The sequence below is a fragment of the Mustela erminea genome, chromosome 4 (assembly GCF_009829155.1).
Source record: "Mustela erminea isolate mMusErm1 chromosome 4, mMusErm1.Pri, whole genome shotgun sequence".
Taxonomy (NCBI): Eukaryota; Metazoa; Chordata; class Mammalia; order Carnivora; family Mustelidae; genus Mustela; species Mustela erminea.
In genome coordinates, this window is record NC_045617.1 from 53,379,424 (window position 1) to 53,623,216 (window position 243,793).

Here is a 243,793-nt window from a genome sequence, read left to right on the forward strand (position 1 = left end):
ATCTCCTGAAGGACTGGAGGATTCCGCTTTTGTCATAGGGATTGAAGGTCCCGTTGGTGGACATGAACAGCAGGTAGAAGGTCACTCACCAGAAGGGAGAGCAGGTGCAGGAGAGCACATCCTCAGGCCCTTCTTTTAGCAACTTCAGCCTCTAAAAGAGAAACAGGAGCTTGTTCCAGTGGCTGAGGAAATCCTGGGTCAGTCCTCCTGGGCTTCTGCCTCCCTAGTTACTGCCTGGCTCAAAGCCCAGCTCACACTGAGGGTTGAGTATCACCCTACACTCCCCACCCCCGACCCTGGGCCACCCAACCCCTGGGTCCAGCAGCCTGACCAAACTCTTCCCTCATTACCACAAAACAGTCAGCCTCAGGCCCTACTCCTGAACACCTAGGCTCAAGACTAAAGCCACCAATGATTCATCTGTTCCCATGACATAGATCCTGGCCCCGCTCTGGTGGGAAGGCCTGAGAGAATAGCTGGGAGCCCTACCCAGAAAGCGATGGTTCCTGGTCCCTGTAGCCTTGGGGAAGGTTACAGGCAAAGATCCATCTTCCCTTGTCCTCAGCCTCTCCTCGTCTTGGTAGCTGAACACAAGGTCTGAGTGTGACTGTCCTTGCCCTGCCACACCCTTTCCTGGTCTAGTCAGGTGACAGCATCCCATTCCAACAGCAACTCAATGCCCCCTCCGGAGGCACTCTTGAGGCACCTCTGCTCAAGGTAGGGGCAGTTTAGCTGGCTGAGGCTCTGGGCTCCATAGGAGGCTAGCTGCCAGGTGAGAGCACCAGGTTTGAGCCAGATATCCCAGGGTACCCTGGATCTCTGGCCTTTGAATCTCATCCTGGAGAGTCTCCCATGGGCCCTCTGTCTTAGCTGCCACCACCCAAGCTGAGTTGTGTGGGAGCAGAACCCTGCAAGCCAGGCTTTGGTTGGGTGGGCAACAGCCTTCCCACCCCTCTTCTTTGGTTCAGCATGGAGATGCAGCATGGAGAGGTCCCCCATTCCTAGGACACATCACGTGCAGCCACCAGCTGCTCTCTCCCAAACCAGAGTGCTATCCGTGCCCGGTGCTCCTACTGTCTGTACACCACCCCCGACTTGGGCACCTCCCCAGGTGAAAAGCTGGTCTGAGTCAGGCCTGATTTTGCTCAATCCTTTTAGCAAAAACCGGATGTAAAGTTTGGGGTTAGGGGCGGGAGAGCCCTGTGCTTTCCCACCAGCCTTAGCGAGGCGCTATCAGAGCTCAAGGCTAACCTTGCCCACGTAACTACTACCAAGCAATGTGAGACTCCTTTTACAGGTCAACTCAACTGGGCCAAGGGACACCCCAGTAGCTAGGAAAACGTTCTTTCTGGGTCTGTCTAGAGAGTGTTTCTGGAAGAGATGAGCATTTGAATCAGTAGACTGAGTTAAGAAGACTGTCCTCATCAAATCCACAAGGGCCTGAATGGAACAAACGGTGGAGGAAAGGTGACGTTGCCCTCAGTTTGGCTGGGCCATCCTTCTGCTGCCCTCAGCATTCGTCATTAGCACTCCTGGACCTAGTTTTGTTCTTTTTGTTCTTTGGAACAGGACTTACACCGCTGAGGCCCTGATTCTCAGGCGTTCAGGTTTGTGCTGGAACCCCACCACCAGCTTCCCTGTTTCTCCAACTTGCAGACCCCCTAGTCGTGAGCCAATCCCTTGTAATAATTATGTACCTCAACCTTTACATCAGCAGCTCCTGATGAGTCTCTTTCTTGGGAGAAGCTAATATAGTCCAACACATCTGGTCTCATATTCAGGTGAGAAGGTTCAGGCAATAGGACAAGGGCTTGCTACTCACCTTTTTCTGTGCTCACCTCAGGCTATCTGCCTCTCACTTCTGACTCAGTTCTGCCCACAGTACCTGTTACTCATAGGACTATGCCTTGGACGACAAGGAGGATTGAGTGCGTGAGGACCACAAGGAAGACGGAAGCGATCGGCCTGATGGCTGCGCCTTTGACCAGAGCTACATGCAGTGTTGTGGCTGGTGCTCCTGAAATGGAAACACAATAGTGAGAGTCCTGGTCTGGAGCTCCAAACTGGGGGCATAAGTCTTTAGCTGCTGCTGCCCCAGGTAATCCTACAGCCCAGATGTCCTCCTTCCGCCATGTTTGTGGCAGCCACCGTGACCAGTCCTGAGAATGAAAGGGAGGACGGTTCATGCAGATCACACAGCTAATGGGGGAAGCAAGGCTTTCCATATAGACAGTCACTCCTGCTGTGACAGAAGAGGAGGGGATATGTATGGATGGTGACAGAGACATTGGTCAGGAGGTGACATTTCACCAGGCATTGAAGGATTTCAAGAAAGAGAGCAGGGGAGACGAAAAAACACCAATGAGGCTCAGAAAAGGGAACAGTAAAAAGTAAATCTCTGGAAACAAAATGAAGCCTTCAGGTTGGGGCCAGCAAGAAATCCACAGTGAGAGGACCAAAGGTATGTGCGGTAGGGAGAGATGCCAGGATGTGAGAGAGATGCCTAGTATGTGCTAGGACATACTAGTGGCCCTTGTACTCCTAAGAACAACTCATCATGTATGCATCACTTAGACACACACACACACACACACACACACACAACACTGTGGAGCAAGTGGAGCCCACCACAAGAGAACCAGCAGTCCACCCAGCATTCTGAGTTACCTGTGGTCTCCTGGGTTTCATCCCAGTGCTCCCACACTTGCTGGAGCCAGCTCTGACAGTCTCCGTTGGAGGTCCTCACGAGCAGCATGGTCAGCTCTCTGTCACCATCCAACACGTCCTTAACCTGTTGGCCTCCAGAATGATCCACTGTCCACTTTCTGTTCTTCGGGTCAAAGTGGTAGGTTATCGACTCATTGAAGCGAAACTGCCAGGATGCTCTGGTGTGTCCATCGGACCCACGTTCACACATGAGCCTCCCCTGCATGGTGAGAGAACCTGTCCCTGCACCCAGCAGAGAAACAAGTCAGCCTCTGGTCCTGAACAATCCTTTGTCCCACCCACTGTGCACTCCTCAGCTCACTCCCGGCCCTCCTGGGCCTGCTCTGGCCTCCTTGTCTACCCTGGCTGCTGGGCCACATGTGTGGGACCCACGTCGAAGATTTACATGACCACAATAGCTCCCCGGCCCTGACAAAGTGTTCTCCTTCTGCCCTGGGCCTTCAGACTTACCGCTCTTAGTGAAATTCTCTGCTTTGATGTCCAGCAGTTTCTTTCTGAGCTCTTCCACCAGGAGTTTCACAGTTTCCTCCTGTTGCTGCCAAAATGCTGTGTCCTTCAGCTTCATCCCACGAGGACCAATGGGTTTGAACTCCTTGGTCTGACAGTCATAGGAAAGAAATGTTTTGCCATTGATCTGGCCTTGAACCTCACACCATGCTTGTCCAGGCCTGGCCTGAGATGTGATGAAGAGATGGTAGGAAAGCGAGAGAGCATCTGCGAAGGGAAAACACAGGTGGTGGTTGGGGCTGGAAGAAAAGGAACAGCAGGCACCCCTCTGCCATCCAGGTGACAGCACTAGAATTGGGCAAGACAGAGCAAGAAATGTCCCTGCACAGCAGCTCCCCTAGCCTTGGAGGCTGGCGCTCTTCCCTTGTTGGGATAGGATCAGGATGTCCCTGAACTGGCAGGAGCCCACATAGTCCCGGATAGGAACCCACGCCTACCATGCCAACCCCTGCCTCAGTCACTCTACCCAGTCCAGGGACACGCCAGCCTGGCCATAGCACAGGAGGCCTACATGTTTGAGGACTGTCAGGATGCAGGCCAGTGTCCTCTAGGAAGATGAAGGGCAGGGGCGGGGCTTCACCGGAGGAGCTGGGCAGTGTGGGGGCAGGGTGATAGACTCCAAAGCCAGACAAGGCAGAGTTCAGGATCATGGGTCGCGGGATTCAGCAAGGCCCTGGAGATGGCGCTAATGTGCTCCAAGGCCCGGTGCCGGTAAAGTGAAGACAGGCCTGTCCCGCACTGCACTGACTCGATTATCAAGAATTTCCCGAGCAGAGAGGAAAGGACGGGATTCCCAGGCTCAGAGAAGTGCATAAGTGAGAATGACCTAGAAATACGAGCCAAACAAACAGAAGAAACTCCCCAAACAAACAAACCAAAAAACCGCAAAGAGGCCCACAAAATACATCGATGGGGAGCGCTGGAGCAGCGGGATGGTGACGCACGGAGAAGTTGCGAAAGTGGCAGAGTCGCGCGGTTGTGTGGGGTCCAGGCCCTGCGCGATCGCCCCGTCCTGCACATAGCACGGGGCTCTGGGACTGGGTACCCCCTCACAGACAGGCAGGTGGGGGCTGGGGCCGACCTCAGGCTCCCCACAGCAGCCTCTCCCCACCAACTCCCCCGCTCCGCGCGCCCGGAGCCTGGCAGTCCGTGGTGGCCCAGGTCCACTCTTTTCCGTCCCCCAGGGCGACAAAGTCCCGGCGGACTCCGCGGAGCGGGGAAGGAGCCCGTCGCGGGGACCTGAGGGGGGCGGGGCATCGGCGGCCCCAGACGGCGACAAGGGTCCCAAGGCCCCGGGACTCACCTCCGCCGCTCGTCGCGCCCACGCCCAACCCCAAGGGCGCCGCCGCGATCCCGCGCAGCAGCAGCAGCAGCAGCAGGAGAAACAGGAGCGGCAAGCGCCCGGTGAACTTGGTGGCGGCCGTGGGTCCCATCGCGGCCCCGCGCCGGGGGGAGTCCCGGGTGAGGCGCCGAGTGGCTTCTGAAGGAACCCGCGGGCCGGGAGGCAGAACGTGCTTGCTGTGGCCGGGCCGGGGCTGCGCGAGAGGGCACCTGTCTCTCATCCGAGCGGGACTGGACCTCTGTCCGGGTGAAACCGCGCAGTGTCGCCCAACTTTCCCTTCTCACACTTGAGGCAGAGGCGAGAGAACTCGAGCGGACGGAGGCGGGAGAGGCAGACGAAGAGGCCGAGGACAGAGCAGAGTCTCCGCTGACGGAACTGCTGAACGAAGGTGCCCGTCGGAAGCGGCGGCAGATTCAATGGACCTGGGGCTGCTGGAACCGCCTGGGCCCAGATCTCTGGAAGGGGGCGGGGCGAGGGCCAGCCAGTCGCACGCCGCCGGCGGCGCGGGCAGCGCGGACTGGGAGGGGCACCCGCGGACAGGGAGGGGCCCCCCCGCCAGCCAATCCAGCCAGGAACATTTTTGAGACGCGAAAACCACAAGACCACTGCGTGTGCCAATGGCTATGACAAGTTCACTGGTTTTCTTTCGCTCAGGTACCACTAGGTTTCCTTCCCTCCACCTTTTATAAGAATCAAATTTGGTGAGATATAATTCACAAGCAATCCTCCCCTTCTTTGTGAAGGCAGGTAGCTTCAAGCCCCTTATCTTTGGAAGTGTAGGAGAAGCATAGGGCTATCTGGCCAGACTCTAACGCACGTTCTCAGGCTCTGGAAGAGGAATGCTATTACTCCAGCTACGCATCCTAAGCAAACCATAAATTCGACAGAGAATCCTATTTCCAAGCACTACTATCTTCAGGTATGCCCGGGGGGCGGGGGGAGGGGTTGATTTTTTTTTTTTTTTTCAGTGACCATACTTTAGCTCTGAGACACTTAAAGTGAGTGTTGGAGCTAGAGTACATCACTTTCACTCAGGATCATTTTCCTATTGTATGAATTACATAAAATCAGCCACATAATGCTAGACTTGTTATAAGTATGATAGATAATAAAGTAGCCCATCCCCTTTAGTCATTGGAAACACTTAGGTTGTAAACAACAGCACCTGGAGAAACCGAACTCAGCTGACTTAAACAGATATGACCAGATATGTGTAGGGCTCTAACAGTAGCTTGAGGAACTGTTCCACCTGAAATTTTTATTTATTTATTCACGGAACACTGATTCATCTACTTTTGGTTTCCTTTAACAGAGGACCTCAAGATAGCATGTCCTATGTCAATCTGGAAAATTTACTATGAGAAGTCACGTGTTTCTAAAAATTATGAAAAGCATTTATAAATCTGCCAATCCCCTGGGAATGCAAGGATAATGTTTACCTCTCAATTTTCGCCAGAAATTTAGGTTTTTAAGGGTTAAGAATTCTCCTAGTGAATAACTGTTTATAGTTTAAAATACATTTAAAGAATATAAACCATGTGAATTGTGATAACACATTGCCTGTTGAGGCGAAATCACTAATTTTGTTTTCTTTTTCCTATTTTTTTAAATTTAGATTCAATTGGATGACATAGAATGTATTCCTAGTTTCTGAGGCAGAGGTCAGCTATTCGTGTCTCACACACCACGTAGCCCATCCCCCACAGTGTCCACCACCTAGTGTGTCCATCCCGCTCCCCCACCCCCACCAGTAACCCACAGGTTCTTTTCTGTGATTAAGAGTCTCTTATGGTTTGTCTCCCTCTCAGTTTCATCTTCTTTGATTTTTCCCTCCCTTCTCCCGTGATCCTCTGTTTTGTTTCTTAAGTTCCACATATGAGTAAGACCATATGATACTTGTCTTCGCTGACTGACTTGCTTCGCTTAGCAGAATACCCTCTAGTTGGAATGCTTGTTGTTGCAAATGTCAAGATTTCGTTTTTCTGATGGCTGAGTATATTACCACATCTTCATTATCCATTCATCTGTCGATGGACATCTGGGCTCTTTCCACAGTTTGGCTATTGTGGACATTGCTGCCATAAACACCGGGGTGCATTCACCCCTTTGGTTCACTACATTTGTATCTTTAGGGTGAATACCCAGTAGTGTGATTGCTGGGTCGTAGGGTAGCTCTATTTTCAACTTTTTGAGGAACCTCCATGCTGTTTTCCAGAGCGGTGGCACTAACTTGTATTCCCATTAACTGTGTGGGAGGGTTCCCCTTTCTCCGCATCCTCACCAGCATCTGTCCTTTCCTTACTTGTTAATTTTAGGCATTCTGACTGGTGTGAGGTGGTATCTCATGGTGGTTTTGATTTGTATGTCCTTAATGCCGAGCGAGGTTGAGCATTTTTACATGTGTCTATTGCCCATATGGATGTCTTCTCTGGAGACATGTCTATTCATGTCTTCTGCTCCTTTCTTGATTGGATGGTTTGTTCTTGGCTGTTGAGTCTGAGAACTTTTTTTTATAGATTTTGGATACTAGCCCCTTTTCTGTCATTTGCAAAATCTTCTCCCATTCTGTAGTGGTCTTGTGGTTTTGTTGACTGATCTTTTGCTATCCAAAAGCTTTTTATTGGGGTGCCTGGGTGGCTTAGTTAGTTAAGTGTCTGCCTTCTGCTCAGGTAATAATCCAAGGGTCCTGGGATGGAGGTCTGCATTGGACTCCCTGCTCGGCAGGAAGTCTGCCCTTCCCTCTCCCTCTGCCCCTCCCCCCTGCTCATGCTCTCTCTCTCTGACATAAATAAATAAAATCTTTAAAACAACAACAAAACAAGACCGAGAGCTTTTTATCTTGATGACGTCCCAGTAGATCATATTTGCCTTTGTTTCCCTTGCCTTTGGAGACATGTCTTACACGAAGGTGCTGTGGACGTGCTCATAGAGGTAGCTGCCTATGTTCTCCTCTAGGATTTTGATGGATTCCTGTCTCACATTTAGGTCTTTCATCCATTTTGAGTCTGTTTGGGGGTAGGGTGTTAGAAAATGGCCCAGTTTCATTCCTCTGCATGTCGCTGTCCAATATTCCCAGAACCATTTGTTGAAGAGACTGCCTTTTTTTTTGTTTTTTGTTTTTGTTTTTGTTTTTGTTTTTTGCCATAGGATATTCTTTCTGCTTTGTCAAGGACGAGTTGACCATAGAGTCAAGGGGCCATTTCTGGCCTCTCCGTTCTGTTCCATTGATCTGTGTGTCTGTTTGGGGGCATTACCATACTCTGTTGAGGATTATAGCTTTGTCATAGAGGCTGAAGTCCAGAATATTGTGATGCCACCAGCTTTGATTTTCTTTGCCAACATTCCTTTGGCTGTTTGGAGTCTTTCCTGGGTTCCATACAAATTTTAGGGTTACTTCTTCCAGCTCTCTGAAAAAAGCTGATCGTATTTTCATAGGGACTGCTTTGAATGTGTAGATGACTCTAGGTAGCATAGACACTTAACAATATTTGTTCTTACAACCCATGAGCATGCAACGTCTTTCCATTTCTTTGCGTCTTCCTCAGTTTCTCTCTTGACTGTTCTATAGTTTTCTATAGTTCTATAGTTTGCTTCTTTGGTTAGGCTTATTCCTATGTATCTTAGGGTTTTATGTGCAATTGTAAACAAGATCAACTTTTTGATTTCTCCTTCTTTGGTCTCATTGTTAGTGTACAGAAATGCAACGGATTTCTATGCCTTGATTTTATATCCTGCTGGTTGGCTGAGTTCCTGTATGAGTGCTATCAATTTTGGGGTGGAGTCTTTTGGGTTTTCCATACAGAGTATCATGTCATCTGTGAAGAGTAAGAGTTTGACTTGTTCTTTGTTGATTCAGACGCCTTTTCTTTCCTTTGGTTGTCAATTGCTGAGGCGAGGCATTCTAGTTCTCTGTTGAACAACAGTGGTGAGAGTGGATATCCCTGCCTTGTTCTTGACCTTAGGGGAAAAGCTCAGTTTTTGCCCATTGATATGATAGTCACTGTGGCCTTTCCATATATGGCTCTTGTGGTATTGAGGTATGTTCCCGCTATCCCTATACTGTGAAGAGTTTTCATCAAGAAAGGATGCCGTACCCTGTGAAATGCTTTTCTGTATCTACTGAGAGGATTGTATGGTTCTTGTCCTTTCTTTTTGAGGTAGTTTATACATTGATTGGTGTGGGCATGTTGGACCACCCCTGTATCCCAGGAGTAACAACCACTTGGTCATGGTGAATAATCCTTCTAATGTGCTATTGGATCCTATTGGCTAATAACTGTCACACTGATGTCCTCCCAGTTTTCATGATGTCCCCTAATCCTAAATTTTAGGGTATATTTTCCTCACATGAGGATATTCCCCTGGGTCACCACAGGATCATCTCTTAGAAGGTCGCATGGTACCTGAGGGCCTCCTCGTCCTCAGACTCTGCTTCAAGTTGTTCCAGCAATGTCCTATAAGGTCAGAGATGGACGTGGGCATTTTCCATTTCCTGGATGGGCTGAAGATGAGGGTTAGAGTGTTTGATTTGCCTTTTTTGTTGATTGGTTTAATTTTTAAATGTCGGTGGAGACATTAAGATGTAGGAGTCTACCGGGACTATATGTTGTCCAGAAGTTCTCAATATATATTGAAGAGCTTTGTTCAGCTGGTGTTTTGACCCAACTATGTGTCATTTTTTTTTTAACAGGGTTCAGATTATTTAGTCTTAAGTAGAGAGAAACAGAAATCTCCTAACACATCGTATATATTGTACCTCAGTTGGATATCATAGGGCTAATTTTTTGCTATGCCACATAGCACTGCAGTAAAAAAAATCCTACATCTCAACTGCTTTTCGGTCTTCATGTGTTTCTAGGCTTGAATTAACACTGGGATTGCCATGAAGTAGGATGAATACACCAACCGCTGTCTGGATAGAGGGAAATATAGGGCGAGTGAGTGATGTCATTATACTCCTACCAACCCATAAGAGAATTCTTCTTATTCCATTTCCTGTCCCCCACTTGCTATAGCTCTCTTTAACATTTTGTCAGTGTGAGGCATGTATAAAGCAAGCCCGTGGTTCTTCGTGTTATCTTGACTACTTGGGATGTGTTCAGTGACTTCATAGGCTGATTTACTGTCTGTGACTTGCTCTAAGCATTTGCACAGATCTTAGGAGAGCCAGACTTACACATATTTATTTGCAGGAGCGCTTTATGTTCTGGATACCGATCCTTTGCTCATGAGGGACTAAATCACCTTTTAGAAGCAGATCTGTTTCTGCTGTGAAGACTCACCGTGCTCTGAAGGACGTGAGTCAGTGGGGAGAGATGACAGGAGAGACAGGGCTGTGGTGGGGGATCCGGGAAACTCAGAAAGATTCTCGACTGCTTCATTCCCAGAACATTGGTTTGCATCTGGCCTGTCAGGATCATGTCTGAGACTGACAGATGGCTGCTTGAAAGTGGATTTCTGAGCGATCCTTCAATTCTCTATCTCCCCAACAGATCTAGCAGATTCACCGCTTTTATTCACCCCACACGGTGGAGGAAGAGCAAAATTCCATGAGTTCTCTTGGGATGTAGAACAAATCCCAGGGGCACCTGTGTGGTTCAGCCAGTTAAGTGTCTGCCTTCAGCTGAGGTCATGATCCTAGGGTCCTAGAATCAATCCTCCTGCTGGGCTCGCTGATCAGAGGGGACCCCACTTGTCCAACTCCCTCTGCCCCCTCACCTACACATGCTTTCTCTCTCTCCTGCCCCCTTTTTCTCTCAAATAAATAAAAATCTTTTTACTACTAAAAAAAAATTAAGAATTCCAGGGGTGCCGAGAGCAGCTTAGTCAGTTAAGCATCTGCCTTTGCCTCAGGTCAGGTTCCCAGGGTTCTGGATTGGAGCCCCACAACCAGCTTCCTGCTCAGCTGGGAGTCTGCTCTTCCTTCTCCCTCTGCCCCTCCCCCAGCTTGTGCTCACTCCCTCTCTCCCTCTCTCTCCCTCTCAAATAAATAATATCTTTGAAAAAACAGAAAAAAATAATTTAAAAATTCCAAATTAACTATATATTTTTATAGTAAAGATAATATTTATTTAAATGTACGTACCTGGGCATAATTTACTGAGGAAAATAATCACACATACGTCATTCTGTTTAAAAGTCCATGAGCTTCCTTCTCAGTACATAGAACAAATTCCCTGAAGTTCTATAACTTCAAACAATATCTTCTTGGTGATATTGTCTGCAAGGACATGGTTATCTTACAGAGAAAAATCCAATAGTGCACAACCAAAGGACAAGATGGAAAACGTTCTCTTCATTGAGAGTCCCGGTCAAGTACTTAAACACTTCAGTGCAAGAGTCCCATCACTTAGCACCAACAGAAAATGGCATAGAATATGCCAGTGGAAAGTGCTCAACAGGAGAGACACCAAATGCAAGAACGAGTATGAGAGGTTCGTGGTCCTGCACTCCGTGGTTGGACTGAGGTCTCTGGATCTGTAAACGTGAAGATGTTGGTGGTCGTCTAATGATGAACAGCAGCTCGTCCAAGGGCAGCTGGCCCAGAGGCAGAGTCGCTGAGCTGGCCCCACTCTCAGGGGTTTCTTGGTGGACTTGGCAGCCTATGAAAAGAACAGTTGTTTGGCTCCGTGGCAGAGGAAATCCTGGGTCTCTTGTCCTGGGGCTGCCCTTCACCAGCACTCCCCACACCAGAGCCCTGCCCTTGTCCAGGGACATGCTTTCCCCGCAGCCATGACCCCAGCCCTGGGCCCAGCCACCTTTACAAACCTCCTTCCACCTGAACCAAGTCACTGAGTCAGCCCCAGACCCTGTTTCCAACGGTCTGGGCTCAGGACCAAAGTGAGTAAGAAACCAAGGTGCTCACGTGACTCGGGTTCCAATGCTCCCTCTCATGGCAGGTCATAAGGATCTGCTGGGGGATCTGACGGAAGACAGGGGCCTGCAGTGGACACCTCTAACCTTAGGGAACACTGTGGGCAAAGGGGCTTCTTTTCCCTTCCCTCCCAGCCTCCTGGCGAGCAGCACAAAGAGCTCTTAGTCTGATGGCGCCTTCCCCCATCCCATCCATTCTTGGTCTGGCTCAGCTGGGAGCTCACAGGGGAGCTCACTTAGCCCACCTCCCAGGTCAGCCCTGCCCAAATCAGGGGCTGCTCAGTGGCTCAGGATCTGAGGTCTGCAGGAAGCTAGCTGCCGGGATGGCACCAGCCTCAGCCAGGATTCCCACGGTTGCACGGAGAACTGGCCTCCTTCTAGTCCTGTCATGCACGGTCTCTACTGGGCACTTGCTGCCTCACATGCAGAGACACAAGCCATGTTCTGGGGGACCACGGCACGACTGTCTAGCCCTTTAAGTTGGTCTGCAGAGGCCTTCCCACTCCGGCTTCTTGGGATTAGACCCTGGCCCCTTGTCCTTATAACTGCCCAGATGGGGTCCCCTTCTCCTTGAGATGTCTCATGGAGCTGCCATGCTGCTCTCTCTCAAAGGGGAGGACGGCCCATGCTGTGTGTCCCCGCTGTCCCCACACCGCCCACCCTGGGCCCAATTTGACTCTCTCCAATGGAGAACCGGGTCAGAGCCAGGCCTGACTTCCCTCAATCCCTTTAGCACTGACAGGCCTTAAGCAGTGGTGTGGGCCCCTCCCCTTTCCCAGTGGCCTTAACAGTGAGTGAGGCCATATCAGAACTCAGAGCCGAGCTTGCCCAAGTTGTTGCCAGCACGTGGTATGAGATCTCATTCATCTGGCTCCACGGCCCTGTGAGAAGGTTCAGGCAGTGGGCAGGGGTGAGGCTGGGAACTCACCGTTCCCTGTGCTCATACCAGGCCATCTATTTCTCCCTTCCCTCTCAATATGCTCTCACTACCTGTCCATCTAATGGTCTCCAACAGGGAAGCCAAGTATGACCACACAGCTGAAGAGCAGGGGGAAGATCCAGGTGCCGGGTCTGATGGCGTTGGCCCTGCCCGGGGCTGTGTCTTGTCGCATGGTTGGTGGCACTGAAATGAAAACACAAAGATCAGAGCCCCAGTTGGGACCCCAAACTGGGGGAGGCTTCCTCAGCTCCTACTGGCCCAGGCCCATCGTACCAGGCAGACGGTGTCTATCACTGTCCTTGTGGCAGCTGCTGTGACCAGTTCTCATGTCGGCAAGGAGGGAGGGGATGTTCTCTGTCCCCTAGGGGCTCCCCTAGCCAATAGGGGAAGCAGGGTTGGCAATGTAAGCAGTCACTCCTTCTGTGACACACAGGAGGTGATGCAGGACAAGGATGGTGACAACCACATTCCCCCTGGCACTGAAGGATTTCCAGCAATACGCCAGGTGACACAGAAAAGACGATTCTCAGAACAAGGAACATAGGACCATCTCTGGAAACAGACTGATGCTCCCCTGTTTGCACGAGCAAGAAATCCAAGAAATACCCAAGCACAAAGGTACGTGCAGCCAGGAAGTGATTCCAGGAGGTGAGAAGGGAAAGGAAGGATGCTAGAACATTCCAGTGGCCATTATTATACCAAGAAGAATTTGCCATGGATGGACCAATTTCTCTCTCTCTCCCTCAGACACACACATTCACCATACTGTGGGGCAGGCGGAGCTCATCTCAGGAGAACCAGCCATCCACCCAGTATTCTGAGTTACCTGTGGTCTCCTGGGTTTCATCCCAGTGCTCCCACACTTGCTGGAGCCAGCTCTGACAGTCTCCGTTGGAGGTCCTCACGAGCAGCATGGTCAGCTCTCTGTCACCATCCAACACGTCCTTAACCTGTTGGCCTCCAGAATGATCCACTGTCCACTTTCTGTTCTTCGGGTCAAAGCGGTAGGTTATCGACTCATTGAAGCGAAACTGCCAGAATGCTCTGGTGTGTCCATCGGACCCACGTTCACACATGAGCCTCCCCTGCATGGTGAGAGAACCTGTCCCTGCACCCAGCAGAGAAACAAGTCAGCCTCTAGTCCTGACCAATCCTTTGTCCCACCCACTGTGCACTCCTCAGCTCACTCCCGGCCCTCCTGGTCCTGCTCTGGCCTCCTTGTCTACCCTGGCTGCTGGGCCACATGTGTGGGACCCACGTCGAAGATTTACATGCCCACAATAGCTCCCCGGCCCTGACAAAGTGTTCTCCTTCTGCCCTGGGCCTTCAGACTTACCGCTCTTAATGAAATTCTCTGCTTTGATGTCCAACACTTTCTTTCTGAGCTCTTCCACCAGGAATTTCACAGTTTCCTCCTGTTGCTGCCAAAATGCTGTGTCCTTCAGCTTCATCCCCCGAGGACCAATGGGTTTGAACTCCTTGGTCTGACAGTCATAGGAAAGAAATGTTTTGCCATTGATCTGGCCTTGAACCTCACACCATGGTTGTCCAGGCCTGGCCTGTGATGTGATGAAGAAATGGTAGGAAAGCGAGAGAGCATCTGCGAAAGGAAAACACAGGTGGTGGTTGGGGCTGGAAGAAAAGGAACAGCAGGCACCCCTCTGCCATCCAGGTGACAGCACTAGAATTGGGCAAGACAGAGCAAGAACTGTCCCTGCACAGCAGCTCCCCTAGCCTTGGAGGCTGGCGCTCTTCCCTTGTTGGGATAGGATCAGGATGTCCCTGCCTGGCAGGAGCCCACATAGTCCCAGATAGGAACCCACGCCTACCATGCCAACCCCTGCCTCAGTCACTCTACCCAGTCCAGGGACACGCCAGCCTGGCCATAGCACAGGAGGCCTACACGTTTGAGGACTGTCAGGATGCAGGCCGGTGTCCTCTAGGAAGATGAAGGGCAGGGGCGGAGCTGCACCGGAGGAGCTGGGCAGTGTGGGGGCAGGGTGATAGAGACTCCAAAGCCAGACAAGGGAGAGTTCAGGGTCATGGGTCGCGGGATTCAGCAAGGCCCTGGAGATGGCGCTAATGTGCTCCAAGGCCGGGTGCCGGTAAAGTGAAGACAGGCCTGTCCCGCGCTGCACTGACTCGATTATCAAGAATTTCCGGAGCAGAGAGGAGAGGACGGGATTCCCAGGCTCAGAGAAGTGCATAAGTGAGAATGACCTAGAAATACGAGCCAAACAAACAGAAGAAACTCCCCAAACAAACAAACCAAAAAACCTCAAAGAGGCCCACAAAATACATCGATGGGGAGCGCTGGAGCAGCGGGATGGTGACGCACGGAGAAGTTACGTCAGTGGCAGAGTCGGTTGTGTGGGGTCCAGGCCCTGCGCGATCGCCCTGTCCTGCACATAGCCCGGGGCTTCGGGACTGGGTACCCCCTCACAGAGAGGCAGGTGGGGGCTGGGGCCGACCGCAGGCTCCCCACAGCAGCCTCTCCCCACCTACTCCCCCGCTCCGCGCGCCCGGCCAGGGCGACAAAGTCCTGGCAGACTCGGCGGAGCGGGGAAGGAGGCCGTCGCGGGGACCTGAGGGGGGCGGGGCATCGGCGGCCCCAGACGGCGACAAGGGTCCCAAGGCCCCGGGACTCACCTCCGCCGCTCGTCGCGCCCACGCCCAACCCCAAGGGCGCCGCCGCGATCCCGCGCAGCAGCAGCAGCAGCAGCAGCAGGAGAAACAGGAGCGGCAAGCGCCCGGTGAACTTGGTGGCGGCCGTGGGTCCCATCGCGGCCCCGAGCCGGGGGGAGTCCCGGGTGAGGCGCCGAGTGGCTTCTGAAGGAACCCGCGGGCCGGGAGGCAGAACGTGCTTGCTGTGGCCGGGCCGGGGCTGCGCGAGAGGGCACCTGTCTCTCATCCGAGCGGGACTGGACCTCTGTCCGGGTGAAACCGCGCAGTGTCGCCCAACTTTCCCTTCTCACACTTGAGGCAGAGGCGAGAGAACTCGAGCGGACGGAGGCGGGAGAGGCAGACGAAGAGGCTGAGGACAGAGCAGAGTCTCCGCTGACGGAACTGCTGAGCGAAGGTGCCCGTCGGAAGCGGCGGCAGATTCAATGGACCTGGGGCTGCTGGAACCGCCTGGGCCCAGATCTCTGGAAGGGGGCGGGGCGAGGGATGCCCGCCAGTCGCGCGCCGCCAGCGGCGAGGGCAGCGCGGACTGGGAGGGGCACCCGCGGACAGGGAGGGCCCCCCCCGCCAGCCAATCCAGCCAGGAACATTTTTGAGACGCGAAAACCACAAGACCACTGCATGTACCAATGGCTATGACAAGTTCACTGGTTTTCTTTCGCTCAGGTACCACTAGGTTTCCTTCCCTCCACCTTTTATAAGAATCAAATTTGGTGAGATATAATTCACAAGCAATCCTCCCCTTCTTTGTGAAGGCAGGTAGCTTCAAGCCCCTTATCTTTGGAAGTGTAGGAGAAGCATAGGGCTATCTGGCCAGACTCTAACGCACGTTCTCAGGCTCTGGAAGAGGAATGCTATTACTCCAGCTACGCATCCTAAGCAAACCATAAATTCGACAGAGAATCCTATTTCCAAGCACTACTATCTTCAGGTATGCCCGGGGGCCGGGGGGAGGGGTTGATTTTTTTTTTTTTTTTTTCAGTGACCATACTTTAGCTCTGAGACACTTAAAGTGAGTGTTGGAGCTAGAGTACATCACTTTCACTCAGGATCATTTTCCTATTGTATGAATTACATAAAATCAGCCACATAATGCTAGACTTGTTATAAGTATGATAGATAATAAAGTAGCCCATCCCCTTTAGTCATTGGAAACACTTAGGTTGTAAACAACAGCACCTGGAGAAACCGAACTCAGCTGACTTAAACAGATATGACCAGATATGTGTAGGGCTCTAACAGTAGCTTGAGGAACTGTTCCACCTGAAATTTTTATTTATTTATTCACGGAACACTGATTCATCTACTTTTGGTTTCCTTTAACAGAGGACCTCAAGATAGCATGTCCTATGTCAATCTGGAAAATTTACTATGAGAAGTCACGTGTTTCTAAAAATTATGAAAAGCATTTATAAATCTGCCAATCCCCTGGGAATGCAAGGATAATGTTTACCTCTCAATTTTCGCCAGAAATTTAGGTTTTTAAGGGTTGAGAATTCTCCTAGTGAATAACTGTTTATAGTTTAAAATACATTTAAAGAATATAAACCATGTGAATTGTGATAACACATTGCCTGTTGAGGCGAAATCACTAATTTTGTTTTCTTTTTCCTATTTTTTTAAATTTAGATTCAATTGGATGACATAGAATGTATTCCTAGTTTCTGAGGCAGAGGTCAGCTATTCGTGTCTCACACACCACGTAGCCCATCCCCCACAGTGTCCACCACCTAGTGTGTCCATCCCGCTCCCCCACCCCCACCAGTAACCCACAGGTTCTTTTCTGTGATTAAGAGTCTCTTATGGTTTGTCTCCCTCTCGGTTTCGTCTTCTTTGATTTTTCCCTCCCTTCTCCCGTGACCCTCTGTTTTGTTTCTTAAGTTCCACATATGAGTAAGACCATATGATACTTGTCTTCGCTGACTGACTTGCTTCGCTTAGCAGAATACCCTCTAGTTGGAATGCTTGTTGTTGCAAATGTCAAGATTTCGTTTTTCTGATGGCTGAGTATATTACCACATCTTCATTATCCATTCATCTGTCGATGGACATCTGGGCTCTTTCCACAGTTTGGCTATTGTGGACATTGCTGCCATAAACACCGGGGTGCATTCACCCCTTTGGTTCACTACATTTGTATCTTTAGGGTGAATACCCAGTAGTGTGATTGCTGGGTCGTAGGGTAGCTCTATTTTCAACTTTTTGAGGAACCTCCATGCTGTTTTCCAGAGCGGTGGCACTAACTTGTATTCCCATTAACTGTGTGGGAGGGTTCCCCTTTCTCCGCATCCTCACCAGCATCTGTCCTTTCCTTACTTGTTAATTTTAGGCATTCTGACTGGTGTGAGGTGGTATCTCATGGTGGTTTTGATTTGTATGTCCTTAATGCCGAGCGAGGTTGAGCATTTTTACATGTGTCTATTGCCCATATGGATGTCTTCTCTGGAGACATGTCTATTCATGTCTTCTGCTCCTTTCTTGATTGGATGGTTTGTTCTTGGCTGTTGAGTCTGAGAACTTTTTTTTATAGATTTTGGATACTAGCCCCTTTTCTGTCATTTGCAAAATCTTCTCCCATCCTGTAGTGGTCTTGTGGTTTTGTTGACTGATCTTTTGCTATCCACAAGCTTTTTATTGGGGTGCCTGGGTGGCTTAGTTAGTTAAGTGTCTGCCTTCTGCTCAGGTAATAATCCAAGGGTCCTGGGATGGAGGTCTGCATTGGACTCCCTGCTCGGCAGGAAGTCTGCCCTTCCCTCTCCCTCTGCCCCTCCCCCCTGCTCATGCTCTCTCTCTCTGACATAAATAAATAAAATCTTTAAAACAACAACAAAACAAGACCGAGAGCTTTTTATCTTGATGACGTCCCAGTAGATCATATTTGCCTTTGTTTCCCTTGCCTTTGGAGACATGTCTTACACGAAGGTGCTGTGGACGTGCTCATAGAGGTAGCTGCCTATGTTCTCCTCTAGGATTTTGATGGATTCCTGTCTCACATTTAGGTCTTTCATCCATTTTGAGTCTGTTTTGGGGTAGGGTGTTAGAAAATGGCCCAGTTTCATTCCTCTGCATGTCGCTGTCCAATATTCCCAGAACCATTTGTTGAAGAGACTGCCTTTTTTTTTGTTTTTTGTTTTTGTTTTTGTTTTTGTTTTTTGCCATAGGATATTCTTTCTGCTTTGTCAAGGACGAGTTGACCATAGAGTCAAGGGGCCATTTCTGGCCTCTCCGTTCTGTTCCATTGATCTGTGTGTCTGTTTGGGGGCATTACCATACTCTGTTGAGGATTATAGCTTTGTCATAGAGGCTGAAGTCCAGAATATTGTGATGCCACCAGCTTTGATTTTCTTTGCCAACATTCCTTTGGCTGTTTGGAGTCTTTCCTGGGTTCCATACAAATTTTAGGGTTACTTCTTCCAGCTCTGTGAAAAAAGCTGATAGTATTTTCATAGGGACTGCTTTGAATGTATAGATGACTCTAGGTAGCATAGACACTTAACAATATTTGTTCTTACAACCCATGAGCATGCAACGTCTTTCCATTTCTTTGCATCTTCCTCAGTTTCTCTCGTGACTGTTCTATAGTTTTCTATAGTTCTATAGTTTGCTTCTTTGGTTAGGCTTATTCCTATGTATCTTAGGGTTTTATGTGCAATTGTAAACAAGATCAACTTTTTGATTTCTCCTTCTTTGGTCTCATTGTTAGTGTACAGAAATGCAACGGATTTCTATGCCTTGATTTTATATCCTGCTGGTTGGCTGAGTTCCTGTATGAGTGCTATCAATTTTGGGGTGGAGTCTTTTGGGTTTTCCATACAGAGTATCATGTCATCTGTGAAGAGTAAGAGTTTGACTTGTTCTTTGTTGATTCAGACGCCTTTTCTTTCCTTTGGTTGTCAATTGCTGAGGCGAGGCATTCTAGTTCTCTGTTGAACAACAGTGGTGAGAGTGGATATCCCTGCCTTGTTCTTGACCTTAGGGGAAAAGCTCAGTTTTTGCCCATTGATATGATAGTCACTGTGGCCTTTCCATATATGGCTCTTGTGGTATTGAGGTATGTTCCCGCTATCCCTATACTGTGAAGAGTTTTCATCAAGAAAGGATGCCGTACCCTGTGAAATGCTTTTTCTGTATCTACTGAGAGGATTGTATGGTTCTTGTCCTTTCTTTTTGAGGTAGTTTATACATTGATTGGTGTGGGCATGTTGGACCACCCCTGTATCCCAGGAGTAACAACCACTTGGTCATGGTGAATAATCCTTCTAATGTGCTATTGGATCCTATTGGCTAATAACTGTCACACTGATGTCCTCCCAGTTTTCATGATGTCCCCTAATCCTAAATTTTAGGGTATATTTTCCTCACATGAGGATATTCCCCTGGGTCACCACAGGATCATCTCTTAGAAGGTCGCATGGTACCTGAGGGCCTCCTCGTCCTCAGACTCTGTTTCAAGTTGTTCCAGCAATGTCCTATAAGGTCAGAGATGGACGTGGGCATTTTCCATTTCCTGGATGGGCTGAAGATGAGGGTTAGAGTGTTTGATTTGCCTTTTTTGTTGATTGGTTTAATTTTTAAATGTCGGTGGAGACATTAAGATGTAGGAGTCTACCGGGACTATATGTTGTCCAGAAGTTCTCAATATATATTGAAGAGCTTTGTTCAGCTGGTGTTTTGACCCAACTATGTGTCATTTTTTTTTTAACAGGGTTCAGATTATTTAGTCTTAAGTAGAGAGAAACAGAAATCTCCTAACACATCGTATATATTGTACCTCAGTTGGATATCATAGGGCTAATTTTTTGCTATGCCACATAGCACTGCAGTAAAAAAAATCCTACATCTCAACTGCTTTTCGGTCTTCATGTGTTTCTAGGCTTGAATTAACACTGGGATTGCCATGAAGTAGGATGAATACACCAACCGCTGTCTGGATAGAGGGAAATATAGGGCGAGTGAGTGATGTCATTATACTCCTACCAACCCATAAGAGAATTCTTCTTATTCCATTTCCTGTCCCCCACTTGCTATAGCTCTCTTTAACATTTTGTCAGTGTGAGGCATGTATAAAGCAAGCCCGTGGTTCTTCGTGTTATCTTGACTACTTGGGATGTGTTCAGTGACTTCATAGGCTGATTTACTGTCTGTGACTTGCTCTAAGCATTTGCACAGATCTTAGGAGAGCCAGACTTACACATATTTATTTGCAGGAGCGCTTTATGTTCTGGATACCGATCCTTTGCTCATGAGGGACTAAATCACCTTTTAGAAGCAGATCTGTTTCTGCTGTGAAGACTCACCGTGCTCTGAAGGACGTGAGTCAGTGGGGAGAGATGACAGGAGAGACAGGGCTGTGGTGGGGGATCCGGGAAACTCAGAAAGATTCTCGACTGCTTCATTCCCAGAACATTGGTTTGCATCTGGCCTGTCAGGATCATGTCTGAGACTGACAGATGGCTGCTTGAAAGTGGATTTCTGAGCGATCCTTCAATTCTCTATCTCCCCAACAGATCTAGCAGATTCACCGCTTTTATTCACCCCACACGGTGGAGGAAGAGCAAAATTCCATGAGTTCTCTTGGGATGTAGAACAAATCCCAGGGGCACCTGTGTGGTTCAGCCAGTTAAGTGTCTGCCTTCAGCTGAGGTCATGATCCTAGGGTCCTAGAATCAATCCTCCTGCTGGGCTCGCTGATCAGAGGGGACCCCACTTGTCCAACTCCCTCTGCCCCCTCACCTACACATGCTTTCTCTCTCTCCTGCCCCCTTTTTCTCTCAAATAAATAAAAATCTTTTTACTACTAAAAAAAAATTAAGAATTCCAGGGGTGCCGAGAGCAGCTTAGTCAGTTAAGCATCTGCCTTTGCCTCAGGTCAGGTTCCCAGGGTTCTGGATTGGAGCCCCACAACCAGCTTCCTGCTCAGCTGGGAGTCTGCTCTTCCTTCTCCCTCTGCCCCTCCCCCAGCTTGTGCTCACTCCCTCTCTCCCTCTCTCTCCCTCTCAAATAAATAATATCTTTGAAAAAACAGAAAAAAATAATTTAAAAATTCCAAATTAACTATATATTTTTATAGTAAAGATAATATTTATTTAAATGTACGTACCTGGGCATAATTTACTGAGGAAAATAATCACACATACGTCATTCTGTTTAAAAGTCCATGAGCTTCCTTCTCAGTACATAGAACAAATTCCCTGAAGTTCTATAACTTCAAACAATATCTTCTTGGTGATATTGTCTGCAAGGACATGGTTATCTTACAGAGAAAAATCCAATAGTGCACAACCAAAGGACAAGATGGAAAACGTTCTCTTCATTGAGAGTCCCGGTCAAGTACTTAAACACTTCAGTGCAAGAGTCCCATCACTTAGCACCAACAGAAAATGGCATAGAATATGCCAGTGGAAAGTGCTCAACAGGAGAGACACCAAATGCAAGAACGAGTATGAGAGGTTCGTGGTCCTGCACTCCGTGGTTGGACTGAGGTCTCTGGATCTGTAAACGTGAAGATGTTGGTGGTCGTCTAATGATGAACAGCAGCTCGTCCAAGGGCAGCTGGCCCAGAGGCAGAGTCGCTGAGCTGGCCCCACTCTCAGGGGTTTCTTGGTGGACTTGGCAGCCTATGAAAAGAACAGTTGTTTGGCTCCGTGGCAGAGGAAATCCTGGGTCTCTTGTCCTGGGGCTGCCCTTCACCAGCACTCCCCACACCAGAGCCCTGCCCTTGTCCAGGGACATGCTTTCCCCGCAGCCATGACCCCAGCCCTGGGCCCAGCCACCTTTACAAACCTCCTTCCACCTGAACCAAGTCACTGAGTCAGCCCCAGACCCTGTTTCCAACGGTCTGGGCTCAGGACCAAAGTGAGTAAGAAACCAAGGTGCTCACGTGACTCGGGTTCCAATGCTCCCTCTCATGGCAGGTCATAAGGATCTGCTGGGGGATCTGACGGAAGACAGGGGCCTGCAGTGGACACCTCTAACCTTAGGGAACACTGTGGGCAAAGGGGCTTCTTTTCCCTTCCCTCCCAGCCTCCTGGCGAGCAGCACAAAGAGCTCTTAGTCTGATGGCGCCTTCCCCCATCCCATCCATTCTTGGTCTGGCTCAGCTGGGAGCTCACAGGGGAGCTCACTTAGCCCACCTCCCAGGTCAGCCCTGCCCAAATCAGGGGCTGCTCAGTGGCTCAGGATCTGAGGTCTGCAGGAAGCTAGCTGCCGGGATGGCACCAGCCTCAGCCAGGATTCCCACGGTTGCACGGAGAACTGGCCTCCTTCTAGTCCTGTCATGCACGGTCTCTACTGGGCACTTGCTGCCTCACATGCAGAGACACAAGCCATGTTCTGGGGGACCACGGCACGACTGTCTAGCCCTTTAAGTTGGTCTGCAGAGGCCTTCCCACTCCGGCTTCTTGGGATTAGACCCTGGCCCCTTGTCCTTATAACTGCCCAGATGGGGTCCCCTTCTCCTTGAGATGTCTCATGGAGCTGCCATGCTGCTCTCTCTCAAAGGGGAGGACGGCCCATGCTGTGTGTCCCCGCTGTCCCCACACCGCCCACCCTGGGCCCAATTTGACTCTCTCCAATGGAGAACCGGGTCAGAGCCAGGCCTGACTTCCCTCAATCCCTTTAGCACTGACAGGCCTTAAGCAGTGGTGTGGGCCCCTCCCCTTTCCCAGTGGCCTTAACAGTGAGTGAGGCCATATCAGAACTCAGAGCCGAGCTTGCCCAAGTTGTTGCCAGCACGTGGTATGAGATCTCATTCATCTGGCTCCACGGCCCTGTGAGAAGGTTCAGGCAGTGGGCAGGGGTGAGGCTGGGAACTCACCGTTCCCTGTGCTCATACCAGGCCATCTATTTCTCCCTTCCCTCTCAATATGCTCTCACTACCTGTCCATCTAATGGTCTCCAACAGGGAAGCCAAGTATGACCACACAGCTGAAGAGCAGGGGGAAGATCCAGGTGCCGGGTCTGATGGCGTTGGCCCTGCCCGGGGCTGTGTCTTGTCGCATGGTTGGTGGCACTGAAATGAAAACACAAAGATCAGAGCCCCAGTTGGGACCCCAAACTGGGGGAGGCTTCCTCAGCTCCTACTGGCCCAGGCCCATCGTACCAGGCAGACGGTGTCTATCACTGTCCTTGTGGCAGCTGCTGTGACCAGTTCTCATGTCGGCAAGGAGGGAGGGGATGTTCTCTGTCCCCTAGGGGCTCCCCTAGCCAATAGGGGAAGCAGGGTTGGCAATGTAAGCAGTCACTCCTTCTGTGACACACAGGAGGTGATGCAGGACAAGGATGGTGACAACCACATTCCCCCTGGCACTGAAGGATTTCCAGCAATACGCCAGGTGACACAGAAAAGACGATTCTCAGAACAAGGAACATAGGACCATCTCTGGAAACAGACTGATGCTCCCCTGTTTGCACGAGCAAGAAATCCAAGAAATACCCAAGCACAAAGGTACGTGCAGCCAGGAAGTGATTCCAGGAGGTGAGAAGGGAAAGGAAGGATGCTAGAACATTCCAGTGGCCATTATTATACCAAGAAGAATTTGCCATGGATGGACCAATTTCTCTCTCTCTCCCTCAGACACACACATTCACCATACTGTGGGGCAGGCGGAGCTCATCTCAGGAGAACCAGCCATCCACCCAGTATTCTGAGTTACCTGTGGTCTCCTGGGTTTCATCCCAGTGCTCCCACACTTGCTGGAGCCAGCTCTGACAGTCTCCGTTGGAGGTCCTCACGAGCAGCATGGTCAGCTCTCTGTCACCATCCAACACGTCCTTAACCTGTTGGCCTCCAGAATGATCCACTGTCCACTTTCTGTTCTTCGGGTCAAAGCGGTAGGTTATCGACTCATTGAAGCGAAACTGCCAGAATGCTCTGGTGTGTCCATCGGACCCACGTTCACACATGAGCCTCCCCTGCATGGTGAGAGAACCTGTCCCTGCACCCAGCAGAGAAACAAGTCAGCCTCTAGTCCTGACCAATCCTTTGTCCCACCCACTGTGCACTCCTCAGCTCACTCCCGGCCCTCCTGGTCCTGCTCTGGCCTCCTTGTCTACCCTGGCTGCTGGGCCACATGTGTGGGACCCACGTCGAAGATTTACATGCCCACAATAGCTCCCCGGCCCTGACAAAGTGTTCTCCTTCTGCCCTGGGCCTTCAGACTTACCGCTCTTAGTGAAATTCTCTGCTTTGATGTCCAACACTTTCTTTCTGAGCTCTTCCACCAGGAGTTTCACAGTTTCCTCCTGTTGCTGCCAAAATGCTGTGTCCTTCAGCTTCATCCCCCGAGGACCAATGGGTTTGAACTCCTTGGTCTGACAGTCATAGGAAAGAAATGTTTTGCCATTGATCTGGCCTTGAACCTCACACCATGGTTGTCCAGGCCTGGCCTGTGATGTGATGAAGAAATGGTAGGAAAGCGAGAGAGCATCTGCGAAAGGAAAACACAGGTGGTGGTTGGGGCTGGAAGAAAAGGAACAGCAGGCACCCCTCTGCCATCCAGGTGACAGCACTAGAATTGGGCAAGACAGAGCAAGAACTGTCCCTGCACAGCAGCTCCCCTAGCCTTGGAGGCTGGCGCTCTTCCCTTGTTGGGATAGGATCAGGATGTCCCTGAACTGGCAGGAGCCCACATAGTCCCAGATAGGAACCCACGCCTACCATGCCAACCCCTGCCTCAGTCACTCTACCCAGTCCAGGGACACGCCAGCCTGGCCATAGCACAGGAGGCCTACACGTTTGAGGACTGTCAGGATGCAGGCCAGTGTCCTCTAGGAAGATGAAGGGCAGGGGCGGGGCTGCACCGGAGGAGCTGGGCAGTGTGGGGGCAGGGTGATAGAGACTCCAAAACCAGACAAGGGAGAGTTCAGGGTCATGGGTCGCGGGATTCAGCAAAGGCCCTGGAGATGGCGCTAATGTGCTCCAAGGCCGGGTGCCGGTAAAGTGAAGACAGGCCTGTCCCGCGCTGCACTGACTCGATTATCAAGAATTTCCGAAGCAGAGAGGACGGGATTCCCAGGCTCAGAGAAGTGCATAAGTGAGAATGACCTAGAAATACGAGCCAAACAAACAGAAGAAACTCCCCAAACAAACAAACCAAAAAACCGCAAAGAGGCCCACAAAATACATCGATGGGGAGCGCTGGAGCAGCGGGATGGTGACGCACGGAGAAGTTGCGTCAGTGGCAGAGTCGGTTGTGTGGGGTCCAGGCCCTGCGCGATCGCCCTGTCCTGCACATAGCCCGGGGCTTCGGGACTGGGTACCCCCTCACAGAGAGGCAGGTGGGGGCTGGGGCCGACCGCAGGCTCCCCACCGCAGCCTCTCCCCTCCTACTCCCCCGCTCCGCGCGCCCGGCCAGGGCGACAAAGTCCCGGCAGACTCGGCGGAGCGGGGAAGGAGGCCGTCGCGGGGACCTGAGGGGGGCGGGGCATCGGCGGCCCCAGACGGCGACAAGGGTCCCAAGGCCCCGGGACTCACCTCCGCCGCTCGTCGCGCCCACGCCCAACCCCGAGGACGCCGCCGCGATCCCGCGCAGCAGCAGCAGCAGGAGAAGAAACAGGAGCGGCAAGCGCCCGGTGAACTTGGTGGCGGCCGTGGGTCCCATCGCGGCCCCGAGCCGGGGGGAGTCCCGGGTGAGGCGCCGAGTGGCTTCTGAAGGGAGCTGCCTCTTAGCTGGGACCCTGGCCAATGCCAACTCTTAGAGTGACTATTGAAGTCACTCTCTGTTAATCCTCTGTCTTATCCTACTGGTTCCGGGTACATGGAAAAAATATTTCCTTATGTTTTCCTCAATTCCAGTGCCATCCAAATAATTTCTGTTTGAGGCATTCCTTCTGGATTCTGACTTCCACTTTTGTTGTATACTGTTCCTCTCTGTCCACAGGGCCAGCCCTGTGAAGATAAGGAAGACCCAAGTAAAAGAATGGTGACAGCCTACCCTCAAAATGGCTCTCAGTGATTCTGGCCTCCTGGTACTCATGCCCTTGTGTAATCTCTGCCATACTGAACAGGGATGACGGGTGCAACTCTCAGGATAGAATGCAAATACTAAAACATGATTTTCTAGTCCACATCACAAAACACATTGATGTTTCCACCTTTCCCTCTTGGTTCTCTCACTCTGGGGAAAGCCAACTCTTGTGACTTTTTTTTTTTTAATATTTTATTTATTTGAGAGGGACAGCAAGAGAGAGAGTGAGAGAACACCATCAGGGGGAGGGGCAGAGGGAGAAGGAGAAGCAGACTCCATGCTGAGCAGGGAGCCTGACACAGGGCTCCTAGGATCTTGGCCTGAGCCTATGGCAGATGCTTAACTGACTGACCCATCCAGGGGACCCCCAACTGTCATTTTCCTGAAGTAGTCTATGGAGAATTCCTTGTGATGAGAAGCTGAGGCCTCCTGCCAACAGCCATAGGAGGGATCCAGCTTAGAAGCACTGGTTGAACCTGTATGCCTGATATCCCCACCTGTACCCCAGTCAAACCCTCTGATGAGAGCAACCTCAGTTAACATTTGACTGCAACCTCATGGGGGACTCTGAGCCAGAACCTGCCAACACTCTTGCTCCTGAATTCTTGACCCACAGAAACTATGGGAGGTAACAAATGGTTATTGGTGTTCTAAGCCATTAACTTTTGGGGAAATAAGCAACAACAGATATAAAGAAATAATATAATATAATATATGTAATTATTATTATATAATAAATATATAATATTATATTATATAAATAAAGAAATAATTTTTCCATGTACCCTGAACCAGTAGGATAATATAGGTGATCAACAGAGAGTGCCTTCAATAGGAAACAGCTGGCAATGACCAGGGTCCCAGCTAAGAGACAGCTAGCTCCCAGGGCTCCAGGAGAGAAGGAGAAAGTAAAAATATGTCTGCTCATTGTTTTTATTATTACTGAGCTGAGCTGCACTCTCTGGTCTTCACATCATCCTCGGGTCTTCAGGAGAAAAACCTGCATTTGTTGATGGACCTAGGGAAACTCCACTTGAGGCTAGGCTTTCTCCAGTCTGTGCACACCTCAGACCTTCCCCACTTTCAGAGTTAGAGAATGCCACAATTCACAACTTCAATGCGCTTCAATGTCACAATTCACAGATTTTTGTACTTGGAAGTGGAACAAACTGTGCAGGTGGCTTTGCAAAGGCGAAGTCAGTGGACACTGGGAGCACATTGACATATGGCTCAGGGAAAGCCTGCAGAGCTTTAAAGAAACTGTCACAGGAGCCTCATCACATCTAAGGAAACTGCCAGTAGGGAAGCAAGGAAAAGTGAAATACCAGGGCTCTTCTCTCCCCTTCAGAGCCAAGGTTGTCCAAGACAGGAAATATCTGAGGAAAGAGCAAGAGTTCTTTTATACCTAGTTAGTTATAAATCAAGAGGAGACTCAGTGAGGAAGGGCGGGGCAGGGTTGCTCTGGAGAACAGAGACGTCGTTAGGGCCATGGATTGTAGGCCTGAGAGACATCCAGTGAAGGCTTTTGCTAATTCCCTAACACCAAGGAGAGGCTATCCTCAGCGCATGCTATGTCCAAAGTAATACAATACATCAGTTCCTTAAACATTCACAGAACATCTAGAATGCTTAAGATCTTCTAAAGAGCCAAAGCAACAAGAATGTTCCGTGTTCTCTGAGGAAGAGAACTAAGAGAGCTAATCAACCCAGGATGAGAGCCAGCCAGATGTACATGCACCTAGAATAACGAATGGTATTCGTAGAGCAGCCAGAACTCTTGGAACATAGAAGAGATTAAATTAATTCCATTAGAAATGGTTGGGAAAACTCAGGTGACATTATCTGAGCCCTACAGGAATTTTATCACTTGTTCAGATAGAAAAAATAATCTAGACAAAGGGATGAGCTGGAGTCAGTACAAAGACGAGCGTGAGGGCAGGAATCAGCAAGTAGGCCGCACTAGAAGGCCTGAGTATACAGTGCAAGTGTGTTGATGTGTTGTCCTCCACCAGCTTACCCTTCCCCTTCTTTGTGGGGCACAGACATCTGGCCTTGCTCCACACAACTTCCCTCCCATAATTTCAGAAGCCAACAAGAGGGGATTACATCTATACAGAAACACTGGGAAGGGTGCCTGGGTGGCTCAGTGGGTTAAGCCGCTGCCTTCGGCTCAGGTCATGATCTCGGGGTCCTGGGATCGAGTCCCGCATCAGGCTCTCTGCTCAGCAGGAGCCTGCTTCCTCCTCTCTCTCTCTGCCTGCCTCTCTGCCTACTCGTGATCTCTCTCAGTCAAATAAATAAATAAAATCTTAAAAAAAAAAAAAAGAAAAGAAACACTGGGAAGATCAAATTAGAATGATCTCAGTGAACTTTGAAAGCAATAGACTAGCATTAGCTAATATTTTATTAGGATGAATATGTTGTAGTTAATTGCTGATATTAATGATTCATTATAACCCAGTTTTCATAAGATTCACTGATTCCTTTTGGTCTTATTCAAAGGCAGACAAGAACTTTATCTATGGACATGCATGCTGAAGCATTTGGGATCAATTTTTTAAGATCTTCTAAAGAGCCACTTTGAGATGCATCAAAAATAGGATACTTTGATGGAAGAAGGGAAGAATGACCAGGTAGATAATCTGTGATAAAGCTTTTATAGTGCAATGTTAACTGTAGCATCTTAGAGGAGCAGTATACTGGTATTCACTGTAAAATTCTATCAATTTCTCTGTATGTTTACAAATTATCTTACAAATGTTGGGAGGAAACATACTCCTAAAATTATTTTGGCACCAACACAATATAATTCCCTGAGAGCTCTGAAGGGACGAGGTAATTTCTGCTAAATAAAGCACAAACACTCATAACAAACAAGGTAGCTTTTAGGAGGAAAGTATGCAGAAACTTATCATGGATGTTAATATGAAAGAGAATCCATCTGCATCTATACCCCAACTGTCAAAAGCAAAAATTGCATGAGACAACATTGAGCAGGCAAAGAAGACTTTACTGAAGGCTGTTGTAATAGGGGAGAGAGGCCAGAACTCAGCCTGAAGTCCACTCCACTAAAACAAGGAGCAGAGGGTGTTCAAGAGGTGGGGAAGTTAGTGGGTAAGTCCTGAAGCTGAGCAACAGGATGTGCTGAGCACATGGAGTTATTTCCTGAGCTTTTAAATGTTATTCTCTGTAATTAGACCATCTGTGTTTGCTAAGTGGCTCCCATCAAAGTTAGTCTCTGTTATGGAATCCACTGTCCCCCCACCCAAAAGTCATAGTTGAAGCCCTACCCACCCCCACCCCCCCCAGGGGAACTGTTTTTGGAGACGGGGACTTTAAGGGGATAATTAAGGATGAATGAGCTCCTAACAGTGGGGTCCTGATTCAACTGGATGGGTGCCTTCTGAGAAGGGTAAGGGACATCAGAAGTGAGTGCACACAGAGGAGAGGCCACGTGAGGACAGAGCAGGAAGGCTGCCACATGGGAGTCCAAGAGAGACGTCTCAGGGGAACCAAGCTGCCCGCAACTTGACCACAGACTTCCATTCTCTAGAACTGGGAGAAAATGTTTCGTCATTGCAGAGATGAGCATTTTCCCGTTCCTCAAAGTGGTTTTTGAGACAAACAATGGTATTCTAGCCTGGTGGCGTTAGCTATGTCATATAGATTGACTCTATCTAGGAAGATTTGATTTGATAATGCAAAGAGCCTACTTAGATGTATGTAATTTTTAGTTTCCATAAATGAGGGTTATCAATTTCTTAGAATTTCTATGCACAGACCAATGAAAATGTAGTTTCTAAGTGGTTACAAACACACACAGGTAGCCAGCCTTGGCATACAGGGTAGACATGTTGACATGACTGAATAAAGTTGATTTAAACGTAGTATTATTTCTTCTTAAGATTGAGTCTAAGATAGAGAGCTAGTTTCAAATAATCTTCAGATAAAAATTTGCATTATCATTATTGAATTAACAACTGATTGTTTCTTTTAGCCTCCCTTTTTGTTTTCAAGTAGTTCTGATATATTAACTAATTCTACTAGACTTGGCCCTACACAGTGGCAATGTAGACCTCAAGTACTTGATGGTTTCAGTTCAAAAAGATGAAGGTGGCCTCAGGAGTGGCCCGATCCCAAAACTTGCATAGCCCTTGCTGCTTGTGTGCAAACATTAGGAGAAAACACCAAATGTATCACTTCTGTCCAACTCTGCTAAATGGGCCTGGACTCATGTGTATCCAGCCAGAAAGGGGAGCCACAGAAATACACAAACACCAAGGCTGCTCGTCCTCCAACTGAAAGGGCACTAATAAACTTGCAGATACTCCTGTTAGATCTAACTTCTGTTTAGATGCCCACTAGATTCAAGAATCTATCATTTGCAGTGCTTGTATTAGCTTAGAATACGGGATTTTAAGATCATCCAACACTGTACTAAAACATTTCAATAAAATCATGCTACTTCTTTCAAAAAAAAAAAAAAAAGGAAGAAAGAAAATATTTCTGTTGCTTAAGCCCCCCAGCTGATGGTCTTCTAGTCAAAGATAGGGTCCTTCCCTCTTGCAGAGACAGGGAAGTGAGGACCCTATCTCCTTGATGTTCGTATTTTAAAGAGATTGTTCCCAGGGCCTTGAGAAAGATAGTCATGGGCTATAAAGCTGGTAAGAGGAGTAAGAACAATTACACATTTTTAAAAATGTGGTCTAGAGGCTCCTGGGTGGTTCAGTCTTGGTTAAGCTAAGCATCTGACTCCTGATAGCAGCTCAGGTCTTGATCTCAGGGTCATGAGTTCAAGCCCTGTATCGGACCCCACACTGGACATAGGGCCTACTTAAAAGATAAAAAGAAAAAATAAAAATAAATAAAATGTTCTAAGAAAAGGGAGATCAGGAGCCTGGAGCCAGTAAGCCACTAAACTCGTGGTTTAGTCCAGCTGGGACCTACAACATTAAGGCCATCTGGGTCATGGCCACCATTGGACTGAGAGCTTAAGAAACCAAAAATGAGGGGTGCCTGGGTGGCTCAGTGGGTTAAGCCTCTGCCTTCGGCTCAGGTCATGATCTCAGGGTCCTGGGATCGAGCCCCGCATCGGACTCTCTGCTCAGCAGGGAACCTGCTTCCTCCTCTCTCTCTGCCTGCCTGTGATCTCTCTGTCAAATAAATAAATAAAATCTTTAAAAAAAAAAAAAAAAACGAAAATGACAAACTCACAGCTACACGCATAAGGAGATGGAAGTTTTGTTTGTTTTTGTTTGTTTGTTTGTTTTTAAAGGAGGTAGAAGTTTTGCTCAGCTATGGTAAAAGGAAGCCAAGTGAGTTAGTCCCAAGCCAGTTTCCAGAATGTCAATAAATAGATACCAAGACTAACAAAAATGATGATGATGGTGGTGATAAAAGTTGAGTTTATGTGTGTGACATTTGCATGTTAAACATGTGGGTAGAGGGGCCCCTCGGTGGCTCTGTCCATTAAGTGTCTGACTCGTGGTTTTGGCTCAGGTCCTGATCTCAGGGCTGTGGAATGGAGCCCCCTGAGTCAGATTGTGTGCTCACTAGGGAGTCTGCTTCTCTCCCTCTCCCTCTGCCCCTCCCCCTACTCACTCTGGCAAGCATGTGTGCTCTCTTTCTAAAATAAATGAATAAATCTTTTTTTTTAATGTGGGTCAAAATCTATTCTCTATGTGAATATCTTGTTCCCCAAAACCTTTCAGCCCATGATTTTAGCATCTGTTGATGATGTTGGACTGATACCCTTTTCATTAAGACCAGAAAAGGGACAATTACTGAATATACATGTATTTAATAAATATCTACTAGGCAGTGTGGCAGGGCTGAGGACAGGGAACTGGGTAGGCAGGGAAAACTGGCAACCCTTGTTGACCTAATCTCTTCATTCAGTGTGGCCCCAGGCTCTGTGCCATGTGCAGTTCCTCATCTGAACCACAGGCCACAGGAACCGACCTCAGTATTTCATCCCTGCTGACAGAGGACACAGAGCAGGAACCTGATTAAATGCATAGCTGAGCAGTTATTCGTGGCATAGAATGGATTCATGACATAGAATGGATTCATTTCTAAAATAAATGAATAATCTTTTTTTTAAAATGTGGGTTGAAATTTATTCTCTATGTGAATATCCTGTTCCCCAAAAACCTTTCAACCCATGATTTTAACATCTGTTGATGATGGTGGACTGATACCCTTTTCATTAAGGCCAGAAAAGGGACATTTACTGAATATACATGTATTTAATAATACCTACCATGCAGAGTGGTAGGGCTGAGGACGGGGAACTGGGTAGGCCAGGAAAAGTGATGGTCCTCGCTGGCCCTGTAAACTCCTCATTCATTGTGGCCCCAGGCTCTGTGCCATGTGCAGTTCCTCATCTGAAACACAGGTCACAGGAACCCACCTCAGTGAGTATTTCGTCCCCGCTCCCAGAGGACACAGAGCAGGAACCTGATTAAATGCATAGCTGAGCAGTTATTCATGACATAGAATAGATTCATGAAATAGAATGTATTCATAATATACCAGGGTTTTCTCCAAAGAACTAGAATTGATGAACTAGATTGATGTATCTGATTGATGATCAGATAGAAAGGGAATCAGTCTCCTTAAGAAAGTATTTTCCAAGTGCTGAGTGCAGACCATAGGATATTCTATGCAACTGTTAAAAAAAAAGAAGAAGAAGAAGAAAAAGAAGAGGTAGACGTGTGTGTGACAGGGAAGGAAATCCATGATTCACCAGTGAGTGAACGGAAGTACTGAAGAGCAGGACAGCCCTCTATGCAATTACTAAAATGGAAAACCAAGTTTGGTGGGTTAAATGACAGATTGGGAAAAGAGTTTGCCCTTGGAGAGTGAAAGTAAAAAGAACAATGGGTGAGCAAGGATGAACGTTGTGTTCCTGCTGACTTTTCAATCTGCATTTGCTTCCTTGGCAGTTGAGAACCTGCAGAGAAAGTCTCAGGGGCCTTGGATCCTGGAGGCCAACGAACAACCCTGGAGTCCCAAACTGCCCAGAAACATTTCAACGGGTTGCCTGTGACCGCTCCAGGGGGAGGGCCTTTGCCATCTGGAACCGTTAAATTCCCAGTCCCTGGCGTCACCACGGAAGTCCACACAAGCTACATTACGCCAATACATGACGGGGGTGAGTCCCGAGCCCAGAATCCCCTCTTTCCCTCCTGTCTCTGCTGCTGGGGGTCCCATCTCCCAAAGAGGAGCAAGATCTCGAAGGTCAGGAAGAGGGAATGGCTTCAGGCCTGGTGTCACACAATCCCTCCCTCTGACCCCTAGGTGATAATATGTTTTTGGTTCTTTTTTTTTAAGTAGGCCCCTAACAAAGGGCTGGAACTTACAACTCTGAGATCAAAACCAGGCTGACACCGACAGTCAGATGCTTAACCCACTGAGCCACCCAACGTCCCTGGATAACATCCTGGCTATTACCCCGGCTTGCAAACACGGCTGTGGGATGGTTCTTGGAAGTCACAGTTTCCTCTCTCTCACTGAACTCATCATCGTCCTGCCATGCTGTGTCCCCACGGTCTTGCTGGGAACGTTTCTGTCTTGGTGAAGGAAGACAGGCAGGTCCTTTTCATCCTTTTCTAAATCTTGGAAACCAGATGCATAGGGCTTTGCCTCTTTCTTTGTTCAGGCGTGTCTGTCTGTCTGTCTGTCTTCCACATGTGTTTTAGTGGGGCTTGTGGATTCCCAGGTCGGTGCCCATGGAAGCTGTTCCCCCTCAGGTCCTGGAGAGCCCAGTCTCTCTCTGTTTTTGACTCTTATCACCCCAAAGTGGCAATCTTCCTTCACACTGCTCCCCTCACTCTCTGGACATTCTGGAAAGCAGAGCCCCGATTTAGGACTCCTCCTTCAAATCCTCCCACTCTTCACCCTTCCTGTTGCTAAGTCCTGCCTTCTTCACAGAAGGCCTCTGACCAGGCCATGCCCTGTATTCATGGATCACATGCCCCGAAGCTTTGCCTGTTCCCTTTCTGCTAACCATCCTGTGGGTCTGGCTAGACTGTCGGGTCCTAGAGGGCAGAAACTGTCTTGTACTCTTTCAGCTCGCCCTCTACCCCGCCCCATGCTCTGCTCACAGTAGCTGCCCCCAAAATGCTTGTCAAATGAGCACATCCGGCAGCAGGGGCCACAGTGGTCTGGAGAATCTGCCATTGTCCCAGACCTCAGACAGGTGGAGGGGATCAGGTTGAGGATCAGGAGCTGAGGACGGAGGGATGGAGAACGGACGCTCCTCCCTTTGGCAGCCCAACCCTTTGGAGGTTTCCTTGTGGGGTCACAGAGCCTGGGGGACTTAAAAGGATGTTTTCTCCCCATCCGACCCCTCCATGTTTCCCTCAGTGGCGCTCACTCCCTTTGCTTCAATCCCACGCTCATGACTCGGTCCAGATCTGGACAGCCTGGTTTCATTTTTATGCTCTGCCTTCTTACTTTTCTCCTTGTACTTAATGTGTTGAAGAAACAAGATGGTCGTATAAAATTTTCATATCTTAGACTTGGCTGGTTGCATCCCCGTGCCTGTTTCTATGGTTCTGCTGACAGTATTTTCTATAAACCAGCTGTTAGATCCAGAGACTTGATTAGCTTTCAATTTGATTTTGGTTTTGCAAAGTTACTTCTTATTTGGTGTTGTAAATCCATATCCTATTATAATACATCAAAAGATCGGGCTGGACCTTCAGGTGGGTTCCTGGTACACATGAAAGCCTATGCACCTATGGGCAAAGTACTTGTAAGGAGCTATTCAGCTGCGATGACATAGACAGTGTCCCCTTCCTGGACATCATGGTGCTCTTGAGAAGCAGGAAGTTCTGGACCATCTTCCACAGGGACTGAGAAATTTACTCAAGAACAGATCTACCAAAGAAGCTTGAACTTTGGCTTATTAATAGTTTTACCTCCCTACACCTTTCAGGTCAGAGTCGGTGCTTTCTACCTTTTTATGGATTCCTGTGCTAACTGAAACAAAGCTTCAGAATTACCCTGAGGATGTGAAACTTTTTCAAGATTTCACAAATGAATAACATTTTGATGCAATTTCTGTTTTCGAGAGCTATGACCAAACAAAACATGTCATTTTACAGCATTGCCCAAATTACTTACATAGTACGAAAACCAATTCAACAAGCTGAATTTGCAGAAGAATTTAAGGCCCAAATGACCAAGTAATGCAGCTTATCACTTTTGATGTTTAGAGGAAATGTACAATGTTAGTTGTTACCAGAACTTGAAATATAATGACATAGAATTTCAGGCAGTAAAACCATCTGATGGTCAGTCCTTAGAAGCAGAAACATAGATGGGATTAACATGCAGGAGTTTCAATGGCAGAAGCCCCCATGAGAATAATGGCGGAAGCCTGGGGGTTCCTGGAGACCGTTCAGATCAAAGCGGTTCAGGCCCTAAGTGCAGGAGGGGCAGAGTTTGGGTGGTGGCATCCTGTACTGCTATCTAGGGAAAGTCCCACAAGTTCTCAGGGATCCCTCAAGTAGAAGTGGGCCATCAGAGAAGTCCCTTGTCTCCCAGGAAGAGGTCTGCCTTAATTCCCTGTCCGGCTGGGAGCAGCCCTAGGGAGAGTGACCGTGACGCATCCACAGCAATGGGCTTCAGAGTGGGGCTCGGGGCCCATGGTCACGTGAGTGCCTGCAGTTGAAGACCTGAGGGCTGAGTTCTCATGACCACCACAGCACATGCCAGATAAACCCTCAGATGGGACAGGAAGTTGTTTGTTTTCTTTTTTTTTTAATATTCGTATTGCAGGGGAGGAAAATAATTTTCACTCTACCCTTCTGAGTTCTTGGCCGAGACCGCTGTCATAAGACAGAGTAACACGAGAAAAAGAAACGTAAGTTTATTACTATGTACACCTCATGTGCACATGGGAGAGGCCCAGGCACAAAATAACTCCTGAGGCTGTTTAGAATTGTCTTAAATACCATCTTAACAGAGAAAGGGGAACAAGGGTACAGGCCTTTTACAGGAGAGTGAAGACATGATTTTTAGGAAAGATGCACAAGCCCTTAGAAGAACAAATGAGAGGTATGAGAGTTTGGGACCTAGTTCATGTGTGGCGTCGACTTCCAAATTCCTCTCTTAAGGTTAAGAGCCAATCCTTCCTATGATTCCACTTCACAGATGAAGAAATCAAGGGGCAAAGACTTGTCAAGCACACATCAAATCAGCAGCCAGCTCTGGCTACTCTAAGCAATTTCAGGGGGACACCTGTGAGAAAACTGACCTCCTTGCTACCAGTGGATGCTTCCACCAAAACACCCCTGAGTCCCTGCAGGGCTTGCCTCCCGCTTTGCAGCCTTATTGGCCTGGACAAGACCCCTGTAAGCAGACTGAAGGTTCCTACTGAACTGTGGTTTTTTGCAATAGTGCTTTCATTTTTTTTCTTAATATTTTATTTATTATTTGACAGAGAGAGAGATAGTGAGAGAGGGAACACAAGCAGGGGAAGTGAAAGAGGAGATCCCAGGACCCTGAGATCATGACCTGAGCCGAAGGCAGACATCCAAGGACTAAGACACCCAGGCATCCCCACTTGTTTGTTTTTTTTTTAAGATATTATTTATTTATTTATTTATTTGACAGAGAGAGAGAGAGAGAGACAATGAGACACAGAACACAAGCAGGGGGCAGTCTGAGGGAAAATTACATTTCCCACCAAGCAGGGAGCCCGATGCAGGGTTCGATCCCAGGACCCTGGGATCATGATCTGGGCTGAAGGCAGACGCTTAATGACTGAGCCACCCAGGCACCCCTACAATAGAGCTTTCTGACGGGGGCTGATCTGACTGGGAGCTTTTCTAACCCCAGATGCCCACTGAATACCTTCATGTGGATTTTTGAAGAAAGCCACAAGTTTGGCTTCTTGGAGCATCTGAAGGGGCAAACTTCTCCTATTCAACTCTTTTCTTTTATTTACTTATTTATTTATATTTTTTTAAAGAGAGAGTGAGTGAGCAAGAGAGAGCACACGAGCAGGGATAGAGGGAGAAGGAGAAGCAGACTTCTCTGCTGAGGAGTGAGCCCAATGTAGGGCTCGAACCCATGATCCTGAGATCATGACCTGAGCCAAAGGCAGACGTCCAACTGACTGAGACACCCAGGCACCCCTCAACTCTTTTCTTTTAAGGATCACCTGGGATCTGACCAACATCTTAATCACAGCCTCGTGGGACCCAAGCAGAGAACCCAAACTCGTCATGCTGGACTTCTGACCTAGATCTGTGAGCTAATGACTGAGTGCCATTAAAGCAGAAGAGTTTGTCATCTGTCACACAGCAATAGAAAACTATTCACATATCTTTAGTTGTGAGGAGAGGGGCAAAGAGAATCATTTGATGATTAGAATAATTTCCTGTTGGACTAGGCACAGTCCCTACTTTTCAAACCATGTTTCGCTTTCTCTACCCACATCGCCAAGCAGGTAGCATAGGACAGATAAACATGGCTATGCATACTGCAGCCCCGTACCTTTGTGTGTGACATCCAGAGGCTCCCCACAGCAGGCTGGTCCCACTTCCACATGATTAGCAACAGGGGCACCTGGCTGGCTCAGTTGGTGGTGCATCAGACTCTTGATCCCAGGGTGGTGAGTTCAAGCCCCATGCTGGGTGTGGAGGCTACTTAAAAAACATATTAAAAATAAATAAATAAAATACATTTTAAAAAAAATAAAACAGATTACCAATGACTTAATGATATATGAACCTATAGTAAAATAAAACTGCCTCAGATTTGCCAGAGTTTTTGTAAAAAGCTCTAGCTTCCCAAGACACAGAAATGTATGAAAGATAAATTAGGAACTGCTGGATGATATTTCCCCAGGAAGCATTTTACTCAGCCAGTCCTATGAATCAGAAATGAAGCCATTCAGCTAGTAAATTGCTCTGAAGCCAAAGGATTACAGGCTGAACTTTGACCTTAGGCTAAGCCAAATGTGGGGATTGAACCGTGTAGGGGTTACACCTGTGTATGAATTAGAGTCTGGAAATCGGGTGGAGAGAAGGTGGGGGAGAATGTGCGACTAGGGAGGGGGGATAGTCGGGATCTGATAGAGGGGCTACCACATCACGAATCAATAAATTTGGGGGTGACATGGACTGCCTGGGGAAAGTGGGTACTCAGGAAGGTATTTTATTATTTTTTATTGAAATATATTTAACATATAAAATACATTAATTTCACATGTAGAGTCTAATGATTCAACAATTCTATACATTAGTCAGTGGTCATCAAGTGGATTCTTTTTTTTTTTTTTTTTATCAAGTGGATTCTTAAACTCCTTTATCTTTTTCACCAATCCCCCCTCCCCCTTGCAAGTATCCTGTCTGGCAATCATCAGGGTTGCTGCTGTTGTTTTGAAAGGGTTTTCACTTTTTGTTTTAGAACCATCAATTAATGTCCCAGACGCCGACCAACCTTCATCCATCCTGGAAACTCCATGGATCATCCCAACAATCTTCATCAGCTTAATCCTAATTTATATCTGCATCTGTAGCAAATCAGGTAAGTGTGTAGCAGGCTAGCCTCTGGCTGTGGGGGAGGATGTTGTTTGCTAAGGACTTGGAAGAGGTGAGCCATGTGTCTCACCCAAGCCCCTGTCCACTGATCCATGTCTACACAGAAACAACCTACTTTCAGTGTTGAGCCCCCCACTCCTCGTTAGGATTGAGGTTACTCTGACCTTGGGATGGTGGACGCTGGTCCAGGAGGCACAATAGTGCAGTGAGGGGAGGGGCAAACCAAGTGTCTACTCCTACAGTGGGGTGGGGTCTTGGATCTACGTGTGGGCAACAGGTGTTATCTTGTCACAGTCTAACCCAGTATTCCCCTAGATCTTTGATAGCACGATGTAGCTCACTAATTTTTGTAATGTTGTCACAGCTGTTCCATTATCTGGCAGGTCTATCTAGACCATGACAAGGTGACGATGTTAAACCAACCCTCAGTGGCGAGAACAGACACTGGTGACAATCTGTCTGCCACAGATCTTCTACCACAGTTGGATTTGCTAAGAAGCTAATGAGGCTTCAGCTTCAGAACACTTCTTTTACTCTGCTTCCTCCTCCCATGGCCCTTCAAGGGGCCCTCGAAATGTGTTGACTTGGTCATTTTGAAAAATTGGCAAAAGTAAGCTATTTGCTCACAGCCATTTAGGCCTGTCAGGTTTTACTCTGATGGTCTTTCCATCAATTTCCATCCATGTCAGGTGGAACTGAAGTGGCTGCTGGCAGTTTTTTGATTCAGTTGAGAGGAAAATTAGGAATATATTTATTTCGGTTAGTGAGATATCTTATGTAATAATGGTCACTTTCTTGTACAATTTAAAGTTATTGCTATGCTTTTGTGGCCAGAATTGTGTTCCTTCACGTTTGTATGTAAAGTCCTACCTTCCCTACTATCTCAGAATGTGACGGTATTTAGAGACAAGGCCTTTAAAAAGATAATTACATTAAAATGAGGCCATTAGGGTATAGTCCTAATCCAATCTGATTGCTGTCCTTTTTTTTTTTTTTGTAAGATTTGTTTATCTATTTGAAAGAGAGAGCTTGCAAGAGGCTCAGTCCCAGGACCCCGAGATCACCACCTGAACCCAAACCAAGAGTCACCTATTCAACTGACTGTGCCACCCAAGTGCCCCTCATTGGTGTCGTTATAAGAAGAGGAAGTAGACCAAATATGTCACATGGAAGATCCTGTGAAGACACAGGGAGAAGATGTCCAACAATAAGCCAAGGAGAGAGACCTCAGAAGAAACCAGCCCTGCCAAGATCTTGATCTTAGACTTTCAGCCTCCAGAACTATGAACTATGAAAAAAAAAAAAAATGTTTTTTGCAGACCCATATGTGGTATCTTGTTTTGGCAGCCAGTGATGTGACATAATAGGAAATGTATATGTGTGTGCAATTGGGTGCTCAGTTGGTTAAATGACAGACTCTTGGTTTAGGCTCAGGTCCTGACGGAATTTCTTCTTCTTTTTTTTTAAAGATTATTTGGGGGCAGGGTGGCGCCTGGGTGGCTCAGTCCATTAGGCAGCCAGCTCTGGATTTTGGCTCAAGTCATGATCTCAGGGTTGCAAGATCAACCCCTGCATCAGGCTCTGTGCTCAGCAGGAAGTCTGCTTTAGATTCTCCCTCTGCTCCTCTGTTTGTGTGCTCTCTCTCTCTTTCTTTCTATCTCTTTAAAATCAATCAATAAATAATTTTTTAAAAAGATTCTTTTAGAAAGACTGGTGTATTTGTTTAAAAAAAATTTTTTTATAAGTTAACTCTACCCCCAACAGGCGGCTTGAACTCAATCCTGAGATCAAGAGTCACGTGCCCTACCAACTGAGTCAGCAAGACCTCCCTTGGCACAGAGTCTAAAATGCTTGCAACTTCCTGTGCGGTAGGTATAAGAGGAGTATCTTTTGTTACTCAGGATAAGCACCTTGCATTACACCTGAGTTTATGCTAATGAGCTAACCTTAGAGAATGGGGGCTGGTTGCCAGAGGAACCATGTGATTAAAAGGTAGAACTCAGACACACACATGAACGCATATATGCGCGCACACACACACACACACACCCCTCATGAGAGGGAAGAAGGGTTGGGGATTGAGCTAATTATCAATGGCCAATGATTTAATTAACCATACCTACATAATAAAACCTCCATAAAAACCCTCATGGAAGGGGTTTCGAAAGCTTCCAGATTGGCAAACATATCCATGTGCCAAGAGGGTTGTATGAACCAAACTCCATAGGGACAGCTTTTGAACTAAGGACCCTTGAAGATCTAAGTACCTCTTCATCTGCTGTTCAATTTATATTGTATTTGTACTTAAAATATCCTTTACAACAAATTGGTAATAGTTAAGTGTTTGCCTAAATTCTATAAAACTCCATAGCAAATTATCAAGGCGGCAATCGTGGGAATCCTTGATTTGTGCCCAAGTCAGTCCTAACTGGGTAATATGGGGACCCACTCCCTGCAACTGTATTTGAAGCTGGTGGTGATGGGTAGATTTGGGGAGTGAAGCTTAACCTATAGGATCTGCAATAACTCTGGGTAGTTAACATCAGAATTGAATTAAATTGTAGGACACCCAGTTGGTAGCTCAAGAGAGCTGCAGAATTGCTTAGCATGAGAAATCAACATAATTGGTGTCAGAAGTACTGTGAGTATAGAAAAACAGCTTTCCTTTATAGACCTAGTTGACTAGTACATAAGCAAAAATCAAAGTCAACTGGGCTGACAGACAGATGTCACAACACAGAGGCACAAGATTATAGGCTGGAATTAACATGGCAATCAACGTCCATGTTTAAAAATTTTACATTTTCCCTGGCACCTCACACAGAAGAAAGGATAAAGTGGTGATGGATTTACAAAGGAATCATTAAATAGAAAAAAAGAATAAACTGCTACAAAAACATGAGTAATTCATAAATAGAATATTGAAAGGAAAATGCCAGATACAAAAGAATATATATTCTATGATTCTATTTATGTAAGTTTCAAAAACAGACAAGACTAATCTTTGGTAACAGAAGTCAAGAACAGTGGATTCTGGTTGGGTAATGATCTCTAACTTAATCTGATAGGTGATGGTGTAGGTGGATTCCATTTTCTATTATTATTTATTTGAGAGGAAGAGAGGGAGGAAAAAGTACAAGCAGGGCAAGGGGCAAATGCAGAGAGACAAGCAGACTCCCCACTGAGTGAGAAGCAGATGTGTGGCTCGTTCCCAGGAGCCTGAGATCATATCTGAACCAAAGTCAGATGCTTGACCCACTCAGCCACCCAGGTGAATTTTTAAAAATAAATTTTTAAAAATAAATCAAGCTAAACAACACTGTTGGGACCCCTCTCACTCTTGAGAATTTTTTCTATATGTTCACTCAACAAACTTCTATTGCTTTACTCACAAAATATAAATACAGAAATAAATAATAATAATAAATATAAATAAATAAATAAATAAAAATACATCAAGCTGACCATTAAAGCAGTGTCTTGAAAGATTGTATCTTTGTTTCTGGACAGGTCCAGCGTGGGATGGAAGGGAAGGTGTGGTAGATGTCTGCCAAGTGAAGGAGTGGGATGAACGTGGGCGGGACCATGTGTGTACGAGGAGGTGTGTGTCCTGTGAGAGGAAAGTTCTTGGAGAGTGCAGTGGAACTACGTTGGAATCTTTTGTACGGAAGAATTTTGCAGAAGGCGGGCAGGACTTTGTATAGAAGGAGTGTGTACCGAGTGTAAGGAAGCAAAGATATGTGGGGAGGGGAGAACAAGTGTGTTTTTTAGGGGGTGCGGATTGAGGGTGTCAGGCAAGCGGGCCCAAGGGTAGGGGAGAAAGGATATGTGGTGGAGGGGGTATGAGGAGACCTCTGTACCGGAAGGCATTGTGAGGGATGATTGGTGCGTGTGTGGAAGGAGGGTGAGTAAGAAACAGGAAGTCTATGTAGGGGGATAAGTTTATTTGTGGGGTTTTGGGGTGCCCACTGTGTGGAGCCGCACAGTCAGGGTGGAGGGTTGGTGATAGTGTGAAATGCGGGAGGTAGGGGTGCATGCGTGCCTGACAGCAGAGGTCTAAGTGTGGAAAGTGAATGAACTTGGGTGTGGGAAGGGCAGGGTCATTACGGATGACAATTAGTGTTTAAAGAAGGCTTCTAAAGAGGCATCGGGTGTGGGGCGGTCTCCCTCTGACTCATCCTGCCCTTGATTATCAACAAAGTAGGATGGCTTCACAGTGAAATATGTAATGGAACCCAAAATGGGGAGGGTCGGTCATGTTCCTTTGATTCTTTGAGGTTTCTTTGGGTGTGTGTTTTGGGGGAAGAAGAAAGGGAGAGTGGTTTGGCTTGATTTCCAAAAAACCCTACCCAACAAAGGCTGAGGGAGCAGTTGCCACGTGGTGCCCCAGAGTTTGGCCATGCTCAGCCCACACAGCAGGTCCCACCCACGCCCACTGACTGAACTGGTTTTTCGGCCCTGCTAGTGTCTTCTCCTCAGAGTCTGCCTGTTGCCTGAGCAGTGATAGTCTCTTCAATCCTCTTATCCTCCAAAGGGCAGAAGGGGGGTACACGCCTAACCCACAAGATAGTAGAGGGGGGCCGGGGCACCTGGGTGGCTCAGCGGGTCATGATCCCAGGGTCCTGGGATGGAGTCCCACCTGAGGCTCCCTGCTCCGAGGGGACCCTACTTCTCCCTCCGCCTCTGGTCCCGCCCCCCCACAGGTGCTCTCGCTTGCTCTCTCTCTTTTTCTCTCTCTGAAGTGTAAAATGTGGGGTGGGGGTATAAATACCAATGGGGGCTGGGCATATGTTGTGTGTGAGGAAAGGAACACGCAGAAATGGAGTGGAGAGAGGGTGGAGGAGGCGAGCTGATTGGAAGTGGGCTAAGGGGAGGTACGGAGGCAAGGGGGGAGAAGGGAAAACGGCTGCTGGAAGTGAGGCAGGGCAGCCCACAGGTGCCAGCCGGAAGCCCACGGGGCCCAGCCCTCCGGCCCTCGCCCGGCTCCAGACCCGCCCTCCCCAGGCTGTTCGCCCACTTTCTTGGGGATACTTCCTGTTCTCCGCCCCACCTCCTTCTATGCCCCTCACCCTGCTCCCCAACCCCTCTCTCTTTCCACTTTACCCCTCCCCGCCAGATTTTCTCTGGTCTCCGGTCTCCCGTTAGTCCTCAGCGCCCCCAGCGGGAGAAACGGGGAGGGGCGACTGGGGAGCGGGGGGACGGCTGACCCGCGGGCCGCACCCTTAGACACTCACGGCCACGCGCGTCCCGGGGCGCCCTCCTGGAGCGGCAACAGCGGCGGGGTGGGCGAGGGAGAGGCTTCTGGCCCCTGGGCCAGAGCTGGTGGACGGCTTTCCCGGGCGGCCGCACCCTTACGGAGCCTTTATTCACACTAGGGCGAGGCGCGGTCCCGCCCTCGGGGAAAATCCGAGGCCAGCCGGCACACACACCCCACCCACGCCCGGCCGTCCTCCTGGCACCTCGGGGCTGGCCTCCCAGCTCTCCTGAAACGCTCTTCCTGGCCAGAAACCATTCGACTCCAGGATACTTATGGAATAGTATTTGTGTACTTTCTGCTTCGTGCTTAATTTTTTCGGCTAGGTTATTAGGAGCAGATACTGTGGGGACCTTCGCTGCGTTGACACTATTCTCCCGACATAGTTGATGCCTTCCCTAAACGTCGTTAGATGTACTGTGCGGGCATCCGTATGTACTCTGTGTGAGCATCTGGGGAAAGGATGCCTTTCTCCTCCGCACCAGTCCTGCCTTCCAGAAGCATGGTACCTGGTGTCAGACACTAGGATTCTAACTCCTTTCTTCCCTGTCTTAGTGCCCTGAGACTGCTGTGACGAACTGCCACAGACTGGGTGGCTTATAAACAACAGAAAATTTTTCCCACAGTTGTGGCCTCTGGGAAGTCCCAAGATGGTCTCTGGCAGGTGTCTGGTGAGGGTTTGCTACTTGGTTGGTAGAGAGCTGTCTTCTCACTGTGCCTTCACGTTGTAAAAGGTTCCAGGGAACTCAGGGCCGGTTCATGGTCTGTCCTCCTGGCCTAGTCATTTCCCCAAGGCCTCACCATCCAATATCCCCACTGCAGGCATATCCCCTACCCCAATAACTGGTGGATAGGTCACCTGGTATTCCTGAAATCTAAGTGCACAGTTATGCCTCTGGCCTTTTGTTCATGCTCATCCCTGCCTAGAATTCACTTTCTCCATACGCACTACCTGGTCAAGTCCTAATAATCCTTGAAGACTCACTCAAAAAATCATCTCCTATGAAGCCTTTCCACCTCTTCTAGACAGAATGCATCACCCCCTTTCTGAGCTTTGAAAGCCCTGAGCCCAGAAAGTGTCCCATTGTGTCCTAATTGGGCTATGTGTCTGTCTCTGTTGATTCATGAGCTCCTTGCTAATGGGCCCATCTCTTATCTGCTTGTGTGTCCCAGAAAATGGTTAGTGACTATTCCTGACAGAGGATCAGTAAATTTGGAAAGAACAAAGTGTTTTCATTAAACTGAAAACACCAGGATCTGGGAGCAACTTCCTTTTTAGGACTCAAGTCTAGATAAGGATTTTCATTTTCTGTTTGCTTTTTCAACACTCCCATCCACACCTCCATCATCTGCCTTAGGTCTGTGAATTGAGTAATCTCAGCAATCGTCTCTTGCCAAACATAATTATGAAACAGTTGTTAGAAGAACACCAGATACTGGGAAGATAGGAGGGTGGTGGAGAGAAGGTGGCCCCCTGCTTGTTGGAGATTACAACCTTTTCCTTTTTTTGCCAGATTCAGGAGACACTATGGAGATTACATCCTTGATTAAGAATCAAGGTGAGACACCTGGGTGAATCAGTCAGTTGAGCTTCCAACTCTTGATCTTGGCTCAGGTCATGATCTGAAGGATGTGGGAAGCCTGCTTAAGATTCTCTCCCTCTGCATATATATATATATATAAAAAATACAAAATTTGTATAAAATATATTTTTTATTAAAATATATACCTCATGTACACAGGGGAGATACTCGGGGAAAAATTATTAACTCCTCGAGGGGGCTTAAAAGCCAGGATTAAGTGGCATATTTAATAGGGGAAAGGGGTGTGGGACTTTTAGGAGAGAGTAGCTGATTTTTTAGAAAAGATGAATGAACCCTCAGAAGAATAGATAAGAGATAAGAGTCTATGACAGAGCTATCTATCTAGGTGTGTTGTGGACTTCCAGTCTCCACTCTTGTGATGAGTAACTCCTAATTGCCGGGAGATTGTTGACAAGTGAGTTCCTTTTGAAGTATCTGTCTTTAGATAAATGGGGGTGGGAGGGGTGTGCAGAAACAGCCTCTCCCTGCTGTTTCTCAAAATAAACAATATGTCAAAGCAATAAATCTGAGGGTGCCATATTCTACCACCCTTCACACCATACACAAAAAATAACCCAAATTGGATATATATGTAAGGGATAAAGCTATGAAAGCAGTAGAAGAAAACATAGGAACAAATCTGTGAGAGCTTGTTTGGAAACACCTTCTTAAATACACCAATAGCACAAGTAACAACAACAGCAAAAGATTAAATCGACTTCCTCATAATTTAAAACACTTGTGCTTCAAAGAGACCATCAAGAAAGTAAAAAAGACAACCTGCAGGAGAGAAAATAATTGCAAATCGTCTATCTGGTAAGACTGGTATCCAGAATGTAAAAAGAACTCTTACATAGGAAAATATGGAGGTCATAGCCCAGTTTAAAAATGGAGCAAGGATTGGAGTATGCATTTCTCCAAAGAAGTGTATAAATGGACAATAAACACATGAAAATTCCTTAATATGGTTAGCCACCAAGGAAATGCAAATCTAAACCACAAAGAGATACCACGTCACATCTCCTAGCATGGCTGGCATCGACAAGACAGGACACTGACAAGTGCTAGAGAGGATGTGGAGAAACCAGAATCCTCCTGTGTAGCAGCGGATGAGGGCGATGGAGTCAGTGTGGGCGATGGTGTGAGTCGAGGGGTCCACGCATGTGGGGTAAACCCGTGCGTCTGGGACTGTGGCGGTTCAAGGGTGAAGTGTGGAAACCAATATGGATGAGAAGCAGGTAGGGAATGTTGCTGGACAACCATAGGTGGGGGTTTGCTCCTTCTGCTACGCTTCTCTTTTAGAGTTTCTCTTCTGAAGGTGATATCCAAACCTGCATAGCGATCAACAGCTTTTCCTTGGATGGTTCCGATTCCCTCATCTTTCGTATTCCACAGGGCCTACATCCAGTAAACCGCTTGCCTCTTAACTATTTTCATTCCTATGCTGTTTCATTTCCTCTTCCACATTTTTTTTCTTAAGTACTTGCCCTGGGGATTACAGTTAGCATGGCCACCTAAACCAGTCTAGTTCAGAGTAACACCAACCTTGCTCCATTATCCTTTCATTCCCTCTCCCTCTTTGTGCCATCATTGTTACACAGATGACCTCTTTATACATTTTAAACCCACATACCTCTTAAACCAAACAGGTTTATCACTGGTGCTTATGCAATTGTCTTTTAAATCAAATGGCAAATATACAGACATCAAATCATTATTTTGTAAACTTGAAATTGATACAATGTTGTATGTCAATTATGTCTCAATTTTTCTAAAAATCAACAGGAAATAAACAGTAACAGTTTTGCCTGGTGGCTCAATTGGCTAAGTGTCGGCTTTCAGCTCAGAACATGATCTCAGGGTGCTGGAATTGAGCCCCCCATGGGGCTCTCTGCTCAGTGAGGAGTCTGCTTCTCCCTCTGCCTGCTGCTCCCCTTTCTTAAGCTCTCTGTGATAAATAAAATCTTTGAAAAAACAAAAATTAATTACAAACAAGAGTAAATGTGTAGTGTCTGTCATGTTTACTATGTAGCTACTTCTACCATTGCTGTTTATGTCTTCATATGGATTCGAGGTACTGCCTAGAGCTTGGGCTTAGGTTTGGGACTTCAGACTCACTCAGTGACTGTGGAAAATGCTGGCCCCTTTAAAAGCTAGAATGGACAAAGTCACACATGGGCCCAGCCCACTGTGTGTTCTAGCAGCTGCATGAGTCACCCTTCCTGCCCACAAGTACCATACCGTTTATGAAACATGCTCCAACAGGAATTTGTGGTCCTTCTGCCAAGCTAGGGTGGAAACGTGCTCTCAGGGAGAGGTTATCCAATTTTACTAGTCGGGAGCGTTAGATGTAGTTCCAGACTCCTTCAGACACACTGAACCTGAGTCGTCTGGGCAAATAATCCCCTTTTCCCAGAGAGAAAGCCCTGCACATAGTCTATAGTTACTTTCTTTGAAGTTTGTTTGTTGCTAGGTAACTTAGGGAGACCCTGGGCCTGGGGTCCTTGACCCAACCCATCCCAAGGAGTCACTGAAGGTTCTTGGTCTTATCCTGAGAATAATTCAAGGACAGACATTCAACACAGAGGACAAATGACACAAGCAGGAAAGTTTATTAAAGAGATTCTCTCAAAATGTGAGAGCAGGCGAGAGAGTGAGAGAGAGAATGCACAGGGGTTGGTTTTCTATCATTACTGACAGTTGTTAACTAGGGGTGAAATATTTATTACTTGGTGTGGTGATGCAGGGTTTCCTGCTTTTTCTTCTTGTTTGGTCAGGGGTTTCTTGTCCTGGCACCCCCCATCTTGGTCTGGCTGGTTTGATCCAGCTCCTTGTGGAGTGCAACCAGGCAGGCTCCTGACATTCCTGATAGCTCCTGAGAGCTCCCCCTGACTTCCTGATTGGTGGCCTCCAGGTAGATGGTTGAAAACTGAGGGCTGACTCTAACATATTTGATCTAGTTAAAGGAAGATCAGTGGTGCAGCCCACTTACTGGGCGTCAGGAAAGCCCTAGCGTCAGACTCACAAGGTATCACCAAATGGGTATGACTTGCATTTTAAATAACCAGCAGAATGCCAGGCACACAGTGAAAAACCTAAATATGGGAGGGACAGATGGTATTTTGCATTGTTATCCTCCAAAAGTCTTGTTGAAATCCTCAACATAAAGGTATTAGGTGAGTCATTCAGAAGTAATTAGGATAGGAGGCTGCCTCTCACTGCTGGCTATAAAAAGACAAGGAAGTGCTTGCTGCCTCTGCTGCAATCCGCCCGGTTGAAGACACAAGGAGAAAACTGCCCTCTGCAAGCTAGGAAGGGGTCCTCACTGGACAGAGGATCTGTTGGTATTTTGATCTTGAACTCCCCAGCCTCAGGAACTCTAAGAAATAGACACTTGCTTTCTAAGCTGCCTGACATGGGCAATTCTGTTATAGCAGCCTGAGCTGGCTAAGATGGTTGGATGGAATGGGAGGGGACAGCTGTAAAAGTGAGGGGGGAACAGGCTGAAAAGCTTTAAGTCTTCAGAGGCACTTTCAAGAGAAAAATGACATGAGAAACGTCATAGTGACACCAAAGCTTTGTTCTTGGACTGATCTGCACAACTCAAAAACCAGAACCCCAAGACTTTCTCTAATAATAAACTACTTGGCTTTTCTTGGGTCCATAAGTCCTGGCTCCAACAGGATTGTTGGACTCAAGATTGTCAACCTGTCTTTGATGATAGACCAGGTGCCATGTGTCTCCAGCTACTTTGATTAACCTGTGTGTACTTGGTAAGTGTGAATCTCAATCAGTTATGAGGGAAGAGATCCAGTAGACAAGAAAGGGGGTGGGAAAGGGGAGAGAGAGAAAATGTGCGAAGATAGAAGAGGAAATGGAAAGATCAGGGAGGGAAGAAGAGGCGGTTGGGGAAGACAAGAAGTTGGTGGCAGCATGGGAGAGTGTGGGGAGGGGAAAGGAACTCACCTCACTGCCAAATGTCACACTTACACCGGAAGTGGTTTTGAGGAGAGCGGAGAGGAATTTTTTCAAGTGAACTTTGCTTTGTAATGTCTTTTCTCTTTTCTTAAATGAGTCATCTTATTTGCAACACGTACAAAACTCTCCCCCGGCACTCCTTGCTTTTGTCAGATTTCTGCAGGACCGTCAGCCATCTTGGTACGACAACATTGGGAAGTGCCCCACACCCACTTCCTGCAGGGTCCTATTCAAAGGTGCCCCTTCTCAGGAATGTTGCCATTATCTTACACTGCAAGTTTTCTTTTGTTATTGCCGCTGCTGGTACAAGCCCAGAAGACAGTGGGCCGTGAGTGTCCTGGGATCTGGGGACCTGGCTAGGGAAAGGGAAGACAGGAGAAAAGGGCTTCCCCACATTTCAGGCAAGTGACAACCTGTCCATGTGCTCTGAAGGACCGGAACCCCAGGCTAAGGCACTCCCCTTGTACGGTGCTCCCCTGGGGCAGCTCTCCCTCTCCTGCCAGTTCCCACCTTCTATTCCAGGAAGCTTCACCTGGTTACCCCCAGGAACCATCATGAGTTTGGCATGTGTCCTACAGTGTCCTTTTTTTTTTTTTTTTTAACTTTCTGTTTAAAGTCCTGTCTGGTCAGCTAGATTTTAAGTCCCAGGAGGACAGACAGTATTGTAATTTTTCTACCTAAGAACTTGACAGATGTCACTAAAAGTATTTGTCAGGTGTATCCTCCTGGTAAAAGTATGTGTCCCTGAGGGTCTACGGCAGGTAACATCATGGTACTTTCCTAAAGCTCAGACAGTGAAATGTGGGGACTAAGGATGTAGAAGTGGAGGGGGCTGGGATGGAGATCCCCCTCCCCTCCCTCTGCAGTAAGCCTTTCAGAGGGAATCTTGTGGCCCCAGCTGCCTTTTTCTTTCACAGATGCTCACTCTCTCTGCCTTGACCTCACTGTCAAATCTCAATCCAGACCTAGACGCCTCTGGTATGAAGTGCAGGGTTCAGTGACTAAAAAGCCTTTCCTTCAGTATGACAGTGACAGCAGCAAGATCAGACCTGTGGGTCTCCTGGGGCAGAAGGTAAATGCCACCAAAGCATGGACACAACTGACCCAGCCACTGGGAGAGGTGGGGCAAGAGCTCAGGATGATCCTGCCTGACATAAAACTGGAGAACAACATGACCAGGGATAAGTAGGGGAGGGGGCTGAGGAAAGGGAGGCAGTCAGCAAGAGAGGGAAAGAGCATGTGCAGGGAAGGGGCTTCTGTATAAGAACTCAACATTGGCCCCACCTCAGAGACATGCTGGACCTCACGAGAGATCATGGAGCTAAGAGTCCAAGCTGATGACTTTGTGTGTGGACTGCAGCTCCTCCCACCCTGGACAACCAGCTGTGTTGTCAGCATGAAGCACAATGGTGCCCCACTGTGTTCTGGCGCTTCAGCATCAACGGACAGGCGACCCTCCTCTTTGGCATGATGAACGTGACCTGGACAGTCATGAACCCTGGAGCCAGAGGCATCAAGGAGGAGTGGGAGGATGAGGGACTGGCTAACTATTTCAGGAGAATCTCCATGGGATACTGTAATCACTGGCTCAGGGAATTCTTTTTTTTTTTTTTAAGATTTTATTTATTTATTTGACAAACAGAGGGAGATCACAAGTAGACAGAGAGGCAGGCAGAGAGAGAGGAGGAAGCAGGCTCCCTGCTGAGCAGAGAGCCCGACGTGGGACTCGATCCCAGGACCCTGAGATCATGACCTGAGCGGAGGGCAGAGGCTTAACCCACTGAGCCACCCAGGCACCCTGGCTCGGGGAATTCTTAGAACACTGGGAGAAAGTGCTGGAACCCCCAGGTAAATGAGCAGGGTGAGGAGGTTGCTCTCTTTAAAGGTCAAATGCCTTCCTTCTTGTGAGGATAGGAGTATGGGTATGCAATTGATTTGACGGATTAGTCAACTAGCTGAGTTCTTGGCGGACTGGAGAGGCAGTGACCGCCATAGGACCTCCCATTGTGCTCCTTTCCATCCCCCTGCCTCCATGCAGGGAGGATAACCAACGATCCAGTCACCCTGAACTGCTAGGTAATCTCCAAGTCTACAACCTACCTTGTGCTTCCAGCCTTCTCTTCTTCCTCTGTTTTACTTATCCTTTAACCAGCACTAAAGTCACGTCTGAGGAAGCCCTTTCCACCTCCCCCAGGTAGAATGAAGCACCCCCAGTTCAGAATGAAGTACCACCCTCAAAAAGCTCTGCCCACAGTGAACATGTCACACTCTATGATAATCAGATGGACATCAGCTGTCTCCCTCAGTAGAAATATAAGCTCCATGAGGACAGGGCACAGCCCCCATTCCTCCTTAGACCTCAGGATCTGATAGGGTGGCTGCCACATCATGAATCAATAAATTTGGGGGTGACATGGACTGCCTGGGTCAAGGAGGAGCTCAGGAAGGTATTTTCTTATTTTTTATTGAAATATAATTAACATACAGAATATATTAATTTCACATGTATAATATAATGATTCAGCAATTTTATACATTTCTCAGTGCTCATCAGGATAAGTGGATTCTTAAGCCCCTTTACCTGGCAAGGATCCCCTCTGGCAATCATCAGGAAGGTATTTTTTTAGGTTGAACAGGACTTTCATTTTTTGTTTGTTTTAGCACCGTCAATAAATGTTTCAGAACTCAAGTCTTCGTCCATCCGGGAAACTCCAAGTTTGTTTTAGTAATCTTCATCATCTCAGTCTGGATCTTCTTTGGCATCTCTATGAAATAAAGTAAGTGTGCAGCAGGCTTCCTTTGGCTGTGGGAGAGGACAAAGTCTAGTAAAGACTTGGGAGAGGTGCGCCATGGGTCTCACCCAAGACCTTGTCCACTGATCTATCTCTACACAGAAATGATGCCCTTTCTTAGTGTTGAACCCCACACCCCACGCTAGAGCTGGGGTTACTCTGATGTGGAGAGGGTGGAGGCTGGTCCAGGCAGCACAGTAGTGCAGTGAGGGGAGGGGCAAACTAGTGTCTATACCTAAAGGGGGGCGGGATCTCAGATCCACATCCTGGGTTGGGTATTTTCTTGTTGCACTCCTGGATTCCCCCAGGTTTTTGATGAAAAAATTGTTTGCTCTCTGAGGATAGCATGATGTACTCAACAATCTTTGTTATGTCATAATAGTTGTTCCATAATCAGAGGTTTCTTCTCTGGACCATGACATAGTTAAAGCGTTAGACCAACCCTTGCTGGCAAAAACTGACATTAATGACGATCTGACTGCCAATCCAATACACGGTCTTCTACCACGGGTGGGCATACTGAGACGCTAATGAGTCTTCACCTTCAGAACCCTTCCTTTAGGGGCGCCCGGGTGGCTCACTCGTTAAGAGTCTGCCTTCGGCTCCGGTCATGATCCCAGGGCCTTGGGACGGAGCCCCACATCGGGCTCCCTGCTCAGTGGAGAGCCTGCTTCTCCCTCTTCCATTTCACACCCCTGCTTGTGTTCCCTCTCTCACTCTTTTTTTTTTTTTTTTAAAGATTTTATTTATTTATTTGACAGACAGAGATCACAAGTAGGCAGAGAGGCAGACAGAGAGAGAGGAGGAAGCAGGCTCCCTGCCAAGCAGAGAGTCAGATGCGGGGCTCGATCCCAGGACCCCGGGATCATGACCTGAGCTGAAGGCAGAGGCTTTAACCCACTGAGCCACCCAGGTGCCCCCCCTCTCTCACTCTTTCTGTCAAATAAGATCTCCAAAAAAAGAACCCTTCCTTTACTCTGCTTCCTCCTCCCATGGCCCTTGAATGGGCCTCCCATGTACAGACTTGATCATTTTGAAAAATTGGTAAAAGTAAGCTATTTGCTCAGGATCATTTAGGCCTGTTGATTTTACTCTGACGCTCTTTCCATCAGATGTCCCCCCATGTCAGGTGGACCTGGAGAAGCTGCTGGCATTTTTTTTTTAAAATTCAGCTAAGAGGAAAATGAGCTAGGGATATATTTATTTTGGTTTAGTGAGAAATGTTTATGTGTTCACACACACTTCCTAGTGCAGATAAATTGTTGCTGTGTGGAAACCACAGGTCTGCCCTGCCAACTGACTAGATGTCATAACACAAAGGTACAAGGCCACATGGCAAAGTGACATGTGGGAATTAACTTATCTGTTTACATTTTAATATGCCCTATAGCACTTGGCTTAGTTGCAAGGATAAATAATAATGTGATATATTTACAAACGAAACACTATGTAGAAATCAATAAGGAGTACACTGCTGCACAAAATATGAATGATTCCCACAGATAGGAAATTCAGAGGAAAATATCAGACACAGAAGAATATATACTCTGTGTTTCTATTTATGTAAATTTCAAAATCGACAAAACTGATCCTCGGTAATAAAAGTCAGAATAGCAGACCCTGATTGGGAAATGATCCATAACCTGATCTGACAGATGATTATGCAGATGCAATTCATCTTTAATAAGACATCAAGCTGACCATTAAAAGATTTATACACTTTTCTGTATGAGAATATTACATTTCAACAAAAAAAAGTCTTTAAAAATTTTAAGTAGATATTTCAGTTTTCATTAATATCTTGACAAGTGGGTAGTTTTCTTGTCAGGAATATCCTCGATGGTGAATGAAATTATAAATACATTATACATTTTTTCTGAATAGAATCAGATATATATACAGTGAAAAACAGAGACATAGATGGACAGAGAGAACTATTACATGCCAGACAGCGTCAGAGCCCACTGACTAGACCCCTATCTATATTACTGCTCTAGCCTTCCAAATTCATTTCTTTTTCCCATCGCTGTCATCATCCTCATAATGTCCTCCCCAGGTTCACCCAGACCTCACAAACTGAAGTGTAGCAATTTCGAAAAATTGGCAGCTCTGGGGTTAAAGTCACAGTTCCCAGGGCTCTCTTTGGAGTCCGAAGTTAAGATTCCTTTTTTTTTTTTTTAATTTTATTTATGTATTTGAGAGAGAGAGAACGTGTGTGTGTGATAGAGAGAAAGAGAGAGGGCACAGGAGCAGAGGGAGGGGCAGACGGAGAAACAAACTCCGCACTGAGCATGCAGCCCAACATGGGGCTCAATCCCAGGACCCTGGGATCACAACCCAAGCCAAAGGCAGACACTTGACTGATGGAGCCACCCAGGCCCTTCCAAGATAAGATTTTGATGACGAAAATCACCTGCTCCATCTATGAATTAACAAGGAGCAATGTTACTGCTGTAGGAAATGACTCACATCTCTGAGCTGTTCAAAAGAATACTAATGTTCAGTCTTCTCTGTTTTTTTTTTAAGAATTTTTTAAAAGATTTTATTTATTTATTTGACAGAGATCACAAGTAGGCAGAGAGTGGGGTGGGGGAGCAGGCTTGAGTCAAAGGCAGAGGCTTAACCCACTGAGCCAACCAGGAGCCCCAAATCATCTCTGTTTTGCATGGGCCCTGAAGTGAAAGGTAAGCTTACCTCATAACAGCATCCGGACATGCTGAAGTCAGACAGGGGCCACTGTCCAGGAAGGGCCCATGTTGTGAGTGGTACAGTAGCAGCCAGAACCCAGGGCATGTATGTACCAAGACTTGGAGCATGGTGGGCCCAGCTGCTCTCTTCCCAGGGTAGGGAGGCCATGCATAGAGTTGCAGGCCCCCAGGTCTGCCTTTAAGTTCCCCGGTGGAATGTGTGCCCAAGAAAGACTTACCTGTCTCAGCCCAGCTGGCTGGAGTTTAGGCGGCATGCCCAGCCATGAAGGGGAGTGGTGAACAGGGAGGGAGGCAGGTGACCAATTTTAGAAATTAGGGCTCAACATCAAGGGCTTAAAGGAAGCTGGGCCTCCATGGACACTTGGGGTTTTGAACTCAGCCAGCTTATTTCTGGCTTTGTGAGCCTGCTGTTAAAGGGCTACAGGTCTGTACAGGGACAGAGCAGGATTCAGCTGGCGAATGTCACCCAAGCTGAGCTGAGGGGAGGTAGGAGGCAGGGCAGGCCCAGGAAAACAAATGTTAGAGAAAAGGAGGAAAAATGTATCCTCCTCTGCTTCCTCCACCTTTCGGCAGAGCCTCCCTGCTCACCAGTCCCCTTTGTTTCAGACTCTATAGGTCTTGCCATCAGAGGGAAGATCAGCACCTAAGTAAAAAGAGAGCTTTGTGTGCCGCTGACGTAATGCATTCCTACTTTGCTGTCTTTGGCAAAACTTGACATTACTTTTGCTGATGAGACAGAAGAGAGAGGAGATTAACCAAAACTAAATGATGAGGAAAAGATCTGGTGGGAATTTCTTTTTCCTCTTTAGTTGGAAGACGGTTCCAGTGCCAAGATGCAAGGCTCCACACTCCAGAGCCCCCCCAGTGTCTGACAGTAGCTGCTGCTTCTGTTCTTTCATTCCCATTGTGGCCCCAAAGTGTCAAGAGATTCAGAGAGACTTTGATACCACATGACTGTCCCAACGTATCTTCACACTCATCAACCGTTTCAAGGAGTTGTGAATTTCAGGATGAAAAGTTCTCCCTGGTATTCCTTCCAGGTAAAGCCTCTTTCTGCTAGTGGTTCACCCTGGACATAGGCGTGACTTAGCAGACTGTAGGACCACACTGTAAGGAAGGGGGCTGGACTCTGGAAAACAGTATGGAAGTTCCTCAAAAACTTGAAAATAGAGCTACCCTATGACCTAACAATTGCACTCCTGGGGATTTACCCTAAAGATACAAATTTAGTGATTCGAAGGGCATGCACCCCAATGTTTATAGCAGCAATTTCTACAATAGGCAAACTATGGAAAGAGCCCAGATGTCCATCAACAGACAAATGGATAAAGAAGATATGATGTGTGTGTGTGTGTGTGTGCGTGTGTCTGTGTGTGTATACACACAATGGAATATCACTCAGCCATCAAAAAATGAAATTGTGACATTTGCAATGACATGGATGGAACTAGAGGGTATTCTGCTGAGCAAAATAAGTCAATCAGAGAAAGACAATTATCATATGATCTCACTCATATGTGGAATTTAAGAAACAAAACAGAGGATCATAAAGGAAGAGAGGAAAAAATAAAACAAGATGAAACCAGAGAGAGAGACAAACCATAAGAGGCTTTTAATCATAGGAAATAAACTGAGAGTTGCTGGGGGGTGGTGATGAAGGGATGGATGAATTGGGTGATGTAATGAGCACTGGGTATTATATAAGACTCATGAGGGGCACCTGAATGACTCAGTCAGTTAAGCATCTGCTTTCAGTTCAGGTCATGATCTCAGGGTCCTGAAATGCAGCCCCACATTGGGCTAGCCACTCAGCGGGGAGTCTGCTTCTCCCTCTGACCCTACCCCTTCTCGGGTTCTGTCACTCTCTCTCAAATAAATAAATAAAATCTTAAAAAAAAAAAAAGACGGATGAATCACCGACCTCTACCTCTGAAACTAATAATACACTATATATTAATTAATTGAATTTAAATTAAAAATGTTTAAAAAAAAAAAAAAAAGGATGGGGCCTGGGCAGCAAAGGAACCACCCATGTAATCAGAGGATTGGAACCTTCAGTCCCTCATCCTGTCAGTCCTAACATCCAGGAAAGGAACACCAGTTGGAGGTTGAATTGATCACAGATGGCCAATGGTTTAATTAATCATACCTATGTAACGAAGCCTCCATAGAAACCCAAGAGGATGGGGTACAGAGAACTTCTGAGTTGGTGGTCCCAACACCACCAGTTGAGAGACTGGTGTTCTGGAAAAGGGTATGGAAGCTCAGTGCCCTTCCCCATACTTTGCCCTGGGCATCTCTTCCCTCTGGCTATTTCAAAATTTTATTCACTTATAATAAACTAGTGAGGTAATGAGTAAAATGTTTTTCTAAGGTCTGTGAGCTGCTCTCACAAATTAATGAAAGCCATTGAAGGGATTATTGGTCAGTCAGGAGCATGGGTGACAATCTGGACTTGCATCTGACAATCTTGCTGGCATCTGAAGGATGTTGAGGCAGGGAGCCTTGTAGGATTGACCCCTTGACCTGTGGGATCTAACACCATTTCCGCCTTATCAGTGTCAGAATGGAATTAAATTGTAAGCTACCTGGCTACTGTCTGGAGAATTGCTTGTTGGTGCCAGGATGCACTTTCTTCCTCCATCACTGGAATTGAGTGCAAAACCCTTTGAGTGGAACTTTGTTGCAGCAAGCCTAGCAAATGGAAACAGGGACATACAAAACTTAAAGGCACAGGCATCACTAAGCTCTCAAAAGATGATTCCAAACAACAGCCTGGGAAAGTCTTGGTAAACCAGAGAAAATGGTGGAGCTGACAGGCAAATGAACTTGTGCAAAAGGGAGGGTGAGGGAGTGAGCAATAGAGGGGCTTTTCTGGTGGTTTCTCTTTGGGAGCCAGGCAATTCCCACCTATTGTCCCTGTCCCTTCCTTATCATGCCCCCCAGAACCTCCCACCCCCCACCCCGCCCATCATCCCTTGACACCGAGGCCCTACCTACCCACCTCACTACAAGTGTGAGAGGTAAGGTTATGTAATTGTTTCTGTGTTATAGATAAACAGCCTGGGGGTTAAAGAGAGTAAGAGGCTTGCCCCAAGGCCACACGACCAGTAAGTATCGGCCTAGGTGTTGCTGTTCCTGAACTTGAGACTGTGCTATATTAAGCAGGTTAAGTTGCGTGAGAGATGTTGTGCCAGTTTTTAAATATCTGAAGGACTGCCACTTGGCAGAAGGTACAGATTCCTCTGAGAGACCCCAGAAAATGAACTAGGACAAGTCCAAAGCGACTAGAACTGCATATAAGGAAAAACATTTCTTTTTTTTTTTTCTAATTTATTTATTTGACAGAAAGAGATCACAAATAGGCAGAGAGGCAGGCAGAGAGAGAGGAGGAAGCGGGCTCCCTGTTGAGCAGAGAGCCCTATGTGAGGCTCGTCCCAGGATCTTGGGATCATGACCTGAGCTGAAGGTAAAGACTTTAACTCACTGAGCCACGCAGGGGCCCCAGGAAAAACATTTCTAATGATTATAATAGAGTTTCCCGAAAATGGACTGGCTTTGCTATGTGAAGTAGGATATTCCCACCCACTATAACTCAGGGATAGTCGTGACATATGCTGCATAAGGTTGTTGTTAAGTCAAGAAGTCAGTGTTTGCACAGTATTCAGAACAGTTCTTGGCAGTCCCTAACCCAACACTTCTTATAAGTGTCTCTTAAGTTAAAATAAAAATCAAAAGAAGTGTCCAAGCAAACCCTGGGCATTGACTTAGTGAGAAGACAGCTTTCCAGGAATTTCCTCAGGTCCTTACCACTGCCTTTCTCTCACTTCCTCCTCTGTGGGGGAGGGAAGGCAGAGCCAGAAGCCATTTTTGCTGCATGTTCTCTGCACCCCAGTCATGGTGGGGTGTGGGGGGCAGACACAGGACCAAACCAGGCTCAACAGAATCTCCCTCCTGGGACTCTGTTTCGGTGTCGCTGACTCAGTTTCCGTGCATTCCTGGAATTGAGGTGAGGTAAACCCAGGCTTTGCACAAAGAGGGCAGAAAAGGCCAGACTGAGAGAAGCAGGAATCGTGGGTGCAGACAGAGGTGGACATCCAAGACCGCTTGGTCCGAGAAGGGAGACCAGCTGCCCGGTTGCTCAGAGCTTTCCGGCTTTGGGTCTAGGCCCTCCTTCAGGCCCAGCTGCCCACGCGCCCTACCTCTAAGTCATCTCACAGGTTTATGCACGATGGCCCTTTTACCTCTAGCCGATCTGAAGCAGGTTTCTGTTGTTTGCAGTCACAGAGATTTAATCAGGCCACACCCAAATCACTTGCCTGCAAGGGAGAAAAGCTCCCCAAGTTAAAGGCCAAGCAAGAAGACTTTCCGGGAAGCCATCTGGGGCTTTAAAGTTGTCATGCAGCTTCTTCCTGGGTCAGGAACAGAGTTCCTGTGTATTTACCGTTCTTGGCTTGCCCCTCCGGACTGCTCTATGCGTCGTCCTCTGCCCAGCAGTTTTTCTGCTCCATCCGCCCCTCCCATGGAGCCCTGGAGCTCACCTGGCTTTCCAGCTATGCTGTTCTCACTGACTCCCTGTTTCTCAAGACTGCGTTGGATACTCCTGGCAGAGAGTATCCGATGGGGCTCCGCTTGGCCCCCGGGGGGAGGGGAAGAAGGGGCGGGGCGGCTCGTTACGGGTTCCCTGAGCGGACAGGGGCGGGGCACCTGGGAGCTGGGGCTGCGCGTTCCAGGGAGGTACGCAGAGTAGACTCCGAAAGTGGTGCGGGCCAGGAGGAATCATGACGGTCCGTTTGGCAGGTTGTATGAGATTTCAGGCTTCCGGGGGAGTCACAAGCCTTCTAATCCTGGGGAATCTCCTTCATTTCTTTAGCCCTAGTTTTGTAGTGTTTGACATACGTATCCTCACAAACGAATGCTTTGTTCATCGATAAGGTGTTAATATTAGGTTTTCAAAACAAAGATATTTTACTTCGGATAAAAATGAAAGGAGAAGGGCGCCTGGGTGGCTCAGTGGGTTAAAGCCTCCGCCGTCGGCTCTGTTCACATTTCAGGGGCCTGGGATTGGGCTCTCTGTTGTTCAGTGGGGAGCCTGTTTCCCCTCTTTCTGCCTGCCTCTCTGCCTACTTGTGATCTCTCTCTGTCAAATAAATTAAATCTTAAAAAAAAAAAAAAAAAAGAAAAGAAAAGAAAGGAGAAAAACTAGAATTGGAGATAAAAGATTTATTTGTTCTATCACAAATCATAATCAGCCCAAACCTCCCTCCTAATACACTATGCAATGAAACCTGGTTTTTCAGAGTTTTATTAAAGTGTGATTGAAGACCATAAGCTATATCTACTTCAAGTATACAGTCTGATGGGGCTTCACATACGCATGCTCCTATGAGACCATCACCACAGTCAAAGCATGAATATCTGTCCATTACTTGCTAGCTCAAGTGTCCCTCTCCCTGCCCTCCCCTCCCGCCCGTCCCACCCGGCCCCCGCACCCCGGAATTACAGGTTTTTCCTCTTCAGCTGCCCAAAATATCGACTATTCCCAGGCAGCTGGGAAATTGTTCCGTCTGCTTCTTTCCAGTGGTTCTTTCTCTGGCCTTGGATAGTTTCCTCATATGCATGTACTTGACCAGTATTCCGGTGAAGGCGTGGGGTGGGGGAGGGGGCCTCTGCTCATCTCCAGAACTCTTTCTGTGCAATTCTCTGCCCTCTGGTACTCTGCTCTGTGGATTCTAGCCACTAGGCCTTCCCCTCCGATTTCTCAATTCCATTTTCTCTGCTCAGAGAGATTGCCAGGCTCCCTTTGGGTTCCCCTCCCAGCCCTGCATTTTGGAATCCCTCTCTGGATGGGAAACCAGGGCAGTGAAAAGGACCCCTTCCTTAGTATTCCTTCTCCCGGGTCCTCTGCTGCCTATTATCTGATGTCCAAAGCACATTGTTTCTTTTTCTCTTTTTTTTTTTTTCTGAATTTTTCATCTAACTTCGTAGGCTAAATCCAACCCCTTTTCTCTATTATGACTGCAGCAGAAGAGACTGCTCCTTTTTTTAATGAAAAATGCTTTATGACAACCTCATTTAAGAAATTTCAACTGATATGAAGTCTTATAAAGTAAAAAATTGCCTTTCTCTCTCCACTATTCACATCTTACACCCCAGAAATAACCAGTGTTAATGGTAAACACATTAAAGCATTTCCACTTTTCTCAAAAGGACCCTGCTCTGAAGTTAGAGAGGGGCCATCTTTAGCAGTGCGGGAGGATTGGAAATGAATGCTCCTGAGGAACACTGTCCCTCCCATTGTCCCTCATTATCTCTGCCATTGAACATGTGAGCTGCATCTCATTCTATATTGACCTCTCTTCCACTGTCCAAAAGGCAGGAGCAAGGGTCCTGTGTCCATCTTAAGATCTCTGTGAAGGCCATATGAAATCATGTACCAGAAACTGCTTTGGCAAACTTTGAAATCATTACAATTGTTAATTAATGCTATGTCCTATTATCATGTGTTTATTTTTAATATTAATAATTATTTTATCACAGCTAGTGTTTAGAAGATTTGAATGCTACCTTCAGGGTCCATTTTTATCACCATGACAGTTTCTCTTTATCATAAGCCTACTGGAGCTCTCTGAGGTCTAAGGTGAAAGGAATCTTTATGCTGTCAAGGACATCATTAGGTGGCTTCAGTTGCGTGGGGTGAATATCTCAAGGTGGAAGAACCTGTAACCCAAAGTGTGCCACTCCTTGTAGCGCTAAGAAGTTAATATTTCAGCTTCAGAGTCACGCATATACACAATCTCATGAACTCTATGAATTTTCCTTTTCATGGAATAGCAAGAAATAATGGATTTTTTCTTTTTTCTTCTTTTGTATTTTTACCTTCTAGTTCTAACTCCTTCTCTGTTCTAGATCTGAAAGCAAATATAAGCTCTAAAACCATATACATATATTCAGAAACTGCTATTTTTCTAACCAAATATTTTCTCTTTCCCTCTTAAAAACGACATTGAACCATGTACAAATTACAATGTTCATGCATCCAATCAAAAAAACTTCTGGACATGCCAAAAAGCAAGAAAATATGATCCATAATCAGGAGAAAAACGAATCAATAGAGACTCTGAAAAAAAGATGTAGAAGCACTGGCAGTCAGTTACAAGTCAGGTGTGGTCTCCATGGGACCGGATTTTCATAAACCTTATTATGCCATTTAAAACACTACTGCTGGGGTGCCTGGGTGGCTCAGTGGGTTAAGCCTCTACCTTTGGCTCAGGTCATGATCCCAGGGGCCTGGGATCGAGTCCCGCATAGGGCCCTCTGCTCAGCAGGGAGCCTGCTTCTCCTCATCTCTCTCTCTGTCTGTCTCACTGCCTATTTGTGATCTCTCTCTGTCAAATAAATAAATAAAATCTTTTTAAAAATAAATAAATAAATAAAAATAAAACACTACTGCTCTGGGGCCACTAGGTGGCGCAGTGGGTTGGGCCACCCACTCGGGTTTTCCAAGAGGTCAGGATCTCCAGGTCATGTGATCCACCTGCCTGGGCGGTGAGACATGCCGGGCCCAGTCAACCTGAGATTCGCCCTCCATCTCCCTCTGTCCCTCCCTATCGTGCTGCCTCTCGAATAAATTAACAGAATCTTTAAAAACAAAATAAAACAAAACACTGCTGCTCCGGTTTGTAACTGTGTATGGTGACAGATGTTGCGGTGATCCGTGAACAATACATACAAGTGTTGAATCCTTACGTACACCTGAAACTAACATGTTACTGAAAGACCCCTGCCCTGGAGAGTCCCCTCCCTTAAGAGATAGATAGGAGAACTAACCGCTTGGCTTTTAGGGTGTGACACTTGTCGCCTGTTCAAACAAGATACCTTCTGCTAAGAGGCATAGTCACGTAGGCAGGGGGCCACATAGTCAAGTAGGCAAGGTATTTTCCTGCTGAGTAATGAGGCCCAACCCCCCTCCTTGCTCCCCCTTCGCGCGCACAAGCTTTTTCAAATGTACTCCCCCTTCGCGCGCGCGGACCCCCGAAACCAATCCACTAACACCGAGGGTGCCTCTTTCAAAAGTTCAAATTGTCAGCCAATCAGCTCTACCCCACCCAAAACCTGTTTGTGCCAATCTATAAAAAACCCCGCTTTCCCCTCGGTTGGTGTGCTCGGTTAGCTGGAGCTGCCGACCACCCGCCGGTACCTGCGTCCCAATAAACCTCTTGCTGTTTGCATCCAGTGGCAGTGTTGGATTCTTGGGTAAGGGGATCCGCGGGTCTTTCATTTGGAGGTTCCACCGAGACCATCGGACTCCTGCCCAGGGATCCAACGGACTCCCACCGGGAGGTAAAATAGCTGGCCAGCCCTCTTCTGCTTCTGTTCTGTTTCTGTTTCTGTTTCTGTTCTGTTTTATGTTCTCGTTTCGGCTCCTGTCTCCTATCTTGTACGGCCGTGGTCCGCCTATACGCTCGTATAGGACTGTACCTCTACGCGTAGGGGCTCTGTATCTGTAGGCAGCTTGAGAAGGAGCTGACGAGCTCGGACTTCTCCCCTGCCGACCCTGGAGGACGCTCCAGGGTGTCGAGGGGCCCAATTTTTTGGGGCTCCTCATCTGTCCGAGGGTTAAAACCGTCTGTCCGTTCCAGAGGAACCCCTCGGCCCTGGACGGAATCTGTCCACTGAGAGGAGGTCTCGAGACTCCTTCTGTAGGCCAGTGGAATCTGTACGGTGCACCGCAAGGTTTTTGTCTTTGCCGGCTCGTTAATTGTTTTATGTGTCTTTCACATTGCGCCTTGATTAAGATCACATTCTGCTTATGGGAGGGTGTCTAACCCGTTTGAATCTGAGGAGTGCCTGATTGTATGAATGTGTTCGTGCGGCTCCACGGCTTCGGCTACGGAGTCTGAGTGGGCTGCACCCTGATTCTCGCGGAACGTCATACGGCATAACGGTCATCTACTCCTTGGAGTAGCCTGGTCCGGGGTTCATACGGATAGACCTTAGCCAAGACGCTCCTAAGCTCCCGCGAGGGACGCGAGCAGGACAGCACCTGAAAGATCCCCCTCCCCTTGTCTGCGACATCGTACATTGGGAGGGAAAAATAAATACTAAGGTCAATAGCTCCACCTCGCGGCCATCTGAAACCTGAAACTCCTCCCCTGTCACCCTGGGGGACGGCCCAAGGATCATAGGGGCCCGGTCCTTTGGGGCCCCACAAGTATCCGAGGGATACGTCCGTCTGTGGGCCGCAGAGGAAACTCGTAGTTCCACGCGGCCGTCTGAAACCATCCTGTTGGTGTTACGCCGAAATCGCGCAGCGTCCTTTTTGTTATTTGTTCTGTGTGTCCTACTCATTGTCTTTGGTGTTATTTTTAACTCTGAGATGGGGCAAACATTCACCACCCCTCTAAGCCTCACTCTAGGTCACTGGAAAGATGTTCAGAACCGAGCCAACAACTTATCGGTGGAAGTCAAAAGAAGAAAATGGCAGACTCTCTGCACCTCTGAATGGCCCACCTTCAAGGCTGAATGGCCCACAGAGGGGACCTTTAACATTAATGTTATTTTGCAGGTCAAAGAGTGGGTCTTCGATCAGGGACCCCAGACTAAGGGGCTTTTGCGGAATGTGTTTGCCCAAATGAGTCAGCTAGGAAACTTTCTCCTGACATATTCGATGATAATTACGTAAATAAGCCTTCTTCTAGTAAACCCAGGTTGCTGGGCCATCCCTAACAAAGGGGATTCTGGCTTTATTCTCTCTGTTACTCCTAATAGATGTGGGGGCTTCTCCCTCACTCACTTCCCGTGTTAATGGCTATAACTGGAGCCAACTGGGGTGGGTCTAACTCGAGACAGAGACTATAGGGAATATTCCCAAGCAGCTGCCGAAACTCTTTGTTTCGGGGAAGTTTCCCTGTGTTCTCTGGCCTGACTTGGACTGCCTAACCCCTCCCCCCTGGCTGATGGGAAAGCATGGTGTCTGCTCCTCTGTTGGGGCTTATGAGCTCTAAAACCGGGAATCCCTTCTCTGCCTCCTGGCAGCACTTTGTTTCCTGTTTTCCCCTTCTGTTTCTGCACCAAGGTGCATGCAGCCTGCATGACTAGCCTCTAGATCATGCACCACAGCTCCTTCTCTTTCCACTGTCAAGGAGCAAGAAGAGCAGCCCCTGGACCTAACACTCCCCACTCCAGATCTTCCCACGCATGTCTCAGGTAAACATTCAAAATGGAGTGGGCCCAGGTGAAACATAAATCACTATTGGAACTAAGTTAAGTTTGTTGGTTTAATTAAGATAAGATCTGTCTTTGAAGCTAACAGCAGTAAATGTGAAGCTTTTATTCTATCATATCAAAGTTTACTGAAGGTCAGATAAGCTTGTGTTACTTGTTAAAATTTGTTAGCAAAGAAATGACTAAACTGATGGTTAATTGTCTATCTCAAATTTTTAATGGGTAAGAATTTCCAAAACTGACTAAAGCCGCATTCACCAGAATTAGTAACATGGGACTAAATGAACTAAAAGATTATAATGTTGTGTCTCTTACTTTAAACATTGCTGGTTCTCTCTAATGTTTGCTCTTCCAGACTAGGGATACTTCCTCCTACTTATCTCTAACTTATAGAGATGTAAAAGTGCTCATTTGTAAAAGTGCTCAAAGCATTCAAGCTTTTCTCTCTATCTGAACCCTCTGAAACCAAAAGGTCTCAGTAAGCATTCTTCCATGGCAATCAGTCATTTGCATAAGTTCAATAAGAATCTGTTCTCCTTGTAACAGGACACCATTGGAAACTGGTTATTTTACCAAGGCTTTGACTGGGATGTCATATTTGAAAAGACACAGATATGACCAGACAGTTTAAAGGAACTAAGGTTGACTTTATGAAACCTGGAGCCATAAAGCCCCTTGGGACTGTTGGCCTGATACCTTGCTTACAGAGTTCCCAGCAGCCTCACCAGGTGAGTAAAGAATGTCACTCCTTGGTAGGTGCAGTCTGGGAAAAGGAATTCGCCCAAAGGTATTGCAGGCATGACTGATGGCAAGTACAGGGCTTGGCTTCTGGCCCGGAGAGGCTACTAAAAGTTCAACCTAGAGATTGCTCATAAGAAATTCCAGCAAAGCAGATTCTAAAAGATCTATTGATCACACTCACTGTTCTTGCTGAGCTTATGTAAATAATGGGCCAAGTTTGTTAAAACTGGACTTGTTTCACAAGTGCTTAGTCCTGATTTGGCTATCTCTGTAAATGAGGGTTATTTTAGAGAGAAAAATTGTTTTAGTAACACACCTTTATGGATGTTAAATTCTAGATTTGATTGTCTTTAAATGTTGTTTACCTAAGCTAAACAATTTGAGGTAAACTTCAGAGAAGTTACACAATAGATTCTTTAGTCGATCTTACTGTTTTGTGGGGATATTAGCAGACCCTACGGCACATGATTAAACAACTGGAATAATGAAATTGCCTAAAAGCCAACCTGTCGCACTCCATAGGATTAACTATGGACTTGTGGAGATAATGGATGACCCCACTTTCTTTATGAGTGGATTGAATGATGCATGGGGAACTCCCCTTATCTCTTGACAAATTTTCTCACTTGCCAGTGATCCTCTGTAATCAGGATATTGTTAAGCCTGGACCACTCCAAGGTCGTCTTATTGGCTTCATCCCTTAGTCATATTTATCCTAGAGGCCACCTCTGTTGAGTTGCAATTGCAAATAGATGCTTTAGCAAAACCTAGAGCAGCCCTCATAAAGGAGCCTCAAAGCTCACTAGGGAACAGTCCCTGACTTTAATGATGTCACATCGGGTCCAGATTTGTCTTAGAAGCCAAAGGCCACCAATGGATGATGGAGGCCGACTTATTAAATACTGGGCTACACTAACAGATATGCCAGAAATAATACTTAAAACTTGTCAAACTTTAAACCTAGTTACCTGTATGCCTGAACCTGACCTGTACTTCTTTCTCTATAGAGCAAAAGAGGTTATTGATCTTGCTTACTCTATTTGTCCAGATTTAAGAAAAATACGACTGACTCACTGAACAGCATCTCCCTACTTAATACCGAAGTCTCACAAATACTCAAGGCAGTCCTATAAAATAGGATGGCATTAGATGTCCTGACAGCAGCCCAGGGTGGCACATGTGCAATTATCAAGACAGAATGTTGTGTGTACATTCCAGACTATCACAAAAATGTCACAGGCCTGATAAAAGATATAAATACCCAAATTAAGGCCCTACAAGATCCTTCTCTCTCTCTCAGTAAATGGTTAAGTTCCTGGTTTGAAGGAGGACTATGGCCAAATCTCCTTTTCGGGCTTCTCATTCTTATCATCTTATTAACCTTAATATGTTGCTTTGTTCCATGTTTCTCTACTTGGTGCCGAGACTCCCATTGCTACAATGACTTCACCACGACAGACGATCCTTGTTGCGCGCGAGGACGCCTCTTCACTGTCAGCGCTGGATTCAGCTGCCTTTACCTTTCGTAACTCCCCTATACGTTCCTACCCTGATCAATATTGACCCGAGCAGGTAGGGACAGCTCTACGCCCCTATTCAGCACGAAGAAATTACAGAAGATGAGACCTTCCACCTTCAACCACCTTAAAGATTTAAAGGGTCAAAATTGTTCAGGGGGAATGATAAGGGAGCAGGAGGCTGGCTGAGGACAAAGCAAAAGCTGGCGCCGTGCACCCCCTCTTCACCCGCTCCCCTCCATATGTGTAGCATTCCTCAGGCACCCCTGATCGCCATAAAACGATAAATAGTTAACTTGCAGGGATCGCAATCCTGCAGAACAGGAATCTCCCTTGCTCTACAAGATGTCCTAGAGACCTAAACAAGGAGGTTACCTTATCAATAACACAAATTTCCAGAGGCAAATAACTCTTAGTTCCTGAAGCCCTAATGTCCCCCTCCCACCATAAACTGGAGGAGACTGGAGTGGTAACAGAAACTCTAGACAAATTAAAAGAAAGGCTGAATAAGCGCAAAAGGGAATTTAAATCCCAACAATCTTGGTATGAAGGAATTTGGAACCGCTCACCTTGGTTAACCTCTCTGATAACCACCTTAATAGGACCCATAATAATCTTAATATTAATTCTAACTTTTGGGCCATGTATTATTAACAGGTTAACCCAATTTGTAAAAGACAGAATATCACTTATCCAAGCCATGGTACTAACTCAACAATATCAATCAGTTAAGCTAACTGACCCATTAGATCAATATACCTAATGGATATAGGATTCTATCCATGTTAAAGAAAAAGGGGGGAATGAAAGACCCCTGCCCTGGAGAGTCCCCTCCCTTAAGAGATAGATAGGAGAACTAACCGCTTGGCTTTTAGGGTGTGACACTTGTCGCCTGTTCAAACAAGATACCTTCTGCTAAGAGGCATAGTCACGTAGGCAGGGGGCCACATAGTCAAGTAGGCAAGGTATTTTCCTGCTGAGTAATGAGGCCCAACCCCCCTCCTTGCTCCCCCTTCCCGCGCACAAGCTTTTTCAAATGTACTCCCCCTTCGCGCGCGCGGACCCCCGAAACCAATCCACTAACACCGAGGGTGCCTCTTTCAAAAGTTCAAATTGTCAGCCAATCAGCTCTACCCCACCCAAAACCTGTTTGTGCCAATCTATAAAAAACCCCGCTTTCCCCTCGGTTGGTGTGCTCGGTTAGCTGGAGCTGCCGACCACCCGCCGGTACCTGCGTCCCAATAAACCTCTTGCTGTTTGCATCCAGTGGCAGTGTTGGATTCTTGGGTAAGGGGATCCGCGGGTCTTTCATTACATGTCAAGCGTATCTCCATGAAGGAAAAGGTAATCTGCTAAACTTAATTAAATAAATTACGTCTTCACTAGATCTTGCATGATCCAAGCCGACGGCCTCTCTACATGCTGTATAGTGTTAAGTCATCAGGCCCTCGTAATTGGATGTGTTCAGATTTCCGGTTGTGTTTGTGGACATAGACTGCCTGTGACTACTTGACTTTTATATTTTTCAACAGCGTTGCCCGCCTTATGCTACCCAAGTGCATCTGGGGACTCGAACGTGACGGGGACGTTGGAGGTGAAGGACCAAAGACTGTCGGAACTGGTTCCCCAGTTCAAGTCCGTTTTCTAAACCGGACCCTAAGGTCACAAAGATCTGAGCTTCCCCAATCATGTCTTGCGTGTCAATAAAGCCGAGTGGGCTTAGGCACAATCCCCCGCCAAGACTCGGAGGGCCACTGTCGCCCATGCATTCTCAGTACAGCACCGCTAGAAACCCACCCAAAAGGTCTCCCTCGCGCGCCCTCGCGGCTTGGAGGAGCCTGCAGAGGCGGGTGTGCAGATGGGGTCAACGTGAGCCGAGAGCCGAGCAGCAGGCGGGAGGGGCGGGGCTGGTGGGAGGCGGGGGGCGGGGGAAGGTGAGCTGGGCGGGGCTTGGCGCGCCTCCGCCCCCGCCGCGGCCACTGTTCACAGTCCGGGTGCTGATCCGCGCGGAGGCCCTCTGGCCGCCTCAGAGCGCGCCCGGGTCCAGGCAGAGAGGCACGGGCGTTCCCGGAAGCTTCCCCAAAGTACGAGCGACGGTGCCAGGCGGAGCCGGCTATGCCTCCCGTCGCTGCGGTTCCCGCCGGCGACCGCGCGCCCGCGGCCTCGGGGGCACAGCCGGGCCCCGAGAAGGCCGCGCTGTGAGGCACCCGGGCCTAGCGGCCGCCGCGGCCACACCAGACGGGCACAGGGTCCGGCGTTCGCCCGCCTTCCTCGCGCTCTGCGGCCCCTCCTAGGCCCGCTGTCTCAGCGCCGGCCGCCATGGCCTTCGCCGCCCGGGAGAGCGCGGGCGTGGGGCGCGGGCGGCCGCCGCGGCACCTGGCGCTACGCGGGCTGCTGCTGCTCTGCTTGTGGCTGCCGAGCGTCCGCGCGTCCGGCCCGCCGTCCGCGCCGCTGTCCGAGCTGCACGCGCAGCTCTCGGGAGTGGAGCAGCTGCTGGAGGAGTTCCGCCGGCAGCTGCAGCAGGAGCGGCCACAGGAGGAGCTGGAGCTGGAGCTGCGCGCGGGCGGCGGGTCCCCCGAGGAGGGCTGCCCGGGCCCGGGCGGCGGCGGCTACAGCGCCATGCCGGACGCCATCATCCGCACCAAGGACTCCCTGGCCGCGGGCGCCAGCTTCCTGAGCGCGCCGGCGGCTGTGCGTGACTGGCGGCAGTGCGTGGCGGCCTGCTGCTCCGAGCCGCGCTGCTCGGTGGCCGTGGTGGAGCTGCCCCGGCGGCCCGCGGCCCCCGCCGCCGCCCCCGCCGCGCTCGGCTGCTACCTATTCAACTGCACCGTCCGCGGACGCAGCGTGTGCAAGTTCGCGCTGCACCGCGGGTACAGCAGCTACAGCCTCAGCCGCGCCCAGGACGGCCGGCGGGAAGACCTGGAAGTCTCGCCGCGCACGGGTGAGCACCCCGCGGGAGGAGGCCGGGCCAGACCTCCGGGCCCTGCTGTCCTGACACCTGTTGGGTGGCAGCCCCCGGGAGACCACTTGGGCAGTACAGTCAAGTTAGAGATGAAGCAACCTCGTTCCAAGGGATTTTAGTTCGGGGGCATCCAGAGGAATGGCTTTGACTCCTGTTTTATAGATGGTTTCTGAGAAACCCGGAAGGTTGGGCAGAGAGGGCACCATGGCCTGCTTCTGGGATTTTTCTAGCCTGAGGCTAATCTGAGAGGATTCACAGAAATTCAATTTAAAGGAGGAGAAAAGCTCTAAAGGAAAAAAAAAAAAAGTTTATCTTAGGCTCAGATTTTTTTGTATTAAAGATTTTATTTATTTGACAAGCAGAGAGGCAGAGAGAGAGAAGGGAAGCAGACTCCCCACCGAGCAGAGAGCCCTATGCAGGGCTCCATCCCAGGACCCTGAGATCATGACCTGAGCCAAAGGCAGAGGCTCAACCCACTGAGTCACCCAGGGGCCGCTAGGCTCAGATTTTCAATAGGCTTAGATTTTTATAAGTCGTGGTTTGTGTCGAGTAATCGCAGGAGCAAAATCCAATTAGATAAAGACTGCTCGTGGCACACCCGTTTCTGAGCTTGGCTCCCAGAACTCATGATTCCATGTGCAGTGGCTTTCATCAGACAAAAATGAGAAGGGAAACTTGGTGTCAGAAATTTTGAAGTGGGTCCAACTGATTCCCATGAACTATGGTCCCTTTTGTAAAGAAGGTTAGGAAGGGATTTGATTTTAATTGAAAATAAGAAAGTTGAAGGCACGTCTCTTTAAAAGAGTTAATGAAGTTTTTTTCATTCTGTGGTTTTACTTCAGGCAGATGCTATGAATGATAGTCAAAGCCCATACAAGAAGCACAAAAAAATGTGGTAGTTGGAAATTAAAGCCACTGAGGGAAGAAAACCTTGATTGGGCCCACATGTGGTTGGCTGTGTGTTTGATTGCATTTTGCTGTTTGATTTATGATAACATAAGAATGATATAGCGACATTGGGGGTGGTGGAGGGAGCCTCAGCCACTTTGGAAATCTGGAGTCTCTAGGACCTGGAGGTCCAAACCATACCCACAGGTGGGCCCATCTCCTTACTCAGCTCCACCTGAGAGAAAGCGCAGGACCCTTGTCAGGGGAGCAGACATCAAAAGCCACCCTGTGACTGATCAACCCTGAGGCAGACATTGGAAAGAACCCCAAAGTTTTCTTCCTGAAGCAAAAGCAAGAGACACTTTCCGTGTCCACCAACCTCCACCAACCTCCACCAACATCCCTGAGCCTGCCCCCTGGCTATTACACACACATTCTTCCTCCTTGCTCAAACGTGGACTAAAAAAATCCCAGCAGTGAAGAAACAAAACCTTTCTCTTGTTCTCGCTCCACATCTGGAAGAAACCAACCTCACCAGGTTTCTTATAAGCTAGAGGAAATTAAAAGGAAAATAAGCAAGGGAAGAATATGCTCATGGAAATTAAAAAAAAAAAATTTTTTTTTAAGTTAGGTTTAGTAGTAGGAGTTTCTGAGTCACTTTTTTCCTCTTCCTTCTTTCCCCTTCCCTTCCCTAGGGGGTGTTTGTCTGGGAATTCAATTATGTAGATGTTAGGGATAAAAATGTGTGGCCACAGGGCTTTATCCTCAGTCTGGGAAACACTGTCATACTCACACTTCAGATCCCCAGCAACATGTCACTAGAAGGGTATAGCTCAGGTCCCCAGGTGCCCTCATTTGCAGCTAAGTCAAAGGTTATCTACCCACACACCCTTGTTTGCCTTGCCTAGATGCTTAACCTCTTAAAGCTCTATGCGTCTCATACTTCTACATTTTTCCTTCTAGAACTGCCTTTTTTTTCCCAACTCTTGTGAGTATACAGAGTTGGAGGCTAACTGAGCATGAATATCATTTGGAAAAGCACTTGCAGAGAATTTGTCAGGGGGCCATTTGAGATGAATAAAAACATCATGAAATGATGAAGGGGCACGTGGAATGAGATGGCACAAATTTATGGCAGAACCCATCAGCCACGTTTGTCACAGCTGCTGATTTTGGTGCTGGGCATTATTATAAGGTCCTTAGACACATGAACTCACTCTCCTCACAACAGCCAAAGATCTAGGTTCCATTATAATCCCCAGTGTACTAGAAGGCTCTGTGAGAGAAAGTAAACTGCCATAAAGGGCCTTGCCACACATGAGTCATGGAGCCGTGTCCAAGTGTCTCGTAGGAAATACATAGCAGACACTATTAAAATGGTCATTCGTTCTTCTGGGATATTTTTATAGGAAAGTGATCCATACTAAAGAAAAAGTAGGAGCCAGGAAATTTATTGTGCCATTATTTATAATGGTGAAAAAAATTGATAAATTATATGTCCAATAGCAGAGGTTAAAAATTAAAGTGGCAACTGTGAAATTTATGTGGTAACATAACTAGATATGTTGCTAGAATATATAAGTAAATATTATTATTATTAATAGCAATATTTATTGTTAATGTTACTAATGTTACTAGAATATATGAATAAATATCAATAAATAGAACATATTGATAAGTTAGTAGGCTAATTCAGGATATAAAATTTATATTTCCTATAACTGGATATACCTTGGGGATATTTAGAAAGATCTGGGCTGACATCCAAACTGATGAATTTATCATTTGTGTCATGTTAGGCAACTAAGCCTCTGCCTCTCATTTCCTCATGAGTCTGACGCAGATGATAATACCTACCCCAGAGATTTGTGAAAGTTGAGTGACGTTAAGGCTCATGAGCAGTTATCCTGGAGCCTGGTACAAAGAAATCACCCAATAAATGGCACCTCTTACTTATTATCATCAGCTCATACAGAGAAAGACAATAACGCTACACACCAAAAATGATGATAGTCACATTGAGGTTGTGAATAATCTTTTCCTGAAGTGTTACAATTAGGAAGAAGACACAATGAAAAAAGAAAATCACAAAAACCAACCACATGGATTTTGACACATAGTATCTAAGCCTCTTCCCTTAGTCTTGCCCCCTTCTGTGTCCGACTTCAGGAGCCTCTGTTAATTTCTCAACCTCCTCTATATCATTTGTGTCCACGCAGTACAGATCTAGGTTGCAAAACCTCCTTGTTATTATTAAGGCTTCGTTCACAGCAGTGTGTTGTAAATCAGATTACTTAGCAATATTCTTATCTGTACAAAATGTCTTAACTTGATACGCTTCTTCAAATTTGGTATGAGTCTTATTTTGCCTCTGACCAAGTGTGTTTAGTTTTCAAAAGAAATCAGTGTTTCTATAGTACTTAACATTGATTTATTACAGTTTAAGATGAAAATTCAAATTTACCTTTATCTTGTTCTTTATCAGCAAGCCAAGTTGTTTTTTTTTTAAGTTGGGTGGGGTTTTTTTTGTGTGTTTTTTTGTTTGTTTTGAGACAGCAAGTGTTGGGCGGGAGAGCAGAGAGGCAGAGGGAGAGAATCTCAAGTAACCTCCATGCCCTGTGCGGAGCCCCATGCCGGTCTTCATCTCATGACCCTGAGATCATGACCTGAGCCAAAATTAAGAGTTAGATGCTTGACCGACTGAGCCACCCAGGCAGCCCTTCAAGATTTTAAGTAATCTCCACACCCAACATGGTACTCAAGCTCTCAACCCTGAGATCAAGAGTCCCACGCCTCACCAACGGAGCCAGCCAGGTGTCCCAACAAGTCAAATATTTTTAAATGATAGCACTCTCCTTTCCTCTTCTGATTGTTGTTTATTTTTAAGACATGTTCCTGGGTAGATAAGCTCTGACTTATTTCAGAATACATTATGCAGCATAATTTGCCCAGACTTGAACTGAGGAGGGAATGTATCTCTCTTACTTTCATTACAACAGTGTGGAAGATATGAGGGTTTGCTATGCTCATATATCATATCTTAAAGCTTACCTAAAGAAAAGTAAACAACTAAAACTTCTTCTTCCAGGAGAGGCAGGATGAATTAGTTGTGTAATTATGTGGGATATTTCAGAACTTACCTAATTTTTCTAATTTAAGACTTTGGGGTTACATCTTTGAGAGCTTAAAAATATAGCATTTGTTGTTGTTTATATCGTATAGGTATATTTTAGTTTGTTTACTTACAAAAAGTATTTTAAAACAAATTTTCATGCAAATAGTTGCTAACTATAATGTATTACTGCAAATTATAAGATGATTTCCAGAATTATAAAGTGGTAAACCATTGTGTGGAAAGCAATGAAACTTCCAGAGCCAAAAGAAAGTTCTCAGTAACACTCTGTAAAATGGCTTATTAGTAGCGAAATTGTCACCTCTTTCCTTACCTGGGAGAAGCAGAATAAAGACCTCAGACACTAGTTCTTTGCTCTGCGATGGAAAAGGCAAAACAAATTTCTTTTTAGGCAAAAGTTGCTTGTGTGGCTTATTTAAATCTGAATTATGAGTCTTCATTGTTTTAAATGACTATAAAGATAGGACTTGTCTTGGGGTGCCTGGGTGGTACAGTCAATTAGGCATTCAGCTCTTAATTTCAGGTCAGGTTGTGATCTCAGGGTCATGCTCAGGGTCACCGCTCTCAGTGCCCAGTCTGCTTAAAGACTCTCTTTCCTTGGGGCACCTGGGTGGCTCAGTGGGTTAAGCCTCTGCCTTCGGCTCAGGTCATGATCCCAGGGTGCTGGGATCAAGCCCCACATTGGGCTCTCTGCTCAGCAGGGAGCCTGCTTCCTCCTCTCTCTTTCTCTCTCTCTCTCTCAGCCTGCCTCTTCGCCTTCTTGTGATCTCTGTCTGTCAAATAAAAAAATTAAAAAACAAAACAAAACAACTCTCTTTCCTCTCCTTTTGTACCTCCCCCAACCTCTCTCTTTCTCATTCTCTCTTTCAGATAAATAAATCTTAAAAAAAAAACACCAGGTAGCCTGGGTGGCTTTGTCATTAAGCATCTGCCTTCAGCTCAGGTCATGATCCCTGCTCAGGCACCCTGCTCAGTGAGAAGCCTGCTTCTTCCTCTCTCACTCCCCCTGTTTGTGTTACCTCTCTCACTGTCCTTCTCTCTGTCAAATAAATATATAAATAAAATAGTAAAAAACAACAAAAAAAAACAAAAACAAAAACAACACCACCAACAAATGGGACTCATCTTCTCAGTAGACAAATGTAACCATCGGCAGTAGCAAGTGTGCTTATTCCCTGCAAATGGGCTAATAAAAAAGCCATCTCTTTTTGAGGGTACCAACAGCATTCTCATTCAGAAAAGCCATAGCTCTAAGAGCTGCCAGCCCCTTAGAGAAAATCTCTGTGTCTGGATATTGGGAGGATCAGTAGATGAGAAGATAGGGCTGGACAGCTTCTGAAAGGTCATGGTAATTTGTTGAAGGGTTTTTTTTAAGCAGGGAAATAACCCAATCAGATTAGAATCTCAGAAAAGTCATTTTAGCTGTAGTGTGTCAACAGTGACATTCTTGCCTAGTGAGAAACAAATAAGATTGCTGCTAGCCTCAGGTGCTGGGATATCTGGGTTGGCCCTTAGATGTTTGCTTGGGAAGCAGCTGGGGCTCTGGAGGAAGAGAGCAGTGTCTCCGCAACACATTCGGAGAAAGAATCCAGGCCAGAATCTGGGCAGAGCTTCAGCGTGGGAGGAAAGAGGAAATAGTGGATGCCAAAAAGGGTAAATTACAAGAACCTATAGATTTTTCCCCCAGTTATATTACTAAGTTTCTTTAAGATATAAGTGCCATTTGGACAAGTTTACTAATAAACCTAAATCAATAAAATATTCACAACTCTGCTCTTAGATATGTTTTCTGTATGAAGCTTCTCCTATCCGTCAGCACTAAAGCAGCGATCAGTTAAAGGTTAGTGGTTAGTGAACACTACTTCAAGTTAGCCTTGAATTATTTAGTACCATTCCAGATCAAAGGTAAATACATACTTCTTTTGCTATCATACAGAAACTCTGCCAGCTTCTGTTATAAAAATCAGTTGTTTGGGGCACCTGCTCCCAGGGAGCCTGCTTCTCCCTCTCCCTCTGCCTGCCACTCCCCCTGCTTGTGCGCTGGCTCTCTCTCTCTCTCTGTCTGTCAAATAAATAAATAAATAAGATCTTTAAAAAAAGGAAAAATAATTTAAAAATAAATAAAAATTAGTTGTTAGAACCTGTGAATGTTTTCTATGTTCCAAGATGAAAAATTATATTCTGGAAAATTTCTAAGTGAGTTTTATGTTGTATGAATCCAAGAACTTGCCTTAACTTTCCAAACTTTATTTTCTACACATTGAACATTTTATATCACTTGTATTTTAAAAACTTGAGGATAAGGGGAAAAAAATCCCTATCAAAGGTGGATTTAAAAAAAAAAGATGTGTTTCAGAAGTCTTTTTTTGATAAATTCATTTTTTTTAAGATTTTATTTATTTATTTGACAGACGGAGATCACAAGTAGGCAGAGAGAGGAGGAAGCAGACTCCTGCTGAGCAGAAAGCCCGATATGGGGCTCGATCCCAGGACTCCGGGATCATGACCTGAGCCGAAAGCAGAGGCTTTAACCCACTGAGCCACCCAGGTGCCCCTTGATAAATTCATTTAATAGAACTTTGAACTTAAATTATTTATGAATTAAATGAAAATTTGACTCTAGAGAATTTAAGTACTACTCCAGAATGGATAGCCTAGTACTGGGTCTTGTACCCACCACCTTGTTCTAGCTATTGCCACTAGCTGATGCTCTACACTGCCTCTTCTGCACCTATTATAATTGAAGTCCATATTCCTACTATGTTGCTATTTTATTGTTTATTATGTAAAGAGAATATGATGAAAACCAGTGAGAAAATAACTTTTAGTTGCTATACATTCTCTTAGTAGTTTTTCGCTGGATTACATCTATTCTAGTCAACAAGATACTTCTTTAAATAAGTTATTTTTAAAATAGGGGATCAGGGGCGCCTAGGTGGCTCAGTGGGTTAAAGCCTCTGCCTTCGGCTCAGGTCATGATCCCAGGGTCCTGGGATTAAGCCCCACATCGGGCTCTCTGCTTGGCACGGAGCCTGCTTCCTCCTCTCTCTCTGCCTGCTTCTCTGCCTACTTGTGATCTCTGTCTGTCAAATAAATAAATAAAATCTTTTAAAAAAATAAAATAAAATAAAATAGGGGATCATCCCTCTTGTAAACTGTTGATTTTCTTTCACAGAAAAGGATAAGCCCCCACTTAGCAAGGCCGGGCGGGATGTGATCTTGCAACTACCTACAGATGGAGTAGTTTTGGACGGCCGTGAGAGCACGGATGACCATGCCATCGTCCAGTATGAATGGACACTCCTGCAGGGTGACCCATCAGTGGACATGAAGGTAATTTGTGATGTCGTTGTAGCGGCTGCAAATAATTTCCTTGAGGTGATCCCTCATAATGTTTTTCTACTCCTGTTCCCAAAATATCTGTAAGCTGGCAGAAGAGGTGTAAGATGGAGAACGTGCAATGGTGGTGGATGAAAAGGTGGTTTATTATATGAATTTACTTTCCTACTGAGTAAACAGTGTTCTGATCCTTTGTTTTGAAGCTTACTCTTGTTCTTGCTGCTTTTTTGGCAAAACATCTCAAGGGAAAAGACTCAGGCTTTGTTTTAATTACTCAGATTACTTTTTAAATTTTTCATTTCTTTTCTTGGCTGAAGGTGCAGGTAGAAAATTTTAAAAATATGAAGGAATATAAAGAGGAAAATAACAATAGAATAAACAAATTCTTCACACGCTCCAGAAAGCAACCACCTCACCTAGCAATGAGGCCAGCGTGAGGTAACTGAGTTAGCAACTGAGAGGAAGTGTTGCTGTTTAGGCGCTCCCCACTGATTTTCCTCAGGCTTATGTGGGCCCATCTGGAGTTGCTACAGATGGGAATGAGTCACTCTCCCCTTGGCAGCCTACGTCCAGCAATCTTTCTGGGTTGGTTTTTTTGTTGTTGTTGTTTTTAATTGAGCTATAAAAATTATATTAGTTCTAGAAGAACAACATAATGACTCGACATCTATACATATTGTGAAATGATAACCACAATAAGCCTAGTTAACATCTGTTACCTCACATAGTAACACGTTTCTTGTGATCAGAACTTTCTTTTTGAGGAAGGCTTGAAAACTTTTTTAAAAAGATTTAGTCTCAGTGACTTTCAAATACACAGTATAGTGTTATTAACTATAGTTACCATGCTGTACATTACATCCCACGACTTAATTATTTTATGACTGGAAGTTTGCACCTTTTGACCCTACTTTACCAAATTTCACCCACCCCTCACACCCTGCCTCTTGCAGCTACCCATCTATTCTCTCTATATATGAGCTCAAGTTCTTTGTTTAGATCCCACATCTAAGTGAGATCATACAGCCTTTGTTTTTCACTGTGTGAGTTATTTCACTCAGCATGATACCCTCAAGGTCCATCCATGTTGTCACAAATGGCAAAATTCCTTTTTATGGCTGAGAATATATATATATATATATATCTCCCATTTTTCTTTATCTAGTCATCCATCAGTGGACATTTAGTTTGTTTCTTTATCCTGGCTATTGTAAATAATGCTGCAATGAACATGGGGGAGTGCATGTATCTTTTCAAATTAGAGTTTTGTTTTCTTTAAAGAAATACCCAGAAATGGAATTGAGGGATCAACACAGGTTACCTTGAGTTGTGAGGCAAGTGGCTTCTTATTAACTCTATCAGGATCCTTCCTAGATAGGAGTATTTCCTGGCTGAACCACTTCAGTTGGAGGAGATGGAAAAAGTCTGCATCGGTCAGCTGGGGCTGCCGTAACAAACTAGCACCGGCTGGACGGCTTCACCAACAGAAAGTTCTCAGTGTTCTGGAGGCTGGAAGTTCAAGATCCAAGAGTCAGCAGGGCTGGTTTCTTCTAAGGCCTCACAGTTGGCTGTCAGCTACTTCCTATGTTTTCACAGGGTCTTCCCTCTGTGGGAAAGCACTGATTTATATTCTTTTAGAACAAAAGGAATAATCTGCTGATCCTTCAAGACTAATTTATGTCCATTATTTACTCAAGGATCATACAGTCTTTGACTTGCCTGGACCTTTGATCAGCATCTTACCCAGCCCCCATCCATCTAGGAGCCCCTTCCAGTGGTTGTCTACTCTCTGCCTGGTATTTCCGAGGTGAAAGCTCACTACTTCACATCACGTCCTATAACAACTTTTCATCACCTCTAATTATTAGGCCAACAGGATGTGCCTCCTGTTACTTCTGTGTACTGGGCTAGATCTTCTCTTTGGAAAAGTACTCAACACATCCTTTTTTTCTGTGTATCAACCACTTAAGTTTTGAAAAAAAAAAAAAAAAATGAGGGGCTCTTGGGTGGCTCAGTCAGTTAAGCATCCAGCTTTGGGTCAGGTCATGATCCCAGGGTTCTAAGATTGAGTCCCACATTGGGCTTCTTGCTCAGTGGAAGCCTGCTTCTCCCTCTCTACCCCACTGATGCTGTCTTCTTGTTATCTCTGTCTCTCTCTCTCTCAAATAAATAAATAAAATCTTTAAAAAAGAGAAAGAATGTTGAGGCTTCTGAGTGGCTCAGTCAGTTAAGTGTCTGCCTTTGGCTCAGGTCATGATCCTGGGGTCCTGGGATGGAGTCTCCCATTGGGCTCCCCGCTCAGCAGGAAGCCTGTTTCTCCCTCTCCCTCTGCCCTTCCCCTGTTTGTGCTCTGTTTCTCTTCCTCTCTCAAATAAATTTTTTAAATCTAAAAAAAAAAAAAAAAAAAAAAATCTGACACCCTTATGAAGCCCATATGTAAACCGTGGTTCTTCCTGACAGACTATGACCTCCTGTGATACAGACATTGTCTCTACTTCTACTAATGAAGCTTAATTTACATAAACTATTTTAGTAGCTGCTTCACACAATAGATTCAGGTTGAGTTTTCCATTAACAGAATTACCTAAAACCTGCTTCATCTTTCTGCATGGACTACTGCCCTGATGGCTTCTTCATCCTGTATTTGTATAATTGATTCATTGAACCCGAATTCAGGACCTTAAGTTTATTCTTTTTGTCTCAGCCTTTTGGTTTCCATCTACAACAGAAATAATTTTGAAAATTGAGAGTCATCCAGCATATTTATTATCCTTCGATGCATTTTGTCAGCTGCAAAATTAATGTATCTTTATTTAATCTTTGAGAACCAAGGTTGTTCAGGAAAGGTAGACAGACAAGCCATCGATCATACCACTAGAGAGCTCCCTTGAGATGGACATTGACTGGTAATTGGCACTTCTGGGACATATTTGTTCAAGCAGCTATAAATCTGCCTTCATTATCATCTAGCTTTGGGTATTTGCTACTAAAAGCTTTATTCTGTAAGCAATGAATTGCATATATGAGTGCTGAATAAAAATAATGCTGATGATTCAGTATTTAATTTATTGAAGGTATTTATAAAGGCCTAACAAAATTAGGCATTTCTCATGGGCTTTTACGTCTGACTGCTCTGCCGTCAAGACAGAAATATGGACCAACTCCCCAGCCAAGTATATAATGTGCTGGCAGATAGATCTAGAGTTATACAACCATGATCTAAGTGACAGAGTCTGCAGTAAGAGAGACATTTGCTACCAGACTGTGACTGTCTTATAATGGTGTACACTCACGAATGCTCCCAAAGTAAACTGTCGTCCGACTGTGACTTCATCCTAATAAAACTGTCATTGATTAAGCTACGCACTCAATGCCAGGCCTTTTGGACCCCTCTGCCATCCTCAGACCAGCCTCCCAAGCAGGCACATCCCCATCTTGTAGATTAAAATTATAATAAAACATCGTTAAAGACTTTGAAGTGGCAAGGGATTACTGAGTAGCTTTTAAGGAAATGCTGGGGGTGGAGGAGCAGGTCCTTCAAGGTTAGCATGTAGAGATTATAGAGAACAGACTGTAATGCAAACAAGTCTTGTCCTGAGAAATACAAATAGATTTTTCATGTAGAAATGCAATTGATTTCCGCTCTGTGGAAAAGTGGATTTCAAACATGACATTTTAACCCCTGTAGGTATTAATCTATTAATCCAGGCATGTCGGTGCCTAATAGGTACTAACAGGATACTTGTTTCAGCTTTGCATCTCCTAGCAACTTCATCAAAACATTCTTGGCTGGGCGCCTGGGTGGCTCAGTGGGTTAAGCCGCTGCCTTCGGCTCAGGTCATGATCTCAGGGTCCTGGGATTGAGTCCCGCGTCGGGCTCTCTGCTCAGCAGGGAGCCTGCTTCCTCCTCTCTCTCTCTCTGCCTGCCTCTCTGCCTACTTGTGATCTCTCTCTGTCAAATAAATAAATAAAATCTTTAAAAAAAAAAAAACATTCTTGGCTGCTTATAACTGTCTGTTCTTCAAATTCTCCTTTGTTTTTTGTTTGTTTAAAAATTTTATTTTTATGAGAGAGGGAGCAAGCAAGCAGGGGGAAGGAACAGAAGGAGAGGGACAAGCAGACTCTGCTCTGAGTGCACAGCCCAACACAGGGCTCTATCCCAGGACCCTGAGATCGTGACCTGAGCTGAAATTAAGAGTCACATGCTTAACCCGCTGAGCCACCCAGACGCTCCTCAGATTCTCCTTTGAATCTATGGAATGTCTTATTGGTTTTCTCTTTAATTAATGAATTAAATAAAATCTTTTTTTTTTTTTAGATTTTATGTATTTATATATTTATTTATTTATTTGACAGACAGAAATCACAAGTAGGCAGAGAGGCAGGCGGGGGCGTGGGGGGAGCAGGCTCCCTGCTGAGCAGAGAGCCCGATGCAGGGCTGTGGATCCCAGGACCCTGGGATCATGACCCGAGTTGAAGGCAGAGGCTTAACCCACTGAGCCACCCAGGTGCCCCAATAAAATCTTTGAATCATGTTCATATTAGATTTGTCTGAGAGTCATAGTTTTAACATTTTGAGAATTTTCTTTTTTTTTTTTATTAAAGATTTTATTTATTTATTTGTCAGAGAGAGAGCGAGCGAGAGCGAGCACAGGCAGACAGAGTGGAAGGCAGAGGCAGAGGGAGAAGCAGGCTCCCTGCGGAGCAAGGGGCCCGATGCGGGACTCGATCCCAGGACGCTGGGATCATGACCTGAGCCGAAGGCAGCTGCTTAACCAACTGAGCCACCCAGGCGTCCCGAGAATTTTCTTTTAAAGGAAATTAACATCCTTCAGCCACCATCTCACCGATCCCTTTTACTTGGGTAGCCTGATTTTTATACCCCCAAATTTCCTTTTTCTTTTAAAGTTTATGTTATTTTTTGATCTCTACACCCAATGTGGGGCTTCAGCTCACCACCCAGAGATCAAGAGTTGGTGTTCTTCCAACTGAGCCAGCCAGGTGTCCCTACAACCCCAAATTTCTGACAGGAAAATTGGGACTGTCAAGTCAGGTGTGGGTTTTGGGTTGTTTTCTTTTTGTTTTTGTTTTTTTCTGAGAATGGGATCCAGTTTACTGGAATGTTACTGCAGTCCTCTATCCAGCTGCAAAATAGGGCTCACTTGGAAGGTTGTTGGGAATGGGGTGAGAGCAGTTCTAGGCTAGCACAGCAAAGCAAGTAGGTTAAAACCCAATGTGGGATACACTTGTTCTTATGCCCTTTGACTGTCCCCACCCCTCAGGAGCACTCACTGATCAGGCTCTCCACTGAGAACACAATGTTTGCTCAAGATTCTCTCCTTCTCCCTCCCCGCTCTGGCCCTCCCCCTGCTCCTGCATAGAGAAAAACCAGAGCAAACAGGAACATGGATCCTTCTTGATAAAATCCAAGTTGGATAAAATCCAAGTTGGACACCAAGAGGTGTCCCCATTATTCTCATTTTTAAACCACGCCCAAATAGATAAAAATGGTATCTTATAGAGCAGTGCCTGGGTAGTTTAGTCAGTTAAGCCTCTCTCTCTCTCTCTCTCTTTTTAAGATTTTATTTATTTATTTGAGAGAGAGAAGAAGAGAATACAAGGGGGAGGGGTGGAGGAAGAGGAAGAAGCAGGTCCCCCACTGAGCAAGGAGCCTGATGCAGGGCTCAATCCCAGGACCCCAGGACCATGACCTGAGCCAAAGACAGACAGACGCATAACCAACAGAGCTACCCAGGCACCCCAAGCCTCTGACTCTTGACTTCGGCTCAGGTCACGGTCTCAGGATCATGAGATTGAGCCCCATGTGGATTTCCACACTCAGCAGGGAATCTGCTTAAGATTCTCTCCCTCTCCTCCCCTCCAATAGATCTTTTTTAAAATGGTATTTTATAATTCAGCCTTAAAGAAGAGGTTTCTGGGAAAGGAACATAAATAGAAACAATAGTTGACTTTTTTGACATAGGATGAGAGAGCACAAAATAACTGTTGGATTTCACATTGCACTGTCTCCTTGTATAGGAGCCATTTTGTCACTTACTCCTCCTCAGATTTCCCAGGATATAATTTGGGTCAATTCTGAAAATGGTCACAAAAGGAACAAATCTTTACATGGTAAGGAGACAACTTAAAAACCTACTGAGAGACTTTAGAAAAATTTAGTGAGCAGAATTTTCAAGGTAGCCTGATTGTGTAACCAAGACATAGGTTCCAGAGAACCTACCATGGTCTTTGAAGATTAAATACTAACTATATCTGTTGTCTTCTGTTTTCTACACATCTTCATTGATAACAGGTCAGAGAAATACATAAAATCTGTAAATCACAAGAGAATTTATAACAATAACGAGAGATTCCCGTAGAAGTATTTTCAGAAGTATTTTTAGAAGGAACGATGAGCTGAAGAGAGGTTTTGCTGACAGAAGGGCCGTGTCTGCCTTTTCTCCTTCCTCCCTCCTTCCTCCCTTTATTCCTTTCTTGATGTTTTTCCCCTTCCTCTCCCAAAGCTTTGAACTGTGCTTATACTTACTAGGATTCTAATAATACTTTGGAATTGGTTTCTCAGCTAATCTTTCCAAAAGCATTCTTCTAGTCCCCAAATCTGTTTCATCCTTCAAAGCACAATGGGCAGAACAACATTGCTCAGGGCTCTGGACTCATATAGATACTTCAAAGCACCCTTGAGTGTTGTCTGACAATTTCTTTGCACCTCATCAGAGGAGAAACTAGGTACACAAAACCTATTATTATTTCTCAGTTATTGAACAATTTCCTGTCTTCATAAAAACAAAATGAAAATCATTTCATTAAAAGTTATCCAAGACATTCTAGGCCTTTGGCTGAGGGAGAGAAGGCTGTTTCTCTATTTGAAAAAAAAAAGAGAGAGAGAGAGAGAAAAGTGGTAATTGGGTACCTGAGAAAGTTTCATATCACACTTAACCTATTTCCTTCCTCCTTCAAGTACATCAATTCATCATAAATGTAAGAGAGCAAACAGGTAAGAATTGTAACAGAGCACCTACTTTGCTATGGTTTTTGAATCCTAGCTCTACCGCTTCCTGTCTGTGGAGACAGATGGTTTAAGCCATTTGTAAGATGAGAATAAGAGGAGCCCTCCTCTCAAGGCATTATTATTGGGGTTAAACAGGGTCAGGTAGGTAAGGCCCCTGGAGCTGTGAGCCACACACAGTAAACATCATGATATTCTCTTTATTATGAGATCATTTTCCCCTTGATGGTATTCACACAATTCTTTTTTTTTTCTTTTAAGATTTTATTTATTTATTAAACAGAGATCACAAGTAGGCAGAGAAGCAGGCAGAGAGAGAAGGGGAAACAGGCTCCCCGCTGAACAGAGAGCCCAATGCGGGGCTCGATCCCGGGACACTGGGATCATGACCCGAGCCGAAGGCAGAGGCTTTAACCCACTGAGCCACCCAGGCGCCCCATTCACACAATTGTTTTGTTTTGTTTTGTTTTTGTTTTTAAGATTTTATTTATTTATTTGCCAGAGAGAGAGAGAGAGAGCAAGTGAGCACAGGCAGGCAGAGTGGCAGGCAGAGGCAGAGGGAGAAGCAGGCTCCCCGCCAAGCAAGGAGCCTGATGTGGGACTTGATCCCAGGATGCTGGGTTCATGACCTGAGCCAAAGGCAGCCGCTTAATCAACTGAGCCACCCAGGCGTGCCTCACACAGTTCTTGATAGCCTTGTCTTACACCCAAGCAAGACTATGTTGCTGCGTGGGTCCTGTTCTTCTAGAGATTCTCCCAAAGGAAGCCCAAACCACAAAGACTCCCTCCACCCGCTCACCGTTACACAAAAGGACTTTAACAGGGAACAAAACTGCAAATGGCTAAAGAGTCAACCAAAAGGACTTTAAGAAGGAACAATTTTGACAATGAGAAAGCCAGAAGGTCTAGGTGTTTCCTGGGAATGAGAGCAAAAGCAGAAGGAGAAGAGAAGTGAAATATACCACACCCCACAGAACCGGACCAAGGGTGAACTGCCTCAAACTGTCACCCCCATCCTAGGACTCAGTCCTTCCATTCACCCAAAGCTTTGAATAAAGGACAAAAAGTAATGGCAGCCCACAGGGCATTTTCAGGACAAAGAAGATTCCCAGGGCTACAAACTTCCTAAGTAACACCTGGAGATAAGCTGGTGCACATGAATGAATAGTCTATTGTGGTTTTGAGGATTTCTTAAAAAATGAAGGGTGTAGAGGGGAGAAAAATCCAGCAAATTCTAGAACTCACAGCTCCAAGTAAGCATGCCAGATAGGGTAATAATTCAATAATTCATGGCTGCTGTGTTTCAGTGTTAACTATGAGCTTAAATGTAGCCTACCCCTCACTTAGGTATACATTCTTTTTACACAATACTCAAGACCTTGAATATTTAATTGCATTTTTTTCTTTAAGAAAATTACTTATAAAGAAATGTTGAAAAATAATCTCCCTGGGGGTGGGAGATATATAATTTATGAAAAATAAATCTGAGTAAATAGAGTTAGGAAAGATCTATTCCAGTAAGGGTAGAAGCTTTGAGGTTCTTTGCCTGTTCAGAAACACACATACAACTTCTCAGACAATAAATCGACAGCACTGTAGGCTTCCAGAATCACAGGAGACTGTAGTCTGTCTGTGCTTCCGGGTCAGGTGGGGCTTCAACCTGATTTACTGTCTGCTTTTCTTAGACCATTACAGCTGGCCAGTCTGTATATAAACTGTGCCTAGGTTCTTTCTAAGAAATGGTTCTTGGAATAAGGACCTTGGAAGGCCTTACTCTGCTGACCAGGAGGTTGGATCTGGAACCACTGTGCATATGGAATTTGGAATCAAATGACCTGGACTCAAACCCAGTTTTGCCAATTCCCTAGCAGGGTGTACTTGGGGGAAATATTTCATTCTTTAAGCCTTAGCTTCCTCAGCTGTAAAGGAAAATACCACTTGATAGAATTTCAGTAAGGGTCAAAGTAGGAAAATGCAAATAAAGCACTTAACTTACCACAGAGCATAACATGAGCAGTCCAGGAGAGCTCACTATTATAATGAATTCTAAACATCATGGGATTTAAATACTGGTCTCTTTTGACCAATAGTTTAGCTGAGCTACAAACAGAATAGATTTACTCACTTGTATATAAACAAGAAAGTATGAGGCCCTCTTCAAGGCAAGGGGCAAGGGTGTAAGGCACTGGGAAAAATTTGTAGGGCCTAGTGCCCTTGACACCAGTTGAGGAGATTAGACACACACCTAAATAACTATCACACCAAGTAGAAAGGGTAGGGTTGTAAAAGGATGTAGATAAAGTGCTCCTAGAATTCAGAGAAGGAGAGATTACAATCCACTTCAGGGAAGTCGGAGACTTCACAGATGGGCGCCCTGTGGTATGTATCTCTGTAATCTTAATATTCTGACAAACAGGACTTATAAAATTATATTGACTTGAACTTTTCAGATTGAAAAAATCCACATTCTATAGTGCAAAAACTTTGGACCTGCCGGATAGCATTCAAAATCAATGTGTATCCTATGAGTATGGTGACCTAGGGCCATAAAATCAGAATCCATTGAAAATGAGAATCAGGGTTGGCTTTGCCCAGTGGACAGTTGGCCATTTGCCCAGTGGCCTGTATAGTAACATAACATACTTTTACTTTTTAAGTAATAACACAGAAATTTATATTATTTATATTTATATATTAATTTATATGTTCATAAATTTATTTATAATTTATATTTTTATTATATTGTTATATACTTATATATTATATACTATATTATATATTATATTAAGTATGATTCATAATTATGCATTTATAATTTATAAATTTTACCTGCATATAGATTTATATTATATTATTAAATAATATTATTTCTAAGAAATATACAGAGATGAGTGCCTGGCTGGTAGAATATGAACACTTGATCTTGGGGTTCTAAGTTCGAGCCCCATGTTGGGTATAGGGATTACTTAAAAAAAGGAAAAGGGGGCACCTGGGTGGCTCAGTTAGTTGAGCTTTCTACTCTTGGTTTTGATTTCGGTCATGATCTCAGGGTTGTGAGGTCAAGTCCTGAGGCAGGCTCCGCACTCAGCAAGGTCTGCTGAGATTCTCTCTCACCTTCTGTCCTTCCCCCTGCTCCTGCTCTCTCTCTCTCTCTCACTAAAATAAAGAAAAAGAAATAATACAGAGAGATCTTATGTACACTTTACCTACTCTACCCACATTTTGCCAAACCAAGATACCAATATTAATCTTCCCTAGTTTAGGAAGGAGAGAAGGGCAGTAGGAGAAGAAACAAGAAAGAAGCAGTACTAATCTTTTGTCTGTGGAAACTCTGCTTTATGGCCAGGTGTCAAGAACATCGGCTCATGTTCTCAGGGAATATTATCCTGCTCTCGGTTCAAACAATGAGAACGGTCGTCTTATTCTCTTTCTCCTATATGTATTTTTTACCCTAACACTTAGAAAATGTTTGTAAAATACTTTAAATCCTTCCCAATATCATATAGATATGAGAAGATATCTGGAAGGATTACCTGGGGGCTTGGAGGGAAAATATCCATCTCACTGTTCTAAATATTCTAAATATGTGATTTCAAGGAAAGACACCCTTTGTTAGCTAAGTGAGTAATGAGGGTCGAGGAGGGGATATTAATCTGAATAGATCTAAACATAAGCTCACCCAGGACTTTGAAGTTTATCTCCATGGTCTGGATCTGGACCAGTGTTTCCCACACCAGAAAGGAGGTGCCTAGGAAGGCAGAGAGAGACATCCAAAGCCCAGGTGATCCTTGGCCTCTTTGACAGGGGATGCTCTGTCCTTCCAGCCCCAGCATTGAAAAGAGGGTTCCCAAACAACCTCCAGGTCCTCAGATTTTCAGTTTAATCCTAGTGTGTTAAATGTTGACATCCAAGGGGCTCGGGCACAGGCCTGGATAATGAAAGGGCCCACGAAGATGGCCCATCTGGATCCCTTGCTTCAGGGTCTCCCTGGTGTCTTTAAATCTCCATTCGCTTTACCTCCAGCTCACCCGTACGGCCCCACTCAGGGTCGCCCTGACCTTACAAATGTCATTCTGTTCAATTCTACAGTCTACCCTCTCCTCTCATGTACCCAGGCAGCAAAGCCCTCATCTGTTGGCTTTCTGCTGACTTAGGTCTTCTCTGCACTTGGGCAGACCAGCTGGGACAGCTTCTCTCCCTTGCAGCAATTTACTGGAGGCTGCAGGGCTCAGTATGGTCATCATCAGCCCATGTACCCATATGTCCCAAGAAGCAATAAGTAGTGGTCTCACCTGTTACATTGCTGCCCCCCAGCAAGGCCTCCCTGATTCTGAGCCAGAGCCCGAGAGAGTGAGAGTCCAATACCTGCACCAACCTTACCATCGCTTGCCCCTTGCAGTCACTGGCCCCCCTTGGTTCAGCCTCACACTCCTGCAGCCACAGAGAGAAGTCACAACTGACACTTACCTTACAGTCATGTGTACAGAGATGGGAGGAGAAGTTTCCAGAAGAAAGGGATGCTGGGCCCCAGTCCTGCTGGAGTGCATATCTCAACTACTGCAATGACTCAGGCTAGAGACAGGGTGGGCTCAGACCAGAATGGGCTCAGAGCAGGATGGTGACAGTGACAGTGGACATAATCAGAAGTGGTTAAATTCGGTTTTTTTTTATTATTATTATTCTGGATTTTTAAAAAAAGAATTTATTTTATTATTAGAGAGAGCATGTAATTGGGGGTTCAGCAAAAGTAGAGGGAGAGAACCCCAAGCAGATTCTGCACTGAGCACAGAGCCCACTGGGGGGCTTGGTCTCAGGAGCCTGAGATCATGACCTGAGCCAAAAATCAAGAGTCTGATGCCCAGCTAACTGAGCCACCCAGGTGCCCCTGGATGTGTTTTTAAAGTAGGGCCAACAGGGGCACCTGAGTGGCTCAGTGGGTTAAGCCTCTGCCTTCGGCTCAGGTCATGATCTCAGGCTCCTGGGATCGAGCCCCACATCAGGCTCTCTGGTGGCACCTGCCTTCCACCCCCTCCCTCCCCACCGCCTGCCTGTCTGCATACTTGTGATCTCTGTCAAATAAATAAAATCTTTAAAGTAGAGCCAATAGGATTTCCTGATGGATTGGATATGGGATGTGAAAGACAACAGGGGTTCAATTCGACCCTGCAGTCTCAAACCACAGTTCTTGTCTCATTTTAAATCCCACTCATCTGAATCTCTGCTGTTCTCAGACATTGGCAGCACCCTCTTGTTCCCAAGGATCAGTGTCCCACTCCAGACTGCAATTATCTTGTCATCTTCAGCTTTCTCTCTGCGTGCCCCTCAGGTAGTGTTTTAGGTCTCACAGAAGTGACCCCTGTTTGATGTTCTCTTAGCATAGCTGGGCCTGAAGATCACGTAACCATGTGGCAGTGAACACTGCTTAACTTCTCTTTGAAATAAACCACAAAGGACTGGTGGCCTTCTTTGCCAGCTGTCCAGCTTACAGCTTTTTCAAGGAGAGTGATGGGACCGCTTATAACTGGTTTTACACCTGGAGGTCTCAACTCTGTCACTGTCTCAGTGAGTGACAGTCATATTATTGAGATTTCATTTCCCTGTCTATAAAAGCTGGGTGACTCAGCTGAGATGAGAACTAATCAAGGGAGATAATGGATATACTTAAGTGCTTACTATATCTCAAGATCTTTTGATATATATCTAGAATTATATGTAAGCCCTATTTTAAGCTCTTTTTACATAGCTATCTCATTTGATCCTTATAAAGTAGGTGCCATTATTACTTCATATCACAGATGAAGAAACTGAGGCTTAAGTAGGTTACGTGACTCGAGCAAGGTCACATAGGTGGCACACGGTGAACCTGCCCAGTCCAGCTCTGTGGGATGCCAGACTCCACTCTTAACCACTTCACTCACACTTCCTCTGGTGTCATCAGTGTGTCGTCTGGGTGTGCCTGCTACGCATGGATGCCCAGATCCATCCCTCACTCAGACCCTCTGAGTCAGACTCTGAGGCTGGGCTGGGAAATCTGTGCTTAACCAGAGCTCCAGGTGACTAATTCCTGAGAGGCCTGAAACGTGGCAACGATTGTATCTCCTTCCATTGCCTCTGAGTAATGGTAACGCCTTCTGCTGGTGTGTGTATATAGTCCTGACAAAGCCTCAAAGCCAGGGTCATGTGCAGGAACCTCAGTTCTAGGATTTCATGAATACAAACCCCATCGGATAGTTCTCATGGGGCAGCAATTCTCTGTGCCTTCAAGAGCGTTAATGCAGCCCTGTAATAAACCAGGTAATGGTCAGGATTCATTTGTAGCCGCTCTCCAGACTAGTTCATTTAAGCAGAAAGGGTTTCTCCTGGAAAAATAGGATATTAAACCATTATAGTATCTTTGGGAGGGCTGAAAAATATGGTAGCTGGATTGAGCATCTAAACATGACTCCCGAAATCACAGCTGAGCCTCAGAAGCGATTGCCCTTCACCATGAGCAGGAGGCTGCTTGAAAAGTGGCATGAGGGGCATGGAGGATCAAGGGACCCTGGGTTTGGGAAGTGAGCAGAAGTGAAGTCCCTGGGGGTGATCAGCAAGGAACAGCTGGGGGAACTCAGACACAGAAACAGAAGCCAGGGATGTCAGAAGTTCCAGAACCCGGGAGTGGCCAACATTATAAAACACAGTAAGAGGGCCAGGGGACAGGGAGCTGGTGGGAGGCGAGGCTAGCAAGTACTATTGACCTTGACAGCCTGGTGACCTTTGCTAGATCTGTTAGTGAGCTCTACGGGCAGTATCAGGGGTTTGGTGAGGAAAGAAACCAGATGGGTGGGATAAAAGACAAATGGAAAAGGAGCAAATGGAAGCAGAAGTGCAGCATGAACAAGGTTTTGAAAAGGTACATTGAAATGGAAAGGAGATATGATTTGTGGCTAGAGATGATCTTGGAGTGTAGGGTTTTTTATTTGATATTGTTTGTTTTAGGTCCAGAGAAACTTGAGCATAGTGATAGCAGAGCCATCTGAAAGAGAAGTTATTTAATGGGTCAGTGTTCTGAGGGTCAGAAAGGGAAGCGGAGGATTGGCCTGGAGTGCAGGAGCAGTAGCTCATCTTGTGACTGGAGGAAAGGAGGTGACAACAGCTACAGATACAGGTGCATTCCCAGCATGGGGGGAGTGCAGGAGCCGTACTTGTGGCTGAAATTACATTCCAGATTTTCTTCTCAAAGCAGATGAGGTCATCTGCTGAGAAGGAAGACACCAGCCACTGAGTGTGGAGCTTGGAGGAGTTAGAGGTTTGGAACAGCGGCTGCTAAGGACAGGTGAAGGGTTGTCAGTCAAGGATAGTATCAGCCCAGATAAAATTGAACATTGTGAATTCCAAGTGGGGCAAACTGCCAAAATAACATGTGATTTAGTAGTTCACATCCTTGGACCAGGAGTGGAGAGGCGAGTCACAGGACTACTTCAAGGCTAGTGGGGGCTGCTGGACTCCATGCCTTTCTCTCTTTACTGAATGTGCTCTTTCCTGTTCGGGTGTCAGGTGCCTCAGTCAGGAACCCTCAAGCTGTCCCACTTACAAGAGGGAACATACACCTTTCAGCTCACGGTGATGGACACCGCCGGGCAGAGAAGCTCCGACAACGTCTCAGTGACAGTGCTCCCAGTGGCCTTCTCCACGGGAGGTGAGAGGAAGGTCCTTCCCTTGCATTCACAGTGGCCAACAAACACCAGCTCTTCATGGAAGAATGGTATTACACTGGCATTTGATATTCTGACTGCATTTCATGGGCTCTTCCCTTCTTTTTTTTTTTTTTTTTTTTTTTTAAGTAGACTCCATGCTCAGCATGGAGCTCAACCCAGGGCTTGAACTCATACACAGAGATCAAGACCTGAGCTGAGATCCAGAGTCAGTCGCTTAACCAGTAGAGCAACCCAGGCACCCCTCTTCCATTCTATTTTTGGTTGTTGTTAAATAAGAGTCTCCTCTAAAGCTGTGACAAAAATAGGCTCCATTACATTTGGGGCTTTGTGGCACTGCTAGGTTGGGGTAGTGGAGGCTCCGGGGGCAAGAGTAGACTGTGTGAACCACAGGGCCATCTAGGTTCATCTTACCTGACTTGCTTTTACAAAAGACAATCATGTGGTTTTTCCCAGAGAGAATCTTGCTTAAAGGTGAGCAGTCTGTATGATATGTATATTCAGAGAGTGCAGCTAAGAAGCGTATTTAAAACAAATTAAAATGAAAGATTTTAATAGTCCTGTTAAATTGTGTATGTCAATTTAAAAGGACTATTTAAAATTTTTCATGGACACATTAGACAGATACACTAATAATTTAGCTTTACATGTATGTGATGGGTCTCACACTCTGTTGCACGACATAAACTCACTCTTCTCATTTATCTATGTTTCTTACTTTCCCCAACACCTATGTTTCTAAGATTAGCTCATCAAGTTTAAGAAATATATGTATGGAACTTGAGAGCATTAAAGAAGAGGTATTGCAGAGGGAAGTCCACCACAACTCCCTACTGGAGAAATGCACAGATAAGTATGTATCTGAGGGTCTTGTCCTTCGGTCCGCAGCTACTCTCGGTGTCTGCAGGATCACAGGGTGCACGGGGCTGTGCTAGGCTCTGGGCGGATGGTGGCGTGCTCCATAGACCTGGCCCCGGACCCTCCCCCACGTAGTGAGCCTTCATGGTCACTAGCCACAGCTCTAGTAAACCCACAGCTCTAGTAAACCCACAGCTTGTCTTTGCCATCCCTGATTACTCAGTAATTAGATGGTAATTAAGCCAGCAGTTGGAATAGCGGTAAAAAGATTGGAAAATGACTGTATGTCGCCAATCTTGTCTTCCATCCCACATAGGTCAGAATGTGTACTGGAAACAAAGCAAGATTTTAGAATCCTGAGAACTTGGCAACCTTAATCATTTGCCTTCCGCAGGGACAGAGAGCACAAGTAGCATCCTGAATCTGGCTGGCTGACTCCCCATCCAACCCAGGTTCCAGTGTCCCTGGAGGAAGGAGGGTGACTCCCTGGGGACTGGGATGGCACCAAGCTCCTAGCCACTGCCGCCCTCTGAAGCCATGATGGCAAGTACGAGGAGCGTCCGGGTCAGGAATCTGAGCCAGCCCGGATGCCAGCTAGGTCCTGACTTAGTGCAGCCGCAAGGGAGAGCTCGGCAATTACTCAGAATGTTTTTGAGGGGCACCTGGCTGGCTCAGTTGGAAGACTGTATGACTCTTAATCTCGGAGTCATGGGTTTGAGCTCCACATTGGGTAGAGCAATTACTTAAATAAATAAATAAATAAATAAACTCTGAAAAATGAAAACATTTTTGGGTACCTTGGCATGCGAGGCTTGCAGCAGGGCCATTGGAAACATGGCCTCAGCTCTGGCCACTCACTCCCTGTGGAGGACTGCTATCAGCCTGGGATCCAGGGTCACCTGCATAGAGAGCCAGTCAAGAGCTCACAGGAGGAAGGCAGGAATACCCCACTCTCCCTACAGAAGTTGGAAAGGGATTGCTTCTATACAACCAAGGTGCCTGGGAGGGAGAAAGGGATACAAGCACAGGTCCCAGGTGATGACCAACGCTGCACCAGCCTGGCATTTGCCTGGCTTATTTGCTCAGACCAATTTCCCAGGGCTCCAAAGGTCAATTACCAGTTGTCCATTTCTGGCCTTTCTCCGAGAAGATAATAAAATGTATTTGAAGTGGCAGAAAGTTACATGAATCACTTTTGGTTACTGAAAGACCACTTGGATATAGGTCTTATGTATGTATCTTTATATAGAAAATAAAAAAGAATGTCTTTGTTATTGACTCCTATCTGGAATTGCTCCCCCCTAGACTGGAGTGACATACTATGAACTAAAGTGAAAAAACACCACATAGAGACACTGAAAACCAGAGTGGGGATAGAGAGGTGTTTCTCTCCCCTCTGTTATATACATAGTGGCCTTGCAGTTAATAATCCAGTTGTAATGGTAACCAAGGGTGTACCTTCTGGGGGAAACAGACAAGCATGTAACCCCTGCTTATGTGATAATAATGTGATTGACTTTGGATATAGAGGCTGCATGTTTTCAAGCTTGGGGGAAAATCATCTCTTCAAATGCCAAGCCAAAAAACATCTCCAATATGATCTAGAATAGTGGTCTCCAAAGAGGATCCCCCAGGGATAGCATCTTTAGGATGGAGAAGAAGACACCTGAATTTATATTTTTAGTAATTTTTAATCTCCTCCTTTAAATTTTTAGTAGTTTTATAATGTGTTTAATATGTTAGTATAGTAGTATATGCATATTATTTCTAGATGGAGATATGTATTTACTAATATGTATAATATATAATACTATATGTATTGATCAGATGGGCAGTCAAAAAAAATTAGAGACCACTAATCTAGAAATGAATGGATAAGTTACAAATACCAATCTATCTCCCAAACTACAAATGAATAAGTAAAACCTTGAGATATTTGGGATTTTCATGTCATGATCTTAACAATGTGAGCAGTAGCTACATCCTGCTTGGTATTCAGGGTAACCTAGTTCCCCTTCACTTTTTTTCTAAGCTCCATTCCTGAAACAGAAGGAATTTCCCCCTTCTGGGCCCAAATCTTTGGTCATAACTGAAGCTCTTTGCTTCCTTTTCTTTCTCAGGAGCTTCTACACCATTTCTTCTCTTCTTCCTTCTGGGTCAAGGTATTTTCAAACTGCCTTGTACCCAGAGGGAATCCTTTCCCAGGCCCCAATTTAACGGCCTTCCAAAGGAATATGTATCCAGGATTTCACCTGGGTTCAACCATTTGTTTCAGGAGAAGATCATCATCTACTACGCTCCCATGTCCTGAGAGTCTAGCTCCTTCTGTACCCAGTAAATTATGAAGTTCCATTAGAGCTACTTCTAGCCTGATAACCTTTAGTCTGCATTAACCAGAGTAAAAGTTGTCCTGCAGTTGTTGTATAGTTAAGTCTGGCAAAGTTGGCTTAATCTGGAGCAGGGGAATGTCTTTTAAGAAAATACAGGTAACTCCCATGAATCACACTGTAGATTAAAAACTCCTAACAGCTCCAAAAGGGAGGCAATTTTTTGGAAATTTTTTGGAGACCACTTGTCCTTATTTAAGGAAAACAAATTTGTACCAGCTAGTAACTAAAGATCTTGGTTATTCTTGAGAGCACCAAGGATATATGATAGTTAACAAACAGAGTTCAATAGTAGAAAGTTAATCTCAGCAAAAATTATTACTTAGGAAACAAGATGAGACATAGCATGTGTAAAATGGTGTCTCTAATTAAGCTGTCTAGGTAAGAGCATTAGGAGGCCCACAGAGATGATGGGATGAATGAAGGAATGCAGAGGGAGAGCCGGGAGGCAGCAAAGCCAGGGATGTCTGGAGAAACCCAGAGCGGCTACTCCTCTGCTCGCACCTCTTCGGCACTGTTGCCTGGAGAATGCCACTGAGACCAGAGCCCATGGTGGTGCCTCAGAACATAGCCAGGAGGTCAAGGAGATATCCTTCACTATCTAGAAACCTGTTGCTCTAGCTCACACTGTTACGTGTCTCCCCATTATTTGCATCTGTAAACCCTAAAGCATTTCACTGTACACTTAGTCTTTGTGAATCAAAACACAGAACATGGTGAAGTGCTGACTCTTCCCACATTCTTGTAATATGAGACTGTTTGTAAACAGGATGCCTGAAGGTTTGCTCACGCTACCACTTCTTTTGTGACGATGGCTGTTGCATTGACATCACGCTGGCTTGCGATGGAGTGGAGCAGTGTCCTGATGGGTCTGATGAGGCTTTCTGCCAAAATTGTGAGTCAGCTGCATGGCCTTTGCAGGCAGCAGGGGAGAAGGGATGTCTGTATTCTTATAATAAAACGCAAACTCACTATTGCTCTTTTTCTACCCAGTTTCAGGTATAACTTCATGTGAATAAGCTAGGCCTTAAATTAAGTGAACATTTAGTAGGAGTCTTAATCTGGGTTCTAAATGTCAAATCTTTTATATTGCTTACCTTTTTCAAAAATTGCTTTCAGTTTTCTAAAAGATTCTTCCCCATCCTAAAAAAGCTGTGTAGAATATGGTTTTTAGCGGCATCTGGGTGGCTCAGTCATTAAGTGTCTTCGGTTTAGGTCATGATCCCAGGGTCCTGGGATCGAGCCCCACATCGGGTTCCCTGCTCAGCAGGAAGCCTCCTTCTCCCTCTCCCACTCCTGCTGCTTATGTTCCCTCTCTCACTGTCTCTCTTTCTCTGTCGAATAAATAAATAAAATCTTTTTAAAAAGATTATGATTTTTTAAAAAAACTAAGGTGAGTTGGGGTACCTGGGTGGCTCAGGGGGTTAAGCCTCTGCCTTCAGCTCAGGCCATGATCTCAGGGTCCTGGGATTGAGCCCTGCATCAGGCTCTCTACTCAGCAGGAAGCCTTCTTCCCCCTCTCTCTCTGCCTGACTCTCTGCCTACTTGTGATCTCTGTCTGTCAAATAAATAAATATTTTTTTAAAAAACTGAAGTGAGTTAGGATTTTGTTTTAATAATTTTTTTTGAAAATTTACGGTGTACTGGGTGTGCCTAAGTCAGGACTATAAACCCATCTTATAATGTCATCTACCTACACAAAAGGACACTGCAAGAAAGAAGGAAACTTCAGAAAGTATAATGAAGGTGCTGGTTTGAAGAAGGATGTAGAATCTCAAAACCTTAGATTTAAGCTTTGTTTTTGTCGATATATGGGTGACATTTAGAAAGTCAATTATTGGAAGAGAAGAGAAAATAATTTACCCATTGGAGAGAGAGAAGTTTTTTATGGGGCTCTGACATGCCTTAGATGATTATTATTCCCAAATATCCATGATTAAGTCTACAGCAAATTTAGGTTTTGGGTTTTTTTTTTTTAAGATTTATTTATTTATTTATTTGAGAGAGAGAGAGAGGAAGGGGGAGGTGCAGAGGGAGAAGGAGGTAAGTAGACTCCCCACTGAGCTCAGAGCCCAACATGGGGCTCTATCTTATGACCTTGAGATCGTGACCTGAGCTAAAACCAAGAGTCACCCACTTAACCAACTGGGCCACCCAGGCACCCCCACCAAATTTAGTGGTTTTAGTTAGAGACCCAACAACCAACAGTAGCTCTTCCATGTTCCAGTGAGCCTTGACCGGAAGATGGTGACCCACACAGCAACTGCCCAGCCTAGAACCACAGGACCAAGCAAAGATGCAGCAGGAAGCTCCTTCTTGGAAAAGTCCCTGAAAGTCCCTGTCCAAAACCAGCCACCAGCGTTATCAAACACGGAGAAGAGGAATCATTCCATGTTTGGGGGACCAGAGAGTCAAACCAGTCCTGTGATACCAGGTAAGGACCTGAGCAGGTGCTCCACAAACAGCATTATTTTCTACACTGACCCTTGGCTTCAAAATTCACGTTATATTTGGGGCACCTGGGTGGTTCAGTCAGTTAAGCCGCTGCCTTCAGCTCAGGTCATGATCCCAGGGTTCTGGGATCGAGTCCCACATCGGGCTCCTTGCTCAGTGGGGAACCTGCTTCTCTCTCTGCCTCTCTGCCTGCCACTCTGCCTATTTGTGCTCTCTCTCTCTTTGACAAATAAATAAAATCTTAAAAAAAAATTAAGGTTATATTTGATGAGTGTTTAGGAAATACAAGAAAGAAGAGAGTTAAAATGAAGAATTTAGCCAAAAAGGAAAAAAATCTATTTGCACTGGTTATTTATAGTAAGGAACACCTACTAAATACATTCATACATTCATGCATACTCCAGAGAGACCAGCACATTTATTAGTAAATAAGCTAGAATTAGGAAATTTCAACACCTGTATTAAGGAAACAAATGCCCTAAGTGTTAAATTTTAGGTTATTTTGAGATGAAACAGCATAACCCCTATGCATCCATGTAATTCCTCTTCACACTAAGCAAGTGAATGTAACGAAAATATATGTCACATGGAAATGGTTGAATGTGCCAGCAATTCGGTGTTTTGTCCCCAATTTAACTAAATCTGTAATTTTTTGTATTTTCTAATAAGGCTAATAAGAATTTTAAATATATTCACACCGCTGAAGGATTAGCATTCTATCATCTTAAATTTAGTTTTGCACATTTGTATTTGTTGATGACATAGAAATATAGAAGATCACATTTCTATATGCATTTGTTAATGTCTTCTCAGTACTCCCAATTTTGCCTACATTATATGGAAATAATCCGTCACTATTTTAAGAACTTCTTGATGAAAATTTTTTGTTCGTTGCAGATGATGCAAATAATAAAAAGGGAAAATGACTTAAAATACCACCCTTTACTAAAAACAACTTTTAATATTTGGGGATATTTCTTTCCAATCTTTTGTTTATCTACTATTTGTTTACTTATTTATTTTGGGGGGCACTTCTAATTTTATTTTATTTTTTCAATATTCCGAGATTCATTGTTTATGCATAAGAGCATCTACACAAAACCTTCCACTTTGTGCTTAGATTTAGGTGGTTTCTGTGCTCCTGCGTTGGGTCTCTCCCTTGTTGGTACTGCCACCTGCTGGGCAAATCAGTCAGTCCAGCCAAGCCTTGTAGTCCCTTTAACCAGAATGGAAGGTATGAATGGAGAAGACAACCCCACCCCACCCCACCCCCACCACCCCAATCCCCAACCCCCAACCACGAGGCCAGAGTCAGGAGAGACTTGTGCTCTGGGCAGCAGGGAAGGGCTGAAGAGCTGGCGGATAGGACAGAGGAGTTCTCACAGGGTCTCTGTGGTAGAGAGTCTCACATGGGCGTGAGTGATTAGCTGAAGACAGAGAAGAGACCACAGCCCATGTCTCCTTAATTTGGGTCTAGTCTTGGCTTGGCCTTTAGAACCTTGAGCAAGCTGCTTCATACTCTGGGCCTGTTTCCTCACCAGTCAGTAAGTGATTTCAAGCAGACAACCTCTAAGCCCCCATAGCCCTGAGAGAGCTTCGGGAATGATCCACAGCCTGATGCTTATGCTGGTATCCAGGCCAGAGTGCTCCCGGATCCCAGCACTGTCTCCTGGTCAGTGAGCACTCAGCCTCAGAATTTCTTTGAAAACAGTGCTCCAGGCTACACCACCCCTGGATGGGAGCCATCAGTTTGAAAAGAATTTGCAGTCTCTGCGTTGTCCTTTTTGATAATAAGCCTCTGACTTTGGTTATAAAGATGTAAGGAATGGAGTTTCACAGATGCAGAGAGATTAAATGTCCAGTTACTAGGTTATATTATACATTATATTATAATATAATAACATATTTATAATATGTATTGTTCTTCCTAACTATTAAAGTAATACATATTTACTGTAGAAAATTTGAAAACTACAGAAAAATATAAAGAAAAAATTAAAACCATCTAGCAAAACTTACTGTTAACATTTTGTTACATTTTTTTCTGGTCACTTCAATTTATGTACATACGTACACACTTTTTTTTTTAAGATTTTATTTATTCATTTCACAGAGAAATAGAGCGCAAGTAAGGGAACAGGAGTCAGAGGGAGAGGGAGAAGCAGGCTCTCCTACTGAGCAAGGAGCATGATGCGGGGCTCGATCCCAAGACCCTGGCATCACGATCTGAGCTGAAGACAGCCGCTTAACCCACTGAGCCACCCAGGTGCCCCGTATGCACATTTATTCACTTTTTAAAATATAATTAATACACAGTGTTCTAGTTTCGGGTGCACAATAGAGTGATTCAACAATTCTCTACATTACTCAGTGCTCCTCTTCATAAGTGTGCTCTCAATCCCCTTTACCTACTTCACCTGAACTCCTAGACCCCTCCCCTCTGCCAACCACCAGTTTGTTCTCTGTATTTAAGAATATGGTTTTTTTGGCTTTGTTTCCTTTTTTCTTTGTTTTGTTTCTTAATTTCAATGAGTGAAATCCTGTGGTATTTTTATTTTTCTGTCTGGCTTATTTCACCTATCCTAATACCCTTTAGGTCCATCCACATAGTTGCAAATGACAAGATTTCACTCTTTTTTTTGGCTGAGTAATATTCCATTGTGTATAAATACCACCTCTTTTTTATCCACTCAGCTACAGAGGGGCTCTTGGGCTGCTTCCATATCTTGGCTGTTGTAAATAATGCTGTTGTAAACAAAGGGGCTTGTGTATCTTTTTTAATTAGTGTTCTGTTTTCTTTGGGTAAATACCCCTGTAGTGGAATTACTAGATCATATGGTAATTCTGTTTTTAATTTTTTGAGGTAACTCCATGTTGTTTTCCATAGTGATTTTACCAGCTCACATTGCCACCAACAGTATACAAAGATTCTTTTTTTCCCACGTCCTCATCAACACTTGTATTGCTTGTTTTTTGTGTTCAGTTTTTTGTGTTCAGGTGTGAGGCGAGAGCTCATTGTGGTTTTGATTTGCATTTCCCTGATGGTTAGTGGTGTTGAGCATCTTTTCATGTGTCTGTTGGCTATTTATATATCTTCTTGGAAAAATGTCCTTAGATCTTCTGCCCATTTTTAATCAAAGGTTGTTTTTTGTTTCTTTGTGGGGGTTTTTTGGTGTTAGGTTTATTAAGTTCTTTATATATTTCGGATGTTAACCCATTACTGGATATATCATTTGCAAATATCTTCTCCTATTCAGTAGGTTGCCTTGTCATTTTATTGATGGTTTCATTTGCCATGCAAAAGTTTTTTACTTTGATGTAGTCCCAATACTTTAATTTTGTTTTTGTCTCCCTTGCCTGAGGAGACATATCTAGAAAAATGTTTCTACAGCTGACATTAAAGAAATCGCTGCCTATGTTTTCTTCTAGGGGTTTTATGGTTTCAGATCTCACATTTAGGTCCTTAATCCTTTTTGAGTTTATTTTTGTGTGTGGTGTTAGAAAGTGGTCCAGTTTTATTCTTTTGTATGTGTCTGTCCAGTTTTTCCAACACCATTTATTGAAGACTATCTTTTCCCCATTGTATATTCTTACTTCCTTTGACCATACAGTTGTGGCTTTAGTTTTTGATTTTCTATCCTGTTCCATTGATTTATGTGTCTATTTTTGTGCCAGTACCATACTGTTTTGATTGCTACAGTTTTGTAATATATCTTGAAATCTAGGATTGTGATACCTCCAGCTTTGTTCTTCTTTCTCAAGATTGCTTTTGCAATCCCAATCCAACACTGGGATGTTTTTGTGGTTCCATATAAATTTTAGGATTATTCTAGTTTTGTGAAAAAATGCTATTGGTATTTTGGTAGGGATTGCCTTAAATCTGGATTGCTTTAGGTATTATAGACATTTTCACAATATTGGTTCTTCCAATCCATGAACATGGAATGTTTTTCGATTTGTTTGTATCATCAGTTTCTTTCATCAGCATTTTATAATTTTCAGACAAATCTTTCACCTCCTAAATTAAGTTTATTCCTAGATATTTTATTCTTATTGGTTCAGTTGTAAATAGGATTTTAAAAAATTTTTCTTTCTTCTACTTCATTATTAATGTATAGAAATGCAAAAAATTTCTGTATATTAATTTTGTATCCCACTGAATTTAATGAATTCATTTCATTCATTCATTCAATTCAATTCATTCATTCAATTGTATCCCAATGAATTTATTGAATTCATTTATCAGCTCTGGTAGGTTTTTTTGGACATTTATTCACTTTTAACAAAATTAGGAACATGTTATGTTTACGAAACTTTTATTTTTCTCAGGAGTATATTTGTGTGTTATTACATATCCATCAAAAACAAAAACTTTTTTAAGAAACAAACACCCAGGGGCGCCTGAGTGGCTCAGTGGGTTAAAGCCTCTGCCTTTGGCTCAGGTCATGATCCCACGGTCCTGGGATCGAGCCCCACATTGGGCTCTCTCCTCGGTGAAGAGCCTTCATCCTTCTCTCTACCTGCCTCTCTGCCTACTTGTGATCTCTGTCTGTCAAATAAATAAAATCTTAAAAAAAATAAAAAAAGAAACAAACAAACAAACAAATGCCCCAAAAAACTGATTCATAAATATAGAGAACAAACTGATGGGTGCTAGAGGGTAGGTGGGTTGGAATGGGTGAAGAAAGAAAACACAGTATTTGAAAAGTCCAGGGTGGAGAAAGTGGGAAGAGAAGGACAGAACTTTGCAAATGTTTGAAAGGGCCCTCTCAACGCGCGATTTGTTGAGACAGCAACTATCTCCTCCCTCCCCATCCCTAAGACCCCCACACTAGCGTCCCCAGCCTCTGATTTCATGCAAGGTAAGTTATCTTCTACCCAGCATAAACGTAAATAGATTTTAAAATGCACCATTGTTGGCAACCTGTGCCTGGGTTTCTCAAGGATCATCAGCTAGTATGATGCAAATGGACAAGTTAAATTTTCTGCCACTTCCCATGGACATGTTGTGAGGATAAAAGAAACTTAATTCATTGAAGGTATGTTAAAGATAAACTAGGATTAATAAAAATAATGTAGTACAGAAAGTGATGAAATGCAGTTTTTCCTATGTCACATAAGCAGGGGAAAAAATAAAATTACTGAACAAAGCTCGGAGAAACAAGACTCATGCACTTTGGGTGGGATTAGAATTAGTACAGTCACAGGTGCCTGGGTGGCAGCTTCCATGAAGCCACCGACTCTTGGTTTTGGTTTCTGCTCCAGTGGTGATCTCAGGGCCCTGAGATCAAGCCCTGCCAGGGCTCCCCTCTCAATGGGGAATCTGCTTAAGACTCTCTCTCTCTCTCTCTCTGCCCTTCCACTCTGCGAGCACTCGCTCTAAAATAAATAAATCTTTTTTTTTAATTTAGTACAACCTTCTAGAGGGCAGGTTCTGAAGCATTAAATCTGCATGTGGCCTGATTCAGTTATCTCACAATTGGGAATTTCTGGGGCGCCTGGGTGGCTCATTCGTTAAGCATCTGCCTTCAGCTAGTTCATGATCTCAGGGTCTTGGGATGGAGCCCTGCATCGGCCTCCCTGCTCAGTGGGGAGCCTGCTTCTCCCTCTGCCACTTCCTCGGCTTTTTCCCTCTCTCGCTTTCTCTTTCTCTGTGTCAAATAAATAAAATCTTTTTTAAAAAATGAATTTCTCCTAAGCATGTTACTACGGATAAAACCAAGGATGTGTGCAAACACTGGGTTAGGCGAGGACGCCTGCTCTGTGCCCTCCGCGCTGGGGTAGGGGCTGCCCAGCGTCCTGGCCCCGCCTGTGCTCAGCGCGCAGAGGCTCCATGGCTGGATTGTTAGCCGTGCCTGCGTCTGCACAGCCTGTCCCCTGGGTGCTCAGGCCTTCTCTCTGGCCCAGCCAGAGGAAAGAAATCTGCCCCCCAGCACTGCAGAGTGCTAGAAAAGTGGTGGGTCCACGTTTACAGTGAGTCCCGTTTTTTTGAAACTGGAGGATTCGTGTCCAGCCCGGCAAGTCAGCCAGATTCCCTAAGGATCCAGATGGGGGCGCCTGGGTGACTAAGTTGTTAAGCGTCTGCCTTCAGCTGGGGTCATGAACCCAGAGTCCTGGGATGGAGCCCCAAGTCGGACTACCTGCTCAGCGGGAAGCCAGCTCCCTCTGCCCCTGCTTGTGTTCCCTCTCTCGCTGTGTTTCTTTCTGTAAAATAAATAAATATAATCTGAAATTTAAAAAAATTTTTTAAAAAAAGGATCCAGAGGGAGCACGGACTGTGCTAAAAAAAATTTAAAATTTAAATTTTAAAAATATTTAAATTTTTTAAATTTAAAAAATTTAAAAAAAAAAAAGGATCCAGAGGGAGCACGGACTGTAGGGCCACATGGGGCTTGGCCTGCACTTTCTCACATTCCCCTCCCCAAAATGTGCCAAAGTCCCGCCCTTCAGCTTCTTTCTGGTGGTAGCTTCAGGGAGAAACTGTGACCTTTGATTTATTGCGGGATGTGTTTTATCCAGAGAGGATATCCTTATAAATGGTATTCAAAGGGATTTTTTCATGTACGCTGTATTTTTTGTGGGTATTTCATCTTTTCATTATGCTGGACTATCTCTTTTCTTATTGAGAAAACATCCTGAATCCATGAAACAACATTTCTGGGAAGGTAGTTTGAATTTGTTGGAGCCTGATAAACAGCATAGCTGAATAGCCTGTTGGGCTCCAAGAAATTCAGCTGTTTTCGGAAATGGACAGATCTTATCCTAGAACGATCCAGAACATTTCCTGAAGAGAGCTCCCTCTTCCCGACTTTGCAGCATGCAGTGTGCTCTGCCAGTGAATAGTGACAAAGAACAATTCTGTTGTCTGCGTTAGTTGGCAGGTGGTTGCAGGAAGCCATAGAACATTCTGGAATGCAAGCCCATATTGTAGTCACTTTTCCAGCTGGTATTTCCACCTTCCTTCCAGAACATGCCTGCATGTTCTATGGTGACTGAAAATTAAAACAACTCATATCCAGCTTCCAACTCCTTCTGTGAATGCAAGGCTGTGTGTGTACATATAACACAATAGGTCATTCAGAAAAGGGAAAAATCATTTCCTAAGACATTAACTTTTCTAAAAGGGTTATTAGAAAATTTATTTACAGAAGCAAATGCTATCTTTGTCTTGTTTGTTCTGACTTGTCACTCTCGTTAGAGCCTACCGTAGGACACGTGGAAGTGAAGCATTTCTCTCGGGTGTTACATACGTTGGTGTCTAGGAAAAGTGAATCAGTCTGGGAAATGGCAGTGAATTCCTCCCTGAAATGTAGAAAACAGAAATTTACATTTCAAATACCGACTTGGGCAAGACAAATCCCCTGAAAATTCTAGTCTGTGGCAGTTGTGTCTTCTTAAGTCTCCTGTGTGCACTGCCCTCTCCCTAATGCCGGATCCCTCCCACCTCCTACAGCACTGGCTTTCTCTCCCCAAGGAGTAAGGGCAGCTAAGAAAATACTCTTCACGGTTGGCAACTGAAGATGCAGAATGAATTTGTCTAGTTTTCCACATGAACCCATCGCCAAGGCAATATCCCCTTTCTAAGTACAATTAACTTCTTTCTCCACTGCATCCTTAATAGGCCTTTGTCTCAGACTTCCTAAGGAAATACTTACATTGGTGGTTTTTGCCTAGGGATTTTGATTTGCCTAGATAGGAGTAAATAAATACAGTCTCAACTCTAAATTTTTTGGATCTGTGGCTCTGAGAGCAGTGTGGCTGAGTAGAAATGTTCCAACTCTGGACCAGTCCTGGGTTCTAATTCCAGCCCCACGAGTTACTAGGATCCAGGGAACTAACTGCTCTCAACCTGCCTGTGAGAGGACAATAGTAGCTTCTCACAGTGTTGCTACAAGGATTACATGAGACTTTGTATGTAAACATAATCTAGTCTCTCAGTAGCTATTCGTGCCTGACGAATTTTTGCTGGAGCATTTGAGGGCAGTGGCTTTCACTAGGAACCTCGGGTAAGAGAGCAACAAGCCTGTAAGACAGTTAATTCAAATAAAAAATAAAAACAATGCAGTGGTGGCCCCAGTACCGAGTTCCTCCTCAGAATGAGGATGAGCTATCACTCATCTCCATTGGAAGGAGACGGTTGGAGGGGGATTGTGAATGTAGTTATTTTATATTTTTCTACTGGGTAAAAGACAAATGAGCCAATCCTCTGAAAAGAATTGGAGGTTGGTAAATTTTGGTGTTTTTATTCCTGGATCATTATTTTTAAAAAGTAGGACATGAGTTCTCAGCCATGTGATCTTCCCACTGCCAGATTTATTATTGGAGAGAGGACTTCTTGAGTGCCTGTCACTGCGACTTCTTTGGTCTTTATAGCAACTGGTGATGTGCAGGAATCATTAACCGCATTTTATGGATGAAGACAGTGAGACACAGAGAGGTGAAGAACTTAGACAGGGTCACACAGCTAGTGTGTGATTTAACTCAGCATGTCATACCAGCCCCAGTGGGGTGACAACTTCAGCAGCAAGCCTCTTTGAGTTCAAAGACCTTTTCTCTTAGTTGCAGAGACAAGAAACAGCTACAGTTCCCTTAAGACCTGCTTGTACAATACTTTCTATTAGGGCATTAGAAGCTCAGAAGGAAGAGAACAGTGGGTACTGGAGAAGTTGGGGTTGGCTACTTGTAGATCTGAATTATGACTTCCCTGGGCCCACTTAAAAAAAAAAATTACTCTTTATGACTGTGTTGTTATAAAGATTAATGTAATACAGGCTAGATTATGTGTTATTATCAAATGCATTGTGTTTTTGTGTTTTGTGATTTTAAGGGAAATCAAATTGAAACATTTTTACAGGCTCTGTGCCCATTGTGCCTCGTGGATAGGTGGCCCTGCCTGCAAAAGGCGTGGACATTCCACTGTGCTCTGAACAATGGGCAGAAAGAGTTTGAATACATGGAAAACAAGGGTTCTAGTTAATTGCATGAACAAATGGGTTTGGGAATGACAATTATAGAAGCAGGTGATCCCAGCTACCCAAAGAGAAGGGTGTTTGTCGGGATTCGAGGGCAATATGGGGACCTCGAAAGCCCACTAAGGCTTCCAGACCCTTGGAGTCAAGAAGGAGGGTAACAAAATTTAGTCCCAAAGACAGCAGAGGAAGGAACAGTACCCACCCATAATAAACCTTTCATTCATTCATGGCAAAAAGAGAAATAAGGACAAATTAGTCCATTTTTTATAAGGCTTAATTTATTCCATTTAAAGAGCTGTCCTTTTTATGTATTATGTTCTGTGGGTTTACACATTTCCTCACTTTATCATGAAGTGAAGGCAATGGCCTTCGTAAATGACCATTTCTTTCAATATCTTTATTTGGCAAAATAAAAAATTGACAACCCTAAATTGGCCACAAAAATCACTTTGAATTTTTAATTGGTCCACAAAATCCAAAGGAGTTGAACTCAGTTTGCCATGTGGAGGACAGCCCAGATTCTCAATAGCCTCAGCGCTCCACCAGCCCCAGTGGCTTAAATTCAGTAGTCCCTGTCCCCATCCTACTGGGACACAGGTCCCCACTGCTCCAGGCAGCCATCCCTTTGCCCATGCGTATAGTCTTCCACTGGCTGCCCCTCTTCCTTTTGCTCCCCTTATGGTTCTGGATGGGAGCGGGCCTTCCACCACCACAGTCAAATGGACAATCATAGCAATCAACTTGAAAGGTAAATCTGATACACTGACCTACAAGGAATTGCATATGCCTTCCTCGTGTCTTTCATTCTCTTGGGGCCTGGAGTTTATGGTTGACAGCCCACATTACTGGCCATATGCAGGTGGCCTGGATGGGTCCTTTTGAGTAACCTGGAGAAGGACCACAGAAAGCAGGGAGACTGGGGCAGCCTGGGCTAGGAGCAAACTGGCCCAGCCTCCTGGAGGAGGAGCCTTTGCAGACACATCCCGCCTGGTTAGAGGCTCTGGCAGTGCTTGAGTTAAAGGTGACAGAGACCTAAGGCTATGGCCATTAGGACAGAGAGGGGGCCACAGTCGGGGATATTTCACACTAAATCCTGGACAAGGTCCACGCTGTATGGTGACAGATGGCTTGCAGGCCTCAGTGAAAAGGAGTGTTAAAGATGCCTTAATGAAAATAAATGTATTTGCAGTCCCTTGTCTTTAACAGTGTTAGCCTGTGACTGCTACGATCAGTTTAAGCCATGGCTTTCTGGCTCTAGTAGGTGCCTGCAGTAACTTTACAATTTTCCATCAAGCTCTTGATTTTTGTGATCCTTAGTAAATCCAGGCATATCTCTTAGAACAATTTACAAAGAATTTTGTAAATACTACGTTTAAGTCTCCTGGTTTCAGTTGCAGGAGTAACTAACGTAACTGTTGATGACCTATGAGTACAGGAGCTTTAAAATTTGGTTTTGTTTCTCAGTAAAATTCCCCATATCAATTCATCATTTCTAATATATTGTCACTGAGAGTTATATAGTCCCACAGCCTCCCCTGTGATCACAGCAGGAGGGCCACTCACTCCACTGGCTCATTCCTCATTATAGTGTCAATGTAATAAGCACACAAATGTCCATTCCTAGATAGGAGATGATACAATGGTACAATCGTCGCTCCTCAGACCTGGGATAAAAGTCCTAAGATTTGACCTTTCTCACTATTCGCTCTCAATAGTATCATCTAACTGAATAAAGTAAGCAATTAATGACATATTATTACATCACAAGGGCTGGTTTCTTCCCATAAGCAGGTAGACACACCTGGGTTTAAATCCCAGCCCTGGGGGCCCCTGGGTGGCTTGGCTGGTTAAGATTCTCTCTCTTCCTCTCCCTCTGCACCTCCTAGCACTTCCTGGCACATGCACACAGTCTCTCTCTCCCTCTCTTCCTCAAAAAAAAAAAAAAAAAAAAAAAAAGTAAAGATGAATAAACCAAACCCCAGCCCTGTGACCTGCTTACTACTCGAAAGAACCTGGGCAGGAGCCAAACCTCTCTGACCAAACCAGAGCACATGAAGCGATGAACCCCTGCCAAGTAGGGTTGGGTGAGAAAGTCAAAGCGCGTGTTTGAATGCCCATGTATGCTCACTGCTCACTTTTTCTTTAAGACCTTATTTGAGAGAGAGAATGAGAGAGCACGAGAGAGGGGAGGTTCAGCAGGAGAAGCAGGCTCCCCACAGAGCAGGGAGCAGGACGCAGGACTCAATCCCAGGACCCTGTGATCACCACCTGAGCCAAAGGCAGATGCTTAAACCACCCGAGCCACCCAGGCGCCCGCTCTGTTCATTTTTTAAAAGAAAACCTCTGTGGACTGACTGCTTCTGCCTTCCATTCTATGAAGTCCAGACATTACCCCTGACTTTTCGAGCTGAGGCCTCTCCTCCCTCCTCCCGGGTCGGGGTAGGGTTTCCTGTATGCCGTGTGCCTCTCCCCGTCCCTCTGCCGCCGGTTTTGTTCCAGCCCCATCCTCCGCATTACGAAACTGGTCACGGGAGCCACCTAGTGCGCTAGTACCCAACACAGACTTAGGTTTACTACAGAAATAAGTTCTGTAAGTCCATTAAGTCCATCCTAAAAAAAACAAATATAGCTGTATTTTCATGTCTGTTTTCTGAAGTTTCTGCTGTACCTTCAATATACGTTCTGTTTATTTCCTGTAGATCGTGGTTCCTCAGGGAAGAACAGAAAAGAGGAAAATTACATTTTTGAGTCCAAGAGCCATCGAGGAGGAGGAGGAGGGGAACACCCGGCCCCAGAAGCAGGTAAATGTGTGACCTGGAAAGTCACTGCCGAGTATAAGCGTCTGCAGAATCGCAGGTCCTCCCGTTGCAGTTATCAGAGGAAGCTGCCAGGGTCCACGGAAGACCCGTGGTCCGAAGAACCGTGGGACTCTCACCTCCTCTATCATGCTGCGGGGTTGGGCTCTCACTCACTACTAAACTCGTAGCCTCACATCTTTGGACCTTGGCCCCTCTTTTATAAGTTGATTGGACTAGATTATTGCTACATTCCTTCCCAGGTGTAACATTTCTGTGGGAAGAGTGATACTCCTGCACCGAGGTTAAAAATACAGGCTCTAGAATCTGATGCCAAGGTTCAAACCCTCGCTCCACCACTAAACTCCACGGCCTGGGGCGGGCGATTTTCTCTCTCTGGATCCCAGCCTCCTCATTAGTAGGTTGGGAGGTAACAACTGTCTCTTCCTCAGAGTCGTTTGGGAGCATGAATGGGACGATTAAAGCATTTAGCACACTTCGTGGCTCTTACGACGAGCCTGATGAACGGGGGCTCTTCTGCTTGACTTGGTTGTGATATGAGTAGAGATCTTAGAGCACCAGGTTTTCTCCGGCTGCTCCCGGCGATAAAGACCAAAGGCAACAGGTATGAGGAAAGAGTGTTGGAGGTCCAGGGAATGTGTAGTGAGTACAAGAAGAATATCACAATTCCATGATTTTGGTGGTTTTTAACTAGAAGGAAAACTCTTTTGACCTGGTTTTGTAGAAACGTAGGTTTTAGTCCTAAATCCCACAAACTAATTAGTAAAAGAAGATTTATGTGAAAGAAAGATGGTTCTTAAATTATAGATCTGAACGTGGAGAAGGCTTTCTTTTTGCCACAGGGTGTTCTTTGTAAAATCTGGACAACAGGGACGCCTGGGTGGCTCAGTCGGTTGAGCTGCTGCCTTCAGCTTGGGTCATGATCCCGGGATCCTGGGATCGAGTCCCATGTGGGGTTCCTTGCTCAGCAGGGAGCCTGCTTCTCTCTCTGCCTCTGCCTGCTTATGCTTTCTCTCTCTCTCTCTCTCTCTCTCTCTCTCTCTCTTTCTCTGACAAATAAATAAGTACATAAAATCTTAAAATAAAATAAAATCTGGACAACATTAAAGCATAACTGTTAACCAATAGAATAATCCAGACCCCAAGTACCTAGATGCTGTGCGGCCTGCTGGCCCGCTGGTTATTTCACTAAAAAGGGCCCTGTCCCCCATGCACACATAAAGGGAAACCAGGCCTGCCTGGCACCCATGCCTGGTTGTATGCGGAGAGTCTCTGTTCTGACTGCCCATTCCAGTTATGTGTCATGTATTACAAACGTCACTTCCACTCAAATGAGCAGAATACCCGACTCATCTCCTTAGCTGGTTCTTGAGAAAATTATATCTTGATGTGTTTCATAAGGGGTTAGAAAATTTAAATCTCCAAATACCCAAACTAAAGACAGTGAAGAAAACATGCCAAATGAATACTGAAAAGTCTGGAATAGTTTTCAGTATTCTAGCAAGTTCTTTATGGGAGATTCCATGTTTCTTGCATCCAAAGCATTAAACAAGAATCAGCTTGACGGTGTGGCCACCTCATCTCTGACTTGGCAAATAGAAAATTCCCCGAGAGTATCTGTCTGCTCTGTTGTTACCATGGCTACACCTGCTCCCTCAGCCCTGGGACTGGGACCTTCTAGCTCAGGCGCCTTCCCCGCAGCCTAAGCACTGATGCTCACCCCTATGCAAATCATGCACATTTAGGAGTGCAGCCTCTAGTCCTTTCCCAGCCCCGAACATGCCCAGTGATCCATTGTCCTTAGCTACGCTTCCCCAGAGGGGAATGCTCCTCTGTTTGCACGCACCTGCCTCCTTGTCTTCAGTGCTAAAGGAAGAAGTGTCCTCTCTTTCCAAGGTCTGTCTCCCCCTGACGTTGATTCAAGCCCCTAATCTTCTCAGGTATGTTTCTCCATCATTGATGAACTCTGAGGTGTTTTTAATCTGTTTCTCTATGGGCTCGTTCTCCCAACAGAGGCAGACACTTTCAGATCTCTCCCAACACATAAAAACAAGACAGTATGCCTTCTTCAGTCTCCCTGAAAAGAATTTCTGATTGCTAAGTCCATTGGCCTCTCCGGGCTTCACCCCACTTGAGCTCTTAGCATTTAGTTCAGCCAAGTGCTTCCTTGAAATAGTCTCTTTCCTGTGCTTCCAAAACTCCTCTCCCTCGACTGCCTTGCCACTTCTCCGATCCATCCCTTTCTGTTCTCTTGGGTTGTCTTTTGTCTGCCCTCTTAAATGCTGGCGTTTCCTAGGGCCTCCCTTGTGGGCCTCCCTCTTTTCCTGACAATCTCTTGCAATCTCTCTGGCAATCTCTTCTACTTTGTGGCTGCAGCCACAACCTTAACACTAAAGACTCTCACATTTTAAGGCCTAACTAACCCAGAAACCTATGGGGCGCCTGGGGGGTTCAGTCAGTTAAGCATCTGACTCTTGATGTCAGCTCAGGTCATGAGCTCAGGGTTGTGATATTGGCTCTGTACTCAGCAGGGAGCCTGCATGAGATTCTCTCCCTCTCTCCTGGTATCCCTCTGTCTCTCCCCTGTTACCAAGGGGGCATGCTCTCTTTCACCCTCTCTCTCTCAAATAAATAAAATAAATCTTTAAAACAAAATTCCAGAAACCTTAAGAAAATTCTACCTGGAACATGTATAAGCATCTCAATCCAAAAATGTCAGAAAATATACTTAATCTCCCCAGCCCACCCCCAAAGAAGCTCCATCATACATTTAAACCACTGGAGCAAAAATCCTAGGAACCAGATACACGTACCACTCCTTTTACATCTGCACTTCTTATCTAATTCTATCACAGTAATTATAGTACTTACTGGTATGTTTTCATTTAAATGTTTGTCTACCAGACCTGAAGTCATTAAAAATCATGACCTCATTTCCCTTTTGGAGAAGTTCTGTGTGGTAGTAGGTCTGGAGCTGCCCAGCCTGGGGCCCTGTCCTTGCTCCGCCACCGACCTTACAAGCTTAGACAAGTCACTCCATTCTTGATGTCTTAGTTCCTTCATTTGCAAAATGGGTAGAATAATAGTGCCAACTCATATGGTGGTCATGAGAATGAAATGATTTATACCATAAAGCGCTTAGAAGAGTGCGGGCGTCTGGGGGGCTCAGTCCGTCAGGTGTCCAACTCCTGGTTTCGGCTCAAGTCATGACTTCAGGGTCATGAGATTGAGCCCCATGTCAGCTCTACACTGAGTGTAGAGTCTACTTAAAACTCTCTCTCTGTCTAAATAAATAAGTCTTTAAAAATATACATACCATTTTTTTTTTAAAGGCACTTAGTACAGTGCCGGGCCTCAGTAGCTCGGGCCTGCTGTGGGTCACCAGCACTCAGCTCTGTGTCAGGCACACAGCCCTGACTGAATGCTGCCTGAGTAAGGGAAGGAACGAGAGGGAAGGTTATGGAAGCAGCTTCTGCGATGGGCATTTTTATCCCTCTAATTCCACGGGTTGGCAAGACCCCTGCAAGCTAAAAGTAGCTCCGCCACATCGCCTCCAAGCCTGGTCTGGCTCCAGAGTAGGTCAGACTAAGAATAGGGCCGGCGGGGCTTGATCAGGAACACCGACCGGGGCACACCTTGTCCCTTCCAGACTCCTGCCAGCCTCCAGAGGCTGCTGCTCCTCCTGGCGTCTAGGACGCAACCCCCAAGAGAGACCCGGGGAAAGGGGACTACAGAGATGTTTTCTCCAAGTACCCTTAGCCGGAATCATGCCAGCATAGTTGGAAGTTGGCTCTCAGCAGTAGTTCTTACTGGCTGAGGGCAGGTTCTCTGGATTTAGAAAAGAAAGTGAATTTCTTCAAGCCCTAACCAGTACAAGAAATCAGGAGTGAGACTGCTCATGTGCAAATCCCCCAGTGTCATCTGTGACTGCACTGAAAGCCGTTCCCCTGGGCACCATGTCTTCCCCACGGTCCGTTCAGTCTGCTGCAGCGGGGGTCGGGGTGGAGGGGTCCGGCTGCAACCCTGGGGCCCGCTATGCTACCCACATTTGTAGGAACTCGGTACAGGATGTGGCTTGAAAGAAGTGTGGGTTGGAGCACGACACCTGTCCTTCACAGCCCACGTGCTCTCAGACCCATGACGAAACCTGCACACTTAGCTCCCCTGTAAAGTGGCGATAGGACAAGGCCCTGCTTTTTGGAATGGTTCAGAAGAACTGGAACAGTGCCTGCCAAGCACTTGTCCCGCAGGAAACTGCGGCAGCGTCGTGGCCTATCGCTGACCCGCCCTGTTTGCTTTTCTCCGCTTCACAGGCGCGGTGCTGCCACTGGCCCTGGGCTTGGCCATCACAGCTCTGTTGCTCCTCATGGTTGCTTGCCGGCTGCGCCTGGTGAAACAGAGACTGAAGAAAGCTCGGCCCATCACGTCTGAGGAGTCTGACTACCTCATCAACGGGATGTATCTGTGACAAATGTCACTCAAGGAGCAGGGGGCGAGGCTGTTTTCCTCATCTTTGATCCGTAGATTGGTTCTGCGTCTTTATAACCTCTTTGATCTGAACTGGGCTGAGAAAAATACCGAAACCCCAGAAAATTCTGCAAACCCTGAACCTGTTTTTATTTATTGTAGAAAGAATTTCTTTGAGGAGTAAGTGAGATGTTTGGGAATTTAGAGAGGAATCCATATGAGTAAAGACTCACGAATCTAATTCTGATTTAGGTACGCTGTCCCTGAAAATAGCAATTTTCCCTGAGCCAAGGCAGAAAATTCGGGCTCTTGAGGGGCGGCCTTCAAATGACAATGCTAACCGTTTACTGTTTAGAAGCCGACCAGTGGCCCCCAGCAGCCGTGGACTACTTCATGCACAGCTTTCTCTTGTTCGGAGGCCTTCCTGTTCCAGTGCCCTCCTTTCTTTTCTCCCCTTCAAAACCTACTTCTGAGAAAGGATCTCAAGTGAGTTTAGACCTCAGGCAGGAATGTCGAAATCGTAACCCTCGCGAACACGTCGAGGAGGCATCAGGGCATGTGGGGTGAGTTTATCCCAGGGCCTCTGACCTCAGGTCCCTTGGGTGGCTGTCCCCTCAGGCTTGCCTTTGGGAGAAGATGCCCTGACTCTGGATTACAACTAGCTGTGACATGGTCCTGGAGGGAGATGGGAAACCATGGTGGCAGCAGGGGTGGAAGTCAAACATTTAACATAAACTTAGCCGAGGGCACAGTGCCAAGAGGACCATTAAGACTTTCTCGAATCTACTCGACACGGCCCGATAGTCCAGAACACAGCCGCTTTATTTATACTGTCACTTGGTTTCAACAGGAATCTGTGTTGATGGAAGAGAAAAATGCATTCAAATTGAAAAGCAGAACACTGAGGGGATTTCTAGGTGCAGGTTTTGTAAAAATGTCCCATGTAGAAGTATCAGCAGGTTCTTGCATCTGGTGGAATAGGCCAGTTTTCTCCATCATTTGTTTAGCACTGTAAGATGTTAGGCCAGGCAATCTGTTCATGGCAGGTTCATGTTTTCCCAGAGCAGAAAGCAGCCTTGGACAAATTCTTCTTTACAGAAAACTGGCATCTAACTTAGCATCTTCTCCCTTTAGTCTGTAGGATTTTAAAGGCGAATTATTCCCATCATCACTTCATGCCGGGATTATACACATCCTAGAAATCCTCCTCCTGAGAGGACTCTGTTGTGTGGTGCCTGTCTACACTCCCATATTACTATTTATATAAAATGGCTTCTTATCAGAAGGGGCAAATCTTCTAAAATACTTGAATCAAAACTGTAGAACACTTTATTTTCAGACTGAACCTAAGGTAAGTTGTCCCTTTTGCAAAGGGCTTAATTTGGGTCAGAAATATGAGAGTCCATTAATAAATGGAAAATTAGTTCTAGAAAAAACAAAGAAATTGATTACTTTTATTTCCCAAGAGGTCCATGCATTTTGTTGAATGTTTAGAATTGAGCAAAGATTTAATGTTCTCCTCAGGGCAGACTGGAGAAACGACCGTGTGAATGACCTTAGGATATCTGTACTCTCTGTGACGCTTTGCAGTTTGCTTTTCTAGAGAAGGGTGTCACCTATAGCCATACCCAATAAAATAAAAACTGATAAGGCATTCATCTTTCGGCACATGTTTTTATATATGAAGAAATTAAACACGGTTTAGCATTGCTATGGTGTTGAAATACTTGAGAAAAGATGTCCACCTCCATGTGTACAATATCCCTTTAATAAATTGTATTTTATTCTTACGCCTTTCTAAATAACCTTTTAATCTAATCATCATCGTAAGTTGCTTTTATTGTTACTATATTACCTGGATTTAATCATATCAACCTTATCTTGCAAAGGGGGAAATTAAGAATTAAAGAAGGAGAATCAAGGTCTACAAAATAGTTATATTGTCAGATGGACTGAATGGGACTTCTAAAAGTACCTCCCCTGTATCTGATTGGAGGAGTTTTGCATCTAAGATAATTTAAAAATAATTTCAAAGAGAAGATTATCCATTACTTATTGCTCAAACATGTTCTTGTGTCTCATGTGTCTTTTCCTGAAAGAGAAAAGTCCCACGTAAGCCGTCTTCCAGAAAATGTACAGCTGGGCCCCTGGATGGCTCAGTCGGTTAAGTGACTGCCCTTCTGTTCAGGTCATGATCCTGGAGTCCCAGGATCTAGTCCCGTCCCACTGGGCTCCCTGCTCAGTGGGGAGTTTGCTTCTCCCCTGGACCTCCCCCATCTCATGCTCTCTCTCACACACACACTCTCTCAAATAAATAAAACCTTAAAAAAGAAAAAAAGAAACCATACAGCTTCTTTGCTCTAATTCTCAGTACAAGTAGACAATAGCCATCACCAGCCCTCCCCAAGCATTTGAAGGTCTCCAGTCATTTGAGGATCAGATTTGCTCTCTTCCACAGGCAGATGACAGAAGGCCTCATCTTTCTCCTACTGCCTTTTCATCATCTGTGATTTGGCTCCACCATTCACTTTCATACTCAGCGACCCTCCTCAGCCACTGAAGGCTGTTTCAAGTTGTTCTTCACTGTTTTCCCACAACCCAGACGCAGAGATGCAGATTTCTATTCTTCAGTTTGGGGGTTTGAGGCAGACCTTGCTGATGATTTCCCTGGATGTCACATATAGAAACGTACCATGGTGTGGTGTGCCCAGGAGCCCAGGCACCGTCTGTACCCTCTCCCGTTCTGCCCACATCACAGCGATGATGCCACATAACAGAAGCTTCCAAGCTTCCAAGCTTCTGAGATGGTCATTTGGGGTCTCTGTTAAGTTATACTGTCCCCAAGTTCCTGTTTAGGGATTGAGCCACTTTGTTCCTATCATAGTGACTTCAGTTACTTCCTTTCTTTTCTGGACTCCAGGTTTTCTGTAACTGATGACATTAAAACTGAATGGTAATTCTAATGAAAAACTGCCCGCACCATACAGAAAGAGGGAAAAGCCTCACTTGCAGTTTGCTGTTCACAAATGTTCTCATCTCCCTTGCTTTTTAAGCAATTGTGTGGCTTTTTCTTGGGCACTGGCCGCATTTTTCTCAGCTCTCTGGTCTTGCTCAATTCTAGAATCCTAAATAAAGTGCATATTTCATGGCTATTTGAACAGCAAACAGTTTTTTGGGTTTTTTGGTTAAATATACCACCAAGGATGAAAATAAGGTTAGACACATGGAAACCCTAATGTGTCCAGAGATGAACTGGTTAGAACCAAGCCTTCTCCCTTTGCTTCATGTACGTCTCTCAGTGTGTCTTCATTCCTACCCATTTTAATTTTCCCGTCCCCTCAGCTCTGAGTCTTGGATGTGAGCTACCACACTGTAAATTGGAAAGAGATCAACATACAATAGCATTCAGTTTAAAGATATTTCTATACAGTCATTTCAAAACTTACGAAACTTCTAATAACATACTTTTGAAAAATTTTTAAGCTTTATTTAAGTAATCTCAACATCCTTTCTGGGGCTCAAACTCACAACCCCAAGACCACAAGTCACATGCTCTTCTGACTGAGCCAGCCAGGAGCCCCTCAAAACGCATTTTAAAATTACTTTAACTTTTATTGAAAACCTTAGGGAAAAATTGTATTGAGTATATGGACTTAAAAAAAAGTTTTTATTTTCATTCATCATCATTTTGTAAGACCGAAGACCCAAAATTCCAAATACATCAAAAGCTATGTTCTCATATTTAAACAAAGCAGTTTCACAGATAAAAACAGATTGAGAAAAATCTGTGTAATCTAGAGATGTGTGTATAGAAGAATGAGGAAATGAGAAAGAACCATGAGCTGTGCAATCTGAGATCATGCCTTCACTGTTGTTTATTATTGAGGGGCAATAGTTTGATTCTTCTTTACACCCCCACTTTACCTTCCGGCCTACTTGATCCAACTGTTCCCTACAAGCTAATTGCATACAGCAGCCAAGATCCTAAAGAAGGGCAGGTATTTTTCCCCAGAAAATATCCTTTGTTATAAATTATTTACAACTGACACAATTGTGTTAATGTGGAAATCCTGCAGGCTTTCATCTATAATTTGTAAGTTAAATCTTGACAGGATTATCACCAAAAAACATAAATAAATGGGGCCAGTAAAAAAAAAAATTCGCTCCCTGTGAGTGATCCTTTGGCAGGGGGTAGGGGGTGTTGCACAGTGATGTGTTTGGGGCGTGGGGATTCAAATATAAATGTCCTCAGCTGCCCTAGGCCTCTGGGTTGCTGCCCTCTCATATTTAAAATGTCTTCAGTGTTGGAATCACCTACCCTTTGAACAAAAAAGTATTCCTCTCATGATGCCTATCCTATTAGGACACTCCAACTGAGTAAGAATGAGTTCTTCGGCTCCAGCAGCCCTCAGCTGTCATGTCAGGAAAGGAACAAGGGGATAAGAGAAGAGAGGGATTCCCTGACTCCAGATAACATCTATGGGAACTAAAAGTCAGATGTTCTCTTCCACCAAGCAAGGGAGCACTCCGTAGCGTCCTGGCCCAGACCACACAGTTACTAAGGTGAAGGAACACCTGTTACAGGGGAGGGGAGGGAAGTTAACACCTACTATTGCAGCACTGGTAGATGGGTTGAAGATAAGGAAACTCTAGGACTTGCTTCATTTTTGTGATATTACAGTACACAGATGCAAACTCCTCAGGCACGTGGCCCAGCCAGTTTTCTTCATGCAGGATTTTCTTACTGGCCATCTATTTCGGCCACCCTTTTAAACACATGGGGACGAAACAGAGTTATCTTCCTGAAAAATGGGAGGAGAAATCAAGAGAAATTAAACGAATTCTGATAAGACACTGTTTACTTGTGTAGTTCTCTAAAGAACTAAGTTGTAGGAGGAAGTGATGATTCATACCCTCTAAGAATTTTAGCACTTACCTAAGTTATTGGCCTTCTGAACCCCATTTAGAACATTTAAAAAATTACCCGTTTGCTATTTCATTTACATTAGTATTCAATGACCATTGTCATATGAGCTCTTTTCATGCCATACCAAGCTGCTGGAAAATTTGTTAACGTTGAGCTGAAAACCAAAAACACCTCCCTCATCAGAGAGCTCTACTTCTTCGCTGACAATCTGATGCTAAGAATGGCTTCAAAAAATTCATGAGCAGGGGTGCCTGGGTGGCTCACTGGGTTAAAGCCTCTGCCTTTGGCTCAGGTCATGATCCCAGGGTCCTGGGATCAAGCCCCGCATTGGGCTCTCTGCTCAGCGGGGATCCTACTTCCCCCTCTCTCTTTGCTTGCCTCTCTGCCTATTGGTGATTTCTGTCTGTCAAATAAATAAATAAAATCTTTTAAATAAAAAAAAATTCATGAGCATTATTACTACTAAAACATGTTGTCCTATGGAATTTTTGGGACGCCTGGGAGGCTCAGTCAGTTAAGCATCTGCCCTCCGCTCAGGTCACAATTCCAGGGTCCTGGGATCGAGTCGGGCTTTGGGAATCCTTGCTCAGCGGGGAGTCTGATTCTTTTCCCTCCCCTTGCCTCTTTCTCTGCCTGCTGCTCCTCCCTGGTTGTGCTCGCTCTTTCTCTGACAAATAAATAATTAAAAAAAAAATAAAAATGAAATTTTTAAGATGCTTTAGGATAGATACATTATAGTCAACTTAAAAAGTGTAATTGAGGGGTGCCTGGGTGGCTCAGTTATGAAGCATCTGCCTTCAGCTCAGGTTATGATCCCAGGGTCCTGGGATTGAGACCTGAGCGCCCATTTCAATCCCTGCTCAGCAGGAAGCCTGCTTCTACCTTCCCACTCCCTGCTGCTTGTGTTCTCTCTCTTGCTGTCTCTCTGCCAAGTAAATAAAATCTTAAAGAAAAAAAAAGTGTAATTGACCTTTTTTGAGCAATGGTGGTTTTCAAAAATCAGGGCAATAGAATTTTAAGTATTTGCACAATGTTAATGTATTGTTTTCCTAAAATGTTATTTTTTCCCCTTAAGTTACTGATTGGAAAATAGTTGAAACCCTCATTAGAAACTGGAATTCTTGGGGTGGCGGGGTGGCTGGGTGGCTCAGTTGGTTAAGTGTCTGCCTTCTGCTCAGGTCATGATCCCACAGCTCTGGGATTGAGCCCTCCATGGAGCCCCGTGCTTAGCGGGAAGCCTGCTTCTCCCTCTCCTACTCCCCCTGCTTGTGTTCCCTCTCTCTCTGTCTGTCAAATAAATAAACCAAATCTTAAAAAAAAAGAAAAGAAAAGAAAAGAAAAGAAACTGGAATTCTTAATTTTATTCTTAAGCAGGAGCTATATTTGCCCTTTAATAAAATGAAATCTGTAAAAACACCTTATTTCAATAGGATCTCATAAAACTGGAACTTTAAGAAATATTTTCAGTGTCCTCTTTATATTGTGTGAAGGAATAATTTTTATGAAGAAAAAACAGCATGCTAAAATATTATAGAGATTGTGAATACTACAGATTAAAGAGATATTTCTTATCTCTGACCAGCACATCTATAAATACAGCTCCCTTAAAAAGAATGCTCTTTGACCTAGTTAAAATTCATTATTGCTGTCTCGGCCATTTATCGATGCTCCCTTCAAATCCATTCCTGTTTCTTCAACACTTAAAAATTTTAATTCACAAAAGCGAAGAACCCAACAGTAATTGTGGCGTGGCATTTGTCTATAACCATCAGGTGGCACTTGGCCCTACTGTGTTTATAAACTGCCCCCTCGGCCGATCTGTAAACTCCTTCAGAATAAGCACTTTTTCTCACCCCAAGACCTAACATAAGGGATTTACAAATAATAAGATGTTGGCAATGGCTATAAAGAATATAGACTAGTGAATAAGTTTAAGAATCAATTTAAGACCCAAAGAAAACCTAACCTTTGAAACTACCTCAAGTGACACTGAGTCCTGCCCCCAAAGGGACCATGTCCTAGGTCCAGAAGCAGCACCAACAGCAGCAGACTGAAGCCAGCAGGGAACTGAAACTCCCAAGTTTGAGCCGCCAACGGATGCTGGTTTCTTATGTCTGACATCTTGCCCAAGAAGAGACACCAGTGAAAAGATGTGTGCATAAAAAACATTTTTAAATAAAGCTTAAGACTTTAAGAGGTGGCAGAGAGGTGCCTCACACTAAGGACTGACTTGGCAGAATCCTACACATCTGCACAAAGGAGGGGGGCTGCTTTCCTGGGAGTACTAGTTCTACTAGATCTAGTTTATATTTTTCTCAAGTTCTAGAACTCCTAGAAAGCCTAAGATCCTTTAATAAAAGGTTTAAGACCACAATATTTAAACAAGATCCCAAAGTGCTACTGCCCTCGTAGAAACTCATTTTCCAGTCACTATATTAATAAATCTATTTATAGATGAGAAATGGGTTTTGGTACATGTATCCTTGACCCTGTTGTTCCCTGACACGAAGTCAGTTCATTCACTCACTCATTCAGCATTTGCTGTTCCTCTACAAGAGGGCAAGGCCTATGTCGGGCAGAGAAGAAAGATGTAATCCTTGCATAGTCACAGTCTACAAACGCACAGCCGGATCGGTATTACCAATCCAGGCCACTCCAATTTCATAAAACGGGGCATCAGAGACACAATTCTCTTTGTGAGCTCAGTGAGCATTCCGTATCTGGTGGACACGTGGTTCTTTCTTCTGTATTCAAACACCACCCACGCCTCTTTTACTTTTAACTTTATTTGGCAAAGCAGCACTGCATAAACTGTTCAGTGACCGGGCCCCAGCTTATACAGCATGGTAAATTCATATACATTATCAGCAGCAAATTAGAAACAGAAAAAACGATACTGAGCTACAAGTCTCCTAAAATTGTTAAGAGGGAAAGGAAGAACTATGTTAGTTACGTCCAATCTGAACAGCTAAGTGTGGTAAAGGACATCACCTGCCATCTTCTCAAGTTTTAATATTTACAAATGCTTAGTTTTAAGGTAACAAAGCAGCTGATTGTATCTACAACATGCTACTCTATGACACCACATCAAAAGCTTTAAAAAGGAAGCTCATCTCTATTTTCTTAGTGGCAGCTAACAGACATCCAAAAACCAGGAATCTTAACTTGTGAACGGTGGTGTTATCTGATATGCACAAGAGCATTTTGATAAATTAATATTGAAACAGAATTAAGTGTCTAAGAAAAACCACTCCTCGAAATTAATTCACAAACTAAGTCTTCCATTTAGTGGAACCCCGTCTTTTAATATTTTAAAGTAAAATGTGGGCGTGTTAAAGTAATAATACACAAATTTATACTCTGCATCGTTCTTTCACCAACTCGGCTTCTGTGCCTCTTTGAAGAACTAGAAACCCTACAAAACCACACATTTTCATGCTGAAAATAATAGTGTAACGAAGTCCAAAACAAGCTGTGATGCTGTTGGTTTTCAAAAAGCTCTGAGGACTGAGATGAGCAATCCACTGTAATATTATATACCGGTCAAGCTGATGGCGCTTTTACAGTTCATCCCTGGGGGTAAAAAGAGAAATATATAAGTAGGTGTTAACGTACTATAAAATTTGGCTTTCTAATAATTTAGATACAATTAGTAAGTAAGTAAAAATACATCCATCCCCAAGCATTTAAAAAAAAAAAAAAGCAAACAGCCCAAGTCAAAGCAAAAATGGAAGTCAGCCATCCGAACATCTCTCATGCTACTCCAGAATGAAATATGAGACCTGAAGGCCCTGGAGTCATTAGTTTTTGCTCTGAAGGTACCTTTCTTCCTCCAAGGCCAAAAATTCAAAGAAATTTTAACTTTTAGACCTAGGATCTTGCTAACACTACTTATCATAAAATGGTGATGGGTATTTAGAATTAGAATCAATTTTTATAGTTACATTGACAAAACTGGACAAAAATGTGGTCTTTTGCTTAGACTATCTGCTAACAAATGCTGAGTGGGTCATTCTCAACCCAAACTCTGGGAGAAAAAGCATCCTGTGTAGATGGCATCTGTCAGCTGATTTCAGAAGGCAGTTTCTCAGCTCTAAAGGAAACTACTCCCTCAGCTGGTGCCGCACGGTACCAGCCAGTGCCAGTGAGGGAAGGAAGGAAGGAAGGATGCAGCCGCAAGTGTATGGCGTGTAAATTATACCTCATTAAAGCTGTTAAAAGTAAAAAAATAAAGCTACCAAAAGAGCCAAAAAGCTTCATACTTCAGGATAAACTGAGTGACAAAAACATTGTTCAACACTCAAGAATTTTAGGGGTGAAGAAGTATGATGTTTGAAACTAAATCTCAAATGATTTCAAGGAAAAATATGAAATATGACCTGTGTGTATATAGAAAGAGAAAGAGGGAGCAAGAAAGCGTATGTGGAAAAATGTTAACAACTGGCAACTCTGGATGAAGAGATTCAGGAAGTCTTCGTACTATTCTTACAATCTGTCTGTAATAAAAATTAAAAAGTTTTTTAAAAGTTAAAATAAGTTTGAAGGGAAAGTAAAAAAAGAACTAAGATTTTCCAGGTACGTGGTGAATTAAGGGACTGTAAGATAATATGCTTTCTAAAAACTGAATTTTGTAAATTGTGTGAGAAATTATTTTAAAGATTATGTCTCCCATAAGCTGCCACTGTCATGGAGTACTGGATTATCTGTATAATGACAAATTACCAGTTCTGGTTGCTCTTAATATATTCTTCTAAATAATTTAAGCACTAAAATTCTGATAGAATAGATTTTACTTAAATTCATGCAAGCATTAAAATATTTAATCTACAAAGAGTTCATTTGCAAAGTGCTCTATTCATAAATTCATTTGTGCTTTTTTAAAATGTGAATTGAAGACACTATTGTTTTTGTAAAATAATATACCATATTTGACTTGCCTATTGCAAGGCATTAAGGATATTATAAATAAATATCCTTACTGCCCAACAGCACAGTACAAACATTTCCAAATATCCTCTTCAATTAAAAAAAAATTTTTTTTAAAAAGGAAAAGGATAGAAACTCTCAATAAACTGGGTAGAGAGGAAACGTACCTCAACATAATAAAGGCCATATATGACAAGCCCACAGCTAACATCATACTCAGTGGTGAAAAGCTGAAAGCTTTTCCTCTAAGATCAGGAACAAGACAAGGATGCCCACTCTCGCCACTTTTATTCAACATAGCACTGGAAATCCTAGCCAGAGCAATTAGGCAAGAAAAAGAAATAAAAGGCATCAAAATCGGAAAGAAAGAAGTAAAACTATCTCTTTTTGCAGACAACATGTTATATATAGAAAACCCTAAAAACCACAAAAAAATGTCAAAACTAATAAACTAATTCAATAAAGTTGCAGGAAACAAAATCAGTATACAGAATTCAGTTGTGTTTCTATACACCAATAATGAACTATCAGAAAGAGAAATTAAGAAAACAATCCCATTTATAATTGCATCAGAAAAGAATACAATGCCTAAAATAAATTTAAACAAGGTGAAAGATCTGTACACTGAAAAGTATAAGACATTAATGGAAGACACAATGCTTTTGGATTGGAAGAATGAATACTTTTAAAATTCCCATACTACCCAAAGCAATCTACTGATTCAATGTAATCCACATCAAAATCCCAACAGCATTTTTCACAGAAACAGAACAACCTAAAATTTGTATAGAACCATAAAAGGCCCCAAAGAGCCAAAGCAATCTCTAGAAAGAACAAAGCTGGAGGTATCACTCTTTCTGATTTCAAACTATATTATAAAACTCTAATAATCAGAAGAGTATGACAGTACCATAAAAAGAGATACATGGGTCAATGAAACAGAATAGAGGGCCCAGAAATAAACCCACACATATATAGTCAATTAATTACAGAGCCAAGAACATACAGTGGGGAAAAGATAGTGTCTTCAGTAAATGGTGCTGGGAAAACTAGAAAGCCACATGCAAAAGAATGAAACTGGATGGCCATCTAACACCACACACACAAAAAATCAACTCAAAATGGATTAAAGACTTGAATGTAAGACCTCAAACCATAAAATAAACCAATGTGGTAATTATCTTGTAGTATATACTTATATCAGATCACTATATTGTATGTGTAAAAGTAATATAATTCTATGTCAATTATATCTCAATAAAACTGGAGGAAAATCATATTGTAAGAAAGCTATCAGTGTGTGACAATGTTGATAACACTTAATAAAATGGAAAAAGGAGATTATAATATAATGGTACTATATGATCTCAAGATTAAAAAAAGATATATAAAGAACTATGGACAAAAGAGTAAAAAATATATCAAAATGTTAGTAGTGGTTATCTCTAGGTTCTGGGACTGTGGGTGATTTTTATTTCATCCTTTGTACTTCTAAAAATTTTTACATTACAAATGTATTATTTTGGTAGTCAGAAACAGTATTATTAAAAACAAATAAAGAAAATGTACAGCACTAAAAAAAAAGAAAGAAAAGGAAAAGAAATTAAGTCTATAGATCTAAATTTTAACATTTAGGGTACCAAAGAAAACCAAAAATTTGACATTTCTTATAAATGTCACATCCCAATACTCCAAAATCCATATAAATTTCAAGTCATTTACTTTTCCACTTAATATTCCATATTTTACATAACTATCATTATCTGACTTACATGTGTAGATCACTGACAATAAAAAGTATTATGTCCTGAATTTCTAGAAAGTGTCATTATTATATATGTGCTAAACATATTCATTAGGTTAATAACTATATATTATTTTATTACATAATATACAATTATATATAACTTATTTATTAGGTTAATAACTCTAACCTACTAACATTAGTATTATATATTCTTTATCAACAACAAACGGGAAGTTGCCACCAAGAAACAACAATCAATATCCATGAATGGGTTCTACTTAATGGAATTTCTGAGATAATAAAGCAAATTATAGAAAGCATTATGAAAGACATAAAAAGAATTCCAAAAGCAACAACATGTATCCCTGCCTTTAAGATGCAAAATGTCATAATGCTGTAACATATGTAAAGAAATTAAAAAGGGACAATCTAGAACTATATGACCACAGGAACAACTGGACACCCTACGACCTACCCCGTCATTCTTAGAAATGCCCAACCAACTCATAACACGTTTTTCATGTGCATATGGCACTTTGAGATGACACTGATAACCAAAGCGCTTACAGAATGAGAATCCGGAAACATTACTCAGTTTCACAAACCAGAGATGGACTTATTCCATTGACTCTTGTGACCATTAAAAACAAAAAACTTACCAGATGATGAACAAAATATTGATTTGTACATATACTTGTGTAAAATAATACAAATTTTAAAAATATGAAGAGTTTACAAAGCAACTAATACAACTACTACACATTCATAGTCATGAACAGAATACTACAGGTTCTAGGTCTATGGCTCATACATCTGATGTTGTCTCCCCTTTTATGACTCCACCAAAATTATGTGACATTTTTTGAAGTATACAGAAATAGAAGTCTACATTCAGGCTTTGGGCTTTGGGCATATTTCCCCCGATAGTTTCTACCACCCCTCCTCAGCAAAGATTAGATCTCACCCTCAGGGGGCATGGCAACTAGCTCTGAGTTCCTCAGGAAGAGAAGGATGGAAGGCTGGTGAGAAGCAAGAGAAGGCCCAGAAGCAAGCATGGGATGCGCTATTAAATTAATCCTTAAGAAAATCTGAAAGAACAGAGATCACCTAACCTGGCAATAAAACGGACTAGGAGCTTTTGAGATCGTAATTCCCAGATGTAGGCTGGGCACTGAAAAAATGGTGACTCTTTTCAACCCCATTCTATCCTTACTACCACTGCTTTAATTCAGGCCACCACCATTTCACCCTTAACTTGCTACAACCACATTTTGTTTGTAAAAGTCATTCTTCCCCCTTCCAATCTACTCTCTATACCACAGCCAAAGTCATCTTTCTGAAATATAATTCTGATTACTTCACTGTCTGGCTTCAACACAATTGCTCCCTTCTAAACACACTACACTCTAATTGCCTGTTTGTCTTCTGTAGATTTTTTTGGGGGTGGGGGGATCTCCCATGTGACTGTAAGTTCCACAAGAATGGTCAGTTTCAAATTCTCAGCTAAGTAACCATGGCCCTAGTACAGTCCCTGCTCTCAGTGAGTTCCAGGAAAATTATTTCCTCCCCTTATAGCCAGCCTATCATGGTAGGTTCCTGGTCCCTGGGTATGTCAACGTCTTTTCCAGATTCCCGTAACCTTTCCCACATTTCTTTGAACGATCCTTCACTAAAATCGCTTCAAATCCAAGCTGAGCGTACCCTCTGTTCTGGACCCTGACTGACAGTCTAAGAATACAAAAAGAAATAGCATATTAATGGTCTCTTTAGATTTTAAGTAACTTGTTGCTTTACCCTTTGAAACACCCTATTTTCTAGTAATTTCTTTTAGTACCAAAGATACTTAATGTGGCAGTTGTTTTTTCCAGTTTTGTTTTCAGATTTTGTTCCACCTGTACATTCTTTAAACCTATATTCTTTAAATGTAGAGATTTACAATTAAGTAACTGATTATCTTTGGGGATAGCTAGAAGGCCCAAATGGTAGAGCAAGCGACTCTTGATCTCAGGGTCATGAGTCCAAGCCCCACAGTGGGCACAGAGCTTACTTAAAACAAAACAAAAAAGACCCACTACATCTTTGGATGTCGGAAAATGTGTCTGAACCAACAGAAAATTTACAACAGAATTTGGAATTCCTCCTGGTACAACTAGAGAAAAGTTTCCAGTGATACATTGTGTAAAATTGATCAATCTTTTAAAAAGCTGAAAACCAAAAAGAAAAACAAGCATATATATTTAAATATTTGGTAAATGACTAAATATATTTGGTAAATGACTTGTCCATAAATTTAAAAATTATTCTAAATTTAATACCAATAGTTTAGTTTTATAAGGGGTGGATACAGGTGTTGTGGAAACCTAGAGCTTTTATGACCTGGGAAAGCGGGGAACCTCTCCATGAAGGGAAAAGAAGGACTAAAAACAAGACTGGCTGGGAAGGCCCCTTAGCATGTGAAGGTTCTGAGGCTTAAGTTTCATTCGCTTTATGCTAAATCCACGTCTGGTTATAAAAACAAAATACCATTGTAATTCCTTCATCATCAAACTACAGGGGAATGTTCAATACTAGTATTCACTGTATATAAAAAGAAAACTTTTTGGACACCTGGGTGGCTAAGTGGGTTAAAGCTTCTGCCTTCAGCTCGGGTCATGATCCCAGGGTCCTGGGATAGAGCCCCACATCGGGCTCTCATCGGGGGAGCCTGCTTCCCCCCCCCCCCACCGCCCCGCCTGCCTCTCTGCCTACTTGTGATCTTTGTCTGTCAAATAAATAAATAAAATCTTTAAAAAGAAAAGAAAAGAAAACTTTTAAATGCTTAATGAAAATCTGAACTCTCACTTGATGTCAAATTTTGGTAAGTTCACTGTATATTTGCCCCTTTTACACAACAGCAACTATACAATTATATAACAACAAAACCATACTAGAAGCAAAGTCAAGGAAGGCTGTAATAGTTGTTAATAACTATATGATTTTAACTGACAGGATTCATGGCTTTTTAATTTTTTTTAAAGAAGCGGCTGTGTTCCAGGTTAGAATTCAAAGAAAATAGTTAAATCCACATTATGTGAAGAATAAAGCAATTCCTAGTCAGATATCTCAGAAATGGCCAATCAGAGTGAAAAGAAAAACTAAGTTAGATTCATTATCATTTTTGCAATTAAACATTCACTCAAAGATATCTTTCCTCTTTCCAAAAAAACAAAATTAAGAAGTCTATAAAACTTCAAAATTATCATTTTACTTATTAAAAAAATAATTATCTTAAAATAAGCACCTCTGTCAAATAAAGATTCTAAAACAAGGAAACTTGTAAAGTCTTTCTTATTTTGACACTGAATTTTAAATAGTCTTAGCTAGTGCCATCCTTACTTATTGTTCTCACTCCTTCCCACTGAAGAAACAGGGAGGGGAAGGGAGGAGGAGGAGAGAGGAAGGAGAGAAACCTTGGCTTTCGACAAAAGACTCTGATAATGCTGAGACATAAAACACAAGGAGGCATTACAACGAGCCATGCTGTGCTGACGATTATGCTGCATGCTGTTGGCCCTTTGGGTGGGTTTGTGAGACCTGGGCACTGTGCTGGCTTTGCACTCACAGAATCCACTCCCCTCCCCAGGAACTCAGAGTGGCTTCAGAATGGGCTGGCCAGTTTTATAGACTGGCGAGAAGTTTATTCCTTATAGCGGCTCTGAAACAGGAGCTGAATGTAAAACAGGCACAGGTTGTTAGACAGGAATGTCAATGAACCTGATTGAAAGAGAGAAAGCAAAGCAAGCTGAGAGGAAGAATGTCCTCTCTGGGATTCTGACACCTTTGAAAACTGGGACAAGAGTATCTTTTCCCTTCTTTTTCTTTGTAACAATGGTTCAACAGGGTATGAACAAGGCAGGAAAGGATGGCCCCTTCTCTTCAGACCAAAGCCTTTGTTTCCATGACCACAGAGCAGCTACAAAAATGATTTGTGAATACAGAAACAGAATAGCTGATAATAAAATATCCTTAGAAAGTTCTGAACTGTGGCTAAATGCCTCTTTTAAAAAAAAAAAAAAAAAAAGGAAAAAAAACCCCACCTTTGTGCCAACCAAGTCTCACCCCCCTTTCCCAAAGATATGAGTTAAACCAAAAGAAGGGCAGACTCATGCAAAATTTTTCTAGATTTTTAATGTAGTGAATTTCTGATGTTAAAATGGAATAGCATAAAGGTGACAACCAAAAAAAGCGCTCTTGTGGTCTAATGTCTTAGAATCCACACCCTTCACCTTGCATGTGTGGAAGAAGAAAGAGCAGAAGATAAAATCACTTCCACCTGGACCACTGCTTCTCTTTATCTGTTAAAGGCACGTATATCACTCCCATCAGGGGTTTCATTTTGACACTGCCGTCCTGTAGCTTGTCGTACTGCTCCAACATCTGGTTTCCACCTGCGGGACCAACTGGCAATATCAATCTCCCACCAGGCTTTAACTGGTCTATCAGCTGAAAAGAAGGGAAAGAAAAAGACATGCATACCAAGTTACAAATTTTATATTGAGAGTCATTTTGCATCACCACAAACAACTTCCAGTGTCCGGGAGCAGAAAGCAGAAATGCACTTCATTTAGAATATCAATACTTTGATTGTTAAATCTATTACTCAAATCACTACCTATCCATTTACCTATAGATCTCCTCTACTAAACTACAAGTTCTCTGACAAGAGGGACTGTGATGTTATTCATCTTTGTGTGCCTGGTACCTACCATGGTATGTGGTACACCTGGAGGGCTCAGTATGAGCTAACCACATAATGTAGAGCTAGCCTCTTTGGAAGACCAAAGGCAAAGCAGAACATTTCAATGCCCATACCCCTGTTTTGAATCTTTGTGGTCTGGAGCGGAGAAGGGAGCAGGGGACTGCAAAAATCAGCAAGGAGTCCCTATCCTGTCACTGTAGAATTTAGGGCATCACTGACCAAAAAATAAGGGAACCTCGGTTTTATGACTGAAGTTAAGAATACCGGCACCATGACAAAGGAAGGTGGAGCTGGAGTTCCTACAGCATCAGACTGAAGACACGCTTATCAATGAAAAACCAAGACTACTCAGTGAAAGCCCTTCTGGTCTGAAAACTCCCAGGTCATATGTTAACATTTGAATATGGCCTTAGTAATGACTACTTATCAAACCCGTAAGGGAGAAACTTTAGTTTGGATGGGATTATCCCATAAAAGTGCGTCCTCAATGAAAATTTCAGTTGTCAGCAAGCCTATCTTATTTTTCCATTTTTATTTTTTCTCAAGTAATTCTTACAAGTATTCCTTGAGTTGTTTCTCTAAATGTCAAGGTTTACGATAAAATGAAGGAGACTTGCCCCCTAAATCCAGTCATTTTAAATATTTTAAATGCTTTTGGCTGGATCATCAGTATTTACTTTTTTGTAGTGATTATTTCTAAAGCATGCCTTTCATCTTTTTCATTAAAATATAATTGACATATAACATTATGTTATAGGGTTTAATAATATGTATATATCGTAAAATGATTACCACAAGTTTAATTAACAACCATCACCACAGATAGTTACAATTTTTTCTTTGTGATGAAGAGAACTTTCAAGACCTACTCACTCAGCAACTGTCAAATACACAATACAATGTTGTTACCTACAGTCACCATTCTGTAGTCTTTATGTTATTTCAAATTATACGCTAGGTGAGGCCTGAGCTCTTATTCTGCTCCTTTCTCCTTTCCTCAATCCAACCAATATCATAATTTTTTAAAACCACTTTCAATTATGACTGTAAACATAATTTGCAGCTGAGCCAAGAGGTATCCAATGTCTGTTTCCTTTCTTAGACAACAGTTGTTTATCCTGCACTTAGAAACTAAAGCTCTTTTGGGGTGCCTAGCTGGCTCATTAGAAGAGCACAACTCTTGATCTTGGGGCTGTGAGTTTGAGCCCCACACTGGGTGCAGAGATTACTTTAAAAGAAAAATGAATAAACTTTTAAAAAAATGCAGCTTTTTCTTTTTTCACTCAATCTTTTGGGTAACTTTTTCTAAATATTTGTACCCTCCAACAACTTCTCAATAAGATCTTCACAGTCAAACCTATCTAATTAGTGTTTTTTCCCCCTAAGATTTTATTTGTTTATTTATTTACTTACTTGACAGAAACAGAGAGAGAGAAAGAGTACACAAGCAGGGGGAGCAGTGAAGGAGGGAGGAGAAGCTCGATGCGGGGCCCCTAATTAGTGTTCTGTTGTTCTTTGGTAGCTTCAAGTGCCTTCCTCCTCCAGTTCCAAATCTGGGCTGGTTAATCCCCAGCCCCACTGCACAGCTCTCATCAGGAAAGGTCCCTTCTAACGCTGGGGACTCTTCATCATCTCTCTCCTGAGCCAGCTGTTCAACTTGCCCAGATTCCAGGGCTTGCTCTTTCTGGTTTTCCCTACCATCTCTCTCCTCCCTCATTTTTAAAAAAGATTTTATTTATTTATTTGACAGAGAGGGACACAGCAAGAGAGGGAACACAAGCAGGGGGAGTGGGAGAGGGAGAAGCCGGCTTCTTGCCCCTGAGCAGGAAGGCCAATGTGGGGCTCAATCCCAGGATCCTGGGATCATGACCTGAGTCGAAGGCAAATGCCTAATGACTGAACCACCGAGGCGTCCCTATTCCCCCTCATTTTTTGGCATTAAAACAATTCCTTTAGAAGTATTCTGAAACAGTGCATGGAGTATTTTATTTTATTTTTTTTAAGATTTTATTTATTTGAGAGAGAGAGCGAACATGAAAGGGGCGAGGGGGAGAGGGAGAAGCCGGCTCCCTGATGAGCAGAGGGCCTGATGTGGGACTTGATCCTGAGACTCCAGGATCATGACCTGAGCCGAAGGCAGTTGCTTAACCAACTGAGCCACCCAGGTGCCCTGCATAGAGTATTTTAAAAGAGAGAGACTGAGATTTGCAAATCTAAAACTATATTTTATGTATTTGACAATATGTTATGGGTACAGAATTCAAGGTTGGAAATAATTTTCAGCTAAGAATTGTGAGAGTTTGTTCCTCTGACTTGTTGATTCTAATGCTGCTGCAGTCTGATGCCTTTCTGATTACCAATCCTTAACAGATTATCATTTGTTGTAGAATCTTTTCTTTATCACTCTACAGTTTTATGGTGATATTATGGGGGGTTTTTCCCCTCTCTTTTTAGAAAAAATTCATCATACTGGATACTCAAACTATAGAATCATGGGCCTTTGGTTCTTGGAAATTTTCTTACTTAGGGTTTAAGGTTTAGCACTAATTTTTCTCATAGAGAATTTCAAGCAGCAGCCCCTCTTATCAGATCCACACTTCATCTCTGACTTCCAAGATCCTCATGCCTCCGATTTCTAAGCTCTTTCCAAGTTGTGCGGAGCAAATTGCTTCTTCAGTAACCCCCTCTGCAGCCTCTTTGGCCCAACTTCCTCCACCCTCCCAATTCAGTTACTGCTCCACCCACTTTCATCTGCATACACCACAGGGTTCAGGAGTGCAGGTATAATCTCCAAGATAATGAAACATGGAGTTTCTGTTTCCTGCTTTTCTAGTTGTTTTGAGGTGATATATAAAAGAAAGCATAAACATCTTTATGTTATCCTAAAACTGAGAGGTCCTCCCTTCAGCATGTCTCTATTTATTTATTTATTTTTAGCATGTCTCTCTTTAATCAGGTATTAAAGACCCCTACAATACTTCCAAGTGCTACTATAAACATTTAAATTCATATTGAGTTAGGGATGCCTGGGTGGCTCAGTCCGTTAGGCATCTGACTCTTGATTTCAGCTCAGGTCATGAGCTCAGGGTTGTGAGATCAAGCCCAGAGTTGGGCTCGGTGTTTAGCAGGTCAGTGGGGTCAGTGGGACGTCTGCTTCTCTCCCTCTCCCTTTGCCCCACCTCCTGCGCGCATACTCTTTCTCTCTCTAAAATAAATAAATAAATCTTTAAATTCGTATTGAGCTAAAGCCAGAAATGCCCTTCGAGATCATCTCAGGGACTTAACGGGGAAAATAAACTCTGCAGTCAAGCCCCTTCATTGAAATACAGTTCTATTTCACGTATTAACTGTTCCTACTAAGCTGCATTAAAAGAAAAAAAAAGTTAAAAACCTACAGACCATGTGTCATATGTGAACATTCACTGAGCTATTCATTTATGACTTTTACATCTTTCTACAGCATATATGTTTTTAATTTTAAGTAAACTCTCCTTCACACCTGGGGCTCAAACTCATGACCCCAACATCAAGATTTGCAAGCTTTACTGAGCCAGTCAGGCATTCCCTTTGCAGCATATCAACCCTTCAATTAAAATGTGTTAAAACCACCGGTTTATGGGAGGCCTAGGTGGCTCAGTGGGTTAAGCCTCTGCCTTGGGCTCAGATCATGATCTCAGGGTCCTGGGATCAAGCCCAGCATCAGACTCGCTGCTCAGCCGTGAGCCTGCTTCCCCCTCTCTCTCTGCCTGCCTCTCTGCCTACTTGAGACTTCTCTCTCTGTCAAATAAATAAATAAATAAAATCTTTTTAAAAAATAAAAAATAAAATAAAACCACTGGTTTAGTTTTAAAAAGGAAACAAACAACAGCAAAAGGTAACAGGACCAGAGAAAACAAGTAATTTTCTCAAAATCATTCAGTCAATAACCAGAACAAGTTCTCTAACTTTCAGCTTCTCATTAACTGATCTAAACATACAAATAAGAACCCTTCCAGACTGGGAAGCGGCCGAGACTGGGCAGAAGTGTCACTCTTAGCCCCTAGTCATCCACTCCAGAATGGTGGAAAACTCCAGACACCATAGAACTGAAGAACTCAGTGAACTTAACCAGGGATTATTAAGGGCTGACAGAAGGTCATCAGTCTTCCTGAAATAGAAAACCAAGATTGGGGGTGCCTAGGTGGCTTGGTCAGTTAAATATTCGACTCTTGATTTAGACTCAGGTCACGATCTTAGGGTCCTGGGATTAAGCCCCAAGTTGGGCTCTGCACACAACTCAGAGTCTGCCTGAGTTTCCCCCCATCCTCCTCCCTGCTTGTCGCACTTTCTCTCTAAAATTAAAAAAAAAAAAAAAAATTAAAAACAAAAAACCAATTTTGTACTTAAATATTTTCTTGACTATGTAGCATACAATACTGGAATAGAGGTCCCTCTTGCTGTAACTATGCAAACCCTACTATTCTTTCAGATTCAGTTCTAATTCCATTGTATGTAGTCTCCTTAGACCATGTATGTAGATTATTCCCTTAATGTTCACATAAAGTTCTCTCCCTCACTTGAACTTATGGCAGTACGAGGTTTCTTTTCCCTTCAATATATATTATGTGCTAATGATACACTATCATTGCATTAATTTCCCTGTGATATGTACAACACATTTCTTCCAGAATATAAGCTTTGTGAGGCTAAGATGTATGACAAATACCTCCTGGTTTCACCCATGCACTTAGCAATCTTGCACATTCTGGTACTTCATAAAACACCAAGTGATTATCGTATCTGGAACTCCAGATGGATTTTCCTAACTCTACTGGCATACTAGTTCTTAGATGGATCAAATGCAATTTCAAGTAAGACAGCTACGAACTACGATTTAGTAATTTTCCAAGTCATTTATACAACTCTTTGCATAAGAAAAAAACTGCCCACTAAGTGTAATTAAAATGCATGACATAAAAGTCTAATTATGTTTTGATCATCTAGAAGTCATTTCTCTTAAGTCTGTCACAGCTGTAGTTGATCCAAGCACAGAAACACAGGAAAAGACCCAACTCACTGCCTGCGGCACAACTGGCGCTGCAGCTCCTACATGAATAGCATCATAAGGGGCTTCTTCGGCGTACCCCATTCTTCCATCCCCCACTGAAAGAAAAAAAATTATGCTTTAAAATCTGTTCAGAAAGAACTACCCAGTGTGAACAATTACAGGAGGCTTAAAGCAGAGCAAAGAGAAACTTCTAATAAATGATGCAGGGACAACTGGATATTCATGTGGAAAAAATATACACTTGAATCTCTATCTCTTACATGCACAAAAATCAATGTCAGACAGATCAAAGATCTAAATGGGAAAAGCTAAAATAATGCCTCTGCAAAATAAGACAGGGACATAGCTTCATGATTTTATAGTCTTTTTTTAAATGACTTTTATTCATTTATTTGTCAGAGAGAGAGAGAACACAAGCAGGGATAGTGGCAGGCAGAGGGAGAAGCAGCCCGATGTGGGACCTGATCCCAGGACCCTGGGATCATGAACTGAGCTGAAGGCAGATGCTTCACCGACTGAGTCACCCTGGTGTCCTGATTTTAGAGTAGCCTTAAAGAAGACACAGAAGGGGAGCCTAGGAGGCATAGTTGGTTAAGCATCCGACTTTTGGTGTTAGGTCAGGTCGTGATCTTAGGGTCATGAGGTGGGGCCCTATTTGGGGCTCGGCACTCAACAGAAGCGTGCTTCAGATTCTGTCTCCCTCTCCCCCTGTCCCTCCTACTCATGCTCACTCTCTCGCTCTAAAATAAATAAATTAATTTTTTTTTAAAAAAATGATACAGAAAACACTAGAAAAAGCTATTAAGTCTGATACATTAAAATTTCTATTGGGGTGCTTAGGTGGCTCAGCCCATTAAGCATCATGATCCCAGTGTCCTGGGATGGAGCCCTGCATGGGCTTACTGCTCAGCAGGGAATCTGCTTCTCCCTCTGCCCCTCCCCCCACTTGAGCATGCACTCTCTCAAATAAAAAAATAAACAAAATCTTAAAAAAATAAAATATTAAGTATTTCTATTAATCAAGAAGCACCAATATGAGTGAAAAGGCATGCTGCAGAGGAAAAGAAAAGATTTAATATGTATAAATAAAGGGCTAATCTGTAGAGGTCCTACATATCAAAGAAAAATATAAACAACTCAGTATCTGAATAAGATATTTCACAAAGGAAGATATCCAAATGGTCAAGCATATGAAACAGTGTTTGACCTCACCAGTTGGGAGGAAAATACAAAATTAAAATCACAAAGACTTACTACTATACACTCACTAAGTGGGTAAAAAGAAAAATCTAGCAATACCGAGTGTTGATAAAACAAAGAGCACTAAAAACAATGATACATTGCTGATGGGAATGCAAATTGGTTCAATCACTTTTAAAAAGTTTTGCAATGTGTATGGTTACCCTATGAACCTGCAATAATGCTCTACCCAAATGAATGCTTGTCTGATGAGTGTACAGACACATTTGGACCTCTGTCCTGGTATGTTCACAGCAGTACTCTGAATATCCCCAAATTAAAAACAACCCAAAATATCCATCTACAGTAGAAAAAACAAACACATTTTGGTAATGTCCTTATAGTAAGATGTTATATAGCAAACAATAAAAATTAATTATACAAAAAAGATGGGTGAATCTTACAAACATAGTGAATGAAAGAAGTCATTCATCATAGAATATATACTGTATGATTCTGTTTATCTAATGCTCAAAATTAAATTGAGCATCATTTATGGACGTGCAACTAAGTTGTAAATACATAAAAGTAATGATGCTGGTTAGCACTTCTCCTGAAGGGAAAGAGTTCTGAGGAGAGAAAAGCAAGCAGGGGACATCCCAGCTACAAATTCTGTTCCCCTTTCTAGATTAGTGTGATGATGAAGCAGGTATTTTTGCTAAGCTTCGCATTTATGCTCTCTGCATGTTTTAATGCTTGCTACTTCTCATAATAGTACAGTGTGCTCACATGGAAATATGTTCACTGTATACTGCTGAAAAAAGCAAACTACGAATGTATGAGCCAATTAAAAAGAAACTGTGTATATGTATATTTTTTCATATGTATATTTATATGTCTACAAAACTTAAGATGGAAAAGAAGGGGTTTCTTTTTTACTTTACACATTTCTGCACTTTAAATTTTTCATAATGGACACTTGCTACTTTGCTATTACTTCTTCAAAAGCAATGAATAAAGAATTCAAAACATGAGCATTTTCTGAAATGGTTAACAGTCATATCACCACCGTGGTCAAGGTACAGCCAGCATAATATTTTACAATAACTGTTTTCCTCACCTACTACTTAAAAGTGAATGTTTAAAAATAAAAAAAGCAAAAACTAGCTTGAGTATTATTTAGCTTGCATGGGATCTTCTGAAAACAAAAATCCTCCAGAGAGGAAATTTTCAAAGTTTTCTGATACTCACCAACGAGCTGCACTCTCCCTGAAGACAAAAGCATTGGATCGTCCTTTCTGACATTATTTATTGAGTCATCTACTAGTTCTTTAATGTGGTCAATTCCTATGACTTTTCCACTAGAGCCAACCTGGAAATGAGGGAATAATTCAATAGCTCACTGGCCTAAATTTGTCTTTCTGAAGTGTCATTAAAGTGTCTCCTCACCTAAAGTCACATTCTGCAATGAGAAATGAAGACAAACAGCTCAAGCCACCAATTAGATTGTCACTCAGTTTACTGCATTTACCAAATACAACTTTTTCAGTTATAACCCTCAAATGGATAATTACATCTCAGTAATTAAGGAGATGGAGGTACAAAAACTTGCAATACTAAAAAAAAAAATTCCTTTCTCTGAGTTCTCATTTTTAAACCCCACACCCTGAAATAAGACTTAACTGATTAACTAATAACTGACAAATATTAAATGCTTATTATTAATATTAAATATTAAAGCTTAATAAGTGCATAATAAATTAATATTAAATACTTAAACTGCATTTAACTAATATTAAGTGGTAGTTGGTAAAATCATTTTTTTTTTTTTTAAGATTTTATTTATTTACTTGAGAGAGAGACAGGGAGAGAGAGCATGAGCGAAGAGAAGGTCAGAGAGAGAAGCAGACTCCCCATGGAGCTGGGAGTCCGATGCGGGACTCGATCCCGGGACTCCAGGATCATGACCTGAGCCGAAGGCAGTCGTCCAACCAACTGAGCCACCCAGGCGTCCCGGTAAAATCATTTTTAATTCAATTCCATCTAAAAGTGTGAGTTTAAACATTAAAATGTTACATAAAAAATTATATAGAGATTTCTATACCCGATTCTATTGCCATATGTGGAAAATATAAAATACATAAAAATATAAAAAGATCCCAAGTATAAATATAAACTGTAAAATAAATTTAACAAAATATAAAGACTCTGCAGTCAGACAACCTGGGTTCACATCTAACCTTCATCACTTACAACTGTACAACCTTGGCAAGTTACTCTATGAATCAGGTTCCTCAGCTGTAAAATGATGAGGAAAAGGGTACATACTTCTTAAATGATGTGAGACTTAAATAAAAGAATACATGAAAAGCACTTAGAACACTCACTAGCACATCGTAAATATGTGAAAGACATTAACACTACTTTTAAAAAGGTCACTGAGAAATCTAATGATTTTTAAGAGGTGAATTTTTCTCTAAAACCATAAATACATCAAATATCAAGACATGTCATTAAGGGCGCCTGGGTGGCTCAGTGGGTTAAGCCGCTGCCTTCGGCTCAGGTCATGATCTCAGGGTCCTGGGATCGAGTCCCGCATCGGGCTCTCTGCTCAGCAGGGAGCCTGCTTCCTCCTCTCTCTCTCTGCCTGCCTCTCTGCCTACTTGTAATCTCTCTCTCTGTCAAATAAATAAATAAAATCTTTAAAAAAAAAAAAAAAAAAAAGAACATGTCATTAATACTGTATCTAAGCATAAAAAAAAATCCTGGGGTGCCTGGGTGGCTCAGTTGGTTAAGCATTTGCCTTCTGCTCAGGTCATGATCTCTGGGTCCTGGGACTGAGTCTTGTGTTGGGCTCCCTGCTTGGCTCTCCCTCTCTCTGCCCCTCCCCCTGCTCATGCTATCTCTCTTGTGTTCTTTTCCAGCGCACACTCTCTCTCAAATAAATAAAATCCTAAAAAACAAAAAAACTAAAAAACCTGACATTCCATTAGGGAGCTTAACTTTTACAAAACAAGTAAGACAAATGAAAAGAAATACCTGAGTCGTCTTATGTAACAAGCACTGTTCTGGATGCTTAGGATACATCAACAGGAAAAAAAAAATCAAGTAAAATTCCCACCCTCCCTGGAGCTTACATGCTGGTGGTCTGCCAGTTAAATATGTACAGCAAGCTAAATGGATTCTAAAAGATGCATCATCCATAAATCCCAACCTAACTAGACCAGAATCTTCCTATCTAGACTTCAGGGACAAGATTTTTCGTAATAATCAAATTGATTTGATTATCTGAGCACAGGTAACTCCAGACGGACTCAGGAGAGTCACTAACCAAGATAAGCCTCCGATGACAAAACTCGAAGTATAATAAGGCATTTTTCTAAGAGTACTTTTCTTAATATAAAAGAAGCTCTACTCTCATTTCTAATAACCCTATAGGAGTGTTTGGAAATCAGATTCTCTACATCATTTTCTACCAGCTGAGAATCTGGAAGAAGGCAGTCTGGAAGCTACTGGTTGCCATCTTGTGATCACAAGGGAAGAGCCTGACTGAAGCCAACATTTGGAGGAAAGCAAAGCCAAACTAAGAACCAAAGAGAAACCCACTGTCAATAACAACGTCTGATCTTCTTTTGAATCCAGCCACACAAAAAGCCAGATACACTTTGGACTTTTCCATTATATAAACCAAATAAATTCCCCTTTGGGACCGAATTTGGACCATATCTTCTGTTATTTGCAACAACAAAAAACCCTAAGTGATACATGTTCCAACTGCTATATTAGTGGAATTTAAAAAAACAAAAAAACCCTCCAAAACTGCTAGTAAAAAAATGTACAGCCAAATATATAATATGCTTCTCCTGGAATGGAATGAAAAATAAAGCTCTTACCATACGTGCAAAACATGCAGTAAGGATTCCACTTCCAGATCCTACATCGAGAGCTTTAGCTCCTTCATGCAATTGATCAAATAGAAGTTCTAGCGCATATGCATGCTGCCAAAAGAAAACAAAGCAAATATTCATTTCTTTTCAAGACTCCATAAAGTATATATACCATGGCATATAAAGTTTCCAACTTCATACCAATTTTTCTACTACTGTCACCAATAAGATAATGAAAACACAACATATTATATACTTAGATTTACAGAATTATGTAAGAAAGTTTTCACTGATTAAATTACATTTATATAAAATGTTTTAGTAGGGGTGCCTGGGTGGCTGCCTTCAGCTCAGGTCATCATTCCAGGTCTTGGGATCCAGTCCCACATCATGCCCCACCTCAGGGTCCCTGTTCAGCGGTGAGCCTGCTTCTCCCTCTCTCTCTGTTCCTCCTTTTTCTGCTCTCTCATTCACACTCTCTCTCAAATAAAGAAACAAAATCTTTTAAAAAATAAAATAAAATAACATGTTTTAGTAAATTTAGATCTCCAGTGTGTGAATTTTTTAATTTTAATTAATTCGAAGTCAAAAGCTACAAAAGGTTTTACAGTTAAGTCTCTACCCCACCCCTGTCCATAACCTTTTCCACCCCCAACCAATTTCAATCCCTAAAGGCAATCTATGTTGTCAGTTTCTTGTGATTCCTTTCAAACATACCTATTCTATGCATACACAAGCAAATTTGAGTCTATTTTTTAATTTATTATATCTTGAAGAACCTTTTTTTTTAAAGATGTTGTTTATTTATTTGACAGAGAGAGAGATTGCAAGTAGGCAGAGAGGCAGGCAGGGAGTGGGGGGAAAGCAGGTTCCCTGCTGAGCAGAGACCCCCCCCACACTCCATGCGGGACTTGGTCCCAGGACCCTGATATCATGACCTTAGCCAAAGGCAGAGGTCCAACCCACTGAACCCCTTGAAGAACCTTTCTTATCAATACTTTTTTTTAAGGTTTCTTTTTAAGATTTTTATTTACTTATTTGACAGAGTGCAAGTGAGCACAAACAAGGGGAGCAGCAGGCAGGAGGAGAGGGAGAAGCAAGCTCTCTGCTAAACAGAGAACCCAAGGTGGGTTCCTAGGACCCTGGGATCATGACCAGAACTGAAGACAGCTGTTTACCGGCTGAGCCACCCAGGCGCCCCTTTCTTATCAATAATTAAATAGCCCATTCATTCCTTTCTGAGGCTGAGACGTATATTCTTATACGTATAATAAGAAAACCCACCCCCAAAAAAATCCCTAATGAGAGATACTTAACTTAGCTCCAATCTTCTGTAACAAAAGGGATGAAATAATCTTAAAAGCTGTACATATAGGATAATATAATAATCTTTATAAAAATCTTATAAAGTGGGACACTTGGGTAGCTCAGTCAGTTAAGTATCTGACTCTTGGTTTCACCTCAGGTCCTGATCTCATGGGTCATGAGATTGAGCCCCACACCCAGCTCCACAATCAGCAGGAGTCTGCTTAGATACTCTGCCCCTTCCCAAACTAGTGCATGCAGGCTCTCTCTCTCTCTCTCAAATAAATAAGTAAAATCTTTAAAAAATAAATAAATAAATCTTGGGGCACCTGGGTGGCTCAGTGGGCTAAAGCCTCTGTCTTCGGCTCAGGTGGATCAAGCCCTGCATCAGAATCTCTGCTCAGCAGGGAGCCTGCTTCCTCCACTCCCCGCACCACCCCTCCACCCTTCCTGCCTCTCTGCCTACTTGCAATCTGTCAAATAAAATAAAATAAAATCTTTAAAAAAAATCTTGTAAGTGTATCTATAGGATAAGTTCCTAGAAGAAGAACTGAGGGGAGTCAAAGGATATTTAATTTTATGTTTACAGTATATACAAATTACTAATTAAATAAAATCATATTGGATATACTTTAGACCAAACCGAGAAATAAAGCCTTTTCTACTCCCTCCTCTTTATAAATTTACATTTCAGTGCTTTTCCAAAATATGGAGTTAGAACTAATAAATATTATCTCAAAAGCTGTCCTTAAATGCCTGCTATGTTCATTACTAAAAATCATCAAATGGGGGGGGGGTGCCTGGGTGGCTCAGCTGGTTTAGCAATTGCCTTTGGCTCAGGTCATGATCCTGGAGTCCCAGGATCGAGTCCCATAGCAGGCTCCCTACTCAGCAGGGAGACTGTTTCTTCCTCTGATCCTCCCCACTCCCACACTCACTCTTTCTCTCATTCACTCTCTCTCAAATAAATAAAATCTTAAAAAAAAAAAAATCAGCAGAGGGGCACCTGGATGGCTCAGTCTCTTAAATGTTTTGGTTCAGGTCATAATTTCAGGGTCATGGGATTAAGCCCTACAAAGGGCTCCACATTCAGCATGGAGTCTGTTGTTCCCCTACAACCCGTTCTCTAGAATAAATAAATTAAATATTTAAAAGGAATAAAATAAAAATTTTAAGCATTAGAAACAGGTAATGTTCAAAATGGAGGACAGACTGTAAACTCCCTATTTAGAAAACTAATTTAGGTGACCAAAGCCTTAGAGCCTAAGGAACCAGCTAGAGAGCAGGCTCTCTAGCCTGCTAGGACACAGGAAACATTCTGATCTTCATCTAGGTTACACATATACATATGTGAACATTCATTAAGCTATACACTTAAGATCTGTGTACTTTTCCAAGTGTGTATAATAATTTAAAACATTATCAAGGGGCACTTGGATGGTGCACTCAGTTAAGCATCTGACTCTCGGTTTCAGTTCAGGTCATGATCTCAGGTCCTGGGATTGAGGCCCATGTCAGGCTCCACACTCAGCACAGAGTCTGCTTGTCCCTCTCCCTTTGTTCCTCCCCCTGCTCTCTCTCTCTCTCTTTAAAATGGATAAATAAAATCTTTTAAAAAAGTAAAGTTATTGAAAAGACTATTTATTCCAATAACTAAAAGTGGACAATCAGATACCATGCCTCCCAGCCAATGTGATGAAACAAACAAACAAAAAAAACCATTAGGCAGTATTCTTGAAAAGGAAAAGGGAAAGAAAAAAAAAGGTGTGTGTGTCAGTGTGTGTGTCAGTGTGTGTGTGTGTGTGGGGGGTAATAAGTTAAAATACATTAGCAAACAATTAACCAAATTTAGAATATGGGAAATTCTATAGGACAAATGGACAGGTTTGTTTTATTTTGTTTTTAAGAATTTATTTATTTGAGGGAGATTGGAGAGGGAGGGAAAAAGCAGAGGGCAGGGGTAGAGGGAGAGGGAAACAGAAACTTAGGCAGACTCTGCCTTGAATGTGGAGCCCGACATAGGACTTGATCTCACAACCCTGAGATCAGGACCTGAGCTGAAACCAAGAGTTGCACACTCAACCGATTATGCCATACAGGCTCCCCCAAATGGATGAGTTTTGTCAGTAAATAAGTGGTACTTTAAAAAACGAAGGGGTCTTTTAAAATTAAAAGGTACGAAAAAGACTGAAAAAAACTAAAAAGATGCAAAGTCTGGACCTTGTTTGGATCCTGATTTAAGCAAATTAACCATAAAACAATTTTTTTAAAACACTTGGTACAGTCTGAGCATGAACTATGTGTAAGATATTAATATACTAAGGAACATTTTTAGGTATGATATAGTATTGTAGTCATGTTATTAAAGTAATCAGATTTATACTTAAATATTTAGGGGTGAATAATATCATGTTTGGGATCTGGTTTTAAATAGTTCAGCAAGGGGCGCCTGGGTGGCTCAGTGGGTTAAGCCGCTGCCTTCGGCTCAGGTCATGATCTCAGGGTCCTGGGATCGAGTCCCACATCGGGCTCTCTGCTTGGCAGGGAGCCTGCTTCCCTCTCTCTTTCTCTGCCTGCCTCTCCGTCTACTTGTGATTTCTCTCTGTCAAATAAATAAATAAAATCTTTAAAAAATAAAAAAATAAAAATAAATAAATAAATAAATAGTTCAGCAAGAATGAAACAAAGATAAAACAGGATTAACAAATTATGGGTAATTTTTAAAGGTGACGATGGCTACATGAGGGTTCATTATATTATTCTATTTGTATATGTGGTGTTGGAAACTTTCCACATTAAAAAGTTAAAACAGAAAAAAGTTAAGGCTACTATTCCACAACTAATGTAAAAAAAGGCCTTTAATAGATACAACTACACACAATCCAAGGGTTTTCAAACAGTGTTCCAGAAAGTCATTAAGGTTCCAAAAAAGCCTATTAGTGATAACACACAAATGCACACTGAAGGATGGGTGTGCTTTGGGGAAAGAGTTTTAGAGAACTAACTTTATCAATTTTTCACATAGACTGCTTTACAAAAGAGGTTCTTGACTGAAGAGTGAAAAACACTTGTGTTATGAAAGAGAGTTCTGGATTAAATATAAATAGCAGCTTTCAGCAGACTCTTACAATAATCAGTTATGAGGTTTAATAATTTCTACTAATAAGATAGTAAGTATGGCCTAGAATAGGGAAGTAGTCAAAGAAACAAAATTAGTCCTACAATATCTGGCTTTCCTGATCCAGAAATCAAAGGACAAGAAGGAAGCTTCTGAAGGTGCTAATCCTCAACCTACAGTCAGTACTGTACCATCTTAATTCCAAAAAAGCCTCAGGAATCTTTTTTTAAAGTACCATGTTTGCATATAAGATTTGTTTTTTTTTTTAAAAAGGAAGTATGCTGGGGCGCCTGGGTGGCTCAGTGGGTTAAAACCTCTGCCTTTGGTTCAGGTCATGATCCCTGGATCAGGCCCAGCATCAGGCTCTCTGCTCAGCAGGGAGCCTGCTTCCCCCTCCCTCTCTCTGCCTGCCTCTCTGCCTACTTGTGATCTCTATCAAATAAATTAAAAAAAAAAAAAGAAGTATGATGATTTATTATTAAAGTCCCATCCAGAGGTAAAATGTCAAGGCCTTCAATCGCAATTGCTACCTTTTTTTATGCTTTTATCAGCCTAGCTAATATTTTTCTGGATAACCCATGTTTATCTCTAAATTCTCAAACTAAGTTTGTTTTTTTTTAAATATTTTATTTATTTATTTGACAGAGATCACAAGTAGGCAGAGAGGCAGGCAGAGAGAGAGAGAGAGGAGGAAGCAGGCTCCCGCTGAGCAGAGAGCCCGATGTGGGACTCAATCCCAGGACCCTGAGATCATGACCTGAGCTGAAGGCAGAGGCTTTAACCCACTGAGCCACCCAGGAGCCCTCAAACTAAGTTTTTTAGAAGTTCTTTTTTTTTATAATTATGAAAAATTTTAAAAGCACAAATACATTGAATACACTTTTTTCCTTATATACAGTCACCAACTTTATATATTGTGCCAACTGTTTTACAAAACCATCTGAAAATAGGCTGTAGACATCACGATACTTCACCCCAAAATACTTCAGCATGAATCTGCTAAAAAAAACTAGGACATCTCCCTTTGCAACCACATCACCATTAACACACTCAAGAAAATAATCAATTTAGTATCATCTAACACACACACCATACTCGAATTTCAACAGTACCCAAAATGTTTTTTTCTTTAATATTCTTTTTTTTTAAAGATTTTATTTATTTATTTGACAGAGAGAGAGATCACAAGCAAGCAGAGAGGCAGAGATAGAGGGGGAAGCAGGCTCCCCGCTGAGCAGAGAGCCCCATGTGGGGCCCAATCCCAGGACCCTGAGATAACAATCTGAGCCGAAGGCAGAGGCTTAACCCACTGAGCCACCCAGGTACCCCCCAAAATGTTGTTTACAGCTGTTTTTTCCCTAGTCCTTTCAAGGTTCATGCACTTGATTTGTCAATATTAAATATTCCCCCCTCAATTCTCCTCTACCCTCCACTTCTCTACTCTTCAGAACAACTGACTCCTTTAAGAAGTCCTGTTTGACTGTCCCACATAATACCCCATATTCTAGATTTCCTCAATTTCCTCAGGGTTAGACTCAGATCCAAGACTTATCAAGAACAGCACACGAGGCTTGCTAGGCACCTCCCGCTGCATCACATCAGGAAGCACATAATGTTGGGCCACCTCACCTCTGGACTTGCCAAGCTCAACCCACTCAGTCAATGTGGTAACAACTAGATCACTCTATTTTAAAGGCCTAATTTTCTCTTTGTAATCAGTAATATGTACAGTAATAATTTGAGACTACTTGAACACTTTTGTTCCAATAACCTTCCTCTAAATTGTTTTAATTGATGATCTCTGCCCAATTCAATCATTATATTGATGACTACAAAACAGTGATTTTTTAAAAAGTTTTATTATTCCCTCCATATGTATTAATTGCCATTCTTCTTTTTTTCATTTTTGTCTCGGACTTGCTTTTTTAAAAAATCTCTATAAACTCATGTATTTTTGTTTCTTAATTCACAATGTTATAATCCATTATCTTCATTATCTATCATTTTTCAATTTTCAAATTGTCTACAATTTGATCTCTGGGAATCTCTTCAAACCTGCTCCTATGTCCTCCAACATCACCTCATAAACCTTTGAGTACTTCCTCACTTTCTAGTATTCAGTTACTTCTCCAAGGAGCTCTAGTCTCGTTTAGTGAGAAATGATATTGAGGATTCAATATCTGCTCACATCTACCAGGCTGCCATTTTAACAGGTTGCTTTTAATCTCTTGCCCAATGCATACAACACATTTTCAATTAAGACTCTGGAAAATACTCCAGGATTATAGATACTTCTAAGCAAGTCTGTGATTTCAAAGTTCATTAAACAGAGATGTCATTTCTTTCTGCTCTTCACTTTCTGTTTTTCTTTAAACACTTCTCAGATCTATGCAATAAATGATACAAAATCACAAATGCTTGTTCGCATAACACAATCATTACTGTTTTATTCTCCTCACATCCTGGTTCAGCAAGCATCAAAGGACAGTGTAGTATTACTGTTTGTACATACATACATACATATAGATGCACTGTGTGACTATATACATATACATAAATACACACATTTTCCTTATTAAGAGACAGCGGTAAGGATATATAAGTGATTAAAAATGCATCCTTTTTAGCTGCCTGCGTGGCTCCCAGTGGGTTAAGCATCTGCCTTCAGGGCAGGTCATCATCCCAGGGTCCTGGGATTGAGCCCCACATCTGCCTCCCTGCTTAACGGGGAGTCTGCTTCTCCCTCTCCCTCTGCCTCTCTCCCTGCTTGTGCTCACTTGCATGTGCATGCTCTCACTCTCTCAAATAAATAAAATCTTTAAATAAAATAAGTAAATCAATATTTTTAAAAAACAAAACTATTCCTATTCCATGGTCAAAAAACACAAAGAAGTGGGCATCTGGCTGGCTCAGTCAGAGAAGCATGCAACTCTTGATCTTGGAGTTGGAGAGTTCAAGCACTGAGATTACGTAAATAAACTTAAAACAAGAGAGAGAGTGAGAAGAAAGCAGAAACTGGTAAAATGTAGAGGGTACAGAGTGAAAAGGAGATCTCACTTTCAATCCCAACCCTCTAATCATCTACTTCTGACCTTAGAAGAAACCATTTTTAGTTTTCATGCCTAGAGGAAGACATATGTGTGTATGTATATGTGCAGATTTGATTTTCATATATTATAGGATACTATAAATACTCTTCTATACTCTACTTTTATACTTAATGTTTCCTGAACATCTTGCCATATTGGGACTTGCAGAGATTCCTCATTTAACAACTTTGCAGTATATCTCACTGTATGGATGTACTACAATTATTAACCATCCATTATTAGTGGACTATCAATGATCACTATTTTTTTTCCCTTTATAACGAATGGGACAATGAACATCTTTAGTCATTTTGTACCTATAAAAATATACCATAGGATAAATATCTTGAAATAAAACTGAAGAGTGAAAGGTTTATCTATTTCACATTTTATAAATTTGCCTAATTGCCTTCCAACACTATCAATATCCTCTCAACAAAAAAGTATGTAACTGTTTCCCTCTTTCCAATATAAAGTATTAAACTTTTTGACCTCTGACAATCTGATAGGTGAAAAATGGTACTTCACTACAATTCTAATGTGTGATTTACTAAGCATATAAATATAAATGAAAATGACATTTTTTTCATTTGTTTAAGCGCTAATGTCATCTGTATTTCTTTTTCTATGAACTATCATTCTTGTATTTTGTACTTTAACTACATTCTTTTGGGTTCACCAGTCTTTCACTTCTTACATTACAGGATACACACCCACATTTGTATATGGAAATATGCCCTAGATTGTTGTATGTATTATAAATATTTCCCTCAGTTTTTCTTTTAATTTTGCTTGTAACATCTTTTTCTCTGCAGAAATCCTAAATTTTTATGTTGCAAAATACATGTTTTTAATGGCTCCTCTTTTGTCATGTTTTATAAAGTCATTTCTAGAGGCACCCGGTGGCTCAATCGTTAAGCGTCTGCCTTTGGCTCGGATCATGATCCCAGGGTTCTGGGATCGAGCCCTGCATCGGACTCTCTACTTGGCGGGAAGCCTGCTTCTCCCTCTCTCACTCCCCCTGCTTATGTTCCCTCTCTCGCTATGTCTCTGTCAAATAAATAAATAAAATATTTAAAAAATAAAAAGTCATTTCTAGGGGCACCTGGGTGGCTCAGGCTCTTGATTTTAGCTGAGGTCATGATCTCAGGGTCATGAGAGCCCCACACCAGACTCCACACTCAGCAGGGAGCTGACTCCCCCCTTCCCTCAGCCCCTCTCTCTAAAATAAATAATCTTTTGAAAATAAATTTAGAAATAAAGTTCTTTCTTTTCTTTTTTTTTTTTTTTTAAGATTTTATTCATTTGTTTGACAGAGACAGCAAGAGAGGGAACATAGGCAGGGGGACAGTGGAAGAGGGAAAAGCAGGCTTCCTGCTGAGCACGGAGCCCAATGTAGGGCTCAATCCCAGGACCCTGGAATCATGCCTTGAGCTGAAAGTAGACACTTTACAAGTGAGCCACCCAGGCACCCCAAGTCATTTCTATTTAAAGTTCATAAATAATGATTTTCCTATATTTTCACCTAGTGTAATTATCAGTTCATCATAAATATATGTAAATTTATTTTAATATAAAGAAGGCTTTACATTTAAATAAGAGCTTCTCCAATCCCAAATACTCTCAGAGAATCAGAAAAGCTATTGTTCTTCTCCCCCAAAACCAACAGAGTACTCATTCAAATAACTGACATTTAAAACCCAAGAAAATTCCCAACAGATTAAAAGTGCCAGATAACTTAAAATAGGTCCTTCTCAAAGTTATAAAGCTTCATAGCTGCTATACTTGACCAATCCCTAATGGATTTTCCAAATAAGATATAAAATAAAAGAAATAATATTCAACTTAGATTTTTACAATATATCCATTGTATTATTTATAATAGTCTCTTCCTTGGGGCACTTGGGAGGCTCAGTCAGTTAACTGGCTGCCTTTGACTCAGGTCCCGATCCCAGGATCCTAGGATCAAGCGCCCCATCAGGCTCCTTGCTCAGTGAGGAGTCTGCTTCTCTCTCTGTCTGCTGCTTCCCTGGATGTGCTCTTTCTCTCTGATAAATAAATAAAATCTTAATAAAATATATTCTTTTCCTTAATTTGTTCATCACTAAAGAACCTTTTATATCCCATTTTTATATGATTAGATAATAATGACAACCAACAAAAACTTTAATGACAATATCTACCAAGAAGACTTCTCTCTATATGTCATGTATTAAGAATAAGAGGTTCGGGGCGCCTGGGTGGCTCAGTGGATTAAGCCTCTGCCTTCAGCTCAGTTCATGATCTCAGGGTCCTGGGATTGAGCCCCACATCAGGCTTCTTGCTCAGTGGGGAGCCTGCTTCCCCCTCTCTCTCTGCCTGCCTCTCTGACAACTTGTGATCTCTCTCTCTCTGTCAAATAAATAAAATATTTTTAAAAAAGGTATTTATTAAAAAAAAAAAAAAACGGTTCATTACCAATCTACATAACTCATAGATGATAAAATTGATCTAATTACAAATTCAACTTTTTTAAAACCCTTTTTAATGAAGAAACATCTTAGAGGGAAAATGGGATCAATTTATCCAAATGACCAAAGTCAACTTACCATGTGTGGAGCACTGATTGTTGCTTGGAAACCTGCAAAAGAAGAAGAGAACTACTGACACATTCAACTGCAAAAACATACCAGATACTCCACATAACTCCTTTCCTAACATTCACAGATTCTTTTTCATAATAATATTTTCTGTTTTTATGATCTCAAGAAAATAAAACTTTTATTTTGCATTTTAGAGTACTGTCAAGCAGCAGTTAAAATGAGAAAATACAATCATGCCAAAGGCTAATATGCTCATTTAGTACAACACTCCCACTATTTCCAAAAATTTCTTCTGCCACAGTTAGCTAACAAACAGTTGTCAAGAAGTTGAGTTGGTGTTTATGACTTGTTTTCTCTCCAGGTTTATAAAAAGAAAATAAACTTCTATATATATATATATCAGGCATGCAAAATCTCTGAAAATTACCTCCTATTTCTGGCAACTTATTGGGCAACTGGCAATCAGAGTAGCTTGAGACTAAAAAACTATCTCAGTTTACTCTATATACTATTGCGTGATGGTAATTCATAATCTTTTCTCAGTTTTTAGCTTTCAAGTTTTTTCTTCCAGTGCTGCTTTCTCGAAACTTATTTACCTGCTTCTGCATCTGAAGCAATTTTCACTGAGCGGTGGTAGCAGGTGCCTTCGGGGTTCAGAAGCTCCCCAGGATCTTCTCTGCTGTTAGAGTGCTTCAAAAGAAGAAAGCATGGCAGCTGGCAGACAGAATCCTGAGGCCCTTCTAAGCCTCAAAGGCGCCCACTGCCAAGGCTCAGCAGTTCATCAAAACCTGCTTCAGGAGAAGGAGTTAAATACCGAACTTACTAAAACCAAGCACAAACCAAAAAATTCAGGGCAAGTGAAGCAGAGAAGTCAGTAACCACTTAATTATACTTATTTCCTTTAATATTCATTTAAAAAATTGATGTTAATGTCAAAAAAACTTTAGTCATTAAGGCCCTAAAGAAAGCTCAGCACTCAGCTTAAAATTAAATTTTCATTAAAAGTATGTTTCAAGGGGCGTGTGGGTGGCTCAATGGGTTAAATAAAGCCTCTGCCTTCCGCTCAGGTCATGATCCCAGAGTCCTGGGATCGAGCTCCACATCGGGCTCTCTGCTCAGCAGGGAGCCTGCTTTCCCTCCTCTCTCTGCCTGCTTCTCTGCCTACTTGTGATCTCTGCCAAATAAATAAATAAAATCTTAAAAAAAAAAAAAAGTATGTTTCAAGAAAAATATTTAAAATATTCTTTATAGGGGCGCCTGGGTGGCTCAGTGGGTTAGGCCTCTGCCTTAGGCTCAGGGTCCTGGGATCGAGCCCCGCATCAGGCTTTCTGCTCAGCAGGGACCTACTTCCCCCTCCCTCTGCCTAATTGTGATCTCTGTCAAATAAATAAATAAAATCTTTTTAAAAAAATAAAATAAAACTCTTTATATATACTATATATAGTTTGAAAAAACAGAAAAAATACTTAATACATAACATCATTTTATTGAAAATGCCTGTTTGGAATTATGACACTTAACTGAGGCATAAAATTCACACTAGCAAGGTAATAATAAATATCTGTGTCCCAGTCCATTTTGACTTAACAAAAATTATACAGTAAGTGAGCAAAAACGTGACATTTTGAGAAGTCCAGACCTTACCTATTGATTGTGGAGAATCCATATAAGGATTACATTTTGCATAGTGGGAACGGTCTGTGGCCAGCATTACTTCAAATACTTTATCTGTTTTGATGATTCCATTTTCTGAAATGAATGAGGCAAACATTTTAAGCTAGGAGTGAGATGCCTAGATGTACTTTAGAATTTACTTTGGTTGTACTGGAGAGCAAGATTGGAAGTTGTTGCAATGGCCCAGGTAAACACAACCTGGTCTTCAGTGATGACACAAGGATGAAGAAAAGTAGAAGGATTTGAGTTATATTTAATAGATAATATATACCTAACTAACTAGCTTTGGAGGAAAGATAATGGGTAATGGTTCAGATGCTGATATCATACACTGATTTGCAAAATCCTGGAAAAGCAGCAGAGTTAATAAGGAGGAAAAGGATAACAGTTATTTGTTAGTGCTATAAACCATGCAAGTGGAGATATACAGCAGTCCACTGAACACGTGGCTCTGGAGCTCAGGAAAGAGATCTAGGACAGTGATATAGACTTCTAGTAATATAGATGGTAACTGAAGCAATGAAAGTGAACTCAAGAAGTCAGGGAAGAATACACAAAGAAGAAAAACAAAAGCAAACATTGAAGAGATGTGCAAAGGAAGTGGAACCTTCAAAGATTATGACAAAAAGCAGCTACGTGATGAAAATCAAGTAGATAAACTGTTACAAAGCCCAAGAAAGCAAGGTCAATGATTATATTTGGCTCCCCCAATGAACTATAAATTCTTTGAGATTAAGTATACTATGTTAAACTCAAATAACTCTCATGGTACCATACACAGTTATTATTCAGTAAAGTCCTTATTAACTCACTCAATATGCTTATTGACTGTCTAATACATACCAGACACAATGGTACACAGGATTATTATTATATAGGATTAAAAATAAACAAGATAACATAATTATAATTTTACAATGTAAATAGGTGAATTATATAGTATAAAAGTATACTTTAGTAAAGCTGTTTAAAAAATAATTCAAAGGAGCCTGTGTGGCTCAGGGTTTTTTGTTTTGTTTTGTTTTGTTTTAAGATTTTTAAAGTAGGCAGGGGGCAAGGGGTGAGCAGGCTTCCCGCTGAGCAGAGAGCCTGACATCGGGCTCGATCCCAGGACCTTGGAATCATGATCTGAGCCCAAGGCAGAGGCTTTAACCCACCCAGGCACCCTGGGTGGCTCAGCTGGTTAAGCGTCTGACTCTTGGTTTTGGCACATGATCTTTGGGTCCTGAGATCAAGCCCCACCTTGAGCTCCATGCTTGGCAGAGTCTGCTTGTCCCTCTCCCTCTGCTCCTCCGCTTGCTTGCTGAATCTCTCTCTCTCCCTCATAAATAAATTAAAAAATTTACAAAACATTCAATGGGACTACAAGTGGCATTAAGAAGCTGTGATTCTGGGGAAGAATGAAAAGAAAATAGGGAAAGAATGGTAACTTCTAGGGCACCTGGTGACTCAGTGGGTTAAAGCCTCTGCCTTCAGCTCAGGTCATAATCTCGGGGTCCTGGGATCAAGCCCTGCATCAGGCTCTCTGCTTGACAGGGAGCCTGCTTCCTCCTCCTCTCTCTCGGCCTGCCTCTCTGCCTACTTGTGATCTCTGTCTGTCAAATAAATAAATAAATAAATAAAATGGTGCCTTTTGGTGCAGGAAAAAGAGAATTAAGGATCCTGCAGAAACAAGAGTAACAAGATGTGCCGACTCCTCCCCTTTTCCCAGTACTACTCCTAATATATCACCATCCATTATAAGAAACTGCAAGTCACTAAACTAAAAAAAAAGGTGTTCTGGAACTGTGTCCACAAAATGTTCAAAAATAGAAAAAAGAAAAAACCCAACTCCATTCAAAGATACTGTAAAAAAGAAAACAAAATGCAAATCAAAACATTTCAGCTGAGGGGCACTTCGTGGCTCAGCAGGTTGAGCATCCAACTCTTCGTTTTGGCTCAGGTCAAGGTCTCTGGGTCACAAGACCAAGCCCCACCCACCCACCTTGAGCGCCAAGCTCAGCAAGGAGTCTACTTAAGATTCTTTCCCCTCCCTGCTTCTGCTCTCTAAAATAAATACACAAAATTTTTCAAAAAATAAAAACAAAAAACAAGGGGTGCCTGGGTGGCTCAGTTGGGTAGGTATCTGACTTTGACTCAGATCATGATCTCATGGCCGTGGACCAAGCCCCAAGTCGGCCTCGCCACTCAGTAGGGAGTCTGTTCCTCCCTCTCCCTCTGCCCCTTCCCCTGGCTCATGCTCTCTCTCTCAAATAAATAAAATATTTGAAAAATTAAAAATTAAAAAAAACAGGGGCGCCTGGGTGACTCAGTGGGTTAAAGCCTCTGCCTTCAGCTCAGGTCATGATCTCAGGGTCCTGGGATCGAGCCCTGCATCAGGCTCTCTGCTCGGCAGGGAGCCTGCTTCCTCCTCTCTCTCTGCCTGCCTCTCTGCCTACCTGTGATCTCTCTCTATCAAATAAATAAATAAAATATTTTTTAAAAAATTAAAAAAAACATATCAGCTGATTTAACAGAAACAATAATTTTAAAACTATACTCTAAGAAAAACAGCAGAAAGTAAGTGAAAGTATTACCAGGAAGAATCAACCTCACAACATATACTAATAAAACTATCAGACTTTAGAGGCACCTGGTGCCTCTGCTAGTTATGTGTAAACTCTTGATTTCAACACAGGTCATGATCTCAGGTTAGTGAATGGAGCCCCACAGTGCTGGGTGTGGATTCACTCTCCTCCTTCTGCCCCTCTTCCCCCTGCCCCTGCACCCAAGCCTGGCTTGGGAGCACGCTCCCTCTAAAACAAAAACAAGCAACAACAACAAAAAAATACCATCAGACTAAAGGCATGGGGAAAAAAAATCCTCAGAACCTCAAGGGAAAAATTACCTAATAAGGGTAATTACCTAATAAGGGTTAAAAAAATTACCTAATGAGGGTTAAAAAAATAAGGGTTAAAAAAAAAAAGTTAGGCAACCATCAGACTTCCTAAGAGCAAAATTCAAATCAAAGCAAGAATGAAGTAACATTTTCAAGAAATTCAAGAAAAGAAAGTGCAGGGGCACTTGGGTAGCTCAGTCAGTTAAGCATCTGACTTGGTTTCAGCTCAGGTCATGATCTCTGGGTCCTGGGATCAAGCCCCAGATCAGGCGTGGCATTCAACGGGAAGTCTCTTTGAGATTCCTTCTGATTCTCTGCCTGTCCTCTGACCCCACCCCATACTTACTCACACTCTCTCAAATAAATAAGTAAATCTTAAAAAAAAAGGGGGGGGGCAGAAAGAGAGAGAGAGAGAGAGAAAGGAAGGAAGGAAGGAAGGAAGGAGCAAAGAAGGAAGGAAGGAAAGAAAGAAAGACAAACAGAAAGAAAGAAAATGCAAATCAACAGTTAAAAGAAGCAAACTACTGAGGCACCTGGCTGGCTTAGTGAATACAGCATGCAACTCTTGGTCTTGGGGTCATGAGTTCAATCACCACACTGGGCATAGAACTTACTTTAAAAAAAAAAAAAAAGTAAAAACCCCACAATAACAAAAAAACAACAAAAAAAGAAACTACCACTACATTCAACAACTTGGATAAATCTCAAAAGTACCAATCTCAGTGAAAGAAGTCAGACAAGGAAACTATACATTATATAATTCCATTTATATCTAATTCTAGAAAAGTCAAAACCATAGTGGCATAAGGCTGATTTTTGATTGCTAGAGACAAGGGGTAAAAGGAGTAGATTAATTGCAAAGGCGCGTCAGGAAACTGTAGGTAAAAGAAATGTTCTATATCAGAGATCAGCAAATTTACATAAAAGTCCAAATAGTAAATATTTCAGGCTTTGCAGACCAAAGTCTCTGTTGCAAGAACTCAACTGTCAGTGTAGTATGGGAACAACCACAAACACCACCAAACAAAGGCTGTATTAAGAAAACTTTTACAACTAAAAACAGAGAGTTGGGGCGCCTGGGTGGCTCAGTCGGTTAAGTTGTGACTCTCGATTTCAGCACAGGTCACGATCTCAGTATCCTGGGATCATGCCCCACTTTGGGCTCCATGCTCAGCCAGGAGGCTGCTTCAGGATTCTCTCTCTCCCTTTGCCCCTCCCTCGGGAACTCACGCTCTCTCTACATAAAATAAATAAATACATCTAAATAAATAAACAGGGGCACCCGGGTGGTTCAGTTGTTTTAAGATCTGCCCTCTGCTGGGGTCATGATCCCAGGGTCCTGGGATAGAGCACTGCATCGGGCTCCCTGCTCTGTGGGAAGCCTGCTTCTCCCTCTCCCATTCCCCCTGCTTGTATTCCCTCTCTCACTGCGTCTCTCTCTGTCAAATAAAGAAATAAAAATCTTTTAAAAAATAAATTAAATAAATAAATAAATACAGACAGACAGTAGACCAGATTGGCTTGTGCAGTGTAGTTTCCTGACCCTTGTTCTGTATCATTAGGGTGTTGGGTTATAGAACTATATTTTCCGAATTTTTCAAATTGTAATATATTTTTTAAGTGTGAGTGCGTGTGGGGTTGGAGGGCAGGGAGAAAGAGAGAGGACAGTTAGTGCATGCAAACATGCACACACCCACGATGGGGAGCAGGCTCCAGACCCGGCATTGTTGGGCTCCATCTCACAACCCTGAGATCAGAACCTGAGTCGAAATCAAGAGTCAGACACTTAACTGAGTCACCCAAGCACCCCCTGAATGTTTTTTTTCCCCCAAAGATTTTATTTATTGAGGAAGTGAAGGATAAGCAGGCTCTCCGCTGAGCAGAGAGCGCCACACAGGGCTTCCATCCCAGGATGCCAGGATCATGACCTGAGCTGAAGGCAGACGCTTAACCAACCAAGCCACCCACTCAGTTAAAAACCAAATGGTTTTTAAAAGCATGCCACTATTTATTAAAAAGCTGAACACATCAAGGCTTAGAATCAAGCTTTATTAGACCATTATTGGATGGTTTCCAAAAATTCCACCACAAGATTCTTTTTATTTTTGCCCCAAATTCTGTATTTTGAAAGATGCCTAAACTAAGCTACATTTAATAAGTCATTTTGCCATTTTTGGTAATTTGACATATACAACTACCAGTGCCCTGAAATGTTTTTATCAAACAGCAAAATAATTTAATGTTTCACTTTTGGTGGTAAGCCTAATTACGAGTAAATGTGTAATTACCATTAGGCTCTCTAAAATAGTGAACAGCTTTAGAACCACCCATACCCAATCCTCCTGCGCCCTTGGGACCAAGGACCTTAATTAAATAATTATAATAATGGCTAATGTTGGTCCAAATATGCAAATGATCCAAAGGAGAAGTCAGCAGGATTCAAAAAGGAGAATGCAATAGAATCCAAGCCATAAGTCAAGTAATAAGAAACTTGAAAAGATTAGAGCCATGATAAATGTCTGTTTCTCTTTTCTACTTGTGGGATGGTAGAAGGCTGCAGAGAGAGATAAATACCATGGAAAAAACAAAAATGTTTTAAGAGTCATGATTTAGATATGAAGAAAACTAAAATGTGACATGATTTCAAGCAATTGATCAAATGTAAAAAACAAGGAAAAATATCTGACTATTCCTCTACAATAGCTGGGGGGAGGTGGGTCTGTGATGTTGGAAACAGAAAGTAGGGAATAAACTCATAGCAGAGTACATAACTCAGCCAAGTGTTAACATAGTCATACAATTGATGACTACTGATTTCCAACACTTAAAAATCAAGAAAATACAGAAAATTTATTTACTGCTGAGGACAAAATACAAATTATCAACTTTGACAATGTAAAAGAGCCACTAATAAGTTGGAAAATAAGGGGGAGAACTCCCTAGTATCCTTTCTTACAAAGTAGAAGGGTTACCAGAGATAGTGTTAGTTTATGAATTATGAAAAAAGAACTGAGGTTAAAGTATATTACTAAAAGTTCCAAAGGTCCACAAAAAAGGAAGCAAAAAATTACGATATAACTATATGAGGGAGAGCTGGGTTTGTAGTGTTAAGCATATCACCAGCTTGGCAGGAGGTCGACAGATAATGTCTGAAGTTGATAAAACATGAAATGACAGTTTAACCACATTATTTAAAGACATGAAGATAATTACCAGAAAAAACAAACAAACAAAAAAAATGTAGTTAAAAGTGGTTCCCTCTAGGCAATGAGTCTAGGGGTAGGGAGGAATGGAGCCAAGCAATTGTGATTTTTCAATAAATACCCTTGTGTAGGATTTTATATTTTAACCATATACATATATTACTTGACTAAAAATTAATTTGGGGGCACCTGGGTGGCTCAGTTGTTAAAGCGTCTGACTCTTGATCTCCATTCAGGTCTTGATCTCAGGGCTGTGAGTTCAAGGCCCACACTGGGCTCCACGCTGGGTGTGGAGCCTATTTAAATAAATAAATAAATTTTAAAAATCTTTTTTTTTTTTTTTAAGATTTTATTTATTTATTTGACAGAGAGAAATCACAAGTACACTGAGAGGCAGGCAGAGAGAGAGAGAAGGAAGCAGGCTCCCTGCTGAGCAGAGAGCCCGATGCGGGACTCGATTCCAGGACCCTGAGATCATGACCTGAGCCGAAGGCAGCGGCTTAACCCACTGAGCCACCCAGGCACCCTAAAAATCTTTTTTAAAAAATAAAAATTAATCTTAATTCTCCCAACCTTGTTATCATAGATTGTACATATTTATATAAATATATACACAATACACACACACAGCCCTCCAATTAGCAAGATGCAAGATGTGGCAGGGGAGTCCTCCTTCACAGTGGTAGAATTTTAACTGGGCGCATTATCTAGCCCCTCTGTAGTTACACGTAGTCTTACAATTAAGTTCTTGTCAACAGAACATACACAGAAATTACGTATTTGCAACTTCCAGTTTATCCCCTTGAAAAGGAATGGGGTTTTTCTCTTTTCCCATTCTTTTCCCCACTGGCTGGAATATGGAAATGGTGGAGGTAAACTATCTTCAACCTTGCAGATAAAGGAAAGACTTTAGGAAGCACAAGAGAGGTGGAACACAGGTCCTCAACGCTTTGGAACCACCATATTATCTCTGAACTGCTTATGCTTGGGTTGTTAGAGGAGATAGAAACTTTCATTTTGTTTCAGCCATTGTTACTGTGGTCTGTTACAGCAGCTGAACAGGTACCCTAATGCACACAGTATATGAGGAGGAAAACAAGATCCGTCTGAAGAACAGGACTGGAACTGGAGCATGGGAATAAGTGGTATAAGACCCTAAAGAGGCCTGAAATCTGAGCAACAGGTGTTTACACTTGATACAGTAAGCAATATGAAGCCTGGGCAGGCAAGCAACCTAACAGAAAACAGTATACTAGGAAAATGAGCATAATGTGTAGAACGGAGCTGAAGGGAGGAAAAGAGGGTGAGACAACCCATCAGACACTTGGAGGTCTATCATTCCAAGTGTGGACTAAGAACCCTGGCTGGGAGAGTACCAATGAAAGTAATAGTGAAGTGATGACTAAGAAAAGACGTAAGAACTGCTGAGTTAATGTGGTAATAGTCTGAAAGAATCAAGAAATACTCCAAGATTTTTGATCCAGGAGAACAGAAGAATGGAAGAAACCCTGGCAAAAATGGAAAGGATGAAAGCCTGTGCTGATATGAAGCATTGAACACAAGAGAGAAAAGGTAAACTGTCACTGACTTCAAACAACTTTCTCTAATCTTGCTACAAAGTTACATCTCAATAAAAGAAGTATTGCATTACATTATATTACTTTATTTGACCTCAACAGTTGTTAACCATCTACTCTATATTCCTTCTCAATTATCAACGTGCCAGGAAAAACAGTAAAAAATGAACAAACCGGTCACCTTTTACTTCCTCTCTAGAATGATTAGGCATAAAAGGTAAGCAGAGCTTGAGACACTTTCAGTATACAAAGTCTGAGAGAGATTAGTTTTAAATTCATACTATAATCAAAGAAGAGTTTCACATGATGGCTAATTATGATAAAGCGTATCATCTAAGTACCAGGGATTACTTAAAAATACAATTTTTTTACTAGAGTTGTTAAATCATTATGTTGTACACTTGAAACTAATGTAGCACTCTGTGTCAGATAATTTAGAAAGAAAAAACACATCTTTCCTGGGACTGCTATCACTCCAAAAAGATACATAAAGTTAACTATTTGTTTTGACACTATTTCTTAAAGGAAGATGTTCCCTGGACTCCTCACATTTGACAAACTAAAATGCTATACAGAATTCTAAAATATAAGTAACCAAATGTTAACTTCTGTGGCTCTCTTCCTAACATACATGAGGGTGCGCACACGCGCGCGCACGTTGCCCTGCAGCTGATTTTACAGAATCCATGATGCGACTGAAATCAGTCCTTAGGAGTTTAATGTACAGTTAAAGCTGATGACAGATCTCTTCTATGATATCCCTTACAGAAAAATGGTCAACCATTCCTTGCTTCAACATATTCTGCAACAGAAAACATTATTTTTCAAAGCCAACTCTTTGATTGTTAGGATAGCTTTGTGAATACTTCGTTACAATGAGCCAAGATCTGCCTTCCATTTGTCCTGGTTATTTTCTTTTCTAAAATATTTAAACACTATTGCTCTCTCAAGCTTCCTCATCGCTAATCAAACCACCTCAATCCCATCAAATCACCGTATAAAATGCTGACTCTATCTGGTCATCTTGATCACCCTTGTCTGATAATCTTTTTTTTTTTTTTCACTGCTACTCTTTATTTTTTTTTTTTTTTAAAGATTTTATTTATTTATTTGACAGAGAGAAATCACAAGTAGACAGAGGGGCAGGCAGAGAGAGAGAGGGAAGCAGGCTCCCTGCTGAGCAGAGAGCCCGATGCGGGACTCGATCCCAGGACCCTGAGATCATGACCTGAGCCGAAGGCAGCGGCTTAACCCACTGAGCCACCCAGGCGCCCCTCACTGCTACTCTTTAAAGCATGTTGGCCAAAACTAAATGTAATACTACTAAAAAAAAAAAAAAAATATGTGGAGGGGCGCCTGGGTGGCTCAGTGGGTTAAGCCTCTGCCCTTCTCCTCAGGTCATGATATCAGGGTCCTGGGATCTAGCCCGGCAATGGGCTCTCTGCTCAGCAGGAAGCCTGATTCCCCCACCCCCACCACCGCCTCTGCCTGCTTCTCCACCTACTCGTGATCTCTGTCAAATAAATAAATAAAATCTTTAAAATAAAATATGCGGAACAGCAAAATGGACTTAAGACCACATGAAATAGAATGTAATACAATCCAGCTAGATCTAGTGCTATCCAATAGAATTTATAATGATGGAAATGTTCTATGTCTGCACTAACAGGTCTAGCCTCATGAGGCTACTGAGCTCTTAAAATATGGTTACTGTGACTGAGAAACTGAATTTTAAACTTCATTTAACTTTAACTGATTTAAATTTAAGTAGACTGGCATTAAAGCCCCTCCAATCATATAAATTAGATTCTACTCAATGTACTTTAAGTTTACCTATTAGTATGTACCCATAAGACTTACTTGAAACAAATCAAAATGAGGAGGACTGGACTCTAAATGAGGCCGCCATTTCTGAAAACAATCCCTTAGGATTTTCTTAGCTGGTTTATTTGGCCCATGAACACACATGGTAAAACTACTGGAATATTCTATTTTCCATTAGTTATGCTACTAGTAGCTAAGAATGACACTCTAAATAGCGAAGAAAATAATTCCAATTTGCTGGCAGAAATAAGTAAGAATACAAAAACTACACATTATTATAATTCTTATTCAAATACCAAATCAAGGTCTCCACTGAAATGTCTTCTAAGCATCTCAAATACAACATCCCCAAAAATAAACTCGTGCTCTCCCACACCTCCTTCCCACAACCCAAAGTCCCTGCTGCTCACTCACTCATTGTTTCCAACTCAGAAAATGGCAAATCATTCCAACTGCCCAGGCCCAAAACCTTGCTCTCATATCCTTCACTCCAATCTTTCTCCCACACCCCAAATCCAAATCTAGGGCATGCAATTTTCTCTGCTTGGAATGCCTGTCTCCCGGCTCTATCTGCAAAGCTAGAATTTCTTCCCATCCACCAATTCTGCTCAAGTGACAGCGAAGCGAGGCCTTCTCTCCCACAACTGCAAACCTAGGACCCCACACTCCCAATTCTCCTTCTACTTTGTGACTTATCATGGGACATACTAAGTATTGTACTTGTTTGCTCCCATTAGAAGTAATCTACGAGAGAGTATTTGTTTTGTTCAGTTTGGTATACAGAAGACAGTTAAGATAGTTAAATATCAGTTGACTGACAAATCCTGTAAACATTGTGTGCTATGCTAATGACATAATCAAGGATGCAAAATAAAAATAACTGATACAATTAGAACACTGGACTCAATTTTTTCTAACAAATAAAAATAGGTAAAACAAACAAACAAAAAACAAACCAAATGTTTTAAGTGGCCACTATAGCATTTGAAGTCTATCAGTTAAGAGTTAACCTTATACAAGTGCTCAGGTTTAGACACCCCTGCTCTAGGAGACCACCTTTCTCAACCTCAACTACTCCTGTCCCCATCTTTTCCTAATTTTACCATGGCTTGATATTATTCCAATAAAAGTAGAAAATAAATTCTAATATAAACATTACCAAAATTGTCACATTTCCTGGATTAAGCAGGCTCATAGTTGTTTTAATTTGCTTTAAGAGCACATTAGCCCAGGGGCGCCTGGGTGGCTCAGTGGGTTAAGCCGCTGCCTTCGGCTCAGGTCATGATCTCAGGGTCCTGGGATCGAGTCCCACATTGGGCTCTCTGCTCAGCAGAGAGCCTGCTTCCCTTCCTCTCTCTCTGCCTGCCTCTCCGTCTACTTGTGATTTCTCTCTGTCAAATAAATAAATAAAATCTTTAAAAAAAAAAAAAAGAGCACATTAGCCCATAATTACAAAATAACTATATTCTTCATTTCTATAGACCTGCACTGTCTAAGATGGTAGCCATTAGCCACATGTAGCTATTAAGTTAAATAAATAAAAATCCAGTTCCTCAGTTGTGTTAACCACATTTCAAAAGCTGAATGCCACATGTAGCTCTAGTGGCTACCATACTGAACAGGCCAGAGCTCTACTGGGCAGGACTGTTACATTTTTTTCCCTAAAACTTAATTCTAAAGCATAAAACTGATTCCGCTGAAACACTAGCAGAATTTAACCTCAGAAGTTTCAAGTTTCTGTGTCAGTGATTCTCAAAGTGGTCCCCAGACCAGCAGCAGCATTACTTAGGAACCTGTTAAAAATACAAATTCCCGGGGGCACCTGGCTGGCTCAGTCTGTGGAGCATGTGACTCTTGAACTCAGGGTTGTAAGTTCAAACCCTGCACTGGGTGTGGAGCCTACTTAAAAAGAATAAATAAAGTAATTTATTTAAAAAAAAATACAAATTCTTGAGCCACAGCAATCTGTTTTAACTAGCTCTCCAGGTGATCCAGGAGGTTCTGAAGCATGTTCAAGTTTTAAACCACTTTCCTAAGTTACTCATGAGTGGTTGTTGGTGCACCTGGGTGGCTTAGTCAGTTAAACATCTGCCTTCAGCTCAGAGCATGATCCCAGGGTCCTGGGATTGAGTCCCACATGTCAGGTTCCCTGCTCAATGGGGAATCTGCTCCTCCATCTTCCTCTGTCCCTCCCCACCAAATAAATCAATAAAATCTTTTTTAAAAAAGTGGTTGTCAAAAAAAAAAAATTGGTTGTCATCATAAGCTATGAAATACTGAGAATACCATTTCATTCTACAATATGCCATAAATGATATATCAGCTATGAAATCATACATAACCAAATTTCTATTATGACATCTTATATAAGGAAAACTCAGTAGATATTTTCAATAAAATTATAATATTAAAACTAAAACAATCGTGAACTTCGTTTCTTTTAAAATATATACAACCGTAATTTGCTTCCTCTTCCAATTTGCAGATTCTTTTTCACTTCAACACCAACATAACAAATTTTTTTAAGTTTTTTATTTTAATTCCAGTATAGTTAACAGTATAGTGTTATATTAGTTTCAGGTGTACAATAGTGTACAATAATTCAACAACATAATCACACTTTTATCTTTCTCTAAGGGTCAACTAAAAGCCTTTAAGTTAGGAAGAACACACAACAGTGGAATAACAGGAAAAGGGAGAAATTTTAAAATTTTGTGAAACCCTCACATGAGAAGATAGTGCTTTTATAATAAACTAATAAGTAAAAATGAAATCTATTAGCTAGAATTCAGCAAGAAGTTGAAACTGACATTGTACAAGTGTTACAAGAGGCTGAACAATTTGAACACTAATTTCCCGCAATAAATCATAGCTACAGTATAAGACTAAATATTTGCAGTATGAACATCCATGTATGTTAAATAGTTATCATTAAATTTTCTGATAGAAAAACATCCTTAGAAATTTCAGCTAAGAGGGGCGCCTGGGTGGCTCAGTGGGTCAGTGGCTCAGTGGGCTCAGGTCATGATCTCAGGGTCCTGGGATTAAGCCCCATATCGGGCTCTCTGCTCAGCACGGAGCCTGCTTCCCTTCCTCTCTCTCTGCCTGCTTCTCTGCTTACTTGTGATCTCTCTCTGTCAAATGAATAAATAAAATCTTTAAAAAAAAAAAAAAAGAAATTTCAGCTAAGAAAAATGCAATGCAATAAAATGATTATAAAACCACTGGGGAAAGAGCTAACTTGACTTACTAAAAGTTTGGCCCAAAAAGGAGAGTCATTAAGAGCCTGATTACAAATTTCTGCCATAGCCAAGTGTCTACTGTGACAAGTTACCAGTGGAAAATTACTTAGTCACAATTTGTGCAATTTGTGAATGTTTTGGATGTGTTCACTAAAACTGTAGGCACTAGATCATTTTTAAGTAATGTTGTTAAATTATAACATATTGAGTTTATGTGTAATCCATGGAAACCTAAATCACACTTAAAAACACTGCCTCAGGGGTCCCTGGGTGGCTCAGCTGTTAAGAGTCTGCCTTTGCCTAAGGTCATGATCCCAGGGTTTTTGGATGCAGGCCCCACATCAGGCTCCCTGCTCCTCAGGAAGCCTGCTTCTCCCTCTCCCACTCCCTCTACTTGTGTTTTCTTTCTCACTGTGTCTCTGTCAAATAAATAAAATCTTTAAACATAACAAAAAAAGTCTTAAACAACTTCTATATTAAAAAAAAAAAAATACGGCCCCAGCATATATAAATGTCCACTTCCACTCAAGTGTCCTTCCATAAAATGAAGACTGGATAGGCTTGACAGATTTTTGAATTCTAAACATTCTTCATTAATAAACACAAAGGACACAATTATAAAATGTTTAAATAATGTAATAAAAAATAGTCAAACGTCTAATATTAAGTACTAACCACGTGCCAAATGAGGATATTTATTTCTGTCACTCATCTGGTATTCCTAGCACAGATCCAAGCATGTAATGTATATTTAATTGCATTTATGAAAAAACGAATGAGTGTAAGTTGAGAGAGTTCCAAAACACGAAAGTCCTAACCCTCCGGGAAGTTGCAATTCGATTTAGGAAACACGACAAACACAAGAAAAGCTAAATAACATATGACAATTAAAAATACCACATGGCAGGATACGATTATTTACAAAGTTGGTGGCAAACAGAGTGATACAAATTCTGACTAGAGTGAAGGGATTACAGACTGCGGTCCTCGATTTTAAAAAAGTAAGTAACACAGCACTCATCTCACCTCAAAATTATCGAAAAGGAAGTAATACAATAACTAAAGAGAATGAGGTAAAGAAACTGCCTTGAAATAAAGTCCTAACGTTCCACACATACAATTATTAGCTGGATCGAGGACCTCTAAAAGCTCCTGAAACACAAGTCTCTCAGGAACAGCATCCTCTGATTATTTCTTCCTCCGCCCCCCACGAAGATTTCCACTGGACAGCCGCCCCAGAAATTTCTCCCAGCATCCGCAATGACAATACTCTCATCTTTCCCTCCCTCCCCTCGCCTGTATCAGACGGCGGCATCTCCCTCCAGAGGAAAAAATGGAGGGCGGGGGAGGCTGTATAGGAAGGAGAGAAAGCTTACAGTGAGGCGGATTAAGGAGGAGGAAGGCGAGACCACGCGGGGGTCGAAGGTGGAGTCCCCTCCGACCCAGCCCAGCCCCTACGCTAGGCCAACATCTCCCCACCCGGAGGGCACGCCCCTCGCCCGCCAGAACCGAACGAGCAGGCGGCTAACTCGAGTGACAGCCCCACCACCTGTGTCGCAACCCCTCCCCCAGACCCGTGGGGGGACGCTTGCCCCTGCCCCACCAAGAGCGGCCCGTGGCTCTTTCTCTACTCTTCCAGTTCACGTCGCCAATGAGTGACAGGTCCCCGGGGGAGGCGATAGCAACGGCACGCCGCTCGACACTGCTGGTGCAACACTGCACCGTACCCTCCAGCCGGCACGGCGCGGGGGCGTAGACAGAGCGTTCCTGACCGCCCAGGGGGACCCAGTACAGGCCTCGCCTGGCCCAGTTGCCCCACATTGGGCGGGGGTGGCACTTACTGCGGAGATTGTGGATTAGCTCCGAGTGGCTGGCGCCGCCGGATTTCCAGGCCATCGCTAAGCACACCCGGAGCAGGTACAGAACCACCTTCAGCGCGGCGACGGTACCCAGCAGCTTCCCCAAGAGTGAGACCACCTCCCACACGGTCACCGCCCCGCTCGCGTCCCCGCTGTAGTCTCCGCTGCGACTGCTGTCGCCGCCGGTGCCGCCACTGCGCGCTCCCGGCATCCCCCGCGGCACGCATGCGCTCTGTGACGCTGTGCGGCCTCGGGTGCGGCGGGGTGGGGCCGCGGGCAGAAGTGGCCGCGTGCCCCGCCGCCTGCGCTTGTGGCTGTTGCGGCTGCTGCGGGCCGGCTGGGAGCCCGGGCTGAGTCAGCGCCGCCGCCGCCGCCGCCGCCGCCGCCAGTGCGTGCCCCCTCTCTGAGGCCTCGGGATGCGCACCCCCGCCAACTTGCTGAGTTCGCCCTGCGGCCAGGCGGGGCGGACCCCGGCGCAGTCGGTCGCGTGCCTGACTGCGGCCTTGGTTACCGAGCGCGGTTGCACGACGATGGGACCGGTTCGTGACGCCGCGTATGCCTGAACTGGTTACGCCGCTGCCGGTAACTCCGTAGTCGCAGCCGAGTCAGCTGTTGCGAGCAACGGGTCTGCTCCTATAGCTGTCCAGATTGTTAGACGGTGGGCTTCCTCCGTACTCCTCACCCAACCCAGTTGTCTAATATTTAGGTCCGTTAAAGTAAGAGCTGCGTGTGGTGGAGCCTGAATAATCATAATGGAACCCGAGGGCAAAGGCCCTCTTTCACCCGAGTACTGAGTCTCTGGCATTGTGACAAGTGCATCAGTGTTTGGTTAACAGAAACTTTGCGACCCTGGTTTGTTCTCAACTCTAAAGCACACACTCGAAGAGTGGAAGAACACCATAATAGCAAGGCTGGGGGAAGGGGTGGAGCGTGGGAATGCTTTGCTCCTGCAAACAGTGCAATCGGCTAAAATTACCACAGTATCTAATGGAAAATGTTCTTTTCTCCCAATAGTGTGCATTTTCAGCTAATTAATCCCCACAAATTCCACCGTTAGACTGGACACAGCTTTATCGCTATCAGCCCTGCAAGACAGTTCGTTCGGGAAGCTGACTGGGAACATTGCCCGTCACATCCAACTTGCTGCCTCCTAATCTGAATTGAGAATGACAGAATCCAGTTATCATTTAGTCCAATAAACTTTCAAGAACAAAGCAACGTCAAGACCTCTAGGCTACTGCATGAGCAATGACTTTCAAATTCCAGTTCTCATCAGATTTTGTCAAATGAAACACTCAGCCTGAAAACTCCAAAGATATACTTGTACATTACCTGTTTTCTGGGATTCTGTGACAAAGGAAACCACATTAAAAACAGTGCTCTTGGGGCGCCTGGGTGGCTCTGTCATTAATCGTCTGCCTTCGGCTCAGTTCATGATCCCAGGGCCCTGGGATGGAGACCCCCACTGGGCTCCCTGCTCTGGGGGAAGCCTGCTTCTCCCCACCCGCCTCCACCTCATCTCCTCTCTCAATGTCTCTTTCTCTCTGTCAAATAAATAAAAATCTTTAAAACAAAAACAACAACAAAGCAGCGTTCTTTATGAGACCAATGCACTGCCTACTGCCCTAAGGAAACACCTTAGTGTTCTTTAATATTAGAAATAAAATTGTCGATTTGGGCCTCTACTAGTTTTCTATCTAATCTATGCAATTTTCCAGTATTCTAGTTAAAAGAACAAAATGAGTCTACTCTCAACAAGAGCCTGGTAAGCCTCTAAAGCTGATTAGACAGATCACATCTACATGTTGTGCTTCCATAAGCTGTGGGTGTGAACTAGGACTAACTTTTATTTTTATTTATTTTTTTTTAAAGAATTTGTTTATTTGTTTGACAGAGGGAGATCACAGGCAGGCAGAGAGAGGAGGGAGCAGGCTCCCCGCTGAGCAGAGAGCCCAACGCAGGACTCGATCCCAGGAACACCGCCCCCCCCCCCATCGTGACCTGAGCCGAAGGCAGTGGCTTAATCCACTGAGCCTCCCAGGCACCCCTAGGACTAACTTTTAAAGGAACAACCAAGACACAGTTACCAATGTAGTATAAAGGAGAGTTTAAAAAAAAATTTTTTTTTTAAGTCAGTGATACCTTTTGTATGCAATACGATTTGCATGCTAATTGGGGAGATCTGCTTTGAAAGAAAACAGGCAGCAGAGGGCAAAATTTAAGTACTATTCTGGTCCAAAAGTCAAGAGCTATGCTTATTTACAACATCATGGGCTGGAGTCATCAAGAAAAGACAGGGGAAGGAACCAGTCCTTGAAGGATGACCAGGATTCTAAGAAGTAGAGAAGAATAAAAGGATACTGTAGGTCATTCGAAGCACAGAAGCAGGAACCTAGAGCACTAATTCCTAAAACTGTTGACATTATGTATCAAACTCATTCATTACATGCTTAAATGAATTGAGTAAGTTTACACAGCTAGGCAGTGGATGTCAAAACTAAGTTTTGGAGTTTTTAGAATTCCAACTCCAGGTTCTGACAGTGTGTATTAACAACTAAGCAAATAATAATAAACAATTAGCAAAGTATTTGCTTGAGAGACAAAAAGGGAGAGCTTTAGAATGAGTTTGTACAGTAGTGAACGTACTTCTATAAGAATTTAAGGATTTTTAGTATTTTCTATGGGTGCTGAGATACAAAACTGAATGGGTGAAGCTACTAGGTGGTTCCTCTTGCATTGATTTTGTTTTGGTTTTGCTCTTAAATTTGTCTTACGTTGCACGATTATTGCACAAATGCACCGTTTCGGTGTTCCTATACTGACTTTGAGGACTCTGTTCAAAGGCACTTAGGTGAGGAAGGCGGCCCAACTTCCTTCCGCTTGGGTGTTGATGGTACCCGCATTACCGAAGGACGAGAATTGGCTCTCCGCAGCCACCGTCCGCCTTGTAAGGTCCGGCCCAATCAGGACTCCACGGGAAGGGGCGGGGCTCAGAGGCGCGCGCTGTGTTCTGGCTGTACCTGTCTCAGTTGGTTTGCAATGGAGGAGATTTATGCTAAGTTTGTGTCTCAGAAAATCAGCAAAACCCGCTGGCGACCGGTACCTCCGGGAAGCCTGCAGACCGCGGATACCTTCGCTGCGGGCTCTTGGGACAATGAGGTACCTCCGCTCCTGGGCGAGAAGCTCCTGCTTCCCCCTTTCTCCTGGAACCGCGCCGCTGGCGGTCCGCGCGCGAGCTCTCGCCTTCTGGCTCCTCTCGCCATCTCCGTCCCCAAGTTCCCGTCTTAGGTTCTCTTGTCCGGTAACTCAGAGCCATCGATGATGTGCTTGAACCTCGAACCTCGTGTTTTAAACTGTCACCTTCCAGTGATCTGAGATGCTTTAAAAGGAAGGTGCTTGAAGGCAAGACAGATTTTACTGTTAAACAGTTTGATGTAAATTTCATCTCAAGAGGAAACTTTCTGCTTTACAGGAAAATTATGTTTCACTGTGGTCTATTGGAGATTTTGGGAACTTGGACTCTGATGGAGGGTTTGAAGGAGACCATCAGTTATTGTGTGATATCAGACACCATGGCGATGTAATGGATTTACAGGTAAGTCTGTGTAATATCCACAGCTAACTTCTAAAAAACTGAGAGTAATAATATTTAGAGGTGCAAAGGACCTTAAAGTTTGTCTGCTGCTGTTATTCAGGGTTTACAGGAAACTGAGTTCTCTGTAGGTTATGGTTTGCTAATGTTAATTATATAACTACTTAATAGCAGAATCAGAACTGGCGGAGGGGATGTGAATTTAATCAGACTTTTTAAAATCCTGATTTATTTGTTTGCTTAATTAGCTGGCCATCTACTGTATGCCAAACAGTATTTGGGGTGCTTTACAAAAGCCTAATTTTCATCACGTCCTGTAAATCAGGTGTTTTATGTCACTATGGGACAAATACCTAAGGTACTTTACATGGTTTTGCTTTTTGATTTCTTATAACAACCCCCTAAGTGGGGATTAGTTCTTCCATTTTAAAGGTTAACTAAGGCTTAAAGAACTTAACTTGGCCAATGTCTCAAAGCCGGTAAAGTGGGGGAAATGGAATTAAGTTTTCAAATCCTGGTCTGTAGGACTTAAGAGTCCCTGCATTTTCTTCTATAGAAAACTGCCTAACCCTGAGAATGATTATTTTCTAAACCTCTATGGTGATAGTCCAAAATTAAACCAGTTATAGGTGAAGGAGTTGAGGGGGAAAACTTTGTTATTTATTCTTCATGAAAATCTTTTCATTTGTGTAGTGGTTTTGACTTTTCAGATCCATCATCACGTTTTATTTGTTTAGCATTTATAGGCTGTTTGCATTTTTAAATTGTTATACTACTAATTGAGTCAAACAAATAGCCCCCCCCCCAATCAACATTTCTGAATCTATAACAAGCAAGAATTTTCTGTTTAGTTTTTTGACCAGGAAAGAATAGTAGCGGCTTCATCAACAGGATGTGTAACAGTTTTCCTTCACCATCCAAATAACCAGGTAAAGAATTTTTTGCTCAAAAGCTGAATTTATATTTTAATTATTTTTAAGGAGGCCTAATCTAGGTTGTATATAATAATGACACAAGTTAAGTTTCATACTCAAAATATGGAGGGGAGAAATACAGTATTACCTGTCTTTTAGCAGATAATAAATAAAAATTCTTGCACCAGGTTTGTGTAAGCTGTTATTGAAAGTAGATACCTCTTCAATTCTGTTAGTACACAGCTATCGATATGGTTTTCTGGCAAGTAATTTCCCAAGTTACTATTCTGATCTTTCAAAGAAGGAGCACCTTCTAGCTCAGGTATCATGAGAGAGAACAGGGACAGCTACTTTGCTTCTGTGGATAGAACGTAGGTTTTAATTAGAAGAAAGGATGCACTATAAAGACATTTTATCAATGCCTTTCTTGTGTATTAAAAGCCCAAGTGGTGACCTTCATAGTGGTAGGGCAGTCCTTTAAAATAGCCCCATTTGTAGTAACATTTTTAAGTTGCTAGAAGAGAGTGCTCATTTGGATTTTTAGGCTAGTAAAGTTCATCTTCCTAACAGGCATGCCTAATAAATATAAGACCCAGATCTTCTTAAGTATTTTTCCTAATGGTTTCAGTTAGAAAACCCTAGAGATTTCTTTCTTAGATGTAGGCTAATTCCCTTAAGAATTTAGAATTGCTGTTAGGGACTCCTGGATGACCCGGTTAAACGTCTGCCTTTGGCTCAGGTCATGTTCCCAGGGTCCTGGGATCAAGTCCCGCAACAGGCTCCTTGCTCAGCAGGGAGCTTGCTTCTCCCTCTGCTTGCTGCTCCCCCTACTTGTGCTCTTGGACTCTCTCTCACAAATAAGTAAATAAAATCTTAAAAAAAAAAAAAAAAAAAAGAATTTAGAGTTGCTTTTGAACACACAACTGTCTGGTACCTAAACCATTTCTTTGAGATAAGTTTGATATTGAGTAGCATTTTTTAAATCTAATCCAGTGTATACAGAACTTTTTTTTTTTTTTTTTTTAAGATTTTATTTATTAGGGCGCCTGGTTGGCTTAGTCATTGGGCATCTGCCTTGGGCCCGGGTCATGGTCCCAGGATCCATGGTTATCAGGGCTCCCTGCTCGGCCGGGAAGTCTGCTTCTCCTTCTCCCTCTCCCCTGGCTTGTGTTCCCTCTCTCACTGTCTCTCTCTCTGTGTCAAATAAATAAAATATCTTTAAAAAAATATTTTTTTTATTTATTTATTTATTTATTTATTTATTTATTTGACACAGAGAGAGAGAGACAGTGAGAGAGGGAACACAAACCAGGGGAGAGGGAGAAGGAGAAGCAGACTTCCCGGCCGAGCAGGGAGCCCAGTTCAGGGCTCAGTCCCAGGACCCTGGGATCATAACCTGAGCCGAAGGTAGACGCTTAACTGACTTAGCCACTCAGGCGCCCCGTGTATACAGAACTTCGATGGAAGTAGTTTCTAGGCTTTAGTGTCCAGAAATACAAAGGAAAAAAGAGTTACTCTTTTTCTAGAGGGGTATGGGATAATCTATCCAGGCAAAAGTGCTAGTTTTTAAGGCTTTGCTTTGATTCATCCTATTCTCATTTCTGACACCTAGACTCTGTCAGTCAGCCAGCAGTGGACAGCCGCTCACTACCACACAGGTCCGGGCAGTCCTTCCTGTGGCAGTGCACCATGCACAGGTGTTGTGTGCAGCAACCCCGAAATTGTCACCGTTGGAGAAGATGGTCGGATAAATCTCTTCAGAGCCGATCACAAGGAGGCCGTGAGAACCATAGGTAAGAAAAATCATCCTTCTTTTTTATCCCATAACAGTTGAGCACCTACCATGTGCTAAGCAGACCCAATGCTAAGTGTTTGAAGGATGTAAAAAGATATAAAGTGGGATCCCTTTACAAGACAATATGTTGCTAAGGCAAGTATGAATGAGTGACTACACAGGAGAAACTATTTTGTTTTTGTTTGTTTTGTTGTGGCCTGTGGGGATTCTCTAAGAATTGAGGAACAAGTGGCAATTAATTGAATCTAGGTTCTAGACCGTAAGTAATACTAAACGATGGCATACCAAACAAAGGGAATAACACGGAGGCAGGATAGGTCCACTTAGAGAAGGACAAAAAGCATAGTTATCAATACTTAACGATACTTAGGTAGGAAAGGTGACAGATGAAGCAAGAGAATTGAATTGGGGCCAGGTTGGGAAAAGTGATGCATAGCTACCGAGGTCACATTTTGTTAGGTGGATCACTAAGGAGCCACTGGAACTTTTCGGTCAAGGGGATGATCTACTCCTTGCTGAGCTTGAGAAGAGTTAGTCTAGTTAGTTCTCAACTGTGCTAAAGACAGATTTGCCTGACAGTAGTTTTAACAACCTACCACCCTAGACCTCCTGAATCAGAACCTCTGTGGATTCAGCCCATGAATGAGTTTTTTTGTGGTATTACTCTATTTATTTATAGTTTTGAAGAACACTTATTTAACAGTTAAGGACCATTACCTGGAGTGTGGAGGAGTGTCACAAAACAATATCTAGAAGTATATGTTAAATTATGTGGTACAAGCTTAAACACTCTAGGAAAAGGGAAAGGACCCGTGTATACCAGTCCGGAAGGACTTCATGGAGAAGAGAGTTTATGAGGCTAAAGATGAAGAGATTTTTTTTTTTAAGATTTTATTTATTTACTTACTTACCTTTTTTTTTTTTTTTTTTTTTTAAGATTCCACTAATTAATCTGAGAGAGAGAGGGAACATGAGAGGAGAGAGCAAGCACCAGAGTGGGGAAGGCAGAGGGAGAGGGAGAAGCAGGCTCCCCACTGATCAGGGAGCCTGATGCAGGGATTTATTCAGGACCCTGGTATCATGACCTGAGCCAAAAGCAGATGCTTAACTGAAGAACCACCCAGGCATCCCTTAAGATTTTATTTTTAAGTAATCTCTATGCCCAACATGGGGCTTGAACTTACATCCCTGAGATCAAGAGTTGCATGCTGTACCAACTGAGTAAGCCAGGTGACCCCAAAAATGAATAGATTTGAGATGAGTTGGCCAAATGATACAAGTTCAGAATGAACTTTATAGGAAGCATTGGGTTTGGAGGTTCTGGGTTAAGCACTAGTGGGAGATATAAAATTAGATACAGAGGAACGTGAATAGCTGTATCAGCAATGGAGGGTAATTTCTCCATTTGTGAAAACTATGGAGAAATTTGTGAAAACTATGTTGACTAGAAAACAGATGTTCTATAAGTGATATTTTTCTATCAAAGGAGAGTCTATTTTAATGTGCATTTTTCTATAGAAATTAAACTGACTTATTTAAAAGTTCACCTGTAATATTTCAATCAATGGAAGGAATTCGATTTAAGAATTTTGTGGAAAAGCAGGACTTTTTTTTTAATGCATAATGTATTATTTGCTGCAGGGGTACAGGTCTGTGAATCATCAGGCTTACACATTTCACAGCGCTCACCATAGCACATACCCTCCCTCCCCGGTGTCCATAAGCCAGCCACCCTATCCCTACCTCCCCCAACCCCCCAGCAACCCTCAATTTGTTTCCTGAGATTAAGAGTCTCTTATGGTGTGTCTCCCTCCTGATCCCACCTTGTTTCATTTTTTCCTTCCCTAACACCCCACGACCCCTCACCCTGCCCCTCAAATTCCTCATATCAGAGAGATCATATGATAACTGTCTTTCTCTGATTGACTTATTTCGCTTAGCATAATACCCTCTAGTTCCATTCACGTTGCTGCAAATGGCAAGATTTCAGTTTTTTGATGGCTGCATGATATTCCGTTATGTATGTGTGTGTATATATATATGTACACACACACACCGCATCTTTATCCATTCATCTGTTGATGGACATCTAGGTTCTTTCCATAGTTTGGCTATTGTGAACATTGCTGCTATAAACATTGGGGTGCACGTGTCCCCTTTGGATCCCTATATTTGTATCTTTAGGGTAAATACCCAGTAGTGCAATTGCTGGGTCGTAGGGTACTCTATTTCCAACTTTTAGAGGAACCTCCATACTGTTTTCAAGAGTGCACCAACAGTGTAGGAGGGTTCCTTTTTCCTCTCATCCTCGCCAACATCTGTCGTTTCCTGACTTGTTATTTTTCTCCATTCTGACTCGTGTGAGGTGGTATCTCACTGTGGTTTTGATTTGTATTTACCTGATGGCCAGTGATGTTGAGCACTTTTTCATGTGTCTTTTGGCCATTTGGATGTCTTTGCAGAAGTGTCCGTGTCTTCTGACCCCTTCTTGATTGGATTATTTGTTCTTTGGCTGTTGAGTTTGTTAAGTTCTTTCTTGATTTTGGATACCAGCTCTTTATTTGACATGTCATTTGCAAATATCTTCTCCCATTCTGTCAGTTCTCTTTTGGTTTTGTTGACTGTTTCCTTGGCTATGCAAAAGGAAAAGCAGGACTTACTAACACACACTACTGTTTTCTTAATTTGTAGACAATGCAGATAGCAGTACACTCCATGCTGTAACCTTCCTTCGAACTCCTGAGATTCTTACAGTAAATTCAATTGGGCAGTTAAAAATATGGGATTTCAGAAAACAAGGAAATGAGCCCTCTCAGATATTATCACTGTAAGTTGTCATTTGTAATTCACTAGGGTAATGCAAAATTAATTTCAATTGTTTATAGCAACTGACTTTAAACCATATTGTATTTTAATTGCATTTGGAAAGAATGATCCCTGATTAAATTTGGTAAAGCGAGTACAATTTGTTGGGCTTGCTGCTGCTGTGCTGCATTCAGTAAATATTTGTCCTGTTGATTCAGAGGCTTTATCTCTTTTTGACGTTTATATTATTTAATGGGGAATTTATTTTTGCTCAGCAAATGATTGTACTGATAGTAGGTACAGTGCACTCCAGAGGTGGTTGGATGAAAAACACAATCCAGGATACTTCTTTCTAAGCAAAAATCCCCATTCTGTGTGTGCAGTTTTCTCTTCTCTAATAAGAATATAGAATGTGTCAAACCGAAAAAGTAATTATATAAATAAAATACTAAATAAGGTGAAGGTAAAGAATATGCTGCTTAGTTGTACATATTGTTTTTAAAATGCCAAGAAATGGAAATATGTTTGCATATCTTACCATCAGATTATCATGCTCCTTATGTTTCCAAATTGAAGAGGGGATAACTTTGGCTTTAATTCCATTGCAAAGTTCTAATATTTGGAAATATATTTAATGCACTCAATTTTTTGACATGATTTAAGATCAGCCAGCTGCTCCAGCCGCAAAGTTATCATTTAGTTACTAGAGTGAAACATGTTTCATGGATTATGCAAAGATAAATCATACTCACAGCATGTTTGATGTCCTTGTGTCTCTCATAAAAGGACTGGTGACCGAGTACCCCTCCACTGTGTTGATAGACATCCCAACCAGCAGCATGTTGTAGCTACTGGTGGCCAGGACGGAATGCTGAGTATTTGGGATGTTAGACAAGGCACTATGCCTGTGTCTCTGCTGAAGGCTCATGAAGCTGAAAGTAAGTGTTGTGGCAATACGTAAGTTTTTGTCAGGTAGTAATGTGGTATATTGTAAGCAGCTTTCTATAATGATACATAGGGATCATTTTACATAGTAGCTTTTGGCTAAATTATATAAACGTATAATAATCCCTTTTTATTTGACACTTAAGTGTTTAAGATTTTATTTGACAGAGATAGAGACAGCCAGAGAGGGAACATAAGCAGGGGGAGGGGGAGAGGGAGAGGCAGGCTTCTCACAGAGCAGGAAGCCTGATGCAGGGCTCCACCCTGGACCCTGGGATCATGACCTGAGCTGAAGGCAGATGCTCAATGACTGAACCACCCATGCGGCCCAGATGCTTAAGTTTTTCAACATGTGGGACGCCTAGGTGGCTCAGTTGGTTAAGCAGCTGCCTTTGGCTCAGGTCATGATCCCAGCGTCCTGGGATCAAGTCCCACATCGGGCTCCTTGCTCAGCGGGGAGCCTGCTTCTCCCTCTGCCTCTGCCTGCCATTCTGTCTGCCTGTGCTTGCTCTCTCCCCCTCTCTCTCTGATAAATAAATAAAAAATCTTAAAAAAAAAAAAAAGTTTTTCAACATGTTTCATTATTCTATCCAAAACCACAGTAATTATCCTTATGTGTTCATCTTTATGTGCTTTTCTTTTTCTTTCTTTCTTTCCTTTTTTGATTTAAATATTTTTATTTGACACACCAAGAGAGAAAGCATAAGCAGGGGGAGCAACAGACAAAGGGAGGAGAAGGAGACTCCCCACTGATGCAGGTCTCGATCCCAGGACTCTGGGATCATGACCTGAGGGGAAGGCAGACGCTTAACCAGCTGAGCCACCCAGGCGCCCTATATGCTTATTTTCTTGGGATAATTTTTTAGAAGAAGTGGCAAGCCAAAACATAAAACTGTGATACATGTTATCAAACTGTTACACATAAAAATACCAATTTATATTGCCATACTCTCTATAAGAGGATGACCTATTCCCATGTAAATGTAGGCTATTTTTAATATTGACTAATCTAGTGTTCCTCAATTTATTATTGTACCTCTTTTTTTAAAACAAGAGCAGTATTTATATATAGGATCTTGTCCCCTTTTTTGTTCATTTTTTTTTTATTTTGGTGGGGATTTTTTGACCAGACAAAAATTTTTCATTTTATCATTATCTTTGATATCATGACTGGATTATAGTTTTAAATTCTGACTTAAGTTTATGGTAAGCCTTGCTTGAATTAAAGTGCAAAAGTAGAAACATGCCAGTATTGTAACGTCGCGGTTTAAGTTTCACGTTATTACCTTGGAAAGATAAATGATTTTTAAGATTATATTTAAGAAGCAAATAAAAGGATAAAAATATTTTGCCTCTTCTAGTTATAACTATACCCGGGGGAAAAAAGAATAAAAAATAATGTATGTCCTCATAGAATCTGATGTTGGCTAACCCAGTGGTAGTAATACTAGAAACTTTCAGATCTCTTCTTCCAGTGTCCCTTTTTAACTGCCAGCCTGTATTGCTAAGCAATACATACAGATGTAGCAGATTGTAATGTATTGTTTTGATTCATTCTGACTTTTAGCTAGAAATAAAATGTATTATTATAGAAGTTTGTGTTATACTTTGAAAATAAATACTTAAGAGTCTAGGTTTGTACAGTCAGCTTACGGTTCTATAGGCTATTTTCCTTCATTTTTTTTTAAAATGAAACAGTATGAATATATTTTACATAGGGGTTTTCCCAGAACACGTTCTCCTGAGGAAGATGACCTTGTAATGTTTTGTGGCTTGATGCTTAATTATGGTATATGTCAGAATAAAAATTGCCCACTTGCAAGCATGTGCCTTCTAATACTTTCTGTGCTTTGTCCCCAGCACTTTCTATGCTGCCTCTTGAAGGTTCTTACCCAGAATCACAGAACCCTTGTTCACAGACTACCTGTTTGATTTGTGTGCTGCAGAGAACCTCCTAAGGCGTCCTGGCCAGTCATTGGCTCCCGTTTGTCTACTGACACACAAAGTTCCCTTAAAGTTTAGTACTTGCAGGGTTCTCAATCCCAGATTGGCTTCTTAAAAGCCCTCCATCTGAAACAGTCCAGATTCTGGGAGCATTTCTAGGTTTTAGTTTGCTAGGAGCAGTTGCTATTTCTGTGATATATACTGGAGGTATCCAGAATACTGGCATGAAGCAAAATTGAACTGCTGCTTAGAAATTCACTTGTATGTTATCTTTATGGTCTTCTCTGTTTTTCCAGTAATATAAACTTCATATATATATATTTTAAGATTTTATTTATTTGAGAGAGAGAGAGACACTATGAGCAGTGGGGAGGGGCAGAGGGAAAAGGAGAAGCAGGGTTTGATCCCAAGACCCTGGGATCATGACCTGAGCCAAAGTCACTTGCTTATCCAACTGAGCCACTCAGGCGCATCTAACCTTCACATGTTAATAACACAGGAATTGAAAATAAGAGAACTTACCAATTTAAAAAAATATTTTAGGGACACCTGGGTCTGTTAAGCATCAGCTCAGGTCATGATTCCTGGGTCTTGGGATTAAGTCTGCATCGGACTCCTTGCTCCTGCCTGCCATTCCCCTGCTTTGTGTGCTCTCTCTCTCTGACAAATAAGTAAAATCTTAAAAATATATATTTTAGGAATTATCCCATTGTCATATTCTTTCATTAAAAAATGTAGTAAGTCAAATGATTGGCATTTATTTTCATTCACTTGCTGGCCCAATGCACAAATAGATTTACTTGGCTTCTTTATGCTGTCTGTATGTTATAGCCATTTGGAGAATTATATTTTGTCCTTTAATTCTGAAGCCTTTGATTTTTATCACAGACTTAGGGTTTGAAGGTATGTGATGGAGGTTAATGGAAGATGATGCCTAGAGACAGAGCTTTAAAGTTTGTTCAACTCATTTGCACAGTTTTCAGCATCTTGGTTCTTACCTTTTAGTGTGGGAAGTTCACTTTCACCCATCCAACCCAGATCATCTATTTACTTGTTCTGAGGATGGATCCCTCTGGCATTGGGATGCCTCCACAGACGTACCTGAAAAATCATCACTGTTTAATCAAGGTAAAAGGATTTAAGGAAGATATTGTGTGTAGTTTTGTTACAGTTTTAAATACCACATTGGAAATTCTCAGATTTTTAACATTAAATAATGATAGAATGTTTCCATTCTCCTGCCTCAAGGTAAATTCTGGTATCCTAGAGCTTGAAATCTATCAGCTGCTTATTGCTGTAGTGCTGAGGACTACAAATGCCATAGCTGGCTCACTTCGCACAGCTAGGGTCTTCATGCTACATTTCCAAGACTCTCCATTAAAGAATCACCAGAAAGATGGTCAAAATCTGCTTACTTGAAGACTTCAGATTCGATACCCATAGTATCCCATAGAAATTTGAGTATTTAATATCATTGAATGAGTCTTTGGTGAAAAATGGTGATGTGTGATAATGGAGTCATCACCTGATATTCTGAGAATTAAGTTTTGATCCTGGCCTTTTTAAAATATCAGTAGAATTTCAGATGTTTCCTAACATAATAGTAGTTTTGAAAGATGTTTTCCCCTTTTTTTCTTGCAGGAGGAAGAAATAGTACTTTTTTATCTCACAGCATTAGTAACCAGGCTAGTGTTCACCAGTCTCTTATAAGCTCCTGGCTCAGCACTGATCCCGCAAAAGACCGTATTGAAATCACAAGCTTGCTTCCCAGCAGGACCTTGTCTGTGAACAGTTTGGATGTTTTAGGTCCTTGTCTTGTTTGTGGAACTGATTCAGAAGCGATTTATGTTACTAGACAACTTTTTTCATGAAAATACTGTCATTGCAAGATTTCAGGTAAAGCATATTGTTAGCCTTTCGAAGTATAATAATAAAAATTATTGGAAAATGTGAAATTTGCAAAGGAAGCTTCAGTAAACCATTGGTAATATCGATGCCCCGTTTGGCTTTTGTCAGTTGAATGTTCTCACAGTTCCAGAGTCAGAGAGAATGCTGATGGAGAGAGAACTGAAATCTGTGGAAGAATATCAGAGGGATCCTTTTGTTGATGTAGACATTGCCTTCAAACAGGCTATTCTTTTTGATGTTGGGGGACTTCATAATTTTCTCAAACCACTAACAGGTTCCTATTTTTAATGACACTATGGTGGCTTTTACCCCTCCCTGGTGGCCCAGGCCAATGTTAATATTTATCCTTTTTATGGTAGATATTTTCTTGAATCTTCCCACATTTTATTTCCTTAATAAGATTAATAAAATTCATGAAGAATTGAGTAGAGTAAAAATGACAAGCTTTTGTAAATGTGTTCACATTTTTTTAAAGGTTTTGTTTTTAAAGAAAAGTTTTGACAGGTTCCTCTGTTAGAGTAGATTTGAACAGAACTTTCAACTGCTTAGACCCAAATTCATTTTTCTTGAAAAAGGAAAAGTACATTTTTCCTAAGCATTTTTGCTTTTATTTAGTTTTAAAAGATAGTTCAAATGCTGAACTGGATGTTGTGCAATAAAGTAGAATTTGATATTAATAAGAGAGCTGACTTCCAAACTAAAAATTGAAAGATAACATGTATGAGATGAGTATGATGATGTGGTAAGAGTAGAGAATTTTGCTGTCTTTGTCCTTATCTACTGTGTTAATGATAATCTAACATGTAGGTGTTTTATTTTTGAATATAGTTGACACAGTGTTACATTAGTTTCAGGTTAATGTGTCGTGCTTAAAAACAATGTTGTGGCATTGTCTTTCTAAAGTTAGTTAAATGTTATTGAACATGAAGACCTTAATGACAAATCACTGTTATTATGCTATTAAAGTGTGTATTCATTTACATTATTATTATTCATTTTTATTAATTCCAGTGATAGTAATTATGGTAAAGTTTTGTTTTTCTGTCCTAATAAATACTGTCAATTCTTTTATGCCACCTTACCTTGGGGGATTTTGGTTTGGGCATTTTTGTCAGCATTTTTAAATGGAATACATATATGCAGTCTGCTATTTTATATAAATTTAACTCAAAAATATTTGATAAAATCGGTAACTTGAATTACAAAGAATCAGAGAAGGAAAGAAAATGTTCCCATAGTAATTTTTAATCTGTTTATAGTTTTATTGCTGAGACTAACTTTTAAGACTTTTCTGTTATTAGAGAAGTAATTTGTTACAGGAAAAAAAAGTCAAAAGAAATTTTTAAGTACTTTAAATATCAAATAATAGTCTTTTCATTTCCTTTTCTGTCTATCAATGTGTGTAGAATTTATTAAAATGAAATATAGCATGTTATATTTATGAATATACATTCCCCAGCAGTAATCACATGGTTTCCATAATAAAAACATAGCTATTAATTTTCCTTTAACTCACTTCCCTTTATATGAATGTCTTGCTGCAGCCTAAGCTTCAGCGTCCCTTTCCTTACTTTCTAGGCATACTTCCTTTCTATTCAGTAGGCTAAATCCTTGCTGTGGGTGGCGCTAAGTTGATGTCACTCCTGGAAGACTAGCTCGGGTGGGGGGCACATTTTTCATGCACACTGAATGGCAAACTTATACCTTTGCCTTCATTTACATTATATGCTGCTGAAAAGTTTAAAGGATTCATATACGTTCTTAGCACCCTTCTCAGGTTTCAGCAGCAATACATACAATTTCCCGAGGTTGTTATAATAAATAATTGGTAGAGGGAGGGAGCCAGAAGTGTAGGCTTAGAATATTAACTTAGGCTGCAAACAAGTTTCAGGTTTGAAGCTTTGCTTTAAGAGTATTTGTAACCAAAAAGAAAAAGGGTATTTGTAACCATGAATAAAAGAAAGTACATTTGGATAGTGTTAAATTTCTTATCAGTTGATGAATTCTGCCAGATTTAATAAGAAACATAAGCTTTATGGAAGATAAATAAACCCTAATTTATAAATTTGTTCATTATCACTGTCTTTATTCATGAAACTATCACATAGTTTCTTTTGAGGAGCTGCAGGATCACAGAGGTAGAAGGCATCTTGGAGAGCATATCTAACCCAAATTTAACCATCACTTCCCCAGCATTCCCAACAAATTATCATCCAGCCTGTACTTGAGACTATATTGTGATCAAGTTTTCCATTTCCCAGTGCAGCTCTTGGTCAGCTCTTCTTGATACAGCATTATGGCAAGGTTTTAGTATATGAGTGGAATATAAAACAATCCCATAAAAAAAAGTAGAATCATGTTATTGTAGGTTAATGAAATGATCATGTGAACCTACTGCAAGACAGCCAATCACCAGTTTACTGAATTTGCATTATGTGGGGGTGCTTTACTATAGGGTTTCATTAAGTAAATTAATTTACTTAATGCAAATTTGCTTTCATTTCTCTTCCTTGGGAGCCACGAAAAAATGTAATCCTTCATCACATTTCCAAATATTCAAAACTAAATAATCATAGCTTTTTGGGGTAAACTTTTAATCCCTTCAATGGTTTCTAATGGGCAAAGCTCTCTTTGCAGCATTCCTTGCCTTATTTTTTTCTTTTTTTAAGATTTTAAGATTTTATTTATTTGTCAAACAGATTGAGCACAAGCAGGGGGAGCAACAGGGAGAAACAGGCTCCCCACCAAGCAAGGAGCCCAATGCAGGACCCAATCCCAGGACCCCGGGATCATGACTTAGAGCCGAAGGCAGATGCTCAACTGCCTGAGCCATCCAGGCACCCCTGCTTTTCCTTCTTGGTTAAATTCCAAACCTTCCAAACCCCTTTTAGGTGTCATTTTCCCAGAAAGACTTCCCTGGCCTCTGACAGTCTGGGCTAAATTATACTCTGCTTCAGAAGCCCCATTGTGCAGGGCCTGTGCTGTGCTTACAGCTGTATTAAGCAGCCTCTCTCAACTGGACCAAACAAATAGGACCCATATCTTAGCGTCGTATTAACAATGTTTAATACAGTATCTAATATATGGTAAACACTGAAGCAGTGCAAACTGAGCTGAACTAACCTCACAGTCTTGTTTTCCCTGGAAATAAATACTTTTTTTGCCAAAGACCATCATTAAAGTGTGACCTCCAAAATGAAAACTTTCCCAGGTGGTGTCTGCCTCCCTCAGAGGTGACTTAAGAAAGCTTACCATCCTGGTTCTTGGTACAATATTCCTTTGTAATGCTATCTCATTTTATTTTAAATAGTCTGACATGTGCTCAATTAGACTACTGACTAGTTGAAATTAAACGCTTTGCCTTTTTCACACATGTATACTATACTATACTTCCCCTAGTGTTGAGTTAATGCAGATGATTTTGATCCTTACTATTTGGTCAATCCCTGTTCAACAAAGACAAATCTTATTTCCTTAAAGAGCTAACAATCTTTTTTTTTTTTCTTTAAAATATTTTATTTATTTATTTGACAGACAGAGATCACAAGTAGGCAGAGAGGCAGGCAGAGAGAGAGAGAGAGAGAGAGAAGCAGGCTTCCTGCGGAGCAGGGAGCCCGATGCGGGGCTCGATCCCAGGACCCTGAGATCATGACCCGAGCCGAAGGCAGCAGCCCAAACCACTGAGCCACCCAGGCGCCCCAAGAGCTAACAATCTTTGAGGGTCTTCCTCAGAAGCCAATCATTTTCAGAATTTCCCAGCATGATCTACATTCTAACCCCATTGGTTAGGAGATAGGTAGGATAAATATACTTAATTGCTTAGGCCCACTCCTCCAGTCCTCCCAATTAATCAGTGACATGTGAATCATTGGTATTTGACTATAGTTATTGAAATCTTTATAAACAAACCTAATGTATTGACATTCTGCCCCATTTATCTTGTTCACAAAGCTGATATGGGGAGATACATGTGCTATAACTATCCCATCAAAAATTTTATATAATTGAAAAATTCCTTATCCTTTGTAACACTTCCATTTCATGGTATTAAGGAAATAATCCTTTAAATAATCCACTCTAGAGTTTTGACTAAGAAGAACACTAAGTCCACCAGTGTAGTTTATATCAAGCCTTCATTTAAGCTTATGGTATCAATATGGTACCCAGCTCAGACTAGTTTGGTTTGAAGCAGTAGCAGTGCTCTAGTCTTACAGATCAGAAACTTGGGGACATTTGAACTCTACCAAGCAAATATTCAAACTTTCAACCGTATCATCTGAACCACAACATTAAGTGGCAGTGTAGAGAACTAACAGGCTATCATCATCTTCACATCAAAACAATTCCAACATTTTGCTCCATTAGGTCAATGAGGAGGGAGAAAACTACAGGGGAAGGGTGAGAAGGGAGAGTAGAGGAGTAGAATACAGCTGATCAGGTTTAAAAAATTTTTTAAATAAACTAATGTTCAGTTCCAAACTGTTATAACTAGACTCTGGGGGACAATAGCTGACACACTAGTCTAACAGAGCCATCAGAAAAGCATCAGCTGTCAAAAAGTAATTTTTGTTCAGGCTGTGGACATAAGAAACTAAACTGTGATAGACTGTAAAATAATAGCTGCAACTCATCAAAACACAGATTTTACCCCTTCATTGTATAGAAGGAAGTTACATTTTATTTTATTTTTTATTTTTTTTAAAGATTTTTATTTATTTATTTATTTGACAGAGAGAGATCACAAGTAGGCAGAGAGGCAGGCAGAGAGAGAGAGAGGAGGAAGCAGACTCCCTGCTGAGCAGAGAGCCCGATGCGGGACTCAACCCAGGACCCTGAGATCATGACCTGAGCCGAAGGCAGCGGCTTAACCCACTGAGCCACCCAGGCGCCCCGGAAGTTACATTTTAAAACTTGTTAGCAAGAACTGTCCTACAAATCATGATCCTCCAGTAGTAAGCTTTTTGGGGTAAACTTTTTTAATCCCTTAAAAAAAAACCAGATTTGGTTTCTAATACCCTTCTCCAAAAAAAGGAACAAGGACTTCTTGAAGGAACAGGGAATATATAAGATAGCTTGAAGCATCTTGTACTGTCAGAAAGTAAGGGAGTTTTAAAAAAAATTTTTTTTAGGGCGCCTGGGTGGCTCAGTGGGTTAAGCCGCTGCCTTCGGCTCAGGTCATGATCTCAGAGTCCTGGGATCGAGTCCCGCATCGGGCTCTCTGCTCAGCAGGGAGCCTGCTTCCTCCTCTCTCTCTCTCTGCCTGTCTCTCTGCCTACTTGTGATCTCTCTCTGTCAAATAAATAAATAAAATCTTTAAAAAAAAAAAAAAAAAAAAAAAAAAAATTTTTTTAAGTAGGCTCTGCACTCAGCATGGAGCCCAGTGTGATGGTTTAACTCATGACCCTGAGATAAGACCTGAGCTCACACCAAGAATCAGATGCTTAACTACCTTATCCACCCAGGTACCCCTTAAGGGAGTTCTTTTAAAAAATGATTTTAAAAGGTATAATAATGGGGAAGATCGGCATGTCAAAGGGACACAGAAGCCAATTCAACTGGAAGAGCTCCCCATAGTGAAAGCTGGATCAATTTGATCAACAAAATAAATTACTCAAACCATAAAATGAAAATCCATGAGTCCACATTGATATGAATGTTTTAAAAAAATGGAGAAGAGACAAATCTGCTCAGAATTCCACCCGATTTATGTAAATTCTCTGCCCAAAAAGAGGTAGAACACAATTTTCACCCTTAAGTATGGGCTGCTCATAGTCTATAGTCTTCCCTAAAACTGAGGGAGGAACTTAACATTCTCAGGACCACATTGCTCTTCAGGCTTCTTCCATTTTTGCTGCCCCTGTTCCTCCTATCATCCAAGCATGAAATTTGGCCCCTACATCTGTTGATAAAAACAAAATGAAATCCCAAGTGCCCATTTCCATGAAGCATTGAAAAGTTGAGTAGGTTGAAACTGGACCGAGGGTTTTCCATCACACCAACACAAAGCCCTTCAAATGCAGTGGTAGGCATTGCCATCCAGAGACATCCAGCAGCCTTAGTAAGCATTTCCCTTGCTCTTTCACCTATGCTCAATCCCCAGTCTCAGCTGCTTTTCATCTTGGGGATTGCTTCATCTTTCCTGATCATTCCTTCTCTCCTTTCCTGCTCTTCTTTCCCCCAGCTTCATTGGAGTTAAACCTCCAGTCCCAGACAGAGCAATTCACTGAACTTGAATTATCTAGAAAATTTCCCCAGAACAGTAGCTTATGGAGATACCTGGAGATACCAGACTTTAGGCTTAGAATTAAGAGCTTACATAAAGAAGTCCCCTGGATGGTGACAGAAGTGACAAGATTTGGGGAGCAGTATGCTTTTTCAGATACATAATCCTTCTGGAAAGGGCAAGCAGGCCTGTGAACATAATAGGTTCATATAATTTTAAGGCTGAAAGGGTCCCCAAAGGTTACTTAGTCCTGCAGTTGACGGAAGTAAGAGCTAGGGCTATTATGTGACCCACCTTGGGTCATATACTGTACCTTTTTTTTTTTTTAAAGATTTCATTTTTTATTTGATGGAGACACAATGAGAGAGGAACAAGCAGGGGGAGTGGGAGTGGGAGAAGCAGGCTTTCCGAGGAGCAGGGAGCCTGATGTGGGGCTTGATTCCAGGATCCTGGGATCATGACCTGAGCTCAAGGCAGTCCCCTAAAGTCTGAGCCACCCAGGCGTCCCCATACACTGTATCTTCTACAATCTTTGCCTGTGCTTACAGAGTTTCAACCAAGTGCTCTTGGAATGGAATTTTTTAAAAGAGGTTTTCACATTTGAACTTCAGGATACAATGGCCGGTACCAATTTAACATCATGAACCTTAATATGAAGAAAATTTTTATAGTTAGTCTCTAGTAGAAGAATGAAAAGAGGTTTGAGGGGCTCCTGGCTGGCTCAGTCAGTGGAGCCTGTGACTCTTGGATCTTCCAGTTGTGAGTTCCAGCCCCATTTGGGAGTAGAGATTACTTAAAAAATAAAATCTAGGGACGCCTGGGTGGCTCAGTCCTTAAGCATCTTCCTTCAGCTCAGGTCATGACCCCAGGGTCTTGGGATCAAGCCCGGAACCGGGCTCCCTACTAAGTGGGAAGCCTGCTTCTCCCTCTCCCATTACCCCTGCTTGTATTCCCTCTTTCTCTCTATCAAATAATTTTTTTTTTTAACAAAATCTAAAAGAAAGAAAGATGGTTGAAAACACTATTTTCTAGAGGCAAATGTGGCAAAGGCTCGCTTTACAAAGGGTATATGGTACTTTCAAATACCATAAACCCAATGATCCCATCCCAAACTTCTAATTCAACTTAGCAGGAAATAAAACCCCTTCTGGCATTCGCCGTTATTCCAGTTATGGCAATAATGACTTCCCCGTCTACCGATTCGGTTGACAGGTTAAAAATCTCCAAACTCTGTTAACCTTTCCTGGCTCAAGAATATATTAAGCTGGCTGATTCAGCAAACACTTAACTACGGACTTATTCAGGGAGAGCGCTGAGCAAAACTCAATTCATTTCAAAGCCTGTAGAAATCTCGATCCTAGCGCCCACAGCCAGGTTTCAGAGCAAATCACTGACGTTTCGTTCTGAGAATTAAACTCCTTATTGCGCGTCTTATTCTCTTTCCGTGCACAGAAAGAGCTCAATTAAAAAAGAGAGACAGGCAGACAGACTCTCAAATGGGTGGACTTGGAAGGGGGAGAGCCCGATCCCACGAGCCGGGGCGAGTCACCTGGTCAGCGCCAGGCGGGGGCGACGCTCGCCAACAACGCTGAGGAAAGGACAACCGGCGGAAGGCGGGAGCCGCAAGCGGCGCTCTGGCCGCCGGCGGCCGGGCGATCAGAAGCCCCCAGTCCTCGGCCCCCGCGCAAGCGACGCCGGGAAATGCCTACATCCGGGAAACCTGCGGCGGAGTGCGGCGGCGGCGACACCGAGTGGAAGGCAAAATGGCGGCGGCGGCAGTGGACTGGTGTTGAGGGGAGAGCAAGGTCCCCGCGACCCCCGCGACGGGCCGCGCTGGCCCGCGGCAGCCCCCCGACGTCTCTCTCCGCCCTGCCCCACCAGGGATACCTGGGGTCTCTGGGACGGGCCCCAGTCGCCTGGGCTCCCGTCCTCAAGCCCGTGGCCGCTGTCCAGGAGACCCGCTCTCCCCTGCAGGTAGGTCTGGGGCTGGTGTAGCGGGTGGGGCGCACTCTCTCCTCTGGAGCCGGAGTTGGCGGGGCGGTGGCCGCCGGGGCCCACGCCCAGCGCGGCTGGCTGGGGTCCAGAGGCTCCTGTGGACCGGCGGGCGGGCCGGGCCGACTCGGCCCGGTGCGGGCCTGATTTGGCTGGTTGCATGGACCTGAGCTGAGCCCTGCCCTGGGGAAGCGAGGGTTGGCCGCGCCGGGGTCTGAAGGAAGAGCTGCAGGCACCGCCGCCTTGGAAGTGCAGGTTGGCTTGGGGAGAGTTTGGCTAGGTAGTGGCTTTGCGCAGAGTGTTCCGCTTTCACCCCTATCCCAACAGGGACGGGTCAGTGTTTAGGAAGGAAGAAAAGTGAAAGGTGGTTTTGAAAGAAAATTGCAGTTCTTTGCATCCCAGAGAGACTCGATCCTGGATTTACCTTGAAGAAATCCTGGGAATTTGTTTCCAGTCCACTGTAGTGTTAGCTTACCGTTCATAAGCTAAGAGGGGCATCAGGGACGGAAGGATTTTTATGGGGTAGGAATGTGTACCTAAATAAAATGAGGGAAAGAAAAGGAAAGGAATATTACTTGTTACAACTTCAAAACAAAACTTGGATCGCAAAGAATGACTCCGTAGTGATTTGATTTAACCCCATTCTCTGACTTCTCCAATTGAAAGTTATTTTCTAAGAGAACAAAGTTTAATGTTTGTCACCCCATATGTTACTATGACTATATATATATAGTTGTGTAGAAGTTATTCCTAAAACTAGTGAAAAATAAGTAAATAAATAGAGTCTCACACACAAATGTTTTGTCAGTTCACCCAGGATCATGAAGCTTGTCAGGCCTTTATGGATTATTTATTGAAAATTAAAATTCTTTATCAGACTCCCTTCATGAGGAAGAAAAGTTAGAAAATTATAATTGGAATGAATGTTCTTTGCTAAGATAGCTACATTTGTGATTTAAGTTAGGTTATTTCTTTCCTTTAATAAGTTTGTAGGCAGGTAAAATGAGCTAGTTGATTCCCTAAGGCAGTGGAGGAATATGATTGATTTAACAGTAAAAGAAGTAGCATTGTGTTCTCTGATCAGCTGCTGCTGCAAGAAACTAGATCGTGGCACAGGCTGGGGAAGGCACAATCTTTCTGTGCCTGAATACCTATTGAATTGCCTTGCCTCTTTCCAAAAGCAAATAAAAAAATACTTCTACAATTTTTTGGGGGGGGGGTATGAAAAAATTGTAGGGTTTTTGGGGGGGTAGGATATCTGTTTTCTTCTATAGGTGGTTTTGTTTTTAATGCTAGTCCTTGTTACTCTGTATAACTTAGAGCCTTGGAATAGATCCAATTCTGATTATTTAGTTTTCATTCTAGATGTTATATTTAGATTAGTGGGTTTTTTGTAGACCACAAAGTTATTTAGTCATTGAACAACATTTTTATCAAGTAGAAATAGCAATCATTTTTCAGCACAAGATAAAATATAGTGGTAGTTTTCACTTTTGATCAGCTTTGTAGAAAGCAAAGTGAAGAAAATGTCATCAGTAAGCAAGAGAGTCTTGAATATTGCTGTCTAAACAACTGAGACTATATGCTGCTGAAAAACAATACATACTACTACTGTTGCTATTCTCATAACTAACTTAGTCAAAGCATTGAGACAGGCCATCCTTTTTTATAAACCTAATTCAACCCAAGGTAACACTTTGAAATCCTATTAAGTAATGGTACCTGGTTTTTCCCCAAGTTCCATAACCAAAAATTGTTTGGGTTTGGTGACATTTGCATATTTGATAAAGGTCTGAAGTTTCAAAGAAATGGAGGTTTTGTCTGCTCAGTCTAACCAATTTAAATGTTCCTTAAAAGAATGAGTGAGTCATGATCCCTGCCTTTAGGAAACTCAAGATGCAGGTTCTGATGGGAAGAACACTGGGCTAGTTCAGGATGTGTGGATTCTGTTTCTAGTGTGACCTCCAGTTGGATGTGTGAGAATTAAACTCCTTATTGCGCGTCTTATTCTCTTTCCGTTTATCTCTCTAGATCCATTTTTTCATCTGGAGTATGTATGGGGGAATATATATATTTAAGATACCAGATTCTCTCTGAATCTGTGGTCTAGTTGGAAAAATGAAACAACTACAAGAATAGGGCAAAAACATAGGTTTTGTTTGACCATGCAAAGTGCCTTTACAATTCAGAGAAGGATAACAGACAGGCAGGTCAGTGAAATCTTTGTGAAGATGGCATGCGAATGGCACCTTAAAAGTTGGGTATAATTTCTACAAGACGAGATATGGCAGGAGCTCTCCCAAGAAACAGAATGAGTAAGGACATGAAGGTAGAAAAGCACAAGACAGAAAAGCACAGATACAAAAGCTGAGATCAAGTAATTTGGCTTGATTAGAGTATAAGGTACATTGGGGAGATACTGGGTAGGATAGTGAAAAGAGGTAAGATAACTGACTGACATTATTGAGTTGGGCATTTATTCTAAATATTTGACATACACAATTGACCCTTGATCAACACAGATATGAAGTGTGCGGGTCTACTTATACACAGAAATTTTTTTCATTAAATATATTGGAAAATTTTTTGGAGATTTGCAACAGTTTGAAAAAACTCACGGATGAGGGGTTCCTGGGTAGCTCAGTGGGTTAAGCCGCTGTCTTCGGCTCAGGTCATGATCTTAGGGTCCTGGGATCGAGTTCCACATCAGGCTCTCTGCTCAGCAGGGAGTCTGCTCCCCCCACCCCAGCCAGCCTCTCTGCCTACTTGCGATTTCTCTCTGTGTCAAATAAATAAAATTAAAAAACAAAACAAAACAACTCACGGATGAATTGGATAACCTAGAAATACTGAAATAAACTAAGAAAAAGATGTTTTGTAGGAATACAAAGTATAATACTTACACAAAGTATATGTTAACTGTGTTAACAGTAAGTCTTGTGGTCAACAGTAGGCTCTTAATGGTTAAGTCCTGGGGAAGGCAAAAGTTATACTCAGATTTTGAACTGCGTAGGGGTCAACAACCCTAAGCCCTGTGTTGTTCAAGGGTCAACTGTATTAAACTGTATTTTGAGCATTATGCTCAAAATAACCTGACTAGATAGGACCATTATTGCCCACAATTGAAAATGGAGAAACTGAGGCACAGCTTGCCAAGATTACACAGCCAGTTAGTGGTAGAACTGGGATTTGTACCCTGCAGTTTGACTCCAAGGCTCTCTAACCACTAATTTAAAGGAGTCATTTAGGGTTCTAGAGTAGGAAAGTGACATGATCAGAACTACTTATTTGGAAGATTAATCTGACACCAATGTAACATGAGTTCCTGGTAAGCTATTTTGCTTTGAAGAATTCTTTTTTAAAAACTCTATTTATTGGGGCACCTGGGTGGCTCAGTGGGTTAAGCCTCTGCCTTCGGCTTATGTCATGATCTCAGGGTCCTGGGATCAAGCCCCATATCAGGCTCTCTGCTCAGTGGAGTGCCTGCTTCCCCCTCTCTCTCTGCCGGCCTCTCTGTCTACTTATGATTGCTCTGTCAAATAGAAAAATCTTTAAAAATAATTTCTCTTCTTTTATTATTAATTTGAATCTTTACATTTGCAATTAGCAGAGATTACTAAGATGTGTTATTGCCAGTGTTGAGTATATCTTGTTGGTTGGTTGGAATTGTAAATTCATATACCTTTCTAGAAGGCAATCTGACAATAAATGTCAGAATTTTATTTTATTTTTTGACATAGCTCTTTATTATTTTTTCCTTTTTCAAAAAGTGTATTTTATTTTAAACTCCAATTTAGTTAACATACAGTGTTATATTTCAGGTGTATAATATAGTGATTCAACAATTTCATACACCATCCAGTGCTCATCACCAAAAGTGCACTCCTTAATCCCTATCACCTATTTTACCCATTCCCCCCCACTCACCTCCCCTCTGGTAACCATCAGTTCTCTATAATTAAGGGTTTATTTCTCCATCCATGTCCTTAAAAGTGGCAAGATTTCATTCTTTTTTTATGGCTGAATAATATTCCAGTGCATATGTATGCCCTACATCTTTATCCATTCATCTGTTGATGGATGCTTGGGCTGCTTCCAATTTGGCTATTATAAATGATGCTGCTATAAATATAGGGGTGCGTGGATCCCTTTGAATTAGTGTTTTTGTATTTGGGGGGTAAATACCCAGTAGTGCAGTTACTAGATCTAAGGGTAGTTCCATTTTTAACATTTTGAGGAATTTCCACACTGTTTTCCACGGTAGCTGCGCCAGTTTGCATTCCCACCAACAGTGCAAAAGGGTTCCTTTTGCTGCACATCCTCACCAACATTTGTTGTTCCTTGTGTTCTTGATTTTAACCATTCAGATGTCAGTATTTTAAATACGAGCATATCTTGGAGATATTGCAGGTTTAGTTCCAGACCACTGCAATAAAACAGATATTGTAATAAAGCAAGTCAAATGAATTTTTTGGTTTCCCAGTGCATGTAAAAGTCATGTTTACACTATACCGTAGTCTACTGATAGTACAATAGCATTATGTCTAAAAAGATAATAAATACATCCTAATTTAAAAATATGTTACTGCTGGGATGCCTGGGTGGCTCAGTTGGTTAAGCAGCTGCCTTCGGCTCAGGTCATGATCCCAGCATCCTGGGATGGAGTCCCACATCAGGCTCCTTGATCGGCAGGGAGCCTGCTTCTCCCTCTGCCTGCCATTCTGTCTGCCTGTGCTCGCTTTCTGTCCCTCTCTCTCTTTGATAAATAAATAAAATCTTTAAAAAAAAATGTTACTGCTAAAAAATGCTAACCATCATCTGAGCTTTTAGCAAGTCATAATTTTTTTGCTGGTGGAAGGTCTTGCCTCCATGTTGATGGCTGCTGACTGATCAGGGTGGTGGTTGCTGAAAGTTAGGGGGGATGTGGCAGTTTCTTAAAATAGGACATCATTGACGTTTGCTATATCCCTCAACTATTCCTTTCATGAACAATTTCTCTGTAGCACACAAAGCTGTTTGATAACATTTTAACCACAGTAGAACTTCTTTCAGTATTTTTTGGAGCCAGTCCATTCAAAGCTTGCCACTGCTTTCTCAACTAAGTTAAGAAACTCCTTAAGTTTATATAATATTCTAAATCCTTTGTTGTCACTTCAGCAGTCTTCACATCATCTTCACCAGCAGTAGATTCCATCTTGAGAAACTATTTTCTTTGCTCATCCATAAGAAACAACCCCTCATTTATAAGAGTTTTGTTATGAGGTCTCATCACATCTGTAGTTACCTCCTCCACTGAAGTCTTGAACCCCTCAACATCATCCATAAGGGTTAGAATCAGCTTCTTTCACACTTCTCTTAATGCTGCTATTTTGACCTCCTCCCATGAATTATGTATGTTCTTAATGGCATCTGGAATGATGAATCGTTCCAGAAGATTTTCGGCTTACTTTACCCAGATATATCAGAGGAATCGCTGTGTATGGCACCTATAGCCCTATGAAATGTATTTCTTAAATAATGAGACTTGAAAGTTGAAATAACCTCACAATACATGGACTGCAGAATAGATGTTGTGTTAGCAGGCATGAAAACAACATAAATCTCATTATACTTCTCCATCAGAGCTCATGTGTGACCAGGTACATTGTCAATGAACAGTAATATTTTGAAAGGAATCTTTTTTTCTGAGCAGTAGATCTAAATAATGGGCTTAAAGTATTCAGTAAACCATGTTGTAAACAGATGTTCTGTCATCTAGGCATTGTTGTTACATTTATAAAGCAGAAGCAGAGTAGATTTAGTGTAACTGTTAAGGGCCCTAGGATTTTTGGAATGGTAAATGAACATAACATTGGCTTCATCTTAAAGTTACTAGCTGCGTTAGCCTCTAACAAGAGAGTTGGCTTGTCCTTTGAAGCTTTGAAGCCCGGTGTTGACTTCTCAGTGGCTATGAAAGGCCAAATGGCATTTTCTTCCAATAAAGTCTGTTTCACCTACACTGGAAGTCTGTTATTTAGTGGAACCCCTTTCTTAATTATCTTAGCTAGATTTTCTGGATAACTTGATGCACCTTCTAACTTGGTACTTGGCTGCTTTACCTTGCACTTTATGTTATGGGGATGGCTTTTTCCTCTAAATCTCAAGAACCTACCTCTGCTAGCTTCAGACTTTTCTTCTGCAGTCTTTACCTCTCGGTCTTCACAGAATTGGAGAGAGTTAAGGAGGGCCATGCTCTAGATTAGGCTTTGGCTTAAGGTAATGTGGATCGTTTGATCTGTTACACAAACCACCGAAACTTATATCAGCAGTAAGGGCATGTCAATTTTTAATCATTCATGCATTCATTGGAGTAGCACTTTTATTTAGTATTTTTCTATTTTAAAGATTTTTATTTTCAAGTACTCTCTATTTCCAACATAGGGCTCAAACTTAACAACCCTGAGATCGAGAGTCACATGCTCTACCAACTGAGTCAGTCAGGCACTGCTGGAGTAGCACTTTTAATTTCCTTTAAGAACTTTTCCTGAGGGTACACCTGGATGGCTCAGATGGTTAAGTGTCTGCCTTCAGTCAAGTCATGAACCCAGGATCCTGGGATCGGGCCCCATGTTGTCGTTGGACTCCCTGCTCAGTGGGGAGTCAGCTTCTCCATCTCCCTCTGCCTCTCCCCCTGCTCATTCTCTCTCTCTCTGTATCTCTCTGTCTCAAATTAATAAAAAAATCTTAAAAGAATTTTTCTTGGGTTGTCTGGGTGGCTCAGTTGGGTGTCTGACTCTTGGTCAGGTCATGATCTCATAGGACGTGGGATCCAGTCCCACTGCAAACTCCTCATGAGTGGGGAGTCAGCCTGAAAGATTCTTTCCCTCTGCCCTTAACTCAGCTTGCATTTTCACTCTTTTTCTCTAAAATAAATTCATAAAACAGGGGCACCTGGGTGGCTCAGTGGGTCAAGCCTCTGCCTTCACCTTGGGTCGTGATCTCAGGGTTCTGAGATCTGGCCCCACATCAGGCTCTCTGCTTGGTGGAGAGCCTGCTTCCCCCTCTCTCTCTGCCTGCCTCTCTAACTACTTGTGATCTCTCTCTGTCTGTCAAATAATAAAATCTTTGAAACTAAATAAATACATATGTAAATCTAAAAAAAATAAAACAAAAATCTTTTTCTTTGCATTCACAACTTAGCTAGCTGGCACAAGAGGCCTACCTTTTGGCTTGTCAGCTTTTGACATGCCTTCTTCAATAAACTTAATCGTTTTTAGCTTTGATTTAAAGCGAGAGACCTGCAAATCTTCCTTTTACTTGAACACTTAGTGGCCATTATAAGGTTATTAATGGGGTTACTAATTTCAGTATTGTTGTGTCTCAGGGACTAGGGATACCTGAGGAGACTGGGGGACAACTGGTTGGTGGAGCATTCAGAACAGCTACATTTATCAAATTTGCTATCTTGTATAGGTGCAGTTCATGGTGTACCAAATCAATTACAGTAATAACATCAGATATCACCAATCACAGATGATGATAACAAATACAATAATAATGAAAAGTTTTGAAATACTTCAAGATTTACCAAAATATGGCACAGAGACATTAAGTGTGCAAATACTACTGGAAAAATGGCATCAATAGATTTGTTCAAAGCAGGGTTGTCTCAGTTTGTTTAAAAAAAAAAAAGTGTCTGAAACACAGTAAAGAGAAGCCAAATAAAACTAGATATGCCCATGTATATTCTCTTTGATGCAGTAATTCCAGTTCTGGGAATTTATTTTTATTTTATTTATTTTTTTAAGTAGGCTCCATGCCCAGTATAGAGCCCAGCATGGGTTTTGAACAGTCCTGAGATCAAGACCTGAGCTGAGATCCAGAGTCATACACTTAACCAACGAAGCCACCCAGTGCCTGGGAATTTGTCTTAAGGGAAGTGCTCAACAATGTCTGGACAGCAATTTTTATTGTCACATTTTTTAATGAACTAATTTTGATTTTTACAAGGAATATGTTATATACATGTAAGCTATGATCATAATAAAAGGAATTCGTGAACTCACCACCCATCCTCAGATCTAGGATATTACCAATATGATTAAAGTTAACAGTGTTTGACACATTATAATAGCAAAAATTGGAAACAACCTAAATGCCCATGAGTAGGGGATAGATAAATTATGGTACATATACATGATGTAATTCATTATTTAGTTACTTAGAAAAATAAGGTTGCATTTTTATATTTTCTCAGTTTCAAGAAATTCTGAACGGTAAGTGTAAAACCATCTATTTAGTAACAGTATTTCAGGGAAAGTAAAAGAAGCATAGTTGTTTTTTATAGTCAGTTTTTTCCTTTTTTCAAAAAAGATTTTATTTATTTGTGACAGCGAGTGAGCAAGAGAGCACAAACAGGAAAGGACAGAGGGAGGGGGAGAAGGAGAAGCAGGTTCCCTGCTAAATGTGGAGCCTGACGTGGGGCTTAATCCCAGGACACTGGGATCAGGACCGGAGAGGAAGGCAGACAGTTATCTGCCTGAGGCACCCAGATGCCCCATAGTTAATTTTTTCAATAATACATATTTTTTTCCAAAGATTTTATCTGTTTAATTGACAGAGAGGGAACATAAGCAGGGGGAGTTTGAGATGGAGAAGCAGGCCTCCCACCCAGTAGGGAATCCAATGTGGGCTCGATCTCAGGACCCTGGGATCATGACCTTAGCTGAAGGCAGATGCTTAATGACTGAGCCACCCAGGCCCCTCAATAATATTTCCTAAAACATTTTTTAAATTAAGTAATCTCTGTACCCATCATGGAGCTAAACTTAAATCCCGAGATTGAGAGTCACGTGCTCCACTGACTGACCCAGTCATGTGCCCCTAAACATAGTTTTTTATTAACCTTCAATAGCATACGTTTATCCAGTAAATTGCATACCTTTTTCTTTTTTTTGGTGGCAAAAAAGTTTGAATCTCAGCCTTATTCACATTCTGAAGGAATTCTGAATGTGAATAAGGCTGGATTTCTTTGGGCTTTGGGGTAGTTAACACATAACATGGTGACATGCCACTTTTATTGTTTTTATAATTGAGTATATGATTTTGAGGTATATTGAAGAATACTGGATTTTGTCTTGTCTTTGCTTAAACTATTTTTTTCTTAGCTAAGTGAGCTATTGCTGGAAATTAAACATTTGATGGTGATAACTCAAACGACTTTGATGTGCATGTACTTCATGAATCTCTCCTACCTCTGAAAATTCTGTGATCTCACCTAAATTTGGCAGCTCTTTATACCTTTAATTGCATTGCCTATTGGATGACAGTTTCTGAGGACATAATGCTGCATGATAGTAGAATCTTTTTGAAGACATTTTGACAATCAAGGATCTAGATTCAACCATATGTGATGTTGCCAGTGAAAATAACACAGTTGGAGGCACATGCGTGGCTCAGTCAGTTAAGCGTCAGATCTTTATCTCAGCGTAGGTCTCCATTTCAGGGTTATGAGTTCAAACCCCACATCGGGCTCCATGCTTGGGGTCGAGCCTGCTTACAAACACACACCTGGAGTTGAAATGACAAGGGAATTTCACCTTTTATTTATGGTCAAATTAGCTATGTGCACTGTCTGCTGTTCCAGAACTTTTCTGCTTTGGAGATGGCAACATTTCTTTAAATATTGACTTTAAGGGACACCTGCCTGGCTTGGTTGGTAGAGTTTGCAACTCTTGATCTCGGGGTTATAAGTTTGAGCCCCACGTTGGGTATAGAAATAATGTAAAAATAAAATTTTGGGGGCGCCTGGATGGCTCAGTGGTTTGGGCCTCTGCCTTCGGCTCAGGTCATGGTCTCGGGGTCCTGGCATTGAGGACCCCGGCGCTCTGCTCAGTGAGGAGTCTGTTTCCCCCTCTCTCTCTGCCTATCTCTCTGCCTACTTATGATATCTCTCTCTCTTTCTCTCTCTGTTAAATAAACAAAGTATTTAAAAAACAAAATAAAACAAAATTTTGACAAGATGGGACCAGGGAGGGAGACAAATCGTAAGAGGCTTTATCTCAGGAAACAGGGTTGCTGGGGTGGGGGAGAAGGGATAGGGTGGCTCAGTTAAGGACACTGGGGAGATTATGTCCTATGGTGAGTGCTATGAATTGTGTTAGACTGGTGATTCACAGACCTGTACCCCTGAAGCAAATAATATGTTACATGTTAATAAAAAAAAAAAAACTTCAAATGAAAGAATGCATGCAAAATCCATAGCACTGATTCTAGCCCATGTAAAGAGAATAATATAATCATGGCTCTGTTGCAGTAAAAAATAAAAACAAACAAACAAATAAATAAAGTAAAATTTTGGACACCTGGGTGGCTCAGTTGGTTACGTGACCGAATCTTGGTTTTTGCTCAGGTCATGATCTCATAGTCATGAGATCATTGAGTCCTGTGTTGGGCTTTGTAGTAAATGCAGAGTCTGCCTCAGATTCTCTCTCCCCTCCCCCTGCTCACTAGGGTGCTCTCTCTTTCTCTTCTCTCTCAAGAAATAAAATCTTTGAAAAAAAAAATATTTAAAAGTAAAATAGAAATCTTAAGGGGCTCCCTGGGTGGCTCAGTCCATTAACCATCTGACTCTTGATCTCAGCTCAGGTCTTTATCTTAGGTGCCTGAGTTCAAGCTCTGTTTTGGGCTCCATGCTAGGCATGGAGCCTGCTTAAAAAAGAAAAAGAGAAAAGAAAATCTTTAAAAATAAATAAATACTGACTTGTGTAGATCCTCAATTTCAGAAATACTAGAATGTGGAAAGCATGTGTCTTACAATCAAGAAAACACTGTACGTATTTTTAAAAGATGATCATAGTACTACATTGTTCTTTTGATAGTTTATTTGGCCCTAAGCAGCAGTAGCTAGATTTGCAGGCCCTGTGGCCCATATGTCCAGTAATGTCCTCTTCAGGTCCAAATATGGTTCCTTTTGGTCCAGAGACTTGTTCAGTTATCTTTGTTTTCATTCTTTGTCCTCCTCTCTATCCCCTCTCACTCATTCACTCAACCACAGTACACAGGGATATAACAAGAATGGCAGGGCCTTAATAAGCACCACTATTAGAAAAGGAGAAGAATAGGAAATAGTAATTGCTGATCCGTAATAATTTTGAAATCTCAATAGGCAGGTCTTGAAAGCAACCGGCTATGGAGTTAGGGGATTTTCTTTAATTGGACCTTAATCCAATTATATGGAAAGAACTCCATCCTCATTCATTGTTTTCTGTGACCCTTGACCATTGTTCCCTCAAAGAACCTCTTTGGGGATTTTTTTCCATTATCATCCTTGGCTACATAGGGAAGTGTGAGCTTTGGGAGAATAGTCCCTCTTTAGAAGGTACAAACCTTTCTCATCTAGATTATGGTTCGTGGAATTTGGGAGCCTTAGGGATTTAAATTATAAATAGTCAAAGGCTTCTTTAAAAAAATCAGAGTTTGAGTAGTTTTAAAAAAAAAATTAAAGTTATTTCTTCAAAGTTAGTAAGCCTCTGATGTGTTTAGTTCTAGTCAATTCCATGGGTCAAAAACCATTTTTCATATGTGTTAGTAACCTCTTCCAAAAATTTGAGAGCTCCCATTTCTATACTCAGTTGGTTATTTGAGACACAGCTATCCCCTTAGAGTGGGTTTTACCACTGAGGTACTTTAGTCAGCTGAGAGATGCTAATGGACATCTGTGCTGAGCCTTTTAATTCCATCTCTTCCTGTTTGGGGTCTAGAATCAGGCTGCATTCCAACCCTGCAGGATTTTAAATTTCTGTCTATTCCTTCCTATTTCTGTTTGCAAATCAGCTACTTCTTTCCTGACCTTATCATTTATTTATAATACTTTGCCAAATAGCCAATAGCAGCCAACATACACTTCGAAGATTCTCGTTTTCAGACTCTATTTATAGAACTACAAATTCAGTAGACTCTTTGTCCCCTTGTAAGTTATAATAGGCAACAGCTTTACCAAATATTCAGCCACTGTAAAACATGGTTCTTTATTTTTCCAGCCTCAGTATCACTTTCCTTGAAGCTCTTTGCCTAACTACTAAATCTATACTGTATTAGGGTATCTGTTATAGTAGCACATCTCTTCTAAGTACCAATTTCTTCATCTTTTTTTTTTTTTTAAAGATTTTATTTATTTGACAGAGAGAGAGATCACAAGTAGGCAAAGAGGCAGGCAGAGGGGGAGGGGGAAGCAGGCTCTCCACTGAGCAGAGAGCCCAATGCGGAGCTTGATCCCAGGACCCTGAAATTATGACCTGAGCCGAAGGCAAGAGGCTTAACCCACTGAGCCACCCAGGCGCCCCTCTAGGTACCAGTTTTTGTATTAGGAGAATGAGAGACTAAATAGGCAGATAGACAATGGCCAGATCATATATGAAAATAGAACTGTGACCACAATAGCAATAGGCCCAAACAGCCAGGTCTTTGTCAGTAACTGCCGACTTCTGACTCAGGACTAACGAGGGAAAGACAAATATACCCCCAACCACATAGGATGCCCTGCTTCAGGTTAGCTGGCCTCCAGCTTCCTTGTGGCAGAGCATACCTGATGTCTTCCCTTTTATTCAATTTAAAGCTTTTTCATTCCCCTGCCTGCCTTTGAATCTCTGCCAAAGAGATGGTAACTGCCTGACTCCCTTGCTGTGGCAAGCTGTTAATAAGTAGATTCTGCTTATTTTCAGTGGTATTTATTTATTTAAAAAGTTTTTTTTTTTTTTTTTTAAGTAGGCCTCATTGCAAGAGCTCAAATTCATGACCCTGAGATCAAGACCTGAGCTGAGGGCGCCTGGGTGGCTCAGTGGGTTAAGCCATTGCCTTCGGCTCAGGTCATGATCTCAGGGTCCTGGGATCGAGTCCCGCATCAGGCTCTCTGCTCAGCAGGGAGCCTGCTTCCCTCTCTCTCTCTCTCTCTCTCTCTCTGCCTGCCTCTCTGCCTACTTGTGATCTCTCTCTGTCAAATAAATAAATAAAATCTTTGGGGAAAAAAAAAAAAAAAAAAAAAAGACCTGAGCTGAGATCAAGTCAGACATTAACTGACAGAACCACCCAGGTGTCCCTTGGGTGGTCTGTATTTCCACAATAATACCAGGCTGTTTTGTAGTTAACATTGCAAAATATCAGTGTTATAACACAACAGAGATTTCTTTCTTCTTTACACAAAGTCCAGTGGGGTTCAGTAGTAAACCATTCAGTGGCTTAGGAGCCCATATTCCCTCCATATTGTGAAGCTACCATCTCAAAATGTGACCAGCATTGTCATTGAAGCAGGAAGAGAGAGATGAAGAAGCGCTGGCTTCTAACTGCCTCAACTAGAATTGACACATTACATCAGTTCACAGAGCTTTGGCAGGAACTAATTTAGGTAATAGAGGGCAGTATGTAAATATAGTTTCTGGCAACAAGGATTTATCAAGACCAATTAGATAAAGATATGTCACACTTCTCTTTTCCATCATTATTAAAATCTGATGGTATGTATTACCTTTTGAAACAAACATTTAAACCTAATGATTCAGGATACCTGGGCGGCACATTCGGATGAGAGTCCAACTCTTGGTTTCAGCTCAGGTCATGATCTCAGGGTTATGAAATTGAGCCTCACAGGCTCTGTGTTCAGGATGGAGTCTGCTTGAGATTCTCCTCCCTCTGTCCTTCCTGCTTTTGCGCTTTCTCCCTCCCTAAAATAAATAAATAAAATCTTAAAAAAAAAAAAAAAAAAAAGGTAATGTCTCTCTTACTTCCCCTGAAAAGCTAATGTTGAAATGATGTTGTTGTGTAGAATTAATTGTTCCTTTAAATTAAGAAACACTTTGTGTTCTTTGTGTGTTTTGCATTTGAATAAATAATTTGCAGCAGAACCATTTAAAGATCCAGAGCACTGTAGTCATTTCTTTTCTTCTTTAGTTGTTAACTTTATGTTTTAGAAAATTTCAAGCACATACAAAAGTAAAGGGAATAGGATGATGAACTTTCATGTGCCCATCACCCAGCTACAACAGTCATCAGCTACTTTGGTCTCATCTATGTCTCCATCCACTTCTCTGCAAAACCAAATTTTATTTAATAAGTAAATAAAATTTCAGACACCATATTTAAAATAAAATCCAGACATATTTTATTCACAAGTGTTCCAACATGTAGATGAAAAAGCTAAGCATAAACTAATTTTTCATTTATTTTAACTTAAAACACATTATTACAATATATACCAGAACACAGTCATTTCTGGACCATTGTAGCCTCAGATGTTAACAGTGTTAGAAATTACATTATTCAAGTACAGAGTTACAGGATATAGGATTAGGATGACTGGCCCAGCATTTTCTTTTCTTCATTTGATTTATTTGAGAGAATGAGCAAGTAAGAGAGAATGAGCAGGGGAAGGAGCAGAGGGAGAGGGAGAAGCAAACTCCCCACTGAGCAGGGAGCCCTATGTGGGGCTCCATCCCAGAACTGAGCCAAAGGGAGACTCTTAACTAACTGAGCCACTCAGGTGCCTCTGGTTCAGCATTTGCTAAAATGGATTCCATAGAAATGAATCTCATGAAATGCTCAGAGGTGGGAAAGTTCTTTGGTCAGATAAGTTTGGGTAACACAGCATTCTCTTCTTATAAATTCATGTATTATGTAAAATGAGGTCATATTTTGTGATTCCATTTTGGTTTTTAAAAAAAATTTTTTTTATTTATTAATTTGAGAGAGAGCACAAGTGGGAGGCAGGGGCAGAAGGAAAGAGAGAAGCAGACTCCCCACAGAGCAGAGAGCCGTACCCAGAGCTTGATCCCAGGACCCTGAGATCATTCCCTGAGCCAAAGGCAGATTAACAGACTGAGCTACCTAGGCGCCCCTTTTTGATCCCATTTTGATTGATAGTAATATTATGTTAGAATATGCAGTATTTTAAAAATTATCTTAATTGAAGTAGAGTTGATACATAGTGTTATGTGAGTTGCAGGTATACTACTGGGACAATTCTGTGTTATGTTTCGCTTACCACAATGTTGCTACCATCTGTCACCATATAATGCCATTAAAATACCACTGACTGTATTCTCTATGCTGTACATTTCAATTCAGTGGCTTACACATCTCATAACTGTACTTCCCATTCTCCTTCGCCCTTTTTGCCCATTCTCTGTCCCCACCACTCTAAGAAACATCAGTGTCTTCTCTGTGTCTGTGGGCTTGTTTTGGGGTTTTGTTTGTTCACTTATTTTTTAGACTCCACATATAAGTGAAATCATACGGTATTTGTCTGTGTCTGACTTATTTTACTTAGCGTAATACCCTTTAGTTCTGTTCATGTTGTCACAAATGGCGATGTCTCATTCTTTTTTTTTTTAAAGATTTTATTTATTTGTTTAAGAGATACAGAGTGAGAGAAAGAGAGCATGAGCAGGGAAAGAGGGAGAAGCAGGTTCCCCACTGAGCAAGGAGCCCAACATGGGGCTTGATCCCAGGACCCTGGAATCATAACCTGAGCCAAAGGCAGATCCTTACCCCACTGAGCCACCCAGGTGCCCCCATCTCATTCTTTCTTATGGTGGAGTAATATTAACATTGTATCTATAAACACCACATCATCCTTATCCATTCATCTATCCTTGGACACCTAGGTTGCTTCCATATCTTGGCTATGATAACTAATGCTGCAGTAAACATTGGGATGCATATATCTTTTTTTTTTTTTAAAAGATTTTATTTATTTATTTGACAGAGAGAGATCACAAGTAGGCAGAGAGGCAGGCAGAGAGAGAGAGGAGGAAGCAGGCTCCCTGCTGAGCAGAGAGCCCGATATGGGACTCGATCCCATGACCCTGAGATCATGACCTGAGCCGAAGGCAGCGGCTTAACCCACTGAGCCACCCAGGCGCCCCGCATATATCTTTTTAAATTAGGGTTCTTATTTTTGTTGGGTAAATATTCAGTAATGGAACTACTAGGTTGTATGGTATTTCTATTTTTTATTTTCTGAGGAACAGCTATACTATTTTCTACTGTGGTTTCACCAATTTACATTTCCACCAACAGTATACAAAGGTTCCTTTTTCCCACATCCTCATCAATACTTGTTATTTCTTGTTTTTTGACTGTAGCCATTCTGACAGGTATAAGGTGACAGCTCATTGTGGTTTTGGTTTGCATTTCCCTGATGATTAGTGATGTTGAGCATTTTTTCATGTATCTGTTGTCCATTTGTGTATGTTCTTTGGAAAAATGTCTCAGATGTGCTGTATAGAAAGTGATTGTATTAGTTTCTTGTGGCTTACCTGGCAAATCACTAAAAATGGGGTCTTAAAAAGCATACATTTATTCTCTTAGAGTTCTGGAGGCCAGGAATCCAAATTCAGTATCACTCACCCAAAATCAAGGTGTTGACAAGGCCACCCTTCCTCCAAGAAGCTCTAGGAGAAAATCTGTTCCTTGCCATTTTGGCTGCCAGCTTTCCTTGGCTTCTGACAACATCACTCTACTCTCTGTCCCCTCAGACACACTGCCTCTTCCGTTTCTGTGTGTATCTGATCTCTCTCACCCTTCTTCTCAGAAGAACACTTAAAATTCTGTGTACTGCTTACCTGAATAATCCATGATAATCTCTCCATCTCAAAATCCTTAATGACATCTGCAAAGTCCCTATTTCCAAATAAGATAACATTTACAGATTCTAAGGATTAGGAAGTAGATATGTTTCATGATGCCATCATTCAGCCTACTATAGTGATTCTTACTGTTGAGGGAGGTGAATTATGAGGGACTTCTACTTTATATAATATAATATTAAAGTTTTTCAATGAGGATACATTTTTGTATAATTAGAAAAAACTAAGATTATAATTTTTTAAGGGTAAAAAGAAGGGATAAATCACTTGTATTTATTAGTTCAGCAGATATTTTTGCACAGCTTACTGTTTGCCAGGCTCCTTGTTAGGGATGGGAGCAAATGTTGTATATTGACAGAGAAAAGCAAATTATGATTATTTTGTTATTTTGTGTTATTTTTTATGCTTATTTGTTATTTGTTATTCTACTCTATCAAGGAGAATGATTTTGGAAATGGTAAAATAATAATAGTAAAATGATACTAAACTTGGAATTGAAACCCTAAATAATTGATCTATTAATGAAATGCTTAGATGCTATGAATAAAATGTAACTCAGATATTCAAAGAACTAAATATGACATTGGATAACCACTGATGTTAATCCTTGATTGCAGGAAAATGATAGGTTGCAGAACAGGAAATAGAAAGTATTTTCCCTCTCAGGAAGGGCAAGAAGGGGAATTCTGTAAATTTTCAACTGGTGAGCTAAATGTGAAATGTAATCTATTTCATTAGTAAGCTATTAATATTTTTGGAAGGCTTAGGGAAAAACTGCTTATCATTAGGGGCCAGCTTTCTTCATAAAAGCGTAAGATGTGTCCATCTTAATTTCATTTATGAAGTAATTATCAGTAGATTGGGTTATGTTGTAGACAGAATATGTGTGATTTTTAGCAACACAATGACAGTTCATTTTTGTTTTTAAAAATGGAGAAATGTGGTCTTCTTGTTAAAGTAGAATTGAATCGATCAGGGCGCCTGGGTGGCTCAGTGGGTTAAGCCGCTGCCTTCGGCTCAGGTCATGATCTCAGGGTCCTGGGATCGAGTCCCCCATCGGGCTCTCTGCTCAGCGGGGAGCCTGCTTCCCTCTCTCTCTCTCTGCCTGCCTCTCCATCTACTTGTGATTTCTCTCTGTCAAATAAATAAATAAAATCTTTAAAATGCAAACTATTAAAAAAAATTTTAGGGGCACCTGGGTGGCTCAGTGGGTTAAAGCCTCTGCCTTCAGCTCAGGTCGTGATCCCAGGGTCCTGGGATTGAGCCCCACATCGGGCTCTCTGCTCAGCAGGGAGCCTGCTTCCTCCTCTCTCTGACTGCCCCTCTGCCTACTTGTAATCTCTGTCTGTCAAATAAATAAATAAAACCTTTAAAAAAAAAATTTAAAGAATTGAATCGATCATAAATAAGAACTGTACCACAGAAGTATGGATTATTGAGTCACCAGGAAACTGCCTCTGATGGTCTTTTTCAGGACTTCATCATTTTTCAGGCCTACTGCAAATAGTCATTTGTGTGTATGTATAATTAACGTCCATAAGTGTAATTTTTAAAAATAAAGCATTTGGTTTTTTTCTTTGTCGGTTGTTTTGTTTGTTAGTGAGAAGGGAGAGTGGCGGAAGGGAGCAAAGGGAGAAGTAGAGAGAATCTTAAGCAGGTTCCATGCCCAGCACAAAGCCTGACATGTGGCTCAATCTTACAACCTTGAGATTGAGATCTGAGCCAAAATTAAGAGTTGTATGCTTAACTGACTGAGCCCCCCAGAAGTGTTTATTTTTAACAGCTCTAAGATATAATTTATTTACCATAAAATGTACTTGTTTAAAGTATACAATTCAGTGGTTGTTGGCCAGAGCTATACAGCCATAACAATAATCTAATTTTAAAATAGAAAATGGCTTTATTTTACCTGTAGTGTTTTAAAACTTGCCCTTTTTAATTAAGAATGTGTTATGAGGGGGCACTTGGGTGGCTCAGTCACTTAAGTGTCTGCCTTCGGCTCAGGTCATGATCCTGGGATCCTGGGATTGAGCCTGCTGTTGAACTCCCTGCTCAGTGCAGAGCCTGCGTATCCCTCTCTCCCTCTCTCTCTGCTACTCCCCGTGCTTATGTTCTCTCTCTTGTTCTGTGTCAAGTAAATAAATAAAGTCTGTTTAAAAAAAAAAAAAGGTGTTCTGGGTGTCTTTTCTTGTCAGTATATTTAGATAGAATTACATCATTCTTTTTACATCTGCTTCATACATGGAGATGTACTGTCAGTTGCTCAAACAATTACTGATAAACATCTAGATTGATACCATGTTTTGCTGTTATAAATGGTGTTACAAGCAGCATCCTTCATCTTTGAACCCTTGTGTTTCTTTGGTTGTATTGCATTGTTCCTCATAATCTTTATTCAAGCCTTAAAGTAAACTTTGTTATTCCAACCATTTTATGTCTCAGGAGACAGTTTTTGAGAGAAATAAATAAGCCAAGTTCACATTGCTTAAATTAACAGAACAAGTACTTGAATAATTTTTTGTTTTTCCATTACTTTCTGGCACCTCTAGGATTATGACAAACTAGAGCATTATCCAGAAGAGCATGGCTAGAATTAGGGAACTTAGGGGTGCATCCATCAGTTAAGCATCTGACTCTTGTTTTCGGCTCCCCCTTACCACGCCTTTACCACAGGGCTCCACGCTCAGTGGGGAGTCTGCTTCAGGTTCTCTTCCTATCTCTACCTCTGCCCCTCCCCAACTCATGCTTGCTCTCTCTTTCTAATAAATAAATATTTAGGGAGCCTGGGCGGCTCAGTGGTTAAGCATCTGCCTTCAGCTTGGGTCATGATCCCAGGGTCCTGGAATCTAGCCCTGCATCCGGCTCTCTGCTCAGCAGGAAGCCTGCTTCTCCCCTTCTCACTCCTACAGCTTGTGTTCTCTCTCTAGCTGTGTCTCTCTCTGTCAAATAAATAAATAAAATCTTTAAAGTAGATAAATAAATAAAGGAATTAGGGATGCATAGGAGACACGTGTATTTCGTTTATCAACATATACATACATTGAGTTCTCATTATGTCAATCTCTGATAGCACTGAATAGTGATTATGACAGAAAAAAGCTCTCATAGAACTTTTTTTTTAAGATTTTGTTTATTTATTTGACAGAGATCACAAGTAGGCAGAGAGGCAGGCAGAGAGAGAGAGAGCAGGGAAGCAGGCTCCCTGCTGAGCAGAGAGCCTGACGCGGGGCTCCATCCCAGGACCCTGAGATCATGACCCGAGCTGAAGGCAGAGGCTTTAACCCACTGAGCCACCCAGGTGCCCCCCTCATAGAGCTTTTATTGTCAGTGAGGGTAGATAGACAATTAACAACTAAACAAGTGCAATAGTTTTAGACAGTAAAAAGTACTATTAAGAAAATAAAACTGGATAATTAGGTGGCCAGTCATTGAGTTATTGAGGAGGTAACATAAGGCTGAGTAGGAGGAGGTACTTATATTTGCCTGTAGACCTTTTTATGTAACATGAATGATTATTACTTTTGTAAGAATAGAAGTGGGCACCTGACTGACTGTATAGAGCATGTGACTTTTTTTTTTTTTTTTTGGTAATGGAAGAAGAGAGAGCATGTGGGTACAGAGAAGGGGAGGGAGGGAGAGGGAGAGAATCCCAACCAGGCTCCATGCCCAGCACAGAGCTGAACACGAGGCTCCATCTCCCGACCCTGAGAGATCATGACCTGAGCCGAAATCAAGAGTCAGGTGCTTAACTGACTGAGCCACCCAGGTGCCCAGAGCACGTGGACTCTTGATCTTGGGGTTGTAAGTTCGAGCCCCACACTGGGTGTACAGATTACTTAAAAATATATGAGTAGAAATAGGCTTCTAGTAGATGATAATTACCAGTGTTTCACATCCCAGTGGTACCACTTAGAAACTGTTTTACTCAAACTCTCTGAACCTGTTTCCTCATATACAAAGCAGAGATAGTAAACCTTCACAGAGCTGTTAAGATGGCTAAATAAGGATTTAGACAAAGTTGTTTAGTACTGCCCATAACAGGCTCTCAACATGTACTGAGAGGGATTTCATGATGCTCCCTGGAAAGAAAACATCTTTAACACTTGCTGCATGTCACAGATGGAATGGCTTTCTTGCATTATTGCTTTCCCTATCAGTGAAGATACTTAAGTAGACTTTATGTGACTGTTCTTCTAGTATGTTTTTCCCCCCAGTTTATTTTTTTAAATTTAAATTCAGTTAATTAACATATAATGTATTATTGGTTTCAGAGGTACAGGTCTGTGATTCATCAGTTTTATATAATACCCAGTGCATATTACATCACATGCCCTCCTTAATGTCCATCACCCAGTCCCCCCATTCCTCCAGCCCCCTTCCCCTCCAGCAACCCTCAGTTTGTCCAGTGATTAAGAGTCTCTTGTGGTTTGTCTCCCTCTCTGGTTTCATCTTGTTTTATTTTTTCCTCTCTTCCCCTATGATCCTCTGTTTTGTTTCTTAAATTAGTCCTATCAGTGAGATCATATAGTTGTCTTTCTCTGATTGACTTAATTTGCTTTAGCATAATAACCCTCTAGTTCCATCCACATCATTGCAAATTCTAGTGTGTTTTAGAAGACATTCATGCATTAAGTGAGGAATAAGACAAGTTGTCCACAGACATCCTTTCCCCATCCTGTCATTAATAAACTTACTGTCTCTAGAGTCCAAGTCCACAGTTGGTGAAATAAGCTCCAGCATTTGTTTTTAAAGCATAAAGGTATCTTCTGGACTTGTGGTTTAAAACCTTTTTAAAGCAACAATCCTTTCTTCTAAAGAAATCTTCTACTTGGGGGCGCCTGGGTGCCTCAGTGGGTTAAGCCGCTGCCTTTGGCTCAGGTCATGATCTCGGGATCCTGGGATTGAGTCCCGCGTCGGGCTCTCTGCTCAGCAGGGAGCCTGCTTCCTCCTCTCTCTTTCTGCCTCTCTGCCTACTTGTGATTTCTCTCTGTCAAATAAATAAATAAAATCTTAAAAAAAAAAATCTTCTACTTGAAGTCTTATTTTATTTTATTTTAGATTTATTTGTTTAGGGGTGCCTGGGTGGCTCAGTTGTTAAGCCACTGCCTTCAGCTCAGGTCATGAGCCCGGGGTCCTGGAATCGAGTCCCACATCAGGCTCCTTGCTCAGTGGGGAGCCTGCTTCTCCCTCTCCCTCTGCCCCTGCTCATGTGTACAGTCTCTCTCTGTCTCTTCCTCTCTCTCTGTCAAATAAATAAATAAAATCTTTAAAAAAAATTTATTTATTTGGAGAAAGAAAGCATGAGTGGGAGGGGCAGAGGGAGAAAGAGAGAGAGAATCTAAAGCAGACCCTGTGCTGATCATGGACCCCAACGCAGGGCTTGATCTCACAACCCTGATATCACAACCCACGCCTGAAACCAAGAGTCAATCGCTTAACCAGCTGTGCCACCCCGATGCCCCAGAGTCTGATTTTAAAATCTAGAATTGGAGCTTCAGGGTGAGGTTGATGAGAGGCTGTCCATTGTATCATTCATTTACTAATCCCTCGTATCTGTATATACTTTATATGCTTACTAAACACTCTTTTTTCCTTTAAGTTTTTAATCTATTTAAAATGTAATCTCTATACCCAACATGGGGCTTGAACTCATAACCCTGAGATCAAGAGTTGCATGGGCTCTGAGCCAGCAAGGCACCCCCATTTACTAAGCGCTCCCAAAATTATATTTTATCATCATAACCAGTGCTTGATATAATTTTATAAATTAGGAAATGGGCACAGAGAGGTTAACTAATTTTCCTCTCTGTTCGGTAATCCTTAGTGGAGCCAGAACTATAACCCAGGTCTCTAACTAATAAATCAGTGTATGTTCTCCCCCAAACACATGGTACTGCTTTATCAGTTAATCACTTTATAGCTTTGCTTTTTTCTTTTACAGGGTTAATAATTTGATTGTTAGAATTTCAGCATTCCTGGGGACTTCTGCAAAGGATCTTTTTCAGTCTTGCCTAAGAGAAAGTTCTGGATCGGTCAAGTAGTTCTTACAGAAGTCCTTTGTGTGGGTTATAAATATAGATGTTTTCATGAAGAGGAGTGAAAAGCCAGAAGGATATAGACAAATGAGGCCTAAGACCTTTCCTGCCAGTAACTACACTGGCAGTAGCCGGCAAATGTTGCAAGAAATTCGGGAATCTCTTAGGAATTTATCCAAACCATCGGATGCTGCTAAGGCTGAGCATAGCATGAATAAAACATCAACTGAAGATCCTCGACAAGTCAGGAATCCACCCAAATTTGGGACACATCATAAAGCTCTGCTGGAAATTCGAAACTCTCTACAACCATTTGCAAATGAAACAAGTCGGAGTTCTTCAGAAGTTAATCCACAAATGCTGCAAGACTTGCAAGCTGCTGGATTTGATGAGGTAGGAATTTTGAAAGACAAAAGAAAGGATTTTCCTTACCTTATACTATGTAAAACTGTTTTGGTGATCTCCTACAGAAATGTTTCCTTTGAGAGAATTTAACTGTGTATACAAATTTGTATATTCTAATCAGCAAAGAATGTCTACAATTCCATTAACTAGTGAAACAAAATAATTAGTTATTTCTTTAGTTTTTCTCTGTGGTTTCTGGGACTTAAAAGGTCAAGTCATAAAGTCAGATGGAAATGCAGTTGAGGAAAGCTGCAGGGGAGGACAGAGTAGGTCTCTGAGTGCAGTAGGAGCTCTGGAGAGTCTAGTGGCTGTGTGGAAATGACAGTTTATGAAGTTTAAGTTCATACTACAGAGAAAGAAGTAGAATCAGGATTTCATTAAGTAGCTATGTTCACATCATTCTCAGGCCCAACTCTCAAATTCGCAAAAACTAAAAACTTACATGTTGCTCAATCTGCTAGAATTTTGAAGTTTTATTTTGATGAAATTTCATTTCATGTTAATTATGCCAAATCTTTAATATTTACTCTTAGAATTCACGTTAAAAGTTTTTCATAGCACATATATATGTTTACAGTCATATATGTTTAGATCTGTAATCTGATGTTTGGACTATAAAATTTTTTTTCCATGATAACATACTTTCTCTGAATATTTTAGGTGGCAGAAATCATTTTGGTTACCAATTGCCATCTAAAATGTAACTAAATGTGAATGAGCACATGTTAATTAAGTTCTCCTTTGAAATTATAGTAACTTTTTTTGTGCTTATTAAAATACCTATTTCAGGGGTACCTGGGTGGCTCAGTTGGTTGAGCCACTGCCTTCGGCTCGGTCATGATCTCAGAGTCCCAGGATGGAGTGTCTCCTTGGTCTCCCAGCTCTGTGGGGAGTCTCCTTCTCCTTCTGACCTTCTCCCCTCTTATGCGCTCTCTTACTCTCTCTGTCTCTCATATAAATAAATAAAATCTTTTTTAAAAAATGTATTTCCTGTTAAAAAGTAAAGAAAACAATGAAAATTATCTTTAGCTCTACTACATAAAGAATTACCTTTAAAATTCTTTCATTATCGTTAATATTTTGGTGACCACATTTTCAGAGATTTCTGCAGTTAAAATTGATAACTTAAATATGCATTATAGTAAAGGATTTGAAAAGGAAGATTTCAACCAAACTGTAGAGAAAAAAGTTGAGTCTTTCTGGTGTACCCTGTTCATCCATTTGATTACTATTATTTCCTATCATTTTTATGCTAAGTGTTCTAAACATAATGGGATTTGTTTCTGAAAATAGATGGAGAGAAAGGAGGAGGAGAGGGCCTTTGTTGTTTTCCTGGTTAGTAGTTGAAGGATTAAGGAAATGGCTTCACATGGAGTTTCTGCTGAGTACTTTCTTCCTCATCTCTCAGCCAGAAGGTAAAGAATAAAGAAAGGAATGAATCATGGCACCTGAGTGGCTCAGTCTATTAGTATCTGCCTTCAGCACATATATGTGAAATCATATAGTATTAGTCTTTCTCTGACTAACTTTACTTAGGTCAGTGGCCTATTTATCTTTGGAAATAATAACAGTAACTGCTTCGCATTACAAAGATACGTTAGCATTATTACAATCACACATTTCACAGTTGTCACCTTATAAAAAGGTTAAGCAAGGTTGCTTTACTAAAAGCATTTGGACATTTATCAATTCTCATTTGTCCAAAGAATGAAGTAAAGGTATTATTTATCCCTACAGTGACATAAAGAATATGACAGTTTACTTCTGCTGCCTCCTTGAATGGCTCATTCTGGTAGCTTTTCATTATATTGCAGGATTTTTTAAAAATCCTAACTTGGTAGTTTAAAATTTTTATCCAGGAATGCCTGGGTGGCGCATTTCGGTTAAGTGTCCCAATTCTTGGCTTCAACTCAGTTCTTGATTTCAGGGGAGTGAGATCGAGACCTCCTCAAGTTCTGCACTCTGTTGAGTCTGCTTGGGTTTCTCTCTCCCTCTCCCCCAGTTCTCCTGCCATGCTTGCTTGCTTGCTTGCTCTCACATAAATAGGTCTTTTTATTTATTTATTTATTTATTTATTTATTTATTTATTTTTAGATTTTATTTATTTGACAGAGAGAAATCACAAGTAGATGGAGAGGCAGGCAGAGAGAGAGAGAGAGGGAAGCAGGCTCCCTGCTGAGCAGAGAGCCCGATGCGGGACTCGATCCCAGGACCCTGAGATCATGACCTGAGCCGAAGGCAGCGGCTTAACCCACTGAGCCACCCAGGCGCCCCTAAATAGGTCTTTTTAAAAAAAAAATTTAAAAGAATAAAAGTTTTATCCAGTTTTCACTTAATTATTTTATCATTTCATAAACCCTGTCTATTCCTTTAGCTATTCAGGTTCGAGGCAGTTGCAGTTTTTTGAGAACGTTTTGAGTGCTGTGTAAAATTAAAACCTCAAGTATTTCAAGATTAGTTTCTTTGTAGGAATAAATATTAAATAGAATTGATGTGTTCTTGGGGCACATAAATCTACAGTCACTGGAGTATATTTTTGCTGCTAAGCATGGGAAAAAACCATAGTAATGTGGACACAATGTTTTCTTATCAGACTTGTATTCTAAAGTTACTGATTTAAGGGTCTGGGTTTTTTTTTTTTTTTTTTTTGGTAGACAGAGATCACAAGCAGGCAGAGAAGCAGGCAGAGATGGGGGAGCGGGGGGAGACAGGCTCCCCACTGAGTAGAGAGCCCGATACAGGGCTCAATCCCAGGACCCTGGAATCATGACCTGAGCCAAAGGCAGATGGTTTAACCCACTGAGCCACCCAGGTGCCCCAAGGGTTCTCTTTTTTACACTGGGACCAACACCACCAATTACAGAATTTTTTTTTTTTTAAGATTTTATTTATTTATTTGACAGAGAGAAATCACAAGTAGATGGAGAGGCAGGCAGAGAGAGAGAGAGAGAGGGAAGCAGGCTCCCCGCCGAGCAGAGAGCCCGATGCGGGACTCGATCCCAGGACCCTGAGATCATGACCCAAGCCGAAGGGAGCAGCTTAACCCACTGAGCCACCCAGGCGCCCCAATTACAGAATTTTAATAGATATATTAAAAGATGCAAAAAACATTCTAACATACAGCAATAATTATTCAGAAATAAAAACCAGCATATTAATCACCAAATACAATTCTAGTGCATTTAACAAAAATATGATTCCCACTATATTGAAAAAGGATGGTGGGTGCCAGTTTTCTTACCAAGTGAGATGACACTGCTGTGTGATAGTAGCATAAATACAGTTCTTTTGGCTTAATCAGTTTTAAACATAAGTACTCCCTGTTGAATTTTAATTTGGAGTGATAAGAATTATTTTAAATTTGCACATAAAGTGAGACTTACTGATTCTTTTGTATCTCACTGCAAACTTGCAGAAATCTGGTTGGCATAAGATGTGATCACACTGTCCTTTTGTCTCTGTTAAGGATTGAGTGTGGTTGCTGTTAGCAAAAATCCAAAGAGTGATGCTTTAAAGAAAGTAGTGACTTAGTTTATATAGCTAGCATTGGTCCACTCTCTTAAAGATGTTAGAACCTAAGACTCTTATGAATTTCTTGAATGTTTCTTCTTTGTGGCATCATGCTGTAGCACGGATGTCAGATCTATCATCTGGGAAACAGGTTACATGAAGTACCCATACCTAAAGCAGGGATAGCAGCATTTTCCCAGAAACCCTTGCTTTTGTTTCCTTGTCAGAATTGTCATGTGGGGGCGCCTGGGTGGCTCAGTGGGTTAAGCCGCTGCCTTCAGCTCAGGTCATGATCTCAGGGTCCTGGGATCGAGCCCCACATCGGGCTCTCTGCTCAGCAGGGAGCCTGCTTCCCTCTCTCTCTCTTTCTCTGCCTGCCTCTCTGCCTACTTGTGATCTCTGTCAAATAAATAAATAAAATCTTTAAAAAAAAAAAAAAAAAGAATTGTCATGTGGCCACTGTAGCTATAAGGAAGAATTCTGTAAACAAAATGGTAACTTTTTCTAGGAAAGGGAGAATGGATCTTGAATAGACAACATGTCTCTGCCGCAACCTTTACTTTTTTTTTTTTAAGATTTTATTTATTTATTTGAGAGAGCGAGAGAGAGCACAAGCAGAGGGGAGGGACAAAGGGAGAAGTAGAGGAAGAAAGATTCCTCGCTGAAGGAAACTGCCAACACAGGGCTGGATCCCAGGACCCTGGGATCTTGACCTGAGCCAGAGGCAAGAGCTCAACCAACTGAGCCACCCAGGTGCCCCTGCCACAACCTTTTTTTTTTGGGTTGGTCTCACCCTAGTCATTTCAATAGGAAGATCATCTGTCAGTAGCCTGTTCACCCACTGGTCGTACTATTCCATTTCCATTTTAAAATATTGTTTCCTTTCAATACCAGCTCCTCTAGGCAAGTAAATAGGTGCTTCTCTTTTGAAAAAAGCCTATCCATATGTGTTCTGTATGTTTTTATGATTTATGTTTACATTAAAAGGGCAAGGAGTAGAGCAGGAGGACAACCCACTTCTAATCTCCAGACACTGCTTATGTGCTTTTACATGTTTTCTTATTGAGGCCTCATATCAATTCTGTGAATCTATTGCAGATGAAGAAATTGAGCTTTAAAATATTAAATAATCTAAAATGAAACAAAATGGGACCAGGGAGGGAGACAAACCATAAGAGACTCTTAATCTCAAGAAACAAACTGAGGGTTGCTAGACGGGGGCAGGTAGGAGGGGTGGGGTGGTTGGATGATGGACATTGGGAGGGTATGTACTATGGTGAGTGGTGTGAATTTTGTAAGACTGATGATTCACAGACCTGTACCCCTGAAGCAAATGATACATTATATGTTAATAAAAATAAATAAATAAAATACTAAATACTCTGCTAGAGTTTACACATTTCTTAAGGGGGGGCATATAAATAAATCTGCAGTCACTGGAGTGTATTTTTGCTTCTAAGCATAAAAAAACAAAAGCATAGTAATAGAACTCAAAGTCACTTCTGTTTGATGCCAGACTCTGCTTTTCCATCATGCCACGTCACATCCTCAAGTCTTTATCACATAATCATATATAGCGTTATTCTTATACCATTTGACTTAGATTTATGTCCTTGAAAATAAGTTTCTCTGAAAATGTAAGCTCTGAGAGGCTAGAAATCAGAATTACATAGCTCTTTTACAAGTAAACACAGTGACAAAGGTGTTTTTAAAATGTTTTAATGATACAAAAGAGTGGCTTCCAGTATTTTTGACTGATACCTTTTTAACAATCTGATAGTCTCTTTGTATAAGGATAAAATCAAGAATGAGAAATAATTAGTTTTGTTATGATTGTCCCCAGAAGTTAATCCTGTAAGAAAATAGTGATATATGGGGCGCCTGGGTGGCTCAGTGGTTTAAGCCTCTGCCCTTGCCTCAGGTCATGATCTCTAGAGTCCTGGTATCGATCCCTGCATCTGGCTTTCTGCTCAGCAGGGATCCTGCTTACCCCCCCCACTCTCTCTACCTGCCTCCTACTTGTGATTTCTCTCTCTGTCAAATAAATAAAATCTTTTAAAAAAAAAAATGTGATATGTTACATAAAGGTGAAAGTATTAAAGAATGTTTTGAAGAATTTGAGGATTTGCTTTCTTTTTCGGCTTGAGATTATATGGATGTTTATAGTAGTTTTACAAACAGGAACTTAATGTTGTGGTTTGGGGCCCTTATGAAGTTCTGTAGTGAAGCTCATAGTGCTCTTTCTATCCTAATTAATTATAAGATTTAAACCTTATTTCTTTTTTTTAAACTTCTTAACAGGATATGGTTATACAAGCTCTTCAGAAAACTAATAACAGAAGTATAGAGGCAGCAATTGAATTCATTAGTAAAATGAGTTACCAAGATCCTCGCCGGGAACAGATGGCCGCAGCAGCTGCCAGACCTATCAATGCCAGCTTGAAACCAGGTGATTAATCAAACATTTTTTTTCTCATTTGTTATTGTTTTAAAATATTTATGTATGTCAACTCTTTAGTCTTAGAAATGCTAAAAGCATCACAGTAAGTTATAGTCTCATCAGGGTAATAGCATGATAGTGTTATACTAAATGAATTTGAGGATGAGGCCCTTAAAGTTTCATAAGTAATTCTGATAAGCAGCGACTGAGGTTGAAAACTTCTTGATTGGTTATACTGAAGCTGAAATATTTCTTTTTTACCACAGATATCATATTCAAACTATTTTTTTTGTTTGTTTTTATAATCTTGTTTTATTTTAAGAGTGAAAGATGTTCATCACAGAATATTTAGAAAGTAAGTAAGGAAAATGAAGACACCACTATTAATACCTATAAGATTTTGGTGTGTTTTTTTCCTCAGTCTTTTTTCCAGTGGAAAACCTGAGTGGGTTTACATGTGTATATTTTGATTCCTACTATTTAAGCAAAAAATGGAGTCATACTAAAACCTACTTGATTCACTTAATATATTGTGCATACCTTTCCTTATTATTAAAGGGTCTACAAAATAATTTTAGTAACTACATTTAGTTAGATTTATCACATACTTTATGTGACCAGTCTCTCATTTTTTGGTATTTGCCTTGTTCCCTTTTTTGCTGTTGTAGACAGCACTATAGTAAATCCTGTTGTACCTAAATCTTTATACATTCCTGATGATTTTGTAAAGGAAATTTTCATTTTCAAAGTCTTGAAGAAATTTAAGGTTTTTCTTAGATATTGCTTTCTAAAAAGGTATTTCCAACTTATATTCTCCTAATCAGTTTAATAAATGAATGCCTTCAATTGTAAATCCTAGGTATTATGATTTTTGTATATTTAATGGCTGTGGAAATACTCTCTCATTTTATACATATTTCTTTGATCACTGGTGGTAAATATTTGGGTTATCAATTGTTTTTATTTATTATTTATTGATTATTTTTAAGTTGGCTTTTTATTCTTTGTTAATCTTGTGTTCATCCTTTTTTATTGATTATAAGAGGCCTTATGTATTCATTCTTCTTTTCATTCAGCAAAAATTTATTGTCCACTACTGTTTTAGGCCCTTTGCTCAGCATTGGGTATAAAATTTTTGCCATTTTATAGAGCTGACATTCTCATAAGGGAGATCAAACTCTCTCACAAATGAATACCTGTAGGATTACAGCTACATACATGTGAATAAAGTGGGGTGAGTTATAGAGTACTAGGACTCCTATCATACAGGGTTTTTTGACCTAATCAAGGAGATCAGACCTTCCTATGAAACTGATAGTAGAGCTGATAGCTGAAGAAAGACTAAGGTTAATGGGAAGGGTTTAGTGAGGAAGGGTGTCCCTATGCATGGCCTGTTTGGCAAGTTCTGTTGCTATACTAGAAGAACTGAAAGTGGCTGGGACACTGAAAACAAGAGTATACAACAGGACTGGAGAAATACATAGGGCCTGACTGTGTAGGACTGTCTGTTGATCTTATCCTAAGAGCAGCAGGAAGTTATGGAAACTTCAAGCAGGGTAATGATATGATTAGATTTGTGTTTCAAAAAGATGGCTGCAGTGGATAAGAATGGTTTGGGGGGGGGGGGGTGGCGCCTGGGTGGCTCAGTGGGTTGGGCCGCTGCCTTCGGCTCAGGTCATGATCCCAGGATCCTGGAATCGAGTCCCGGATCAGGCTCTGTGCTCAGCAGGGAGCCTGCTTCCTCCTCTCTCTCTCTCTGCCTGCCTCTCTGCCTACTTGTGATCTCTGTCTGTCAAATAAATAAATAAAATCTTTAAAAAAAAAAAAAAACGGATTGGGGGTTGGGTATCGGGATAGACTGGATAAGAGATACAGTAGTTCCCAGGAAATGAAGGTTATTTAGACTGGAGGAGGGCAGTGGAGTAAAGTGAGTGAATTAAGAAAGATGAGAGGGGTATAGTCAAGGATGTGGTGATAACATACAAGGGGTGATAATGGAGAGGAATGACTCTTAGGCTTCTGGTGCAGAAATATAGATGCAGTGTGGTGATCCCCCATATTATAAAAATGAATGCTAAGAGGGAATGGGATTTGGTGGGAAAAGATCATAAGTCTGGTTTTTGACATCAGATTGAGTTAGGTTCATTGAGTTATCCAAATGAAGATGTCAGGTAGGGAGCTGGATATATATACAATTACCCTTGTGTATGAAATAGGTCATTGAAAGAGATAATATAGACCAGAATGACAAGATGGCCTAGAACCAAGCCTATTACTTAGTAGCTGGCAGGAGAGGATAAGCCTGCAAAGATAGAAGAATTAGCTGAAGAAGAAGGAAATAAAAGAACAGTGTCTTGAAAGCCAAGGTGTGTATGTTATAAAATTACTAATCTGTAATGAGTTGGAACTTTAAAAAAATAAAAGATCTTCAGCATATAAGAAGCATATTCTTGCTAATGTCATCACTGTACCCTCATAGAAAAACTTCTCCAAGTGTTGTTTATACATAAATTCTTTACCTCACATCCATTTATTCCTCAGCCCACTCTAATTTGAATTATGCTCCCATGACTGAACAGAATCAAGTTACCACGTGTGTTATGGGCTGAATTGTGTCCCACCAAATTCGGGAAGTCCTAATTCCTAAAACCTCAGAATTTGGCTGTATTTGTAGACAGGGTCTTAAGAAGGCAGTTAAGGTTTAAATAAGGTCATTTAGGGAGTCCTGCATCGGACTAAATATTTGGTTTAGTCTTATAAAATGATGAATTACTCCAAAATTTAATTTAAATTTAGATTTTAAATTTAAATTTAAATTTAAAATGACATATATAAGTACAGATATTTTGTTACTTATTTAACAGACCTAAAATTTCACTGTTAGATTTATGTAAGTTTCTAAGTTTTTGTTGTCCACTTCCATACTTACAGTGGACTAGTAACAACATTTTAAGGTAGTGCTCCATATGAAAATGGAGGGAGAGGCTGGTTTGTTTGTTTTAATAGTAAAGACTTAAGCATGCTTAAAAGATAATAGCAGAGCTCCAGGTAAAAGAAAGAAATTAAATACTCAAGAGAAAAGGATCAAGTAAGGTTCCTGAGAAACCATGAAAAGAAAGGATCCAAAGGGTAGGATGAGAGATTATTAGACTTATAGAGGAAAAGGAATCAACTATTTTGCTCTAACAGGAACAAACAAGATAAGGGAGTTCTTTCTGATGCTTTCAGTTTTCTCCAAAGTGGAAAATCACGTCACCCGCTGAGAGTGGTGTGTGAGGAATGGGACAGGTAATTTGAGGAGATCCAGGACTAGAGAGAGTTGTAGTAGAGACGAAAAGAACCAGTAGGATTTCCTGGCAGTGCTAAAGCCATTTGATGATGCTGATCATTGAATTTATGGTGGAATCAATCTGCACTCTACATCACCTTTTCCAGCAGGCATGAAAAAAAAAGCTAGAATCATCTGTGACTAGAGTTCTACTAAACAAGTACAAAATAAATTAGGTAAGGTGGGGGACAGAATACTGCTGAAAGGGTGATTTAAATCCTTGATCAGGGCATATACCTCCTGTGCTGTTTGTGGCTTTTCATTCCTTCCAGGCTCCTCTTGATGACTTTGCTGCTCTCAGACTTCCTCCAGTATCCCACTTCCCCTTATTTACTGTTCTCCAGCCATACTGCATTTCTTTTTGTTCTTGGAAAATAGCAAGTTTCCATCTTGGGACCTTTGGCTGGTCTTAGATCATACGTCATCTCCTTGGTGGAGCCTTTTCTGACACTGAATCTCGTGCCTTCTATCTTCCTGTTACTTTCTACCATTTTGATACCATTTGTGGTTCCTTCATAGGAATTTATCATACCCAGCTGTTACCTTGTTTCCTTTTTTTTTTTTTAAGATTTTATTTATTTATTTGACAGAGATCACAAGTAGGCAAGTAGGCAGAGAGAGATGGGGGGGGGGAGCAGGCTCCCTGCTGAGCAGAGAGCCCCATGCAGGGCTCTATCCCAGAACCCTGAGATCATGACCTGAGCTTAAGGCAGAGGCTTAACCCACTGAGCCACCCAGGCACCCCACCTTGTTTCTTTATTTACTTGTTTATTGGCAGTCTTCTTCCCCAAGAATGGAGGTCCCATCGGGTCATGGATATTTGTTCATCTGTACTTGGATTGCCTAGATACTCAATAAAAAATTAAGGAATGAATAGAAATGAGGGGAGGAGAAAAGGAATACAGAAGGGAAGAAGAAGTAGTGGACCATGGATTTAAATTAGCTGAAGTGTTGCATAAAGAAAGTGGAGGACTTGGGGCACCTGGGTGGCTCAGTGGGTTAAAGTCTCTGCCTTCAGCTCAGGTCATGATCCCAAGGTTCTGGGATCAAGCCCTACATCAGGCTCTCTGCTTGGCAGGGAGCCTGCTTCGCTCCCCCTCCCACCCCCACCTGCCTCTCTGCCTATTTGTGATCTCTGTCTGTCAAATAAGCAAGTAAAATCTTTATTAAAAAAAAAAAAAAAAGAAAGAAAGAAAGTGGAGGACTAATGAAGTAGGGATATGAAGGTCTTGGTGAAGTTGAAAAATACTTGTAGTGGTAGTTAAACGTGAAAGGGAGAAGGAGAGTTGTGGTCTAAGTGCAGAAGCCTTAAAGAAATTATTTTGAAAAAAACGTGGGTAATAGCAAAATTAGAAATATGATTTTAGGAGTGATTGGAGGTTGAAGGAAGGAGGTCAAGAAACTGAGAGATGAGGGTGATGGGTGGTTTGTCCATGTGGACATTGAAGTTACAGAATGTTGGCAAGGCTTAGGGTAGACTGAATGTCAAAACTATGGGTGAATGAGGATGAGCAAATAAGAGTTCATTGAGAGGAATGAATGTGGCCTCTTGGATAGAATGAGCTTCCAAAAAGCTGGCTTTTTAAAAAAGAGTATGGAGGAATAATAAGAGATAGAATCCCACATTTATCCCAGTTTATTTTTTAATTAATTAATTATTTTGGAGAGGGGGCAATAGTGGGAGGGTTTAGGAAGAGGGAGAACATGGAGAGCTCTATCAGAGGTACAGAACCGAGAAGGCAGTATGCTCTAGGCTGACGGAGACTTTAACTGGTAAAAGCTGAATGAGTGAATACATGTATTTAGCCTCAGCTGACCATCTGAAGAAGGTGAAAGAGAGCTTGGTGGCCAGAGGACTTGCCTAGGTTGCCTGGAGTGATGGCTTTTCCTTAGTCATAGGCCCAGCATGCAGCCCGGCCTGGTTGAAACAGAGTGTTAAACTGTACATTCTGAACATTTACCAGTTTTTCCTCACATGTGTTTTGTTTTGAATGTTGCTAAGTGTTTTATGTTTTATGTATTTAGATCTATAAATCTTTATTATATATTCACTATTTGGAATGTATTATTTATATGTATTGCATGTTATACAAATGTGTTTTATGTGTTTTTGAATGTGTTAAAGATCTTTTTCCAAGTAGTCAGACTATTTTAAATACTTCAGTTTGGGGAAGGAGTTACCATTTATTTTCTTGCCTGTTTCATTTATTTGGAAATTCCAGTAAAGAGAAACTATAAAATCTAGACTTTCTTTCAGCTAATTATCTCCTGGTATCCTTGAAATATATTTAAAAGTAGTTGTATCTATTAAAATTATAAATGGACACACCCTTTGGCTCATTAATGCCACTTCTGATAATTTATCTACTTATATATAAATGATATCTCGGGGCTCCTGGATGGCTTAGTCAGTTAAGCATCTGCCTTCGGCTCAGGTCATGATCTCAGGGTCCTGGGATTGAGCCCCACATTTGGCTCCCCCCTCAGTAGGGAGTCTGCTTCTCCCTCTCTCTCTGATCCTTTCCCCTGCTCATGCTTGCTCTCTCTCAAATAAAATCTCTGTTCAAAAAAATATTTTTAAAAATGGTATATGTACAGAATTTGTCACTGCCTTTCTTTCTTTCTTTCTTTCTTTTTTTTTGTACAGCGAAAGACTACAAACATCCTTACTATTCTTCAGTAGGGAAACTGATTAAATTTGGGCACATCCAGGCTTCAGAGTAGCTCTGAGTGGCTCAGTCAGTTAAGGTTCCACGTTGAGCTCCATGCTGGGTGTGAAACCTACCTAAAAAAAAAATTAAATTTGGTTACCTCGGGGCGCCTGGGTGGCTCAGTTGGTTGAGGCCTCTGCCTTCGGCTCAGGTCATGATCCCGGGGTCCTGGGATCGTGCCCCGCATTGGACTCTCTGCTTGGCAGGGAGCCTGCTTCCCCCACCCCCCTCTGCCTGCCTCTCTGCCTATTTGTGATCTGTGTCTGATAAATAAATAAAATCTTTAAAAAAAAAATTGGGGTACCTCCATCCAGTGAAAACCTGTGGTAAACTTTTTAAAAGTAAGAAAACACTTTACAGACTGACAGAATCTTCAATATTTTAATAAGAGCCAGTCACAGCAGTATACATAGGAAGTAGTTTATTTACTTGTATATCCCCCAAATATTTTATAATGGCATTGGTTGCCTTCAGGGAAGAAAGTTGGTTGGCCAAGGGACAGAGATGGATATACTTTTGTACTTCTTGGATTCTGAGCTATGAGAATGTATTATCTAGTTAAGTAAAAATTTGAAAGGTAACATAAAACTGCTTAACTGAAATTTGACTTTTATAATTCTCAAAAGAGAATTACCATATAGCTATGTCAGAATTCCAAGCTAAATTTTTTCAAAAATAAGAGGTTAAAACATTTTTTTTTCTCTGTTTTATGACCATAGGGAGTGTACAGCAATCAGTTAACCGCAAACAGAGCTGGAAAGGTTCCAAAGAATCCTTAGTTCCTCAGAGACATGGCCCACCACTCGGAGAAAGCGTGGCCTATCGTTCTGAAAGTCCCAACTCGCAGACAGATGTAGGAAGACCTTTGTCAGGCTCTGGTATAACAGCTTTTGCTCAAGCTCACCCTAGCAATGGACAGAGAGTGAACCCCCCACCACCTCCTCAAGTAAGGAGTGTCACTCCTCCACCACCTCCTAGGGGCCAGACTCCTCCTCCAAGAGGTACAACTCCACCTCCCCCATCATGGGAACCAAACTCTCAAACAAAGCGCTATTCTGGGAACATGGAATATGTAATCTCCAGAATCTCTCCTGTTCCACCTGGAGCCTGGCAGGAAGGCTATCCTCCCCCACCTCTGAACACAACCCCAATGAATCCTCCTAATCAGGGACAGAGAGGCATTAGTTCTGTCCCTGTTGGCAGACAACCAATCATCATGCAGAGTTCCAACAAATTTAACTTCCCACCAGGAAGACCTGGAATTCAGAATGGTAGTGGTCAGACTGATTTTATGATACACCAAAATGTCCCTCCTGGCACTGTGAATCGGCAGCCACCGCCTCCATATCCTCTGACCCCAGCTAATGGACAAAGCTCTTCTGCTTTACAAACAGGGGCATCTGCTGCTCCTTCATCATATACAAATGGAAATCTTCCCCAATCTATGATGGTGCCAAACAGAAATAGTCATAACATGGAACTTTATAACATGAATGCGCCTGGACTGCAAACAACTTGGCCTCAGTCGTCTTCTGCTCCAGCCCAGTCGTCCCCAAGTAGTGGGCATGAAATCCCCACTTGGCAACCTAACATACCAGTGAGGTCAAATTCCTTTAATAATCCATTAGGAAGTAGAGCAAGTCATCCTGCTAATTCTCAGCCTTCAGCTACAACAGTCACTGCTATTACACCCGCTCCTATTCAACAGCCTGTGAAAAGTATACGCGTATTAAAACCAGAGCTGCAGACTGCGTTAGCACCTACACACCCTTCTTGGATACCACAGCCAGTTCAAACAGTTCAACCCAGTCCTTTTTCTGAGAGTACCACTTCAAATATGACTGTTATGCCTCCAGTTGCTGAAGCTCCAAACTATCAAGGTCCGCCTCCACCTTATCCAAAACATCTGCTGCACCAGAACCCATCTGTTCCTTCATACGAATCAGTCGGTAAATCTAGCAAAGAGGATCAGGCGAGCGTGCCCAAGGAAGATGAGAGTGAAAAAAGCTATGAAAATGTTGATAGTGGGGATAAGGAAAAAAAGCAGATTACGACTTCACCTATCACCGTTAGGAAAAACAAGAAAGATGAAGAGCGAAGGGAATCTCGTATTCAGAGTTACTCTCCTCAGGCATTTAAATTTTTTATGGAGCAACATGTAGAAAATGTACTCAAATCTCATCAGCAACGTCTACATCGTAAAAAACAATTAGAGAATGAAATGATGCGGGTAAAACCTTTTAAAATGCCCATTTCTATGCTTGATCATGTATTCGCTTGTTTATTTTAAAATATCCGTCCAATATTTTTCTTTCCTTCTATAGCTAATATATTATCATTGCTTACAAGTCAGTAATTTAAAGTACTTTTGATTAGACCATTTTATTTTAGTATTTCAAGATTTACTCAATTTCCTGGAATAAAGTTGTAATAAATTAAGAAAAATATAATTTATAGTGTGCTATTTAGATGTACATAATCCCTTTATGTGGAAAGAGGAGCAAGGGTTATTTTCTAGGTTTTACACATTGTCTTTCAACATTTTAAAATAGGCTAGAAATATCTGGGTCCCATCTCCTGCTAGCTATACTTATGAAACATTTGTTTTTACTTATAGTAGTTTTTGGGCCTTATTCATTGGGATTATTCATCTGGTTGGTCCCATTAGAAAGTTTCAAAGACCTGTCCCTTCAGTTGTTTCCTCTTCTAATTTCATTTTTATAATGTTCTGGAAAATATGCTGAAATTTTTAAACTACTAAAAGGAGACCAGAATTAGTGCTCACTCATTTTAGATGAATCTGTGTTGTGATTCTCATATATATACATATCTTCACTAGATATTATGGTGGTACTATTATTGTTAATATATTTGTCACATGTTTAAAGTTCAAAGGTTGATTCGCAGTCATATATCTATCATTCAGAGTCTGGGAGGCTTAAATTTGTGATGAAACTTACTCACATAACTTGAGAGCTATTTTTTTAAGATAATTTTACTTAATCTAATTTTATAGTTATGTTATTCCTGTTATAAATTGAGCTTTCTTAGATGAGAAATACCATGGTAATTTGTATGACTTATCCATATTTTAGCTCTTAGGATTTCTTACTAAAGTCTGTCTGTATGTATTTTCTTAGTTTATTTTTCCTTTTTCCTCTTTACTTTCACTAATAGCTGATTTAAACTTTTATGGTGTTGGAAGCTTTGCTGACTTCTGTAGCCTCCATTACTGTGTAGGCAAGTAAGATTTTAAGAGAAACAGTTTTAAGTCTGGCATGCCACCCTTTAAAAAAAATTTTTGCATGCAAATGCGCATCCTAACAGAAGCATGAGGTTGCTATATTCTAATTAGGCTTGCATTTCTAGAATAGACTCTACTTCTTTAATTCCTTTTCTTTTTAAACCCTTTAATTAGTTCTTTATTGAACTAGACAAAAATAAACTTCCTTCTAAATACAGGTAGTCCATGTCTACTCATAAGTTGGCTTTTGTTTTTAATCTGCATTTAATCTGGTATCTTCATAAGTCACATTGACTATTTGAAATGTTCCAAAGTGCCTGAAAAGATACCTCTTAATCAAACAAGTTGTCCTGTTTAAATAAGGTAGGAGAAAGTCTTTGCATTTTGCATTAGTGGTGGCTGTGAGTCCTACCCTTATTCTAATGCCTGAGAAAAATATAAGAAAGATGAAAGGAAAGATGGACTATTGGGACACCTGGGTGGCTCAGTTGTTAAGTGTCTGCCTTCAGCTCAGGTCATGATCCCAGAGTCCTGGGATCGTGCCCCACATTGGGCTCCCTGCCCAGAGGGAAGCCTGCTTCTCCCTCCCCCACTCCTCGCTGCTTATATTCCCTCTCTCGCTGTCTCTCTCTCTGTGTCAAATAAATAAAATCTTTTAAAGAAAAAAAAAAGATGGACTATTAATGAGTGGTTAGGTTAGAGAAGACATTCTTTTGTTCTTAATACATCAGTTTTTTTTAGAACAAATGAATCTGGACGGAAAGAGGTTTTTTTTTTTTTTTCCATGAAAAGTAAAACAGGAACACTAATCCTAGGCATTCACAAGAGAAGCATAAAATGAAGGCAGTCTAATCACATAATTTGGGATGAATATGCATGGAGAGATAGATGAGGATGCATGTTAACAGATGTTTGGTTATTGCACATTGGGAACTTTTTGGGGGCTGCATTAGAAAGCAGTTGGAAAGCTGATCATTGGTATCATCTTCTTGCTCTCCACAGCAGAATCTGCATATATACTCACCTTTGTATATCCTGTTAACTGTCCCTTAAGCTGCACTTTTGATAATTAATTTTCCTTGAAGTATATTCTAGATTCCTAACATGCTTTATTAAAAATTATTATGCATTTAACCTTATATGCCTGAATTTTTTCCAAACTATTTTGTACTGTTTGGTGTAGAAGGTAATTCCTCATTTAACCTTTAGTTTATTTACCTAGGTTGGATTATCTCAAGATGCACAGGATCAAATGAGAAAGATGCTTTGCCAAAAAGAGTCTAATTACATCCGTCTAAAGAGGGCTAAAATGGACAAGTCTATGTTTGTGAAGATAAAGACACTAGGAATAGGAGCATTTGGTGAAGTCTGTCTAGCAAGAAAAGTAGATACTAAGGCTTTGTATGCAACAAAAACTCTCCGAAAGAAAGACGTTCTGCTTCGAAATCAAGTTGCTCATGTTAAAGCTGAGCGGGATATCCTGGCTGAAGCTGACAATGAATGGGTAGTTCGTCTGTATTACTCATTCCAAGATAAGGACAATTTATATTTTGTAATGGACTATATTCCTGGGGGTGATATGATGAGCCTATTAATTAGAATGGGCATCTTTCCAGAAAATCTGGCACGATTCTACATAGCAGAGCTTACCTGTGCAGTCGAAAGTGTTCATAAAATGGGTTTTATTCATAGAGATATTAAACCTGATAATATTTTGATTGATCGTGATGGTCATATTAAATTGACGGACTTCGGCCTCTGCACTGGCTTCAGATGGACACATGATTCTAAGTACTATCAGAGTGGTGAGTAAAATCATAAAATTTGTATATGCTAATATGATTTATTAATGCAATAAGATATAAGATGGTATTATCACTGGGTAAAAGCCAGAAGTGCTGGTTTCAGGTCTTGTCTGTTGGATAAATGTGAGTGAATCCTTTAGACACCTAGACTTATAAAATGAAAGAATATGTTAGAGTCAGTTATTTCTAAATACCATTAATATTTTTGAGTTAATCTCTATATTGTTAATTTGAAATACGCCAAACAAATAACGTTTTAAAAATAATTTTGAAATAAAGCCCCATACCTGCCATTTAGCTTAGAAACCAGGTTATCAGTATTTTTGAAGCCCATAAACGATCACTTCCCCTTTTCTCTATACTTTTTCCACATATGTCTGTAACCCTAAACACTGTTATTTCATTTTGTCTACTCTTGCACCTTTATTTACATGTAATCATTCTATATGTATTCTTCTGTGTTCACTTCCTTTATATGTTTGAGGTTGATCTGTGTTACTGCATATAACTTCTGTTTTCACTATTATTTAGGATTCCATTATACAACTGTCACACAACTTATTTAAACACTTTATATACACAATATCACTGTGACACAGGATAAAGAAACTGAGGCTTATTTAGATTAAGTAACTTGCCCAAGGTCAAACAGAAAAGTAGTAAGGGCTAGGCTTTGAACCCAGGTTTATCTGATTACAGGGCCCATGTTATTTCTTCTACACCACAATGCCTCACCAAGATCCCTTCAAAGCACTAATGAAAGTGTAAGTTGAGCTAACGACTCTTGAATCTTACCATGACTAGGTTGTTTGCATACATTCTAACTTCAGGGTCACAGCAATCTTCTGAGGTAAGTCTTGCCCTCTGTGCTTAAGTGAACACAGTAAATTGACATTAAATGGATAGAACTGAGACACCTGAACCTGTCTCCCCAGATTCACCTGAATTACTTGGAGTTTTTCTTAAAAATATGATTCTTAGGCTCTATTCCAGTCTTCTGATTGAAAATACTCACTGGAGAGGAGAAATTATACGTTTTTTTTTTTTAAGTTTGCTTTTTATTTTTTTAAGTAGGCTCCATGCCCCACATGGGGCTTAAACTCACAACCCTGAGTTGTATGGTCTACCAACTGAGCCAGCCAGGCGCCCCAAGAAATTGTATTTTAATCAAACATCCCCGATGATTGTTACAGTTAGGTTAATTTCAGATATATTTTTCTAGGTAATTTCATCAAGTCATGGCTTTAAATGCCATCTTATATCAGTGATTTCCAGATTTCTCTTTAGAAATATCCTCTCCCGGGGTGCCTGGGTGGCTCAGCGGGTGTAGGCCTCTGCCTTCGGCTCAGGTCATGACCCCAGGGTCCTGGGATTGAGCCCCGCATCGGGCTCTCAGCTCAGCGGAGAGCCTGTTTCCTCCTCTCTCTGCCTGCTTGTGATCTCTGTCAAATAAACAAAATCTTTAATAATAATAATAATAATAATAATAATAAATAAATAGAAATAGCCTCTCCCTTTCGTTCGTGTGTGTAAGATTTATTTATTTATTCTATTTTTTAAAAGATTTTTATTTATTCATTTGACAGAGATCACAGGTAGACAGAGAGGCAGGCAGAGAGAGGAGGAAGCAGGCTCCCTGCTGAGCAGAGAGCCCGACTCGGGACTCGATCCCAGGACCCTGGGGTCATGACCTGAGCCGAAGGCAGAGGCTTTAACCCACTGAGCCACCCAGGCGCCCCTATTTATTTATTTTAGAGAAGGAGTGCACAAGTGTGGGGAGGGGCACAGGGAGAGAAGCTCCAGCAGACCGCCCGTGCTAAGCAGGGAGCTCAATGCAGGGTGTGATCCTAGGACCCTGAGATCATGACCTAAGCCTGAACCAAGAATCAGATACTCAGCTGAGCCAAGTAGGCACCGCATGTGTATTTCTAATAGGCCTTTCAAACTTAACATTACCAGTAAATAACTCTTGATTTCTCCCTCTCCAGTTTTACCCATTTTAGTAAATTGTATTACCACCACCCACTTAGTTGTCCTTGATTCTTTTTCTTCCACACCCTTTATATCCAATCCATCAATATATCCTGCTTATTCCACCTCTAAAAATACCTTGATCTATTCACTTTTCTCTATCTCCACTGTTACCATCATAGTCCAAGCTTAACTGCAATAGCAGTTAATTGGTTTCTTTATACTGAATTGGTTTCTTTATACTTGTCCTTCCTATACTCTATTCTCTACACAGTTGTTAGTGTCCTTTTTAAAACATAAATCAGATCTTGTCATTCTCTTCCTTCAAACTCCCAATATCTTTCCACTGTATTTGGAGTAAAAGGCAAGTAATTTCTTTTGCTCGTAAAACCCAGGTACACTGGCTTCTACTCCGTTGTCTACCATTCTGTCCTTTACTAATCGTACTGGTCTTTTCTCTGTTACTGTTTCTGTGTAGAATACCTTGTCCTGGTTTTCAAATGGTTGAGTCTTTTTTGTTTTTTTACAAATGTCATCTCAGTCTTCCTGAGCCACCCTGGTACATGAGTCATATCATTCCATCTTGATTCTCCGAATGGGATGCATCACTCTGTTTCTTATATATGTATCTGTTGTGTTTGTCCCATGCAAAGAAGCTACCTGAGAGAAGAACCCGGTCTTTCTTATTTATCATCATTTGTTAAGTGAATGAAACACTCATCTAATTTGTTTGAGACTTTGTTCAGGTTAGTAGTGGGGAGCAATCTGAATAACAGATCCCTGCTCCTGCCTACTCAGGATTTTTATTATCATCATTTAACATTGAGTAAATTACTGAATCTTATGCTAATTTTTCTTAGCTTAAAACCTGTCCTGTTGCTATTTCAGAGCACAGGCTCTAGTCAGTAATAAATATCATCAGTGATATGGCATACATTGTGTCTTAGTTTGTTGCAAGAAAAGAGTATCGTTAACTCTAAGCCATGATGTTAAAAGATTAAACAGGCTTTTCGTACACTCTTGTTCTTGTTTTGCTACACTCTTGTTTTTATTTACTTACCTATTTACTACACAGGTGACCATCCACGGCAGGATAGTATGGATTTCAGTAATGAATGGGGTGACCCCTCTAACTGTCGATGTGGAGATAGATTGAAGCCACTAGAGCGGCGAGCGGCACGCCAGCACCAGCGATGTCTTGCACATTCATTGGTTGGGACTCCCAATTACATTGCACCTGAAGTGTTGTTACGAACAGGTAAAACATTAGTTTCATAATATCTCAGTAGCCCTTTAGACCAGCTGAATCTAAAATTAATTAGCATATGGCTTATTTTTCAGGTTTATAATAAAAATATTAATTTCTACATCATAAGTTGGTGATTTACTATTAATTTTGATTGTATTCTGAGCATTTTTTAGAAGGTTTATGAATGACTGTAACTTTGGTGTCTTATTTTAGGCTATACACAGTTATGTGACTGGTGGAGTGTTGGTGTAATTCTTTTTGAAATGTTGGTGGGACAGCCTCCTTTCTTGGCACAAACACCATTAGAAACACAAATGAAGGTAAGATATAGAATCTGTACCAAAGAATTGTCACAAAGTCCCTATATCCCAGACCTTTAGCAGTCCTCTACTTAGAACATCTTAATCTGGAATTTAAGAATGAGCTTGTAAGGGGGCTGCTGGCTGGCTGGGTTGATAGAGGATGTGACTCTTGAACTTGGGGTCATGAGTTTGTGAGTTCAAGCCCCCATTGGGGTAGAGTCGTTTAAAAAAAAATGAACGTGTAAGGTTATAGGAAGCCACGAAAAAATTCCACAGGTGAACTCTAATCTGCATCATCCCACTGTTTTCATGTTGTTATATTCCCCCTCACTGCTTCTCCTGGAAGTCTTTAGTACTGTTTGCAAATTTATTCTAAATTATTTGTTGTCACCTTCTGGCTCCTGGCTTTGTTTCCTTCCATGGACATTTCTACCCCCAAACTACAAACAAAGTATGTATCTTCACTTGAAATTACCTCTGGCACTTCAATAAGAAGTTGTCCTCAATTTGGATTATAAACAACCCATTATAAATCCTTCAGTGGTTCCCATGTCCATGGATTAAAATCCAGATTTGCCCTCTTTTCCTTTGTCCATACCATTCCCTCTGTCTGGAATGTCCTCTTCCTTTCTTTCCCATCTTCCACAACGTTCCCACTTTAAACCTAGTTAATTCCTAAACGAACTCATTCTTAACCATTCTTTGAGTATCTTTTTTTTTTTTAATAAAGAGTTTTATTTATTTATTTATTTATTTGACAGAGATCACAAGTAGTCAGAGAGGCAGGCAGAGAGAGAGGAAGGGAAGCAGGCTCCCTGCTAAGCAGAGAGCCCAATGCGGGGCTCGATCCCAGGACCCCGGGATCATGACCTGAGCCAAAGGCAGAGGCTTAACCCACTGAGCCACCCAGGTGCCCCCCATTCTTTGAGTATCTTGAAGTTATGTCTTCTAAGATGCTTCCCCCTAAGTTGTAACTACTTCTTTCATTGCATTTAATATACTATATTTAAAACTTCTGGGGGCACTGAGTATCTATTGGTTAAGTGTCCAGCTCTTGGTATCAGCTCAGGTCTCAATCTCAGGGTTGTGGTTTGAGCCCACATTGGGCTCAGGCTGGGTATGAAGCCTACGTAAAAATAAATGAGATAAAATAAAAATAACTTGCTTTAGATTTTTTCTTTTATTTAAAGTTTATGTTTTGTTTTGTTTTGTTTTGTTTTTTAGGATTTTATTAATTAGAGAGCATGAGTGGCGGTTGGGAAGAGGAACAGGGAGAAGCAGACTCCCTGTTGAGCAGGGAAGCCTGATGTGTGGCGCTCAATCCCAGGACCCTGGAATCATGACCTGAGCCAAAGACAGATGCCCAATCAGTTGAGCCACCCAGGTGCCCCTGTTTATTTTAGAGAGAGAGTACGAACTGGGGGCAAGGGGTGGGGGTGGGGTTGCAGAGAGAATCCCAAGCAGACTTCGGTGCTGAGCCTGGAGCCCAGCACAGGGCTCAGTCCCAAGACCCTGAGATCATGACCTGAGTCGAAATCAAGAGTTGGTAGCCTAACCAACTGAGCCACCAGACACTCCTAGATTTCGTTTAGTATAGGTCTCTCAGTAATGCATTCCCTCAGGTTTAGTTCAGATTAGTTTGTCTGAAAGTGTCTTCATTTTACCTTCTTTTTAATATATATATAATACATATATATACACATATATTTACACATATATATGCATATATATACATATATAAAAATGTGTGTGTGTGTCTGTAAAAATTGAATGCTTTCTCCTTAAAATCAAGAACAAGGATGGGGCATTTGGGTCGCACCGTCAGTTAAGCATCTGATTTTTGGTTTCAGCTCAGATCATGATATCAGGCCCTGGGATCAAGCCCCACATTGGGCTCCCTGCTCAGCATGGTGTCTGCTTCAGATTCTGTCTCCCCCTACCCCTGCACTCCTCCTCTCTCTCTAAAATAAATAAATAAAAACTTTAAAAAAATAAAAGAACAAGGAAAGGATAGCTGTGGTTTTTTTGGTTTTAAGATTTTACCCACTTATTAGAGTGAGAGCAAGCACAAGCAGGGGGAGCAGCAGGGAGAGGGAGAAGCAGACTCGCTGCAGAGCAGGGAGTTTGATACAGGCTCAGTCCCAAGACCCTTGGATCATGCCCTGAGCTGAAGGCAGATGCTTAGCCAACTGAGCCACCCAGATGCCCCCTCCCTTGGACTTTTTTTATTTTTTAAAGATTCTATTTATTTATTTCACAGACAGAGATCACAAGTAGGCAGAGAGACAGGCGGGGGTGGGGGCGGTGGGAAGCAGGCTCCCTTCCGAGCAGAGAGCCTGATGCGGGGCTTGATCCCAGGACCCTGAGATCATTACTTGAGCTGAAGACAGAGGCTTTAACCCACTGAGCCACCCAGGCACCCCTCCCTGGGATTTTCTACATAGAAAATGATGTTGTCATCTCTGAATAGGGGAAGTTTTTCTTTCTGTATAATCTGTACGCCTTTTAATTCTTTTGTTGCTATATTACACTGGTTAAGACTTCCAGAACTATGCTTAATAAGACTGGTAAGAACAGATATCCTTGGGGCTTGTGCTCTCTCTGTCAAAATAAATAAATAAGATCTTTAAAAAACAAAAAGAAAGAAAAAGAAAATCCTAGGGAATTTATGAAAAAAACCCATAGAACTACTAAGTGAATTTAGCAGGGTTGTAGCATATAAGGGTATAATACATACAAATCTATTATATTTCTATATTCAAGCAATACATGACTAGAAACTGAAATTTAAAAGCTGTAACATTTATAGAAAATGCCCCAAATTGAAATATGTAGGTATAAATTTAATAAAACATGAGTAAGATTTGTATGCTGAAAGCTACAAACTCTGATGAAAGAAAATCAAGAAAGATCTTCATAAATACAGACATGTGCCATGTTGATAGATTGAAGGACAACATAGTAAAGCTATCACTTATCTCCAAAATAAATCATCTATAGATTTAATTCTCTTCTAATTTTTGTAGATATAGATGAGCCAATTTTAAAATGTATATGGTGGACAAAGGAATTAGAATAATGAAAACTGATTTTTAGAAGAAGAACAAAGGGGCTGCCTCAATGACTCAGTTAAGCGTCTGACTCTTGATCTCAGCTCAGGTCTTGATCTCAAGGTTGTGAGTTCAAGCCCCCAAATTGGGTTCCACACTGGACATGGAGCCTACTTAAAAATAAATATTTATTATGTAATATTAATATTTATGTAATATTATTATTTAATATTTATTTAAATAGAAAATAAGAAGAAAGAAGAATCAACTATTTGATTTTAAGACTTACTGTGAGGTTACAGGGGCGCCTGGGTGGCTGAGTGGGTTAAAGCCTCTGCCTTCAGCTCAGGTCATGGTCTCAGGGTCCTGGGCTCGAGCCCTGCATTGGGCTCTCTGCACAGTGGGGAGCCTGCTTCCCCCTCTCTCTCTGCCTGCCTCTCTGCCTACTTGTGATCTCTGTCTGTTGAATAAATAAATAAAATCTTAAAAAAAAAACCTTACTGTGAGGTTACAGTAATCCAGACAGGGTAATATTGGCAGAAGGACACAAATATAGATCCATGGAATAGGATAGAGAATGGAGAAATAGAATCGCCCAATTATGACCATTTGATTTTTGACAAAGGTGCAGGTGGAGAAGGAATAGTATTTCAATAAATGATACAGGAAAAATTGGTCAGCCATATACAGAGTACTGAAACTCAATGTAAACTTCATCCTTACACAAAGATTAACTCAAAATGGATCATTGATGTATAAAATGTAAAGCTATAATATTTTAGAAGAAAACATAGGTGAAAATCGTTATGGCCTAGGGTTAGGTAAAGAATACTTAGAAATGACACCAAGGGGCACCTGCGTGGCTCAGTGGGTTAAAGCCTCTGCCTTCGGCTCAGGTCATGTCTCAGGGTCCTGGGATGGAGCCCTGCATCAGGCTCTCTGCACAGTGGGGAGCCTGCTTCCTCCTCTCTCTCTACCTGCCTCTCTGCCTGCTTATGATCTCCGTCCGTCAAAAAAAAAAAAAAAAAAAGAGAAAAGAAAAGAAATGACACCAAATTCATGATCCATACAAGAAAAAGTTGAGAAATTGGAATTCATCAAAACTTTAATAAAACTTGCAGTATAAAGAACACACAGTCAAGGGTGCCTAGGTGGCTCAGTTAGTTGAGCGTCTGACTCTTGGTTTCAGCTCAGGTCGTGATCCTCAGGATCAAGCTTGGTATTGGGCTCCAATCTCAGCACAGAATCTGATGGAAATTCTTTCCCCTTTTCTCTCCTCTTCCCGCCCACCTCCCCTGCCAGGCATGCATGTGCATGGTCATGTGTACCCTTTCTCAAATAAATAAATAAATAAATAAATAAAGTCTTTAAACAAAACACAATCAAGACAATGAGGATAAGCTACAGCTTGGGAGAACGTATTTGCAGATCACATTTCCCATAAAGGGCTTGTCTCTAGACTATAAAAAGAATTTTCAAAACTCAATAGTAACAAATACTTCTTCATTACCTACTACCTTCTTTTTCTTACTCTTTCTTCTCTTTCTTTCCTTCCTCCCTCCCGCTCTCCCTCATTCTGTTTTATTCAAAGCCAGAACATTCTTTTTAAAGATTTTATTTATTCAGGCACCTGGGTGGCTCAGTTGGTTAAGCAACTGCCTTCGGCTCAGGTCATGATCCTGGAGTCCTGGGATCAAGTCCCACATCAGGCTCTCCTGCTGACCTCTCTCCTCTTATGCTCTCTCTTTCTCTCTCAAATAAATAAAATCTTTTTAAACAAGATTTTATTTATTCACTTAGAGAGGCAGAGAGAGCACAAGCAGGGGGATAGGCAGAGGGAGAGGGAGAAGCAGGCTCCCTGCTGAGCAGGGAGCCTGATGTGAAGCTCAGTCCTAGGATTCCAGGATCATGACCTGAGCTGAAGGCAACCGTCTGAGCCACCTAGGCATCCCCAGAAGAAATATATTGAACATCTATAAATTATGTGCCAGGCAACTTGCCAAGCACTGAGAAATACAAAGACAAAACATGGTCTATAGCCTTACGGAACTTTAACTCTGGTAGAAGGACACAGTCGTAAATACGTATCACAAAGTAGTAGAAATACTGTGATACCAGTAACATAGAATGGGAGGCAGAGTAGAAATAATCATTTTTGCCATAAGTAGAAGAGCTTTACCGCGGAGTTAATTAACTTACAGTGATGAAAAATAAATAAATAAATAAACTTACAGTGATGAGTCTTATAATGTGAGTATAAGTTGCGTCGAGAGGAGAGAATGGGAAGAAAGGTTATTTCCCACCACTGATTGATTCATTCATGATTAAAGGTAAGGAAGGTGAAATACAATACGATTTATTTTTAAAGATGCAAATAGTCTGGTAAAACTTTTTGGTATACAACTTGGAGGAAATTTTTGTTTTTCTTATTTATCTCTTCCCTCCTAATTTCTAAAAATCCTCTTTAAAGGTTATCAACTGGCAAACATCTCTTCACATTCCACCTCAAGCTAAACTGAGTCCTGAAGCATCTGATCTTATTATTAAACTTTGCCGAGGACCAGAAGATCGCTTAGGCAAGAATGGGGCTGATGAAATAAAAGCACATCCATTTTTTAAAACAATTGATTTCTCCAGTGACCTGAGACAGCAGTCTGCTTCATACATTCCTAAAATCACACACCCAACAGATACATCAAATTTTGATCCTGTTGATCCTGATAAGTTATGGAGTGATGATAATGAGGAAGAAAATGTAAATGACACTCTCAACGGATGGTATAAAAATGGAAAGCACCCTGAACATGCTTTCTATGAATTTACCTTTCGGAGGTTTTTTGATGACAATGGTTACCCGTATAATTATCCAAAGCCTATTGAATATGAATATATTAATTCACAAGGCTCAGAGCAACAGTCAGATGAAGATGATCAGCACACAGGCTCAGAGATCAAAAACCGTGATCTAGTGTATGTTTAACACACTAGATAATTGTTGTAATGAGGGTTTGCAAAAAGACCCAACGCAGAGTTTTTTGAGGCTCTGAGAGTAAAATTATGCAAATGTGACAGAGCTGTGTATGAGTGCTCTGTGTACAATATCTTATGTTCCTAAATTATGGAAAAAATTTTTAAAATGTTAATTTATTCCAGTCTTTTTAATCAGTAATTTAGAAAAAATCATAATAAAGAAAGTAAATTATGAGCTGAATATTATAGTCAGTTCTTGGTACTTAAAGTACTTAAAATAAAAACATAGTGCTTTGTTTAAAAAGGAGAAGCTTGGTATCTATATGTACATACACTAAATAATTTTAAAAAAAAAACAGAGTTTTTGAAATTTTTTTGAAAGACAGTTTTAGTTTTATCTTGCTTTAACCAAATATGAAATGTATCCCACATTCACAGAGTTTTGTTCTTCTTTTAACCCCCATAACCTTGTTTTTGGTACAAATAAGCTGTAGAAATTAAGCCATTATGGTGAAGAGTGTTCTAGGCTAATGATAATCTGATAATTTACATCTTAGAACTGAGAAATACAGGGTTGAAATAAGTATGTTCATCAGAAGAAAAAATAATGCAGATTATCTGGTTTGTTTGTTTGTTTTCCCCCTCTGTGGAATATTTACTCTTCTAGCATTTATTTCTCAAGAATTACTGGCTTTAAAAGAAGCAGAGCACTACCATTTTTCTTTATATACTGGTATTTTTTTAATGCTGCTTCTAGTTTTTAAAAGGGAATAAAGTTGCCATAAGTCAAAATTTACAGTACTGAATGCTAGCATCCTTCATATTTTTCCTTCAATTTTTTTTAAAGTTTCCACCATCCTAAGCAGATTAATTTCAGTTTCGTATGAAACTTTAATTAGAAAAATTATTTGTGGGTACTCACTAGAAAAGTACTTTTTCTGTATAGTGACAGTTTTGGTTATGTCATCAATAATGTTATATGTTTCCTCTTTCAGAACAGTGCTGTATATATGGACTGTTAAGGAAAAGGAAATCTGGCTGTTTGACCATATTTTACCTATGGGCAGATTAACTGGTGAAAAGATTATTATTTAAATCCTAATTGAGTGGCCTTTAGTAATTAGAAAAAATTACATAGTAGTCTTAATAGAAAATTCAAATCCTCCTAACTTAATTTAAGGTTAAATAATGTGTTTTTCAGCATGCCTATTATATATAATGCTTAGGTTTTAAGAACTCTTATGGTTTCAAACCAAAATACATTTAGCTTCTCTTTTAGGAAGGGGAAAAGGGCTCTTATTCTGCCGTTAGTAAAATTTGTATTTTACTTCTTTTTCTTTAAGTTCCACTGATAGGGAATTGTTTTATTAAAATTTTATATTTCTGGATAAGAAGAGGCATAATTTTAGGATTTTCAAACTAATGGAAAAAAGCTAGTGGAAGTCTCACATATGTAAGTAAAATTAAAGGCAAAGCTGTTCTATTTGAATTGGGGCTGGCAATGAAGACTTACTAGCTCAAACTTCCCATGTTTCTCTGGGTGTCCCTCTCAGAGCTCAGCTTGTAAACCATGGGTCTTTGGGGTTCATTGGTTTTTTGCGAAAGGTGGGGACTCTCTTCCCCCAAAAATACAAATCAACACACACATATAGAATGCTACATGCAGTCTTAGGAATTCTGGACATGTTGAAAACTTCATAAACTTGGTTACGGACCTCTGTCCTAGAACACTGATATATTAAACTAAGAACTTTGCTCTAAATTTACTGATTAGTACTCAGATTCACACATCTTGTGTAAACACTGATAATCTGTGATGGAAAAAAGTCTGTACCATGTGATAAGATACCCTTAGGAATGCCTCTCTCTTGCTGGTACAGCACGAAGACATTTTAAACATGCTCTTGAGAGCACTGAAATAGATGTTTGGCTTGTTACAGGCTTGCTACAGGAATATTTCTGAAGGACTTCTAATCAGAGAGTTGTAAGAAAGGGCACCAGAATGATTTGGCAGTCTCCACTTCATGGAACATTTGATTAGTGCTATAAAATCCTATGCCAGACAAAGTAGTTCAAGAATTTTTAGCTCAGTACTCAAATGTTAAGATATCCCTCTGGCTCTTTGGGTTTTCTCAGATTTATTGAAATTTCCATTCTGGATTGTGATGCAGTGCCGTACAAAACCAACTCTGTTAGTTTTATGTTGTAGGAATACTAAGGTGCTGTCTCCTCTCCCTCCTTCCCTCCCCACAAAATCTGTGTTGACACTACAAATTCTGTGCTCACACTACAAATTCTGTGTTCTTTTAAAATTTTCTTTGACAAAGTAAGCTTTTTCTGTTTATGTAAAGCAGTGTACAAGCCTTTGCTGTCTGCACTTTTAACAATTTGGATATACTTATTAGCTCTCTTGTTCCCAAACCACATCCAGTTCTTCTAGCACAGAATCTGGTGTTCCTGACCAGAAAGATGAGAACAACATGAAAAAATCTATATGCTTTCAATTGAAATAGAATGAAAACATTGGTTACATGTGTTTTCTTTTTCAGATAATTTTCCCACTTAATAAAAAACTTGCTGTCTTTCTTATACTTATCCCCTTTTTATGTATATCAATAGTATTTATGAAATGTGTTCTATAATTATGTAATTGTAGATACTATTATGTATTGTCTGGTGACATTCCAAGGCAGGCCCTGTTGCTGTATCTTTTCTACTTTATTTGTAATAGGAACTATAGAATGTATGACTAAGAAGTCACTTTGAGATTGACTTTTTAAAAAAGTTATTACCTTCTGCTGTTGCAAAGTGCAAAACTGTGAGTGGAAATGTTTTATTCTGACTTAATAATATGTTAGAAATTAGAGAATACAGTGGGAAGAGTTTTAGATATTGCTGCTGCTGTTACCTAAGGTACTTTAGAAATTTTTCTTTAATAAGCAAAAATAAACAAAAATCCCTTTGGTATTTAAAGTGAAACATTTATTTAGCCTGTTTATTTTAATCTAAAGCAAAAGGTAATTTGGGTCAACATATTGGTATATTTGTAAAGCGCCTTAATATATCCCTTTGTGGAAGGCATTATCCCACAGTTTACTTTTATATTGTATTGTGTATATAAGTATTTTGTATTAAAATTGAATCAATACAACACTACAGTTTTATAAAATAATGCTTTGTTAGGAAAAGGAATTACAGCTTTGCAATATAACTAAATTGTTTTGCATACTTCTGAATGTAGTAGATATGAATAATCAGCCTGTGTTTTTAATGACTTTATTTGTATTTTCCCAACCATTTTCTCTAGTGTCATATTTGCTGGGATAATAATAAAAAAAAAATTCAGATCTTTCAGTTGTGTGTGGAAAGCTATCAAAGCACTTAATGTATGTTGATTTTCATTTTTAAAAGTGTATTTTAATGTTTATTCTTAGAAAATTTATGATTAAAAATTCATTGTTTTAGAATGAGAATATATATAACTAATGATAATAGGGTTAAGGCAAACTGAGTAGAGTTAGTGTAACCCAGTAAAATGTTTTCATTTTGCCCAACGTAAGTACAGTAACTATTTCATGTTAAAGGCTTCCTTTAGATTAGCAGAGATTTAAATCTTTCTAATTATCAGACTCATTTCATATCATTTGAGTCTGCTTTAAAATTTTAAAATAGGTGGTTGTTGGCTAATCTGTTTTCCTTTATTTACAACCCTTTATCATATACTGATGCTACATCTTAAATCAATTTTACGCGGATGAACACATTTTTAGTTTTGTCTTATTTTTTTTTCCTTTTTCAAGCATTACCATCATTCTTAATCTCCTTTATCCTCTTGTTTGCACTTCCTATAAAATTATATTTGGTCTTCGTGAGGCTGTTGTATAGCTGATGCAAGTTGCGTTATTCCCGTGATTCATTATACTACACTGTAGGCCCACATCTGGCATGCTTGTGCCTCTACTTTGTTATGCCAAACACACACAACACACCAAAAATGCATCTGCTTATGTGTGTGAAGGGTAGAGGAAAGATGTCAAATTTATGTCTGATACATAGGCAGTTACTGTCATCCCTAATATCTTGTCTTTCCTTCTCCTTACTTAAGATCCAGAGATTCTAAACATACTTCTGGATTCAGAATCTGGGTGGAACTTTGAGTTGTTTACCCCTGAAGACGGTTTAAATTTGTTCTGTGGTGAGAAAGTCCTTAGTGCCCAGAGTGGTTGACCAATGACATAGGCTGCTCTTGTTCCCAGCGTCCATTCTCTCATTCTTTTCTGAATAGAGCCCCCATCCCTGTCCAGATTTTGACTGTGCTGCTAGAGCCCATGTTTCTCATATTCCCTTGTAATTAGGTATGGCCACATGACTAAGTTTTGGCCCTTGGGATATGAGTGTATGTGATATACACTTAAAGTTGATGTCGCTTGCCCTCCACTTGCTCTTTCCTTCTTGCCCACCAGATGGAACATGGACAGAGTAGTGACTTTATACTGACCATGAAAACTAGGGAAAACACCTTAGGGGTGGTGGGTCAACAAAAGGAGTAGAACATAGTTACCTGAGGCACCTGGGTGGCTTAGTCAGTTAAACTTCTGACTACAGCTCAGGTCATGATCTCAGAGTCTAGTGATTGAGGCCTGCCTCGGGCTCCAGCAGGGAGTTTGCTTGTCCTCTCCATCCACAACCCCCCAACACACCCCGCTCGTGTTCTCTGTCTCATAAATAAATAAAATCTTTAAAAAAAAAAAAAAAAAAAGGAACCTGGTTACCTGAAAGATAGTGTGGTGTGGGGCTGTCTGTCCAGGCTGGACTAATAAATTGTAGAATGTTAGAGAA

At 42.2% G+C, this 243,793-nt stretch overlaps 7 protein-coding genes, 2 long non-coding RNA genes and 1 pseudogene across 20 annotated transcripts in view; 3 read left to right on the forward strand and 7 right to left on the reverse strand.

Annotated features, from left to right (window-relative positions):
- Positions 1-5,012, reverse strand: part of LOC116588335 (UL16-binding protein 2-like) — a 5,719-nt gene extending 707 nt beyond the window's left edge. Inside the window, exons 1-5 of one of the 4 annotated variants that reach the window (XR_004284894.1) lie at positions 4,538-5,012; positions 3,178-3,441; positions 2,668-2,949; positions 1,839-2,017; positions 1-151 (exon numbers count right to left, since the gene is read on the reverse strand). The exon at positions 1-151 is cut by the window's left edge and continues 707 nt beyond it. Coding sequence is in view for 3 of the 4 variants with exons in the window: in XM_032339256.1 (XP_032195147.1) it covers positions 1,893-2,017; positions 2,668-2,949; positions 3,178-3,441; positions 4,538-4,796 (930 nt within the window). In the remaining variant the exon portion in view is untranslated. Of the gene's footprint in view, positions 2,018-2,667; positions 2,950-3,177; positions 3,442-4,537 lie in introns of all 4 variants that reach the window. The other 3 variants (XM_032339256.1, XM_032339257.1, XM_032339255.1) reach the window with 3 other exon arrangements.
- A 7,435-nt stretch (positions 5,013-12,447) lies between these two features.
- On the reverse strand, positions 12,448-15,572 carry LOC116588337 (UL16-binding protein 1-like). The gene is made up of 4 exons (XM_032339258.1): positions 15,039-15,572; positions 13,726-13,989; positions 13,216-13,491; positions 12,448-12,572 (listed from the first exon to the last, which is right to left on the reverse strand). Exons 1-4 carry the CDS (start codon positions 15,298-15,300, stop codon positions 12,448-12,450), a joined length of 927 nt encoding a protein of 308 aa, XP_032195149.1. The 5' UTR covers positions 15,301-15,572.
- Positions 15,573-23,687: 8,115 nt separating this feature from the next.
- Positions 23,688-26,069, reverse strand: LOC116589333 (UL16-binding protein 2-like). The gene is made up of 4 exons (XM_032341334.1): positions 26,006-26,069; positions 25,546-25,740; positions 24,236-24,499; positions 23,688-24,007 (listed from the first exon to the last, which is right to left on the reverse strand). Exons 1-4 carry the CDS (start codon positions 26,067-26,069, stop codon positions 23,688-23,690), a joined length of 843 nt encoding a protein of 280 aa, XP_032197225.1.
- Positions 26,070-29,027: 2,958 nt separating this feature from the next.
- On the reverse strand, positions 29,028-43,982 carry LOC116588338. Of its 2 annotated transcripts, none has more exons than XR_004284896.1 (4): positions 43,833-43,982; positions 37,550-37,698; positions 32,301-32,424; positions 29,028-29,593 (listed from the first exon to the last, which is right to left on the reverse strand). It is a non-coding gene; the product is annotated as an uncharacterized LOC116588338 (long non-coding RNA). The 2 variants fall into 2 exon arrangements; XR_004284895.1 differs by lacking the exon at positions 29,028-29,593 and adding an exon at positions 31,641-32,017.
- A 25,373-nt stretch (positions 43,983-69,355) lies between these two features.
- LRP11 (LDL receptor related protein 11) lies at positions 69,356-116,201 on the forward strand. Of its 4 annotated transcripts, none has more exons than XM_032339259.1 (7): positions 69,356-70,339; positions 77,557-77,714; positions 92,284-92,491; positions 96,456-96,581; positions 97,914-98,120; positions 109,812-109,913; positions 114,242-116,201. In XM_032339259.1, the coding sequence occupies exons 1-7, from the start codon at positions 69,718-69,720 to the stop codon at positions 114,394-114,396; spliced, it is 1,578 nt and encodes a 525-aa protein (XP_032195150.1). In that variant the 5' UTR covers positions 69,356-69,717; the 3' UTR covers positions 114,397-116,201. The 4 variants fall into 4 exon arrangements, with proteins under 4 accessions (XP_032195150.1, XP_032195152.1, XP_032195154.1 ...); XM_032339261.1 differs by having other exon boundaries at positions 92,284-92,425; XM_032339263.1 differs by lacking the exon at positions 97,914-98,120.
- A 5,887-nt stretch (positions 116,202-122,088) lies between these two features.
- PCMT1 (protein-L-isoaspartate (D-aspartate) O-methyltransferase) lies at positions 122,089-167,480 on the reverse strand. Of its 2 annotated transcripts, none has more exons than XM_032339274.1 (8): positions 167,180-167,480; positions 152,585-152,689; positions 150,947-150,978; positions 140,853-140,957; positions 138,211-138,331; positions 135,790-135,875; positions 130,308-130,477; positions 122,089-122,895 (listed from the first exon to the last, which is right to left on the reverse strand). In XM_032339274.1, the coding sequence occupies exons 1-8, from the start codon at positions 167,406-167,408 to the stop codon at positions 122,883-122,885; spliced, it is 861 nt and encodes a 286-aa protein (XP_032195165.1). In that variant the 5' UTR covers positions 167,409-167,480; the 3' UTR covers positions 122,089-122,882. The 2 variants fall into 2 exon arrangements, with proteins under 2 accessions (XP_032195165.1, XP_032195166.1); XM_032339275.1 differs by having other exon boundaries at positions 130,261-130,477; positions 167,180-167,479.
- Positions 167,481-167,682: 202 nt separating this feature from the next.
- On the forward strand, positions 167,683-181,185 carry NUP43 (nucleoporin 43). Of its 3 annotated transcripts, none has more exons than XM_032339269.1 (8): positions 167,683-167,855; positions 170,670-170,792; positions 171,641-171,718; positions 173,316-173,496; positions 176,190-176,325; positions 177,090-177,241; positions 180,198-180,320; positions 180,834-181,185. In XM_032339269.1, exons 2-8 carry the CDS (start codon positions 170,781-170,783, stop codon positions 181,061-181,063), a joined length of 912 nt encoding a protein of 303 aa, XP_032195160.1. In that variant the 5' UTR covers positions 167,683-167,855; positions 170,670-170,780; the 3' UTR covers positions 181,064-181,185. The 3 variants fall into 3 exon arrangements, with proteins under 3 accessions (XP_032195160.1, XP_032195159.1, XP_032195162.1); XM_032339268.1 differs by lacking the exon at positions 167,683-167,855 and adding an exon at positions 170,164-170,356; XM_032339271.1 differs by lacking the exon at positions 167,683-167,855 and adding an exon at positions 170,363-170,498.
- Positions 175,959-180,280, reverse strand: LOC116588346. The gene is made up of 3 exons (XR_004284898.1): positions 180,191-180,280; positions 177,056-177,235; positions 175,959-176,131 (listed from the first exon to the last, which is right to left on the reverse strand). It is a non-coding gene; the product is annotated as an uncharacterized LOC116588346 (long non-coding RNA).
- Positions 181,186-188,796: 7,611 nt separating the features above from the next.
- Positions 188,797-189,580, reverse strand: LOC116588345 (annotated as a pseudogene).
- Positions 189,199-242,308, forward strand: LATS1 (large tumor suppressor kinase 1). 2 transcript variants are annotated; one of them, XM_032339264.1, is made up of 8 exons: positions 189,199-189,297; positions 211,876-212,362; positions 218,186-218,333; positions 225,083-226,593; positions 228,830-229,412; positions 232,459-232,641; positions 232,846-232,952; positions 238,455-242,308. In XM_032339264.1, exons 2-8 carry the CDS (start codon positions 212,021-212,023, stop codon positions 238,962-238,964), a joined length of 3,384 nt encoding a protein of 1,127 aa, XP_032195155.1. In that variant the 5' UTR covers positions 189,199-189,297; positions 211,876-212,020; the 3' UTR covers positions 238,965-242,308. The 2 variants fall into 2 exon arrangements, with proteins under 2 accessions (XP_032195155.1, XP_032195156.1); XM_032339265.1 differs by lacking the exon at positions 238,455-242,308 and adding an exon at positions 235,961-236,110.
- Positions 242,309-243,793: the final 1,485 nt, after the last annotated feature.

What these genes read in the sequence shown, in the direction of transcription:
- NUP43 (XM_032339268.1), top strand. Translation starts at nt 170,237, where the DNA reads ATGGAGGAGATTTATGCTAAGTTTGTGTCTCAGAAAATCAGCAAAACC. An exon ending in CGGGCTCTTGGGACAATGAG is followed by an intron (nt 170,357 to 170,669) that starts GTACCTCCGCTC and finishes TCTGCTTTACAG; the next exon opens with GAAAATTATGTTTCACTGTG. An exon ending in ATCATCACTGTTTAATCAAG is followed by an intron (nt 180,321 to 180,833) that starts GTAAAAGGATTT and finishes TTTTTCTTGCAG; the next exon opens with GAGGAAGAAATAGTACTTTT.
- LOC116589333 (XM_032341334.1), bottom strand. Translation starts at nt 26,069, where the DNA reads ATGGCAGAGATTACACAAGGGCATGAGTACCAGGAGGCCAGAATCACT. An exon ending in CACTGAGAGCCATTTTGAGG is followed by an intron (nt 25,741 to 26,005) that starts GTAGGCTGTCAC and finishes CCAGGGTCCCAG; the next exon opens with CTAAGAGGCAGCTCCCTTCA. An exon ending in GGGCGCGACGAGCGGCGGAG is followed by an intron (nt 24,500 to 25,545) that starts GTGAGTCCCGGG and finishes TTCCTTTCGCAG; the next exon opens with ATGCTCTCTCGCTTTCCTAC.
- LOC116588337 (XM_032339258.1), bottom strand. Translation starts at nt 15,300, where the DNA reads ATGAGAGACAGGTGCCCTCTCGCGCAGCCCCGGCCCGGCCACAGCAAG. An exon ending in GGGCGCGACGAGCGGCGGAG is followed by an intron (nt 13,990 to 15,038) that starts GTGAGTCCCGGG and finishes TTCCTTTCGCAG; the next exon opens with ATGCTCTCTCGCTTTCCTAC. An exon ending in AGAGAATTTCATTAAGAGCG is followed by an intron (nt 13,492 to 13,725) that starts GTAAGTCTGAAG and finishes GTGCAGGGACAG; the next exon opens with GTTCTCTCACCATGCAGGGG.
- LATS1 (XM_032339264.1), top strand. Translation starts at nt 212,021, where the DNA reads ATGAAGAGGAGTGAAAAGCCAGAAGGATATAGACAAATGAGGCCTAAG. An exon ending in TTCTAAGTACTATCAGAGTG is followed by an intron (nt 229,413 to 232,458) that starts GTGAGTAAAATC and finishes TTTACTACACAG; the next exon opens with GTGACCATCCACGGCAGGAT. An exon ending in TGAAGTGTTGTTACGAACAG is followed by an intron (nt 232,642 to 232,845) that starts GTAAAACATTAG and finishes GTCTTATTTTAG; the next exon opens with GCTATACACAGTTATGTGAC.
- PCMT1 (XM_032339274.1), bottom strand. Translation starts at nt 167,408, where the DNA reads ATGCCGGGAGCGCGCAGTGGCGGCACCGGCGGCGACAGCAGTCGCAGC. An exon ending in CAATCAGTGCTCCACACATG is followed by an intron (nt 140,958 to 150,946) that starts GTAAGTTGACTT and finishes TTCTTTTGGCAG; the next exon opens with CATGCATATGCGCTAGAACT. An exon ending in CGCCAGTTGTGCCGCAGGCA is followed by an intron (nt 130,478 to 135,789) that starts GTGAGTTGGGTC and finishes CCTTCTTTTCAG; the next exon opens with CTGATAGACCAGTTAAAGCC.
- LRP11 (XM_032339259.1), top strand. Translation starts at nt 69,718, where the DNA reads ATGGCCTTCGCCGCCCGGGAGAGCGCGGGCGTGGGGCGCGGGCGGCCG. An exon ending in ACCCATCAGTGGACATGAAG is followed by an intron (nt 77,715 to 92,283) that starts GTAATTTGTGAT and finishes TTCGGGTGTCAG; the next exon opens with GTGCCTCAGTCAGGAACCCT. An exon ending in AACCAGTCCTGTGATACCAG is followed by an intron (nt 98,121 to 109,811) that starts GTAAGGACCTGA and finishes TATTTCCTGTAG; the next exon opens with ATCGTGGTTCCTCAGGGAAG.